The following is a 280,239-nucleotide window of genomic DNA, read 5'->3' as shown; positions in this document are numbered from 1 at the left end:
ACCCTAACTTTGCCCCTTCATTAGAAGAGACCGGAGTTTCTGGCTCAGCAGGACAGAGGGCTGGGGCGCCCCTGAAGGCAGGTAGGCAGGTTCAGTGGACTCAGGTGACAGTCTCAAGGGGATCTCTGTGACCAAACCCATCACATCGGTGTCCTCTATTGGAGCTATGCCGGTTGACACCAGCGAACAATCTGGTTTATGACACTTCCTTCAGTTTGCCTGCTGGGAAGCCCTCCCCCCTCCCTCCCCCCCGCCCCCCGCCTGTCGGTTTGGTTGTGTACAAAAGCAAAGCTTTCGCCATTTGTTCCTGGGTCTGTTTGTGCTTCTTCTGAAATTATAGATTTAAAAAACACCTCGGCAGCATGAAGCAACACGCACCTCGAGCTGTCAAGATGCCGCTCTGTGAATATCCACTCGGAAAGCAAACATTGACAGGGGGAGTGTGAGGGCTGTCCTTGTTTTGAAGCACAAAATGTGTCACACCTGGAAGTAATTAGAATCATTTTTTACTAATTCATAGCTAATTGCACAATTACCCCCCTGTGAAAGATTCCGCTCTTGAAAGACACTTCAACACGCAGGAAATAAGTTTCTGCAAAGCTGGCGCCGAGGAATAGCATGTCAGAGTTTTACTTGGTCCAAACGACATTTTGTTTTAAAGTAAGGGATTCTTCCCAGCTGTCTGCCAAAGGGTTTGTAATTTGCCAGAGGCATCATCCTGGTCAAATTCAAACTGGAGTGTTGAGCACGCCTGTGCGAAGCCAGCCCAATAAAAAGCTTCATTCCCATAACACAAGAATGAGAGGTCACCAAATGAAATGAATAGGTCGCAGGTTTAAAACAAACAAAAGGAAGTGTGCAGCGCACAGTCAACCTGTGGAACTCCTTGCCAGAGGATGTGGTAAAGACCAGGACTTTAATAAGTATTGATGAACCTGGCCTCCAGGAATTTATCTAGTTAAACAGAGTCTAGGGACATCATCCCTGCCCAGCCTGGCTGTCAGAAGATGGAAATGGGTGACAGGGGAGGGATCACTTGATGATTCCCTGTTCTGTTCACTCCTTCTGGGACATCTGGCATTGGCCACTGTCAGCAGACAGGATACTGGGCTGGATGGACCTTTGGTCTGACCCAGTCTGGCCGTTCTTTTGTTTTTATATTGGATGGAACCATAAGCAACCACCCCAGCCCCGCCCCTATTGCCCAAAGCCCCGCCCCTACTGTCCAAAGCCCCGCCCCTACTGTCCAAAGCCCCGCCCCTATTGTCCAAAGCCCCTTGGGAACCAAATCCCCCTCCCCCACACTGCAGGGACAGGCCATCCCTCCCCCAGCAGATGGCACATGGCCCCAGCCTTCCCCAGCCCCAGCAGAAGCATGGAGGGGGGGCTTTCCCAGGGCACTCAGCAGGCAGCTCCCTGGCCCCGGGTGCAGGCGGCCAGCCCTGGCCTTGGGGGGTCTGAAGTCCAGGCAGCCCCAGGAGCCTGGGGGAGACGCACTGACGGGGGATGGGAGCAGAGCGTGGGCGGGGCCAGACTGGCCGTTTGGGAAGGTCTTACCTTCCCCTGCCCCTTCTACCTGCCACCCCCAGGCAAGCGCCTCCTTCCTGGCCATGGCGAGGTCTGCCAGGACCGTAACAGAAGAGGAGCTTTTCAAGCTGCCTCCTCCCCCTTTCTCCAGGTCCCCGTTACTCCCCCCTTGTGCCCCGCTCTGCTCCTTGTGAGCGACACGCCCGACCAGCTCAGACGGGTGCTCATGGGAAAACCATTCCCTGGGCTGCCGTGGGGTCTTCATTTCGGATGCGACGAAGCCAACCCGCCCGGTGTCGCAACAGGCCCCTCAGGGCACCCTGCCTCGATGATACGCCTCTTGCTCCCGAGCGCTGCTCACTCTCCGAAGCCACCGCTGGGGCTGGAGCGACACCCAGAATAGCAACCCCTGTGAGCCCCCCAAAAGATGAGCAATTCAGAAAGACCTGAGCCCACCCGCCAGCAATTCCACTGATTAATTGCAATCATACTGCAATCATACTGCAATCATACTGCCTTGCGCTGTGCACTTCCCTGCTCCTCTAGCTAAACACGTCGGGGCTGGTCTTTGCTTACAAGAGAGCCGTCTAATGAAAACCTACACGTTACAGGTTGGGGCCATGGCTATTCTGGGAGTAGCAGCCTTCCTCGCCATCAGGAACCAACACCTGGTCCCAATGCCAGGCAGCCCCCTGCACCTGGACCCAGGGTCTTCTAAATCAGATGGGAAACCCAAAGTTCTCCGCGTTAAAAAGCCTCCTGCTCCTTTCAGAGCTCTGAGCGTGGCGCAGGCCCTGCGCAGCTGCATCTCGGTGAAACCCACCCCATCCAGCTTGACAGCCGCGCTGACGGGGTGTCTATATTTCCAGTGCGCCTGCAAATAATGTTTATTATTTCATAAGGGGTGATGAGACTGTTCTGATACTTCAAAGGCAGCTGACACATTCGTTAGAGATAATCAAGGAACTTTGGGACAATTACGAAGAAGGCTCTGACAGCGAGAAATGCGCGAGCCTTGTAACTGTAACTAGCACCCAAGTCAAAGATTCTTCCTGGAAAAAACCCTGAATATTCATTTTCTCCATTAAACATCACCTGGTGTCACATGTCTGCTTCCTGCACACCCAGAAGAGCCCATGTCTAGTGTTTCACAGAGGTGACTCGCTCATCCTGCTAGGTTAATTGCACCTTTTGATTTCTTCCCAGACAGAAGACCGAGGGGGGACATGAAAGCCGTTTTCAAGTACCTAAAAGAGTGTTACAAGGAGAGAGAAAAATTGTTCTTCTTAACCTCTCATAATAGAACAAGAGACTTACACTGCAGCAACCAACGTTCAGGTTGGACATTAGGAAAAACTTCCTGCCTGTCAGGGTGGTGAAACACTGGAATAAATTGCCCAAGGAGGTTTGTGGAATCTCCATCTCTGGAGATATTTTAGAGCAGGTTAGCTAGACACTTCTCAGGGGTGGTCTAGATCAGTGTTTCTCAACCAGTGGTATGAGTACCCTTAGGGGTACTTGAGAGAAGTCTGGGGGGTACGTCAACACAACTGAAATTTGGAGAAAACTGAAGTTTTGTTTCACAGCGCTTAATTATTTTTGTACTTTTTACACCCAAAAATTTCATCGCCCGCCTGGCTACGATTAAGTTGTTTAAACAAATGTGTTGCAATGGTAGAAAAAAATGTTGTATGTTTGAAAACTGTAGGAACTGGGGGTACTTATAAATATAGGTAGTTTATAAAAAAAAGGTTGAGAAGCACTGGTCTAGTTGGTGTTTGCTCCTGCCGTGAGGGCACGGGACTGGACTCGGTGACCTTTTAAGGTTCCTCCCAGTTCGACTGTTTGATTTTTCTACGATCTGTTCATGTTGCCATAGCTTCTGAACATCATCCAAGTCCTGGATGGATCCTCGTAACATCCCTGTGAACTAGGGAAGGGCTATTTTGAGCTCCATTTTACCAAGAGCGGGGAAGTGACTTGCCCTCCCCCGCACACCAGAAGATGCTCACCAAGGGTGCGTCTACACAGCAACGTTATTTCGGAATAACGGCCGTTATTCCGAAATAACTATGCAAGCAGTTACACAGCAATTCCATTATTTTGAAATAATTTCAAAATAACGGACGGCTTATTTTGGCTTCTGTAAACCTCCTTCCACAAGGAATAATGCCTCTTCCGAAATAGCTATTTTGAAATAAGGCACGTGTAGACGCTTCACTGCTGCTATTTCGAAATAGCCCCTCCCCACGGCCATTCGAAGTGATTCCTCTCGGCTCTACATCAAGATAGCACATCTACATTAGGGGAGCCTGCCTTGGACTCATTTGGAAGCTTCCCTGCAGTGTAGACGTGCTATTTCAAAATAAGCTATTTCGGACTAACTATTCCGGAATACTTATTCTGAAAAAACTATGCCGTGCAGACATAGCCTAGCTACAGCAGAAAACTAGCTGGGGTACCTGATACGGCTTAGTTCTCAAGCAATACAGACGACTGTCAGAGAGACCCTCATGTCAGCTGGCTACAGTCAATGCTAGGACAGACAATGCAACAGTCAAAGCCAGATTTGCTGGGTGTCCATGAACCCCAAGCCCTGAGCGCAACAGGCTGACACTCTATTGTCTCGGCATGGTGGACCAATCGTGACAGAGGTGTGAAACAGGTCAGCTCTGGTCTGGTCCATGAGGGTGCGTCACCCGTGCCTCAGTTTCCCCTCTCGATGAAATGAGATAATGACCCTGGCCTGCTTTTCAAAGCAGTTTGAGAACCAAGGAGGAAATGTGCTAGATGGGCTTAAACCAATGCCCATCAAATCCAAAGGAAGGGCTCTCCACAGATTAGGGGCCTGGAGCACATGCTTTCTGAGGAAAGGCCGAGGGATTTGGGTTTGTTTAGTCAGCAGAAGAGAAGAGTGAGGGGGGATTTGAGAGCAGCCTTCAACTTCCTGAAGGGAGGTTCCAGAGAGGATGGAGAGAGGCTGTTCTCAGTAGTGGCAGATGGCAGAACAAGGAGCAATGGTTTCAAGTTGCAGTGGGGGAGGTCTAGGTTGGAGATTAGGAAAAACTATTTCCCTGTGAGGGTGGGGAAGTGCTAGGATGGGTTCCCTAGGGAGGGGGTGGAATCTCCATCCCTAGAGGTTTTTAAGTCCTGGCTTGACAACGCTCTGGCTGGATTTAGTTGGGATTGGTCCTGCTTTGGGCAAGGAGCTGGACTCGGTAACTCCTAAAGTCTCTTCCAGCCCTGGGATTCTAGGATTCTATGGGACTGAACCTAGTAAAACATTATTAATTCAGCTAAGCCCCACCAAACTCAAATGTGTCTGAAAACCTCTTATCAAAATGGAGAATCAGCCCAAAAAGCATTCTGGGCCATGGGATGCACTGATTTCCCCTCATATTGATTGACAGAGGTTTAGCTTTAGACATATCGTCAAGCTGACATACCAGGCTTTCTTCCCATTCATGTTCAGAGGGTTTTTTTTTTTATTTAATCACAACCCTTCTATTACTCAAGCCAGCGAGAGAGAAATTTGATAATACGGATGTAAAACTAAAGCCACTGATCTAATAAGACTTTTGCGTGGTATTAGCGGGAAGAGATAGTGACAGATCGCTAACATGTTACAGTAAAAATTACCAACGCGATGAGACTTTTGCACCATAACCAGCACCTCTTGTTATCCCATTAGCAAAAGTGACGAGACAAAATCATTAATAGGAGAAAACGCTGGAATTGTAGCCTATCACTCCTACGCTGCATCGGGAACAGAACAAAGGGATGGGAGGGAATTCATATGAGAATGCGATGATGGCCAAATGTAGCATCACCTCAGGCCCACTGCGACATCTGTCATGAAGTGGCCCATCAACCCCAGAAACCTGACACCGGTTTTCAGCAGGGGAATGTGCCAGTACATTGTTTCTGCCTGAATGTGCTTCGGGAGGAGTTGCTTTGGTTGGTTGGTGGGTGGGCGGTTGGTCGGTCGGTCGGTCGGGTAGTACAATGGTACATAACCGTCTCACAGTTGCCATGTTGATCGCATACCATAAACAATACTCAGGGGGCACCGTCCAGTAACCAAATTGATTTCATTCTCTTTAAAGCATCCCTGATGGAGGGGTGCCAGTGGCCCAAATTTCATTGCTAATTGGTGGCCCCCGTTGCTGTTTCTAACAGCCAGATGTAGAAAACCCAGAATTGTCCAGAATCTCTCTACTGACGCATCTGAACCACTCACTCTACCTTGTCCAAGGCCTATGCGCCCCCTGAAAACCTACTTTGATGGCTTTATTGAGACCTACCTCTTGCTCTGGCCATTGTCCACATGTGAATTTCATCCCTTGTCCCTATGGGGTAAGAGGAGAAGAGTGAGGGGGGATTTGAGAGCAGCCTTCAACTCCATGCAGGGGGTTCCAGAGAGGCTGGTCTCAGTGGTGACAGAACGAGGAGCAATGGGCTCAAGTTGCAGTGGGGGAGGTCTAGGTTGGATATTTCTCTCTGGTAACTGACGCCTGTCGATCCCCTCCCCGCCCCGCCTCCTTCCGGAGTCACCCCAGAAAGCCACAAGTGGGTGGTTACCAGGTCTGTTCCCCCCCGTTGACAGCACCGTGGCAGGCCATTTTCTGGTTCTCCATTCGCAGTCCAATTAAAAAGCTCCCCTCGCCCCTCCTCCCCGCTTCTTCCGCTCAGCGCCTCTGGATTAAAATAGTGGTTAAAAGGTCTGGCCACGTGACCCTTTCCCCCAGCTCCTCTATAGTTTGGCTTGAGCCCCAGCGAACAAACCGCTGCAGCTGTGCATTGTCTGCGCCAGTAGTCACTCAGAAAAGTAATTGGCCAAAGATTATTCTGTATAATTGAATGGCAGGGGCTTTGTATACCAAACAGGGACTTGTCTTTGTCAAAAAGTCTTTACAAAGTAACCAGCTCCGAGTGTCAGAGAGGACAAGTTTTTTAATCATGTTAAAATGATTTATTTAAACGTCAAGGCATGTCACCTCACTTCCTTTCATTTTTCAAACTGTTTGTGTTTTTTCTGGATGATAAATTTATCTTCAGACAGCCTCAATATGACTAATTAACTTTGAAATACAAGAACCAGATGTGCAAGCTGGAGAGCTTTCTGAACTCATGCCAGACTCTTTTCCCCTCCTCTCTTGCTTTCCCTGCTGGCTGAGCTGAAAGGGCTAAGTAGATACTAACGAGGCTCCGGGTTTTCCATGTACTGCGTGTAACAGGCGTTGACTCCCTTTTGCTTCCACCCCTCCCCACATGCTGGCCCTCCAGAGATGACAGGTCTACAGCTTTAAAACTGACCCCAGGAAGGACACGGCAGTCTGCAACCCAGAAGGCATGATGGAACTCCCTGTACCTGCCTTAATGACACTCGGTGCAGAAAGTAAGCTGCCGTAATGTGTTTGCCACATGAAAGGAAATCAGCAAACACTGACATAAAGTGATTTCTTTTCAAGAAAATCTTCGCTTGTGAAGTGAGGCTTCCCCCTTCTCCCCCCGTTCGCCGCTCCTCTTTTAGTGAGATAACCACTGCACAACGTTCCAAGAGATAAGTGTGGGATGTAGCTGTTCATTAAGCAACAAATTCCCAACCTACACCGCTTTTCTCTAATACAGACATGCTGCTCTCCCCCTCGCCCTCCATAGGACAGGGCCGAAAAACCCAGCCACATGGTTAAAGGTGAGTGAGGAACCTGAGTGAATTGTGAGAGGATTCCCCGGGTGCTGAGGAATCCATGTGCAATTGTCAGGCATGTCCTAGTCTGAGGTTACAGCTGGTGCACAGATCCTGCGCTGACTGAATTTCACCCCAAAAGAAGACGTGCAACGGGAAACCAAGGAGAGCGAGGTCCGAAGAAGTAGCCAGATCTCCCGAAAGGCAGAGATGAACCTGTCCGCAGGAGAGATTTCCCAAGTCAAAACCCCGCCGCTGAGTGTAACCTGCTGTTTTGGTGTGTTACGCAATTCCAGCTGGTCCCAAGGGGTTAGGAGTCTCCTACAGAGGGTTCTTTAACAAGAGCAGTTGTTCATTCTTGTAGCGTCGGAGGGCCTGTTTTCCATCTGCGCCGATGACCGATGAGGGCAGGCAGTTTGCAAGCACCCCCACATTTGCAGGTATTCCTGGTCAGAGTTTGGCGCTGAGCCTTGCCACATGGCCGGTGTGTAGCCAAAATGGCCCCATCTGCTAATTCCGATTGGTTACTGTATCTTCTCTATAGGAGTAGACAAAGGCATTGGACGAAATACAAAAAGAACGGGACTGATTTGAAGCGCTGAATATTTCTAACTCAGACCACATCTCGAATGCGATTTGGTAAAAGTTCCATTGTCCTTCTTTCTTCTCAGCTCTGCACTCCCTGAGTCAAGAAGAAACAGGGTGCTGTCACTTGGGAGGGAAATCAGAAGGCACTAAAAATGGTGCAAGCTAAGCCAAGATTTGCAGGCGGGGATCCTCTTTCTGTTATGTGTTTGTACAGCGCCTGGTGCAGTGTGGTTCTGGCCTCCCCAATGGGACTCTGAAGTGCTAATAAATACCAATATTTAATAATAACCAATCAGCCCTTTGTAAGCGCCCAGTGCTGCAAGATAACCGAGCATCCTAAGCTGAAAATGGATTCACAAGGCTCAGCAACCCACCTGAGACACTCCACACCTTGTAGGAACGGGCCCCATCATGTTTGGACAACTGTGTTTGTTCCCCCTTCCCTTACATCCTTTCATCCTCTCTCTATTCCAGAGTGGCGAGGTATCTGCCTATGCCACAGAGTGACTTTCCTGTAGAGATTTTGCAGCACCCTCCACTGGACTCTTTAGGCCCTCGACCCATTGCTGCTGTTCAAATCCAGCTCTTGTCTATCTGACACTCCCTGTTGCTTCATGCAATGCTGGCATCCTGCTGCAAGGGACTGATTTACACTCAGAGAATAACATCTGAGTATGTGCTCTAGTGGGGGGGGGGAGGGGACACTGCCAAAGCTCTCAGGCAAACCAGCACAGGGATGCAGAAACAGTATTAGAAACTGATCGCCCACAGAGCGCTCACACAAAGCTTATGCGCCATGTAGGTGCCGTTTTGAGATCTGGCATGGGACTTAATGGATGCATAGGCCATGTGCTGGCTCGCTGTATGGGAGGATTTCTCTCCAGCTGCACATAATTGATTTCCTGGGTGAAGCTCAGAACTTCTGAAGTCCACATCGACGTCTTCATCTTATTTGTTCTGGTGAACCCCTTTACCAGCAAAGTAAAGACGAGAATGGGAAAAGCAGCCTTCACTCCAAAGATGACAATGTGAATGCCTATCACAGGAGAAGAGAGACAGTAAATCGTCTTCTTACTGCTCATTGGTAGAGCTGGTCAGGAACGTTCCTACAAAACGGCTTTTCATGGAAAATGCTGTTTCATTGCAACTAAAATGTTGTGGGAACGGGTCATTTTCAATCAACTTCCCATTTTTTTAAAAGTTTCAGAATTGTCAACATGGCCCATTTCAACGTTTTCTAAATGAAAGTTTCACTTTTTGGTTCAACACAACTTTTTGTTCCAAATGTAAGTTAATTGACAGTTTAAAACAACTGATTTCAATGGTCAAAATTGAATAGAAACATGTCAAAATAATTAAAATATTTCAGTTGATCCAATCCCAAAACATTTGTTTGGTTAATAGACATTTTCGAATATTAACTTTTCATCCCAATTTGGGATGGGAAAAATGTTTGAAATCTCAAATGTTCTCGCAGGGCAGGACACATGTTTCCTATGCAGCTCTTCTCTTCGGTTGTTGTGGGAAATGTGTGGATGAAACTCAGTTCAGTTTGCTTTGCACTTCAGTGCTGAGTGCTATAAAAAACTCTAAACTAAAGGAGGAGAGATTTTTCACTTATAGTAACACTGTACAAGAGACCATTTTTGCTAGGTAAGTCTCCTGTCTTAAGAAATCATTCCCAAGTATCTCCAGACAGACCCAAATGTCATTTTGCTCCATTCTGTTCATAGGACCATCTCTATTAAGTGACAAGTTTTGGCTCTCCCTTATGTGGTTGATTTGGCCCGGGTTTAATCGTACTCTCTCTCTCTCTCGCTCTCTCTTATGTTGGCGCCCATCGCCAATAGCTACATAAGGAAATTATGGAAGCTCATTTCTCTGTCACCAGTTTTGTTCTTATTATTCTGAGAAAGTTGAGCTTGATGATTAAGAGACTCTCCCCCTGACATGAATGGATGAGTTTGAACTTCCAGCTGAGATTATGTAGGGAACTGCTGGAAGGAAGCGTCGCCGCAGGGTAAAACAACAACCACCACAGCCAAAATGCTGCCATACATGGGGCCACAGAACAGCCTGGAAGAATATTGCTTCATGGGATTGCTCTCACTTAGCCACTGAACTCAAATCATCTTTAAGTGGAATCCACTGAGCTCTCACTACCTAGCGACTTTGGTGGAGTTTAGCAGCCTCCCTTTCGACCCAAAAGTGGCCCTGGGGTTGTGCGCACAGATCAACCTGTCTGTTCTACTGAAAGAGTGTTTTCTCAGCCACTCCTTGATTGCTCTTAAAAACATTGCACAAAGTTACACAGCTCTGCTCCTATTGAATGTAATGGACATTTTTGTCAGTTAACTTCAACGGGACCAAGATTAGGCGAACTGTTTTGTCATTACTACCTAGCCTTCTACAAGGAACCCTGCTATGTCCCAATTGTCCCATTGGGTCTCCTTCATTATCATCATCATAAAAGCCAAGTTTGTTTTCAAAGGCCAGGTCTGCACTAAAGGGGAAAGTCGACTTAAGATATGCAACTCCAGCTATGTTAATTACGTAGCTGGAGTCGACGTATCTTAAATCATGTTTTCACTCCATCCACCCAGTGGGAGGCCAACGGGAGAAATGCTCCCGTTGATTTCCTTTATGCCAGGAGTACTGGCACCGACAGGGCCCTTTGAGTTTGATTTAGCAGGTCTATACTAGACCTGCTAAATCGAACCCTGAAAGATCAACGGTGGCAGCGTCAATCTTCCATAAGGTGCAGACAAGGCCAAAGAGTCTATTTTATTGTTACCCTTAGCTGCATTTGTTTGTCTTCTCAACACTGTCCTTCTGAGAATGATGTGACTGGCACTGCACACTATAACGTTCTACGTCTGTTTTAATAGCACTCGGATTATACATACACATTAACTTTTATATTTATTTATACATAGAAGCTTTGCAAAATTTGACTCCCTCCCTCTTGTCCAGGGTAAGAGTGCTGATTCACATTTCTTTGTCAAAACATTTTTTTAAGCCAAAAATGACTTTTCAAACAAAATCAAGTGTGTCATGGAAAATGTGCTTTTCAGTTGAAATTTTCCAGGTTGATTTGAGTTTGGGTGGGGAGGTAGGGCTTGAAGATTAAAGAGGGAACAGGGGGGGAAAAGGGAAAAATGTTTTGGTTTTCAAATGCCAACTTTTTTTTTTTTTTAAGTTTTCATTTAATTGAAAAAACATGGTCCACACCAAAAAAGTGCTATGGAACTAAATGGTTTTCATCTCTGGTCAAATTTTATGAAAACCAAATGCCATTTTCGATCAGCTCTAGTGAGTAATCTGTTCTGATGAGCGCTTAAAATATCATTAGCACTTGTCTTTATCAGTCATCCTTTGGGCCTCTACTATTCTTTTCCGACACAGTTTTAATATCGGGGCTTTACCCACCAATGAAGTGAAGGGAATGATTTCTGTTTATTTCATTGGGCTTTGGATCAGACCCTTAAACTCTAATCCTACAAATTCTGTGCATGGAAAATTTCCATTGGTATCAGTAGAGATCCCTTGTATGGAGAGGTAATGAGAATGGACTCTGTGCATGTGATGAGCCAAATAAATAGTAAGGGTAGACTTTTAAAAGGGCTGGATAGTTTTGCACAGTGACAAGTGCATTAATGAAAAAAAATTAAGTCAAGGGCAAGAGTTAAATGGACTCGTGTTTCAAGCTATACACGGATGCTCTGCAAAGGTCAGGGAGGAATTTTCTTCCCCTGTTTACATTTTGAAATTGCTTTTTCTAAAGCATAGGTTCTCAAACTGGGGGGGCATGAAGAAATTCCAGGGGGGGCACGAGGCAACCCAGCCCTCTCCCATCAATTCCTCCCAAGAAAGAACCTGGTCCATCTGGGCAGACGTCAAAATGACTTCAAAATGGCCACCTTAAAAGGGCAATGCCTGCTCTGCTCTTAAAAGGGCAACTTTTTTTTTTGTCTTTTCCCCGGGAGTACGCTGGTCCCGGGAATTAAAGGGTCCATGCCTGTTTTTTTAGTCCCAGTCAATTCCTTTTTTTAAAACTTTTTTTATGCTCAACAAGCTATTTGTGGGGGGGGTTGAGGGTTTTTCAAAAATCAAACGGGGCATGATGCGGAAAAGTTTGGGAACCACTGGTCTAAAGGATCGTGGAATTATTCTGGTAAATTTTTTTTATCCGGTGCGATAAAAGCCCATCCCTTGGATTTACGCTGCACAGAGGTTGGCGGTGATCTGGCATTTGGAGAAAGAAATCCAGGAGAAAATCGGTGCTGGGGTGCATTGATTCCGAATGTTGGTAGCTTTATTTTCAGCACCTTTTGCATCCCATTGGCCAAGTCTTCTTTATTTTTCTTTATTTTCTCTCCTCTGCTGAATAACACCATGAATGCAGTTTACTAGGAGAAAGCCTGTACAATAGCTCTCCCTCCGGAGCCAGTTCTGCAGCACAGATCATGGCTTGGTAGGGATAAAACAGAACATTTCAAACAAAACCGCATTAAAAATGAGCCGAACTTTGCCCTTCCTGCTCTCCCCCTCCCTACTTTCCCCTAAATGTACATAACAAGCTGAGAAACTTGACTCGGAAAGAGACGGGAGCCATCAGTGGAAGCTGTCAGTCTTCATGTCCTGGAGATTTGGATCCAACGGCATCTCCCACTGTATGGCGCTAGATATTTAATAAAGTAAAACCCCCAGGATCAAGAAGCCTGCGGTCCCTCCCAGCTCCTTTCTTCTGCTTTTGCTCGAGCTCTTTAAAGCCTGCCTCCCCGTCTCCCTCTCTCTCCAGAAAACCCTTTCATGCCTCTCTCGCCAGACTGACATTTTGACAAGTTGCCACGAGTGACATCTGATTTGTACAAATTTCAAGACTAATAAATCTACCTGTCAAAGCGGAAACTTTAAAAGGAGCTAAGCCCAGCGGGTGTAGTTTAACAGAACTCAAGTTGATGAAACTGTAGGATGGAGAAATTATATCTGTCACAATCCACCCACATTAGTTCTGGAGAGAAGCTGGCAACTGAAACAAACGTCTTTCACAGCCTTGCAACAACAAAAAAAGTAAAATAAAATAAAAGCAGCCTGTTAATACAGCGAGTAACGAGTAACAGTTCTATTTGTAAACCAGCAATGTGATTTATTTAATTTTTAATTGGCTTGCAGACGGGAGAGGGACCCTCCCTGCTCTGCTCATCATTCCACCAACAGAGTTGGACTCACCCCATGTGTCCCCCTGGAGTATTTAACTTCAAGATGGGGAAAAATGACTTTGATTTCAATGAAACTGGAGTCACATTCTGGGGCCTAAGGTAGTTATGACAACCAATATACATGTCAGCAGCAGTGACGGATCACCCGGAATGGTATGGCAGGCGGAATCTCAGGCCACTTAGTATTGTAATCTATGTTACACTAGACTCCCGAGGTCTACTGTGCTGGGTGCTGTACATACCCACAGTCAGAAGAATTTATTATTGGAATAGAGAAGACAGACAAAGGATGGGAGAAATGAATCAGTGATCACCTCTGCATAGTAGAAGGGAAACCGCGGCGTGGAGAGATAAAGTAACTTGACCAAGGCCACACATGAAGTTGGTGGCAGAGTGAGAAACTGAGCCAGGAGTTCAGGAGTCCCAATATAGCATTTTAACGACAACATTATCCTTCTCCTGCTCTCATGTAGTCCTATGACATGACGACCTCTTATTGCCTCTGTAAATCTATCATGCCAATACATTAGCATGAAATCGGAGCCCCCTAATCTCGCCAGACTATTCCCTCACCTGGAACTGATACTTTTTATTGAGTGTGAAACATTTTGATATGCTTTTCCCCCCATACGGTGGCATTTTCACCGCAGGCTAGGCATGGTAGTGCCAAAACACCTCCAGAAAGTCTGTTCTCAGGTTAGTCCCGGCCCACCTGGAAGCTGCCCACAATTCTGCCCCATTCTGGAAGCTCGGAGAGTAGAATAGAATAGATTGAGACATTACAATTTGTACATTTTAATGATAACTGGCATTTCTGAACCCTATGGCCTGCATGCAGGGGAGTGAGATCAACATATCTGTGGCTAGGAAAAAGCCCCATCGAAAAGACTGGCTGCTCCCTGGAGAAGCAGTGATGTCTGATGGTTAAGAAATGCAAATTACCCCTGGGTTCTCAGTCCATCCTCTGCCCCTGATTTGCCATGTGGCCTGGGGCAAGTCCATTGATAGCAGGTTTAGACTGTGTTTGTACAGTGCATTGCACAATGGCTTCCCAATCTCAGCTGGCTTTGCCAACATAAAACCGCTGACGGATGTGTGACCGATAAGCACCCAATGCAGTCGTGTGCCATGTAAACAATAAAGTACCATTGCCTCGCCGTGTCGCCTTCGGTCAAAAGGCGATGGTAAACATGGCGTGCCTTTGCCAAGTGCTTTGAGACGGGTGTTGCAGAGGTGCTGCAGGCAGAGCTGAGGATGTTGTAACAATTCTCAGGACAGGCCTCCATCAAGGTGTGGACCAAAATTTTGGACCAGCTCTGCCCCTCGTGATGGAGAGGGGCCGGGTCAGTGCCTTTCTCACATTTGTGAAGACAGGGGACACTGGCTTCTTACCATCCCCAGCCGCAAATATTCCGCCTTCCCTGCCTCTAATCCTTCAGCTTCTTGCAGGTGTGACATCGCTGGGACAGTAGCCAGGGGCTTCCAGCCACTGAAGAGACTCCCACCCCAGGAGGGAGTTAGATTTGCGTTATTCCCATTTTGCAGAGATGTGAAAGTGTAGCCTCCACCAGGCAAATTTGAACCTCGGACTGCTGGAGCTAAGTAGAGGAGCCTCTACTCTCTGAACTAAAAGCCAGCTGGCTGCCAGCCTATGCTGTAGAGGTCTCTTGGTCTTAATTGTTGCTGTGGTCTAGGTACCACTTCCATTGCTCAGTAACCACGCTAGCTAGGCTACATCTACACTGGCAGCTTCTTGCGCAAGTCAACCGTTCTTCCGCAAAATCTTGCCAGCTGTCTACACTGCACGAGTGTTCTTCCAGAGTAAATTTACAATATAGTGTTGTAAAACAGGGCTTCTTCTGGAAGAGTTATTCCTCTCCCCAGGAGGAATAAGCCCTCTTGCGCAAGAGTTCTTCCAGAAGAGGGCAGTGTAGACAGGCAACATGAATTTCTTGCGCAAGAAGCCCCTATGGTTAAAATGGCCACCAGAGCTTTCTTGCGGAAGAGAACGTCCACACTGTCATGGATGCTCTTGCACAAAAGCACATGGCAGTGTAGACGCTCTCTCGTGGAAGAGTTCTTGCGCAAGAAGCTGCCAGTGTAGACGTAGCCCAGGTGTGTGGGTTACAAAAGCATTTCCGTGACTTTCACTCCGCTCTACCAGCCCACGGGAAAGCTGCTGGTTTGGTTGAATAGTCGTGTGGACTCTCTGGTTCACTAAAGCGGCCCAAATCATGCCTAACGACTCGGACTAATCAACTAAACCATCTGGAAATCACGTCGGGCTCCTGACGGATTCCAATCGATGGCTTAGTGCTGCTCCCGGTTAATGGCAAATATCTCCCTGAGGCCTCTGAATAGATCGGGCACAGTGAGCTAGGAGAACAGAAAGTCGGCCTGATCTCCGTTACCTTGCACTCTCTGCATAAGCCAGACACAGTTGCCTGTGGCTACATCTATGCTGCACAGTTATTTCAGTATAAGTTATTCTGGAATAGTTAGACTCATTTTGAGGCTTGCCTGCAGTGTAGACGTGCTATTTCGAAAGACGCTATTTCAGACTGAGACAGGCTCCCCTCATGTAGACATGCTCTCTCGATGTAGAGCCCCGGAGGAATAACTTTAAATGGCCCTGGGGAAGGGCTATTTCGAAATAGCAGAAGTGGAGCGTCTACACACGCCTGATTTCGAAAAAGCTATTTTGGAATGGGCATTGTTCCTCATTGCATGGGGTTTACAGAAGTCGGAATAAGCCGTCTGTTATTTCAAAATAACGGAATTGCTGTGTAAACACTCGCATGGTTATTCCGGAATAGCTTTGCTGTGCAGACAAACCTTGTGAGTAGATTTCCTCAACATGAAGTCTGTCGTTTCGGTCAAAGGCCGAAGGCTATCGCAGGGATAAGGCAGATGAGTTAAAATCTGTGAAGTTGGTCCAATAAAGGATATTACCTCATCCGCCTTGTCTCTCTAGTAGCCTGAGACCAACAGGGCCACAACACTGCAAACAAACAAACAAATCCAAGAAGGGGATAAACCTCTTCCCCTCTTTACCCTCCTACATCCTCGGGTGTATACCTTGGGTACCAGTTTCCGCTGTTTATTTCAGTCTTGCACTGGTGTAGTCAGGCTCCTGCATGGCATGTTGGCGGGTTTGGTGTCTGACTGTTATTGCACATGCTGTTTCTCTAGGTCGTCCTCTTTCTCGCTTTCAAGTCCCTGTCCACCTTGTCATTTCCCGTGAGAGTTGTGTGGGTGGCCCCTTCACAGCATGTCCTAACGATGTCCCTCGTCCTCTGGTTTGAAGCGTTCAGTTGGTTTGTCCAAATGTCTGATGGTGCAAGAAACCGATGGACCGGGACGTTTTTTCTGCAAGCATTTCTTTGGCAGGCATGGGTCGACCAATGTCTCTTATCGATTGGCATGCCTCTGCCCCATAAAGGACAAGCATGGGATGTAACGTGTTAAAAAATCAGATTTGTATGTGCTAATTCTGACCTATTTTACTTTGTGGAGGGATAACTGGATGGAGGGAAGGAGGGAGGAATAGATGGATGGATGAATGGAGGAAAGGAAGGATGTAGGGATGATGGAGGGAGGAAGGGATGGATGGAGGGAAAGACTGATGGAAGGAGGGAGGGAGAGATGGATGGATTGAAGGAGGGAGGGAGGGAGAGATGGCTGGACGGATGGTTCACTGCAAGTAACATACACACACATGTGCATGTATGGCAATAGGTGATAAATAGAAGCAGCTTCTTTCTAATTCTCATTCCCTTGGCAAGTGCGGTGTCTCTCCTTTGCCTGGTGAGCTTCTCTCTCCTCCACGTTTCAAAGCCAGGCTAACCAGAGGCATTCCAAGCCTTGCATTAGCACAACTCCAGCCTGTCCCCGCACCTCATGGGCAGCCTATGTTCCGGGGCGGGCCAAGTGATTGGAGAGGACTGTTCACATTCACAGTCATCTCTTCAAATAAACAGGCTGAGAGCGTAATGATTTCAAGGTAAAGCTCTTTTATTAAGACAACACGGGGAACTTTTTCCAGCCACGCTGACATTGCTATAATAAATCACCATCAAGTCTAGTGGGATAGAAAAAGCCAAAATACTGTCAGGTCTGATTTTTCTGGCTACTCCTGTCTCGGGCACAACCATGTGTTTTTAATCAACAAATCTTTGTTTTGCATCTCTAAAACCCCGGCACTCTTTGCATAGTGAGCATTTACCAGAGGGATATTTTAAATTCAACACACCGCTTCCTTACTGAAGAAATAAGGAAACAGGATACCGCATTATAGACTTACTGGGCTTGTCCGGAACTTTTTAAAATTTGTTTTTGTTAGATTCATACATTGCAGAGGGCTTTCCCTTTCTTGTCGCTGACCTAATTAACCAATTTTTTTCCCCAAAATCAAGACCATTTGCTGCTTGTGATAGGCAAGCTGACGAGCGTCATGAAAATGCTCTCTGCTCCCATCCAAAGACAATAGGAAAAGCCATTAAAATAGTAGCACTGCAATTTGCGTCTGTAGATGACACAGGGCTGCAACAAATGGGGGCAAATAGTATTATACCTGTGTTACAGATGGGGAAAATGAGGCACGGGGCAGTTTCACTCTTGTTCCACTGCGTGTGTATACCGCTTGTGGAGGTCCTGCTCTCCTAGTTGCCTTTTTGTAGGCACGGATGGGTGTCGGGTACATCACTGACATTTTTCTCTTTGGCTGTCTAGGCTACATTCTATTTTCGAAAGAGGATATGCAAATTCCGCGGGAATTTGCATAACTTCTTCCAATCTCACTTTCGAAAGAGGATCTTTCGAACGTGAAAGTAGTCTGGACGTGGGGGTTTTTAGGGAAAAAAACCCTTTTTCGAAAAAAATGTGTAAACCTCATTTTTTAAGGAAGAACTTTTTTTTCGAAAAGGGTGTTTTTTCCTGCAAAAAGCCCACGTCCAGACTACTTTCATTTTTGAAAGATCCTCTTTTGAAAGTGAGATCGGAAGAAGATATGCACATTCCCATGGAATTTGCATAGCCTCTTTCGAAAATAGAATGTAGCCTGGACATAGCCAAAGAGAAAAATGACCGTGATGCACCCGACACCCATCCGTGCCTACAAACAGGCACGTGCATTGTTCCCTGACGTCTAATCCAATCAGTGACAGCTGCTGCTGTTCACCCATGGGCTGGACACTCTGGCTTGCAGAAGAGACTGCCGCTTGCGAAGCTGAGCAGAGGTTTCTTAACCAAGACTCTCAGGTGCCAGCCAGTTGTCACGGCGGCACCACCTGGGCTAAATATTCGATTTCGGTTTGCTCTTCTCTTAGCTCTTCAGCCAGTGCCTTCGAGACACCCTCAGCGTGCACATTCTCATCCCCTTGCTGCCTCCAGAGAGATTCATTTGCTTCCTCGATGTGCCAAGTTTTGCCTCCAGCTTCTAAGGGCATGCCGTGCACTCGGGGGGCCTAACCTCCCAACTCTGGTTTCAAGGGCAAACTGAAACAGGAGACGCCTGGATTTTCTTTCACATCACTTATGACCCTCCCCCCTCAACTCCCCGGGCTGTTCTAACAAATAAAGGTGACATGCTATGTCAGTTGGCACAAATGTCGAGACTGAGAATAACCTTGGGACCGGCCCCGGGCCGTGGGATTTGGGTGGGCCCAGCAAGGGACCAGAGGCAGGTGTCTGAGGGAGGAGACGTGTGTGGCAAGCTACAGGAACCACCACAAGCCAGCAAGGGGAGGAGAGGCCAGGGGCCAGCTGGGCGTGAAGTCGTTCTTGTCTGACGGCGAGACAGGACACCAGCTGGCTCTAAACCCCGTCTTTGGTAGAGATTTTGATCAGAGCAGGATCGGAATTAGATCCAGGCAAGGTCCCAGCCTCCAGATTCAAAGCTGCCCAAATCTCACCCGTTTGCCACCGGCGTAGCCAAAATCTTGGGGGGGGGAGGCAGCTCTCATCCAGTGACACCGGAATCTGAGAAGGCGAGCAGACTTCTCCTCGACGGGGACCATGGGGCAGGGGGCAGGTTGGGTCTGGGGAGTTGCACCAAGAGCGTCAGATCACAGCTCGGATTAGGCTGGTCTCTGAGCAGGGGAGGAGCGTGTGGAGTGAGAAAAGGGCTGGGGGAGCGCTGTGCTCAGAGGCCGTTGCTACGGAACTGCTTCTGCTAGCCCCGACCACATCTGGTGCTGCTCACAGGAAAGTCAGAGCGGCCAGACTGGGTCAGCCCAAAGGTCCATCTAGCCCAGTGTCCTGTCTGCAACAGTGGCCAGTGCCAGATACCCCAGAAGGAAGGAACACAACAGGGAATCATCATGTGACCCTCCCCTGTCATCCATTTTGTGCCTCGGACAAACAGAGACTAAAGGGACACCATTCCTACCCATCCTGGCTAACAGCCATTGCTGGACCTAACCTCCATGAATTTATCTCGCTCTTTTTTGAACCCTGCTAAAGTCCTGGCCTTCACCTCATCCTCTGGCAAGGAGTTCCACAGGTTGACTGTGCGCTGCATGAAGAAATACTCTCTTTGGTTGGTTTTAAACCTGCTCCACTCCACTGGGAAGAGCACTTGATGGTCAGCACCAGCGTAGATGTCACCTGCCTCCACTTCGCACAGTCACCTGTCCTCTTCTGCTGATCGTTGGGCCCCAACAGGGTCAATACGGCCGCAAGAGATGCTCATGCTTTGAGCGATCCAAGGTTGGGTTCCTCTGCTGGCCGCCAACCCAGGAGCACACTGTAAGGGAATTTGAGCCGGCAAGGTTCCCAGCCAGAGGTATATGGAACCCACATCCCTTCAGCTTGGGGTTCCGTGCCCCATGGTGGGATATTGCTACACATCCAGGCCCCCATATCATTGACCCCCTGGGATATGGCTGGCATTGTGGGCCTCCCCCCGTTGTACTCCTCAGCCTCTCCTCACAGCCCGGTTCCAAGGGGCTTTTGGCGCACCAGGAGGCTGAGGACAGGCAGAAGAAGGCTCCGTGTGTGCCTCCCAGGAGAGCAGGGCAGGGAAGGTAACACAGAACGAAAAGGAACATGGACTGATTTCCGTGCACTTTCCCACAACACCAGGCCCCGTTTGCTTCCTCGCCCACGCACCGTTCAGGGGTGGGCTCTCTGCTCCCTTTCCACGGCCAGGCTGGAACAACTCCAGCCCCAAAGGGCAGGACCCCTCCACCTCCCACAGCCACTCTCCCCTGCCCCGCCCCAGATAGCCCCGTCCCGGGTGACACTACCCAGAGAGCTCGCTGCAGGCCGTTGGCACAAGTGTGTTCCTCCATGTCTCCTGGTTATTTTCCTCACGAGGAAAAAATAAAAAAACAACGCTCAGCACCAGCTGCACTGCCCCCGGATTGTGAATGAACTTTCCCCTCTGCACGGAGGCCCCTCAGCCCCGGCCTCTCCTGGCACCTCTGATCTGCAGAGCTGGCTGTGACTCAAGAGCCTTCCCCCACCCCCTTCTCTTTTCCACAGGCCCCCTGCGGGCATAAAAGCAACCTGGGAACACACGCTTCTCTAATACCACTCCCCCGCAGCCGAGGGAGATCAAAGCCTGTGACAGGCAGGTGTCCATCCTTCCCGACAGGACCCCCGATTAATCAACCCGCCGAAAGCACAAGGAGATCAAACCAGGCCTCCCGCTGATGGCTGGTTACAGCCGGCCTTCCAGTTGCCCTAATTAAAGTTTCCTTTAGTTTCCTCTCTTGTTTTTATGCCGACCACCGTCCCACGACCACCTCTCTTTGGGCAGACTTCAGACCCTGGCTGGTCAGGCCCACAGACGCGAGTTCTTGCCCTTCTCCTTGCACAGCCACAGAATACTACACGGCGGATGCGTCCCAACGCCAGGCTGAGCTTTCAATAGCTGAGGAGAGAGGCGCTCTGTCAAGACCTCAAAACAAGCAATACTCTTCCAGCAACTGAGAGACAAACAAAAACATGTCGCTGGGATCGTGGGCAATGCTCACGAGACCAGCGACTTTTTTTCTTGGTCTCTCAGGTGCTGCGGGACTATCTGTTGTTGTTGAAGTTTATTGTGTGCGGGGGCGTCTCGGTAGTGGCGCTTTCAGGATACTTCCGGTATCCCGAAATAGCCTTTGCCGCATCTTGGCTGCATGCCCGTTATTTGAAAATGGCTTTCAAAATAACGGGCGAGCTATTCCAATGCCACTGTAAACCTTGTTCCATGAGGGTTATGGGGCATTTCAGAATAGCGGGTTATTTTGAAATAAGTGCTGTGTAGACAGCACCGAATTCAAAATAGACTATCTCAAAATAAGCTACACAATTTGTGTAGCTCAAATTGGGTGGCTTATTTCGAGCTAGCATCGCAGTGTAGATGTGTCCAAATGGTGCATTTCGAAATAACGGGTGTGCTGTGAAGATGCAGAAAATGCTATTTTGTGATACCAGACATATCCCGAAATAGCATCCGCTGTCTAGACAACCTAACGCAGCTACTCCTCTGAAACACTCTGCCTTTCCTGTGACAGAGACTGGAAGTACCTACGTTCCTAGAGGACTTTGGTTTCAGTAGGCAGCTGGTACCAGGGTATCTGAATGTAGAGTGGAGGATGACAGACACAGCCTCTGCTCTCCCTAACCACTGGTACCCTCGTTCACTTATGCCACATGGCTAGGTATGTCATCTGAAGAGAGGGTGATGGGAGTACAGAATCTTAAAGCCTTAAGCAAACGTTTTCCCTTCCTCTTTTCGCCCTTGACGGCTGCACCTCCCCAAGAACCTTTTATTCCTATTTTATTTTATTCCTACTGACGAAAATGCAGGGGAAGGGACATTTTTCAGATTTTCATCGAAAAATCCAGAAACCAAATCAAGCTCCCTCCTCCCCATTGTTGGCAACTGAAAACTAGTTTAAAAAATGGACATTTTAAATGATCAGAAACAGGCTTTCTTTTTTTTGCTATGAAAACAGAAATCATTCCCACCCCAAAGCCCTAAACTGATCAGCTTGGATGCCACAGCCCCAATGCCCCACCTCGCACAAAGAGAGGAGCGCACCCTGGCGCGCCACATCTCCTGTGTCCCTGCTGTGTTTATTCCATATTCCCCAGTGCGCGCTGCATGGAATCCCCTCCCCTGCTTTTGAACTGTGTGTTTTTACCTGTTACGGCCTCACATTCCCCCCCGTCTTGCTGGAGCAGCCCATCCATCTTCCGTGGGAGTGGTGAATGCAGAGCACAGGGTCAGCCCTGGAGCACGGGCACAGGTTAAGCACTTGAATCGGGAAGGGGTGGGGGTTACAAATTGTTCACCTGTCAGTGTGAGGCGTGATTGATTGTAACGGATGAGGGGGTACGACACAAGCTTCAATCACACCGGCACTTTGACTCTGGCACCAGGACAAACCACCTTTCACAGCCTCTCCGTGACCTTTCTCCCTTTCTCTGTTCACAGGCCATCAGTCAAATGCTTGCCCCAGAACTGACCTTTTTTTTCCACAGGAGTCTTCCTCAAACAGGGCTACTTTCCGCAAGGGGAATTTTATTAATACTGGCCAGCATGCAGGACAGCCTTCTCAAACCCCAAATTGATGCTGCCAAAAAGAAACACCAATACGGGTGCCAATTTCATTACAAGGGGCTTCGGAGAGCCCCCTGGCCTGACTGTAACTGGGTTTACACAGATCAACGCGTCTGTCCCTCACCAGCTTCCTCACACGGAGTTGTCAATTTACACAGCTGCTCTGAATTACCGCTTTGAAGTTCCCCCTCTCTGTTTTGCGGCCTTCTTCACAGGGCTCCTGGGGTCAGGGTGGGTGGACTTCAAAAAGGGTTCAGATGAGCGCCCAAAAGTTCAGGCGCTTCACAGTGTCTGGTCCGGAAATCCATCTGGAATCTCTTGCAAAAAAGCCCAGGCACGTGCTGTCATGAATTGGGTGGGAAGCGTGGTCAGAGAAACCTGGGCCTCTCCTGGCTTGCAGACCCAGAAATGATTTGAGCCAGTGTGGGGGTCTGGAAGATTAAGACCAAGGCTTGAAGACACGAAAGTTGGGGGAACCAGACACTCGAAGTGAATTTCTAGGCAGGGATCTTAGATGCACAGAGTCTGAAGGAAAAACGTCAAGAAACTCTGTGGAGTAAAGCCACCTAGCTTTACTGTGCTCTGCTCCTCTGAGCCTCTTCTTGCCTTACCCTCCAACCCCAGTATAGACAAAGGGAGTCTGTTCCCTTTACTAAAAATGCAGAATTTTCTCCCATGTCTCCAAAGACACTACAATTGCCCCCCACTTACAAAGTCTGCAACTCTCCAACAGCCTCGGGTGTTCATGTGAAAACTTCCACTCTCACTTCAGCTCTTCACTGCTGTATTAAGGACCTCGACCAATTAAACTAAAGCAGTAATTCCATTAGCTAGCAGTAGTAGCAGGCTATTATCCTCTTCATGGAGCAGTCAATAGAGTGGGAGGCATTCAACATACATTTTGCAAGTGCATTTCACTGGATTCCGGGTGTTTTTAAAAAAGAGATAGGCCTCACACAAAGTGCTAGCAAAAAATAAATGAATAATTAAGTCTCATATTCTGTGTATGCCTATCTTCTAACCCAGCGGGCCCCTGATCTTGGTCAGGGGTTGCTAAATGCTTCATAAAATGTAAAACGTTGTTTGTTACCAGGAAAATCAGTTGAAACTATAGTAAAGAACAGAATTGTCAGACACGTTGATGAACATAATTCATTGCGGGGAAAGTCAACATGGTTTCTGTAAAGGGAAATCATGCCTTGCTAATCCACTAAATTCTTTGAAAGGGTCAACAAGCATGTGGACAAGGGGGATCCAGTGGATATAGTATACTTAGATTTCCAGAAAGCCTTTGACAAGGTCCCTCACCAAAGGCTCTTAAGCAAAGCAAGCTGTCATGGGCTAAGGGGGGAGGCCCTATCATGGATTAATAACTGGTTCAAAGACAGGAAACAAAGGTTAGGAATAAATGGTCGGTTTTCAGAATGGAGAGAGGTAACTAGTGGTGTCCCACCAGGATCTGTATTAGGACTAATCCTATTCAACATATTCATAAATGATCTGGAGAAAGGGGTAAACAGTGAGGTGGCAATATTAGCAGATGATAATAAACTTCTAAAGACAGTTAAGTCCAAAGCAGGCTGTGAAGAACTTCAAAAAGTTCTCACCAAACTGGGCAACAAAATGGCAGATGAATGTTAATGTTGATCAATTCAAAGTAATGCACACTGGAAAACATAATCCCAACTATACATACAAAATGATGGGGACTAAATTAGCTATTAAGATTCAAGAGAGAAATCTTGGAGTCATTGTGGATAGTTCTCTGAAAACTTCCATTCAGGGTACAGCGGCGGTCAAAAAAGCAATAGAATGTTAGGAATCATTTAAAAAGGGATAGAGAATAAGGGTATGTCTACACTACAGCGCTAATTCGAACTAACTTAGTTCGAATTAGTTCATTTGAACTAAGCTAATTCGACCTAACGGATCCAGACTAAAAAACTAGTTCGAATTAGCGTTTTGCTAATTCGAACTAGCATGTCCACATTAAGTGGACCCTGAAGCGGGGTTAAGGATGGCCGGAAGCAGTGCCGGCAGGGCATCAGATGAGGACTTAGAGCGTGGAGCTGCTGCCTCAGGCTAGCCGAGGGCTGCGCTTAAAGGGACCTGACCCCCACCCCAGACAGACAGTTCTCAGGGGTGCCCCGCTTGCAAAGCAGTCCTGGCTTGGAGTGCCCGGAGTGCCCACACTGGGCACATCACAGCACTCGGCCATCAGCCCGGCTGCACTTGCCGCAGGCTGCCATCTGGGGAGAGGGGGCAATTGGGGGGCTGCAGGAGAGCTTCCACCCCCAGAAGCCTGCAGAGCCAGCCCAGTCCTCCCCATCGGGGGCTCGTACCCCATTCCTCCCCATTCATCCGTTAGTTCAAACTAACTTTGTAGTGTAGACATACCCTAAGACAGAGAATATCTTACTGCCTCTGTATAAATCCATGGTACGCTCACATCTTGAATACCACGTACAGATATGGTCACCTCATCTCAAAAAAAGAGATGTTGGCATTGGAAAAAGTTCAGAAAAGGGCAATAAAAATGGGTAGGAGGTTGGAACAGCTGCCATATTAGGAGAGATGAATAAAATTGGGACTTTTCATCTTAGAAAAGAGGAGACTAAGGGGGAGATATGATAGAGGTCCCTAAAATCATGACCGGTGTAGAGAAAGTAGCTAAGGAAAAATTATTTACTTGCTCCCATAACACAAGAATGAGGGGTCACCAAATGAAATGAATAGGCAGCAGGTTAAAAACAAACAAAAGTATTTCTTCATGCAATATGCATGGAACTCCTTGCCACTGGATGTTGTGAAGACCAAGCTGTTAACAGGGCTCAAAAAAACTAGATATATTCATGGAGGTTAGGTCCATCAATACTTATTAGTCAGGGTGGGTAGGAATGGTGCCCGTGGCCTCTATTTGTCAGAAGCTGGGAATGGGAGACAGGTCAGGGAATCACTTGATGATTCATCTCTCACTCCCGCTGGGGCATCCAAAGGGAAAGGAACCCCCTTAAGCGATATATCTATTTATTTACTTGGTCCCATAACTCAAGAATGAGGGGTCACCACATGAAATGAACAGGCTTAAATGAACAGGTTTAAAACAAACAACAAGAAGTATTTCTTCATGCAGCGCACACTCAACCTGCGGAACTCCTTGCCAGAGGCTGTTGTGAAGACCAGAACTTTAACAGAAAGTCTAAAAAGAGCTGGATAGATTCATGGAGGTTAGGTCCATCAATGGCTATGAGCCAGGATGGGTAGGAATGGTGTCCCTACCCTCTGTGTGTCAGAAGCAGAGGAGGGATTACTTGATGAGTCCCTGTTCTCTTCACTCCCTCTGAAGCACCTGGCATGGGCCACTGTCGGAAGACAAGACACTGGGCTAAATGGACCAAGGTTTTACAAAGTGAGGGTGAAACAGAAAGAAGTCTGTGAGCAGAACAAGTTGCTAGTGAGGGAGACGTGGTTATCTCTGTAAGATTTGTCTTCTTTAAGAATCTATGGCATTACCGATAAATAATATATAATGATGATGATGCTCCAAATATACTTTTACACTGTGTTAAGATTGGGATCTTATTTGAAACCAGAAAATAAATCTAAACCGTGGAGAATGAAGTGAAAATGAATATTGATTATCAGGAATAATGATGAGGCTAGAAATACTAGCAGCTGGTGATCATGGGGAAGGGCTTTCCCCGGAGCCAGGAAGGTGTAAATACAATATTCTGGGGTAGTTAGTTGATGACTTTTTAATGAAGGTCAGTGGGAGTGATTGTGTTGGTAAACTGTGCCCCTCCTGGATCTCTTGCACACTCCGCTGTGCCCTTGTTGTGCACTGACACATGCGGGGGGGGGTATAGGGCAGGGCGAGCGGGGCGGCTGCCCCACGCATGCGCCGTGGCAAAGGGGGGCCCCGTGAAACTGTGCTGCCCTGGGCCCCACAAAATTGTCATCTGCCCCCTAGACACATGCACACATCTCTGCCCCGTCCTGCACACACACACACACACACACACACACAAAACCATTTTCTCTCTTCATCAGCTGTACTCCAATGCAACTGATGAAGTGAGTTTAACCATGGAAGCTCATGATCCTATATTTATTTTTTTGTTAGCCTCTAAGTTGCCACAACACTACCATTTTCCTTGGCAGGCACACACCCACACATATACACCCACTGCCCCCGTCTTGCCTAGATACGTAGCTGTCTCCTTGCACCTTGTCCCCATTTTCCTCCCGTCTTGCAAACATGCCCCTCTCCTCCTGCGCTTCCCTGCAAACTCCCCCTCGCCCGGCATATATCCTGCTAGGCCTTCTCGTCCTCAGTCAGGCGCCCAGCTCTTTCGATAGCTACGTGCTAGTGTTTCCTGACACCAAAGGAGACCTGACCGTCTCTCCCTGTTCCCTGCTGACGCTGTAATTCAGCCTGCACTGGGTTCTCCAGGAGACCACACAGTGTGCCTGACGTGCCGTTTATACAACACAATGAAATATTGAAAAGGCTTTCAAAACTCAACATGCTGAGGCAGAAATCTATGGAAGATGTTTCATACTAATTCTATTAGGCATCTGAGTTAATGAATCACAACTGTAAGAAATCATGATAATCCAGAAAGCATTAGTGACAGATTAGCTTCAAAGCTGCCATAAAAGTGCCATACTGCTTACCTTACGGCATGATTAATACCAGCAATACACAATGGCATTACACGGACTAGCACTGCAGCCGGCTGCTCCACAGGGATCAGACCCGGGCCGTGGCCAAAAAATCACCATGGCGAGGGGAAGGGTCTAAAGACCCTGTAGGGGGTAACGGATAAGGCATGGGACTCTGGATGACACCTAGGTTTCTTCTGGGCTCTGCCACTGATTTATTAGAACATATAAGAACAGAAGAGCAGCTGTACTGGGTCAAACCAAAGGGCCATCTAGCCCTGTATCCTGTCTGCCGACAGTGGCCAAAACCAGATTCCCCCACAGGGATTAAATGGAACAGGGAATCATCACATGATCTCTCCCTTGTTGCCCACTTCCAGCCTCTGACAAGCAGAGAATAGGGACACCATTCCTACCCAACCTAGCTAATAGCCATTGGTGGTCCTAACCTCCATGAATGTATCTAGGTTTTTTTAACCCTGTTAAAGTCCTGGTCTTCCCCACATCCTCTGGCAAGGAGTTCCACAGGTCAACTGTGCGCAGTGTGAAAAAATACCTCCTTTTGTTTGTTTTAAACCTGCGTCTTATTAATTTATTTTGGTGACCCCTAGTTCTTATGTTATGGGAACAAGTAAATACATTTTCCTCATTCACTTTCGCCACACCCGTCATGATTTTATAGACCTCTCAGTCTCCTCTTTTCTAAGATGAAAAGGCCCAGTTTTATTAATCTCTCCTCAAATGGCGGCTGTTCTAAACCCCTCATCATTTCTGTTGCCCTTTTCTGAACTTTTCCCAATGCCAAGACACCTTTTTTGAGAAGAGGCGACCACATCGGTATGCGGTATTCAAGATGTGGGCACGCCATGGATTTATACACAGGCAGTAAGATAGTCTCTGTCTGTCCCGTTTTTAATGATTCCTAACATGCTGTTTGCTTTAACCTTTAGCAAGACACTTCCCCTCCCACCAATCGACTTGCCAATGGAGAGTGTACGTTTCTTGGGAGAGTGGTTTCCAGGCAGGGGGACCGACAGAGTGGCGTGGGCGGGGCCTCTGACAGAAGGGGCGGGGCTAGGGGTTAACCTCCGCCACTCCGCCAGGCCTTCACTGCTGCCTGTCTGGCGGTAATTTAAAGGCCCCAGGGCTTTGGCCGCCACTGTTGCTGTGGCAACCAGAGCTCCAGGCCTTTTTTAATTGCCAGGCCCTGGTGCAATTGCTCCCCCGCCCCGTTGACGGGCCTGTTTCCAGACCATGGTACCCCCTTTCGGAAGCCCCATTCCTCTTGCGTCTCCCACGTTTCACCCCCCCCTTAAAAACGACTTGTGTGTAAAATCAGGCCTGAAGCCCCAAAAGCATCAAGGCACACCTCCGCTGAAACATCGCGTGCTTTCTCCTTTGTAGTGTATCCTTCTCCACAACAGCGAGCGGGAGAGAGTCCGTACATATAATACACGTGGTCTCTCAGACTGGAACATAAAAATTGGGTTTACATTCCAGCGGGATACTTGAGTTTCCATGCCTGAGCCATGTCCGAAGCCGGATGCCGGGGGGCAGAGCCAAAGCCCAAACCCCTCTGCTGCCCAGGGCTGGCGCATGTAACGGAGCTTCGCCAGTCACCCCTGTTGCATGGGGACCCAGGCGATTGCCATGTTTACAACCCTCTGAAACCAGGCCTGCCCATGCGACCCCCCCCCCCTAAACCCACCCCGCAATCCCCAGGTCGAGAAACTCTGATCCAGATGAGCTGAGGATCCCCTGCAAGATCCCTGCATACCCTAAGACAGCGGTTTTCAAACTACGGGTCGCGGGCCCTGGGTCACGTTGCTGCAGGGGGGTCGGGGGAACAGTGGGGGGGCTAAGGCAGCTCCCTGCCTGTCCCGGTGCCAAAGACTGTGCATTGCCCAAGAAGTATAATAGAGGCTTTTATTTTGGAATAAGAGCTCCTTATTCTGAACTAGCTTAACTCGCTTTCAAATATTAATCCACTTTACATTTCAGACCCTACCCTGACGTTTGGTTGGTATTTATTGGAGCTCACAGAGACAGTGAACTATATTGCAGAGGGGTATGTGATGTTAGGAGTCGCCCCTGCCTGCCCCAACTCACAGAATCACAGAACACTAGAACTGGAAGGAACCTCGAGAGGTCATTGATTTCCGTCCCCTGCCCCCACGACAGGACCAAGCATTGTGTAGATCATCCCTGACAGGTGTCTGTCTAACCTGCTCTGAAATATCTCCAGTGATGGAGATTCCACAACCCCCCTAGGTAATTTATTCCAGTGTTTCACCACCCGGACAGGTAGGAAGTTTTTCCTACTGTCCAACCTAAACCTCCCTTGCTGCAATTTAAGCCCCTTGCTTCTTCTCCTACCATCAGAGGTCAAGAGGGACAATTTTTCTCCCTCCTCCTTGTAACAACCTTTTAGGTACTTGAAAGCTGCTCTCGTGTCCCCTCTCAGTCTTCTCCTTTCCAAACTAAACAAGCCCAATTCCTTCAGCCTTCCCTCCTAGCTCATGTCTTCTAGACCTTGAATCATTTTTGTTGCTCTTCTCTGGACCTTCTCCAATTTCTCCACATCTTTCCTGAAATGTGGTGCCCAGAACTGGACACAATCTTCCAGCTGAGGCCTTTACAAGGAGGAACTTGCAAAACATAATGAAGTAAAAGGGTGAAAAGAGGAGTGGGGCTTGAAATCCCAATACTATTCTAACCTATCCTACATTTTTTTGTACACCCACCACTGTGGTGCAAATAAAGACTTAAATTCCCAGTCTGGCTAGCTGGTAACCTCACTGGCAGGCCCAGCAATATTGATGTGGGACAAGTTGCTATTGAATGAAATTAGCTGTCTCCTTATGGCTTTTTCTATGTCTTTATTGTCCAGGTTTGCTTAATTCTAGAATGGACACCTGCCAAATTGTCTGTCAAATTACGTACTGGCAAATAAGTGGAGGTTAGTTCATTTGAGTGCAGTCCTCTTACACTTGACTTATAGCCAAGCAAAATATGGGTTTAATCAAGGGAGAAATTGGACATGATGTTTCAGTGGCCATAGTGCTGTCTTTACACCAAGAAGCTTCCCAGACTTATGTGCACCAAATTGTTTTGCGTCTCCTTTTTGTTCCCCAGCACAGTACAATCGCCTGGTGATCCTGGTTCCTCGCTCGTTACTGGGGAACGAGCAGACATTTGACTTGCTGGTTGATTGGCTCCTGTCTTGTTCACTGCGAAATGTAGCAAGAGTCACATGGATTCTGCCAGCCTCCTCTGTTTCATTACACACCTTGTGGTTTTGTCTCTAAATGAAACGAGGTGCGACTCCCACTACGAACCAGAAGTCAGGTGCTAGAGAGCATGTCATGCATTATTAATAATAACGCTTTGGATTTGCAGGGCAGTGCTCATCCCACGAGATCCCAAGTCATTTTGCAAACCATCGGTCAATTCCACAGTAGAGGTAAATCAGCAAAACCGCACTGACTACAATAGAGCTGCCCTGATTTACTCCATCTGAGGATCTGGCCCCATACGTACATGTATCATTTCTCTTCATACACCCCCACGCCACCCTACCATCAGGGTGGAACGTGGCAGCCACTTAGCAGCCCACAGTGACACAACACAATAGTTTAGGACAGGAAGTGAAGAAAACCCCATATGCAAATGAAACTGCAGGTGGAATGCTGGGAGGTAGAATGTAATTACTCCTATTAGTAGAGAGGTTAACAGAGGTGAAATTCTAAGTGAAACGTAAAATGTTCTCTGGGCCCTAACGCAAAACAAACTCCTGGAACCAAGCTATAGAGACTTCCGCTTTTGCTCCTGTCTCCAGGTCTAAGAATAAGTCCTGAATTCCCATAGACACCAAGACCCCTTTACAGCATTTTGGCACTGCCAAGGAGTTTCAAGGGTGTGTGGCCACTTGCTCCGATTCTAAGGACACCCACTTTAAACTTCTTTATACTGCCAGAGTCGTGCTACAGGGGCTTTAGTGTAACTGAAAATCTGGCCCTTAGTAAACCGACTCCCAGCTCCCGTGCACAGAATTGACACATTGTCGGGTTTTCTCTCCCCAGTCCCGCCAGGCCTCTAACAGCTAGGGACACAGTCCGCTCTGTGCTTAGCCAGCAGCTAACCTTTCGGTCTGCTTGGCAAGCATATGCCCCGTGCAAGCTGAGAGGCAAAGGCAACGTGTTCTGTCCAGTTGATCAGGTCATGTGAGGGGCTGACCAGGTCAGTCATTAAGTGATACACAGCAGAGCTCTCCTGATGACCTCGATGTGACCTGGCAGCTCCTGGGTACTTCTCTGATCTTTGCTGATACAGGAACCCTACTGCTGTGCTGATAGGCGCTCTCTCTTATGCTCTGGAAGCATGAGGCCTGCGCTTCTCCTTGCTGCTGGCCCTGCCTACCGGGGGAGGGGGGTTCTGCTTTGGCCTCGTGTGTTGGGGGGGGTGGCTCTGCTCAGCAGGGCTCTGTTCCCAGCAGGGGATGAAGAAAGAAAGAAAGAAAGAAAGAAAGAAAGAAAGAAAGAAAGAAAGAAAGAAAGAAAGAAAGGCCAAATTACGTTGTTTTTTCAAAAAAATGTCACCTGCATCTACACTGCAATTGCATTCTTTCAAAATTAAATCAAAAGCACACAGTTTTTTTCGACATTGCTAAACCTCAAATTACGAGGAAGAACGCCTTTTTTGAAAGAGCTCTTTCGAAAAAAGGCACGTGTGGATGCAGAACACGGAATTTTTTGAAAGCAGAGGCAATCGAAAAAAACACAGGTGCCCTGGTGGCCATTCTGTGAATAGCAATCAAGGCTTTCTTTCGAGAGAGCGTCCATGCAGTCTGGACACTCTCTTTCGGAAAAGCAGATTGCTTTTTCGATCCAGTTTTGAGATGTGGCTGCTCTCTTTTGAAAGAAGCTTGCAGTCTAGAAAGAAGAGAAGAGAAGAGAAGAGAAGAGAAGAGAAGAGAAGAGAAGAGAAGAGAAGAGAAGAGAAGAGAAGAGAAGAGAAGAGAAGAGAAGAGAAGAGAAGTAGGTAGGTTTGGGGAGGGAAAAAAGCTCCCAAAGTCATATGAGTTGCTGAGCTGAATTACCGGGCCTGGGGTCGAGTGATTAACAACCCTCCTGCTTTTCCGCATCCAGTCATTACTCACTGCAAACCGGGGGCTTCTCGGTTACATAGCCCAGCACAGCCGGGCCATTTTTTCCATTGACTGAAAACACATTCTGACTGAAAACAAACTTTGGCTCCCCGAGGCTTGGCACGCCTCCGGTCCCTCGCCGTATTTAATCAACGGGAAGCGAAACACTTTCAATCTGTGATGGCTCATTTGGAGCCGGAGCTCTGGGCCCTTGCTTGGTGCCAGATATAATAACTCTCGCCTTTCTTTTCTGAGCCTACGTTTCTAATTTTGCTATTTTTCAATGTCAGACCCATCTTTTGAAGAATTTTTATTGGATTTCCTGCTAGACTTCAGCGAGGCTTTTTCTTGCTTTGGCAGAAATAGCAAGCAGAACGGGAGGAAAAGCTCAATCATCCTCTTGGAATGGAGATTGTTATTAGTCAGGAGTTCTTTGTTTGCACAAACACGTTCGTAAAAAACAGGCCTCTGGGTCACCAAGCCTTTGGCTGCAGGCGAAACAATCTTTCGGTGCATGGGTGTGTGGCTGGGTGTGGTTGCTATCGGTATGTGGGTCTATAGCTGCATGGTAATTGTGCGTGGTAATTCGGGTTGGCTGATGTGGACCTCTCTTTGGATATGTTTAAACTGGATGTGGGGGGGATTAATCATGAATTAATTGATTGTAAATTAACTCAATTTATTTAACATGTTAATAAAGACATAAGAAAAAACATTTTTTCACAAGTATTTGCTCACTAAGGGCTTGGTTACACCACCACTTTACTGCACTGTAACTATCTCACTCAGGGGTGTGAAAAAACACTCCCGAGTGCAGCAAGTCACATCACTGGAAAGCACCAGTGTAAACAGGCTGTTAGCGACTCTCCTTGTGGAGGTGGTTTACCTGAAGCGCTGGGACAGCTCTCTCCCAGCACTGGTACCGTGCCCACACTGGTGTGTTAAAGCACTACTGCGGCTGCGCTTTAAGCTTAGCTATGTAGGCAAAGCCCTAGATTGTCAGTTCTTTAGGGCAGAGGTTGCCCTCTAGTTGTGTTTGTACAGCGCCTTGCACATTGGGGACAGGTCCATAATTACGGCTCCTGGCTGCTACTGCAGCACAGATATTACGAGTTCTTATTAACAGAAGTAGAACCCTACAAATCTGCAGCTACCCACTTAATACGCTTAAGAATGAGGATATTCTCGACTCATTTTTGTGGATACAAAACTTTGTCTGGACCTGCTAACAAGTGAGAAATACAAACCGCCCTGTCCACATGAAGATTTTACCCATAGAGCCTGGTGCAGATACAAACACAGGAGAGAAGCTACCTGCCTCTGCTAACACATATGACATAAGGCCCTAAGAATGGTCACTGGGTCAGACCCAAGCTGCATCTAGTCCAGTGGCCAATGCCAGGTACCCCAGAGGGAGTGAACAGAACAGGGAATCATCCAGTGATCCCTCCCCTGTCACCCATTCCCAGCCTCTGACAAACAGAGACTAGCGACTGCTAGCCATCTTGGCTAATAAGTATTGATGGTCCTAACGTCCATGAATGTATCTAGTTCTTTTTTGAACCCTGTTAAAGTCCTGGTCTTCACAACATCCTCTGGCAAGGAGTTCCACAGGTTGACTGTGCGCTGCGTGAAGAAAAACTTCCTTTTGTTTGTTTTAAACCTGCCCCCTATTAATGACAATGCTTGGCCACTTGAGGACTTTACCACATATTAATCACCCCACACAGGGTGCAAAGCCACCTTTTTTCCTAGTATAGGCATGACCTCGGTGCACTCTGCACACATTTTGTTCTGAGAGGCACAAATGCTGGTGCCCTGGGGAGAAGGTCTGGGGAGCATCTAACCTTTACTGAGGCGTTACCCTCATACAGACAAAAGCTTGGGATTGACAAGGTTGCGGCTGCATGAGTATACCGGGAGGCTGGTAGTAAGGTCGTATGGTCGTATCCCTGTGAGCCTGTGTTTTCTGGTGTGCCAGGGGGACATACACGTGTCTAGGGACAAATCCAGGCAGCTGAGGCACGAGATACCACCGACCGGCTCCTCAGCATAAATCAGCATCTCTCCAGTGAAGTCAGCAGAGCTATGCGGATCCTACCGAGGTCTGGTCCCACACAGGGTTACTATTCTTGGCTAGATGTATTCACCCGACCTCTGGGGAGCCAGGATTGTTTTGCAATAAGCTCTTGATGCAAATTTGCAAGTGGATCCTGTTTTCTCCGTCTCTCACGTCCGCACAGCCCGAGAAGCCCGGGACATTCCAAACTCAGATGTGAATTTTGCAGCCTCCTCGCATTTGTGACTTCCCACTCCCGTTCCTTCCAGAGAAGCTGCGAGAATGTACGATTCCACCTTCGGAACGGAGCCTTTGCTTTGTCCACAAAAGCAGGTTTTGCCATCTCAAGGTTTTCCAGGGGCTCTGAAGCCCTTTCTTTCTCTGGGTGTTTGAGGTTAAGAAGTATGCTAGAGTATTCAATAAATTGCTTGGCACGGCGTATGACAAAACAAGAAAATGTAATTCAGATTAAAGTCACCCTCTGGCTAAAATGATGGTTTATTAAATAAACTGCAGCACTGCCAGTCAAGTCTGCTGGCAAGCAATCCTTTGACATTCATCTTTTTGATGTGATTTAGGGTACACCTGGGCCTTTGTAGAGTATCGCCCATAATTTCTTTCCCATCTCTCTGGATCAAGCTGCTGTGCTTGGCTCCGTTGACAAATTCCCCAAGTAATCCCTCAAAAGATTGGAGAAATGCTCCAAACGCTCCATTAAATTTATTTTCCGTGCTTTAAGAGCCCCAAAACTATGTCCAATAAATAAGCGCTCACTCTGATTTATTGAAATGCTTCTCTGATTTAAAGTTATGGGAGGGGGGGAAGAAGAATATGTCGCCCCTGGGAACTTGAAGACCAGACTCGCAAGCGAGACCAGATGTGCAGTTTCTGTACCAGGAGGGGGAGAGAGAAAAACTAGCCAAACTGGTAGAGATTTCAGAATGACAGTGGCTGAACCTTAGTTTGAAACTTTAACATAAAAGGTCCCCGGTTGAGTTTTCTTTCTCACAATATTTATTGTGCTTGTAGTTATTGGGGAAACCATCAAAAGAGTAATTCTGGGCCTTGTTTTTGCACAGCCCTTTTGATAAATATGATACTTAGAAATATGCCTCCCACAAGACAGAAAAGCCATAGAGTTAAAATGAAGTAATCTGTCAGTAAACTCGCTGGAATCAAAGCCAGAACGAAACCTGTAAAAGCAAAAGGGAAGGGGGAGGGAAGAGGCCTCCAATCAAAAGCATTTTAGTCAAGCGGGGGAGAAGGCAGAGATTAAGGCCTGTCCTCCTCCCTGATATTTTTATCTGCAGAGTTAAAAGTGAAGATTTATTTTGAAAGGGGGGGGGTCTATTTCTGTTCCAATCTCTAACAGATGGATGAGATTCCTCCCGGCTTCTCTGAAGTCCGTGTCGCAGCAAAAGCACTTTCTTTTGGTCTTTTCTGTGCCACTTGACCTGAAACTTATTTACAAGCTGCAAAGCTTTTGGAATAAGAGACTATTGTACATCCTGTTACACCTTTAAAGCCCCCTTGAAATGCAGGCCGCTGCGGGGTGGGAGATCACACCTCGCCGGCGCGGGAGGAAAGGACAATCTGGCCACGGGGATTTTGGGATCTGTTACTCTCATGAAAAGATCAGTGGGCGCTTTCGGGTGCGTCTACACTGACCATCAAGTCCACACTCTAAGTTGGGTTAGAGACCTCCTCCTCCTTTCATGGGGGTGACCACGTGTCCCAATTTTATAGGGACAGTCCCAATATTGGGGGAGGGCAGATTGTCTTCTATTACCCTATGCCTATCCACCCCCGTCCTGGATTTTCACACTTCCTATCTGGTCACCCTACCTTCCGTCCACACACGGATGAGCTTGACTCAGAACAGCAAGTTCGCAGGACCCCAGTCCTAGAGCCCTTCTAGGAAGACAAGTCATAGCCAGAGTCCTGCTGGGACCTGGAGCCAAGCCCTGTCGTTTCCCACTGTGGACATGGCTCACACTGCGGATCTGGGCCAGAAGGTCTGTGCAAGGCAGTATGGACACAGTAGCATGGCTGTGAGACCCAGGTCCAGCAACTGGAAGCCCAGGTACACAATACAGTTTGCACAGCCACAGGGGAGCCGACAGGACTGCCACATCTCTGGCAATGTGGGAAGGTCCTGGCTCTGTGTGCCCGGAAAGGGCGGGGTCTCATGTGGAAGGGGCGGGGTCTCATGTGGAAGGGGCGGAGTCATATGTGGAAGAGGCGGGGCTTATGTGGAAGAGGCGGGACTGGGGCAGCCAACCCCCAGCACCACCTGGATGGCGCAACGGCCCTGAACACACACTTTCTCGCTGGCCCTTGGAGCCAGGACTCTGCAGCGTGCCACATGGCACTCCAGCTGAGATTCTATTTGTATTTCAGTAGGACCTACATGAGCCACAGTGAGCAAGGCTGTTGTGCTGCATGGTGTAAAACACATAGCAAGAGACTCCTATTGAGCTTATGGTTCAGTATGACCCTAGATCCCTTTCTGCAGGACTCCTTCCCAGACAGTCGCTTCCCATTCTGTGTGTGTGACACGGATTGTTCCTTCCTAAGTGCAGCACTTTGCATTGGCCCTTATTTAACTATTTGCCTCAGACCATTTCTCTGGTTTGTATTTTGCAATATGACCCTATCCTCCAAAGCACTTGCAACCTCTCTCTGCTGATTGGCTAACTTCTGGCTGATTTCTGTAGGTACGGGCCACCGCTAACACAGCCACGGGGGCTGGCTGAAAAATTTCCTGGGGAGCGTTTTTCCTTCGGAAAATCCAGTTTCACTAAAATCAAAGTTTTCCCCAGCAACGTGTTGTTTTTGATGACGTTCTCGTCTAACAACATTTGAAAAGTGCATTTTCGTGAGGTCAACACGGTGACTTTCTCCGCCGGCAACGTTTCCAGTTTTCATTTCAAATGACTTTGTACCAAAATCCATTGTAGGTTATATTAAAAATGGCATCACTAATTTTTTTTAAAGTCACAACTGGAATGGAAAAAAAAAATATTTCAATTAACCCAAAACATTTTTTTACATTCATTTCTCAGGACATTTTGAAATGTTGTTCCAGTTTGATAAAAGGCAATCTGGAAACCTCCAAATTTTCCACATGGCAAAAATTGCTTTGGGGCCTCACTCTTGAGAGTATTGAGGACTTTGGAAAGTCTGCCCTCGAGTGAGACTGCCCCAAAGAACCTGTAACTGAAAGATGTTCCGAGTACAGTTTTGAAACAGCCAAGGAAGCGATTCCCACTGGAGAACCCATTACAGCTTTAGTCCGATCCCAGTGCATTCTGGGATGGGACTCTGGCACGTAACCAGAGAAACACAGAATCATAGAATCCGAGGGTAGAAAGAGACCTCAGGAGTCATCGAGTCCAACCCCTGCCCAAGACAAGACCAACCCAACTCAATCATCCCAGCCAGGGCTGTGTCAAGCCAGGACTAAAACACCTCTAGGGATGGAGATTCCACTACTTCCCTAGGGAACCCATCCCAGCGCTTCCCTACCCTCCTATGGAAACAGTTTTTCCTAATATCCCACCTAGACCTCCCCCACTGCAACTTGAGACCATTGCTCCTCGATCTCAATGGTCTCAAGTTGCGGCGGGAGAGGTCCAGGTGGGATATTAGGAAAAACTATTTCACTAGGAGGGTGGGGAAGCACTGGAATGGGTTCCCTAGGGAAGTAGTGGAGTCTCCATCCCTAGAGGTGTTTAAGTCTCGGCTTGACAAAGCTCTGGCTGGGTTGACTTAGTTGGGATTGGTCTTTCCTTGGGCAGGGGGCTGGAATCATAGAACCATAGAGCTGGAAGAGACCTCAGAAGGCCGTCAAGTCCAGCTCCCTGCTCTAGGCAGGACCAATCCCAACTAAATCAACCCGGCCAGGGCTTTGTCAAGCCAAGACTTAAACACCTCAAGGGATGGAGACTCCACTAGTTCCCTAGGGAACCCATCCCAGTGCCTCCCCACTCTCCTAGTGGATCTAACTAGGATCTAACATGTATCTGATGAAGTGGGTCTTTACCCATGAAAGCTTATGCTCAACACTTCGGTTAGTCTATAAGGTGCCACAGGACTCCTCGCCGCTTTTGCAGATTCAGACTAACACGGCTACCCCTCTGACAGTCTCCTAGTGAAATAGTTTTTCCTACTATCCAACCTGGACCGCTCCCACTACAACTTGAGACCATTGCTCCTTGTTCTGCCATCTGTCACTACTGAGAACAGCCTCTCTCCAGCCTCTTTGGAACCTCCCTTCAGGAAGTTGAAGGCTGCTCTTAAATCCCCCCTCACTCTTCTCTTCCGCAGACTAAACAAGCACAAATCCCTCAGTCTCTCCCCATACGTCATGTGCTCCAGCCCCCTCATAATTTTGGTTGCCCTCCGCTGGATGCTTTCCAATTAGGGTTGTCAGATGGGTTCAACAAAAATACCAGACACACTTGACATTATATCACAATCTGCAGGACATCTTATTTAGAAAATACCGGACATTTCTATTTTCTCAATTTGTTTTCTGAACAGAAAACTCAAAAACTGGACTGTCTACCTGGGAGCCCTATCTCCAGTGCGTCCACATCCTTTCTGTAATGGGGGCCCAGAACTGGATGCAACCCTCCAGATGTAGACAACGGAGTGCATGTGGATTACTGGTCATGTTCCTTTACTAGAGTAACCGAAATAAGAGGCAGATCTCAGGGAATGCTTTGCTCTGCATTGTTTCTGCTGGTCTGGACATAGTTGAAAGCGAGAGGTATTGCAACACCTATGTTTACACTGCACAATCTGCAATTCACTGTAATAAAAACCATTTAATACAGTGATAAATTTTTGGCAAGGCGCTTGTTTGTGGTAAGTGGCATGGAATGAGGCTGACTGACAGCAGCTCGATTAAAAGGAAAAATCAAAAGCGCGTCTGCTTTTAACAGGAATCAACTTGAAAATCCAGTTTAAAGCTCACGCTTCAGTGTTCATGGCGTGGCTGTATTAGAGTCTGCAGAGAGGGAGAGCTCTCCTCAGAACTGCAGCCAAGCTGTGCTAAGCCTCCTGTCTAGAAACCAGGCTTGAAAAGCTCAAGCAAACAAGCTTTCTCTTGAAATCTCAAGTGCTTACTGGCTCTGGCCAAGTAATAAATACCGTGAGAACACCCTGAGGTAGTGCTATCGAGAGATTAGATCAAGGAAATGGGCATCAGCATTCCTGGATTTTGTTCTAGACTCCGCCACTAACTCTTTGTTTCACCTTGGGCAAATCACTTCATCTTACCCTACTGCTGCTTCCCCTGCTTTAAAACAAGTACAGGAATGACACGAATGCTATCTCACTGGACTATTGTGAGGTTGAAATGGAGGCACCTTGATACTACTCTGGTGATGCAAGGGGGCATAAATACATTGACTCTTACTTCAAGGTCTCTCTAAACTGCCACAGTCAGGGGACGGGACCTGTGTATCAATAAAAGTGAAGCGTTACCTTGATACCACAGGGTTGAGAGCACCAAAAATACGTAGCTAGATCAGATAAAATATTCATTCATATTTGGTATCCTTTGGGCTGAAAGTGCATTGGGTTTTAAGCAGGGAGGGATCCCTTTGCTTGTTTTCGGAGCTTGTTTTTGTTAAAGACAAATGGGGCAGTGGATGGTTCAGTATCTCCAGAGTCTGATGTTCAGACAGGACCACACCCACACTTGCTGTGCAGTAACACCGACAGTGTGCATTCCCTCTCGTTATCTTGGTTCTAGTCCACGTGTGAATGTTCTTAAAAGGGCCCTGATGTAATCCAGCTTACACTGATGAGAACATATTTATTCTGAAGTAAGTCAACATTGGGAACTAAAGGAAAGGCAGACGAAGGGCTGTACTAGCTCCGACCAGTGCTCCATCTAGCCCAGCCTCCTCCAACAATGCTAGCTGCATCAGAGAGAGGTGCAAAAAATACTTTTCAGCAGCAAGAATGGAATCATCGGCCCCGGGGAAAGTTTCTTCCTACCCCCAATAGTTTCATCACGGTTGTTTTAAAGAGAGAAATTGAAATAAAAAAATGTTTGGAACCCCCTGTGAATAAATATTCTGTGTCTCGTTGATTTTCGCTCAACTGGTTGACTTGCCTTCCCTAGTATATTCATAGAACACTAGAACTGGAAGGGACCTCGAGAGGTCATCAAGTCCAGTCCCCTGCCCTCCTGGCAGGACCAAGCACCATCTAGACCATCCCTGAGAAGTGTCTAGCTAACCTGCTCTTAAATATCTCCAGAGATGGAGATTCCACAACCCCCCTAGGCAATTGATTCCAGTGTTTCACCACCCTGACAAGTGGGAAATTTTTCCTAATGTCCAACCTAAACCTCCCTGGCTGCAGTTTAAGCCCCTTGCTTCTTGTCCTGACCTCAGAGGCCAAGGGGAACAATTTTTCTCCCTCCTCCTTGTAACACCCTATTAGGTGCTTAAAAACTGCTGTCATGCCCCCTCTCCATCTGCTCTTTTCCAAACTAAACAAACCCAGTTTTTTCAGTCTTCCCTCCTAGCTCATGTTTTCTAGACCTTGAATCATCTTTGTTGCTCTTCTCTGCACCTTCTCCAATTTCCCCTCATCTTTCTTGAAACGTGGTGCCCGGAACTGGACACAATACGCCACCTGCAATGACTTCTCGTGTCTTGCGCACAACACTCCTGGTAATGCAGCCCAGAATCATGTTTGCCTGTACAAAAGGGCCCTCCAGAGCAGAGTACAAAACAGTGTAATGCTGTTGCCAAAAAAGCAAAGGGTCATGGTGAAATATAACCAGCCTGTTTCATTCCTTTTGCACTTGCCAGAGAGACATGATTTATATGAAATCGTGAGATGCGGTCTCCCCAAGACCTAGCCTGCTAGAACTGTGCCAATGATTTAGGTCTGATTTATCTGTCCACACCAGGTACATAAGAACTGATCACTTATGTGGTGTGCACCAAGACACATGTGACAGGGTCTGAGCTTGGCTCTGAGACCCTTCCCACATGTGGAGATGAAGCTTCTGGGGCAAATCCTTCTTTGGCAGCCTGGCTATCTTGACATTTCTTTTGCCACCCCACGCAAAGGGGGAAACCCCTTGCACCCAAGTCACAGGCCAGTCAGAAATCAGGGGTTCCGTGTGTAGAGCAGAGTTTGGAACTTGGCGCTCGCTGCGGGTGAGTGGTTGCGAGTTTCTTTTCTCGTATTCTCCGCGTGGCAGCAGAAGCAGAGGGAGACGACGTGCAGAGCTCGCCACATAGAGCGGCCACAAAATAAGTCCAACTAGCAAAGTCGCCAATAAGACCAGGTACCACTGAGAGAGTAGAACTGGAAGCATGACGTGTTTGGATTGAAGAGCAATCTACATGGCCATCCCGGGGGGGGGGGGGCAGGCCTAAGCCAACCTCCCCACCCAGTGCACCAAGCATGGGACCTAGGGCAACCCCCCACCAGCCGCAAGCCTCACCCCTCCCCAAACTCTATCCCTGCTCCGCCCCCCCTGCCCTTTCCCCCAAGCAACACAGCCTGGGAGTTATGGGAGCCTGGCTCGGCAGCAGCAGGGTTTGCCTTCCCCCACTCCCCACACGAGCAACGGGAGCTAGAGCAGCCCGGCAGCCTGCTCCTGCCTGCCGCGCCAACTTCCTGTCCCGCTGCGCTTCCCGTCTCCGCGGTCGGTGGGATCCGGCGTGCTCTGGGGCCAGGGCGCTCTGCTTCCCAAGCCTGCTGACATGCCATGCACCGCGGGCTGATAGCGGGCAGCACTACCGCCACTTGCATGGTGAGTGGAGGTGGGTGGGTGCCAGGCCCCCATAATGCCCTGGTCCCTCCCATCCATAGGACAACGGGGGCAGCTACCAGGCGGCCCCCAAAAGTGCAGGGCCTGGGGCAGCCCCCCCAATTTGTCCTATGGCTCTGGCAATCTGCGAATGCAGTCGGTCAACAAAGCAGGGTGCAAAAGAGCATCTCCCATCACTTCAGGCGGCGATTCCCAGGCTGAGCGGCCGTATGGATCCACGCCCCCGACCTATCCACCGGGCACGTGTCGTGGGACAGCTCACTAACGCTGCCAGAGATAACAAAAGCTGAACTTGACCAGACAGCGAGTGACCTCACACACCAGCTGACAGCCGGGTCCTTCTCCACACACCCATAAAACCCCACCGAGGAAGGATACGGACAGCTCTAAGCCTTCGCCCACTTGTTTTCGAAAAATATTTCCCAGCCTGCTCTTCCCACAAGGTCTGTTCACTCCTGGCCCGGATTCAGCACTCATGGAATGGTTTGCTGATACGCTACAAGGGAAAAACCTCACGGCCAGGCTTGGGTTTCCCTAGACACTTCGATTCCTTTTTTTTCCCATCCCTGTGGAGTCAAGAGCAGGGGATTGTTGCTTCTTTCTTTTTTCTCCCCCAAGTTCATATGAAATATACCAAGCCTAATTGAATCGTGTAGCTGCTTCCTCACCTCCGGACCCAGACTGCAGCATTTGAAAGACTGTAACATGTTTTCCAATTAAAATCCCAGGCAAGGCCTTGCAGACAGAAAGCTGCTTGTATGGGGCTCGCTCTCTCACTATTTGGCGGCTGTTTCCCTTTTAACTGTCAACACAGTCAGTCATATGAAGCATTGCTGATTAAGTGGATCTGGAACAATAAATTTAAAAGGCAGACCAGGGAGGGATTGGTAAAACGATAAGCCAGGCGGTAGAGCCGACATCTGCTAAGCCTTGCTAGGCCATACCTGGCTGCCGAGAGCTGAAGAGAAGGTTTTCCAGGTACATTAATCTTCAGCTTTCATCAGATCCAAGAAGTTTGGCAAAGAGACGCTGAGAAGTAAATCAAGAGGCCGGGAGACAAGGCCGCTCTTAGGAAAGTTATACAAAGTGTGGCTTGAAAGTATTGGCAAAAGGAAAGGACTGGAAAAATGTAACTCGCTGTGCTGAGTGGCGCAGGCACCAGCCAGTCGCCTCCCCAGACCAACGTTGCACAGCACTTTCTGCACCCACAAAAGCATTTGTTGGCTCTTGCCAGTGAAGCCACTGGGCCCCCATTTGCACACGCAGCTTTTCACTGGCCTGTGCTGTTGCACATGCAGACAACGAGGGTGGGTGTGCATTTTTCAGCAGCTTGCCCTCGCACCGTTGTGTGAGAATTGGATCCCCTTGGGTTTAAGAACAAGGAAAGAAAAGATGCAATTAAAAGGAGACCCGGTAAGGGGTTCGTCTTACTGACCATGGGCAATGGAAGGGGGATCAGGAAAGAAGGGATGCAGGGGAGAGCAAAGAGGAATGGTGGGGAAGGAGGAGAAGGGAGAGAGAGAAAGGCATGTGTGCGCGACTGTTAAGAGAAACAGGATTCATGGTAATTTCCTGCCAGATGCCTGAATTTCTCCAACATGCAGACATTTCACATGCTAACTATCAAAGGCTTCCCAATAACAAATGTACTTCCTGCAGCTTCTCAGATCTGCCTCCGTGCCAGCAAAGGAGCCGTGCAACTCCGGGAAAGGGAAGAATGCTCATGTTTTTGCAAAGCAATGTAAAGTTTCCTTGAATTTGTACGGGGGGGAGGGGAAGTTAATACAGCCCGTTCATCAAAGGAGCATTCGCGAAAAAAAGAGAGAGAAAACCCCCCCGCCCGTTTCCCTCTTCCTCTGCCCTGGCAGTGGAAGGGCAGGGGCGAGGAGCCCGCGTTCCGGTTTGCTCCGCCGCAATCTGTGAAACGTTAGCCTCCTTTTTTCGGAAGCAGTCCCTGGGCCTCTGGGACGGCTTTTTACGCACATTGGTTCTGACAGCGCAAATTAATCCGTCAGATTCTATGATCCAGTTTGGCGACAGGCCTTTTGACCCTCTCAGCACCACGCTTCCCCGGGTGCAAATCTCCCAGCTCCAGATTGATTGGGAGCTTTATAAACATCCTGACATGGGGGCTGGAGAAGGAAAAAAAACCCAGCTGCCGAGGAGCAGCTCAGCCCTGTGCCAAGGCGCAGACCAGAATGGAGGCATGGAAGAGAAAGTTCCTCTTGGCGAACGGCTGGTGAGGGAAGCCAAGGAAAGTTCAGGGTTTCCTTTTATTGGGCCTCATCTGCAGCGCTAGTGCCCGGCTGCTGCAGAAGCATGGGCCGCCCCATTCGGGTTTGAATCGGAGTCATTTAAAGGCCCGCGTCCCTGTCTTAAAATAGCTTTAATCAGCAATGGGTTTGTGGAATTCCTAGGAAAGGGAAACCACAAGCAGTCATGTCTAGCAGTTAGAGGCGTCAAGACTTCTGGCTTGTGTTACTTGCTTTTTTGACCTGGTTTGCGGGGGAGTGGAGGGGCTATAAAGTTGGTCCCGAAAGTGTAAATAAAAGACAATTGTAAAAAAAAGCGATTGTTCTTCACTCTGTTTTTCAACCTGTTCTTAAATGTCACCCAATCTGGGGCGTGTGTAAAGCTTAATTTGTTATTTAGCACGGTGTGAGACCCACGGAGCACGCTGTGTCATCCTCATGTGCCACGGGCAGGCAGAACTTTGGGTCACCATCGGCCCTCTTTGCAAGGTGTCTTCAACCTTGGAACAAATCTTCCTCTCCTATTTGCGTCTCCTGGTGCTAACAAATGTGTAATCCCTGCCTATGGGGGGGATCACGCTATGCGTGAGAAAGTCATGCAAAGGACCCAAATAATCATAAATCAATACAAGCTGCACATTGCTTATTATTTTCTGTTTATTATCCATTGGCCTAAGAAGTGAATATTGACTCAGTTGGCACAAAATGTCAATAACTACAGACCTTGAAGGTCATGTAGCTTGATGCTGGTAGAAAATAAAAGCAGCCATTGGATGGATTAACGGGATGCAACTTCTAGTCCAGAAGGACGGTCTTTACTTCCCAGGGGTTGTGAAGATCCGCAAGACGCAGCACATGGGGTATGTCTAGACTACATGCCTCTGCCGACAGAGGCCTGTAAATTAGACTACTGACATAGTCAATGAAGCGGGGGATTTAAATAGCCCCCACTTCATTAGAATAAAAATGGCCGCTGCGTTGTGCCGGCTCAGCTGTTTGTCAGCTCAAAGCGGTAGTCAAGACACGGATCAGTCGACAGGGAAAGCCGTCATCGACTGATTCCTTATGCCTTGTGAAACGAGGTTTACAGGATCAGTCGACAAAGGCATGTCGACCGATCTGCATCTCGACTTTGATGGGGGAGGAAGCTGGTGTTGATGCTGCCGGGGAAAGCCGTTTCCATGCCGCAGCAGAGAGAGGAAGTGACGCAGGACTCCACAGCGATGCAAACCATTTGGTTCCATCCACGGTGCCTGAAAAACCCAGCACCCTTGGAGAGGAGGGTTTGGCTGAACACGGTGGCCAGGGACCGGTCCTTTCCCTTGCGTAGTGGGGGCTCTAACGTCTTCCTCCGCGCCCAGGAGCCAATCGAAGGAACCTTGTGCCGACCCGCCAAGCCTGAGGTGTTGGCAGGTGAGACGTGGGGACGCCGCTTTCCTCGTGTTCCGACGGGTTGGGCCATTTCCGTCCCCCCCGTTTTCCCCTGCCCTGGATAACGGGATTGGTGCGCCTCAAAAGGAGACCCTGCACCCCAAAAAGAAAAGGCTTGTGGGGGGCTTATAGGGACCAAGCCCACAGCTTGGGGGGCCAGCTTGCTGGCTTGCTGACTCAACCTTTTTCGTGGAAAGGCTTCCAGTCCAGAAAAGGGCTCAAGAGCCCAAGTCTGCCAAGGAGGGGGGGAGGGGCAAAGGGGGCAGTTGCCCTGGGGCCCAGCGATTTGAAGGGGTCCAGAGCTCCCAGCTGCTACTACGGTGACATCAGCCAGTGGCCCTGGGCCCTTTACATCACCACCGGAGCACCACATAACTTGCTCCACTTTGAGGGCTGGGAGAGGCCAGTGCTGCAGGTCAGGTGGCATTGAGGGATGGTTGCCCCTGGCTCCGCCCCCACTGCTTGAGGCTCCGCCCCTTCCAGGGGCACAGATGCGGGGCCCCCTCCCAACTTGCCCAGGGGGCTATGGAATGGTGGGCGCAGCACAAGACCCTGGATAGCAGGAAGTCGACAGGCAGGCAGACAGGGGAGGGAGAGAGAGATGGATACAAATGAAAAGGACGCGTCACGGGAGGAACAATCAATGGAACGTTCCCAAACTTCAGCTAGTTGAAATTCAGGAGGAAAACTTTACACCCGTGTTCCCCCGTACACTGTGCGCTTGTGCGGCCTCTCAGGAGAGACACAAATGCCTCTGATTAGCAGAGTATGCACAACTAGATTGTTTTATTTCTACTGGTGGTGCACACTCAGCCATGGCTTGGTGCACATACAAATTTATTCTGCACATGGGTGGAAAAGATGAGCAGGAACGTCGCTTTACACTAGCTCTCGAATTCTTTTCCAGACCAGTTTGGCCTATGGCTGTTTCTAAGTGGGCCCCTCCCCAGAGCCCCCCGGGTGTGCGTGTGTAGAAAACACAAAACCCGCAGCAGTAATTATTACCCTGCCAGATTTCCGTCGGCTTTCGCAGCAACGGAATCACAACAAAGCAACGCGACTTCAAAAGCCTCCCAGTCTGTTTCCTATTCAGCCCTTCAAGTACAACTCAATAAGGGGAGCTGACAGGCCGCTCTGGTGAGTGATCACAGGGCCTGCCGTCGCACCCCTTTCTGCGGCTGTCATGTGCACCTTCCTCTCGCCTTCCCCTGCCTCTTCGGCTTTCTAGACGGGTGTGAAGGGAAGCAGGGAGGGGCCCCCCAAATCCCCGGCAAGCCGTCAATCAGACTCTTGTCAGGAGCCCAGGAGTCATTGGAACTTTTACTTGCTTCCCTGAACCGGTTGCTTCCTTTTTCTAAACAGTGATCCCCTTTGAAGGCTTTGTTGGGTGGGTTCGTTCTTCAGGGGAGCCAGGCAAGGTCACCAGTGAGGTAAAGGGACAGGGGAGAAGAATTAATTACCAACATCTTTAGGAAGCCTCTTTGTGACCCAGTGAACCCAATGATCCTCCCAAATGCCAAACCTTTTACACTTTTTACACAAAGGGGGGAGATGCTAGAGGTCTATACAATCACGAGCAGTGTGGAGAAAGTAAATAAGAAAATGTTATTTACTTGTTCCCATAACTCAAGCAGTAGGGCTCACCAAATGACATGAATAGGCAGCAGGTTTAAAACAAACAAAAAGAAGTTTTTCTTCACACAGCGCGCAGTCAACCTGTGGAACTCCTTGCTAGAGGATGTTGGCAAGATCAGGACTTTAACAGGGCTCAGAAAAGAATTAGATAAATTCATCAGTACTTCTTAGCCAGAATGGGTCAGAATGGTGTCCCTGGCCTCTGTTTGTCTGAGGCTGGAAATGGGCAATGGGGAGTGATCGCTTGATGATTCCCTGTTCTGTTCACTCCCTCTGGGGCACCTGGCATTAGCCACTGTCAGCAGACAGGACACTGGGCTAGAAGGACCTTTGGTCTGATCCAGTCTGTCTTATGTTCTTATGTGCACCTTGAAAAGAACAACAGCCAGCTTATTTGATTGATTGATTGATTGATTGATCAAAGCTTCGAATTCCCAAGGCTAAGATTGCCACAGGAAACCAGTGATTTGGGGTTGATCCGACTTCAGACACCATAAAAAGGCTGATTCTTCGAGGGCAAATGCCCATCACTTCCTACAATTCAAGTCCCTTTCAGGCATCTTAAGCTAGGCACCCAAAACCAGTCAGCCTTTTGGAGCCTGGTGGCCCAAACAGTGGCAAGAAAGGCAGGCGGCACCAGAAAGCACAGAGGAAGTTCAGGCTGTCGAGTGGTAAAGTGGGTGCTTTTCCAAGGGGAGCATCAAGACCCCAGCTCTCCTGTCAGTGGCCTCCATGGAGTCACCTCTCGGAGGCACAGCGCAAACGGGATCCACTCCGTCAGGGAGAGGGAAGATGCCGTGTGACGGAGCTGGTGGCCAGAACCATGTGCATTCTGTGTCTCCCACGCTGGCCACAAGCCAGCTGTTAGCCCCGGGTTGCCCTCCAAGGGCCAGGCTGGCTCTGGCCCGCCTCCTTCTTCCAGGGGAAAAGAAAACCTCTTAGACCATCTAACACCCCCATCGCAGTTCCGGTCTGTGAATGGACTGTGACAGCACATACTGCGGAGCCAGACGTGGCCGGATGCATTTGGGGCAAGGGTTCAGCTGGAGGCTAGAACGAGCCAAGCGTGTTGCTGTTCCCACAGGTTGCCCCCCCCCCCAAGCCTGACAGCCAAGTCTGAGGAAGGGTGAAGGCTTACGTGCCTCTCGTCTGCGGCGGCTCGGCACTCGTGGCCATGGGCCGTCAATGCCGGACTCTTTACCTTTCAAACTCACCCTACAGAAGAAAGCTGTAAAAAAAAGCAAACCCACCCGCCTCTGAGACGCGGTCTCCTAGCCCGGCCCCTAATCCCAGTCACATCTGCCACTTCCTATTAGACCCCCGCCGCAAGGTAATGCGACTTGACGGATGTAATCGGAGGTGACGGGCCAGCAAAAAGGATCTCCAGAAACTTAAAACCGTGCGGTTTCCAAAACCGTGCCGTCTCCGGCTCTTTCCTGGAGCTGGCGTTTAAAGGGGGAGCTCTGCTCGGGACGTGCAAAATTGGGGTCAAGTGTTTGCAAATCTAATCTTGTTTTAGGAGCGGTGGAAGACTGACTCAGCCCTGGCGTTTTTCACCGCCAGCATGGGGAACGAGAGGCAGGGCTGCTGAGCAATGCAGAATGCCCGTTGTCCGTCCCCTCAGTCGCATCCAGTCCTCCACTCAAGCAAAGCTCCCCCTGACCTCAGGGGGTGCAGATACGGGCCCATATGGCAGCGTAAGGCCCCTCCGATTCTGTGCCTCAGTGACATAGCAGATTCTCCTTTGAAAAAACACACACCTGCTCTGGCAGGGTGGGCTCATCACACCAGGTTGTTGTCAGTGTTCCCTGTAAGCTGTGCATTTGTGCAGCCGCTCAGGAAAAGTTCCAACCCCACCCCAGCAGGTTAGCAGAGCACGCACAGGTAGAGTTTTGTTTCCACTGGTGGTGCACATCTGCACGTGCCTTGGTGCACATTAAAAAAAAATATTTTGCACATGGATGGAAAAACATCTCTACATGGATGGAAAAATGTCCACACGCGGATGGAAAAGATTACAGGGAACACTGGCTGATGTTCACCCCCGCTTTGGACCCAGTGAACCTGATATGTGATTTAACCCATCCACGTCAGAGCTGCTTTTGGCTCAGGGTGTGGCTGCCAGCCTGCTACAGACTACATGGCGGGAGGGCAGGGTTGGTGTCTGAGCAGTGTCCATGGCACGTTCTGCACAGAGGGAAGACATGGACTTTTCCTGAAGAAACGGGACTGAGAAAGGGTTTCAACGGGCAGGGAGGAGGCGAGAAAGAGAGAGAGGCTATTCAAGCAACGGACACGCTTCGGGCTCCACACCGCACAGTAACATTGCGGGGGCCCTGAGTGACAGGGAAATAGCTGGCGTGGAAGTTGCCCAGAGCGGGAAGTGAATAAGATCTTCATAAGAACGGCCAGACCGGCTCAGACCAAAGGTCCATCCAGCTCCGTGTGCTGTCTGCCCACAGTGGCCAATGCCCCAGAGGGAGTGGACAGAACAGGGAATCATCCAGCGACCCCTCCCCTGTCCCCCATCCCCAGCTTCTGACACACAGAGGCTAGTGACACCGTCCCTGCCCTGCCTGGCTAGTAGCCATTGATGGGCCTAACCTCCAGGAATGTATCCAGTTTGGACGTAAGTGGTGCATCCTCTCCGGAAGGTTGTACAGCACGTGCCCCATAAGGTCCCCATTACCGATGGCGCAAGCGAGCGCTATTCTCGTGCAACCCGAGGGACTGTGGAGCATTTCTAAGCGTTATGCACTAACCCATTATCCGCTTCCCAGTGTTGCGTCGCTCACCACAACAGGCACGCGGCAATGTAGCGTCTGGGTCAAGAACCACAGCGATAGTTCTGACACAGTATCTGGAATGGCTTCGCCGCTCAATTCCCCACCCTCTCCGGGCCTCGTATGTGGCAAGTTGGTTGTTTTATTTGCCAGAAAGGCCTCCCGACCGCCAGCGTCGTCTGTAACAAGCGAGCAGACCCGGCGCTTCGGAGAGATCAATATCTTTGCCCTTGTAAATATCTTGGAAAATCAATGGGGGCCATAAAATGTCTTTTGTCTGTTTTCACTTTTAACATCTCTTTGTAATAAAAATGCTATTTTAATAAATGAAAATGGGGAGATTCATCGCCAGGCCGGGCGTTTTATCACCGCGCTGGTCCCTGAGCAAAACAATCTATGGGAGGCACAACAATTGCAAGCTTGGTTTCATATGATCCGCTCCTATTGCTCGCCGCTTGTAATAAGTCAAATGCATCCTATGCCCGTTAAACTTCGATTTCCCCAGGCCATACTGTGAAGCCTTATTCGTGCTGGTGAGCATTTACTCGTGCAATTGCCGTCCATGAGACAACTTCCGTGAATAAATGTTCACCAGTGGATGCAATGGGGCTGGAGCACATGACCTATGAGGAGAGGCTGAGGGATTGGGGCTTCTTGAGTCTGCAGAAGAGAAGAACGAGAGGGGATTTGAGAGCAGCCTGCAACTCCCTGCAGGGAGGTTCCAAAGAGAATGGAGAGAGGCTGTTCTCAGTGGGGGCAGAACGAGGAGCGATGGTCTCAAGTTGCAATGGGGGAGGTCTAGGCTGGATATTAGGGGAAACTATTTCCCTGGGCGGGTGGGGAAGTGCTGGGCTGGGTTCCCTAGGGAGGGGGCGGAATCTCCTTCCTAGAGGTTTTTAAGTCCCAGCTTGACAAAGCCCTGGCTGGGTTGATTGAGTTGGGCTGGTCCTGCTTTGGACAGGGGGCTGGACTCGATGACTCCTGAGGTCTCTGCCCACCCTGGGATTCTAGGATTCCATGGATGTACCCAGGAAAAGACATATGCATTGCACTTAATTCCTTGAAAGAAGCCCTTCCCACAAGGCCTAGACCTTGCATTGTCTGTGTTAACTGTCTGTAACCACACGCCTACCACCAGCACTAAAAGAACTGGGGTATTAACTAGCCAATTCTTGCCTCATCTGTGGCCTGGATCAAAATCAAGTCGGAATGGGCTCATCAACGTACATCCTCTATGAGAAAGTATTGACTCACACTCACACTTCCAAAAAAAACACACCCCAAAACAAAGCCATGCAGTGATGGAGTGTTGGCACAACATAGACACGGAATCTTTCCCTCGCCTCTAATTACTGTGCCGCACTGGCTTGTTAATTACTAAGTAAAACCTCTTGCCGCACTGGCGATGGGCTTATGGAAGAAATTCCCGTGTGCAATGCCGGCGAAACATAGGTGGTGGAATGGGATTATTGCATCATTTCTTGCTGATGTAATCATGACCGACGTTGGAATAAGCCAGAGGGAGGAAGGAGGCAGATGCCACTCAGCCTTTTGGGAAACATTTGCTTTCAAGGAAGATTTCCAGTCTAGCTGTTTAGGGAGCAATTTCCAAAGGCACCTAGGTCACTAAAGCATCCAGATCCTTTAGACAGTTTTCATAGAATCATAGAATCATAGAATATTAGAACTGGAAGGGACCTCGAGAGGTCGAGTCCAGTCCCCTGCCCCCATGGCAGGACCAAATACTGTCTAAACCATCCCTGAGAGACATTTATCTAACCTACTCTTAAATATCTCCAGAGATGGAGATTCCACAACCTCCCTGGGCAATTTATTCCAGTGTTTAACCACCCTGACAGGTAGGAACTTTTTCCTAATGTCCAACCTGAACCTCCCTTGCTGCAGTTTAAGCCCATTGCTTCTTGTTCTATCCCCAGAGGCCAAGATGAACAAGTTTTCTCCCTCCTCCTTATGACACCCTTTTAGATACCTGAAAACCGCTAGCATGTCCCCCCTCAATCTTCTCTTTTCTAAACTAAACAAACCCAATTCTTTCAGCCTTCCTTCATAGATCATGTTCTCTAGACCTTTCATCATTTTGACAGAGAATATCTTACTGCCTCTATATAAAGTCATGGGATGCCCACATCTGGAATACTGCGTGCAGATGTGGTCACCTAATCTCAAAAAAGGTATCTTGGCATTGGAAAAAGTTTATTAAAGGGCAACGAAAATGATTTAGGCTCTAGATCAGGAGTTGCAGTTGAGCATAGCCGTGCCGAAGTACCTTCAAAACCTGAGTCTAAGTCCCTAAATCACTTATCCGAGATGTGGAACAGAGGTACAACTAGACTGATCCCCACAATTTTAATGACACTTCCTTGCCTTTCAGGTGTGTGAGGAGAATAAGTGCATGAAAAGCTGTGAGGTGCACAGGTAGCATTGTCCAGGGAGCTGGAACTGGTCCTAACAGAGAAAGGAGACGGAAGGGTTGGCCAAGATAGAGCTGCCGTGGTTGTGAATTTGGGTTTGCTCAGGGACACATCATTCTTTTGCACGTCTCCAGCCCAGGTTTCCATGCTGGAGGGTGGTGTCTCAGGGCCACCCACGTTTTCCATGCCCCCCACGCTCAAGGGATGAGTGGGAAAACCCATCTCCTCACCTCTCCTGCCCATGAAGCCTCTAAATCTCCTTGCAGCTGCTCGGCTGTACAAGAGTTTGATTTGACAAGACCCATCAGCCAATGATAGCGGCAGACATCCGCTTTCCCGACTCCCCGGGAGTGTGGAAGGGGGGGGGGCAGGTTAGCATGAAGATAATTACAGAGAGTGTGTTTACCCTGTGACTCAGCCAGTGAGTGGAGCAAGGGGAAGAACACACCAATACATCAGGTGGCTTTTAGAACAGGGTAAATACCCAGCTTCAATCGACAATCATCCCCTATTCTGCTAAACTTTCTGACACCACAATGACAAGTTAATAAATGAGATGTCTTCCCAGCACTGAAATAGCTGTTACCAGCCCCCTTGTGCGGCTGGGTAGCCCAGAGCGAAAAAACCACTAAGCCCAATAAAAAGAAACTGGTTATTTCTGTTTGTCGGACTAGCCCCTGTAATAAATCACGATTAACAATGCTGTCATTTATCAAAGGCAAAGCTCTTGTTGCGAAAGCCTTTGAAGTCCTGGCACCTATAATTTACGACCTATAAAAAGATACCTTAGTGGATGTGTCATACCTTGAACTGACGGGAGCCAGAAGGGATTGAGGAGTTGACTCTACAACACACCCATCCTAAGCGTGTCGCCAGCCCAAGAGCCCAGGAAATTGCTCGTAGGCACAGATGGGCCGTGAGGAGTTGGCTGGTGACTGGCCAGCCAAAGAGAACTCGTCCCGAGCAGTAACTCCGCCAGGGCTCATTGCTGTTGTAGAGATTGTCCATCTGGTTGTGCAAGGAGCCATGGGCGGCGGATAATGGAGGCAAGGGAAGGTGCTGCCTTTCCAAAACTGCCTACCCTGCCCAGACATTTGGGAGGGCTGGGCCCGCCGCACAGCAGTTTTGGCCCTGCAGGTGGCTAGGAAGGATTGGGCTTAAGGGTGGGGGTCGGGCCTGGCTGGGCTGGAGAAGAGAGGTTGGTGAAGGGGCGTGGTCTTGGGGAAAGGGGCGTGGCACAGCTGATGGTGTGAAGAGAAAGGGTGCCCCTCTTCACCCCCCCCCCCCACACACACACACACTCCCATTCCCATTCACAATGCCCAGGCTGCAAGTGTTATTCCTGCGTATGCCAGGATCCCGTGGCGGCAAATATCCCCGATTAACGCTCCCCAGGGACAACATGCAGCCAAGAGTCGGCTTGCGCCTGTTGTCCTGACGTCAGCCGCACCAAAGGCAGCTGTCAGAAATCGGGGCCCTGGAAATACCGACAGCGTGGCTGTCTGCCGAGACTGAATCCTTCATCCCCAAAAAGCACAAGCTTCCTGCCTCTTGAACTAAGGAGCAACAGGGTTAGATGTGGGGAAGTAAGAGGCTGCTCTAGCAGCTGGGGGCAGCCCATAACAGGAGACATGGTCACATGCACTATGCCAGCGTATTGTACAGCGCATGCCAGATCACACCAGGAGGAGCTGGAGTGACAGACGACAGAGAGATGGTCTCATAGCCAGTGTTCCCTGTAAGCTGAGCACTTGGGCAGCTGCCTGGGAGAGATTCAAATGCCACCCAGCTGATTGGCCGGCAGCAGGTGTTTCTACTGGTGGTGCACATCCGCACATGCCTTGGTGCGCAGAACAAAATTTATCCTGCACATGGGTGGGAAAAATTAAAGGGAACATTGCCCATGACTAACACTTTAGAGCAGGACTGAGCAGATCTGGTTTTACTTCCTGGATTTGCCTAGACTGCTTCTGTGACATAGGGCAAGCCACTTCATCCCCTCTGGGCCTCCGTTCCCTGCCTGACGCTCTTTCCTGTCCCCTAACCTTTTCCTGTCTGGCAAACACAAGCTCTTTGGGCTCTTGCTGCGTGCGTGTGCACACTGTGGGCCGTGCTCTCATGCAGGGCCTCTTGGCAGGGCTGGCTTTACCGTGAGGTAAACTGAGGCAGCCGCCTCAGGTGCCAGACTGTGCGGGGAGGAGCCACTAGTACCCGGAGTGTAGAAAATTGTGTCTGCTTCTGTTAGTTCTCCTGTATTGGGGCAGGTAGCAGAGCAGTCCCATGAGAGGAGCAGACTAGGAAGAAGGCGGAATTGAGACCTTTCAAAGTTTGGGCCCAAGCGAGAGGGCATCATTTGAGCTCCCTGCCTCAGGTGCCAAAATGTTGTGGGCCAGCCCTGCCTCTCGGCCTGCCACCAGATGCCTTCACCAGATACAAAGGTAAGGAATATTCCTTTGAGACGATCCTGGGGGTGCCCACACTGCGGAGTTTTTCCAGAAAAACTACACTTACGTCCACACTGCTATTGTGTTCTTGTGACAGAAAGTTGAAAGAACCGAGGGGTTTTTCCAACAGCGGTAAATCTCTTTCTACAAGGAAGAAGCCTTTTTCCGAAAGAGCTCTTTCGGAAAAAGGCATGTATAGCTGGGGAAGAGGGGGCTTTTTCCGAAAGAAGAGTCCTCCAGGAAAAAGCACAGGTGCCCTGGTGGCCACTCCATCCATAGTAATCACAATTTAAATGCGAGAGAGCATCCAATCAGTGTGGACACTATCTGTCGAAAAAGCAGATCGCTTTTTCGATGCGCCTTTGTTGTGCGGACGCTCTCTTCCGAAAGACGTTTTAAAGCTTCTTCTGAAAGAAGCCTGCAGTTTAGGCCTAGCTCCAGCAAGAAGACAGCACTGCTACCTTGGCGGAGTTCATTTTAGGGAAACATTCCCATTTCGTTAACAAAGTGACGGTCTGACATCGTGCTGACATATCGAAAAGCCCCAGGAAGAAATGAGAGAGACAGAGATGGAGGCTATGAACTACCGGAATGGCGTGTAGTCTATCCCAGTGTTCCTCAACCAGTGGTACGAATACCTTTAGGAGTACTCGAGAGAAGTCTGGAGGGTAGATCAACACAACAAAACAAAACTTCAGTTTTCGCCAAATTTCTAAGTTTTACGGCGCTTTATTATTTTTGTACTTTTTAATACCCGAAAATGTCATCACCCGCCCAGCTACGATTAAGTTGTTTAAACAAATGTGTTGCAATGGTAGAAAAATATGTGTGTGTCTGAAAACTGTAGGGATTGGGGGTACTTATAATTATTGGTTTTTGAAAAAGGGGTACTTTATAAAAAAGATTGAGAACCACTGCTCTAGCGAGATTGCATCCCCCTCTCTGCCTGGTTCACATGCAGCCTCGTGAGTCAAACTTTCCCGCGGGACTTGTTCCCCTTTGGAGAATCAACTCGATATTTCTGGGTCAGTCCAAGAGCGACTGACTCTCCACCCGGAGGTGAGAACCCACTGGCTCTGCTTGATTTGGAGCTGCGCCTTCCCCCTGGTCTCCCGGATAGTGGGCAGGTCCCTAACGACCGACTGCCGTGTGGGCTCGCTCTGACTTGGACCAGAAATGCCATCCTGGAGCCGAGAAATCTTCCAACGTGTGTGGATCGTGACATTTCCAAGAGAAAAAGTTTGGTCAAAAAAAGATCCCTGGCTCACTCTCATTTGTTTTAATAAACCCTCCCGTACAATCCTACTGAGGGTTGCTAATTAACCTACCTTGTGGGGCTGGACTCCCCCTCTGCTGGTGAAAACCAGATCTCAGGAGGGTAGCGTTTCAAGCAGCCACCCACCAATATGACTGAACCAGGGACCAGGTTCAAGGATCAAACTGCGTAACTTGCAGGCAGAGTTTTGTCCATCCGCGCTGCCCTGAGCGACAGCTGGATTTTTAAAAGTGAATAACTGAGGCAGCACCTAGCAGCCCTGAATCCCAGGGCGGGAACGTTGCACCAAGAGCGGGAGCCGTTTGCCAGCCAGGCTGCCTTGCCCTGGTTGTACCGACGGGAACACGAGCTCTGGGTGCAACGTGACCCATTCCCACGCTTTGCAAAGCAAATAAATATCTCCTGGGACAGATTTCACCCTGCCTCAAGACAGCCATAAATCAGCCGCAATGTACAATGAATGAAACATCTCCAGCAAGTCAACAAAGGTGACCTTATATCATCCCAGCCAGCTGGGAAAACAACACACCCAGTCACAGAGCAAGAGGCGGCTGATCGCTGGCACTCAATTGAAGAAAACAGACCAGCAGCATTGGAGGTTTATCCTTCATCTAAAAACGCTGGATGAGGTAGAACAGGAAGGCCCAGAAAGCTCAGTATTCCTACAGGCGCTCCAGCCTCGGCAGACCCCAGGGATCAGATTAGGGCTGCATGACTCCTTGCCATGAATCCTGAAACTCAGCTGGTTGGAAGGTCTGTTACAACCGCAAAGGCCAGACCGTGACTGGGCAGAGATTTGCTCCGCAGTCCGAATCCAGTTTCCAGTGATCCTCGGGACTGATTTATGGTTCTGTGAAACACAGAGGTTTGAGATGACCCCGGGGGAAAGGCGTCGCTCTGCAAGTCTCCGGGGGGAGCTGTGGTAGTCTGAAACTTGAAAAACAACGAGTGGTCCTGTGGCACCTTAGAGACTAACAAAAACACACACACAATATCATGAGCAAACCCCACTTCTTCAGGGTTGTGCCCGCGAACGCTCATGATACGATCTATACAGGCAGTCCCCGGGTTACATGGATCCGACTTACATCAGATCCCTACTTACAAACGGGGTGAGGCAACCCCGCACTAGCTGCTTCCCCCCAGCAGACCAGGGAGACGCGAAGCTAGCGCCCCCCTCAGCAGATCAGGGAGACGCGAAGCTAGCGCCCCCCTCAGCAGATCAGGGAGACGCGGAGCGGCTTTTCTCAGCAGACACCTCAGCTTGAGAATAAAGGACTGAGGGAAGTGAGGTGTGGGAGAATAAAACTGAGCTCTGGAGAAATGTTTGGCTAGAGTTTCCCCTACAATATGTACCAGTTCCGACTTACATACAAATTCAACTTAAGAACAAACCTACAGTCCCTATCTTGTACGTAACCCGGGAACTGCCTGTACTTGTAATAGCCTGGTAGCACTTTAAAGACTAACAACACATGTAGACGGTATCATGAGCTTTCGTGGGCGCAGCCCACTTCGATTTGTTGGTTTTTAAGTTTATCCTGTACAGACTAAGGGTACGTCTACACTACATGCCTCTGTCGGCAGAGGCATGTAGATTTGTTTGTTCAGCAAAGGCAAATGAAGCCGCGATTTAAATGTCGGCTCAGCGCGGCAGCCATGTAAATGTAAATGAAGCCGCGATCAAACAGCTGATCAGCTGTTTGTCGGCTCGCGCGCTAGTCTGGACGTTCCCCCTGTCGACATCAAAGCCCTTTGTCGGCAGCCCCGGTAAACCTCATTTAAATCACGGCTTCATTTGTCTTTGCTGATCTGTGTAATCTACATGCCTCTGCCGACAGAGGCATGTAGTCTAGACACAGCCTAACTCCGCTACCCCTCTGAAGCTCTCTATACTTTCGTTATTCTTTCCGGTGCCATAGGACTAGTCATCACTTACAGAGCCAAGAGCTTTCGAAGGACACCCAGTTAGGGACCCTGACTCGGGGCTGCGCTGAGCTCCGGCCGGCCGCCAGAGACAGCTCAAAGAAGGGCAGAAGATCGGCGCTGGGGTTTTCAATGTCGCCTGAGGCCGGTTGCTGCCCAGATCCAATGCAGTGGGCACTGGACGCTGAACCCCTAGAGGGCTGCTGTGAAAATCCCAGCTGGGCTGCCGCGGGGAGGTGATTAAGGTGGAGCAGAATTGCACCGAATGAGTCGGGTCTCAGTTTCACTGGCACCTCTGTCAAACTAGAGCAACTTAATGGAGGCCCCTCGGGTGCCAGCCAGGCCGGGTGTGACTGAGAATGCCAGGGGCTTGTTTGCAGTGTTGTAGCAGGAGAGAGACGAGGGGGAGGAGGGAATATCTGTTATTGAACCAACTCTGTTGGCAGAGGCCTGCAGCCAGTGTGGCCCCATGGCAAGGTGGACGGGCCCCGGCTCCGTATCCCCAGAAGGGGCGTGGCCCGGGCAGAAGGGGCGTGGCCCGGGCAGAAGGGGCGGGGCCTCGGGTAGTCAGCCCTCAGAGCCACATGGAGTGTCGCTCCAGTGCTCCAGCGGAGATTCAAAGGGGTGGCAGGAGCTCTGGGTCCCTTTGAATGGCTGAGCCGCCTTTTGCCCTCTCCCCCATCGGCAGGCCTATGTGCTGGGGAGAAAGACAAGCTGCGGAGGAGCACAGAGACCTGAAGGAGAGCTCAGGTCTCGTCTACACTGCCCACCAGATTGAGGGTCGGGCGTATAGAGCATGAGGGGGACAGCAAGACGGGCCTTGTGCAAGTCAGTGGCCCCCCGGCCCTGGAACACTGTGAGCATTTCTAGTCGCCCTGTCCCGCGGGAGGCGAGACAGAAACGAGGTTCAACAATCCCCGGCAAGCCAGGGAGGGCCCTGCAGCCTCCCATGCACCGCAGAGGGGGAAAGCGAGGGTCTGTCGACCCAAGAGAGGGGCCACGACAGGTCTCAAATCGCGCCTAACGCCGGTCGCCGGCCAAGCGCGCTCCGCCTGCCCCAGTGGAAGGAGACACCCAGGCGGGAGAGCCGTCGCCTCGCCCCAGTGAAGACCCCCCAGGAAATAGATTAGAGTACGGCGACGTCCGCGCCGTTATTCGCCCAGTCGTGCAACTCAGCTCGACGGCCCCCAGGGAGCGTAGGCCGAGCCTCCGTGTCCCTCCAAAGCTCGTCTGCCTCACCTGCAGAAACTGAGCCCAAGACGTTGCCATCCCCTCCTGGCCTCTTTCAAGACAACCTGCCCCAGAAGATCCTAAGTTGTACATGCTCCCATGCAAACAAGAATCACCGCGACAGGAAACGCTACAAGGCAGGGGCTGCACAGTGCAGCCAGGGTCTTGCCTGGTCCCTACGTACTACTGTAATAAACATGTCCAATAATCCATTCTGAAGGAAGGACTTCACGTGTGCAGGAAATGCATTTGCCTCAGCGAATCCCAAGCGACTTTCGAAAAAACGACACGGCAGCTATAAAGTCCTGTCTCAGGCTGGCACAACGGCTGAGTTTTGAAACCGCCTGAACATTATTGAAACTTGCTTGGTAGCCGCCCTCCACCCCCCGCAGGGACCTAGCCTGGTGCAGAAGGAGGGTGTGAATGGAGCAGAGACCAGGCCAGCAAGGTCAGGTGTACACTTACCCCGACAACAATGCTCCAGAGATCAATTTTCTGGGGTTCAATTTAGAGGGTCTAGTAAGGACCCACTAAATCAACTGCTGATGGCGCCCCCTGTCCACCTCGGCACTCTACAGGGTCGCAAGGAGTAAGGGAATTCGACAAAAGAGTTTCTCCCATTTACCTCCCACAGTGGGGGCGCCACAGAAATTCAACAACGTAACTTATATCGACTTTCTCACAGAGTGTGGATCTGGCCTAAGAGTAAATAAGAGTGTGATCAAACTCTAGCTTCAATTCCCGCCTAGGACTCTCTTACCCACCCACACTGGTGAGTCAAATCATGCTAGAACCCCATCTGGCCACCGCCAAGGTCAGAGTGCGCTAAGCCCCTAAGAGACAAGCCCTATTTTCAGGGAAACGAGGCTATTCGTGTATTTCCACCGCCCTGCTCCCTTCGCATGCATGATCTACCGATCAAACCCTCCATTCGTCTCAGAGCTTGTGAGGCATTAACATCAAAGCCATGGAGCGAGGGGATGGGGCGAGGCAGAGAGATGTCACACGCGTGTCTGGCACGCCAGGAGCTGCTGCATTTTAAACCTTGTTCGTCAAGATTTCAGCTTCATCGCTGTGTGCACAGACAGAAAACACGCCGCACTCCCGTCAAAACATCCCACAAACACCCGCGTCTCTTTGGCAACCTGTTCACTTCTGCTCAGCTTCTCGTACCGGGCGGGGCAGACCATGCAGCAAGGGGATTCACGTCTCCTGTGCGTCTCTTTCCTTCTTTTTCTCTTCCTCCTAGTGTATGCAAATGACAGCCTTTGTGAATTTCACCAGCGAGCGCGTGGGAAGGCAGCATGGTCTAGCTAGTAAGGAACTAGAGTAGAACTCAGGACACCTGTGTCCTCTCCTTGGCTCTGCCACTGACCTGTTGTGTCAGCTTGGGCAAGTCACTTTCCCACTCAGCATTGGTTTCCTCGACCATTCTTTGCCTGTCTTTGATTATTTAAAAGGTAAGCTCTTTGGTGCAGGAACTATTTCTTAGTATGGGTTTGTACAAGACCTACCCCAATAAGGCCACACCCTCACCTGGAGCCTTTCGATTCCACAGTAATAATAACTCAAACAAAACGTTAGGGTGTTGTGACGTAGTGGGGGTACCTGGCTGGTTTCTATGCTGCTGGCTCTGGGGTAACCCCCACTGGCTGCCGTGGGTACCACGACCCAGCAAAACAGGATGAGTCACTATGCAAACCAGTGGCCAGACACCCCCCATGGAGAGGAACAAAGGAAGGTGGAATGCGGCCCTGGCTGGGGGGGCAGGGCTGGAAGAGGGTTAGTGAGTTGCTGGCTGTCTGGGAGCATGGAGGAGACAGCCTAGGGAAAGGGGCTGGAGTTTAGGGGCCCAGTCTCCCCCATCTCAAGGGGGCCTGAGGCATCCTAGCCCAGCTCTGTGACCAGATTACATCTGTGCTGTGCTGTATCCTGGAGAGGCAATAAACTCCCTCTATTCCACCGGCTGGTGCAGTCTGTTTGTGCCATTTCGGGGTGCAGGAGACGGGGGACCCCCAACGCGCCGTCACAGGTGTATAAAGAGCAAGAGAGACAATAACACTGAACCTATAAAAAGGGCATTATGCAGGTCAGTGGTAGCCCAGGTCTGGAACACTGTGAGCATTGCTGGTCCCCCTATCCCACAAGGGATGACAGAATAAATAAGGTTCAACAGTCCCTGACAAGGCCGATTAGAGCCCTGAAAAGCCATATGTGCCTCGGACAGGGGGAAAAGTTTGGGCCTGTTGATCTTAGAGAGGGGACATGATAGAAGTATAAAAATAATGGCAGGCTAGAGCAAGGGAAGTCTATTTACCCTTTCTCAGCAGACAAGATTAAACAGAGTAAGAGTCAAAAAAATCAAACAAAAAACCCGGATTAGATACTAATCCTCTGTGAGGATATGGACAAGATGCCCTCCCGAAGTCTCTTCCAGCCCCACGTTTCTATGATTTTTCTGGACAATGGTGACAATCCACATGGAAATGAGAAGGGAGAAAAAAACGGCTAAGGCCACATCTATACTCACCACACCAGAGATCGATCATCTGGCGTTTGATTTAGCAGGTCTAGTAAGGACCCACTAAATCAAACACTGAACGTGGCTCTGGTCGGCACCAGTACTCCTCAATTGGTGATGAGTAAAGGAAGTTGACGGGAGCCATTGCTGCCATCAGCCTCCCACTGTGGAGACAGCACCAAGCTGGTATGTTGACTCCAGCTACATTATTTATGTCGTTGCTTTCCTTAAGCCGACCTTCCTGATCTAGTATAGACCTGGCCCGAGGGATACAAACCCTCCTTGCAGGCATAAATCAATGCAGGGTGTAATTGACAACTGTTAGGTAGAACTCCCTCTTGGAGAAATTCTGTAATTGTCCTCTAAGGCCCTGTTGAAATCAAAGCATGCACGGGGGTGGGTCTCTAACCATTGGGACTCCTCCCCTACGGGCGTGGCGGATACTTTGTCATTGAAAGTCTTCAAATAAAGGCTGGGTGGCTTTCAAAGCACCCAACTGTGGGGCTCCCAGATGTTATCGGGCAGGGCTCGTTGAAAATTTCCCGACAGAGTAGAGGTCTGCTGAAAAATGCTGACTCCACAGAATCGAGCCCTTCCACAGGAACATGCCGCTCTTGACACCCCTATTGACGGAAACCAAGCTGGCGGGGCTGGCTCGCTCTGCCGGGTTCCCTGCCTGCTTCCCCAGCTCCCAGGATTCCCTACAGCATGGGTTCCCAAACTGAGGGGGCATGAGGTGACCCTCCCTCAATCCCCCCCAAGAAAGAACCTGGTCCGTCTTCAAAATGGCCGACCAAAATGGTCTTCAAAATGGGCTTGTTTAGTTTGGAAAAAAGAAGATTAAGGGGGGACATGATAGCGGTTTTCAAATATCTAAAAGGGTGTCACAAGGAGGAAGGCGAAAATTTGTTCCTCTTGGTTTCTGAGGACAGGACAAGGAGTAATGGGCTTAAAGTGCAGCAGGGGAGGTTTAGATTGGACATTAGGAAAAAATTCCTAACTGTCAGGGTGGTCAAATATTGGAATAAATTGCCAAGGGAGGTGGTGGTATCTCCCTCTCTGGAGATATTTAAGAACAGGTTAGATAGACATCTGTCAGGGATGGTGTAGACGCAGCTTGATCCTGCCTTGAGGGCGGGGGGCTGGACTCGATGACCTCTCGAGGTCCCTTCCAGTCCTATTATTCTATGATTCTATGATTCTATGACTTCAAAATGGCCGCCTTTTTTTTTTTTTTTTTTGCTCTTTTCGTTTTTCGGCCCCAGTCAGTTCCTTTTTTGTTTTGATTTTCCCTCAAGACGTTTTGCTGGTTTTGAGAGGGGGGGAAAGCGGGAGAGTTTCTCAAAAATCACAAAGGAGGCATGATGCCGAAAAGTTTTGGAACCACTGCCCTACAGCCTGGCGGGGTGGCTTCCTAGGCTGCATTCCTGGGAGGCAGGCGCGTGCGTTGCCCGGGTCCATGACTCCCCAGGCATCGTGCTCTCAGGGAGCAGGGCATTGGCCCTGCACATGGCTCAGCTCTGAGCCGGCTAGCTCTCTGGGTGACCTGCCAGGCAGGCAGCCTGCAAGTGGAAAATTCCATTTGGGTTCCCTGGAAATGAAATCTCTCCCATTTTTTCCCTATGGGAAATGTGGAATGTTTTGATGGGATTTGTCCCAATGCATGATCTTTTTTTTTTTTTTTCATGTTTGGAAATTTTCACACCGTGGCCATTCCATTTTCTGGCTCACTCTATGATCCGGCTAGATTCTGGCCTCGGATCTTGACCTGTGTTCTGTGGGAGGTGGGACTCAGTGGTCCCTTCTGACCTTCACATTCATGAACCCTGGTGGCTTTGGGATGCCTGTTAAATTGCGGCGATGAAATGTCTTGCACCTACCACTGCAGCAGCTGGCGCGAACCAGACGCAGGAGATCGTCTTAATGCAGCTGAGTTGGAGACGTTGCACAAAGCAAGGAGAAAATGGGCAACACACCAAGAAAACACTTCCCCGGCTTTTTGCACCAATCACACCTCGGGGACCGCCATTGGGGCCCCGGGTGACGTGCGCACTTACTGAACCCTGAAAAGAAGAATGAGTCACTTTGACCCAACCTCATCCTGCTTCAGGGATAAAACCTTGGGCCGAGACATTGCCCTGTTCATCTGTCAGACGCATGCACTTGGCTCTGGGATTTCTCCCATCCCACCCGCCTTTATGAAGCGACACCCATTAGTGCAGAAAGCTGCTTTGGTTTGGGCTCCATGTTACAGCCACCGGGAGATTTATGACCTGAGCAGCTTTGATGTGGGGCCTCTGATAAGCATCAGGAATATGTTGGTTTCATGACAATGTCAGCCCGGCAGGGCCGAATGAAAAGGGTTTATGGGCAGCAATGTTTCCTGGAGCAATTGAGCTGGCTGTTACATACCAAGGGAAGGCCGGCCATTAAAATCAAATCATAAAAGCTCCTACTGGTAGGCTTTGTAAATGGTGCGAGGCTTTTCCTGTAAGAGAGAGGACAGGGGAACATTTCCATTTCAATGGGAAGGGGGGCGAGGGGCGGGGGACAGGCCTGGAACAAGCCCACATCCAGGGCTGGGTAGAATTTGTCAGAGGATTAGCTCGGGCAAAGAGAGAGTGCAGGCATTTTCCCCTTCACACTCACTCGGCTGTTATTCCAAATTAGGCTGCTCGTGTTGAGCTCGGAGGCGGGATAATGCAAACCAGGAGGGCAGCAGCGGCAGAGGAGGGTGGAAGGGACGGGTGGCTTAAAGGCTGGAGTACATTTGGCTCACACTCGGCTGGACGGTCTCCTTCTGGGATTCCTCTCCCACCAAAGCAGCAGAGCCCGCACACCACGGCGACACCCTGTCTCTCCAGGTTCTCCTGCCTTTTGGAAATGCCGCTGCACCCCCAGGGTCCATGCGTGGGGAGAGACAGGCCGCCAAGCCAGGATGCATTCCCGAGGGGGGAGAGTGTGGGTGCAGTTTGGGCTGGGAACATCGTCACACGAGCACAGAACACGGGAATGGAAGGGGCCTCGAGAGGTCATAAGGTCCAGTCCCCTGCCCTCATGGCAGGACCAAGCACCATCCAGACCAGTGTTTCCCAATTGATGCTCCGCGGAACCCCGGGGTTCCACGAAGTGAAAATCAGGGTTCCGTGAGAACCCCCACCCCCTCTTAAAGAGACAGAGTCTATTTTGCAGCTTTTTATTTTTTTTTTTTTTTTTTTTTTTTGCTTGACCAGTTCTGATCTAGACCGTCCCGGACAGGTGTCTGTCCAACTGCTCTTCAATATCTCCAGGGATGGAGATTCCACAACCTCCCTGGGCAACTTATTCCAGAGTTTAACCCCCCTGACAGGAAGTTTTTCCAGTCTGGTCATTGGGAGACTTTGAATGTTAACGGATTCTCCTCCCCACCACGAACCTCTGCTGCTCCCTCTCCCTCACACCTTGGGAAGGCTCCTCTGTTTCTTCCATGCAGGGATGGCAGGTCCTGACATAGGCCACTGTATAGGGGGAAGGGAATCCCTGCCTCCCAGCTGAATCCCGAATGCCCAGCCAGCCTGCTGATGCACCTCACCGCCGCACGGCCCACCAGGAAGCGTGTGACTATTGTGAGCATGTGAGCATCTTGCTCCCTCTTTTGCAGCTTTCCTGGAAGGTGAGCATCCCATGGCAGGGCAATGAAACACCCAAGTGGCCATGAAGACCCCTGGGCAGCGACAAGAAGGGTTTTGTAGGGGCCGGGTGTCTGGTCATTAAGAGACGCACTGGACATCTAGCCCTGGTTCAGACAATGCAGAAAGGTTCACATGGAAGGAGCCACAAGAAACCCCTGTGTTGTTTTGTCCCCAGCACACCACTTGGTAATCACACAGCCGTGCTGGAAATAGACACCTCTATTTCTCAGCATGGCATCGTGTCCAATCAGGGACCAGAAAGCCATCACGTGTAACCTAGGTCCAATCAACACTAACTAAGCCCTTCAAATTTCACAGACTTCCAAGTAACGGCTGAGCAAGAATCCTTTCCTCTTCTCCAAAATTAATTCTGCAGATGGGCTCCGTGAGCAAACAAATCAACGCCCGTCGCCAACAACTCGCCAGCCAGGTGACCCCCAGGGAAAAAGGCTGAAAAAAGAGACGATCCACCGAGAACCCCTCACATAGTTGGGCACCCTACCCGAAGCATCATCGCAGGAGCCCAGAGACCTAGGAGGGCCTAGCACAGTTTAGAAGGCCGCTAAGTCTGGGACAGGCTAGTTTTATCCTAGGAACCTAACCCTAATCCTGTTCTCCGCTACTTCCTGTATTCCACGTCTCCCATTTGCTAGGACAGGAAGTCCCCAACGTACGAACGGGGTACGTTCCAAAAGGGTGTTTGATAACATTGTCAGTTGGTTGTTTGGAACTCAAAACACATTTTCCCACAGAAACAATGTAACCCACCATGGAGAGGAAATACTCCGTGTTTGCAACGAACAATAGTAGAAACGGGGGTTTTTAATTAACCTTGAGTGCTGGTGCTTGAGGAAAGGCAGGTTTAATTAGAGGAGGACGAGGAGGTAGGTGGAGATTCTGGGCTCCCCCTGGCCATCCATGTCCCTCCCCACCCCGCAGGTGGCACCCAGTCCCCGCTCACCAGGAGACAGCGAGCGGTGTAAGCCGGAGGAGCAGGGGGTGAGCGATTTCCCTTCAAAACCGCGGCGGTGCCCCCTGCTTTTCCAGCGTTCTCCCGCCAGGACTTGTGCCGCTCACCACTTCCAGTGCCTCTTGCCTGCTGCCCGAAGGCTGAAGAAGAGCTTGGTTGGTGTGTGCGGCTGTTTGTCAGGTGGACGTGTGTCACTCGGGGAGTGCCTGTACTTACCTCCAGGGTGCAAGGTACAAATCCGGCACAGCGAGACAGTCGCTGCCCCGAAGAGATTTCACTGGAGGGACAGGACAAGAGACCCGAGATGGGGACGGCTGGCTTGCTAGGGTCAGTCCCTAGCTGAGCTAGTGCCGGTTTTTCCACAGCGTTCTAATACAGCCTGTTCCCAGGCTGCCCGACGGGGGCCAGAAGCAGGCTGAACCTGGCCCTGCTTTGATCCCTTCCTGGCCTGCGCAGGCCGACGGGGGAGAGGAGCTGGCTTTCCGGGACTCCCGGGGGCTCAGGCCCTGTGGTGCTGGCGGAGCAGGCCTCTGGCGTTGGAAGGCGCTGTGATCGCTTGGCTTTCTCCCCACGCCAGGCTCTGCTCCCTGTCAGCTGTTCCCAGTTGATTTATGTGAGGTTTGCGCTCCACTCGGTAACGTGAAACCACCAGGCACATTTCTTCCTCCTCGCAATGAAGGCCCCTCGCTGCCGCAGCGCGCACCTGGCAGAAGCAACTATAAAAAAATACACAGCCCCGGCCCCATGGAAATGCTGGTAGGGGCGTGACACCGAGGGGCACCTCCAAGAGCAAGACGGGGGGCGGAGGGGGGCTTGCAGCCTGCAGAGGCTCCACCACAGCCAGGCAGAACTTGGCACCGCAGGGACCCATATGGCCCACCAGTTGCCCACCCCTGTTTTAAACTGTCTTGGGGCCTTGTTTGGGGCCACAAATTAGTGAAAAAGAAAGAAAGAAAGAAAGAAAGAAAGAAAGAAAGAAAGAAAGAAAGAAAGAAAGAAAGAAAGAAAGAGGCTTTCCAAAGGGAGCCAGACAGTATCCTCAGCACTAGATTCCCAAATCAAACCCAGCATTATAACAATCCCCTGCCCATGAGCTATACCTACCGCTCTGGTTTTGTTTTCGCTGCTGAAATTAAAAACACAGGGCACACGCCATTTCAAATGAGCTCGTTACAATGCCCTGGGCAGCAGACGAGGGCCGAACCCACCACCCTGCGTCCCCGAGGGCCGCTGCGGCCAAGAGCAGGCGGGGAAGGGCGTGACAGGATGTTCCTCTGGAAAGGAGCTGGGCAAAGAGAGGGAGTTTGCTTCCCCCACCGGCCCACGCCCGTCTCTAAGGGTCATGGCAGGGGAGTTACCAGTGCTGAGCAGTCGCTCGGGTTGCATCTGGCTGCGACGTCCCGCCCGTGGCTGAAAGCACGCAGGCGCTGAGCCCCATAGATGTTCATAGGAAGCCTAATCCGAACTAGCTAGTCCATGCCACGTGTAACCGCGCGGCACGGGGTCCGACCTAGCCGGCATTTAAAAATGGCGCCGGCCGGCTTTATGCAAATGAAGCCCGGGAAATTCAAATCCCGGGCTTCATTTGCAACTCCGTATGACTACATTACCCCCCCTAGTTCGAACTAGGGGGGTAGTGTAGACATACCCTCGGTGTCCTGGAAATCCTCATTGCTATCTCTTCATCAGCCAGAAGCCATGGGCATCAGCCATAGTATTCAATTCTGCTTCAAGGCCTTCGAAACGCAAAAAGTTTGCATCTGGGGATTTCATTCAGATTTATCCTCTATAATGCGCTATGAATGTTATATTGTTCAGATGATAGGCAGGTCTGAAAAATAGGGGGGAAAATAATTTCAGTCAACCCGATAACTTTCTCTTCTTTTTTTTCAGAATTTTTGGTGAATCAAAAAGTGAAAAGATACGTCTTTCGGTTTGTTTTGATTTCAGGCATTTTAGAACTTTTGAAAGTTCAAACCCTAGAGAATCTGCAAATGAACTGGCATCGCGGCCCCCCAAAATCAAAACATTTTGTTTCAAAAATGTCAAAACCCCACATCTTGACTTTTTCTTTTTTTCCAGATTTGCTCTTTTTAGGGATTTTGTTTTTCCTACAAAGAGAATTTGCTGACATGGACGTGAACTCACCAAAAGTTTCAGCCAAAAAGTCCCGCCCCATGCTAAGCCCTGGCCGCACTAGTGCATGGGCAGTCACATTACTAAAGCACCCCAGAACGCGGCATACTGGCCAAATTTGCAAAGCCAGGCCGGACATCTGGCTAGCACAGATTTTCTCAGGACATTTCTGGCAGCTGGAATTCTGCTCTGATCCAGAAATCAATCCAGTCTGGAAGGCCCTTCAGAGCAGGCTTTCTCGCTACATTTTTGGGAATTCACTGGAAGCACACGGAGGGGAATACCACTGAACCCCTCAGAGCCACGAAGAAATGCTCGGGTTGGGTTGGATTAGACAATAATGGAGAGCCACTGGCGGGGAGAAGATGTCCTTCTTGCGCCCTTCCCTGGAAACAACAGAACAGAGACTTCTCAGGCACGTCCAGTCCTTGTGGGTACCCACATTTGAAGCAACCTCAAAGTCCAGCCATGGGGCTAAACCCTGAGCAGTGCTAAGCAGCACAGCTCCAGCTGACTTCATAGACACCCGGGGCTGGCAGACACCTCAGGAGGCATGAAGTTCACCCCCTGCCCAAAGCAGGACCAACCCCAACTCAATCATCCCAGCCAGGGCTTTGTGAAGCCAGGACTCAAACACCTCTAGGGATGGAGATTCCACCCCCTCCGTAGGGAACCCAGCCCAGCGCTTCCCCACCCGCCTAGGGAAATAGTTTTTCCTAATATTCCACCTAGACCTCCCCCGCTGCAACTTGAGCCCATTGCTCCTCGTTCTGTCACCTGCCCCCACTGAGAACAGCCTCTCTCCATCCTCTTTGGAACTCCCCTTCAGGGAGTTGCAGGCTGCTCTCAAATCCCCCCTTACTCTTCTCTTCCGCTGACTAAATATGCCCAAAGCGTGTCCCAGGACCACCCCCTCCCCATAGCAGCCTTCAGCTCCCTCAGGGGGGTCCAGAGCAGCTGGAGAGAGGCTGTTCTCAGTGGGGGCAGAACAAGGAGCGATGGTCTCAAGTTGCAGTGGGGGAGATCTAGGTTGAACATTAGGAAAAACGATTTCCCTGGGCGGGTGGGGAAGCACTGGGATGGGTTCCCTGGGGAGAGGTGAAATCTCCATCCCTAGAGGTGTTTAAGTCCCGGCTTGACCAAGCCCTGGTTGGGTTGATTGAGTTGGGGTTGGTCCTGCTTTGGGCAGAGGCTGGACTCAATGGCTACGTCTACACTGGCCCCTTTTCCGAAAGGGGCATGCTAATTTTAAACTTCAGAATAGGGAAATCCACGGGGGATTTAAATATCCCCCGCGGGATTTAAATAAAGATGTCCGCCGCTTTTTTCCGGCTTCTTGTAGATAAGCCGGAAAAAAGCATCTAGACTGGCCCGATCCTCCGGAATAAAGCCCTATTCCGGAGGATCTCTTATTCCTACTTTGAAGTAGGAATAAGAAATCCTCCGGAATAGGGCTTTATTCCGGAGGATCGGGCCAGTCTAGACGCTTTTTTCCGGCTTATCTACAAGCCGGAAAAAAGCGGCGGACATCTTTATTTAAATCCCGCGGGGGATATTTAAATCCCCCGTGGATTTCCCTATTCTGAAGTTTAAAATTAGCATGCCCCTTTCGGAAAAGGGGCCAGTGTAGACGTAGCCAATGACTCTTGAGGTAACCCATCCCAGAGATGCCAGCCCTAGGATTCTGTGATCCGTGCCTGATGGTGGGTGCAGAAAAAGAAGCCAGAGTCCTGCTTGTAATCCTCCTCCTGCCTGTTGATACTGGTGAGAAGAAACTTTTCTGCGCATTGATTAACCAGTATTTGTAGTGACCAATACAAAAGCCTGCTCTTCCCGCACCAAGAGGACGCAAAAGCTGAAAAATGGAAGCATCTAATTAAGACTAAACCCCATTTAAAAAAAAAAAGAAAACACACACACATTATTGTTAGAGACGTCTTTCTTTCTGTCAAGCCCTTCTGCGTAAATTAAAGTGAAAAGAAACAGAAGGCAGGAGGGCCTAGAGACAGGTCCTTTTTAAGTGCCTCAGCCCCGCCCTGGCTGATTTCTTTGCAAACACTCCCAGCTGTCTGTCAAACTCCTGCATCCTCTTTGGGCCTAATGCATTCACCTGGCAGCTGACTCGGTCTCATGGAAACTTGGCCCTGGTTTGCCTCAATTTGCGGTTCTTCCACCACGCTCTCCTGACGGTGCGCATCTGGGAAAGACCGGCCTGCCTGGCAGAGGGTGCGGGGCACAGAGAGTGGGACAGGGCGTTTGCCCTGCCTGGGCCCTTTCGGGGCAAAACCCCAGCCCTGAGTGAGGGCTGAGAGTGAAGCCCCAGCTGATGAGGTGGGGATTGCTAACAGGGCCCAGCTGGGGGCTGTATAAAGAAGGGCTCCTTGAGGGAAAGGGGGAAGCTAGAGAGAGGTAGGGACCTGAGTGCCAGGGAAACTGGAGGCTTCCTAGAGATAGACAGTGCTGGGGAGGGGAGGCTCTGGCCAAGCAAGCCCCCTGAAGCAAGGCCTGAGGCTATTAGGGTTGTAGAGTGGTAGGCAGGGGCTGCAGGTCCACGCCCCTTAGCCAGGGATGAGTGGCCATTACAGATGCAGTTTGCCTCAGGGGCTAGATGGACACTGGCAAGGGGGGCACAGGGGAGTGGGGCGTTCCCTGGGAGGAGAACAGGGTGCTCTGGGGAGAGCAAGCAGGATAAACACCCGCCCCCCAGAAGGGGGGCTCAGACACTGGCGTGGGCCCTGTGCTGAAGAGGACGCCGTGGTTAAAGAGAAACACAGGGAGATACCAGCTAGGCATGGGTTCCCAAACTGGGGTGTGTGCCCTCTGAGGGGGGCATGAAGAAATTCCAGGGGGGGGCGCGTGAGGCAATCCAGCTCTTCCCTCCCCCCGTCAATCCCCCTGCACGTTTTGCTGCTATTTTTGTTTTTCAGCCCCGGTCAGTTACTTTTTATTTTTTATTTTTTTTGCTCAACAAGTTTTGCTGCTATTTTGGGGGAAGGGGGCAGGTGTGAGGGTCTCTCAAATCAAAAAGGGGGCCTGATGCCAAAGAGTTTGGGAACCGCTGAGCTAGAGGGAGGCACCCAGAGAGTCCACAAGCTAAGTCCCAGAGCAGTCAGCTGGAAGCGCCATGGTAGTCAGTCAGCCCTTTGACAGAGAGACCCTGCCTGGGGGGGAGAGGGCAGACATCCCCTAGCTGGGAGACATGAGGGCCAAGCCACCCAGCTCGTGGGCTGCTGGGGTCGGTTGGCGCAGGATGGGGGATGCTGTGCCAGACCAGGGCACTGGCGCAATGTTAAAACAAGCTCAGTAGCAGGCCACAGTGCGACGCGGTGGCAGAAAAAGCAAACGTGATTCTGGGCTGTGTTAACAGGCGTGTGGTGAGCAAGACACGAGGAGCCGTTTCTCTGCTCTGCTGGCGTATTGTGTCCCGTTCTGGGCACCACATTTCAGGAAAGAGGTGGAGAATCTGGAGAAGGTCCAGACAAGAGCAACAAGAATGATGAAAGGTCTAGAAGATGTGAGCTAGGAGGGACGACTGAAAGAACTGGGTTTAGTTTGGAAAAGAGAAGACTGAGGGGGGACATAACAGCAGCTTTCAATACCTGAAAGGGCGTCACAAGGAGGAGGGAGAAAAAAATGTTCTTCTTAAGATGATAGGACAAGAAGCAATGGGCTTAAATTGCAGCAAGAGGGGTTTAGGTTGGACATTGGGAACAACTTCCTGTCAAGGCAGTTAAGCACTGGAATAAATTGCCTAGGGGGGTTGTGGAATCTCCATCACGGGAGATATTGAAGAGCAGGTTGGACAGACACCTGGCAGGCATGGTCTAGTGTGCTTGGTCCTGCCGTGAGGGCAGGGGCCTGGACTTGGCGGCTGGTTGACGTCCCTTCGAGTTCTAGGATTCTCCGGTTAATGTGTATAGTGTGGTGCTGAAAACCATCAAACCCTGTGTATGATGGAAACCTCTTCAAGCCCAGAGGTGCGTCTGCACATTCGGCACCCCTACTTCCCAGCACTAAGAGGGACTATCCAGAGAAAGGTGACCCCTACTCAGAGCCAGAGCCCTGATAGCTGAAGCCAGCCACACAGCCCAGAGAAGAGCCAACCCGGGCTGCAGCTAAGCCGGCCGGACTAGACTCCTCAGCAAGCGTAGATTAGCCGCGCCGTTATTCAGGGAACGACGCACACAGAAGCGCCAGCCCCCGGGGTAATCAAATATGGTTTCTGTGCAGAGTCTAACAAATAAACATTTAATCAAAGTCTACTCAAGCACTTTGCACAATTAACCTTTCAGCGCCTGGGAGCTGGCATCAGGCAAACCCAACTGGGAGTGCCGGGGGAGGGAGGCAGACACAGGGGACGCCCGGGCAAAACCTCCCCGGGCAGGAGATGCCTTCTCCCACAATTGTCTTCCCGTTGGGCATGGCAAGGAAACCACAAGAGTAGGGGACAGAGCCCCTGGAACCAAAGGGAAACCGCTCCCCCGGGACAGCCTGGCCAGGCTCTCTTATTACTGGGGCTTGCGCCCGTGGATGGGACCGTAAATTCGCATGGGGCGTCACGGCGCAGCCCCACGGCCGAGACATGGGGTGGGGTGAAACGGGGCCTGCGCTCGTGGGACTGGCACCCGGAACCCTTCCAGCTGGCTCCAATCTCCTCAGGTTGGCAGGCTCGTGGCGGGGCCCAGGCCGATCCGCAAGGGGAGGCGCTGAGATGACGGGAGGAAGCCCAAGAAGACGGGCTTTCCAAATCGATTTGGGATGCAGAGGCACTCGGCAGGTGGGGCCAGGGACACGGGGCGGCCCTGCTGTGATGGTGGAAGCCAAGACTAGGAGTAAGGCCAGAGGACTGAGGGGAGCAGCACTAGGTACAGGGGGAAGGAGACACCGGAGTGTTGCGTCCAGTTCTGGGGTCCCCATAACAGAAAGGATGTGGACGCATTGGAGAGGGGCCAGCGGAGGGCACCCAAAATGGTGAGGGGGCTGGAGCGCGTGACCTATGAGGAGACACTGAGGGAATTGGGTTTGTTTAGTCTGCAGAAGAGAAGAGCGAGGGGGGATTTGAGAGCAGCCTGCAACTCCCTGCAGGGGGGTTCCAAAGAGGCTGGTCTCAGTGGTGACGGATGCAGAACGAGGAGCAATGGGCTCAAGTTGCAGGGGGGGAGGTCTAGGTTGGAGATTAGGAAAAACTCTTTCCCTAGGAAGGGGGGAAGGGCTGGGCTGGGTTCCCTAGGGCGGGGGTGGAGTCTCCATCCCTAGAGGTGTTTAAGTCCTGGCTTGACCAAGCCCTGGCTGGGCTGATTGCGTTGGGCTGGTCCTGCTTTGGCCAGGGGGCTGGACTCGATGACTCCTGAGGTCTCTGCCCGCCCTGGGAGTCTCTCATCCTATAACCTTGCAGGTAGGGCCGTGGGCGGGGACTGGAACAAGAGGGGTTCAGTTCCTGCGTCTGCCAGGAGCGCAGCAGGCGCCCCAGGGGGCCGACACAGCAGGGGGAGCTGGATGGGTTGCTGCTTAGGCAGGACCAGGAGGGAGCTCGCTGCTGCTTTCGCAGGGAAGGCAGGTTTCCAGGCTAAGTGCTCCATCCGGCTTACAGCCGAGGGGAGGAGCCGCTACCCACTCCCCACCTTGACCCCAGGCCTGGGGCAAACCAAGTGCTCAGCTTTCCCAGGGCTCAGCCCCCCACACTGGGGCCCAGGATGCCAGCAGGGCTCTGCACCCCGGGAGCTGCGCACTGGTGGATTTGGGTGCCCAGGCGGAGTCCTGCTCAAGGCAGACCCCCTTGGGTGAAACCACAGCTCCTCTTGCTGGCCGATCACAGGGCCCTCGACTTTATCCCTGCGCCGTCCAAATGGGAGCACGCCAGAAGCCAAAACCAGGGCGGGAGAGAGCAGGCGGCTCCCTAAGGCAGCAAGGCCCGGCCCAGCTCCCCTTATGCCAAGCTGGCTCGTTCCAGACTGACTCTGAACGCACACATGGTGACACCCCCCTTTAGCCTGCCAGCAGGATCAGGAAGCCGCCCCTCCTCACCACTGGGCAAGTGAGAGCTTGCAAGCGGGAGCCGAGCTTGGCTGAAAAATCTGGCCAGGCCTTCTCCAAACCTCAGTTTTTTCCTCTCTGAACCCAGAATAATGACACGTGGGGCTGGGAGGGCCGACCCACCCGTTCTCTCACTTCTGAGCATCTCAAACGCCTCAGCGAAGTGGGCTGTGTGAGGACCGAGGAAGACGGAGCCGGTGAGGGTGAAGTCAATGGGAGCCTTCGGAGACTAAGAACTGGCCGTTTCGATGAATTACTTAGCAGCACACTTTGGGCTGGAAAATTCCGGCCTCAGAGCTGAGCAGCCCAAATGTCAACTCTAAACCTTCCTTTCTTACGAAGCAGTTTGCTCTCGCTATTGATAATGCAACGCAAGCCGACAGCCCCCACACAACAGAAATGCAGCAGGGGTTCTAGAGCGCCGCTCGGTCATTTAGATAAAAGACATGCCAAAAAAATTAAAAATCTCTTGTTTGAGGTAATGATGTTGCATTGTGTTACCCGTGAACAATCATTTCCATCATCACAATACCTTGCACTTATATACAGTGCCATTCAGTTCAAAAAGAACAGCATTTAATATTATTTCGTGCCAAAGAGAAAGGCAGGGGAACACAATGTAAAATAGCATTTATTCTTCTGGTGAGGACATAAAGTCAGAGGCACACAAGAGATCAGCGCTCAGCTAAGGGTTTCTGCAGCCCTCACCAAAAAATCTGAGAGTCTCAAGGTCATTAATAGAACGCTATCCTCCCAGTAGTCCTATAAGGTATGAATGTCCCCATTCCACAGATGGGAAACTGAGGCAGGGGGCAAATTAAGTAACTTGACCAAGGTCACTCAAAGTCAGGAATTGAATGCCGCTTTTCTGCACCCCAGGCCAGGGTGCAGCCACAAAAGCAGCCTCTGAGGATAGGTGGGAACACGTGAGTTTTGTTATAAACTGTGCTATCCCTTGGCTGCCTCTGCTTCTCCAGAGTCTAATGCAGGAAGGATGTTATGTGAAGGGCAAACCACACACCTTCTTTGTCTTTTTGGTGGGATTTCCTGTGCACTGGGCACGGTGACTCTAACCACAGCGTGCGCAGGTGGGGTGGGGGCTAAAGGGCTCAGGTTTCCCCAGGTGCTCACTGAAGGCTCAGAAAGAGGGTCTCAGAGCCCCATCTGCAGAAGAGACGTAAGACTGAGGTCCCGACTGCTTGGTAGAACTTGTGTGTGGCCTGCAAACCCTCAAGCTCCAGGGCCCACAGCAGCTTCTCATGATTAGGGGTCAGGAGGAAATGTCCTCCAGGCAGATTATTCCATAAGCATCTACTGCACGGGGTTTGCTGCACCTGCCTCCTAGGCAGCTGGCACTGGTCCTCCTTGGAGCCTGGTTTCAGGACCTGAAAGATCAGTGGTCCCCTACCTTTTGGGGCTGCTGGGGGTGGGGCCACTCACGTGCCGCGCGCCCGGGGGTGGGGCTGCGTGCCTGGGGGCGGGGCCATGCATGTGCCGCAACCCCGGGGCAGGGGCCGCCATGCGCTATGGGCTGGCACCGCGCTTGTGCCGCACGCCTGGGGCAGAGGCCGCCCATGCGCCATGTGCCCAGGGCCAGCACTGCACGTGCCATGTGCCCGGGGGCGGGGCTGGCCCAGATTGTTCGGTGGGTGCACATAAATGGCCCGGCAGGGGACCACTGAGATAGATGATAGACCATCTGCTGCATGGCAGTTAACTGGCTTGTGCATTACAAAGGCAATTTCTCCTGCCTGTAACATCTGCATTTCCACATCAAAAGCTATGAATGGGAAGCATCCAGTCCACTTAATTAGCCCCATTAACCTGGGCTCTACCATTGACAGGTACTTCTGCTGCTGCTACTATATGTCTCTCTTGGTTTCTGTTTTTTCCACTCCAATTCATTTTTGCCCATGAAAGCTCATGAGTCTGTATATTTTGGTTGGTCTCTAAGGTGCTCCAGGACTGCTCTTAGTCTGTAACTTTAAAAACAAACACAGAGACGCCCTCGGCAGTTTTGTCTCTCACCTGGCCGCTTTTGCGGAAAAACTTGCAGCTGTCTACACTGGCTGCTTGAATTTCCGCAAGAACACTGACGATCTCCTGTAAGATTGTCAGTGTTCTTGTGGAAATGCCTTGCTTCTCCCGTTTGGGCAAAAGCCCTCTCGTGCAAATGCTTTTGCACAAGAGGGCCAGTGTAGACAATGCGGTGTTGTTTTGCGCAAAAAAGCCCTGATGGCGAAAATGGCGATGGGGGGTTTCTTGCGCAAAACCACGTCTAGATTGGCACGGACGCTTTTCCGCAAAAAGTGTTTTTGCAGAAAAGCGTCTGGGCCAATCTAGATGCTCTTTTCTGCAAATGCTTTTACCGGAAAAACATTTCCGTTAAAAGCATTTGCGGGAAATCATGCCAGTCTAGACGTAGCCTTTGTGTATAGGAGGGGCACAGAGATCCCTGCACACACAGGGACTTGCTTCCCACGAGAGGCGCTGGTGTGACTAAGGGGGACAGGCTGGTTTCCGTATGTGCTGATTGCACGACACTCCCTGGCCTCCCCGCACAAGCAGGCTGACCAGGCGGTACAGAGGAAGCACTTAGTGTCTGAACAAGGATTCTCTCTTCTATTCCTGGGCCAGAGGAAAACAATCAAACCCCGACCCGTGGGCGGCGGAGAGAGCTGAGAACAACGGGATCTCTAGCCCCGGGCTGCCACACGAGAGAGGAGCCGGCCAGTCCCTAGCAAGCTGTGTCCTCTCCCCTTTCTCAGAGGGGCGACACCCCGAGCCAGCTGCCGGAGCTAGGAGGAAATGCCCCCAGCCTCTTGCATCATTATTTGCTCCCCGGGTCTGGCCTCTGCTCTGGAACGGTTGGTGACTCGGTTTCAAGTAGGGCTGGGCCCCCAGGGCCCCCAGATTTTGAAGCTGGCCCCTCAGCAATGTCCCAGGGTGTTTGCGTCCCTTCAGGCTGAGGCCCGCCTCCGGCTGTTTGGCACAGCCCCCTCGCCAGCCGTCTCCCCCTCCCTTGCTTGTCCTCCACATCCCGGCACCAGCTCCAGGAAGGCAATGGGGGAGGAGTCCGCGGCTGTTATCGTCCCTCGCGCGAATCCGGCGCAGACACTCACGTGCAGCATCCTGCTGAGCTAACCTGCTTCCTACGCCAGCACGGGCCTTCTGCTCGGCGACGCACCACGGGCATGGGGAAGGCAGCCACGAAAAGAGCAGGAACTCCTGCTCATGTGGCCAAAAATAAACCCTAACCCTCCCCCCTCCCGGACCTTTCACATCTCACCTCTGATCCTTCCTCGACCTCACCTCCGACCTTTACCCTCTCAAAGACCCGGGGAGGCTCTGCCTTGAGATTGGCAGCATCCATGATTTTTACTAGCCCAAATCCACATTAGGCTAAACAGCAGATGAAACGGGTTATCCTCTCCAAAAGGAAAGGACCCCCCTTACGCAGTATATTTATTTATTTACTTGCTCCCATAACACAAGAACTGGGGTCACCACATGAAATGAATAAGCAGCGGGTTTCAAACAAACAAAAGACAGACTTTCTGTTAAAGTTCTGGTCTTCACAACATCCTCTGGCAAGGAGTTCCACAGGTTGACTGCATGAAGAAATACTAACAAGAGCTCGATAGCCATTGATGGACCTAACCTCCAGAAATCTATTAGCCAGGCTGGGCAGGAGTAGTGTCCCTAGCCTCTGTTTGTCAGAAGCTGAGAACGGGCAACAGAGGAAGGATCGCTGGATGATTCCCTGTTCTGTTCACTCTCTCTTGGGGCTCTGGCATTGGTCGCTGTGTGCAGACAGGACACTGAGCAATATGGACCTTTGGTCTGACCCTGTCTGGCCGTTCTCATGACCCTGGCTACACCCAGTGACTTTCATGCTCCCCAGCTGGCCCCAGAGGCAGAAGATGTACGTTCCACAAGAGAATCGAAGGGCAGTCTACAATTTCCAACAGCTAACGCCATCCCCTCCTGCCTCCTCCCACTCCCAGGCCGAGGTGGGGCTCCCAGAAAGAAAGCAGCAGCCCTGACCGTGTGATGAAATCTGCAGCAGGAGGAAAACATTGCTTTCAATTTGCAAGTGCGTTTAAAAACGACACCCCTTTGTCAGAGCCTCCCCCTCTTTCCCTCCCTCCTCGCCTTTATTTGTCTTACTGCCAGGGCTGTGAAAACGTATGGCCTTTCCAGTTAGTGATTACACATCATCGCCTGCCCAATTTATAACTCCATACCCCAAAGAGCAGATGTAATAAAAGCCAGGCCAGGAAACAGCAACGTTATAAACCAGAGCCGTGGACTCAAAGGTCCTCGCACGTGTGCCGGAAAGCAAGCGTTGCCCGCCGTGTGCTCAGCAGGCCCACAGAGGATGCGCTGGCGTGCAGGGTTCCTAACCTGGGCGCCATAAATCGCTATCAACGGGCGGCAGCCACCTGGCCTTTCTTGTGTTGCGAAATGAGAGTGGAGGGCGTCAGGCTGACCCCCAGGATGAAAAATCGGGGCAGCAAGTGAGGCTGCAGCAATGGAGAGTTAGGTTGGGCATTAGGGAAAACGTCCGACCTATCGGGGTGGTTCAGCACTGGACCAAATGGCCCAGGGTCTCCATCACTGGAGATAATGAAGAGCAGGTTAGACATCGATCTCTGACAGGGGTCTGTCTATCAGCTCCAGCATCCTACCTCCCACCCCAAGCCTCAGCCCTCTCCTGCACCCTCCCTCCTTCCCAGCCGCTTACCCCAAGCCTGATTCATGGCAGTCCCCGCCCACACATCTCCGTGAGTGTTAGGGTTGGGGGGGGGTTGTGCCCCCCCAACTGATTTTTCTGAGGGTCAGCAGCCCCCAACCCGAAAAAAGGTTTCCCACCTTGATTTCCATCACATCTCCTTAGCTCTTTGTAAAGCACTAATTCCCACTCCACCCCTGCTAGTTACTGAACAGCAGCCGCTTCATACCCAAGGGAAACTGAGGCAGGGTGGGTCAGTGCCCCAGCCCCATAAGGAGTGTGTTTTAAAGCCCGGATTAGACCCACTCCCAGCCCTGCATCCAGGTCGCAGCTCTGTCTCTTAGGCGGGTCGGGATGAGGGGAACGGATGCAATGCTCCTCCGGGTGCCAAAGCCCAGAGCCACAGAGCCGTTGAACTAGGAGGGCTGTTTTCCAAGAGGAGGGACCCACTCAAAGCAACAGTTTATCTTCTATTATTCCTCTTCCACCCAGACATGAAATCTACCAGCCCGGCTGACTAATAATAACCAGAGAGAGACAGAAAACCCCTGGCGCTGATAAAGAACGCAGAAGCAAAAGGGTTTCGAACAACGTCGCATCCGTGCCTTGATAACGCCAGCTTAGACACAAGCAGGTCTCCATGAGGACGGGGCTGGGTTGAAGAACGAATGTGCAGATCCTCAGATTTCATTATCTAGAACTGTTTGTTTAATAATCCCGGGGAATACCAAGCGCCTCTCCAGGGCGTTGCTCAGATAAAGTAATGCAAATCCGTGATAACGATCACAAAGGGTTGCGACGTGCTTATTGTTCCTCCTTGGACCCTCGAGGGAGTTACAACCCATCCTAGCTCTTCCACGGGCCGTGGGTGAAGTGAGGGCTGGGGGAGGCAAGTGGGGATGTGATAGTGTAGTCGATTAACCGGTTATCCGATCAGCAAGAGCGTATGGGTTAATACGATAGACTACACGCATTTCCTCTGAGCTGCAGCACTGTGCAGCCCCCAGGGATGTTCCGTGGGACTTATGCTCCTAAATCTCTTAAGCGCCTTTGAAAATCTGACTCCCGGTCACCCACCCCTGCCAGTGCCCGGTCTCCACAGCATGGTGCTTAAAGCCCGTCAGCTCTGAGGACCCCCAGTCTTGCTGGCCGGCTTTAAGCAAGGCTGCGCTTCCAAGCCAGGCCGGCGGCACAATGGCAGGAGTTGTGCAGGTGCACGGGCGCGTTGGCAGGATCTCTGCACTGCTGTGCACGCTGCCCCTGTCCTGGTGTCTGCAAGGCTGTCAGTCCAGCGCCTTTCCCCGGTGGGAATTCACAGGCAAAAGTAAACAAAGCAAATCACAGGGGAAGGGTCAAAGTCCCTTTAAACTGAAACCAAATCTGTCCAGGAGGCACCTAGGCGATGAGTGATCCATGGCTGATAAGAGCAGCCCCTCATGTTCTGTGACCCATGCCTGCCTCTGTCCGAGAGCTGCTGGGAAAACAGTCACATTACAGGGCAGCAAAGGTGGCATGAGTCTTAAGTGCGGGGCCTGATGCATTCATTGACCTCAGCTCTTGCAAATGTTTCGCTACCGTGCGGGATGGTTGTGAAACAGTGTAAATTACACCGTTGTACGTGCCCTGTGCACTCATCGCCTGGTCGCCACCGGGGCTTTATTTCGAAATGACCCCCCGTTAGGTTACCAAGAGGAGCATCCACACGACCCAGCCCGTTATTTCGTAATCCAGACGCCTGCTTTCCTCGGGGAAGAACGCCAATTTCAAAACGGTTCTGTGGACGCTCTGGTGTCGCTATTTCGAAATAATGACACCCCAGCGTCATTCGAACCCATTGCTCCCCAGGACTTCCTGGGGCTCTAAGTCGAGGTAGCGCGTCCACATTCACGGAGCCTGCCACCGGCTCATTGCGAGTAGTGAGGACGCGCTATTTGGCTTTTGTTATTTCGGGAGTTACGAAATCGATGTTCTCCCTTTTGAAATAGTTTCCTAGTGCAGACATGCCCATGGAGTCAGGGACTGATTACGGGGGGGTGGGGGCTAGCCGGGCAGCTGCCCTGGGTGCCAATCTATGGGGGGTGCCTGATGGCAGCTGTAAGGTGCGCAGCGCGCCGGGGGGCAGGGCCACATGTGCCCCCCTCGAGCTGGCCCTGCATGAGTGTAATCCTTGCTCTCTTGAGCTCAGAAGAGCCAGGATATCCTCCACGAGGCTGAGGTAGGACAGAAGTGACTTTCATCCAACGAGGAAACCAGCAGCAGCCATTCCCTGCCCTCAGCATCCTGGGGGTTCAGTGGGAGACAGGAAGGGTACTCTGAGGGCAGATGTAGGGAGGGACAGGCTGGGGAGATCCAAGCTTGGACTTCCGGGGCACCCGGCCGAGGATGCTTTGTTTCTAACTATGCAGGTTCCGTGCCATGACACTGGTGTGCACCAAGTCTTACAGGGCTGGCACAGGCACAATTAGCTACCGGTCATTGTCCGGCTACCGGGGAGGAGAGAAGGAAGCGCAGGTAGATATACAGATGGAGCTAATGGCTGAGCTGTCCTTCCACCCATCACTGCCATGGGTCCCAGTCCAAGCTAACACCATTTCATCCTTCTGCCAGGGGATAACAGTTGTGGTAGCAGGCAAGAGCATGTCATCAGGGCAGTATTGCAGTGACAGGTTTTCGGGAAGCTTGCAGATAAGAGCGACAAAGTCATGACGGCATTGGCCGCAGGAGAAAGGGCCGTTCGCTCCTGCCAGTCTCTGATTTGAGAGGCGTCAGAGCCGGCTCATCTGAAATCAAAGCCAAAGGCAACGGACGGGTGAAGTCACTGAAAACAGCAAAGAAGCCCAAGGAAGCATTGGCGTAGTCACGGCTAACAAGGCCCTCCCGGGGCAGAGTGCTAGTTCAAATGAAATGGGATCGTAGCTTCCCAAGCAACGTCGAGGCTAGTGACTGTAAATTCTCTAGGAAAAAACACCATGTCTGTGTGCAAAAATACTAGGCTGACCTGGGTGAGCGACCAAGCTCAACCTTTCCAAAGCTGGCTCTCTACGTCTGTACCCAGCCCCGAAAACGGTGGGCAAAGCTTTTCAAAATGAAAGCCCTAAAGCTGGCTTCCATGAAAGCTGCTGGCGGGGGCGGAGTTTTTGAGCATATGGCCGCTACGGCCAGCTATTCCAGGGCTCCAGACAGCAGGGGCAGGCTGGATTCGAAATTCTTGGGAAAACCTGGCCCGTGCTGAACATTTGAAAATCTGGTTCTGTGTTCTTTGCAAACGCCAAGCTTCATGGTTCCCTTGGCATACAAAGAGTCCCAGCGACTTTCCTGGGACCATTTGCCTTCGTGAAATTTACAGGTGGGGGGGTTGGGGAGTAATTGAATATGGATTTGGGGAGCCCGACTTTAGGCTTCTGTTCTTTAAAACCTCAACCTTGGCTGGCATCTATAGCTTAGAAACTGGCATTATGCAAATGAGTTTGCTTAAAAAGCTAATCACTTTGAAAGGTCACAACTCCCATTCATAATCGGCCTAAACAAAAAGTTAATTAGAGGCCTTTTGTGTGTGTAAATGAGGAAGGAGAATTCCGGGTGCTCTCAGGAGCTTTGATGTTCAGAAGGGCTCTTGGCAGGATTAATTCCTTCCTGAGGTATTTACTAGGGAAACACTCTTGCAAAGTGAATGGAAATCGTGATACAAACGGCAAGAGTTGTAAACGTGTATTAATGCTGCATTCCACTGCCGTTACAGACTGAAGGAGGAATTGGAGAGAGGCCAGAACCAAACCTGGACCCACATGTTAGAGACATTGGGACCTATGGCCGGCCCTCTCTAGCAAACACCCGACTGAGCCTGACACTGTATTTCTTCTAGCCCCCCATCCCCATAGCCTGTAGATGCCTCCGAGCCTTTAAAGACTGTAAGATAGCACTGCTGGTCATCCCCAGTATCCAGATAGGTTACTGAGGCACAAGAGAGACTAAGTGACTTGCCCAAGGTCACCAAGGAAATATGTGGCAGAGCAAGGACTTGCACACGAATCTCCTAGGCTCGTGCCCTAGCTACTGGACCATCCTACCACACCATTCTCCAGTGGCTTGACCCATCCATTTTTAAATGAGACTAGTCAGGGGACTTTTACCACCTCCCTTCTGAGATTATTCCAGACCTTCCCCTGAGGAAAACAGTCAGCAAAGGCTTCTCAGAAATGAAGCCAGCTTTCTGCATGCAGCCACAGTCAACACGACAGCACTTTTCATTGGGAGGCGGAGGCTGCTCAGGACCCTGTGAATTGTCAACTGGGCAGCCAGCAGAGGTAGGGAGGAGAGACCGGCTCTGAGGGCCAGATCCTGCCGTCATTGAAGTCAGATGCAAAACTCCCCTTTGACTTCCCCGGTGCAAGGAGCTGATGTTCCCCTAAGGATGTTTCCTCTGTTCAGGGCCAGCCCGAGAGGTGAATCCAAAACCCTCTCTCAGCGGGGACTTAGCAGTAAATAACAGGGCATGCACCCCTCGGATACACCAGCCAGGAACCTTCCTCTGCAACCAACCCCCTTGCCGACTCTGTCCACACGTCGCCACTAGTGACACCATCACCAGACCTAACCACATCGGTCACCACAGCAGGGGCTCCTGCAGCCGCACATCCGCTACTGTGCCCTAGGCCATCCAGTGCCAGCAGCATCTTTCTGCCACGTCTATTGGCCAAAGCAGACTGTCTCTGCGACAAAGGAGAAACGGACACACATCAGACATCAGAAATGGTAACACACACAAACCCGCAGGCAACATTGTAACCTGCCTGGATACTCAGTCCTGGATTTAGAAGTAGCCCTTCTTCTGCAAAGGAATTTCACCAGCCAATTACAGAGAGAGCAGGAGTGCACAATTGACGTTCATCTGCCAATGGGACACTGTTTCCCTGGGCTTGAACAAAGACATGAACTGGATGTCGCATTATAAAGCCAGTTTCCCCTGCCTCTAACAACTGCATTTTTACACCAAAAGCTAAGAGTGGGACACATCCAGCCTGCTTAATTACCCTCATTAGCACCAGTCCTATAATTGACAGGCATTTTTTTCTTTCCCTCTGTTATCAATATTTTGGTTCTGTTATTTCCACTCCAGCTCATCTGATGAAGTGGGTTGTACCCGCAATAGCTCATAATTCTAGATATTTTTGTTAATCTCTTAGGGCACATCCACACAACAGGGCTAAAGCCGAAATAAGCTATGCAACTTCAGCTATGCCAACCGCGTAGCTTAAGCCGAAATAGCTTCTTTCGGCTTTTGGCGCGGTCTAGACAGCAGGAAGTCCAAGGAAGAGCGTTGTTCATTTGACTTCCCTTACTCCTCGTGAAATGAGAGTTACAGAAGTCGGAGTAAGGAGTCCTCCAGCTCGACATAATGTCGAAATAACTGCTTGTAGTGTAGATGCGGACTATGTCATTTGGGATTAACGTCAGTTATTCTGAAATAACATTGCTGTGTAGACGTACCCTTAGGTGCCACAGGACTACTGCTTGTTTTCTAGTGTCTGTAAAACACTTTAGACCCATGGTGTAATACACACTAGCCAATAGCCACACATGGCTATTTGGCCGGACAAGAGTGCCTAGTTCGCTATAATTGTAGCCACTCTAGTGGCTATTGCTTCAGAACTGGTTGGATACCAGTGTTTAAAGCCCATTTCCACCTCCCAGGTGTTGGATATTTCATGCCCACCTTAACTCTTGACTGCCTTTCATCCTCACACCCTGCCTGGATCAACCGCCTCATGGCTCTCCACACTCGATGACTATTACGAGATGCCGATGTGGATCTGGCTGCCTGGCGGTAGAGGAGTCGTTTGGCGGTAGAGGAGCTGTGCCGATAACTGAAGCAGGGAATCCATTCAATGACGAGATTGTGTGCGCACAAAGGCAATGTGCACTGCATAGCCAGGCAGGAGCTGCACGTCTGTCCGGCCTTCTCCCCACCCGCCATGGCGGGTCTTCATTCCTGCGTGACCCAGTGGAATTGTGGGTGAGCCCTGACTCCGTTTTTCCCTCTCCCGGGGTGTTACCCTGCCTAGACAGACAGTTAGAGCATGTCTACACTAGGAAATGATTTCAGGATAACTTATTTTGAAATAATAACTCCCGAAATAACAGAATCGAAATAAGCGTCATTCCTCTCTCCAAGCAGAAGTGATTATTTCGAAATAACGGGCGGGGTAGAGCAGCTGCTCCCCTTATTATTTCGAAATAGCTCCCTAGCATAGACTAGAGCTGAGAGGCTAAAGAACACCCACTTTGGGAGGGTCTTGTTTATTAACAGACCAGCCAACGCGGAACACACTCAGGGCTGTCACTCCACCCACATCATGCTTCATCCATCTGGATGAAGAGTGGCCATCATGGAGCAGACCAAAGGTCCATCAAGCCCCATGTCCCGTCTGGAGCCCAGGCCCAGAGGGAAGGAACAGAGCAAGGAATCATCAAGTGACTCCTCCACATCAAATCAGCCACAGGGGGACTTCAGAAGGCAGGCCCGGGCACACAGGGCATTAGGGGATGCCTCGGTTTGGGTGGATGAGGCGAGCGCTCTACGCTGCAGCTGGGCAGGCACGTCCCAGCACCGGGCGACAGACACGGGCCAGCTGTGCTGGAGCGACTGCGCTAACTAGCCACGTACGCAGGGTAGCGCAGGCAGCCACTGGGACTAGTCGCATCCGTGGCAACACGGCCCAGGGCCCTGGGTTCATATTCAAGAGACAGGCCAGGCCGCGACCCAGCCTACCCCTAGCTACGAACTCAACCCGACCTGGCACATCTGTCTATGTGGGCTGGGAAGCGCACGGCCAGCGACAGGCCCTAGATGGGGTCCCCCACTAACGGCAGGCGAAATCAGTGGTGTTTTGGAAAATTCACTGGTTAGAGCCCAAACCCACAGGCGGCGGGTGAAGGCCCAGCTGGGGAAGGCAAGCCCAAGCCCCGCCCCTTCTGCCCAAAGCCACACCCCCTTCCCAAGACCACGCCCCTTCAACAATCTTACCCCTCAGCCAAGCCCTAAACCTGGTTCTTCCTGTTCACCTGGAGGGCTGGGGCTGCCACGCCACGGCCCCAACCCTCCCCAGTGGATGGGCAGTGTAGGCAGTTTTGGGAAGGCAACACCTTCCCTTGCCTCTATTACCCGCTGTCCATGCCCAAACCTTCACGTCTGTCTCAGGGAGTTGGGCCCCAGCTTGCAGGATTGGGACCTGGCTCTATTGGTGTGAAGGCCAAGGCAGTCACACCCAGTGGTCGGAGGAAAGGCTTTTTACAACCCAAGGCTGAAACGGCTGCTATCTCCCTCCAACCAATCCAGCCACAGCCCACAGGCTGCTGGGGACATCCCAGGCTGGGCTGTAGAACATGTAGCCCCTTGAAAGGGGTTTTAGCAGGGCTCTGTGGTAGCACCCGCCTTCCAGCCCTCCCCAGCTGTCAGGCAGCACCGTCACGCCAGCTGTTCCACAGCCATGGAGTCCTGTTGCCAAGCGCTGGATTTGGTTTTAATAACAGTTAGTGCAAACATTGTAAATTTACTGCTGCTAGAGAGAGTTTTTGAAAACGTCCAACTCAGGCTATAATTTTTCAACCGCACCAGCTGTTTGCGCTCTGTTCCTACCTGACATGGTGCTTTGAAATAGCAATCACTGTATTTATAAGAAGGGAAGGACTCATAAATATGTCAGGAGTGGAATATACAACGCCATATTTCACCATTTTCTATTTTAAAATTGTGAGTTATGGCTGCAGAAATGTGGACCCATTAAAGGTGATATGATGTATTTTGTGTCTTGTTCAGAAGCCCATCCATCATTGAGACAATAAAGAAAACCGCACTTACTTTTTTCCCCTGTCGTCTGTAATTTATGATGCCCAAAAAGCTGTAACCTTTTGGCAGGCTTTGCAGAAACGGCTGCACTGTTAGCAACTAAATAACCTTTTATAAGGTTTTAAATGTGTTCCTCCAGTCTCAATGCACTTGCCGCATCGATCCAGAATATCCTGCAAAAAGGGGGAAAGGAACATGATCTATAAGAGGATCAATAACAGTATATAGATTGTTGAAAGATGCGTCTAATGATTTTTGCCAGCCATCATCTCTCCGTGTGTTGCTCCCCATCTTTTAGGCTTCAGCCTTCGCTCAAATTAATTAACCTTGCCGAGGCTTTCTGTGCTCCACCATTAGTGTCACAGAGATGGGAACCCTGAAAAGTGTTGGCAAAGAAATATTTGCAGGCTGGGAAGAATCTTGAAGAAAAATATAATAATAATAATAATAATAATAATAATAATAATAATAATAAATACAGGCTGAACGTCTCTGGTCCAGCATCCTAGGGACCTGACTAGTGCTGAATCAGAGAATTTGCCAGACCATGGGAGGTTGATATTGTCTAGCAGTATTACCAACACAGCCACTGCTTGCTGGGCTCTTGGACACTGAGGGGTAAATTGGAGCTAAAGAAGATCTCAAAACACTAAGAGCCAGGACTGGCGGCTGTAAACAAACTTTAGGGGACCGTGGGAAACTTGGCCACTCATGATAAGTGGATATGCAGCTAACTAAAGTCATGCCGGACCATGGAAGTTGCCAGAGCAGAGAGTGCCGGACTAGAGAGGTTCCACCTGTAATAATCTCTTCTTGCTGGTCACTCGATAATGATTAGAACGTCTTCCTGTCATCCTCCTATTTGTGGATCTGTAGATGGCTGACCAGCCCGATTCTGGAGCCACAGGTCTTATCACAGAAGGGGTAGGTACTGGTGGCTATTGGAGGGACACGGGGAAGTTTTTCTGTTTTTTTCTCCTTCGCCGCCACTCCTCGTCTGCACTGCGGCAGGACCTCTCAAATTGCATCACCCGCTCACCGATTACCACTCTCCACTGGGGACGGTTCTGGGCAAGGTTCTCCCAAGAGTCAACAGCAACGCTGCACGTTTCCGTGTTTGCCTTCAACGTGTCCTTGAATCGCTTCCTTCGGCCCCAGCGCTCCTCCGTCCGTCCTTCAGCTCGGAAAACAGAACCTGCTTTGGGAGGCGCTGATCAGGCATCCGGAGCAAGTGGCCAGTCCAGCGAAGTTGTTGGCCAACTGGGAGTATGGGTGATGGCATCTCCCATTGGCCACAAATGGCACTTTGCAGCCAATAGGAGCTACAATCCCCATATCTATGGTGATGCAGGTAAATACAGCAACAGGGAGGCCTGTCAGCTGTTAACCCTGGCAGACCGGATCCTGCCCATAGGACAATATTTGCCCACCCCTGATTTAAGGTGTCTCGTGCTGGGCCCCCAAAATTACAACCCTCTTTTGAAAATCTGAGCCTGGTGCAATTCTGCTGCTCAGCTAGATCCATTTGCAGATCCACTAGTTTGTAGATGCAACAGATCCACTTATGGGTTTAATTATTAACACTAGACACTTACAGGTTTTCAAAGTGCTGAGTGGAAAGCAATTATAAGGCAGAAGGCTCCTGGTTCGCAGAGCTATTCAATCAAATATAAAAGAGACTGCAAAATGAACTGGGGAAGCGTGTAGCCAGGTATTGACAGTACACTGGTCCCATAAAGCAGGACTCCGCTTACTGTCCCTTTGTGAATTAGTCTCTTTGTCATTTATGGTCTCCCCTCGGAGCAGCCACCAAATCATTATTAACATTAGAAATAAAACGAGAGGGCGAGTTATTAAATGTAAAATATGTGGCGTTCTCCTAGAACTCACTGAGTAGTTCATAAATATGATGGCTTAATTTCATCTGTAATCCAAACGGCTGATGAAGCATTACACAGCTCTCTGCTAATTGAAGTTGCTAACAGAGCTGAAGAGCGAGATGATTATGTGTCGACTTTTCTCCTTCAGGGGTATCGTCATAACAGATCATAAATGGAAATGAATTCATTGCCGCACGTCCCACTGCCAGACCCCTCAACAGGGTTTTCTCAGAGGTGGATGGTCAGAAACACCCAGCAAATTTGAGGGAGATGGGGGCTGCCTGACATGTCTCGTGGATGGAAGATAAAACAAGAGATTTGGACACTTTGGGTTGTTCATGTTTGTAAAGAACAAAGTTGCCAGCCCTGTGTCCTGACCCTCTTCCATTTGCCTGCGGATCTGACCCCAGAAGTTTCAGGTGAATACCGTCTTCTCCTTCATCTCTCTCCTGAATGCCTGTGAACATAAACACCTGCCTCCTTCCACCCCACGCATGGCTGCATGCAAGGTAATCCTGGGTAGAGTTGGTCCACACTAGGAAATTATTTCAAAATAACTAAATTCAGCTCCCAAAATAACTATTTCGAAATGCACCAGCTCCCTGAGGAAAACAGAAGTACCAATTTCGAAATAACCAGCCCATTATTTCGAAATAACGGGAGTGGTAGTGTGGACGCTCTGCTTATTAATGCGACTTAAGGGGGGATTATTTCGAAATAACTCCCTAGTGTAGACCAGGTGTAGTGCAGATCATTGTCAGTAAAAGGCATGCACAATATAGGAGCACGGGTGGAAAATCCACTCCAACAGCCCAGTCGACACGGATAGAACTGTCCAAACTGCAACAGACTCCTCTGATTAATCTACTCCCGAGCAAAAGCCAAGTTTCTGTGCTCATTGCGGGCAAACAAAAAGCTAACCCATTTATCCGATTCATAGACAAATGGTCATTATTATCCCCAACTTAAGTGTCTATATTTTCAGCACATTGCTTATAGTAATAATTGTTTCACTTCTGCAAGCACTGCTTGTTAGGGATGGGCTATTTGCGTAACGGAGAGGAGGCTGCACACTGTAACCGAGCAGGAGTCGTTTTGTTGCTACAACTATAGCTCTTCCGGAAGCCTTTGAATCTTTATTCCTTAAACTTTAGTTCCTTTGGGCAACAGACACTGAGTGCATGCGCATGCCGACAGACAGCAAACTAGCCCATCTTCGTAGCATCGAGAGCTTCTGTTTCTATAGCCATACGTGTTCTAACTGCCTAATGGAACATTTTGAGCCACCTTAGGTATAGACATTCAACACATCAATCATAGGATTCATAACACTGTACTCGTGGAACAGAGAAAGGATGATATTGTAGTCAAAAGACTGGAGTGGGATTCAGAAAATCTGAATTTCAGTTTCAGACCCTAACACCAATTTCTGACATGACCTTTGGACTGTTACTTAATTATTCTGTGCCTTAGTTCCTCAACTGCGTCATAATTAATAATATCTCATAGCAGGAAATGCCCCTTGCTCCATGTTTACACAAGATGTAACCTAATGAGGCCTCCAATGGATTGATGGGCCTCTTGGCACCATAAATATTTATACACCCCGCAAAGCGCCATATTGTCCTGCCACAAGGTCGCTAGGGATAATACTAACAAAGAAATAATATTGCATTGCAGCCAAATGACCACTCAGGGCATTTCTGCCAGTGGAGCCACAGCACAAGAAAATTATTTAAATGAAGAGGAGAGAATCTCTTCCTTCACTCGTTTAAAACAATGACTCCTGTACCCTGTAATGATGGTTCACAGCACTTGTAGCTGGTGGGCTATCAACCAAAGGGCCAGTTTTCTAGAGTTCTTGGATTTTAAGGGTTGCATGCCTCAGGGATGGCTACATTTCGAGACCAGTCCAGCCGTCCTCCTCAAAAGGATTCCTCCTCTGGCCACGGCAGCTCGCCAGTTGGGCTGTGATCAAATCCCATTCCAGGCCAGAATTCAATGGAGGGTCCGCAGAGGCGGGGGAAGGGCCCACTGGCAAGTGTGGGGAGCAAGTTTGCTCACTCATCACAGGTCTCAGCCTAGATCTCGACCCCAGCTGTCTACCACAGCTACTGGCCTGCCACTGCGGGTGCGGCCCACGCTGGAGTCTGCATTGCTAGGCTGCGCCCACTCCAGGCGGCGTTATGAAAACACACGAGGCGGCTTCCTTCGCCGGGATCCCGCTGGCTTTTTCCATCCAGGAAATTCTCCTCTGACCCTTTGGGGGCTTGCCACCATCCTCTGGCATGTGTCACTCGCTCGCCGCACGTGCAAATGAACCTCGGCATCGCCTGTCGCCGGGGCGGTCCGGGGGAATGTTGACAGCAGCCTGGAAGCAGGATCCGCTCTCGCGTCAGGTGGGGCGAGACGAGGGGTTGAAACCGGCGCGGGAGGCGTGCCAAGTCCAGCTCCCCACGGCACGGCCTCCCAAAGCCAGAGGGGGCCGAGCGTTCTCTCGGTTCCAGGCTGCACTATGGCTTTTGCTGGCCTTCCCGAACCCTGCTGCTTTCTCCAGCTACGTCTAATGTGCTGCCTGGCTTCTTGCAAGCTCATCTCTTTAAGGAGAACTGAGTTACAGAGCTGTCAGGCTCTGCGGCGCTCTGAGAAAGGGCTGCTTTTCTTCCCAGCAGCATTAGCTCCCCCCGCATTACAGCTTCTCTAGCCACATTTCTTCTATAATGCCCAGAGGAGCACTTTAAACTAGACTACATAGGGATGTAGGGCCCACTCTGGAATGCCTGGGAGTCAGGCGGCTTGCAGGGTAGTCATGCTCAGTGATCAGAGTTCATGCCAGGGGTCTGATCCAGGAGAACCAATCCAATGGGACAGGGCAGTGGGGCAGGAGCAAAATCAGGGGGTCCGTGTAGCAACCAGAAGGTGACGGCTTGTGGCTCAGACAAGGGCAGACTATAAGCAGGAATTTTTTATATAAAGTCACCAGCACCAGCCCCTGTAATTTTTCCATCCATGTGGGGAATAAATTTTGTTGTGTGCACTGAGGCATGTGCAGATGTGCACCACCTGTAGAAACACAGGCTGCCAGCTGTGTGCACTTTGTTAATCAGCTGGGCAGCAGCTGAATCTCTCAGCTTACAAGGATCACTGGTCCCCAGCCAATCCTGTGGCCAATCAGGACACATTTCATGGAACTCAGGACGCTGGAGCATCTGAGTCTGTGAATTTCCTGGTAATCGCATGTGCTGGCTTTGCCTGCTCTCCAAAAGCCCGGATGCCCCCCTGCACTGGCCCATGTGGGACTCTTCCATCTTGAGTCTGTGTTAACACCTTGCTTACAAGGGTGATATCTAAGTTACTGGCAGCTCCTCAACTTGGGGTACTCAGACTCCATAGTAAGATACAAGGCTCTGAGCTTTATGAGTCTTGGTTACAACCATGGGCGGTAGGTATCAGAGGCAGGAGAAGGCATTGCCTTCCCAAACTGCCAGGCGTGGCCCCGCCCATGCTCTGCCCCCTGCTTCAGAGACATCTCCCAGGTGCTTGGGTTAACCGCTTGGCTAGAATGTCGCTCACCTGCCGAACAAGCGTTCGCTCACGACTGCACCTTACGTCTGCTGGGACGTTTACATAGATGCTAATCAGCATGAAAACACGTCCGTGCAATTTTAAATGCCCTTATCATGTGCCTTATGTGACTGCGACTGGAGAGCACTATTCTTACAATTCTCGGGTAGGTTGTTTTACTTTCTTCACCAAACAACACTGACAAAAGAACAGCACGTCTCACCACGCGGTGTCTGGAGCGGGACATGTGCACCGCACGTGGCTTCTCTACGTAATCCAAACTGACCAAGCCCACAGAAGCCTTTGGGGAGGAGTGGCAGTTTATCTGCTCGGAGCAGTCTCGCTGACTCAAGGGGTGTTGTTCAGGGTCTGGCCGAGTCGGGGGAGCCTGTAGGAAAGGGTGGGCGTGGCTAATGTAGGACAGGTGTTCTGACAGGGGATGACCGGGAGCTATTGTTGATCTACATCGAGATTTCATGTCCCCACCTCACAAGTGGAACGCTGAGGGTCTGGGCCCTAGTCTGAGTCCCGTCCACCAGCGTGAATCCCGAAGACCTGCTGTGCGGCACACGCTCATTTGCACCAGTGCAAAGAGGACACGAAACACATCCGTTGTGATCTAATAGCATTTCACGCCCCTTGGCTCAAGGATTCGGGCTCCGTGGAGCACATGGGGCTTACTTGCCATTTACACCGCTGCAAGGGGGAGCTGGATGTGGGCAGCAGCTGTTTCCTTGCCAGATGGACGGAGGCCAGAATCCATTTCTTTATTCCATTCCTGACCCACATGCCGAGGCCCCGGCTGGATTGCGAGTTACGCCAGGTTCACCTACAGCAGGGCTTGTTTTTGCATTGGGTAAATCACCGAGGACATCCGCAGTCATTGACATCTGGCATGTTTGAGGCTTCAACTAATTCCAGTGGGACCCACACAGACCGATTCCCTGTTTAACCAAGAGCATCTCTCCACGTGGAATTACTCCAGACTAGTGACGTGCAAGTGGATAATCCAGTTCTCAGATCCAAGCACTCTGAATCCAGAATGAGAGTATTCACACACAGAATTATTCTGGAATAACTATTGCACCTGACGCTCACACTCCACTTTAATCTGAATTAACTTTCTAGTGTAGACAAGCACATAGTCAATACAAAAGAGCACCATTCGTGAAAACGGTGCAATGTGTAACCTCTCCAGAGCCCCTAGTCCCTCTTCACCTCTTCCTGCCACCTATCACGCTGCCCTCTGCTCTGCACAACTCTCTATACCAGGCACTTGGGACTGCTTTCGGGTGACTACATTGTCCGTGTTAAGGAATCAATCCATATTAAATAGGACATCGTATCCATTTTAACCAGCCAGCTCCTGATCATGGCATGGTTCTCGCTCCCTTCTTAGTATTGTTCCTGGGACAAAGGCAAGACAGATTTGGCCCTGTGCTAATAATAAAACTCACCACTTTACTGTGCTTTAAGCATTCGGCTCCCTCCACAGGCATCCTCACGTTAACCCTTGAAGCGGCCCCGCGGGGTAGGTAAGGAAGAACGATTATCCCCATTACACAAGTGGGGAAATCGAGGCATGCGTCTTGCCGAAGGGGACACGGCGTGTCCAGGCAATGCCGGGCGTAGAGCTCAGGCGTTCCTGGCTCGCTGGGGAAGGCTGCATTGCTGCTTGAGCGGGGGGGGTCGGGAAGCGATAAGAATGTTCCCCTCCGAAAAAATAAATTCATCTGCCACAGTGCCCAGGGCATTTCCTTGCAATTTAAGTTTCCTCACGCGCTGCTCACAGTGAGTTGTGCTGAACGGGGCTGGAGCAGCAGGGGGCGCCCTGTGTCCCAGCGAGGTTCTTCCTGTGGCCATTTTTGTTCCCGTTGTCCACGTGTAGGGCTGCCGGATTCGGCTGGTTTCCATCCACGTTGTGTTGTTGCTAATGGGACACACACACAAGGCCAGGGCCCGTGAAGGGAGGTGCAGGCTGATTGCACCCCCCACCGGGAGAGCCGTGTGCCCCCCCTGCGGCCAATCACAGCGCTGCCACGGTTGAATCGGCAAACCCACAAATTCTAGGTACGCAAGCGCAGGGAGCAACGCTCCCCTGTCCCGTGTCCCACCTCGGCTGCGACAATCTTGAGGCCCCTCATGTAGCCTCACCAGCCTCGGTTGCCCATCATAAGGCCAAATCCTCAGCTGCCGTAGCTCCACTGACGTCAACATAGCGAGGCCAATTTCCCCAGGCTGAGCACCGCCAGAAACTCAAGAACCCGACCTGCACAGCTAACCCTCCTGCTAGGACCCTGGGCCCCAAGGATGCACCCGCTGACCCTCCGTTTGCACTGGCTTTTACTCGCAGGGGTGGCCTACCACCCAACCCCCGTGTTTATAGCGAGGAGGGGAGAATCCGGTCAGAGGTGACGCAGAACGGACCCCAGCGGCTGAACAAAACACCGAACAACGCCTGAGACGGTGTGCCAGGAACGGCCACCTGGAAAAAGCGATCAAGCTCTCGGTGTGGGGCAGAGCTCGTGCACACGGGCCCTGATCCCTGATTGGACAGGCCTCAGTTCCGGAATGTATCTCCCTACCTATCAGCACTCACCTAGTCACAGAACCTCGGCACATGGTTCCGCTGGACGCATGCCGAACCTTCCGCCTCTGCTAAGGGCGAACCTAAACGAGGGGGCCTGGGAGCCGACCCGGCCGAGCTGAAAGCAGGAAGGAAAGAGCCAGGCTCTCTGGCTGGGAGCGGTAAGTGATTGATTGGTTTCCTCTGGGAGTCAGGCACAGAGAGAGACTCCTAATGCACATGAGCTAGTGGGTTACACTTGGAAGGCAAAAAAAAAGTTATGGAAGGTGCTTACCAAGTTCCCAGCTCCTTAGGGACCAGGCAGTCCTCGCTGCTGCGCACCATGGCCGTGTAGAACACCACTGGGTAAGCACGGCTAGAACTTGGCTAGAACGAAGCTCTCTCTCTTTCTGGGTTCTTACATGTGGCAGTGTAAGGTAATAGGCAGCAAGTTTATAACAATCAAAAGGAAGTTTTTCTTCACTCAATGCACAGTCAACCTGTGGAACTCCTTGCCAGAGGATACAGTGAAGACTAGCACTTCAACAGGGTTCAAAAAAGAGCTAGATAGATTCATGGAGGTTCGATCCCTCAATGGCTATTAGCCAGGATGGGTAGGAATGGTGTCCCTGGCCTCTGTTTATCTGGAGGTGGGTGACAGGGGAAGGATCATGTGAGGTTTATCTGTTGTGATCCCTCCCTCTGGGGCATCTGGTACTGGTCACTGTTGGCAGACAGGACACTGAGCTAGATGGACCTTTGGTCTGACCCAATATGGCCTTTCCTATGTTCTTATGTACATCCCTCCCACCACCCTGGAATCTGACCTTCTCCTTGAAAACAACAGACCTTACCCAACTGAGCTAAAAGAGACTCTTCATTAGCAGTAACGGGACTATGACACTGGAGCAATTCTAATTCCATCCAGCAGAGAGCAGAGCCAACATATAACAGAACTGCATGTAAGTAGAGACGTTTGTAAGTAATCATTCTCAGCATCAACGCAGAGTATCCTCGCAGGAGTCTAATTTATCCTAAAAGCTCTCTCTTTTTTCCAGCTCCGGTTCTTTGCTCTGTGGCTCTGCCCCATGTGATCCGAGACATGCTTTTGCTCTTTTAAAATAGCCTGTAGATTTATGTGGAAAAATCACAAGTCCAAGCTGGCTCCAGGCTACTCCAGAGTTAGCACACAAACTTTTCAAGAAAGCGTGCCTGGCTTTTCCTTGAATAGATCTTCTTGTTCTTCCGAGCAGGGGGCCTCTGCCCTTCTTCCATTTCAGCGCTGTGCATTTTTGCACCCCCGTGCGTCTACTAAAGCAGATATTTGCTCCCAGGCCCGCAACAACTTGCACCGCCACAGAATTACATAAGAACATAAAAATGGCCGTACTGGGTCCGACCAAAGGTCCATCCAGCCCAGTATCCTGTCTGCCGACGGTGGCCAGCACCAGGTGCCCCAGAGGGAGTGGACCGAAGACAATGATCAAGCGATTTGTTTCCTGCCATCCCTCTCCAGCCTCTGACAAACAGAGACCAGGGACACCATTTCTATCCCCTGGCTAATAGCCTTTTATGGGCCTAACCTCCATGAAATTATCTAGCTTCTCTTTAAACTCTGCTATAGTCCTAGCCTTCACAGCCTCCTCAGGCAAGGAGTTCCACAGGTTGACTACACGCTGTGTGAAGAAGAACTTTCTTTTATTAGTTTTAAACCTGCTACCCATTAATTTCATTTGGTGTCCTCTAGCTCTTCTATTATGGAGAGGAAAAAAAACTTGAGGAGAAAAACTCAATAAGCATGTCTGGGAGTGGGGTGGGGGAGTGTGTGTTTAACGTGTGCTAACCAGCAGGAGTTCAAATCCCGGCATAGACCCGGCAGTGGGAGTTGCAATGTTAGTGGTAGCAGATCACTTAGGTTTGAGTCCTGCCAGTTAGGGTGAATTTAAAATCATTACAACTTGCCTTGCCTACCCAGGAGTCCTGACTCGTTAACAAACCCACCTTTTCCCCTCCTGAAGACACAGTGTCCCTGGGGTGCCCTAGGGCTTCGGAACATGCTGTTCCCAGCAGTGCTGATTCCTGTGATGAGTCCCAGATTTCCCCAAAGACCCAGTTTGCCCCACTTAGCTAGGTCCCTGAATGGAAATCTGAGCAGGGAGTATCCATAATGCCAGCTAACATCAAGGGATGTAGTTACCCAGCAGCTGTGAAAGATCAGGCCCCCTAAAACCACCGTTCCCTCTAATCGTTGTCATCCATGTGCGGAATAATGTTCTGGGCACCGAGGCATGTGCCGATGTGCACCACCGGTAGAACACACAGCCGAGCTGTGGGCGCTCTGCCAATCAGCTGGGCGGCATTTGAATCTCTCTGCCCAAGAGCACAGCTGACAGAGAACACTGCATGGGACCGACCTAGGGCAGCGGGCGACTCTTAGGCGTTGCTTAGCAAGCCCTTTCAAAGAGCAGCTCTGTTGGTTTGCTGTTCTCCCCTCTCCTTCACTCCTCCCCGGGGAGGAGAGGGGGGGTTTGCCTGCTCTCCCAGCTGCAGCCTCCGCATCCTGCCCGGGGTGGAAAATAAATGAGGTGCAGCCGCCCAGGCTGGGTGGCTGCTTTCATCCCGATCCAGGTGGCTGTAATCCAGTGCGGGATTTGCGTGGCCCTGACCCTGAGCTGTCAAGAAGGAACAGCCAGATTAATGGGGTGGGCGGGGGAGTGTAATAATCGTTTGTTTGATGTGACAAGCCTGATAGGCGTTGATTTACTTACAGCCTGATAGGCTTTTAATTGAGCACCTCCATCCCAGTCACATCAAAGGCAGAGCAGTTGACAAGAGGCTCCTTTGACTGAAAACTCCCAGTGACTGACAGATCCTGTAGGCTAATGATGGAGGGGAGGGAACTGGCCAAGCCTTAGTCAGAAAAAGGCCCTGTTCTTGCAGGGGGGTGTCCCCGCTAACCCCCATCACCCAGGGCCCTCTAGCAAAGGAACACGCTCTCTGTGTAACTCCGCCAGGGCCTTTTCTCAGTGCCCAAGTGGCCTTTCAAAGCCTTCGGTTGCTGGGCCCCGAGGGGCACCGGACAGTCACGGGCAGCGCTGCCCCAGGGTTTTATTTCGAAATACCGCGCCCCCCGCAAGGGCGAATTAATAAACCAAGCGTCCCCACAAACCAGCCCGTTATTTCGAAATCCGGACTGCTGCTTTCCTCGGGGAAGGACGCTCACTTGAAACAGATCTTTCGACAGAGCGGTCGTGCGGACGCTCCTGGACGCTCTTTCGAAATAACGACTCCCCAGAGTCCTTGGAACACATGACTCCCCCCCTCCCCCGGTCCTTCTGGGGTTCTCAGTCCAAGGTGGCGCGTCCACAGTAAGGGAGGCTGCCTCGGGCTCATTTCGAGACTCCCCCGTAGTGAGGACGCGCTAGTTTGAATTTGTTATTTCGGGAGCGATGAAATCGGTTTCAGTTATTTTGAAATCGTTTCCTCCTGGAGACTTGCCCTCGGTGTTTAAAAGTAAAGAGCCCAAACACCGGCCACACCCACCAGCCACCCGGGAGCGCTCACCACACAATGTTCAGGCCCGTGTGTCAGCCCTTTGGATTTGTTTTGAAACGTGGGGTCAGTTTTGTGGTATTTGCTGCGCAGTCAATTCTTCATTTGCTACGCTGGGGCAAAGTTTTCTTTAGGCACAGACAGGTCTTAACAGGATGGCTGGGCCATCAGCCAAACCCCCTAGTGGAGATGCATCTGAAAGAACTTTTGGGAAAAAAGTTCCCCAAAGCTACACTGACAAATAGATTTGTGCGCGTGTCGTCGCAAAAGACTTTTGAGGGCACAGCCACGTTCCTGAGTGGTGGGAACAAACCACACCTCTGAGGCTAGTCTAGACCGGAGATATCCCGGAAAAACTCTGCCGCCTCCAGGGAACGCGTCCGCTTTTTCAGAACAGTTTCCGAAAAAGCGGGCACGTTCTTTCAGCACCCCGGTATTCCTCATTGTATGGAATAAGGGATGTTCTGAAAGAGGAGATTTTTCCAACATTTGGCCCCGTGTAGACAGGCCAAATGTTGGAAAAGCCTCTTCGAAAAAAAACAAGCAGAAAAAGGTTCGCAATTTGCGTATCTTTTTTCGGAAAAAACGGCAGTGTATACATAGCCTGACTGGAGTAAATTTGATGGTAAAACTTGTAAGTGTACTCCCAGCATCTTGGGGAGAGAGAAAGAGCAGTGAGAAATGTCCTTTAACTGGGTAGGGAATGCTATTTGGGTTTATTATGAGTCTGATTTTGCTGTACTTGTGCAACCAGAGTAAATCCATTAAAGACTCTTTTCAAGCCGAGTAAAAGTGTCACCCACCGTACGTAAATGTGTTTTCCTTATGCCTGTCAGACAATTCCACTGCAGCTCTGGGCAATGTTCCCTCTCATTTTTTCCATCTGTGCGCGGAATGAATTTTAGTATGTGCACCAAGACACGGATGGGTGTGCACCACCAGCAGAAACACATGCTAATTGGCTGGGCAGCATTTGAGTCACTCCTGGGTGGCCACCCAAGCGCTCAGTTCACAGGAGATATTTAATCCGTAAGAACTCCAGAGCACTGCAGCCGAGGCCATGGCCTGGCTCTGTTCTGAGAGAAGGTTGGATCGGTTAGCAGGAGGGGTGATGGGAGAGTTTAGAAGCAGCGTTCATGCCCTCGCATGCCGTCGGTTCCCGAAGAGTCTATCCCGGCTGCTATTGCCAAACCCAAACATCCAATTCTCATGCGACTGGCATAAGAAATCAGGAATGGATGCTTCCTATTTGCCGTCCCATCTTTGAGCCGCTACGTTTCCAAGCTTTCCGTTGCCATCACGAGGGCTAGCTACTTCCTCTTCTCTTTACACAGCAATGCAAGCCGAGAGTCCCATGTAGTCTCATGACTCCATGACCTGGAGCTTTAAAAAAATGCCACGTTTCCTGAGACCCACAAGAGTTGGTAACATGTGTGCGATCACTGGGAGCCGGAGCTTCTAGGGCCCCACAGCAGCTGCCCCAATTGCCCTATGGATGGGAGGGAAGAGGGGATTATGGGGGCCTGGTGCCCACCCATCTTCACTCACCACGCCCACGGCACGTGGCATCTGAGAGGCCTTGGGAAGCAGAGCGCCCCAGCCCTACCGCCCACCGAGAAGGACCGGTCGGGAAGTTGGCGTGGCAGCGAGGAACATGCTGACAGGCCACTTCTGCTTCTGCCGCCCATGTGGTGATTGTGGGGGGTGAGCTACCCCTGCTGCTGCCACGCCAGGCCCCCATAATACCCCAGGCCACATTGCTCAGGGGAGGGGGTAAAGGGATGAGGGCAGGACAGGAGAGGGGCTTGAGAAAAGGGTAGGGCCTGCAAGGGGGGCGGGGTTGCCCCAGGCTCCGTGCCCCTCTTGGGACAGCCCATGCCGGGACTTTCAAAATGTCCCATAGAAATACTGTGTAAAACGCAATTAGCCGAGAACTTCTATCTAGAGACCTTAGTAATATGACTCTCCCCTCCTCCACCCCCGCCGGATGCCTGGGCCTTTCTCCTCCTTCACTGATGGATCAAATATTTGACACCAGCCCAGTCACCCCCTCAACCTTGTGGTTCCATCTGCATTCGATCACGAACAAAAGATGGTTTAAAGGATGCAAAACTGGGACGGAAGGGAGGCAGGAGCCAACGTGCAGTTGTTTTATAGCTGATTTGTTAGGTATCAATTCCTTTAATCTATTTTATCTGGTATAAAGCATTCGCTGGATTTGCTGAAAAATAAATATTGTGAATTAGCTACAGATAAGTCAGGACCAAGTAATACTGTCTCTGTACAGGAGACGTGTTTGAGTGTAGTGTGTGGATACTTTGAGTGTTCATGTTGAAAGTGCCTATGTGTACGTTTTCATAATATACAGAACGTGGTCTAGAAATGCCAGATACTTTGTGCCAGGCTTAAGGGAGATTCTACTCTTATTGGGAAATTTAGGAAACTTGATATAAATCACGTCTCTTTCATCTAATCTACCATACAGTCTATACCTGAGACTTTGGGGTAAGATTGGCTATGTATATTTATGCTTTAAACTCTGATGTGTTTTTCAGTATCTAAATATAAATTATTTTTACTGTATCAATGATTCAATATTTTTCTTTGAGATCACAGAGTCCAAAAAAACAAATGTTTCTGAAAAGGCATTCAAAAAAAACCAACTGAGCTCCTCTTGTGTCATTGGCAACCAATAAAAATGCCTATTGTTGTGAAGAGCTCATAAATAATCTGATTTTGGCATGCTTGCCTACCATACAGAAAATGAATAAATTAAACTTGATTTACAGCCTTTTCCATTTTTATTAGTGCTGCTCCAAACATTTTATGTAATGAACATGCCAGACAAGCGATGCCAAATGGTTTAAGGCTCTGGTATTGATATTGTGTAAATTAATTTGCATAGTTTAATTAACTAGTACTGGCAAGGGGGAGAAAAAGGAAAACAGAGGTTACCGCCTCTTTGCATCGGAAGACTAGATGAACTCACTGACTCAGACAGCCCCAAAAGCATTTCATTCAGCTTCAGTCAGCAGTCAAGTATTTTCTACTTGATTAAAGTACAAACTTGGGCCAGACTCAGCCCCCGTTGCAGGCAATAGGGACCTTTTCCATTAACTTCGGTAAGATTTACCCTCGGCCTCCTGGACTAACCCCCATGGGACTCTACCCCCAACTCCTATTGATTATGGGACTCGTTATGCTCTCAAGTCCGTCTCTGGGCCAGGGCCAGCGTGCCCTTGCCTTTCAGCGAGTGATCTGAAATGCCAACGTTTTCCTAAAGAGGCCTCCAAGATATCGCAAATGTTCCTACTCAAACGTTCCAGCTGGCACCTTGACCTCGGAGCGGAGGGCATTGTACAGTCGACGTGGTGTGGGAGGGAATAGCCCACCCTCCCCTGACTTACGCTCCGGCCACACGCTGCTCTCTGCCCAGACAGGCTCGCGGGGAGCTCAGTGCATGGTCGGGGCCATAATTAGTTTAAACGATGAGACACAGCTCAGCAGGCTGCCCGGTGGCTCTAGCTGGAGTTTTGCCCTAATTGGGAGCATCGGCTCATTCCTTGGTTTTCAAGAGCAACTGTAAAACTGTTATGCTGCCACCATTTTTTACTCATCCCGGTGGTCCGCGCCCAGGGTCGGCTCAAGTCAGTCCTACGCCCCGGGCAGCAAGCGCGCGACGCATGAGCGGCTCTGCCCCCAGGCGCACGGCGCATGTGTGGCCCCGCCCCCCGGCGCGCTGCACACCTTGCAGCTGCCATCAGGCGCCCCCCCATAGGTTGGCGCCCCGGGCAGCTGCACGGCTAGCCCCCCCTTAATCCAGCCGTGTCTGCACCGCAAAACAGCAATCACGCCCCTTCCCAAGCATGCCACTGCCGGCTGGGCAGGACGCGCGGGCCTGGGCGGTTTCACGGAGGACTCAGGGCGAGGCTGTCCACGTTACGTAATGGAGCGTTTCTAGCCAAGCAGCTACGTACTCATTTGGCATCACCAGGGTTCTCCTGCCAGCGGGCCTCAGGAAGGGTTTGCAAATCAAGCAGAGCGGCCTCTGGAACTCATTGCCACTAAGAGTTCAGTGGGGCTCGGAAAGGATCAGATGAATGGTCCCTCTCACCTTTGCCAGCCACTTGGCTTCCACCGTCCGTTCCCCCCCATCCCCCGAAGGACACGGCCACGGGGATTACCAGGCAGGCCTGGCGCAGGGTGGCCACAGTGGCCAGGCACTCCCCTGCCAGTGGTGAGAGGCAAGCCTCTAGAGGAGCTGACGTACCCCTGGAAGACCTCTGTGTACCCACACGGATACACCGACCCCTCGTTAAGAACCACTGCACTAGCTCACCGGATTGCGCTTTGAACTCCGAGCTCCTCTGTGGAAATCCCCCATGTTCCCTCCCCTACGCCCTTGCTGGCAAACCCAGCAGCCCAACATTAGCACCCTCCCGAAATCCCCTGACCTAAAGAGAGGCACAAACTGGCGCTGGTCCGGAGAGTGACTTGTCGGAACACTGCCGGGCACGTATTGGAGACAGAGGCCCAGCGCATCCGCGGTGCATCAGCCTGACGCCAGGAGGAGACTTTACATTGGCCCCATCCGCGTGGGATGAGGCCCCTCTGAAATATACAGAATGTGGGGGTGCCGTGATGTCACGGAAAGGTGGGCACGTGGAAGCGAAGGCTTCGCTGCCCCAGAAGGGCAAGATGCGCATGGTCCCCCCCAACCTGGGTTTGACTTTCCCTCGCGACACTGTAGCGCAACCTACCGGTGCCTGTTCTTCGCTAGAATCTCGTCGGGAGGGAGCACACGTGCTCTAACACGGGACACACAAGGCAGCGTAAAGTTCACATGGAAAGGTGGTTGGCTCCAGAGCCAGTGTGGGGGGCAGACCAGCTCGCATGTTGAAATCCAAATGGCCCTGTCTCCACTAGAGTTTTACAGCATATTAGCTAACAATGAACTCCTAATCAATTCAAGCCCTGTGAGATTAAGATGTAAAACGGCAGGGACAGTCTCTTCAAGGAATACTAATGCCAAGGTCCTTACATAACACTTGTCATCAGGTGATCTCACTGCATTTTTCAAAGGTCATCAGCATCACTCTGCCTATGTGACAGAGGGGAAACTGAGTCACGCAGAGGCGACACCGCTAGCATAGGACAGCATCTAACAATTGGACTGTCGGGGGGGAGGGGCGGAATCTGAAATTACGGTCATCCAACAGAACGTTTTCCAAAGAAGAACATCATTTTGCTCATAAAAGGCCCCTTAATACTGTTTCCTCCCCATTTATTTTAACTAATATCACTGTGACCCAATGTCAGACACCTGGCTACACTGGCAGCTTCTTGTGCAAGAACTCTTGCATCTACACTGCCGTGTGCTTTTGCACAAGAGCATCCATGGCAGCTTGGACACTCTCTTGCACAAGAAAGCTCTGATGGCCATTTTAACCATCGGGGCTTCTTGTACAAGAAATTCATGTTGCCTGTCTACACTGCCCTCTTGCGCAAGAGGACTTATTCCTCGTGGGGAGAGGAATAACTCTTCCGGAAGAAGCCCTCTTTTACAACGCTAGACTGTAAATTTACTTCTGGACGAACGCTCGTGCAGTGTAGACAGCCGGCAAGATTTTGCGGAAGAACGGTTGTTCTTGCGCAAGAAGCTGCCAGTGTAGATGTAGCCCAGGAGTGTAAATTTAAAAAACAACAGCTAGTCTGGTAGTACTTTATAGACTAACAAAACATGGAGATGGGATCCTGAGCTTGTGTGGGCACCGCCCACTTCTTCAGACGACCGGAGTTAATACTTAGAGTGTATTTTGATCTGCGGGCCCTCCCTGCAAAGCAGAAGAGAGGATCCCTCCCCTTACTTCCCTGCCCTCCAGCACTTTGATAAGTGTGTGAAGATCTCCTCCCCTTATGTAGCTTCACACCAGGAAACAACTTCATTATATCAACAACAGGAAGACCCTACTGATGTGTCACAAAGTAAAACAGCTGTTAGTCACACATCAAGAGCATGGAGGAAGGGGGAGGGGAGACTTACTTTTTTACATATTTTTATTTCTACGTTCACACAGTTCTCTGTGGAAGGAAGCGAGCTACCAGCCTCGTCGACACGCAACCACAGTCCAGTGTGCGTCTGCGAACCTCGCCGTGTCTTGCTGCTTTTCCTGCTACACGGTTGCTTTAGAAATAAAGATCAATTCCAACTTTAAAAAAGAAACCCCTATTTTTATCACTGCCAGAAGTCTGTACGGGGTGGGGTGAGGTTTTTTTTAAGCACTTGCTTGTCATTTCACATCTTACATTTCACATTTTGTCAGTTGTTTTAAAACATGTCTCCTGTAATAAATAAGATCATTTCTGCGCATTTGTTCTGCAGTTACAAAGGAGGCCTTTCGATTGTGTAATGCTAGCAGCAAGGTGGAACTTTGAAAACCGTGGGGAGAAATAGCTGACTTGTACACATTTTCTTCTGTGGTGTCAGCTTAAAGGGACTGTTACAGTCTGAGTACACAGGCTCCCATGATCTCATTGACAGGGCAGCTACCAGTGCTATATTAGGGGTTTAGGTCTGTCTGTGGGTCTTTCCGTGAGTCTGTTTGTTCAGGAACTCCTCCTAGAGGGTAGGGTCACCAAATTTGGGAGGCAGCTTCCTCTTCTCCCACCTTAAAGCAGCTTCAGGGTCTGGTTGTGCCAGGACAACCGGACGCCCTGGGGAAAGGACTGTTTTCCACACACATGCAAAGGGAGGGGCTGCTGTTCAGAGGGACGTGATATGAGAGTACCCACTGGGGGCAGCGAGCCCGCAAGGGAGTAGCCGCCTTCCCCCCACCTCCCGCCCCCGGCTTTTGGTCACAGTGCCGGAGGGGGCACAGGAAAGGCCCCTGGCAGCCCCAGTAGAGAGCCGAGATCTTCTCCTGCAACAGCCAGGCCTGATCGGATGCTGGCCATTCCTCCTTTGCATCCTTTCTTCTGCATTGGCCCTGATGCTGGTCTAACACACCAGCATCGCTCCATGGACCGTGAGGCTGCTCCTCACTGACTCCAGCGCAAGAGAGAGGAGAAGCCAGCCAGCATGCCTAGCAGGGAGAATGGCGGTGCACCCATTTTCTTGGCAGCATCCACGAGTCTCTCCATCTCCCTAGGGGTGCTGCCAGCACACCGAGGGGTCTTCTCCACTGTGGGACCATTGGGTCTTCAAAGCAAAGACGTGGAATAAGGCGATGCAGCCCTTTCTCTCCAGGGCTTCCTCCACAAGAAGCCTCTGTTCCTACGGAGGGGGGGAGAGTGCCCTAAGGCTACGGGTGCTGTTCCGTCTGGGACGGCAGGTAGGGCCTTAGCCAAAGCCCATTGCAGGCGGGGAGAGACCCGCCACCGGGTACAGTGGGCTCTGGAACAGCCTTTCCATGCATGTGTCCGTCCCTGCCCCGCCAGAAGAGCCGGGAATCGTGTTTCCAGGCAGGTGTTTCCCTGGATATCAAACATTTTCCCATTTGGTGGCAGCCACGCTGTATCTCCTCTCTATGGGTATCCCTCCCCTTCCTTTGCAGCCTCCTGCACGTTTCTTCTCTTTTGCCCGGCCGACCTTCTCACCGCTCTGGGCTGGGGAGGTTCGATGTGACTGTCAGGCGTGAATGTAAACTGACCGAGAGGTAGCAGGACCGCTCCCGCGCCAACTCCCGTATTCAGCAAGGACAGTGGATTTCTCCAGTTTAGCGTCCACAGCCTCCCAAGTGACACTACACTAGAAAAAGGGCCTCCGGTGGGAATCCTGGTCTCTCCGTGAGGAGCTGGATCAGTGTCACTCTAGATCGTTAAATACACGCTACCCCTGTACCACAGTCATTTCCTATGGGGGCAAGTCCGGACATTCAAATACCTTGACCCCTGCTTCCCAATCTGGGATTTGCTGTTTCACGAACTTTTTCACTTTCTACAACTCCACCCCTCGGTTGCAGAGAAAAACGCTCACGTCGTGAGCTAGCAGAACGCCAGGCTGCGGGAGAGCCAAGCCTCGAGGCCCCGGGCAGCATGGCGTGTCAGCCCCAGAGGAGTACGTGGTCCAAGTCAGGGGCTCTTCGTTGAGCAACCAGGGCGGACACAGAACAAAACCGTCCACTTTGAAAACTCTGTAATCTCGTAACTGAAGAGTGACTGAGATGCCGCCTTATGGGCTCCAAAAGCAGGTAGGTACGTGAATATTTTTAAGAAAGTAAGAAACTAGTTCAGCTCTTTATTATTGCTACAGCAGGAGCAGTGACATCGTCAGGATCACTGTCCTATCCAGCAGAAATAATATGCTTCCTGGGTTGGTACCTTTGCAGTCAAGTCTGATATTCAGGGAGTTTTCCAATAGTCCCCATACATCACTCACTTCCGACTCTGCTTTGCTTTTAGCACCTGATCCCTCCCCCCTCCAAGGATTGTTTCGCTTTCCTTTCAAAAACACATTTTTATAGTGTTTTTAACTGCTGGGCCAAGGCCGGAAACAAGTACACGGAGTGATGAACACCCTAATCTCTGTGTTTAACGAGGAAGCCCTGCCAAAGCGTAATTGCAAGTTGCTGAAAGATCTTAAACATAGGAGGAAAACAAAATCCCCTGTTTGACATCCATACTTTGCAGTTTGTAAATATAGAAATAGCTGCACAGGGTGATATTATTACCTGTTGTGGCTATTAGAATGTGTGGGGGTTGTAGCTTTGCAAAGAAGAGGGGAACACTTTGGTTAATATGAATTAATGCCCCGGCCTTGCAGATACTTGTGCGCATTCTTCACTTGACACACAAGTAGGTCCATATCTGTCCTTCAGAGAAACTAGGCACGTCCCTCGTATTCAGCACTCTGGGCCAAGTTTAAGAACATCAGAACAGCCAGGCTGGGTCAGACCAAAAGTCCATCTAGCCCAGTGTCCTGTCTGCCGACAGAGGCCAATAACAGATGCCCCAGAGGGAGGGATCACAAGTAATCTCCATGTGATCCTCTCCTGTCACCCACTTCCAGAGAAACAGAGGCTAGGGACACCATTCCTACCCATCCTGGCTAATAGCCATTGCTGGACCTAACCTCCATGAATCTATCTAGCTCTTTTTTGAACCCTGTTAAAGTTCTAGCCTTCACCACATCCTCTGGCAAGGAGTTCCACAAGTTTCTCAGAACTGAGGACTGCGCTAATAACAATTCCTCATAGAACAATATTTAGTAGAACCTATTTCCTGGGTGTGACACCTTATTTAAACTATTAACAACCCCATCATTATTTAGGGCCTACGTTTTCCAGAGGTCTTAGGTGCCTTCATTTTTGGATGGCCAGTTTGAAAAAGGCATCTCAGTTTGGGCACCCACAAATCATTATCAAAATCACTTTTGAAAAGCTCGCCCTACGTTCCCAAGCACGATTTGTTTGGGTTTTGCTTGTTTGTTTTATTGTTATTCAAAACACTGATTCTCTTTCTTTAACACCGGGTGTGATTTTTTTTTTTTTTTTTTTTTTTTTTGTCTTGGCAAGTGTTGTCATGTGTGCTTTAAAAATATGAAAGACTAGCACATTGACCCAGTGTTATTCATGTCCTTAAGGAAGGGCTCAGGGTAGGGGGCTGGGAATGTGGGGGGATGCAGGAGTCAGAGTTGTGGGGTGAGGAGGAGAAAGAGAGAGAGAGTGTAGAGGGCAAAGCCCCCCCCCTGTTTCCCCCCCCCTCCCCCCCCCCCCCCCGCCAGAGTTATACCAAGGCTGCTTTCTTTCAGGGAGCGAGAACAAAGTGCACAGCTCATCTGTCCCCTGTGCTCCCCAGCCGGAGTGAGGAATGCCGCACACTGTGCACTTTCCCCTCGCTCCCTGACCAAGAGGAACAGCCAGCCATGTTCCCATACAAATCCGGGTGCGGGGGGAGAGCATCAAGTTTCCCTGCCCTCCCTAAAGGGTGCCTGGGGGTTGGGAGGCTCAGGGTTGGGGTAGTCCTGCATGGAGGAGGGGCATGCCCCAGCCAGCCCCTTTCACCTGCCTGGTGATTCTTTTCTGTTTGAGAAGAAGCAATCCCATTCCAGGCACATCCCATTGTCCTGGACCAACCAAATCCTTCCCTTGCTTTAAGTCATGCTAAGAGGAAGCGGCCTACCCAATTTGGTGGTCCTAGCTCTTACCGTTTAGGAGTTCTCGAACAGACAGACCGACAGATAAACTCAACTATACAGCAGATACACTTCTTGAAAGCATTTTTATAGCACAAGGTGTCTTATTACAGAGCTGAAATGAATAGGAAACAACGTCGTATTCAGCTGCACCCCCCTCTTTCTGGCTCTGCATAGGGAAAATAGCACCCAGGTAGGATTAGAAACCAAGAATATAATCAAGAAATCTGATGAGGTTCAACAAGGACAAGTGCAGAGTCCTGCCCTTGGGACGGAAGAATCCCAAGCATTGGTACAGGCTGGGGACCAACCGGCTAAGTAGCAGTTCTGCAGAAAAGGACCTGGGGGTTACAGTGGATGAGAAGCTGGAGATGAGTCAACAGGGCGCCCTTGTAGCCAAGAAGGCTAATGGCATATTAGGGTGCATTAGGAGGAGCATTGCCAGCAGATCCAGAGAAGTGATTATTCCTCTTTATTCGGCTCTGGTGAGGCCACATCTGGAGGATTGTGTCCAGTTCTGGGCCCCCCACTACAAAAAGGATGTGGACACATTGGAGAGGGTCCAGCAGAGGGCGACCAAAATGATTAGGGGGCTGGAGCATATGACTTATGAGGAGAGGCTGAGGGAGTTGGGTCTGTTTAGTCTGCAGAAGAGAAGAGGGAGGGGGGATTTGAGAGCAGCCTTCGACTTCCTGAAGGGAGGTTCCAAAGAGGATGGAGAGAGGCTGTTCTCAGTAGTGACAGATGGCAGAACAAGGAGCAACGGTCTCAAGTTGCGGTGGGAGAGATCCAGGTTGGATATTAGGAAAAATTATTTCACTAGGAGAGTGGGGAAGCACTGGGATGGGTTCCCTAGGGAAGTAGTGGAGTCTCCATCCCTAGAGGTGTTTAAGTCTCGGCTCGACAAAGCCCTGGCTGGGTGGATTTAGTTGGGATTGGTCCTGCCTAGGGCAGGGGGCTGGACTTGATGACCTTCTGAGGTCTCTTCCAGCTCTATGGTTCTATGGTTCTATGATTCCTGCCCAAAGCAGGACCAATCCCAACTCAATCATCCCAGCCAGGGCTTGGTCAGGTCTGGACTTAAATGCCTCTAGGCAACTCCCCATCACACCAGAATGCTCAACAGGATTCACCTTGATCTGTGATGATCTTCTGGTGACGGGCTGTTCCTGCAGACACCTGTTGGATCTGGCAATGTTGTTTTCAATGTGCTGATAACTGCCACACGCTATTTCTCGGCCTTCGGTCTCTGGCTTAGAACATTTTGAAAGAAAAATAGCCCCTGAAACCAGTTAGTACAATGCAAGTGTCAGGATGCCGCATCTTTGTTATCATTAAAAATTCAAATGCAATCTATATATTACACCCTCGCTTTGGAAAGAGGGAAATTTATTTTCTCTAATAACTTAGCTGGTTGGGATTTAAAAATATATATATAAGGGGAAACCTTGTGTGCGGCATATAAAAAAATATCGGGGGAACTGATTCACCCTTTTTTGGTCTAATTTTACAAAGGCTTAACTCCATTGACTTCAACTGTACCCAGGTAATGTTGAAGTGGGACCAGCCTCTCAGTATTTCTGGATTCATCATATACGGTCCTCAAGATACAGTCTCTCTGCTGTCTGCTCCCTAACTTTATCTTTGTTTGTTTGGAGAAAGGTTCTTACAAGTACCAGTTGTAATGGCTGCTAAATCCCAGCCCGCATAACAAACTAAAGTAAAACAAGGTGGGACGTGGGTGTAAACGCGGCGTTGTTGTTGGCATACAACTTGAATTACTTTGAGGAAAGGGTTTTTTTATTTCCTCCTTACTTGAATGGCTCCTTGGGAAAGGCAGACCTCTGCTTTTACATTTTTGTTGTTCCGATTGAATCAATCTTGTGGTCAGCTTTGGAAAAAAAAAAGTCTCACAATGAGGCGGAATTGACAGGTCTGACAAACAGCGTGATTGATTGTGGTTGGGAAAGTGGTCCTTGAAGTGAGGCATGTAACACAGAGATGCCTTCACTCCGCTGGGGGAAATCCAACAAAGCTTTTTTTTCCCAGAACACTGAGCACACAGACTTTGTAATGGGTGGCCGTATGAACTTAATAATAGCAACATTGTTGTAACATAAAGCATCTGCCAGGACCTAATATGATTAATTATACGTCCCTCTCTCTCTTGCTCTCTTTTTCTCTTTTTTTCCCCCCAGGTAGCTGGAATTTGAAAAACATTCTGCAAATGCAAAAATGTAACTGCGCTGTACTGTAGAACTCCAGTTCCCAACAGTGAATTCCCTGGCCAATAAAGTGCATACACAGTTAAGAAACACACTGCTGAAAGATTGTTCATTTCCATTATCCACAACTATGCAGCAAACAATTGCCATGCAATGTACTTTTGGCAAATTATATGCCTTCAGCCAGAGGTACATGAAAGAAAACATGGAAATGTCAAACATTCAGAGTTATAAATATGTTAGTGATATACTCTGCCAACTAGAGAGGCAAGGTTACTGTTTTCAATAGGTAATTTGTTCCAGATAAACCTGATTTTAATACTGCAGCAATGACATCACCCAAAAGGTACTAAGTCAGTGGTTTTCAACCTGTGGTCCGCAGACCCCGAGGGTCTTCAGATGGTTCAAGATTTCCACTAGGGTCTGCACCTTCATTTGACATTTTTTAGGAGTTCACAAATTCTAAAAGGTTTAGAAACAACAACAAGGAGTCCTGTGGCACCTTAGAAACTAACAGATGTAATAGGCCGAAAGCTTTTCTGGGCAAAACCCACTTCCTCTGACTCCTCTTTCTTCTTAATTCTTCCTTTGTGTTACAACACACGGACTTTAGTGGCTTTGCGGATTATTTCATTGGCTAAGCAAATGGAAAACAAATTCTGTTGGCTGCCAAAAAAAAAAAAAATTAGATAGATAATTGGAATGTGGTATCCAATTAATATTCCAAAGAAATCTCATTTTTGTTCTGTTGACCAAGGCAGGCCTCTTGACGTTCACCCTCCCACCGCCCCTAAATTGCCCCTTGGTTTTCTCCCATAAGCCCACAGTCCTTTTTACCTCTATCCCAGAGTTCTGTTGTACACAGGCCTGGTACAAACTCTCACACAGGTCTGGAGGCTAAATACCAACCCTATAAACCTTTATGTGTGTGCATAACTTGATGTATGCGAGTATTTATGCATTAAGCACCCGCATAAAACTTTGCCGGACTGGGTAAGGCCTCAGCGCTACAGATTAACAAGTGCTTTAGTTTACTGCTCCTGAGATTTCTGCTGATTTCAACGGGAGTATTCAGGGACAGTAAAGTTTTAAGTCCATGTGTGCCTGTTGGCAGGATCGGACCCTTAGTATGCCCTGGTTCATGGGGCCATCCATTCAAGGCAAGCACCTCTGCTTGTGGCACATGCAATGATTACATAAATGTAACTAATTAGCCAGTGTTTATTCAGCAGGCTGCAAACCCAAAGAGCTCTAGAACCGCCCAAGTGGATGATTATTAAGTACACGTTAAAGGCAGCTGATGGCAGACTTTTATTGCACCCATATTATGAAACGTAAACTCCCATGCAAGACGGTGCCGCTCGGCACGAGAGAGCCAATACCTCGAATTGGGGCGTGCGTTTGGAATGGGGAGGCGATCGGGGCAACTGGAAAAGCTGGCACCTGGAAAGCAAGCAAGCAAGCGTGGGTGGCAGGCCAGAGAAGCAGCCCAGCTAGGGGGTGGCCACAGCTCCCCTAGCTCACTCAGGGCAAGCTCGTGTAAGGATGCGGCCTGTGCCCAGTAGCTCATGACACTCTCCCTACATGGGCTTGTCCCTACGGTGCCACAAGCCTTCTCCTTGGTTTTACAGTTGCAGACTAACCCCCCCAGAAGCTGGCGCTGTCCCGGGTGCCCGGCTGCGGCCACCTGCCCTGTATGTTTCAAGGAGCTGCCCCTTTTGCCCTCTGCCAGGCATGGGACGGCCCCTCCCTCAGCCACAAAGCAGTGCCCCGCCCCCACCCCTTCCCTTGCTGGGGTGGGATGCGCTTTTCGGAGCGGGGGGGGCTGTCTCCTCCCTCCTACCGGGCAAAGCGGGGCTGGAGGCAGGAGGGCTGCCCGGGCCCTTTAAGCGTCTCCCCTCCCACCCAGCTTAGCTCCCCCCACGGCGCCTGGTCCCGCCCCGGGGTCCCTGGCAGGTCCCGGATTGGTGGGCAGGGTTGGTCCCTTGGAGCGGGGCTGCGGATCGGGGCTATTTGACGGGCGGCTTGGGGAAGGGGAAGGTTTTTGTCTTCCCGGGGCCGGTGCTGCCGCCGCCACCGCCCTGCTGCTCTCGGCAGCCCCGCGGAGCTCGCCCCGCAGCCCCCCGGAGCTCGCCTCCCTCCCTCCCCCCCTTCCCCCCGACCCCGCCCCGCCCCGCCCGGCTCTCTCCCCCCGCAGCCTCCTCCAAATGAGCGGTTCGCCCGCTGGATCTAACCCAAGGACAGCGCAGAGCAGCGGCGGGGAGAGCGCCCCGACCCCAGCAGCGGCGAGCCCGGCGCTCGCGCACCTGCCCCCGGCGGACCCCCTGCGCCAGGCGAGCCGGCTCCCCATCAGGGTCCTGAAGATGCTCAGCGCCCACACCGGCCACCTCCTGCACCCGGAATACCTGCAGCCGCTCTCCTCCGCGCCCGTCAGCCCCATCGAGGTCAGTCCGGCCGGGTCCCCGCTAATCGGAGCCTCCTGCCCCGGCCCGGAGCCGCTCCTCCAGCCTTCCCCCGTCTCTTGGGGCGAGCTGGCCGGGCCCCGAGCGCTGGCCGGGGGCAGGGCGCACAGCGCCTCCCCGAAGTGCGATGCGCCTTTACGCGCAGCGGGGCATGGCACCGAGTCCCCCTCCTGGGCGTCCCTTTCTTGGCGCTAGGAAGCTCGGGGCTCGCTGGGGTGGGTCGCCCCGTCCTGCGCCCGTCTGGTCTCCCGGGGTCGGGCAGCCTGGGAAAGCTTCAGGAGTCCGAGCGACTCAGCCGGCACCGGGGCCCGCTTAGCCGCCAGCTCTCCGGGTGCCGAAGCGCGGGGGGGCGGCGGGGGTCCAAAGGAGACAGCCCGTGCTGGGGATCCGCCGGGGGGGGGGGGGAGGAGAGACCCCAGGGCTCCGCTTCCCACCCCGGCCGTGAGGGGGCGGCTGCTCACCCCGCAGGCTCTCCCCTGGCCGGCGGGTCTCTGTCCCCACCCGGCTCACCGCTCTGCCTCTCCCCGCAGCTGGACGCCAAGAAGAGCCCGCTAGCGCTGCTGGCGCAGACCTGCTCGCAGATCGGCAAGCCCGACCCGCCGCCGGCCTCCAAGCTGAACGCCGTGACCGCCCCCGGGCTGCCCGCGGACAAGGAGCCGGGCGCCCGCTCCGCCGCCGCCCTCAAGCCGCTGGGCGCCGGGGGCGACTCGCCGGCCGAGGACAAGTCCAGCTTCAAGCCCTACTCCAAGGGCGGCGGGGAGCCCCGCAAGGAGCCCGGCCCGGCGTGCGCGGGCCCCGGCGCGGACAAGGCAGGGTTCCGGGTGCCCAGCGCCGCCTGCCCGCCCTTCCCGCCGCATGCGGCCGCCGCCGCCTCCCCGGGCGGCTCCCGGGGCTGCTCCCCGCAGCACGGCGACTGCAAGGGCCCGGAGGACAAGAAGGAGCCCGAGGCGGCGGCCAAGGCCAGTCCCGAAGCGGCGCCGGGACCCGGGGGCAGCGGCTTGAGCCGGGGCGCGGGGAGCGCAGAGGCCGGGGCGCACGGCGAGGCCGCCTCCGGGCGCAAATCGGAGCCGCCGGCCCTGGCGCCCGCCGGCCACGTGGCCCCGGTGTCCCCCTACAAGCCGGGACACTCCGTCTTCCCCCTGCCCCCCTCCAGCATCGGCTACCACGGCTCCATCGTGGGGGCGTACGCCGGGTACCCCTCCCAGTTCGTGCCGGCCTTGGATCCTACCAAGCCCGGCCTGGTGAGCAGCCAGCTGCCGGGGACTTTGGGCCTGCCCGGGAAACCGCCAAGTTCCAGCCCTCTCACCGGGGCCTCCCCGCCCTCCTTCATGCAGGGATTATGCCGGGACCCCTATTGCCTGAGCTACCACAGCGCCTCGCCCCTGGGCACCAGCAACTGCTCCAGCTGCGTGCACGACCCTGGCAGCCTGAAAAGCGGATACCCCCTGGTGTACCCCACGCACCCCCTGCACTCCGTGCACACCACCCTGTCCTCCAGCGCCACCCCCAGCCTGCCCGGCCACCCCCTCTACACCTACGGCTTCATGCTCCAGAACGACCCCCTGCCCCACATATGCAACTGGGTGTCAGCCAGCGGCCCCTGCGACAAGAGGTTTGCCACCTCGGAGGAACTGCTCACCCACCTACGGACCCACACGGCCCTGCCCGGGGCGGAGAAACTCTTGGCGGGATACCCGACCTCGGGGCTTGGCTCTGCGGCCTCCTGCCACCTCCACCTCCCGCCCACCGCCCCCGGGAGCCCCAGCGCTCTGCCTGGGTCCCTGTCTTTGAGGAACCCACACACTTTGGGACTCAACAGGTACCACCCATACGGCAAGAGCCACTTGCCCACAGCCGGCACCCTCCCGGTGCACTCCTTGCCAGCAGCGGGACCTTACTACTCTCCATATGCGCTGTACGGCCAAAGACTCACGTCAGCGTCTGCGCTTGGATATCAGTAACTCGAGCCCCCCCGGCGTCTCGCCCTCCCCCCCGCGCCTTCCCTCCCTGGGACTGTGTATTTATTGACTGTATGTTCGCTTCAAGCTGGGAATATAAGTGCATTAATACACCAATGAATCAATGGTATGCAAAAAGTCTGTGTCTAAAAAAAAAAAATATCCTTTGCAGGTGTGGGGCTTTTCTTTTCCTTTCTCTCTCCTCTCTTGGCTCTTCTTTTGACACATCTGTTTGATTTTGTTCCGCTCCCCTTTCTGGGATGTTCTTGCATGACTCCTAACACATTAATTTCCCCCTCCCACCTTTATCATTTTGAAATTCCGTTTCTCTTTGGTTGTACAGTTAACCGAGATGTAATATTTTTTTGTAATGTATTTTGGGGAAGGGGCAACAGCAGTGGTAGGGGGGCAGGAAGGGCAGCTGGGAGACCGTTGGGGGCATTGCGCCTCCCCCCCTCGAGCTATCTTCATCCCAAAACGTGGCCCCCAGGGGCTGCCAGAAGCCATCGCACCCTCTCCTGAGCCGGACAGTGGGCGGCTGCTCCCTGCTTCTTGCTGTACTTTGGAAAAGGACGTAGGACGTGCTATCTGGATTCCGCCCGGTGGTCCTCCATCCGCTCCGGTATCCTGGCTCCCGACTCCAGTCCTGCTCTCCCGTGCTCCGAACATCCGCCTTGTCTTCCAGCACCAGTGGGTGCCGTACAGACGTAACTCTCGGGGGCACCCGTCAGCCTGGTCTCTGGACTCCCCTGCTCCCACGGAGTCACCCCCGTCCCAGGGGAAGGGGTCATGGCTGGGTGCCATTGTGGATGACTTACTTTGGCTCACCGGCCCGCCCCGGGGCACCTGCTCAGAATGCAAAGACGTGGATTATGAATGTGGTGTCCGGGACTCGCTGAGGGGGCGGGAGGACGAGACCCTTCAGGACCGCCAGAAATAGCCCGGAGAAGCTGCCCGGCCTGGTCCAAACTGGGTCAATGAATCCAGCACCAACTCCACCTTGCTCTGATTCCTCCAGGCCCAGTCGACATACCAAAAACCCCCCCTCCCCAAACCCCAGCTCTTCTTGACCTACAGGAATGACCCCTGAAGGGCCCGCCCCCCGTCTAACGCAGCAGGGGAGGCTGCGGCTGGCTTGGGGTGAATAGAGCTCCATCTTGGTAAGTCTTATTTTGTTAATAAATGAATACTTGGTTATATTCAGCCCGTGGTGTGTTCTCTCTTGCATCCGCCCTTTGCCTCCCCCTCCGTACAGCCTGGTGCGCCTCCCGCGGCGTGAGCCAGTGGCAGATCATTTGAAAAGCCCCCTCCTGTTGTTGGCAAGGTCACTCCTCAGGGTGGCTGCTGTGCGTCCCCGGAACAGGGTGGGGGGGCGTTTTTATCCAAAATCTGAAGGGCAAGCGAGTGTAACTGAGAGCTGCAGAAGCAGCTGGTGGAGGGGTTTTGAGGATGGGGTGAGGAGACTGAGGCTGCAGATGGAAGGCGGACAGCACCACCTAGTGGCCGAGAGAAGCCCAGCAGCGAATGTATTTCTCTTCCCCCCTCTGCCCTATTTCCTTCCTCCCATTCCACAGCCAGGATGCGCCTGGAAAAGAGCAAATGCATCAGCTGCTGCCTGGCCTGGTCTGGCCTGTTTGTGCCGCTGAGCCGGACATGGGGCAGGCTGGACCCCAGCCGCTACTGAGCACAACTGGCATGGCCCTGTCCAGCGCGCCTTGTTGGGTCTTCAGTGTGCCTCTGAGGTAGCCATTCCCTTTGCAGATGTGGGGCCGGGGCATGGGGGGCGGGGTGAACGTGTAAATCCCCCAGACGGGTCCCTCTTCCCTTGGACTCACGGGACTTTGTAACTTTTCCCAGAACAATTCCTAGAGCAGAAGGGTGGCAACGCTCCCGTTACCGAATGGGATCTGGAACCGTTGGCCGCATGGAGCTAACGGTGCCAAAAGGGAGCCTGGTACCTTGCCTCCTCATTCGTAGCTATGGCTGTGCGTGCCTGGAGGTTTGGCTCGTGATACGGGGAAGGGCCAGACTCCTGGGGGGGGGGGGGGAGCTGTACAAAGAGCCCAGGCTCCGAGTTTCTCTAGCGCCTCAATTTCTGTAACTGTAGCCACAATACGGGATTTAGAGGTGGCTGGAAAAGCGACATACCCGGCATCCAGCCTCCGTCCCTAGCTCAGCGACTCGCCCAAGGCAAGGGGGGGCTGCAGGGAGTGGAGTTTCTCTTCCTCTTGCCTTTGCACCGGGCAGGCAGAGGAATGGGAACAAGCTTGATAAATGAGTCTGAAATCCATATCCCTCCCAGCCGCAGTCCGCCTGACAGAGAACAGTACCAGGAGCCCAGCTGCGCCTGTCTCCTCCGTGCACTGAGCGTGCTGCAGCCAACACAGCTTGCAGCAGTTTGCAAAATGGAAACCCGCATTGTTTTGGAAGGGAAGGTACAAGGTGAATTGCTTTGCCCTGGCTGGTCAGCCGGGATGGGGAGGCAGCTCCAACCACTGCCCCCTCTTCATGGGGTGGGGGGCAATGTTCCCTCTAATGTTTTTCCCCGCCCGTGTGTGGAATAAATGTTGTTCTGTGCACTGCTGCACGTGCAGATGTGCACCACCCGCAGAACCACGTGCCGCTGTCTTTGGAACACTGGTGGGGGGAGGGGGGCGATGTTCTGCCCTTCCAGGGAGAGGAGCCCTGTTTCTTAGCTGATCTCAGGGTTTTGAGCAGTGGCGGGATCTCCGTAGACAGAGCTACCTTGCTGCAGCGAACGCGTCTCTTTCCCGGGGCGGAATGCAGTGCGCTCCCTCGGAGGGGCTTACTCCTCTTGCGTGGGGGGGAATGGTGGAATTAGTGTTAGTTAATTACGCTGTAATGCATGTGTCTGGGGCCCTGTGCTTAGGTTTCGGAGTGTTCCGCCCGCTGAAATTGACATGCTTCCACCAGGACTCTCGCCAATTGCCATCTTTGAAAAAATCCCCAGTGGGCTGCAGGCGGGATGGGGTGAGCACACAGGGGTGACTTGTCGAGCTGCAGGGCAACACCACCACCTCCAGGCTGTTCGGGGACATGAGGGACCTTTGAGAAAGTCCTGCAGTGAGGCAGGGCCGGGTGTGTCTGGGGCTTCCAGGCGCTCAAAGTGCTTACGAGAATTTGGGGCGGGGGACAGTGGAGTAACTAGTGTCCCGGGGGCTTCCCCTGTGTAAAACTGGCCCCGTTCCCCCCACCAGCCTGTCTGGAGGAGGCTGTGCTGAAGGGGCAAGGAGCTGCCTGGGGGAGAGGAAGAACTGGCCAGGGCACAGCGCCCCCAGTCAGGACTCGACCCTGCAGGCCCGTGCAATGTGGGAGCCAGGCGCATGCAGCCAGGCTGCAGGAGGGGGCCTTCCCAGCCTGGCCCCGTCCCCACGGTCCTTCCTCCACAGGACTTCCGCCTGCAGCTGCATTTCAGGGAACTAGGATGGGAACAGATTAACGGGAGGGGCGGCTTCTCTTCCCTGTCCTTCTGCTCCCGTTTCCCCTTCCACCCGCCTGGCCTCACCTGGAGCCCTGCCTACAGGTGTATCACTTGCCTGCCGGTGGAGCCGGGTTCTGCCCCGGTCTGATGGCCTAGAGACCCCCAGTCCCTGGGGATGAAGGGGAGAGCCGCACGGGCCCAGAAGGCTGGGGAGGGAGCCGCAGGTCTGGGGGCGGGGGAGAGGCACGAGGGCTCAACAGGGATATTCATTCCCCCCGGTATTGTTTGGCCTCTCCTGCTGCAGTTGGAGAAACAGAATCCTAGGATGGGAAGGGACCTCGAGAGGTCATTGAGTCCAGTTCCCTGCCCTCGTGGCAGGACCAAGCACCGTCTAGCTCATCCCTGGCAGGCGTCTGTCTGTCCAACCTGCTCCTAAGTCTCTCCAGGGATGGAGATTCTACAACCTCCCTGGGCGATTGATTCCAGTGTTTCACCACCCGGACAGGAAGTTTTCCTGAATGCCCAACCTCAACCTCCCTGGCTGCTGTGAACATCTGTCCAGGGCGGAAGAGGGCGAGTGCGTTAGCTGAGTTTTGATTTCGAATTGGTCAGTTCCAGGGGGTGCCGGGCATCTCAGAAGAGACGGGTCTGTGTGTCTCTGCCTGTGTCTCTCCACTGTGCGTGTGCTGCACTGGACGTACCAGCACGGCTCCTTTAGCGGCAAGGCATCCGCAGGACCAAGGCCTCTCTGCTGGCCGCTGTGCACTCTCCTGTGCTCAGCCGGCCCGAGTGGGTTTTTCCTGGATCCAGTGGACCCTGACGGGGGCTGTGCAGGGTGAGCCGCGTGGCTGAGGATTTCTCCGATTGGCGTGCCCCTGTTCAAGCATCAGGGAGCTGTGCGTGTCCGGGACTCTCCCTGGGAGCAAGGGGGCTCCGGCAAGGATGGGAGGGAGGACCATGGGGCTTTGCCATAGCGTTTGCTCCACCCGCTCAGCACGGCATGGGTAGGGTTGCCAGGCATTTGGTTTCACCCAAACTGTTTGGTATTTGGCTCCCCTGTCTGGTAAAAACCCCAGAAAATACTGGACATGTGAACTGTCCGGTATTTCCTGTTTCCCTCGGACAGAAGCCCGGCGGGGATAGTTTGGGGGGCATCTGGCAAGGACGGGGAAGTGAGGAGCCACTTAACGGCAGAGCGACCTTTTTTTTCCCCCCTCAACCAAGTTTGCCATGTTCAGGATTTTTGTTGAAAGCATCTGGCAAGCAAAGGCATGGGGCGGCGGGGGCGGCGAAGTCTGACCACATGCCCCTCCCTCCCAATGAGCCCTGCGCTTGCTACACCCTTTCTGTGCCCATCTGCGGGGACCCTGGGGGTGCTCGCAAGGAGCCCCAAGAGAGACGGGGCTTCGTAATCCAGGCCTGGCGCCATCACGGGCTGTTCCCTGGGGCGCTTGAGTCAAGAGCGAGGGGTCTGTAGACGCCGGCAACATCCCCATTCTGGCACCAGCTCACGGCAGGACGGAAGAGGGCAGTGAGAGAGGCGCAAAGCCCAGTGATCTCACGCCTAGCCCAGCTGGCAGGAGTCGTCCCAGCAGGCCAACCTGACCTGAGGGGGGCCCTGATTCAGCAAGAGACATTGGCCAGCACCTAGCTCGAAGCCAGTGCGTTGCCTTATGGAAATCAGTGGGGGGGGGGGGGGGAGCTTGAACGATGTGTCCGGGAGAAAGGCCTGTAGGAGTCAGTTCCCAGGTTCATGGACCGGTGGGAGTGTGGCCAGATGGCCAGAGCCCGGCGTGGATACCAACTTTGTACCCGCATCCACAGCTGCGCACACGTGGCCCATGCATAGCAGCTGTCACGCTGTCCAGATTGGCAGGGTCCCAGCGAGGCCTTTGGCATCCACCTTCCTCTCCGCGGACCCCCTGGGCGATGAAGCAGCAGGTCGCCGCTGGGCAGGACTTGTCGGAGGGACGAGGCCTCGGCAGTGACGTTGCTGCTTTTCCCGGTTCCTCTGGCGACCGGGCCACAAGGCCCCGCACCGTGCGAAAAGGGAGCGGACTGACCGAGAGCCCGGGGGCTCCCCTGACCGACACCGCGGGGCCCAGTTCTGATACGTCCCTACCCAAGGATTCCCTGCTAAATTCCTTGGTTTGAACCATCCCGGTGCCAGCTGCTTCCTTAAGGCTGTAGCATCCGCCCAGAACGTGTCAGCCCTGCACCGTGTCCCCCCGCGCCAGGCCGCGCTCTGCCACTTCCTCTGCTGGGAAACGGTTGTGTCACCCGCTAGCGGCCCGTCTACCGCGCGCCCGGGTTCCAGCGCCGTCCGTCTTCTCCCAAGAGCTCGGGGATGCCCGTTATTCCCGATTCTGCCTCCCACCCCGCACGCCGCAGCTCCCGTGTGAGTCGATTCCATCTCGTCTTTCCTGCACGGCGCCTGGCTCCGCGCCTCGGCTGACGTGCTGCCTCCTGGAGACCCGCGGGGGGTTGACTTGCCATTTTCGTAATGTGCGGGGCAGCAAGGTGCGAGCCTCGTTTACGCCGAAAAGGGGGCCGGGGCCCCGGCGTCTCCCGAAAGCAAAAAGCAACGGAAGGCAACCGGCAAACCAAGAATGAGTCTTTTGAACCCAGGTGGCGGGGGGCGTTGTTGCTCGGCTAACACAGGTGGGGGCGAGCACACTGGCCAGTGTGTGTTTGGCTCCGTGTTGGCCGCAAGCCCCTCTCTTCATTATTGCAGAGCAACAACTTTTCCAGCTCGCCCTGAATTGCCGGAGACCTCCAGCGGTTGACTCTCCGGTGACCCTGCTCTCCCATGAAAGGCTGTAATAACACCAGCTGTCCGTTACTCAAACTCCGACGGGAGAGGAAAAAGCCCTGATTATCCAAATACAGTCATTAAAGGGGAAATGTGTTTTTAGGACTGTCAGGGTGATTAATGAGGGTTAGCCAGCCTTGCAAATGCACTTGTTTAGGCTAACTGGCAGGCTCTCTTTCCCTGGTGATTTATTGCAGCCGTTGCTGGGGCCACAGCGTGTGTGTGGAAAGAGGCAGGACGTGCCGCAACTGGGGGCTGTTTCAACAGAGAGCGGGCGAGGTTTTATTGTGGGGAGGGGGGACCCCGGTGCGCGGCTTTGGCCCGGCCTCTGCCTCCAACCTGATGCGGACAAAGGCCTCGTTTTACCTGGGGCTGGAGCAGGCGCGACTCGGACGCGCGCACGGAGCCGTTCCTGCGCGGCGCACACCTTACGGATACCCCCGCTGGCACGGAGGGTGGGCCGGCTGGCCGCAGCAGGCTCTGGCCCCTCATCGATAGGGGAATGGGCGCGGGAGGCGGGTTTTCTCTCCTCCACGTGCGGCTCCCTGGGGCTTTCAGCTGGGGCAGCAGCGTGTGCCCACAACCACGCACAGCACGTCCCAGGGCAGAGAGGCACAACGCTAGAGACCCCTCCCACGCGCGCACCAAGGGCAGGTCGCACGGGCACACCGGGCAGAGGCGAACGGGGGAAGAGCAGGCACCCTCTTATCCCCGGAGAGACGCTTCCCTCAGCCCTGGAGAAGAAAGTCCAGCGTTTATCCCCAGGAGTGGGACAGGGCCGGCCCAGCCCCCAGTGCTAACCCAGGAGAGGGGAGGGGCGGTCGGTCTCCAGGGACCGTTCAACATGCTCCTGCTACTGCCGGCATAACGGGCGCAGCGAGACCGTCGCCTGCCCTGGCTCTCTGCTGTGCCCGGCACCCTGCTGCCTCACAGGCCGGCGGAGTCCTGCCCACGTGCTGCCCGTCGGCTGCTGGACTCACGGGTCCCGCTTCAAGCTAGAGCGGGGACAAGGCCGGGCCGCGTAGTGAGGCGTGGACGTGGGCAAAGGGAGGCAGCCCCTCGGATGCAAGGGTGTCAGCGCCAGGGGGCCACCAGGCTCTCGGTCAGTCCGCTCCCTTTTCACGCAGCGCGGGGCTAATGTCCCAGTCGCCAGAGGGACCCGGAAAAGCAGCCACGTCGTCATGCGGCGAGCGCTGCCCAGGGGCGACCAGCTGCTTTATCTCCCGGGGGTCCGCGGAGATGGAGGCGGGTCGCCGTGGCTCCTTTTTGCAGCGACCACCGCACGTCAGCGGCTACCCGCTTCACGTCTGCGATTCACGTTTCGTTTTTTGCAGCAGGGTACAAATTCCGTTCTTGGGCCTGCGGGTCCTTGGCCGGGCGCCGCTGGAGCGGGTGATAGAAGGTTGGGAGGCTCCAGGAGTTCGCTCCCGGGACCCCTGGTTACAGGGCGCAGAGCAGGGAAAGAGGAACAACCCCAGGGAACCCGGAGTGGGGCAAAGAAACGGGGGAGGGGATTGTAACGGCCAACAGGTCAATTCTCTTGCTTAAAGGACAGTCACGGATCAGGCCCCCCAAGGCTGTTCCCCCATCCGTGGGTGCGTGCAACTGGCGATACCCTGGACCGGCGCTGCAGGGGTCATGGCAAAGGGGATTAGGCCTGTGGTTTGCCGAGGGGCGGAGCACATGCCTGGCAACGCCACGCCCGCCGTGGGTGAGACGAAGGGTTCCATCGATTTATGGCCAAGAGCCGTGTCGTTGTACATTCGCTGAGACAGGGGCATTCCCCCGCCTGCTCCGGGCCATGAGCGGATCAGCTGCGCGTGTAAATCCCCACCCGCGCCCACCGCAGCGCTGATACGGCCCATGGGCGCTTCTTCCACCGAACACCAGCCACCGGCAGCGGCAGGACGCTGGCCGAAATGGACCGGGCGTCGGCTCTGGTAAAGCAGTTCCCAGGTGTTTGCCGGGCCGGGGGAGGGATACGTACCTGTGTCCTAGCCGAGTCTGTCATTTGGGGGCAAAGAAAGGCCCGTGCGGCTGGAGAGGGACCGGCCCGGGGGCGCGGACGGAGAGGGCCGACGGCGCTGCGGAAAGCCTGGTGCACGTAAGAAAGATTTCGCCCGGGCTGAAAGTGCGTCCTTTCTTAAAAGAGATTTATCAGGCAGGTCCTTGGCAAGGGTCCATCCGCAGGGCGGCCCGGACGCCAGGCGAGTGATGCCCATTTACGCCAGCCGCAAATTAGGCCCCTTGGCGGCTGATTCGCGCCAGCTGATCTCCCTGCGCTTTGCAAAGGCAGGCCGCCCCATTACCCCCATTGCACGGCCGCCCCATTACCCCCATAAGGGCAACTGAGGCCATTCGGCCAGTGTCACCCACCAGGCCAGTAAGCAGAGAGGAGACCATATCCCAGTCCAGTGCTGTACCACTAGGCCGTGCTGCCTGGTTGGTTTACACCCCCGGGGGATCTCGCCCAGCGACTTCAGTGGAGCTGCGCTGATTGACACCATTGAGGGGCTTGGCCCGTTGTTCCTTTGGAGGTTGCAGACGCAGCACAGGTGGAAAAACAGAAGTGTCAGGAAGGTGCTGTTCTTAGGGTATAAATCAATGACTGAGAAATGTCCCGCAGGGACAGGTTAACCCATTGCTGTCCACTCCCAATGGCCAACCTAAACCTCCCTGGCTGCAGTTTAAGCCCATTGCTTCTTGTCCTGTCCCCAAAGGCCAAGCAGAACCATTTTTCTCCCTCCTCCTTGTAACACCCTTTGAGGTACCTGAAAACCGCTCTCACGTCCCCCCTCAGTCTTCTCCTTTCCAAACTAAACAAGCCCAATTCGTTCAGGCTTCCCCCATAGCTCATGTTCTCTTGACCTTCCATCATTTGTGTTGCTCTTCTCCGGACCCTCTCCAGTTTCTCCACCTCTTTGCTGAGCTGTGGTGCCCAGAACTGGGCCAGTTGTGAATTGGAGTCAGATGGTCTCTGCTGTTGGCCTTGTCCGCTGCCAGGGAGATTTCACACCTGCCCTACAAGAGCCAGGGCCTCCCATTTTGATTGCAACGCTGGAGCTTTAAAGAAGCAACGCCTGCTGGGACCCCCGTGTAGGTATAAGGCTGGCTTTCTGCAGCCAGGCTGGGGCAGGAAGCTGGCAGGCTATGCTGAGTGGGGATTGGAGCCTTTGTAGTTTTTAGTTTTGTAAGGGGAAAATTCTTGGCTCTTTTTGGGGGCTGCACCTCCTGCTTGCTTGGTCTCATTCCCTTAAGCACCTGCAGCCTCTTCTTTTCATTTGGGGAGGGGAGAGGGAGCACACTTTCTGATAGTAGCGGGTAGGTTGTTGAGGGAGGGTGGGTGAATCCAGCTATTTATTTGCCACAGGGCACCATGGAGCAGGGTGCAAGTTTCAACCCCTGGATTTCATACTTGAGGTTTGCTTAAAGCTGCAGGCCCTGGCTCCAGAGGCAGCTGTTAACTGAAATAGAGTTTGAGCTGCCCCCAGCTTTGCCCTGGGACAGGGAGTTTGTTCTAAAAAGACGGAGGCAGGTGATTAAGAATAACAAAAGCCTGCTCATTCAGGTAATTGAAGGATCCTTAGATCATCATGAAAACACTGCCGGGGGCTCCACTTAAAAAATAGGGGGGGAGTGGGAATGATTGATGTGCTGTTGAGATCTGCATTTGGACCAGGACTGTGAAACTGATCAATGGTTTTGAAAAAGGGCGAGACAGTGAGGTGGCAAAATGTGCAGACACCACAATTACTCAACATGGAGAAAGCCAAAGCTGACTGCAAAGCGTGGCAAAGGGATCTCACAACACTGGGTGACTGGGCAACACAAGGGCAGCTGCAATTCAGTGTTGAGAAATGCAAAGTCATGCCCATGGCAAAATATAATCCCAGCTATTCATACAACAATGCTGGGGTCTAAAATAGCTGTTCCCACTCAAGGAAGAGATCTGGGAATCATTGTGGCTAGTTTCCTGAAAACACCCGCTCAGTGTGCAATGGAGGCTAAAAATTAAAAAAAACTAGCAGAATTTTGGGAATCATTCGGAAAGGAACAGATACGACAGAAAATAGCAAGTTGCTCTATAGAAAGTCATGCTCCGCCCACATCTTGAATACTCTATGCAGATCTGGTCACCCCATCTAAAAAAAAGCTCTATCGGATTTGGAAAAGGTGCTGAGAAGGCAACAGAAATGATTGGGGGTAAGGAGCAGCTTCCGCATGAGGAGAGATTAACAAGACAGAGACTTTGCCACTTGGAAACAAAATGACCAGAGGGTGGGGGGATGTGTTAGAGGTCTAGAAAACCGTGAATGGCGTGGGAAAATAGAATGAGGAAACGTTATGTAGTCCTTCATTCACATATCACAAGAAGCTGGCCCAATTACATGGGTAGGCCGCAGATTTAAAACAAGCAAAACCAATTATTTCTTATTCAACCTGTGGAACTCCCTGCCAGGGGATGGCAGAAAGGCCGATTTGTAACAAGGTTCCAGTAAGAAACAAGTAAGTTCAAGGAGGAAGGCCAGAATGGGCAAGGCTGGTGTCACTGGCCTCTGTTTGCCAGAAGCCGGGCGTGGGCGATGGGGATGGATCATTTGATGTGTGCCTCGTCTGTTGATGCCTTCTGCAGCCTCTGGCATTTGCCACTGTGGGAAGGCAGGATACCCGGCTAGAGCGACCATAGGTCTGACCTAGTGTAGCTGTTCTGATCTTACATAGAACCCAAATGTATCTGCCCCCCTGCTGTAACCACTAGGCCCCACTCCCCTTCCGGAGCTGAGCTAGACTCCAAGAGTCCTGGCAGTCTCTCTCCCTCCACAGAGTTAGTAACAAAGTGACTTGTCACAAGATGTCCAAATATGTTAGAAGTAGAGCTGAGTGGGCTTATATATTTATTTATTTTTCTTTCTTTTATATAGGCATTAGCCACACCCTGCTAGCCAGGCCATGTTGTGATGGCCACCCAGCCACTGGCCATGCATGCCCCTGCAGGGTGACATATCAGCCGCTGCCTCCCCGAACCCTGAACCATTTTAGTACAGGTTGGACCTCTCTAGTCCGGCACGCTCTGGTCTAGCAACCTCCGTGGTCCGGCACGATGTCAGTGAGCCGGGTGTCCATTTATCATGGGGTGGCCAAGTTTTCCGCAGTCCCTTAAAGTTTGTTTAAAGTCCTGGCTCTCAGTGTTCTGTGCTGTTCTTTAGCTCGAATTTACCCCTCAGTGTCTTCTAAGAGCCCAGGCCGTGTCGGTCATGCTGCTAAACAATATCGACCTCCCGTGGTCCAGCAAATTCTCTGCCTCAGCACTGGTCAGGTCCAATGTTCCCTCTAATTTTTTCCACCCATGTGTGGAATAAATTTTGTCCTGTGCCCTGAGGCCTATGCAGACGTGTACCACCCACGGAAACACAGGCTGCCGGCTAGAGGAGGCTGTGGGCGCTCTGCTAATCAGCTGGGCGGCAGTTGAGTTTCTCGTGGGCGGCCGCCCAAGCGCCTGGCTTCCAGGGAACACTGCTCGGGTCCCCAGGGTGCCAAGCCAGAGAGGTTCAACCTGTGTCTAAGACAGGAGCCAGCCCAGCTGGAGAGCATGGAGGCGGTGGCCATCTTGTTCCGTTATCCCTTGCCGACGACTGTCCCGCACGGATCAGCTGAGCCTGGCCTCCCCTGTCAATCACTGTTCACTCCCCAGCGCTGCCTCCCCACGCCGGCTCCCCCCACCTGCCCCGACCCACCATTTGTTTCAATGAACAGCCCTTTTATCTATTCTGTAGGTACAAATGAAGCTGTCTGATTTGATCAGGCCTGTGATATGACAGGTTGTGGGAGTCAGGGCCCTTCGAACAGAGCGGGCTTGTCCGTCAGAGCCGCCTGACACGCCGCATAATGGCCAGATTGATGAGCCTCTGAAAGTACGGCCCGGCGCGTTTTCAACTCTATTTTGGGTGAAAACACGTCTTGAAAGATCTTGAAAGGAGCTGGCAGTTGAGCAGTGCGAGTGATTAATGAGTCCTGGCTCTGCTGAGTGGATTTCTCTCCCGGTGCCAGCAGCCGGCCCTCTTCCAACCGGCCAAACCATGCGGCAGCCCCCCCGATGCACAACGCCCCCCTTGTGTGCCCGGAAACGGCACGAAAGCGACAGGCCCCGCAGATGGAAAAAGTTAAATATAAATTCCTGCTGAAAGGGGCCGAGCCGAGCCGCGCTGGTTACAGATGTTTATAGATTCAGAAACACAGGCCTGCATATGCGTTTGGAGATGATAAATGTGATTCAATAAGTAAAGAATTTCTCCGTGGGCTCTGGCAGAACCCGAAGCGGCTGGTTAGGTCTCTCTCACTGACTCCGCTACTGCAGCTCCATAAATCTGGGAGACAGGCTGGGTTTCTTCCCTCTCCCTGCCCCTCCGGCTCCTTTTAGGTAGGTCTGGGGGTTTCGTTATTTCCTTCAGAGCCAAACAAAATAACTTCATCAAGAGAACGGTTCCGGCTCGCCGTTCTTAGCCCACAGAGCGCAGCTCCGCCCTGCGCCTGCCTCTCTCTCTCCTCCTGCACCCTCTGTCTTGCCGCCTGCCTCTCTCTCTTGCTCTCGTCGCTTCTGTTCCTCACCATCTTTCAGCGGGGAGGCGTCTCTGGGCAGCTCTGAGTCTGTATTTCTGACTCAGCCTCATTTCATTGGGCTGAGCTTTGAAACAGGAAAGTCCCAAGGCCAGATCCTGTCTGGTGCTGTGCAGCCACAATTCCAAGCAAGTAGGCTTGCCAGGTGCTTTCAATCCCGAACATGGCAAACTTGGTTGAGCAAAAAAAAAAGGGGGGAGAGACCAAAGTTGTTAAGAAAAAAAAAAGGCGCTGCGCCTTTAAATAGCCCCGTGCTCCTCACTCCCACGCCCCCGCCAGACGCAGCAGGGGAAAACTGTCCCCGTCAGGCGTCCGTCTGCGGGAAACAGGCAACACCGGACATGTCCGGTATTTTCTTTTTTTTTTTTACCAGACAGGGGACCCGAATACTGGGCAAAAACCAGACACCTGGCAACCCTCCCAGTGACTTGGGTGGGGAAAGCAGGTTGTCAGCAGCTTTCAGGATCGTGCCTTTCATGCCCCCATGAGGCGGGCGCTAACGCGGGGGGTGGGGGGACAAACCTGCACTATAATCAGGACATTAGCACATTAGCATCAACCTGTCCAGTGTCACCAGCTCTTACAGTTGCATGGCGAGCCTCAAGCCAGGGCCTTTTTCATCATGCCCCAGCCTGGGTCTCATGGCAAAGTTTCTAGCCCTTGGAGTTGTCAAGTAAAGCTTGAAAACGTGGCTCCGGAGTCACCATAACGCTCACAATCCAGAAGGCAAACAGGAAGAGCCAACACGTATTTCATTGGGGCTTCAAAAATGGGGTGGGATTTAAAAAAAACAAATCTTCTGCCTTTTTTTAGGCCCAAGGCAAGGTTTGGCATGTCCGGGGTCGGCTGTACTGCAGTGCGCTGGATTCCAGTCTGGCCGTCCTCACCCACATGCAGAATATGCAGCTGTGCAGGGCACCTGAAAATTTGGGGCACCGCTGGGTCTTAGTGCCCACCCAGCCGCCTCTTCCTATGCCTGCTCTGGGGCTCTGCTTCCTCCGAGAGGGGCTAGTTCACGTGGAAGTGGTACCTCCTGGCAGAGCCGCGAGCAGACGCGGAGCCTGGGAAGGAGCCGTTCCGGTGGGAGTGAAGCCGCTGAACAGCCCTTTGCCAACCCAGGTCCCTCCTGCCCGTGTCTGAACTGTCTGTGCGAGTCGACAGGACCCGCGTTTCAAATCTGCTGTAAAACTATTTCCCTAGCGCGGGGCTGCCGGTGATAAAACCACAGCTCTAAAAAACCATCCCCCGCCCCGGGCTGCATCGGGCACAGGGGTGCCAGTTCCGTAGGGCTGTGTAGGGCCTCTTACGGCCCTGCATCCGGCTCATTGGGGGGGTTTGCTCCGGCCTTTCTCCGCCAGCGCATGGTCCCCATCTCCCGTGCAGAGGCTCTGCAGATGTGACCGATCCATAGGCCAGGCTGGTGCCCGCATGGGCCCTGCACCACCTGCCAGCTGGCTCTGAGCACGCCGCGGGGGAGTCCTTCCCCTGCCTGTCCCAGGAAACGCTTCCTCTCTCGGGCGACGTGCCGAGAGGCAGAGCGGCTAGTCCTGGCTTGCCTCTGATCTGCGTCCAGGGCCTGTTCGTCATCCTCGGGACAGCTTCGGCCCGGAGCTTCCACGCTGCCAGGGGAGGCGGCCAAGCCTCCGTCCCGCCTCCTTGCGATGCCGCTGCGGATCCCCAGGGAGTCCGGCTCACGCATCCGCGTGGGCGTTTCCCAGCGAGGTTCGTGCGCCTGGGGCAGGGCCGGAGCAGGGGCGGCCGCTTGCTATGGGACGGGGAGGCACATCACATCATCGGGAAGGGAGACTGAAGGAAGGACAAAGACAGTCCGGGCACAGCAGGGCAACACCCCTACAAAGGATTGGGCCAAGCCCTGATCCAGGGGGCCTCCTGTCCCTTTAGTTTCCAGAGGGGGGACTTTCCAGCAGCAGCTGTGGGATGTCATAAAGAGTGAGGGCTGCCCCATGTTGGGGGGGCCCCAATGCCAGAGGGTAGGCACAGCCCTGCAGGGAGACAGGTTTCCCCCTGGTACTGCATCTCTGGGGAATGTCATCATGGGAGCATCTCAAGGCACCCAGCAAAGGCCCAGGAGAGAGTCAAATGCCACCCAGTGGATTAGCAGCGCGCCCCCAGCCGGCAGCCTGTGTTTCTATGGGTGGTGCACATCTGCACATGCCTCGGTGCGCATAACAAAATTTATTCTGTACATGGGAAAAATTAGAGGGACCGCTGCTCCCAGAGTTGCTTTGCTCTGGAGTAGTGGGTTGGCCCATTCCAGATGGAGATCTCCAAACTCCAGCAGGGCAGTGAGTCTGTCTCTAAGGAAAACCCACGCAGTCTACGCTTGTCAGCCCCCCTGGGTGGCCTCCCTCCCCGCGGGCCATGCAGCAGGCGTTGGCCTGCACACGTGGGCAGCCCAGCGCGTTCCCCACAGGAATCCCTCCCACAAAGGCCGCTGGTGCAATGCGATTCCCTTCCCCGGCCCTCCGGCTCCTTTCCCCTGACGGCTGAGCTATGTAGTGCCCGGCCCCGTCAGCCTTGTCACAGAGATTAACGACCGTCAGACTTTGCAAACCACTTTACTCGGCCAGCTGGTTAGTCTCATAGCTGCAGATTCTGCTGGAGTGAGGTGGGGAAGAGGGGGGAGAAAACACACACACACAACCCCCCCACACAAAACCCCCCTATACACCCAACCCACACAAAACCCTCACACCCAACCCACACAAAACTTACACACACAACCCTCCCATACACTCAACCTACACAAAACCCACACAACACACACAACCCCACAAAACACACACAACTCCCCCACACACACAACCTCTCCCACACACATACACCCCACTCAAAACCCACACGTGTATACACACACACACACAAAACCCACACACACAACCCACACAAAATCACGCATATTACACACACACAACCCACACATGTATACACACACACAACCCCCCCCCCCCACACACACACAATCCACACAAACTATACACGCTAGCCTTCCCAACCTGCCCATGACGTACCGGGCTCGATGCTGATCAGCCTTTGTGGGGAAGGTGGGTCACAGAAACACGTGGCCAGAGGCCAGTGGGGCTGCTTGTGGGGCAGGGAGGATCGTCTGAGCAGGAGTCACCAGGCCTCTCCGGCTCGTCGGGCGAGTGGGTCGTACCACGGCAGCTCTATTCTATTTCTGTTCGTCTCCACAGGACGGCCCCTTGCTCCTTTACGTCGTGGCCCCATTGCATGGATTCTCGCGGGGACAGGAAGGTTCCCCCCTGCCCCCGAGCTCTGCATAGCCGGCCAGGTCCCTCGTAGGACAATCCCCACCCCCCACCCCGAAGCGTAAGGCGTTTGCTGCTGCCGGAGGCAGGGCACCCCACCCAAAGGAGCCCTGAGGGGCGGGGCGGGTTTCACGGAACCGTTTGAAGCTTTTACTCCTCCGGCAGCAGCTGGATGCTTGGCACGAGGTGCCACCCCGGAGGGCCTTTCAGCGAGGGGACGGACTCCCTCCCTGAGATTAGGGTTGCGCTGGGGCCTTTCTGGGGGCAAGGGCTCGACCGTGGCCTGGTTCCCAGCTCCTCGGGGTACGAGCCGTGGCGGGGACGTGCCACTGCTCGGGAGAGGGCCTGGCCAGAGTGCACGGCATCACGGTCGTTCCCGTGTCCCAAGCTCCTGGAAACCAGGGTGTAAGCTAGAGCCACCCAGGGGCTGCTGTAACTTACACGAAGTGGCAGGCAGGCCCTGGACTACAAGGAATGCAAAGTTAGTTTAGCGCCACCTTACCCCAAGTGCAGGGACCACGTAACTGTGAATCAGGCCCCTGGCCTTGCCCCCTTCCCTCCCCCCGGTGCAGAGCTCAGCAGGAAAAAGCATTTCTCAGTGGGCATTTTACTTCCAGCAGCTTTCCTCTATCCTCGGCTTATTTGCTAGCAGCCTTTTGGAGCGTCACAGAGCAGCGAATGAGGGCCAAGTACATTGCTGTTTGATTTTTCTGTTAAAACAATACAATAAAATAAATGCACTTGGAAATCTGGTCCGTGTTTGTCCATGGCAGATTTATTGCTTTGCAGGCTTCCAGAGGGACGTGGCCTTTCATTCCCTTCCTTATGGAACAGCTCATGTTGCAGAGTTTAAAGGACTCTGGAGCTATGATTTATATGAAGGCGGAAAAAAACCTAGGGAAAGGCAGCTCTGCGCTCCGTGGGTCAGATCATCCCGTCACTCCCCAGCCGAGGGAATGCGCCCGCCATGGATTTTCTTCGGTAGCTTGTCATATTCTCAACATAGCCACCCTGTGCTGCTGACCTCTGACCTCGGCGTCAGCACCTCAGCGACCGTCTCGAAACTCCAGAAATAAATCAGCCTTTTAAAAGCAACTCCCTGGACGGGAGCGCTGCCCACGCCCTCGCGAGTCCCGCGCCAGCGAGGATTCTTTTCCCACCCTCGCTGCCCAGGGCTGAGCTCAGCCGCTTTGTGTCACTGTGGGGTTTGATTAAGAGCAGAGCCCCAGGTTTCTGTCTCCAGGCCGGGCTTTGAAAGCCAGGCCACCCCCCGCCGTCCCTGTCCTTCCTAGGACGTGTTCTCCCCGCCCTGCATTCACAGGGAGCTGCTTGGCTTAAAGTCGGGATTCATCGTCACACCCGTCTTTTCGTGCATTTCCAAGCTAACCAGGCCACCACCTGTCCCGGTTCCCAGCTCAGCCCTCTGACGAGAGGATTAAATGACTGAGCCTGTAATCAGAACCGTGGCCACAGAACCGCGGCCAGAACCGTGGCTGGCCCATAATCATTCCTTTACTCATGTCAGATCCCAAGTGAAAGTCATTTTTGTCACTGACATGGCCGGCTTCGCTAATCCTCCAAGCTGTAATTCCAGGAGCCAGGCCGTCATTTCAGCCCAGAAAAGACCGAAAAGAGGGTTTCTCTTGTAAAGCAATGGCCAACACACGTTCTCCTGAAATGGATGAGAGCTCGTAGGTGTCGCTCTGCTGCACGGCACAGATGTCTGGACCGTCCCCGCAATGATGGGGTTAGAACTCAGACCCACCTACTCCAAAAGCTGCTGAGCTACGGAAAAATCTTCATCCGTGGTCAGCAGTATAGAGCAAATGATACACAGTTGAGCAGTTCTGATTCGATCCACTAGAGGGCAGGGGTGTGCTGACTCTGGACTGCAGCAGAAGCAAGCTTTCAAATGAGCACCAATGGAGGAGTCTTTGTAATTTGAAATCTTTAAGCCACGATTTAAGGACGTCAGTAAGCTATGAGAGAGTATTGTGTTATGAGACTCATTTACTTACACAGGCCGTGTGTCTGCAGCCAGGCCCATGAAGCCACTGCCTCCAACCCCAGCAAGGTAAACACCTCCCTTCATCCCTCCAGCTGTCGCCAGCCTTTTCTGTCGGTGCCCACTGGACTGTCCAAGGGTCTATTTCAGGAGTAGATGCGTGAGCTTCTGTGGCCTGCAATGATCGTGATAGTCCCTGCTGAGTCTGACCTTAAGGTTTATGAATCTAGGTTGGAGCTGATCAGTTATCCAGCTGGCATTGGAGGGAGCTAATGTTAAGGCATCCCCAGCCTGGATAAAGGAATGACCAAAAGGCATCTTGGCATTTGAAAAGGTTCAGAAAAGGGCAACAGAAATGAGGAGGGGTTTGGAACGGGCCCCATATGAAGAGAGATTAAAAAGACTTGGACTTTTCAGCTTAGAAAAGAGGCGACTACAGGGGGATATGAGAGAGGGCTATAAATCATGACTTGTGTGGAAAAAGTGAATAAAGAAAAGTTAATTACTTGTTCCCATAAGATAAGAAGTAGGGGTCACCAAATGAAATGAATAGGCAGCAGGTTTAAAACAAACAAAAGGAAGTTTTTCTTCACTCAGCACACAGTCAACTTGTGGAACTCCTCGCCAGAGGATGTGGTGAAGGCCAGGACTTTAAGAGGGTTCAAAAAAGAGCTAGCTAGATTCATGGCGGTTAGGTCCAGCAATGGCTATTAGCCAGGATGGGTAGGAATGGTGTCCCCAGCCTCTGTTTGTCTGGAAATGGGTGACAGGAGAGAGATCACATGAGGATTCCCTGTTGTGTTCCCTCCCTCTGGGGCACCTGGCACCGGCCACTGTGGGCAGACAGGACACTGGATTAGTTGGACCTTTGGTCTGACCCAGTCTGCGCGTTCCTATGTTCTTATGACCTGGGAACCTCCCCCCATGGCAAATGTCTCCAGAAAAAGCTTTTGGGTGGGAGCTGTAGGATTTTCTGTTCCCAAGTGGACATCCCCTGGGATTCTGGAGATTCCCCTTTGTAGTCCCAGCCAGAACCTGGACATGCAGAGGCAGCAGCAAAAATGACACACGTTGCACCCACACGGCAAAGCTTTCCCAGAGTCGAGTTTCTGGTGCAGGTTCAGGCCAGTTCTGACGATGTCCAAATTCCCTGGCCCCGTCACTCCCCACCCCATGTCTCGCCGCTAAGCTCGTGAAAGCCTTTTCCAGGCCTTCATTTGCCCTGCGCGGCGGCAAAAGGAAGAGCCTCCTCCCATGCTGAGAGCCGCGCTCAGTTTGCCGGAGCACCGTGGCGCCTCGGGAAAGCAAGCCGGGCGTACGCACGCTCCTCCTCCTGCCGCTACGGCGCTCGGCGAGGTACTTCTACGGCTTTAAATAAAGCGTAGGCCGTGGCACCTTTCACCTGACGGGCACGAGCTCGTCTTCATCCCCCAGCTCAGGGGCGAGGGGCCCCCACGGCACTCCACAGACGCAGAGGGAGACACAGCCGACAGGACTGTTACCCCCATTTTACAGATGAGGACCTGAGGCACAGAGACAGGAAGCGAAGTGCCAAAGACGACACATGGAATCTGGGAACTAAACCTACATAGAACCGACGGAGCCTGGTCCTTGGCAGGAGAGATTTAACCTATGACACTAGGGGCTAAAGCCACGTGCCGCTACACACAAGGGTGGGGAACCTAAGGCCCGGGGGGGGGGGGAATATGGCTCCTGGTTTGCCTGGAGTTGGCCCCCAAGACTTGCCCTCCCCCCAGCATTGGGGAACCGGCGCTGGGACTCCATCCCCCGCCACCGCCTCTCCACAGGGCTGGAGCCCACAAAATCTACTAGCCTGGGCCCCCCAGGCTCTGGTGGACGAGAATGGGGGGAGAGTTTTCCCGCTTCTCAGTCGGGGGCCACATCCATAAGGGGTTGGGGGGCTTTTGGCGTCTCACTCGTGTGCAGCCTCCGACGGATTTTCCCGTGGGTCAGTGGCCCCCGAGCCAGAAAAAGGTTCCCCGCCCCCGCGACGAGCCCAGCACCCGGGCTGTCGGACGGACGTTACGCTCCCTTTTCAGAGGCTGACTCGGTAGAAACCCTGAGTCCTAAACCAGAGTCTTAACCTCGGTCTGAGCCGCGCCCCCCGAACAGGCTCACAGCTGGCGGGACCGATGACCGGACTCTCTCGGCAGCCGCTTGCCAGACATTCTGCCCAAAGGGGTCCAGATATTTCCCCCCAGGCCTGTTTTATTTGAAAGTCTCTGGCGAGTATTTTTAGCCGGGGCATTTCTCTCTCTCTGCACAGAGGGGGGTTCTGTTTGCCATTCGCTTCCCCTCGCCTGCCCCCCCGGAGCTGATCCGAACCCTAATCCTCATGCATGCGCTGGGTCAATCGTCTCTCCCCCCATTGACCTGCGGTTCCTCGGCTCCATTAATCATTTTCTCTCAAAAACGGGAGCGGGGGCTGAGAACATTGCTCCTTTATTTGCTGCGAAGACGGCCTGGCATCCGGGCAGCTGGCCCCTGGGTTGGCGTCTAAGTGGAGGAAAAGCCCCCGGGCAAATTCCCCTCCGTGAGCTGTGCTCTCTCCCCCGCTCACTACGGGGCTGAGCTGAGAGGGCTTCCCACAGCCGGGGAAGGGGTCAGCAAGCCCCCCAACGCCTACAGCCCCAGAGCTGGGACAAGGCCCACCGGAGCTGGGCCCCAGTGCTGCTCCATGTACCCCTGGTGGTTTTAAGGTGGGAGGACTAGCTGGGGAAGGCAAGTCCCAGCTCCAGCCCCGCCCCTTCTTCCCAAAGCCCCGCCCACTCCCATTCTGGCCCCCTGCAGGGCCGGGGCTGCCATGCTGTGGCCCCAGCCCTCCTCGGCAGCCGGGCGGGTAGGCAATTCTGGGACGGCTGTGCCTGCTCTTGCCTCGCTGGCGGGAGGTGCGGTTAAGTAACAGAGCTTTGGCCTTTCTTCCCGAGGGAGCCTGTGACTCGAGCCCGCCATCCAGGCGTCCCGGCCCCAGCCGGTCTCTCTGCATTGCAGCTGATTTCCCTCCTGGCTCTGGCTGCTGCTGGGAACTGGCCGCTAGAGGGATGGGGAGGGCACATAGGAAGCCAGGGGTGTCTGGCAACGAGCAGACACGTCCCTCCAGCGGGCAGGGACCTTAACGGCCATCTCGGCCAGCCCCTCCCTGGAGGCAGGGCTAAGTATTCTCTAGACCGGGCCAAGGAACCTTTTTGCGGGTCAGAGGGCCACGGGCCCATAGAGAAATCAGTTGGAGGGCCACTGATTTTTTTTCAAGTGAAAAGCACGGACGTGGTCCCTGACCAGGAAGGAGAATGACATGCCCCTCCCACACCAGAGCCCGGGGCGCCCAGGCGAGTAGATTTTGTGTGCAGGAGGACAGCAGGGGGTGGGGGGCTGGAGCACCAGCATGGGCTCCCCAATGCTGGGAGGGAGCCCCAAGCCTCAGGGGCCAGATTCAGGCAAGCTGGGGGCTGTTAGGCTCCCCACCCCTAAACTCGCCCATCCCTGGCCGGGGTCTGTCCAACCTGCTCTTCAATATCTCCAGTGATGGAGATCCCACAACCTCCCCAGGCAACTTATTCCAGCGTTTCACCTCCCTGACAGGCAGGAAGTTTTTCCTAATGTCCAACCTAAACCTCCCTTGCGGCAATTGGAGCCCATTGCTTCCTGTCCTGTCCGCAGACGTTACAGAGAACAATTTTACTCCCTCCTCTTTGGAACAATTGTTTATAAAATTGTAATCGTCCCCACCCCCTCCAGTCTTCTCTTCTGCAAACCCAACAAACCCAGTTATTTCCATCTTCTTTCAGTCTTTCCCTACTAGTAGGATGGAGGCCTTGTGAACTGGGTGGTATCTTAGCTTTTCTACCGATTTCCTATCCGACGCTGTGCCTCCATTCCTCATCTGTAAAATGGGCATAATCCCACTGCCCTGTCTCGCACGAGTCTACAAGGGTAAATCCACTTACAATGTAAAGCTTGCAAGAGTTCAGATGCCACGCAGTGGGGGCAGAGAGAGAGCTAGGAAAGGTGCTCTTGAAATGTAAAATATTTAAACTCTTTTTTAAAAAATTCCCCCCGCTGTGACGTCCCTCCCCTTGAACGTTTTATTGGGTTTGTAAAATTTGTTTGTGTTGTAAAATATTTTATAATGATGGCTAGAACGCTTCAGTATAAATCCTGCTCTTTATATGCCCTTAGCTCCCGATAAATACCTAGTAAATGAAATAAGGGCCCTTTCTCCTTATCACTGTGACTGAGGCACTGGCAGGCAGAAAGTCAAAGAAAACTTTTCATGCCGTGATTGCAGGGAAGGAAAATAGGTCCAGCTAGCACCGGAGAACGGTTTCCTAGTTTCCAATTCAGGAGTGTCAGAGAGTGATTAATGACTAACAGCCAGAGAGCTGCCTTGATTGCCAAGTGCTGTATTGTTAATGCTGACATTTAATGAGCTCAGACAGACTTTAACACAATTCTGCACCCTAATCTGCAAATAATGTTCAATAGACTCAATTTGTTACGTATTTTTTTCTCCCCCTCCCTCCCACCTTGTGTTTCAAAATTGTGTCACCAAATGGCCCTTGACATCGCTAAGAGGCACTGTATTGTCATGCAGGATACTGACTAGAGCCCTGCACATCTGTGGACATCCGCTTTATATCCGGGGGTATCCGCACCCGCGGCTCATTTTTGCGGATGCAGAAATCAATTTTGTATCCGCGCTGGACTCTAACAAGGATCCCTCCCTCGCCCTTTAAGAGTCAGTTGGAGGGGACAGCAGAAGAGAGGGGGCCAGTCCACACAGCAGCCTAGCCAACGTGATGGGCCATAGGTTAAAGGCACTGGCCTGTGATGCAGGAGACCAGCAGACAGTTCCTTCCTCCGCAACAGATTCCCTGTGTGATCCTGGCCAAGTCACTTAATCTCTCTGTGCCTTGGCTCTCAACTGGGTAAGAGCCCTGTCTCATGGGACTACTGCAAGGCTGAATAATGACTGCAAGCCACTCAGACACCACAGTGCTGGCCAGCGTGTAGGTCCCCAGATAGCCAACCCAGAACGGATTTAACTGGTCAGAAGCAAGACCCACTGACGGCTGCATTCCCACCTGCCCTGGTTGGCCTGGCATTCCGTTGCCCCAGTGGTCACCAGCTGCCCATAAACTTGAGCTTTGTGTTGGCTGCTGCCGTCTCCTTGGCTTCTGCTGAGGAAGCAGGTTGGTGCAAAACGCAGCAGCCTTAGTCTGCTTCCAAGCCTGCAGCAGAGACCTCTGTTTATACTGCGTCCGCGGGCTCTTGGCTGGGCCGGGAGCACAGGGTCAGGCTTGGAAGCTGTCGTATAGTCTCCGAAATGAACGTATTTTACCTGCTCTGCAACTTGCTTTCCACACAGCTGCTTGCAAGCCCCGCTTGCGGGCAATTCTGAGCGACAAACCTTTGCTTTTTAAACCAGGTGTTTTTATCTGGGCCAGCTCCCCGAGCTGCAAGCCGGCTGCAAAACTGTGCAACCCTCCTGGATCCAGTTTATAAACCAAGCCCTGAAGGGGCAGAGGGAGATTTTGCTGGTGTGGTTGCTTGCTTTAAATAGCAGCAGCAGTGCACATGCAGAGACCCTGCATAGGATGAGAACATCTGGTGGGAACTGCCAGGCCAAATCAGTATCTACAGAATTACAAGTCTCGGAGGGGGGAGTCGTGTGAGTCTGGATCTGCAAAAACAGCCAGGAGTCCCATGGCAGCTTAGAGAGTCACAGATTTATTTGGGCATCGGCGTCCGTGGGTCAAACGCCCACTTCGTCGGGGGCGTTGGAGCCAATGAATGGTTTGGACCCACTAAAGCTGATGCCCAGATAAACCTGCAAGTCGCGAAGGCAGCCTCTTTTGGGTTGGGGGTCACTGAGAAGAAAAAACACCCCAAAAACTCTTACTGAGAAGCAGAAAGACCCTCCCCACTTTCCCCTCGCGCACCAGAGCCTGGGGGGAGGCCCCCCCCCATGCTCTGGTTGGCGCCAAAATTGAGTTAAGTGTGTAGGAGAAGGCTGCCAGGAAGTGGGCTTGGGGTGTGGGGTCTGGGTGGGAGGGTGCAGGAGCCGGTTGGGGATTGATGGGTCTGGGAGGGTGCAGGAGCAAGGGGGATGGGAAGGCTGGGCAGGAGGTAGGATGCAGGAATAGGGGGGGTTGTGGGGTCTGATGGGAGCTGGAGCACCAGTGCTAGCCCCCCAATGCTGGTGGGGAGGCCCCCCAAGCCATAGGCACCCTGATCTAGGCAAGCCGGGGACCAAATCCAGCCTCCTGGGCGTTAGGTTCTCCACCCCTGCTCTAAGGTGCCTGGTTGTTTCTACAGAATTACAAGCTGTGAGTGCTGGTGCATATTTGCGGTCAGAGTTAAGGGGGTTCCTGATTACAGACAATTTAGAGCCCTTTCCTTTTCATGCATTTATCATGCTGCATGATTGCTATTCTCCTTAATCTCTGAGGCTAGAACAAGAAGCAATGGGATTACATTGCAGCAAGGGAGGTTTAGGTTGGACATTGAGAAAAACTTCCAAACTGTCAGGGTGGTTAAACACTGGAATAAATTGCCCAGGGAGGTTGTGGAATCTCCGTCACTGGAGATATTTAAGAGCAGGTTAGACAGACCCCTGTCAGGGATGAGCTAGACGGCGCTTGGTCCTGCTGTGAGGGCAAGTGGCTGGACACGATGGCCTCTCGAGGTCCCTTCCAGAGCTAGAGTTCTAGGATTCATATTGGAGTTAGCCTTAGTGTGTAATGCCATAGGGTTCTCAGCACTGAAATTCATCCATGCGCCTTTAATGCCTAGCACTTAGCCGATGTGTAGCCCTGTGCTAGCATATGCACGAATTTCACCCTGCATGAATATACACGTGGTCTTTGCCCCCAAGAGCTGGGGCTCTGGTCCTGCGTCCCTCGGGCACGGGAGACAAGCCGTTCCACTGCCAGATGACTCCTCTGTTGCTGCACTGAGCCCTAGGGAAGACATGGCGATAATAATAGTGATTATTAGTCCCATAAAAGATGTTCAGATCTAAGCAAACGGCTTATGTGAAAAGAGCCACCTTTCAACTCTGGTGGATCGTGTCTCCCGGGGAAGTGCTAGCGGAGCCGTCTGCAACTAATCACCGTGCTGAGTGCTTACACAGGGCTTTTCAGCTTCCAGGCGCGTTGCAAACAACTTACTAAATGATTGTTAGGCCTCGTTATTAGGGAAACGCCTCGGTTCTTTTCCCCAGCAATTTTGCCCAAACAAGTTGGAACCGAAGAGCTGGCTGGCAGGAGAGCCAGAGAGGGAGCTGATGTTCCAAGGGGCTGTCGCTACCCGGCCGCAGGGGCAGTGTCAGCAGGGCCGAGCGACGGCTGGGCCGGGGACCCCGGATTCCCTTCTTACACTCAGAGCTTGGTTCCCACAGTGGGGGTGGAGACGTGCTGGGACCACGGGTCCTGGCCGTGGCCGTACTTGCTCTACGACAGCGGACATTCATCTCCAGAGCTGGGAAGTTGTCGCCATTCCCCAGAACGAAGCCATGCGCTTTCCTTGGAGGCATGGCTCTGTTCCGGCCCCATCTCCCCCTCCAGAACAACTGAGAAATGAGTATCACACCATGACTCCCTGGGCAATCCTGTACATTCATTGCACCAATTCAGCACCACCCAGAAAACAGCCAGTGTCTTTTGTAGGCAATTTGGCCAGCATTCTACAGTAAAACCTGTGTTATCCAGCACACGAGGCTACGTCTAGACTGGCCTGATTTTCCACAAATGCTTTTAACGGAAAAGTTTTTCCGTTAAAAGCATTTGCGGAAAAGAGCATCTAGATTGGCACGGACGCTTTTGTGCAAAAGCACTTTTTGCGGAAAAGCGTCCGTGCCAATCTAGACGCGGTTTTGCGCAAGAAAGTCCCGATCGCCATTTTCGCTATCGGGGCTTTTTTGCGCAAAACAGTTTTTAGCTCTCTACACTGGCCCTCTTGCACAAATACATATGCGCAAGAGGGCCTTTCCCCGAACAGGAGCAGCATAGTATTTGCAGAAGAACACTGACAATCTTACATGAGATCGTCAGTGTTCTTGCACAAATTCAAGTGGCCAGTGTAGACAGCTGGCAAGTTTTTCCGCAAAAGCAGTTGCTTTTGTGGAAAACTTGCCAGTCTAGACGCAGCCTCAGGGATTAGGGTGTTCCGGTTATCTAAAAATTCCAGTTATCTAAGGGTCCCATCAACCTAGGAAAAACCAATGGACAATAATAGTAAAACTCCAGTTTTCAATACTGGTAGTTTTGTAGAGCGAGGCAATTGATCTCACATTTCTATTTTGAGTTAAAGATGATTAGTACTTCTTAAATAAAAAAGGGTTAAGCCAATCTTGGTAAACCAAGCCAGGCCTGTGTGCCTGAAGATGTGACAGTATTGTGGCTGGGAACAATGCCGGATAACAAAGTTTTCTGGTTAACAGAGCGCCAGATAACAAAGGTTTCATTGTACTGGTATTGGTAACACCCCCCCAACCACTTAGCGCAGGGCACGGGGAACGGTCCTGCAGGCAGGGGAGCTGGAATGGGCAGTGCATGGGCTGGGGAAAGTAGACACAGGTAGCATTTAAGGAGACCGAACACCTGTGGAATTTGGCCAGGACAGCTGGGTTAACACCAGAGAGCTGAGTGGGGTCTCTTGATAGGGGTGTGCAGCGTCAAGTTCATTTCAGGTGCTGCCACCGTACAAATCATAAATAACAAGAAAAGTGCCAGGGGATCGTGAAAGGCCAAGAACTATCAGGCTTGAGTTTTATGGCTTGTCTTAAAGATGGCTGCTCAGCACAGCACCCCTCACACCGTATTGGGGTTCAGTCCAGACCAGGGGAGAGGCACCATCTACCTAGACATTAACAGCCCTTGAAAAGCTTTTCGGAGGTCTCTAGTGCAAACCCTGCCGGTGCCAGCCCTGGTCAGTTGGTGATGGGGTCTCAGTTAGAGGGGGATGGCTGCAAACAAGCCTCAGAACTCTTCTAAGGCGACCTCAGGCGATGCAGCAAGGTGGGGTATGGAGTTATCATTACTGGGGGCAGTTGAGGGTGAAGACATAAGACTAGTCATGCTGCCTGCCGCCCCGGCCTTCTCTCCTGGGACCATCAGCAAGGGAGTCACTACCAACGGAAGAGGTGTTCTCCTCTTTGCTTTATAACCAGGACACTTCTCCACCGGGAACTGGGCTGAGACCTCAAACTTGTTGTACCCCAGCGGCGGGACAGAGGGGGCGGGTGAACTCTTGATGAGTATTCAGGATTGGATTTCAATAGGCGTGCTGGCACTAACGCACTCCGCACCCCATGAACAAGTTCCTGTCCTTAACCAGCCCCCAGAACTCTGCCCTTCCATTGGACCTAGCCAGCCTGTTCCAGTTCCCAAGCTCCCCAGCTTATGTATTGTAACATCACCCATGGAAGGCAATGGGAACTGTGCTACTGCCCTCCTGTCCCCGAAATGAAATGAAAAGGCAGCAGGTTTCAAACAAACCAAAGGAAGCATTTCTTCATGCAGTGCACAGTTAACCTGTGGAACTCCTTGCCAGAGGATGTGGTGAAGGCCAGGACTTTAACAGGGCTCAAAAAAGAACCAGACAAATTCATGGAGGTTAGGTCCATCAATAGCTATTAGGACGGGTCGGGATGGTGTCCCTGGCCTCTGTCACTGGATGATCCCCTGTTCTGTTCATTCCCTCTGGGGCACCTGGCATTGGCCACCGTCAGAAGACAGGACACTGGGCTAGATGGACCTTTGGTCTGACTGGTCTGATGTTGTTCTCCAAGCGGCTACAGGGGGTCCTCTAGGTCCCGCTTGCCCCCAGGGCTGCTGGGCCCCCTAGAACGCCCACTGGCTGTGGCCCTTCCGCGCAAAGGGGGAGTGTATTCCGTGGGATGAGGGGCCTGGAGCCAGTCCTACCAGTGCACACGTGGCAGCTGCCTGGTAACCAACAGGCCTCGTTATGGGCCTACTCGGCAGGGCGAGATTCCTGGCCTGCGACTCTGCTGTTGTTATTCACTCGCCGCCCCACAGCCCCCAGTAATGTGGCACACTCTGAGGTAACCTTAAACTCCAGACTAGGAGCCACGGGGACGTAGTTTTTCCACCTCTATTCACAACTGTCAAGCCGTGATTAATGACCAACAAGCCCGAAATTGCCTTTATTGCCAGCTCAGTATTGTTCCTTGTGACAGTTAATGAGGTTAGACAGACTTTTACACAGCACTTTATGGGGGCCACAGATTTGTCTCCTGCAGAGCTTAACAACACCACAAGCTTTTGTACACAAAGAGCAAAGAATGTTTGGTTTCCTCGAAGACAATAGACAAAGAGCCAGCTCACTTTTAACGCGGTGTTTGTCCACCTGTTCCAATCCATTATCAGTCCTTCCCTTTCATGCTTTTTGTAGCCAGGGCTCGTAAAGAGCCAGAAGGAAGGTAATGAAATAAAATATTGCACCTTTATTAAAAGGGGAGAGACTTTCCTGGCCTTCGCCCTGCAGACTGGCTGGAGACAATGGCTTAACAAGAACATTTCAAAGACTTTCAAACATGTCTCAATTAACTGTGCACTAAAACCTGCAACATATTTGTACGTGGGCTCCCTTTCACCAGGCCAGAGAAGATGGGAGAACGGCAGGAAAAAATGGTTTTAAGGCTGGAAAGAAATGGATATAGTAAACCATTTGTTTTATATATGTATATATAAGTGTCTACTGTTAAAAACCAGAGAGAGGGGCGGCACAGACATGTTCCTGGCCCCAGGTATGAAAATAATGATTTCTTAGCTTTTCCCCCCAGGATTATTACAAGTAATATTTACCTTTGTGCTAGTTCACATCTTGATACGGTTAAACACGTGGCCACAGATGGTTTCCCATTTAGAATAACAATATAGCTTGAGCATTATGAAGCACAACCCCGTTGGTGAGCCAAAAAACACCCTGCCTTTAAAAGGCTATTACTTCTAAATATTATATGTATTTTGTTTCAGCTCAGAGCAATTTCCTAGTTTACTCTTATTAAACCAAGAGGCAGTTGGGCAGCAGTTCTTGATTTATGAAACACATACTAGATCCATTAAAACCTTTAAAAATTTAATACATTTTATCAAGAGCTTAAATCTGGGCAAACATTTATAAAATCTAATACAGGGCATATTTCATCCCAGGTGCCCTTTTGCGCTTATTTAAGAGCTGTAAAATTTGAATTGACAAATATTGCAGATATTTCACTCCTTATTTCTAACTGGTGCCGAATTCTTCTGACAGGTTTGTTATATACACCCTGGGAGATCTATCAAGTGTAAAGATCAAATTATTCTCCTTTATTGACATTTTATATGTCTTTTCTATATTTCTTAAGTCCCCTTCAACAATTACGGACGCTGAAGATTTAATATATTTTTGCATGGTCTGTCACTTTTCTTATTATTACTACTCAGTCTGGCCAAACCTGCAGCGGAATAGGGAACAGATTTTTTAAATCGCCTCCAGATTTGTCAGACAAGGAAAAAGAGAGGCAAAGAATTTGTGACATGGTCTAGCAGCCACTTCACAGCTTGAGATTGACATTGGATTAGTGTCAGTCAGGTGGAATTCAGGAGGTTTTGATTTCTAAAGAAACTCAGCTGAAATCTTTCCCATGCAGAGGGACAAGGAAGGCAGGTGGAATAGAATGTATCCATCGCAGCCTCGCTGTGGGACGAAGCCAGTCCCCCGAACAGCTATCTATTCCCCTCCCCACCCATTGCTCCTAGCCCTATTGTGGGGCAAAGGTTCCTTCAGTCTGCTCCTGCCTGAAATTTTGAGCCTACCTTAGCCAAAGACCTGTCCAAGGCCACTTCTCAGCACTATGAATAGATCTGAGTCACTTTCATCCACCCGGAAACTGAACAACAAACATCCCAAAGACAGCGTCTCCAAGCTGCACAACACCCACCATAGCACCAACAAGGCAGCCAGCTTTAACTAATTAACTACCAATTAACCAACTAACTCACTCTTTGGGTATGTCTACACTGCCATTTTTTCCGGAAAAAAGGCTATTTTTCCAGAAAAACGACTTACGTCCACACTGCTATTGCGTTCTTTCGACAGAAAGTCGAAAGAACAGAGAGGTTTTTCTGATAGCAGTAAACCTCTATGAGGAAGAAGTCTTTTTCTGGGGAGCTTTTTCAGAAAAAGGCGTGCGTGGACGCGGAAGAGAGTGTTTTTTGAAAGAAGAGGCCTCCAGGAAAAAGCACTCTGTCCACAGTAATCACAGCTGAAATGCAAGATAGGGTCCATTCAGAGTGGACGCTCTCTTTCAAGAAAGCAGATCACTTTTCCATTGCGCTTTTGCTGTGTAGACATGCTCTTTCAGAAGAAGTTTTTAGGGAAGATCTCTTCCAGAAAAGCTTCTTCCAAAAGAAGCCTCCAGTCTAGACGTAGCCTGAAGCACCTGGCTTTCCTTAGCCCCCGCAAGGAGATCACAGCCATGGGCTCTGGCAGCAGGTCAGTTCCCAATGTGGAGCAATTGCTACAGTCCACAGGATGCTAAAGACACTCTTTTTTTTTTTTTTTTTTTTTTTGCACACTTTCCTTTTTTTTTTTTGCATTCCTTTCAAAAAACTGAAACTTGTATTTCAAGAGATGTTTGCAGTGTGGCTGTAGCTAGGTTGTGGGGTAAAAGCTTTTATTGGACTATCTGCTGGTGAAAGAGACAAGCTTTTGATCATCCCAAGAAGAGCTTGAAAGTTTGTCTCTTTCACCCACAGAAGCTGGGTCAGTAAAGGATTCTCGCCCACCTGGTCTCTCAATTTCCATCACCTTGCATTCACGTGGACTGCTAGCTGGCTTTGCATGTACTCACTCAGCAGTACTGCATGCACTGACTTTCCCAGCACGGATTTGTGCATGCAGCCAGTTCGCTGAGTTCGACTGTACCCCAGCTGGCTTCAGGCAGAGGTTTCACCCAACACTCTTACAAATGTTAATTCACTGACTGTAGCAGTCAGGCATCACCGGGGGCAGCCTGACAGGTCTCCTGCTTCTTCAGTGTTGACAACCGTTCAGCTGTGTGCGTTCATGCGTTTGCTACCCGCTAACTGTGTTGACCCTGCACAATTAGTCAACACAGCAGACTCCGAGAGAGCCCCCAAAGACCACAGAATCAGATAAGGATCGAAGGCGGCAGACCAGGTTGATTGTAGGTGAGATTCGGTCCTAGCTTCTCCGGATCAAAAGGTCTATAGTTAGGCTAACACAGGCATGCCCTTTACAATGGGTCGACGTTGCTTTATTTGAGCAAAGTCTTCACTATTGCTCCTAGGCCTCAGGCCTTATGTTTCAGGCCTGTGATACAGTAGCGTATGTTTCAGACCCTCATCTTACTATATGGACTTTCACTGCAGCCCCCATTTTACAGATGCAGAAACTGAGGCGCAAAAAGGCTGCGGGTAAAATTTTCGAAAGCATGTAAGAGCTGCCATGAGGGGTCAGATCATGGTTTATCCTGCCCCATATCCTGTCTCCAACATTGGCCGGTGCCAGAGCTTCAGGGGATTGTACAGAAAAGGGCAATTCTAGAGTGGTCCAGATCTGTCTTCCAAACCTGGCTTCTGGCAGTCAGAGGTTAGGGTCACCCTGGGCACAGGGCTGCATCTCTGGCCATCTCTGCTAAGAGCCATTGATGGACCGACTGTCCTCCCATTTCAATGGAGACTTAGGAACCTCTGGAAAGAAAATGACTTCAACTCAAAACAAAATGATTAGCACCCGTCCATGTGGTCAGTGTGGCAGAGCTGGGACTATAAATCATACACAGATCTATGGGCCCTATGGTAACAGACCTGGGAACAGAACCCAAGACTCACGGGCCATAGGGATGAGCCTGTTTTGGAAAGAGGCATAGGAGCGTGGCAAACTGATGGCCACATAGCAAGTGAGCATCGGACCCAGGAGTCCGGGAGTACACAGTGAATTGTTGAGGGAGCCAGGAAATTGACCAGACGCCCGGGACTGCAGGCGGGTGGGCGCAGGAGCCAGGCGTGTGGGGCTGCAGGCGGGTCGGTGCGGGAGCCAGGCATGTGGGGCTGCAGGTGGGTCGGTGCGGGAGCCAGGCGCCCGGGGCTGCAGGCGGGTGGGCGCAGGAGCCAGGCGCGTGGGGCTGCAGGCGGGTCGGTGCGGGAGCTGGAGCTGGAGCCAGGCGTGTGGGGCTGCAGGCGGGTCGGTGCGGGAGCTGGAGCTGGAGCCAGGCGCGTGGGGCTGCAGGCGGGTCGGTGCAGGAGCCAGGCGTGTGGGGCTGCAGGTGGGTCGGTGCGGGAGCCGGAGCTGGAGCCAGGCGTGTGGGGCTGCAGGGGGCGATCAGGCGCGGGCCCTTGGCGTGAGTCTCTAGCTCCCCCTGGCGGTGTCGCCGCGGGAACTGCAGGCTCCAGGGCCGGGGGGCGGGGCGGCGGCGCGCAGTGATGACGGGATCCCCGTCACCGCGGCGGCGACGCACCCGGAAGTCGTTGCCGCCGGCGGTGAGTGCGGGCAGCCTCGCTCCTGGCTCCCCGGCCCTTCCCCCCCCACGGAACCCCCCGTCTTCAAAGCCCCTCCCCTCCACCGAACCCCCTTCCTGGGGCCCCTCCCCCCACGGGCTCCCCCCCCCCCCGCGAGCCGCACGCCAGGGCTGGGACTCCCTGGGGCTCGCCCCCCCCGTGGCTCTCTGGGGGTCCCTTAGGGGCGGGGGGGGGACACGTGGGGACAAGGGCCCCTCCCTCGCGTCGTGGGCTGCGCGGGTGGAGCCGCCCCGCGTGGGGGGGGGAGGAGGCGAGGACCCCCCCCCCGCATTGGCTGCGGGGGTCCTTGGGGGGCCCGAGCTGGGTGTCGGGTCGGTCCCTTTCCCCCCAGAGCAAAGACACCGGCGCTTTTTGGAGGCAGGCGCTCGGGTGCGAACAGGCCTGCTGGCTGCCACGCTGGCCCAGATCAGGGTTTATTAGCCCAACGCCCTGCCTGGGCTCCTGGGGCCGATTTCCGATGCTTAGTAGAGTCCTAGAATAGAATCCCAGGGCGGACAGAAAACTCAGGAGGTCATTGTGTCCAAGCCCCTGCCCAAAGCAGGACTAATCCCAACTAATTGATCCCAGCCAGGGCTTTATCAAGATGGGATTTAAAAACCTCCAGGGATGGAGATTCCGCCCCCTCCCTGGGGAACCCAGCCCAGAGCTTCCCCACCCGCCTAGAGAAATAGCTTTTCCCAATATCCAACCTAGACCTCCCCCACCGCAACCTGAATATCCAAACTAGACCATAAGATCCTATGTAGTCCCATGCATGCTCTGACATTTGCAAATAGTAAATAACAATTTGTTTTCAAATAATATTCAATTACTATTCTGTGGGTGCAGCTCACAGTTACAATGACAGTTACAATGTTTCATTTGGCAGCCTGTGTCATTTAATCAGGATTGCAAGAGGCCTTTTGTCCCGTTGAGGGGGTATATAGCACCTGGAGTTAATGTGTCCACATCAAACACACTGTTTGCCAAGAGTCCTCTAGTGCACCTGTACATGTTGCCAGGATAGCAGAGCAGCTTTAAACTCCGTGGAGCTTGAGCCTGGAGAATGCTAATAACGTGAAAGAAATGTAGCCGTGTTAGTCTGGTGTAGCTGAAACAAAATACAGGACTATGTAGCACTTTAAAGACTAACAAGATGGTTTATTAGATGATGAGCTTTCGTGGGCCAGACCCACTTCCTCAGATCAAATAGTGGAAGAAAATTGTCACAACCATATATACCAAAGGATACAGTGTTCAAAAATGAACACATACGAAAAGGACAAATCAAATTTCAGAACAGAAAGGGGATGGGGGGAGGTAAATGTCTGTGAGCTAATGATATTAGAGGTGATAATTGGGGAAGCTATCTTTGTAATGGGTAAGATAATAACGTGAAGTGGAAGTTGCACTAGGCTTTCCTTTAACTATACCCGGATGCGGTGGTGGCGGGGGGAGGGTGTCTTAAAACTGATACTTTAATCAAAGCACAACAGGAGAGAGATGTCTGAGATGTTGCCGAGGGGTGGCTAGAGCAGCAGACGGAACTTCTGAGTTCAGTTCCCAACTCTACTATAGATTCACTCCATGACAACGGGCATGCCAGTTCACTTCCTCAGTTTCCTTATTTATAAAATGGGAGTAAAACTGACCCCCTGGGAATACCTGTGGGACTTAATTTCTGTGAAGCACCCTCAGCTGGAAGCATAGTTATTATTAAATCTAGTGTTAGTATTAGGCAACGTGCATTTGGTTAAATATTTCTCAGTCTCTGATCTCATGTGCTCTATGTTCCCTTTGCCCAGGCCGTGCACTCAGGAATGGCCCAACTAGGTGCGATAGCGGCCCTGTCTCTTAGTTTTCTGGCTGCAGCTCTCTTCTCTGCAATTCACAAAATTGAAGAAGGACATATTGGCGTTTATTATAGGTAAGGCATGCATCTGGAATATTGTTTGGGTCACAATATTTTGAAACCATTATCCAGTGGCTTCCCCCGTCAGAGGCCAATTTACTGTCAGAGTGTGGTGGAGTTGGGAAAGACAAAGTTTGCGATCCCAAATTGGCAGAAGGCACACCGGCAGTCTTAGAAATGATCAGTGATTCCGCATTAATATGAAAAAACTTGTGACCCATCCTCCTTCACCTGGATGTAAAGTCTGAATTCAAGCTTCTGTGTTATCCCCAGAAGAGTTGATGATGCCCCAAAACCCTAATATGGGAATAAGGATCGCAGCTCTCTGCTCTGTGTCAGGGGCTTGTGATGTTAGCTATGTTAGGAGAGAAACAGAAGCTTGGGTTCTGGTTTGGGATGTCTGGCAGGTGACTGGAGAGTGAGAGATGTAGATGAAAAGTGCGGAGCTGGCAGCCACAAGGATTTAAGTCCTCTGTTCATCCTCTGATAACATACAGCATTGGCATTGCTTGCTTCCCTTCTAAAAAGTATGCCCTGAGCTAAAGGGACGTCCTTTGTGTGTGAGAGCAATTCGGTCTCCATGACTCATTCAACCCTTAGCAGCTCTGATGAACCTGCCAACCGAGGGGCTGACTAATGACAAATGTAATAGCATGTTTTAGTGATGGGAGACCCTTCCACTAACTCGTTCCACATAAACTAATGAACAGCTGTTGCATTGTAACAGCTTTTGGTTACTGGATTTGAACCAATGGCTTGGAGGTGGAAGGTCCAAATCTAATGGCACTGATTTTCAAGTATTAATCTTAGGGTATATTTAGTTTGTCTCCATCTGCTTTGGGGTTATTTATGTCTTTAGAGATCATTCATTCTGAAGGTGTTTTTTTCCATGTTTTGATCATGAATTTGAAAAGGTTTTCAAATCCATAATCCTAATGCTGTGTGTCTGACTCTTAGTTAGCGGGTGACTTTTCACACCCTAACTGGCAATTAAACGTGGCTTGTGACAAAGCAAAACCAGCCCTCACAACCACAGAGAACAGCTTTTCCTTGCTTATTGACAATAGGGTGAACTTGAAGGAGAATAGTGTCCAAGCACAGCTGACAAGTGCAGATATCTAAATGTTTGGAAGTGACAAGGTGTCAGTTTATTTACCTTTTCAGTGGATCTAACCTGTAATGCCTTCCATGCCTTCCTTCTCGGACCAGATACTTGTGAATAAACCGTGTGCCGTTCTTCTCTTTGTTTCTTCTCCTGCAGAGGTGGGGCATTGCTGACTTCCACAAGTGGACCTGGCTTCCACCTTATGCTCCCTTTCATAACCTCCTACAAATCAGTGCAGGTATTTTTTGCATTTATCTGTTTAAATTAGTGTTTTCCCACCAAGCCGCTCAGAAAGTGTTGCATTGGGACATCACAATCTGTTCCAGGGCAACAGTCTGTGATGTTGATTATGCTTCAGTGGAAAATCTAGGCAGGAGGAGGAAATGCCCTTATGCTCAGTATGAGCCTGATTCAATGTTTGCTGAAGTCAGTCGGCGTTGGTCTGACTCTACCTGCACAAAAGGTGAAAATGGCCCGTGTGCAGGGGGCCGGTGCAAGGCTTATGCACCACTTAACCCACAGGGCTTTAAACAGAATTTCATAAAGCTTGTGCTGTACCTCTGCATGGGGCCATTTTTCCCCAGAGCAGAAGAGGACATAGGGATCCTGCACTGTAAATGGTCTTTGCATTACCTGCTCCCTTTTTATATTTCTTCCTCCTCTTCCCTCTTAGGCACAACAGACTATTGCAGGGTTTACTTCACTGGAATTGCCCAGGCCTGCTCTGTGCTTTCTGGGCTTTTCCCCATTTTATTTCCTTGGGATGGTACACCTTTCTTTTCCCCATCTCTTTCTCTTCCTCCGTTTTTCTTTCAAGCAGCGAATAAATATTCTGAAGTTGGCCTTGGAACCTGTCCTATAAGCTTGCAACTTAGAACACTGGCGCAAACACTCAGAGTGGTGCAGTGATGCACTCTTTCTGTCGAGCAGCAAGTCGCTTTCAGGGTTATCCCTAGAGCTGGTAGGTGCTGGACAGGAAATGGTGGCAGAATCAATAGAAGCAGATTTTGTTCTGGCTTGTTCAGTTTCCCAGGCTATTCCAGGACAAAGGGTGATATAACGAGGAACCCAAGAGACATTACTCTGTAACCTGGCAGAAAAGCTGCTGAAAACCCAAGGAACTACAGAGCTCTGGTACTGTAAGCAGGCTGGCTTTTAACTGAACCTTTGTTCTCTCTCTCTCCAGACTACGCTGCAGACAGACGAGGTGAAAAATGTTCCTTGCGGTACCAGGTGAGATGTCAGACCACCCTCTAGCACAGCAATCAAGCTGTTGTTTTTTTCTTGTTGCTTTCTCCCCCATGCTGAGTCAGAGCTTGCCGTATTTGAATGTACTTTGCCCTTTGTTCCTTTAGTAGGCTGGTCAGATGCCTTCCTGCTCTGCCCTGAACTGGATCCTATGTTTTCAGGAAGTTGCAACATGCTCTGACATTGCCTTGTTTTAACAGCCTCTTTGGTGCGTGTTAGTTTGTTCTTAGTATGCAAACAGTAGCGCTCTGCCTCACAGGGGAACTCAATCTCTGTGGCCTGATTCTTGACCTTCAATTTCAAGTGGGGAGAGCCTGCGTTTCAGAGCCCATTGCATGTATAACCCTTTCCACAGCACTATCTGTCCATGGAACTCAAATACGGAACTTCACATGTTCTCTGGGAAGTAGGTTTTATCCTCTTTTTGCCAGTGGAGAAATAGAGGCACAGAGAGGATAAGGGACTTGTGTGAGGTCACAAGAAAGTCAAATAGCTAAGGAAAGGATTAAGGAATCCAGAGAGAAACCTCCCTCCTCTCCCCCCCCCCCCCCCACACTGAAACCACTACACCTATTCCTGCCAAACTAGAGCCCATTATCCCTAGCTTACTGCTAAATCCGGAGTAAACTTGAGCCATTGGTGTTGGGATTCCCCTGAGACCTTCTGTTTGGATTTGCACACCATTGGAGGCGTTGAAGTGCCCCTTTCGTTCCACTAGAGGGAGTTCTCTCTGTGCCTGGTCCCTCCTGATTCCCTCTGTATGGCAGTTGCATGATCGGAGAGCACATCAGCCTCTAGCAAACTGTGCAGTAAGACTTGGCTTTTAAGGATGGGGTCAGGCGCAGGGTGGTGTGGCTGGAAGCTCTGTTCCCTGCCTCCCATCCGTGTCTCCATTACGTGCGGAATTATTATGCATAAGCAGCGGCTTGTTCCAGAAGAGCCAGTGCTGCATACATCCCACGCCCGCCCTAGACCCTGGCTGTGTTAGCGAACAGCTTTATTTGGTTCTCAGTGTTACCCTGGAATATACACCCTCCTTTTTCTTTTTCTCTTCCTTAAACAGTGGGGGCGTGATGATTTATTTTGACAGGATCGAGGTGGTGAATTTCCTGATCCAAGGAGCTGGTGAGTTATCTCTGCCAATGCGTCTGTGAGGCTGCAATAGGAAGGACTGTCACATCTGAGCATTAGCGCGGCTTTTGCCTTCGGATCGCTCCATATGTTCCTGCTAACGCAGTGCGGGATAGAGCAATCAGATGTGCCTATGCAGTGATTGATTTTGGAGGAAGGAAGAGCCATAGAAATTGGCACTGTCCCCAGAAGCCCTCTGCTCCTTGGGCTTTACCAGTTACAATTTAAAATTAAGTTTGACACTAAACCAGTTTTACTATTTTATGTGTATTTCTCTGTTTTAGTCTCATTTTCATGCTCTTGCTACTGCCACTGATATACTCGTTTTTCTAGAGCCTGTCACTGCAATATCAATAATACCGATCAGCTGCTTATTATTTATCTTATAGTAACCCTTATGAGTGGCAGTATTTTTTCTAGGTGCTGTCATGAAGAGCTTACACTCTAAACAGACAAAGGGTGGGAGAAAGGGATGCAGCGCACGATCAGAGGGTTGACACTTGAGATACAGATTAAGTGACTTGATCCTGTTTCCCCAAAATACGTCACAAACAGATGTACTTGGAGTCGCACTAGGGATGTGGCTGGTTAACTGATAGGGGCTGAAACAGCTCCCTGCCTGCCGGGGACAGGCACTGCTCCAGTCATCCTGAGCAGCCTCTGACTGTGGCGGGTCAGAGCACCCTGCAGTCAGGGTCTGCTCTGGCCGGGCTGGAGCAGCTCCTACCTGCAGTGGGAGGGCTGCTCCAGCCCACCCCCATTTAATTGGTTAACCACTAAACAGTTAAATGGGATTTTACATCCCTAGGTCCTGCTGGGATGCAGCCACCTCTGGGGTGGAGTGCAGCAGCCAGCTAACACATTGGAAAAGAGTGGCATGAGGGGATACACGGGCTGAAAACCTCACGGCAAACTGATCTGTTTGTGAATACCCTGGTGGAACCACAAAAAAAATTAGAGTGGGACAGAACCAGGCTGGTTTAGATCCCACTGGTTAAAAGCAAATCTGAATGTGGTGTTTGGGCCTTGGGAGCTTCCTCCTGCTCGGAGAGCCTCACAAATTGCTTGGTACATGACTAAACTCATTAATCCACATCTCATATTGTCCAGACCTCATCCGCGTCTCACCGCCTCTCAGCAAAGATTTAATAGCAGATGCCGTGGAAAGGTTTGGTGTTACTAAGACTTCATTATGTTTACAAGGGATGTGACAGCACGTTGGTTAATACGTTATCAAGTATTAGCATCAATAATTAAAGCTTCCCTGTCAAAATAAATGAGCAAAGTGCATTTCTGCAGTGCAGGGATCTTCTTTCCATTTTGTTCACTTGCTAGAGTTGAGGTTCCCGGCGTTGGCAGCAAGACGCCCCAGTAACTAGTGCCGATGTGTCCCGTTCCCATTGCATGTATCCCCAGAGGGGGACCCAATTGGAGACCACCGCTGCCCCGCTCTCCTAATGCAAACCTCTCTCCTTCCTGCCAGTGTATGACATAGTGAAGAACTACACAGCGGACTATGACAAAGCTCTCATCTTCAACAAGATTCACCATGAGCTGAACCAGTTCTGCAGTGTTCACACGCTTCAGGAGGTCTACATTGAGCTGTTTGGTGAGTCATCCCCTCCACGCTTGGGGTCACATTCCCCCCAACCTATCAACATCTCCTGCTGCTTCCACAAAGTTTTCTGCTGCCACCGCATAGAGTCCATTCGTGCATGTTCAGAGCCTCCGAGGCCCCTCTCCATAGCTGATGGAACTCTCCTGAGATCATGCCAGTTGCCGTTCTGGTTGTGACAAGGATCGATTCAATTTCCTGAATTATAAATACACATGCCTCTGGAGCCAGGAGTATAAGGACTGTGTAACTGTAATTAAGTTGAACCAGCCCTGGCCACAAACAGAACAGCTGATGGTCCAAGGGAAGGTGTGGAAGCTTCATTGGTTGGATGTGTCTGTTGAGCTAACCCTTGCAAAACTGTCATGAGAAATTTACCGGCCCAGGCACAAAGCCTTTACCTGCCCTTTGCCACCACAAACAAGAGCTTAGTTACCTGCCAAGAAATGTTACACATTCCAGGCAAGTAAAATGCTGCAAGGTGAGCTTGTCTGTCTGTTCTGCTAAAGCAGCTATTACTATGCCGCTTAGGCCTGCCATGTGGGTGTGTGGGAACACGGGGATCTCTCGGGAAGGGACAAATCATCCTCTCTTGTAGACATCTTAAAACTAGACTGTACAGGGACTAAGAGAACCAGTTTACAGGAGAGTGTAAGCAGAAGGCCTAACAACATTTCTTAACTGACCTTTACCCTTTCTGAATTCTTTGGGGTTTTTTCAGGTTAATTTTTCTTTTGAAACGGTGAGCCTGTCGGGCCAGAGAGGGCAGCAGGGTGCCACCAGAGGCATAATCTCATGGTGGGACATTGCACAGACACTCTGCATTTTTGTTCTTATGACTCCATGAGCATGAGCTATTCCTCCTATGGGAATGTGTGATGGTCACTCATAGTTAACTGCTGCGTCTGCACTGCACTTTTCAAGAGACTCCGATGGCCCTCTTTTGACGAGGGCACTGCTACAGAACATAGCTTTGGGTTCTGTAGAGAAACAGAAGGGGAATGATCAGAAAGCGTATTAATTCTTCACCCATAGATGTCAGCAGCAGGTACTGATGACAGAAGCTAAAAAGAGACTGAAGTAAGCTAATTTGCATGGCAGGAAGAGTCCGTACCAATTTCTATGCACAACTCCATGATTGTGTCTGTCTGAGCAGGATGCTTTTTGGCTGAGGAGTTAGAAATGGGGTGCCAGCCAATTGCACACAAACCTATGTCATGATTCCCTGCCTCCACATCTGGAGGCAGGTGCAGGAAACTGAGAGCAGCTGTTTCCTAAACTCCTGGCCGATGTGTTGTTTGAATGTGAATTCCAGGCACCCGAACTGGGACAAAGCATGGTGAGCCTGGATCACTTTCAGGGCTGTTAACTTTTTATTTTCCTGCTGCATTTCTCAGCAGGCCCCAGTGGAACACACAACCTTCTGTGGAGTTTTCATTGAAGTAGGGCTTTCAATTCTTTATTTCTTTTTGAAATTCCCCAGCGACTTTGAATTTAATTCTTATCCTTGGAGCCAATTGGACTTGCTGAGGAAAATGTATCCAGCCTATTAAACTAACAGAGATGACCTTTCACCTTTCTCCCTTTTCCATGTTCCATCTCTTGCTGGCACACATGCAGCCCTGGGGAGATCAGGGCCTGGCTCGGCTCGGCTTTACATTGTTGGGACTGCTCCAGGACCCATTTGGACCAATGCTGTTGGGGGATGTTGATTAGAATAGTTCCCACACACCGGCATCCCTCTAGTGCTTGTGGGTGTTTCCTTGAGTACTTGCTGGAGGCTTGGGGCACCCTGAGTTCCTCGAACAGAGAGACGCTTACAAACCCAGAAACAGTAGATGAGAGAGATCCAGATCCCCCGATGGCAGGAAACTTGCCAAAGCGCATACACCTACCTGACCTCATAACATCTGGCTCAGAACAGTGGAAGTTCCACGATGTCCTGGGGGTAATATCCCTTCCCCTGTTTTGGCAATCAGATGAGCCCTGTGCATCTGAGTGGCAGGCAGAGTTGATAAGCATCCAGTCCTATTTATCCCTTGAGATGCTGCCAGTTGCCTGAGAAATTGTCCAGTTATTCCCAAGAATGTGGATTCTGAGAGTACCTCTGGGGTCCATCCATCTCAAAGATCTGTGACTGGATTGGGGAAGGTTGTAGGCGTTTGTGAATCCCCTTTAGTAGAAATCTTTGGTGCAAGTTCATAGTCATGCCAGATACCCGCTACTTGTCCCCTCCACCCGACCTCAATTGCGGTGTTTTGGTTTCACCACCAAGTTTGTCCGGGCTTGCGTCTTGTTTACGTGATTCCATCCTGTCTGCTTGTGCTCAGCCTGCTGTTTCAAATCATTCCCGATTGATCGAAAGGCTTCAGGACCTGGCTCAGGTTTGTGGGTTTGTTAAACAAAACACACCATCCAGGTGTCTCTTGATTTCCCCTCTGGGGTGGTGCCTCTGTGTCTAACCTCAACTTGCCTTTCATTTCCAAGAGTGCTCGCTCCAAGCCTGTCCTGAATAACTCCTCAGGGGATCCGAGAGCCAAATTCCTTTGGGTCCTTTAACCGTGTCTCACTTTTCTGATATCAGATCAGATTGATGAAAACCTTAAACTGGCTTTGCAGCAGGACCTGACCACGATGGCTCCGGGACTCATTATACAGGTAATCCGGTCCCCGGGGGCTGTGTAAGGCGCTGGTTGTGAGGAGAACGGTCATGCCTGATACACGAATGCTTAGCTATTGGGTGGGCCGGGATGGAGAGAGGCACGCCATTTCTGGAAAATCACTCTCTAAGCAAGACTCCGTGTTGCGTTCCTCCGGGCACCTAATTATCCTTTGGCTCAATTTGACGTCCCCCACCTTTGTTGCCAGTGTTTTGGTTGCTCGTGGTGTAGCGGCTGTTTGTTTTACCTTCCTCCAATTCGCTGTCTTTCCAGGCAGTCCGAGTGACGAAGCCAAACATTCCAGAAACAATTCGGAGGAATTACGAACTCATGTAAGTGCCACCTTCGTGTTACCACAGCAACTTGGTCATCCTGTCGAATGTGTTTGCGTAGTGTGTTCTGATCTGCCTGCTGTCTGCCAGACACGCTCTTCTAGCCTCGTACTGCTTCGTGGCCACGGGGGGAGAGGGGGGATGGGCATCGTACACACAGGCCTCTGCCATCGTGAAGGTTTTTCTGTATTTTGCGTGTGCATTTGCGTGGCACAAATTGTTCATTTGGGGGCCAATTGACCTTGGCTCTAGGCCTTCAGTGGGTAAATCTTCCCCGTAGTCCTGCTGTTTGAATGGCGATGAAGAAATGGTTGATACAACAGGCTGAAGACCTCACAAAGCTTTGAAATAACTTGTTTTAACAATACTTGGCAGCGTGATCCTGTTGTGTCAATGTATTCTAAGCCAACTGCCTGTCTTGTGCTGACCGCTCAGAAACACACTGGTTCTCTGGGCACTCTGCCGCCAAACACCGTGTAACCAGGAATGGGCTTCCTTTCTCCCCATATCCTCTCCCAAGGCTGTGTCCCTAGTCCCAGAAGTCCAGCTGTGTGATGGGTTCCCAGCATGGAGATTCCATATTTCTAAAATCCCCTCTGTCACTACACACGCAGCCCAGTGTGGTGTCCTTTGGAGAGCGGCATGTTCTTCAGGCCTGACTTCTGCCCCCTGAGCTGTTCTTCAAATGCAGGAGGCCAGTGAAGAAAGGGACTAGACACACACAGCACGGGGAGCAGTTTTTCTAAATAAAAAAAGTAGCATTTGATCCCACCCCCCCACATCCCATAGGTAGGTACTTACAGATGGGAAAGCGATTTCCCAGGGAGAACTTGCAGCTATGGCTGTGTTGCACACTGCGGTTTTTTACACAGCTTCACTTCCGGCTTCATGTTCCTATTTGAATGGTTTGATACCTGCACAAAGAGTGTTAATATGCACAGGTCATTAGTGCTTATGTTCTCCACAAACTGCCCCCACTGGAGGGCGACATGCAGGCTGGGGCAGGTCTGGTTCACCCAGCAAAGGGCAGCCGATCAGACAAATAGGTTAGGTTTATTGGTTAGGTTAGAAAAATGGCGTGGGGGCGTCGATGACATTAGCAAGGCAGCGTGTGCGTTCTGTCCACTGACAACGGGCTGCAGACAGTGAATCCCACCCAGGTTCGTGGCTGTGGGTAGCAGTGAGCCAAGCATGGCAGGGGAGGCGGGGGCTCCCGTCCAGCTCAGGAGCTGAAGTTCTGCATCTGGCTCATTCTGGCTCACTAGGGAGAGCGAGAAGACGAAGCTTCTGATCGCGGCTCAGAAGCAGAAGGTGGTGGAGAAGGAAGCGGAGACGGAGCGGAAGAAAGCCCTTATTGGTCTGTATTCGCGTCGCCCCTACCTGGGGTTGCTTGAGAAACTTTCCGGGCACGGGGAGAGCGGGGGTGTGCTGCCCAAACACCTCTCTGGAAGTACATGCAGCAGCTGTGCTCCAGCTGGGGCTGGTGAGAGCGGCGGCGTAGCCTGGTGGTGGCGCTAAGAGATTTTAAAGAAAGTGACTGCAAACTAGGTTAATGGTGCGTGACGTGGGAAGGGGCAGGGAAGCGCTAACATGTGTCTAGCCACGTTCTGGCCATAGCAAGCCTAATTGCCCCACTGGATGTGCAAACAAGGGGCTCGCTGTGAATTTCTCTACTGGAAAATTCTGGATGTTGCAGCCACGTGTTCCTGGGTCTGTTTTAAAATGAGTTCCCCCTAATCTGGGCGGCTGCTGTGAGCTCTTTGAACAGCTCCGTTCAACAGTGTTCTCTCTCGGGTTGGTCCCCAAAGCCCCCGTGCAGCTCTGGACCTGGCAGGTGGCTTTCCTGTGCTCGCTTTGCCTGCAAACATCCCCTGATGTGTGTCTGAACCTCCAGGGGCTGACAGTGCCTAGGTGGGTGTGGAGCCTGGGGGTGTAGCCACACTGCAACGGGAGGTCTGCTTGCAGCATGTGTCATCGCACCCAAAGTAGCTTTAATCAAGCTTGGATATCAGTTAGGGAAGTAAGAGCCCATGACATTGGTTTACCGGAAAAACATGAAGGTCAGTGCTTTATCCGGGGAGTCTGCTTTAGCCCAGGTGGGCTGGAGTGGCCCCCGCTCCTTGCTTGTGGCCAGGCTGGAGCAGCCCCTGCCTACACTCCACCGGGCCCACCGCAGGGCAACTAAAATGATGAGGGGTTTGGAACGCATCCCATATGAAGTGAGGCTAAAGAGACTGGGACTTTTCAGTTTAGAAAAGAGGAGACTGAGGGGGGATATGATAGAGGTCTATAAAATCAGGAGTGGTGTGGAGAGGGTGAATAAAGAAAAGTTATTTATTAGTTCCCATAATAGAAGGACTAGAGGACACCAAATGAAATTAATGGGGAGCAGGTTTAAAACTAATAAAAGAAAGTTCTTCTTCACACAGCGCATAGTCAACCTGTGGAACTCCTTGCCAGAGGAGGCTGTGAAGGCTAGAACTATAACAGAGTTTAAAGAGAAGCTAGATAATTTCCTGGAGGTTAGGTCCATAAAAGGCTATTAGCCAGGGGATAGAAATGGTGTCCCTGGCGTCTGTTTGTGAGAGGCTGGAGATGGATGGCACGAGACAAATCGCTTGATCATTGTCTTCGGTCCACCCCCTCTGGGGCACCTGGTGCTGGCCACTGTCGGCAGACAGGCTACTGGGCTAGATGGACCTTTGGTCTCACCCAGTACGGCCGTTCTTATGTTCTTATGTGTAGAATGCAGCATGGACTAGCCGCCCAACTACATATGCTGCCTCCCTGTGGGCTTCAGGCTCTTGGTACCCAAGGTAGCTAGATCAAAACTGGCTCATGTGTCTCCGCCTATTGTGGATGTACCTCCTGTTGCAGTGTAAATCGACCCTCTTGGGCTTGGCTTTGCCAGAGGAGTAGAAGGGGGGTGTGGCTGAGAGGTCTCCTGTGGGAAAGTAGCTTGGGTCATAATTCTTTGGGCATCAAGATGTTTCCTTTACCAATGCAGAGGCAGAAAAAATTGCCCAAGTGGCCGAAATAACATATGGACAGAAGGTGATGGAAAAGGAAACCGAGAAGAAAATCTCCGAGATAGAAGGTGAGCCACAGCCTTTCCGAAAAGCAAAGTCCTTTGTGCTGCTTATTGGAAGATTTCGAAGCACATTACAGATATTTTGATTACTCCTTGCGGTGCAGCTGTAAAGTGGGGATCCCTGTGGGGATCTTATGGGTAAACTGAGGCACAGAACGAGCATCTGACTTGGCCAAAGGCTAACCACAACATGCCCCCTATGAAAGTATCAAGGCCTTTCATACTGACCCCTGTGTGGGGTTGCTGGAATTACCCTCAAAAGGCACTGTCAGGTTCAAAACATATTTGCCTGCTAGTTTGCTCAGATTCTTCTCTTCATTTCCACCCATCGCCCCTCGGTTCACACTGGAGCCCCCTGGAGTCTATTGGAGCGGAGGACGCGTTTGCTCTGGCCCGTGTACCACAGTGGGAGAGCCCCGAACAAACATTAAGATGCTTGGTAAAGCAGCACGTGATGCAGTGTCGTGTGATTGTCCCCCACCCTCCCCACAGAACTGTTCCCCCGCTGCCGTGTGAGAGAACCGGGCGGAGCCTCTCGCAGCAGAGGGACTAGCCTAGAACTCTGCTGGGGTGGGGCGCCGCGCCGTTCGGGACGCGTGACACCCATGCCGTTCCACGGAAGTGGGCGTCCGCCCCGGTTCTTCAGAAGCTGTCTACAACGCGGACACCTGCCAAGCATTTTTCATAAACATGTTTCTAGATTTTTTTCTTTTGATCTAGTCTAAAGGGGGGAAAAAAGTGGCCACCCCCATCTCACCAGTTTGTCCAGCTCTGAGCTAAGCAGAGAGGTGCCTGGTACCCCTCAAGATCCACAGATCAAGGTGGCGCGTGTCTTAGAGAGGAGCCGTGGGCGTCTCTAGGCTAAACAAATGAGTGTTTGTCTTTGAAGCGTTAGCCACGGTAAACAAGCCCTGTCTTCTGTCTGCCCCACGGACGGCTGCCTTGCTGGCTGCTTTTAGGAACCAGTGTTGGGTAGGGGCAGGAGTGGAAGCATTTTCTTGCACGTGGCATCTCCCTGCTCATTTTCCTCTTCTCCGAGGTGCTGCTGGGCTGGCATCAGGCTCTGAACCGAGCGGGCTTCCCCACCATGCAGGGCCTTGCGGCAGGCACATTCCAGGGCAAGAAAGGGGTTCCACCCCTGGCTCCGAGCTGCACGGCCCCATTTCCAATTATGCTCGTTATAGGCCTTGTCAAGCTTCGCAGCAGCCCGTGGAGAAGCCAATTAGAGTTTTACAGATCAGCAGCTTCTCATTAAGAAGGTCCCAGCAGACCTACAAGAGTTTTTATTTCTTGTGAACACATGTCACCAGATGCCAGGCCGTCACGCCCGCTCCGTACCAGGCAGAGGCCCGGGAGCCCTGCAAGCAGGGAATTTCTGCCCTGCCTCAGCCTTTCCTGCTGCTCTTTCTGAGCCGGCCAAGCTGTTCTCATTAGTTGGCCAAATGGAGCGAAGCCTCGATTCGCAGCCTTCCAGCTGCTGGGGGTGCGTTGAAACGGAGCCGTTCTCCCCATGGGCAGAGAGAAAGGAATGGCTTCTCCAGCTGCTTGCCTTGCAGCAGTTGGAACAGGAGCCCAGCGAACTCTGACAAGCTGGGACTGAGCTTGCTACCTGAGTCGGGTGCCCTGAAGCAGCATCCAGGGGCCATAGTGAGCCGTACAGAGAAGCGTGGCTCTGCTCACATAAGAGGAGGGAGTGTCCATTAAAGATGGTTGCCCACCAAAAGTCTGGGGAAAGGAAGAATCCAACAGGCAATGGGGAAGTGGTTTTCTTTACGTGACCTTCATAAAATGTTTCCTCTTGTATCCCTGCTGGATTCCGAGGTGCTTCTCTAAGACTTGAGCACTCAGCCTCTTGCAGAACCAAACCCTTTGTTTGCCCAGCTCTTGAAATCCTGGGAAACGCTGCATCTGTGAGACCATCCAAGGGCCTGAGTTTACACAAGAATTGGGGGCGCAAACCCCAGGGTCCTGGCCAAATTCCAGTTAGGGTAATTACATCCCCCGTAGTTTCCATTGGATGGGGGTGTTCCTGATGTCCTATCCAGACATGACGTGTGGGATTGCTGCGTGCTGTTCTGCAGTGCGACAGCTGCGTTGCTTTTCCCCAAGAGGTGGCTGATTTTGGAGGCGGGGGAAGAGATTAACCATGTTCCTCTCTTGCAGGGACACGTTGGTGCATGAGCATCCCATTACCTCTCAGGTGTGGGGAGAGACTGTAGCTTCTAGCCCCATTTCTTCCCCCAGGGCCCAGGTGCGCCGCCCATCGCTCAGAAGTGGTGATACCTTGCCAGTGTGTGGATTAGGGATGTATCGCTTACCCGAGTGATTACACACTGGTTCCCAGTCTGGCCCCCAGGGAGCTGGCTGCCATCCTGCGCTGCTGCCTCTGTATCAAAGACAGCAGCACAGGGCAACAGCTGGTGCATGCTGGGAGCCGGCCCCCCAGTGAGTGTTGATTCCCAGGGAGCCAACTATCGCCCTGCGCGGCTGACTCTGTATGAGAGTCTGCAGCATGCGACTGCAGCTGGCTCCCTGGGAGTGTGCTGGCTGCTGGCCCTGCTCCCGGAGAGCCAGCGTGTAACCGCTAACATTTTTAGCAGCTACCTGGTTACAGTAATCACCATTTCGAACACCCCTAGCGTGGGTGCTACTGTAAATAGAAAGATCGGTCCAAACACGGTGTGCGAGACACGTGACAGCTAATGCACACCCTGTGTCTAATGACTGCCCCGGGTTTCCTTACAGACGGTGCATTCCTTGCTAGGGAGAAGGCAAAAGCTGACGCCGAATGCTACACTGCCATGAAGATAGCCGAGGCGAACAAGGTATTTGTTTGCACATTGTCGTGGGCCAGATCCGATTGTGCTCGGTGCTGGACACACACCAGGAGATGGTCCTTGTGCCAGAGAGCTCGTATAGTTTGTCCTTTTCTGTCCATGTGAATCTCTCCAGAGGAAGCCCAAACGTGCTGGCTTGTGCTCCAGGGAGGCAGCGCCGTAAAATGCTGCTGAGACCAAGCGCCCCTCTGGAGAGGGCTGGAGGGGCCGCACTTCAGCGCGATGCTCTCTCTCTGCTGCCCCCAGAATCCTTTACCTCCCGCGCCGTGCCGCTGGCAAACGTACCGCACAAGGGAGCGGCGGCTAGAGCGGGGGCGGGGAACCTCGTTTGGGTCGGGGGCCACACGCAAGTGAGAAGCCCCTAGCTGAAAAAGAGAACACCACTCCCCACATGCCCCTCGCACACCGGAGCCTAAGGGGGCCCAGGCTAGCAGATTCTGCGTGCTCCAGCTCTGTGGGTGGGGGGCTGGAGGGCTTGCGTGGGCTTCCCAATGCAGGGGGGATCCCTGAGCCTCAGGGGCCAGATCCAGGCAAGCCAGGGACCGCATCCGCGCTCCCCGCCCCCCCCCCCAGGCCTGCAATTCCCCACCCCTGCGCTAGAGGATGCTTGTTACAAGATGATGTGATTACAAGCCAGATCAGAATCATGGAATTAATCAAGCTAACAGAGCCAGGAACCTGCTGGGGAGTAGCAAGTGTGTGTGTGTGGGGGGGAATCATATGGACAAAACCCTCGGGTGTAGAGTTAGAGGGATCGCGGCCAGTGGTTCCCAGAAGCAAACATCAGGTTTGTTGCTGTTTCTTTAAATAGGAACAAGATGAGAGTTCATGACTTAGGGTCTCCAACGCCCGGCTCGGGAGCCGTCCGTGCCCTGAGAACTTCCCCAGTCCGGCCCGCGAAATATTTGGGAAAAGTTATTTAACCAGGCCCGCGCAGCTGCCAGCCAGGGAGTGAAAAGTGGGTGGCACGCGGGGACTCCCCTATTCCCATGGCTCCCAGCAGCACCCATGCTCCCAGAGTCCCGGCCACAGAGCGGGCTTCTCGGTCCGGGGAGCCATGCTGGCCTCCTCCGCTGTGATGCGAACGGCGCTGACCAGGGAGTCGCCTGAGCTGACGCTTCTGCAGCCAGCAGGGCAGGGCCGGGCCCAGGGTTTCATTGTTAGTAACAGGCAGGGGAGGGGGATCCCAGCACAAGGACGTGGCTGGGGCATTCCCGGGGAGGAGGAGCGGGGGAGGGCCCAGTCATCAGGAGGCTTGTGATAAAATCAGGAGCGTTGGCAATACTGATGTCTAGACAGTTCCAAAATGAGTTGAGTGTCACAGCTTACACCTATGGCCGGGACGGCTCTGCACCTCCCCAAGACACAGGGACATGCCGGCAGCAGGAAGCCACTGTAGCCCCCGCTACATTGCTGGTGACGGCGGCAGGAGCCCCCAGTGGATTTTAAATGGGGGGGGGTCGCCCAGGTCAGCAGGTGGGGCTGGGAGATGCGGGAGAAGGGGGAAAATGCAGAGGACGGATGCAGAACGAGGAGCGATGGTCTCAAGTTGCAGTGGGGGAGGTCTAGGTTGGAGATTAGGAAAAACTATTTCCCTAGGCAGGTGGTGAAACACTGGGCTGGGTTCCCTAGGGAGGGGGTGGAGTCTCCATCCCTAGAGGTGTTTAAGTCTCGGCTTGACAATGCCCTGGCCGGGTGGATTTAGTTGGGGTTGTTCCTGCCTTGGGCAGGGGGCTGGACTTGATGACTCCTGAGGTCTCTTCCAGCTCTGTGATTCTAGGACCCATCCCCCAGAGCCACTGCCAGAGGGGTGCCCTCTGGCCCCCGGGGAGGATTTGAGGACAGTAACTTGCCCCAAGGTAAATTGAGTTGGAGACCCCTGCCTTAGGGAGTCTGCCAGGTACACTCGTGCTATGGAAAAAAGGCACCCTTCCGGGACATCACGACAGCTCCTTAGTCAGTAAGTCTGGGCAGCTGCTGATGTTCCCTTTTCTCTTCATGCAGCTGAAACTGACCCCCGAGTACTTGCAGCTGATGAAATACAAAGCTATTGCATCAAACAGCAAAATCTATTTTGGCAAAGATATTCCCAACATGTTCATGGAGCACACAGGGAGCAAGTCTGCAGAGGGACTGGCGGAAGAGGCAAGAGAAGAGAATTGGGCTGCTGCCGTGGAGGATCTGTAAAAGCCTTGTGTAACACCGAGCGACCTTGCAAAACTTCTATTTATTTTGTAGCAAATGAAACAAACTGAGAAGTTGGTTTGTCCTTCTGAGAAGTTGGTTCGTCCTTTTGATGTGTTCACTTTACTGTGCTGGAGCAGGTGAACCCAACTTAACCCTCTCGGCCTTCTGTCTAGAAATATTTTGACACACACTTTGATATGATATCGACAGGTTATGTTTTGGTTACTTCTCAACAGCCAGATTCAGCTTTGCACTGTATCGTGCCTCCTCCCTTTTGTGAGCCTAGTTATTCTGGAGCAGGGGAGAAACTTGCAAATAGCCAGCAGGGTGACTCGCTCTGTGGTCAGGTTGATTAAAGGGAAGTTTGCATCTGCCTGAGAGTCTGTAGCCATTGGAAATGGGGAAGCAATGCCCAGAAGCTAGAGTTCCGTTTGTTAGAGATTCCCTGTACGTTTCTGAGGTGCTAGGATTTCTGTACACTACATATCCCAACGTAAGCAAGGCAGCACAGATGTGGTGGCAGAGCGTGTTCATTTCCCCATGTCCTGTGCTCAGTGTTTTTTTGCATTATTCATGTTTGGAAGAGGGATAAGATGGGTCTAAATTCTGTAATTCTCTTTCTGGAAAGTCATCTGTAGCAATGGTGCTACCAGGACCAGTAGCACAATCTTGTTCTCTAGCTAGATGGGACACAAATCTCCAAGGAGGCCAACATCCGCTGTCTTTCACCAGCACCCAGTTGACTTTCAGGAGAAGTAGCTTACAACGACGACGAATCACTCAGACCCCCACCTGCAAACACCTTGGCAGGCGAGGAACTGAGCTCCTGAGCCATCTCATTGACTTAGCACCTGCGTAAGTGTTTGTAGGGTTGGGAGCTACATCAGAATTAACCCAGCATGGTTCAGTGGCTGCCATGAGTTTTCAGGGAGAGACTGTGCAGAGAAGTTGGAGTGAATGGCTAAGTTTAGACCTAGTGTAGACAATTTGATTCGTGTTTAGCAGGGGCAAACAAAGCAGTATTGTATAGTCACAGGGAGAGACAGGTGTCCCGTTGTCTTTAGATATTTCAGAAACAATAATTTCTCTTTTTCCCCCTCAGAATGATGCTGTAATACATGTGATCCATTAAGGTGCAATCTGATTTGTTTTTAAGTCTTCAGATATGCAGCTGTGAAGGGTCCCTACATTTGTATGATGTATTCTATGCAAAGTCAGCTGGGGGAAATAAAGGGCTTCGCATAATTCAGGGCAGAAGAGAACATCTATTCCCTGCAGGCCATCTCCTCCCAGTTGGCAGGAAAGCCTGTGTATTAATCACTGTTTTATTTTGCAACCTACACACTGAAGGATGGCAGCCACAGTCCGGGTGCAAACAGGGACTGGCTTATTTCATGTATGCTCTGTTGTTCCGTAGCCTGCCATGTCTACCATTAGTATTAGCTAAACTGCTGTGCACTAAACCTGGCCGGGCTTTTTGTAACGAGACCGCCCCAGTCAGATCGAAACTCTGCTGCCTGGAATATTTTTCACGTGACTTTTCTTTAATATTTTCACAGCTTGAATGGCGACTGTTTTGCCTGTACTTGAACATGTACAATGAAAGCTGCCATCAGTTACTGCAGGAGAAAACTGATCAATCTATTTGTGGTATAAGAAAAGTCGTCATCTCTTCCTATATGTATTTTTTTACTTACTGGAAAACCTGAAGTTTATACCTTTAATTCAGATTCCAGGCCTATGTACTACATCAGACAACACTGCATAGAAGTATTTGATCACTACCCCAGCTCTCACCTTACTAGCGTTTGCAAGCAGGATTATACACAGAGAACAGGAAGAGCATGGGAAGAGGAGAACTTTTCTTTTTTGGGGGGCGGGGTTGAGGTTTTAGACTGAGAGGTCTCATTGGTCTTTCACGCCTAGTGAAGATTTGCATCTCATAACAAATGCGCCATTTTTAATCAAATGTTTTTTACTAGCAAAACCAAAATGAGCCAGTGTATTGAATGTTTTTATACGACTTTCATGTAACCCTAGTGTGGAATAAATAGGTCTTAGATTGTTTTTTACCGTAAAATTTCTCTATAAAAGAATGAAAAATACAGAAAAAGGAGTAGCCAGTGTTAGTAAAAAGTTAATTTGAAACAGTTTTGCAACTAATATTCTGCTTGGTTAAGAACTTCAGGTGCATCTCTTCTGCAACAGCAGCAAGGCCTCCCAGCCCAGCTGGGTAGACCCATGCTAGCTTGGCTCCAGCTAGTGCACAAAAAATAGCAGTGGGGACAGTGTAGATGAGACAGCAGCTCCGGGTCTCAGACCCACCCAGTCCTTTGGGTCTGAGCTCGGGGGACTAGCGTGAGGTTCTGTGTCCACATCCACACTGTTGTTTTTAGCTGAGCTAACATGAGTTTGTCTTCCTGAGCCGGGTAGCTTGCTGCCAGCTGCAGGGTGGAAGTGCCCCTTTGTTACAGCAGTTTGGGTCATGATCAAGTGGTGTCTTATCCTAATTAGAGGGGGAGGGCTCTCATCATGTAGTTAGAGCAAAGCTGAGACCATGACTTTCTCTACCGGACAGAATCAAGTGTTGGCATCTGACACAAGTTCTCCATTCTTTAACACATTTAACCTTTTTTTGCCTTCCAGAGTAAATGTACTACTATATTTAGCTCTTTATTCCAACTCTTCCTTGTGAGTATTGGGATGAGATGTCAGCTGGGACTTCTTTTTTTTTCCTTTCCTGCATGCAAATTTGCAATAAGCATTTGAATGTTTAAATCCACTTGTTCGATGAAGGGAATATACGGGGTATGGGAATGGTGATGTTTGGGGATCCCTGATTGAGGCATGAAAATAACTGCATTGGGCAGAGTAAGTTCTGACCTGTGCAAGTGTGGGGAGTGATGGTTTGGAATTAAAAAGCCTTTTTTATTTTGCTATTTGTTATAATGACCAAATAAAACATTTTTTCACTCATAGTTTTAATATTTTTTTCAAGCATGAATCACAGAACACTCCAACTGGCAGGGACCTCGAGAGGTCATCAAGTCCAGTCCCCTGCCCTCATGGCAGGACCAAGCACCGTTTAGATCATCCCTGACAGGTGTCTGTCTAACCTGCTCTTCAATATCTCCAGAGATGGACATTCCAAAACCTCCCTGGGCAATTTATTCCAGTGTTTCATCACCCTGACAGGCAGGAAGTTTTTCCTCGTGTCCAACCTAAACCTCCCTTTAAGCTTGAATTCGCGTGTGTGTGTACATGGAGGAGGAGGAGACCTGGTCCCTCAGCTCCACTGTGACAGGTCAGGCTGCTGTGTGCAGGGCAGAAACGGTTACGCCGTGAGCAAGCTGCCTTTACCGTTGTGTAGAGTGAATTGACTCGGAATCTAATCATTGGAGGCCAGTGACAGATTTCTGGGGTGTGGAAGAGGTTGAGGGCAATCAGACTGTTGATTCCCGTGAGGGTTTTTTTTTTTACCTTTCACCTGACAGAGGGCAGCGTGGTCAGGACCGGCGTTAGGCCGACTCGCCCGATTCCCCTGAATCAGGCCCCGTGCCTAAGAGGGTCCCGCGCCTGAAAGCCAGAAGTGTGCTGGCGTGCCGGGTGCGCTGCGGGAAGGGGTGTCGGCCCCGGAAGAGGAGCGCGGCGGCTCCCCTGCGCCGCAGGAGGAGTGAGTCGAGTGCAGGAGTTTCTCTGCGCCTCGGGAGGGGGAGTCGTCCCCGGGGTTTGGTGTGAAGGGGGGACTCTGCCCTGTAGCTGGGGATTTAAAGGGGTTGTGACACTTGTGTGTGTGTGCTGTGTGTGGTGGGGTTTGTTTTTTTTCCTCAAAAAATCCTGGCTGCTAGGGCCCTGTGGAAATGTTCGAATTGGGCCCCGCACTTCCTAAAGCCGGCCCTGAGCATGGTGTGTTTAGAGCAGCTGTGTACGCGCTGTCCTAGTTCTGAGTATGGGAAGAAGGGAATGCAGAAGACAGGGTGCCACATGGCAGCTCTCCCCCTTACATGTGTGGTGATAAAAACTGGGGTTGCCGCTGGTATCTCAGGCAATGGAGTACTGAGTTCCTAGATGGGAATTCTTGTAGGCTCCCTTAGCAAATTCCAACCAGAATGTGTGACCGTGCTGTGAATATCCCCCGCCCCCACCCTTGCATTGAGATGCTTCCAGTCTGTTGCTCAGATCTGATACGTCAACCAGTAATTTGGGCCTGGAAAGCCGTGGAGACGTAGTGAACTAAATGAGCATTTAATAACTTTTTGCAGTACAACAGGCTGCGCCCTAGGGCAGTCAGTCCTAACCAGGGGAGGGGGCTCAGCCTCTAGGCACTGTGCTGACCTGCTGTGCGTAGCATGGGCCAAAAGAAGCTTTTTGTGGCGTAGCCATCACACAAAAGCTTCTGATGGCATCTGCTGGACTTGGCTGGGTGCTGCGGAAAGGGCTGTATCCCATTCTCAATACCCAAGCCATCCGGTCCCTGATGTTTTAACTAAGAAATAACATTAACTCGATTTCCCCTCTGTAACACGGGCTAGCGCTACTGCCCTCTGTAAAGCACTGTGGTGGCAGTATTTGTAACACACTGGGCAAAAGCCGGGCATTGTTATTACCCCACAACTGCAGATTGTATATAGGATGTCAGCCTCCCCGAATTAATTCCATCAAAGGTACCTTTTTCTCTCCTCAGCTTCCTGTCAGAACAGAGGAGTAACCAAGCAACCAAATAGCTCAATTTGCTGCAATTTTTTTGAGTCACGAATGTGGAACATGAGACGGGCGATTTTAAAAGTGTTCAACACTTGTAAGCCGAGCTGGGTGAAAGAAAAGGCCGTTGTGCTATAATTAGTGGTTCTGATCAATGGTACCTCTAATTTTTTTTCCACGTGTGTGGAATAAATGTGTACACTGAGGCATGTGCAGACGTGCACCACCAGTAGCAACACATGCTGTGGGCACTTTGCTAATCCGATGGGCAGCATTTTAATCTCACCTGGGGGGCTGTCCAAGCACTCAGCTTACAGGGAAGCGTGGTGCTGACTTGTTTAGGCAAGACCTTGTCTTGTATGAAGTGTACACACACACACATCCCCATCTACAAAATGGCGAGTAACTGATGCAGTGCGGTCATACCATTGACAAGGTTTGGGGACAGACAGTAGATCACAAATTGGATTATGAGTCAACAGTTGCAAACAAAAGGCTAACACGGTGGGCTGTCGTAACAGGAGTGTTCTAGGTCAGACAAGAGTGGATATTGCTTTGTAGTGCTTGGCACTAGAGCGGCCTGTGCTGGAATACAGCCCAGTTCTACTTTAGGGAAGATGTGGACACATTGGAGAGTCCAGAGAGAGCAACACAATGATACGGGTTTAGAAAACCTGATCGACGAGGAAAGATTTAAAGAAAAAAAGCCTGTTTAGTCTTGAGAAAAGAAGGCTGGGGAGGGTTCGTCCTAAATGTAGCTTTTGATGGGCCTTTCTGCTGCCTTTAACATCTGCATTTCCACATCAGAAGCTAGGAAGGGGAGACGTCCAGCCCACTTCATTAGCCTCATTAAGATGGGTGCTGCAATTGACAGGGACTGTTCCTGCTGTTCTAGCTCTGGCTGGGTTTCTGATGAAGGGCGGTTTGCCCTGCAAGCTGGTGCAGTCAAAGTGACTTGATGGAGCCGCTCTCCGGAGGAGCTTTTCCCATGATTGCTAATGGCCTGGGAGGGCTGATGAAGGGCCAGCCCTAGCCCCTGCTTGCAGTGCACCTATTGCATCCTGCTCACTAGCTGCTGTCGTGGGAGGGGGGAGCAGCTCCGCTCTGCGCTCCTCCACGCACAGGAGAGGCCCGGCTGCCACTCCTGGGCGGGGTTTTAGCCCCTTTCCCTCGTCTGACCTCCTCAAAATGGCGGCCGCGGCCGACCGGACGCAGGGCGCGGCCCCACTTCCGGCAGACGTTGGCCGGCAGGCCGGGGACGCGCAGGGCGATTGGCCGAGCCGCGGAGGGGGCGGGGCGCGAGGCGGAAGTCGGGGGATGTGGAGCAGAGCGGGGATGGCAGCGGGCGAGGGGCTGGGCCCGGCGCTGCGGGCGGTGACGGACCAAGTGCGGCAGGCGGCGGCCCGGCGCCCGCAGGTGAGAGGGGGGGCCCCGGACCCCCCCGCTACCCCCCCCACTCGCTGCCCCCCCATACGCCCCCCCGGACCCCCCCGCTGGGCCCCCACCCCCCCATCCCCCCCTGCCCCCCCACCCCCCCCACTGGCCCCCCCATACGCCCCCCCGGACCCCCCCGCTGGGCCCCCACCCCCCCACTCGCTGCCCCCCCATACGCCCCCCCCGGACCCCCCCGCTGGGCCCCAGCCCCCCAACTCACTGCCCCCCCCCATAAACTCCCCCGCCCCCCCCGCTGGGCCCCCACCCCCTCACTCACTGCCCCCCCAGGACCTCCCTCTGGGTCCCAGCCCCCCCCACTCACTGGGCCCCCAGCATGGGGGGGGCTTGGTGACCTTATCTTATGCCCCCCCCAGTACCCACCCCTGCTTACTGGGCCCCTAGCATGGGGGGGAACAAGGTGTCTCTATTCTATGATGCCTACCAGCACCCCCACCTGTTGATCCCCCTAGGATTAGGGAACATGCCCCTCCTCTGGGGTCCCTAGCACCGGGGGGGCAGGGCTTCTCCCTGCCACCAGTTCCCCCCTGCCCCTCCACCTGATGGCGCCCCCCCCCCCCCCACGTGCTAGGAAGAGTTTCTGGGCGGAGTTAAGGACTTGGGGCTGGCTGGTTGGGGGAAGAGGGGTTGGTTGGCCAGGATGGGGTGTTTAAGGTAGGGAGGGCAAAAGGGGTTGGGTAGGTGGCTACAGAGCCTCTCCCTGAGCGGGCTGGGTTTTCTCTTGCCTTTAGTTGAAAGGATTGGTCTGGCTCTCATCAACCCACCCCTCCCCCAAATCCCCCCCCAGCGTGGCCAGTCTCATGCCCGTAGCCAAAGCTCCCCAGTTGCTTTACGGGCTGCTGCCCTCCTCAATCCCCAAGGCCTGTCACCTTCTGAAAAACTCCTCCCCACCTTGCCCTGGGCAGCACAGTCGTCTCCCAGTCTCCTGCTTCTAAAAGTGCGGGTGACGGGAAGACTTATTCCAGCCCACGCATTTTTCTGTAGTGTCTAATGGAAGGAAAAAATCAAGGACTTTTTGCCTTCCCTGAGGGATTCCGATAATGTAACTAATCTAAGCACCCAGATACATTTCTCCCAGCTGTCATCTTCAGCCCAGCTCCGACTGCTTGGGCGGCATAATGCAGAGCTTGAACGAAGGCTCTGCTTTTTCTGTCCTGATGATTTCTCGCCCTCCTGAAAGAAATGCCTGCTTAGCACTCAGAGGTCAAAGACTGTCTGGAGGGAGTTAATTGTAAAACGAGTGTGTCCAAAGTCTTTGTAAGGCCACATGGATGGGGAAATACCATTGGTAAGTTAATGAGCATGTTAACTGACATGTTGAACATGATTTTGTGCTTAGGCTAGACAAGGGCAGATGTGGTTAATGACACACTAGCTCAGGGCTACTCAACTTTGGAAGCCCCGGGGGCCACAATGCTACTCACAGCACATGCTGAGGGCCACAACTTAAGTGTGGTTGCAAATATATGCAAATAGCTTCTTTCGCACTGACAGGCATAAATACAAAGATTAAGGCAAGACTATACAACACGCAGGCCGCATTTAAGGCAGTTCTACTATTAATCAAATGCAATATTTACCCGATTTCCACCCTTATGACAGCACTTTTCATGAGAAATGGCAGTCCAGGAATGTAACTACTCAAATGCATCTCAACAGAAGGCCATTCTGTTGACTCGCCGTTGTGGAGCATGGTCCCAGTGGAGGTCCTATTCAAAGGATCTCACTCGTGTGCCATGCACCTGCACCGCAAACAGGCTGGGGGTGCCTGTTGAGTAGCCCTGTACTAGCTGCTTGTAGCAAACTTCGTGAGCAGCCCATGGGTGACCACAACAAGTTAACATTTTTTTCGAAACTATTGTCCTTGTCTAAATGAGGTGCAAAGTCCCGTCTTCTAAGGTGGTGGTTTTTTCTCAGTATAGATGTGGCCAAATCATCAGTTAAAATTGCTGGACCTCATCTCCCTGGGATGCTATTTCTGATGACTTCCATCCATGGCTGCTCTGATTCTCGAATAGGATGCTTTATTCTAGGTTAGTGGAATAAGAGCAGCCATGTGGAGTTAATCAGGAATAGTTGCCCTGCTTTAAATTGGTACCCTACCTTATTCTGTACGTCTCTCATGTGTAGATAAGCCCTTAGAGCATCTCCTCAGCATGGTCAGCTATTAAGTTCTTCTTCTTGGTGGCCTATTGTGATACCTCCTTCACTACAGAGCCAGCTGGTCTAAAATACAGGCTGCTGGAGAGAGACGGGGCTGTTACTTTCGGTAGTCTGCCATGAGGGTAACTCTTACTCCTCTAGATCTTGAATAGCCCTCTCAGCTAAGGGACAAGCTTGAAATTTGATCCTATTCCCCGTGCCACTGACTCCTCACCTCTGCTTCCTTCGACAGGCGCTCCCTGCTATCCAGCCTCGACTCGTGGCTGTCAGTAAAACCAAACCTGCAGACATGGTCATAGAGGCCTACAACCAGGGGCAACGCAGTTTTGGAGAAAACTATGTGAGTGCCCCCACCTTTCTCCTGTTGTTTCATAGCCAGAAGGGACTGCTGCGATTTAGTCTGGCTTCCTGCATGATAAAGGCCACAATTTCCCCCACTGAATTCCTGCATCTGGTGCAACAAATTGATCTTGAGCTGTAGTGGGCCTTTCAAAACCCATCTGACAAGCATTCTCTCTCCTGCGTGGACCTGGAAGCTTTAGCCCCTGGGTCGCTAGTGAAAGTGGACTCTGCTTCCAGTCCACGGTGAGGTTTTCTTTTGTGGACAGGAGCATTTTTTCTTTATTTTAAGGTTGATTAACCACCACTGTGTGAATTCTAATCTTCTCGTTTCCTGACAAATGCTCGAGTTCCATTCTAGACAGCGGGACATAGCGGAAGTGAAAGTAACTGGATCTGTTATCCAGCAAGCCATGGCTCTGGGCTGTGGCATTTCGTGGCTGGCTCCTTTGCTTACATCCTGCTCTGGTTTTGCAATTAAACCCCAGGCAGTGAGGTCAAGAAGGGAAAGCTATAAGCCGTGCCTGGAACTGACTTTCAAAACCCGTTATTTCTGCACCAGGCAACTACTGTTAGCTGACCAGCGGGGACGCTAGCAAAGGGGGGGCGGGGCAGAATCCCGATGTGTGTTCTTAGTAACGTATTGAGAGGGAGCACCCTGAGTGAGTGCTGTTCAAAGTGACAGTACAAGCAAGAGCGCACTGTCTAGCCCCCAAGTACAGGGCGCCCCCCTATAAGTCACCCCGGTATACTCTGGTCCCGCACTAGCATCGTTGACACTTGTGGGAACTGTTCTAAGTCCTCCCATCCCCCACTCTTCTGTCGGGCGAAAAAAAAGACCCATTCACGTAAACAGAAGTCAGACGCAGGAAAAAAATTCCCCGCTTGACGTCCTTTCTCTAGACATCCACTTTTTTGGAACGTATCTTGGCCCTAGAGCGGGGACGCCCTGTAGTCCTTTACCAAATGCAAGAATCACCTTGGGCACTCATCCACCTAGAACCCGCTGTTCTCAATGCCAAAGTATTACATCTGTGAGCGTTACTGGGCACTACAGAAGAGTGAGCAGTCCCCTTACACGCTCCATAGGACGGCTGTAGTCATGTATTTGCTGGTTCAGTTGCGTGGCATGTCCCAGGAATGCTGGCTGTGGCTCTGTACCTCTGCCCTTCCAGCAGCAAATGAGGCCATGCCTGATGATGATGTAATGAGAGCATGTCTTTAATTCACTCAGGTTCAAGAGTTGCTAGAAAAGGCGTCAGACTCCAAAGTAAGTATACTGGGTGTTTGTGCAGTCTCCCCCTTGTCCCCATCCGTGTTCTAATCACCCAAGGTAGAGGCCGTTTGAGGCTCCATTTATCCAGGGAAGGGGCATCCTTAGCTTTAGGCCTGGTGAGCTGAAATCCTGAGGAGTCTGTATGGGCACACGTACCTGTAAGGTCTGCGTGTGGGATCGGGAACCTGCATGTCACTGGGAACATTAACCATTTACAAGGTTACACCTTCACATCCCGAGTCTCTGCTACAGGGGATACAGATGGTTCTCAGTTGTAAAGACCAGTGATAATGACCTGCCTTTGAGAAGCCACATGGTTTTATGGTTAGCTTTTTGCTCACATTTTGAATAATACTCTATTCCCTATGCCCACCCCATAGGAGCCAACCTCACTAGCACCAACAGCACTCTGTGAGCCAGACTTCCTTCAGAGAGAGAGAGAGAGAGAGAGAGTGTGTCTGTCTGTCTTTTTTTTCCTAGACAAACTCAGTCCCAAATGTTTTTGGTTGGTGAAAGGTTTGCGGTCCACACCCGAGTAACTCTTCCTCTCTCTTCTCAGATTCGGTCTTCATGTCCAGAGATTAAATGGCATTTTATAGGCCATCTGCAGAAGAACAATGTCAGCAAACTGATTGGTAAACTTTAAATTAACTTCTTTATGCTCAGTGTCCTGGGGCAGCACATTCTTCCTGTGTCATAACGTGCTACTTTAGTGCAGGTGGTTACAGGCCAAGAAAGAAAGGTCCTGGCTTCATGGTTTAGTCTTATTAATGTCTCCTGTTACATAGAATTGTAGAACTGGAAGGGCCCTTGAGAGGCCATCAAGTCCAGTCCACACCCTCATGGCAGGACCAAGCACCGTAGACCACCCTGACAGGTGTTTTCAGATTTCAGACCTTTCATTGTTTTGGTTGCTGTTCTCTAGACCGCCTCCAATTTGTCCACATCTTTCCTGAAATGTGGTGCCCAGAACTGGACACAATCCTCCAGTTGAGACCTAATCAGTGCAGAGTAGAGTGAAAGAATTACGTCTTGTGTGTCTTCTACAACATCCCAGAATGATGTTTGCTTTTTTGGCGTATCACACTGTGGACTCATAAGTGGAGTTTTTTGCATTTCTCCTTATTGAATTTCATCCTGTTTCCCTCTCTTACCACAGTCCATTCCTGCGTGGAAGCAATTCAGAGGAGCTCTGTGATTTGTTTGTTGTGCAAAAGGCCCTGAGTTGGAGGATCTGACTTTGGGCTCTGTGATATTTTCTGTTGTCTGCAAGAGCGAACTGCTTTTGTGTGAATGAACTTTCCCATATGCTCAAATAAAACACAGCCTGCGGAACTCATTTCCACAAGATCTCAAAGCCCAAAAGCCTGGCAGGATTAAAAAAGATTAGACACTTGCATGGATAATGGAACTGTTCTGAGATTTAAAGGTAAAAATTTTGAAAGCCTTGGCTGGCATGGTTACACAGCAGAGCCCCTAGTGTAGCTGCAGCTCACACGTGCCAATGAGTGGTTCTTCAGATCTAGCTGCTATGCCTGCACTGCAAAGAGAGTTTGCCTGGGTCACATCAGCTTACAGTTGCTGCAGTAATTAGTGTGGTGGGTGATAGCCATGCTACCCTCCTTCTGTTGGGTGGTGCACATCAGGAGGGGGCTGACAGCTCCGGGACCATCAGCTCCACGCCAGGAACCCAGCTGTCTCCCCCTTTCCCCGCCCCAGGCTTCTCGCCTTCCAACTCCCAACTAGTGGGGTGGGGGCCCAGCTGCCTGTGGCTTCTTACCTCCAGTGGGGAGATCCACATGTGGAATCCAGCCGGGTGCCGGGCTCCCAGGAGGCAGCAGGGCCCCATGTGAGGAGTGGGGAGCCCAGATGGCAACTCAAGCTCGGGAGTAGGGATGGATATGACTAGTCGGATAGTGACTTGACTAGTTGCTCCCTCCCCCCGAGAGAGGCAGCAAGGGGGGAGAGCAGGAGCTGGTGCTGATGGAAACTGGCTTAGAACCCAGTTCCCCGCCAGCGCCATCTCCATGGAGCAGCAGGGGAGGCAGTGGCATAGCGGGGGACTGGGCACGAGGCGGGAATCAGGTGATTCCCAGTTCATGCCTGGTCGTCACCTATTCCCTCTCCCCCCGCCCGCTGCACTTGTGCTTTTTAAATGTGCTGGGAGCTAACCCCACTGCGGCTCTGCAGTTCCCCCCCATAAACTAGTTGATGGAAATTCCATCGACTAGTCGATTAGCTGATTAAACACCATTTAACATCCCTACTCGGGAGCCTAGGTGACACTTTGGCTTGGAGTGGAGATTAGACAGCAGCCCAGCTCTGGAGCCAGGAGCTGCCGTTCTTGTCAGTTTCATGGCTCCAGTATGGAGCCATGAAACTGACAAGAAAGATTCCCAACAACCAATGTAAGGCCGCATTGCCCTAACTACACCATTGCCTCTTGTTGAGGGGGTTTTATTATGTCCACATAGCCAGGGAGTTACATTGGCAGAAGTATTTCAGTATGTACAGCTCCATTATTTTATCAGCAAAACTCTCGTGTAGAGAAGGCCTGGATCAGGAAAAACCCACTTCTCTCCTAATGTTACTGCATCTGCACTGGGGTTTTAGTGGACCCAACTTGATGGCACAGGGTTGTGATTTCATGTCACTCCTGACCACTATGGCCACGCTGGCAAAACTCTCGCGTAGGCCAGATCTGGGACCTACGTGCTTTGGAAAATGTTACTCTGGGGTATACAAGTTTTGGGAGGCTGTGAAACCTCCTGCGCATGCACCAACTCCTCCCTCCCACAACAGAAGGATATTGGGGGGTAGATTGTCTCTTCCCTACCCACGGCAGACTTGTTTCTGCTGCTGCTGGCTACTGTGGGAGGCAGGATATGGAGCTGGATGGGACTCTGATCCGATGCCGTGGCACAATGCTCGACTCCAGTATGGAATAGTCTTTCGCGGATCCCTGGATCAGGGCAGTTGTGTTGTTTATTTAGCACGTAGCCAGCCCGAGCGGTCTCTGTGCTGGGTCACTGTGACGTCTTAAGAAGGGAGAAGATCTTCCACGGCAGAGTTAAAAAAGCTCAAGAGCAAAAGAGGGATATTTTGGGATGTGCGCTTTTCAGCAAGTAGTCAGGCTGAGCTGCCAAACTGGCCTGTGATAATCAGTGTGTTCCCCAGCCAACGCGCAGTGCAGTGCCCTGAACTTCTGGGGAAGGTCTAAACTCTGTCTGGTGTATGGCGCTAAGGAATGACTGAACCCTTTGACAAGGTTGTTCTGTTTCTGTCATGATACCTGTCTGCACGTCAGCCTATTCTCTGTCCCAGCTGCTCCCCAGAGAGAGGTTTATGGCTTCAAGTGGGGAGAAACGAACAGGGGCAGATTGTGCAAGGAGAAACTGTGTTCCTTGAACAAATGCTGCTGGTAACAAAGATCCAGGCCAGAAGAATGCAGAACTTCAAGCTAAACAGTCCCTACACTGCATGAGACACCTGCTGCTTTAAGGGTTTACCCAGCACTGCTGTTGGTTAAATCTTCTTTCAAGCCTTTTCTTTGCTTACCAGAGAGAGTCAGCTATTCCATTGGGTTTGCAACCTGAATTTCTCTCTCTGCCTCTGTAACTTATTGTGGTATCGTGGAGCTGGGTGCAAAGTTTCACTTCGCTCCTGCAGTGCTGTGTAGTCTCAGTGTGCCTCCCAGACACACAAACTACCTCCCCAGCTCTTGGTAGGGAGCTTGGTTCCGTGTGTTTCGCTTTATGGGTGGGGAAGGAGAGATCCCGAGGTGAAAAGGCTCGCCCAAGGCAAATGTATTGGGACTTGGGCGATCCTGGCTACACTTAATGAGGCGATTGCCAGTTGTGGCAGGCAGCATTCCAAGTACGGTGGTTTGTGCTTTTGCTAACAGAAGTGCCTTCAAATCTGCCTCATTTCTCCCTAGCTGTCCCCAATCTGTTTATGGTGGAAACGGTGGATTCCAGGAAACTGGCAGACAAGGTGAACAACTCGTGGCAGAAAAAAGGATCGTCGCAGAGGTTAAAAATCATGGTGCAAGTTAACACCAGTGGAGAAGACAGTAAGTGGCTCGACACTGGTGCTCATGACATTCATGTTCTTTTTAGCACCGATGATGGCCAAATAGCCAGCGGTTTAGACTGATCTGTGTGTTTAAAGAGCTACTCCAGCTTACCTCTGAAATCCAACCTGCTTTCAGTGTGTTCAAATCGTGGAGACGTATCTTTCCAGTCTGAATAGCTCAGTCAGAAACCCCCACTGTTCCTGGGAAATTGGGGAGGAGGTACATCCCGCAAGAAAAGCGGGGTTGGCCTCGGCTCGCATCCCCTGAGCAGTTACTGCTCTTCCTCACGTTGTCCTGGCCTCAGTTGCGCAGCCGATGTCTGTCTGTTTCCAGTGCCACTGGGAACATGGGGAGGGAGGGCAGGTGACCTAGCAGAAATCCAGCGGGTATGTGATGAGACGGACACAAGCATTTTAGGTCAGGTCTCCACTTAAGCTTTTACCAGCATCGCTATAGTCTGCTATTGCTTTGTGTGTGTGTGGTGGGGAGGGGCTGTCTTTAACACACCTGCAAGGACAAAAGGCTCTGGCGTAGAGGCAGTTGGAGCTGCAAAAAGTGCTTTTGCCTGGTTGCCTTATTCTGGGTCAGTCAGTTAAATATGCTCCACTGGAAAATCAGTGTTTTAGTGGCATCGGTTGAACCTCTCTCGTCCGGCAACATCTGTGGTCTGGCATGATTTGAATTAGCAGGATGTCCACTGATCGTGCCTGTGGCCAAGTTTCCTACAGTCCCACCAGGCCTGGCTCTCAGTGCTCTGTGCTGTTATTTAGCTCGAATTTACCCCTCAGAGCCCAGCAAGCAGTGGAGGTGTTGGTCATGCTGCTAGACAACCCTGACCTCCCGTGGTCCGGCAAACTGTCTGGTTCAGCATCGGTCAGGTCCTGAGGGTACCGGGCTAGAGAGATTCAACCTGTATAATTGCATGTCTGCCCCAAGGGGGTTGAGCAAAGTAGTTCTACCAGCAAACCTTAGACGGGGGCTCATCTTTGTAAGCACAGAGGAGGGGTTGCAGAAAACAGAGTAAGCAGGGCTCCGTGTCCCTCTCTTTCCAAGTTGATTTTCTTTTCACAGGGATAGATGTTTGTGCTGCAGACCTTCTGGGCACTGCTCCTCCATCGGGTACGGTGCCCCTGGCTGCAGTGCCAAGGAGGACGCGTAGGCAACTTTTCAATGCTCTAAAAGCACTGGGATCTGGCTGGCCACACCTGCTGCTCCATAGCTGTTGACAGGCCGCAGGGGGCCGTCCCGTTCCGTGCTCCGCGGTGAGAGCCCCAGGGAGCAGTTCGAACCTGCTGCCGGCTGTAGGTTTTGGTGGGCTACCTTACAACAGTGAGAGCCATAGCTGGGCAGGGAGCTTGATGTGGAGTTTGGCGTGTGTTGCCAGTGCGCTCTCCGCCTTCTTTTCCAGGCAAGCATGGCCTCCCGCCCGCAGAAACGGTGGGAACCGTGGAGCATATCATCAAGCAGTGTCCCAGCCTGGAGTTTGTCGGCCTGATGACAATTGGCAGCTTCGGCCATGACCTCAGTAAGGGCCCCAATCCTGACTTCCAGGTAAGACTTACTGGAGCTGAGTCTTCAGGTTCGCTGGAAATCAGCGGCAGGATTCCCATTGCCTGGGAGCAGAGTTCAGCCGTCCTGGCGGCTCCCCTAGCTAGGGCTTGTAGCCAGCAGGACCCGCCTTGTTTAAAACAGACCACACCCACGCTGCCTGTGAGGGGAAGCACAGCTGCCAGGTACCAAACTGACCGGGACTGCACCATCTCCCCCGCACAGACACGCAGCAGCGAGACGAAAGGTGCAGCCCTTGCCCGCACGGCTGCCAGGGCGGAGGCTTTGCTGAGAGTAACCGCTGAGTTAACCAATGAGCATCCATGTCTCGGTTGAACGGTTGGTTGTGTACGCTCCGCAAAGCCTCCTGCTTCCGCAGTCCGATTAAACTGGCGCCCTGTGCCCGATGCAGCCCGGGGGGGCGGTTTATAGAGCTGAGATTCCATCACCGCAGCACCGCGCTAGGGAAATAGTTTTACAGCAGATTTGAAACTCGGGTCCTGTTGACTCGCACAGACAGTTCAGAACAGACGAGATGGACCTGGGCTTGGCAAAGGCCTGTTCAGCGGCTTCGTTGCCACTCGTATGGCAGAGCCGCAGAGCAGGGGCAGGACAAGGCAGGTGGGTGGCTGTTGGTGTCCCGAATGTTCAGGCGCCCTGTGCCGCTGCGTGTTCTGTGGCTGGGTAGGGATGCCCCAGCGTGCTCTGAATTACCAGGCCTGCTCCAGCCGTGCTGCTGTGCTGCCCTGATCCCTTGAGGACACGAAGGCGTGTGTGTGTGTGTTGTCACTAACGTGCCCTATAGGCTGCACTGTGCATTTCCAAAAGCTCACAAGGCAGTTTGGAAGCAGACAGAGCCCTTGAGGACAGGGGGGATGGGACTGCAGCCGGATGTAGGGAGGCTCCAGAGAAGGGCCAAATGCTGCTTCTGGGCCACGGTGAAAAGGGTTCAGGGTGCCAGCCGAGCCGTGTGTGATCTGCCCCTCCGTTCCTCTTTCAGATGTTGATATCCTTGCGCCAGGAAGTGTGTGAAAAGCTAAATCTCCCCATTGAAACAGTTGAGCTGAGTATGGGCATGTCCACGGATTATCAACACGCCGTAAGTCTGCTTCTCTTTGGCCACCCCCCCCCAATGCACCTCCCCTTGGGGTAACGAGCGCACAGGCCAGTGATCAGACCAGCCTGCAAGGAGATGCTGAAGCCCCATCTCCCTAGGAGCACAGCTGGACTGGGAGCCTGGCACTGGGCCGTCGCTGATCTCTGATAGCTTCCCAGAGGAAGGATGGCTCCAGTGACATCCACCTTAGCATGGCTTTTAGCCCGTGCCCTGTTAAGGATGCAGCCTGTGTATCTCAGGGACCCCATCAGGGCTCCCTGTAAGCCGGGCGCTTGTGCAGCAGCTCAGGAGAGATTCAAGGGCTGCCCAGCTGATGAGCAGAGTGCCCACAGCTAGGTTTGTGTTTCTACTGGTGGTGCACATTTGCATGTGTCTTGGTGAGCATAAAAATATTCCACACATGGATGGGAAAAATCTCCCCATGGATGAAAAAGATTAGCGGGAACACTGCTTACTACCGGAGTAAAGGAGGAAAACGGCGCTTTGAAGCCCAGATGCGGAGCAGAGCTTGCCTGTGGGACTAGCAGACGTGCAGTCTGGTGTGTCCTAGTGGTTAATCCCAGACTGGGTTACTGATAGAGCTAATGGCCCATGGGGAGACTTTGTACAGGTTGAACCTCTCTAGTTCAGCACCCTTGGGACCTGACTGGTGCCGAACCAGAGAATTTGCTGGATCACGAGAAGCCAATATGATAGAGGTATATAAAATTATGAGTGGTGTGGAGAGGGCGAATAAACAAAAGTTATTTATTAGTTCCCATAATAGAAGAACTAGAGGACACCAAGTGAAATGAATGGGCAGCAGGTTTAAAACTAATAAAAGAAAGTTCTTCTTCACACAGCATGTAGTCAACCTGTGGAACTCCTTGCCAGAAGAGGTTGTGAAGGACTATAACAGAGTTTAAAGAGAAGCTAGATAATTTCCTGGAGGTTAGGTCCATAAAAGGCTATTAGCCAGGGGATAAAATGGTGTCCTTGGCCTCTGTGTGTCAGAAGCTGGAGAGGGATGGCAGGAGACAAATCGCTTGATCATTGTCTTCGGTCCACCCTCTCTGGGGCATCTGGTGCTGTCCACTGTTGGCGGACAGGATACTGGGCTAGATGAACCTTTGGTCTGACCCAGTACGGCCGTTCTTATGTTATGTTCTATTGTCTAGCAGCATGACCGACACGGCCACTGTTGGCTGGGCTCTTAGAAGGGGTAAATTCGAGCTAAATAACAGCACAAAACAAGGAGAGCCAGGCCTGCTGGCTGTAACCAAACTGAATGGGACTGTGGGAAACTTACCCTCACCCCTGATAAGTGAACGCCCGGCTCACTAAACCGTGCCAGACCCCGGATGTTGCTGGCTCAGAGGGTGCAGGACTGGAGAGGTTCCGCCTGTCTGAGGGCTGTCTTGTTCTCTCTCCTCTCCAGATTGAGGTTGGCTCCACAAATGTCCGGATTGGAAGCATCATTTTTGGCGAGCGGGACTACTCCAACAAACCGGCCCATGGCAAGGCCCCGGGTGAGGCCGAAAGCCGAGCAAAGACCATGGCAGCTACGGAGCACTAAATGGGAAGAAGAAAGTGGATCTAAGCTACAGCACACCAGGGAGACCTAACTAGGCACTTTCATCTCCTTCTGGAGCGGCAGCTTGTCATGCTGGCGAGGGGAAACACCTGGTAATAAAGCAGCAGCATCAGAACTGATAACGATTATTGTGTGAGAGTAGGAACTGGATTTGTACCCGCAAACAACATGAAGATTTGTGATTGAAAACTGACTTCAGTATCTTAGCTAAGGACAATCACTCTTGGACCCCGTATCGGACAACCTGATTAAGCCCTAGAATTGAGTTAACGAGCGAGAGGCATCTCCAGCAGTCTCAAGCGAGTCTGGTTTTAATCTGAGGAATGGTTTGCCTGATGGAGAACTACCTTCTGGTTAGCCCGTTTTCTCTGCGGCATTGTTCAGCCTCCGCTCGTTTTGTGAGAGAAGCTGTGTGGTATGATTGCACCATACGTGTAGGTAGAAGCCACTCTGTAGAGACCTGTCACACCGAATGGTACTGACGCCCACAGCTGAGTGAATAAAGACCACGGTTGTTAGTGTAAGTCGATGACCCCCGGCTTGTGGCACAGGAATGGGAAGGTGTGAGTGGGTTGGCTGACTAGACTTTGTATTTGTCCTTTCCAGACTGGCACTTATCACTGATGACACATCTCTCGTCTTTGTAGGTCCCTGTTGAGCCTTGTAAAATGTTGATGGGAGCTATTTACATCCTACCCCATAGGTCTGGGTGCAGTGTTCCCTACTGGCTAGAGCAGGGGGGCTGCATCTCAGATTCCTGGCTCTGCCATTGACTTGCTAGGTGATCCTAAGCAAGCTTCTTAACTGCTCTGTGCCTCAGTTTTCCCCATCTGTAAAATGGGGATAATAATACTGCCCTATCTCACATGGGGGATTGTGAGGCTTGCTCGTGTGTAACATGTGACCCCCTCAGAGGAAAGGTGCAGAAATGCAAAGTATTATTACCCCAGTATGTCCAGATGTACATGAAATTGGTCGTACTACCTCTGCACACGGGCTGTAGTGTAGCTCCCAACATTCACTTACTCGTTGGCCCAGGCCTCGACATTTTCTAAAGTAGCACAGGAGGTTGCTCTGCTAGCCAGGCTCGGATATAAATGCCTGTCCTTCTTCCAGCACCTGGCTTCACTGGCAGCGTTTGCAGCTGGTCTGCTTTGAAATTTGCATTTTGACAGTCAACTTCAGGGCCTTGTCTGTTGCCAGAATAAGATCCTATTTGCCACTAGCTTTTCACGGCAAAGGGCCTCCCTCTCTGTGCATGTGGTTAGTCAGATCAGCTGTGGGTTTAGCTGCGAAATGCGTCTGAAAAGCAGTTTGTGCTACAGAGCCTCAGCACCGCGTGCAGTCCCAGGACCCTCATCAGAGCTTCCACGGGTGGCGTGTGAGTTCAGCAGGCTGCTGTGAATGTGAGTTCCACGTGTGCCGGTGACCAGCCACTAAAAGGTGGTTTTCACGTGCCGGGGTTTTGGATGAGCGCTGTGGGACCGTTGCTAGTTGCCATGCGAGACCTCTGCATAGCATGGGCCTGATGTTTAGGGGGACTGGCTTGTCTCGGTGGAGAGGTTGCTTTGAAAGGCAGCAGCAGCACCAGGCCTGCATTGGAAGACGGGTTTCTTGAGCAGTGGAGAGAAGAAATGGAGCCGGAAGCTGCCGGGCGTCCTCACTGAAGTGAGCAGCGCGTCCTGTGCCTCTGGGTGGCACTGTGCCCCAGTTCTGCAGAGCTGTCTTGGGAGCCGGCTTGAAAGGGACGCTGGTTCCGTGGCGGGCAGCCTGCAGGGCGTCGGGGCTCTGTGTGCGGCCCACAGGACGTTTGTTTACCGCTGCCCCTGCGCTGGGCTGCCAGGCTCCACTGCTTTGGCCCATGGCGTTTCTTCCAGCCGGTGTCACTGCGTGTGCGCTGATTGCACACAGCGGGGCTGCCTGCTTGCTGGGCTTTGGGCATCTGGGGGGTCTGCTCTGTGCCCCCAGAAGGGGCGGGGCTGAGGCTAGGCAGCCCTCAGTGCTGCTCGGAGCACCCGGCGCTCCAGTAGCCATTTCAAGGGCCCTGCGGCTGTAGCAGCCACCGTGGCAGCAGCCAGGAGCTCCGGGCCCTTTTGTAACACTGGGCCCTGGAGCAGGTGCCCCCTTTCCCCCTCCGTCAGTCTCTTCCTCCTGTTGGCACACGACACTGACGGCGAGAGCCGCACGCTCCCCCTGCAACCAATCACAGCGCTGCTACGGTTCGGTCGGCACCCCCTGCAAATTCTAGGTACCCACGCGCAGCGCGCAGCACTGCCCCATCCCGGGAGAGTGACTTGGTTACGACAATCTGGTGGCCCCCTGAGATGGAGGCAGGACACTCCTGTGGCCCCCTCACTCGCCTGGGCTCCCCGTGGCTGGCGAGGTCCCTTTGTCGGGGGTACAGATCCATTCATAAGAACCACAGGCGGCAATGTGAGCCTAGCTAGCCAGAGGTGCAGAAGCGTTGGTGCTCTCCAGCCCCGAGGAGGTGGGGACGGAGCAGGAGGTACCTGACCAAGGACTTAAGCGGGAGCGAGGGATCTCTACAGCGACACCAGGTTTGGGCTTTTTGTATTTTTATGCCCCAAACAAGCCAGGATGGCCGGCTTGCTCCCTGCTACGGAGCCGGAACGGGACCCCCCGGCCCAGCTGTGAATCTGTTTCTTCCTTCTAGTTCATATTCCCGCGTGCAACCCGTCTGCTTTCCTCTCTCCCATCTTCTCCACTCACTTGCAGAGTGGGAACTGGCTGCTAGAGGCTTACTGAGGCGCTGAGTGACAGACTGGAAGGTAAGTGCCAGGGAGCGTGGGATTGCAGGGCCCTGGCGGTGCGGTGGACATTGAATGCTGGAGAGGGGCATTCAAACAACACACCAGGTCACAAATGACCACGAGTGTTTGGTCAAAGGCTTGGTCGTGCGTTAACCAGTTAACGTCTTTATTGAAGCCCAGGATAACACACTACAAAGCCAATTTCCCCTCCCTTTGACATTTGCATTTTCACGACAAAAACTATGAATGGGACAGAGTCAGCCCACTCAATTAGCCTCATTAACACGGGTCCTACCATTGACAGGTATTTCTGCTGCTGCTATGTATCTCTTGGTTTTTGTTATTTCCACTCTAATTCTTCTGATGAAGTGGCCTTTACCTGCAAAAGCCTGTGAGCCATTTTGGTTAGTCTCTAAGGTGCCATAGGACCACTCGTTTACAGACTAACCCTGCGGAGACTTTTTACCAAAATATCGTGTTCGCATCTGTCCAAGATTTCTGTTCTTTACTACAGTTTCACCCTATTTACTCGTGGCTTACTCCGGGTTTACCTGTGGAGCCTTTTTTTAAAAGTCTCGACCTTACGTGTCTGTCTACCAGTCATCTGGTACCCAGTTGATTTTAAGGGAGAGGTTACGTCCCACTGCTAATCTTGCTTCAATTTCATATTTCCGTTCCTTCAGAACTCTGGGGTGAATACCATCTGGCCCTGGTAACTTACTCCTGTTTCATGTAGCAATTTGGTCCAAAACCCCCTCGGTTAACGCGTCAGTCTGGGACAGTTCCTTAGTTGTGTTTCCTAAAAAGAAAGTGAGGGCGACGGCCTTCTCTTCCTTTAGCGCCCCTGTTGTCCGGTGCCCCGCCTGGCTGTTTGGCTGGCGTCCTGCTTCTGATGTGCTTAGAAATAGTTTTGCTGTTTTTGTCGTTTTTGAATTGCTTTTCAGATTGGTGGGGGTGGTTTTTGGCCTGCCTAATTATACTTTTACACTAGACTTGCCAGAGTTTATGCTCCTTTCTGTTCTCTGCAGTAGGATTTGACTTCTATTTTTGAAAGGCTGTCTGCGTCTCGCCCCCTTTTACTCTGTTTGGCTAGGAGGGTATTTTTGGGTGGGCTGCTTGCAGGCATATCGCTCTTGGGAACGTCCATCTCATTTCCATTTAACTAGCTTCCTCCGTTTTTGGGGTCGTTCCCCTTTCTGAAGTTAATGTTCCTGTGAGGGGTTTCTTGAGTGTTCCCCCTCCACGTGGATGTTAAATATAACTACGTGACAGTTGCTGTTACTGGTGTTGAGTTATAGTCACCTCTTGGCTCACACCCTGCATGCCAGTGCAAATGCAGCTTTTAAAAACTAGGTTTGGGGCAGGGAAGCCTGAGCTAACACTGCAGGACTGGCTGTTGCTTAACGTAGCTTTTTGGAGTCAAGTCCTGTCTGCGCCGCATGTTCGACTCCCGCCAAGCAATGCGCACCCCCAAGACGTACTCAGATTGTAGAGTCCCCTTGAACTCTGTGTAAGCCCCACACCTGTGGGGCGTGAGTCTGTCCCATGGAGGGGCACTGAGACCGCTCACAAAAGAATGAGTCTGCCCCACGGCCCTAGCCGGAGCCAGCTGGCTTTTCGCTCAAGCCCTGAGCTCCAGATTCAATCCTGCCTGTCAGCGTTAGGTCTGCATGAACTGTAGCGCCCGGCTCTCTCCCAGGGCGCATGAGACCATCCCTGGGTAGTCTGGGCGATGTCCCAAAGCACTAAAACCGTGGATCGTTCCCAGCTGGAGTCCTATTCTGCTCCCTCCATGGCAGCGGCTGAGGAGCGCCTCCGTGCTCAGCCTCTGTATAGATAAAGGCCAACCCTAAAGGGGGAGCTTGCTGCTCTAAAGGCGGCTTTGTCAAACGGCTGAACTTTCCAGCCAGAAGGAATCTTCCCTCCCCCTCCCTCTGCAGAGCCGGGCTGGTTGCTTTCCGATGCTATCTCGTGTGTTGCACGGTACGTGGAGCCGAGTGGAACCTTCTTGCCCGTCTGAAATGAAATGAGCGCGTGACCCTGCTTGACAGATGCGCAGGAAAGCGCCCATGCTGGGCAGGCCTTGGACGGTCTCTGGTCCCCAGCAGGTGCCCTGCGCCGCAGCTGCTGGACCGCGGGGGCAGGAGGCAAAGCAAAGCCGTCGCCTCTCCCCGGAGGCGGCAAGGGCCGAGGAGGAGACCTGGCTTTCAACTTCGGCCCCCAGGGCATCGGGCCCAGCCCCAGCGTGGACATGTTTCCAGTCTCTCTGGGGAAAGAGCCAGCTGCAGCCCTCTCGGCTCCTGAGCCCGCCCCGACTACATCTGCCCAGCCGTTTTCAAGGAAAGGCACTGTGTAGAGCAAGCCCCGGCTCTCACGCCGCGCTGGGCCCCCGGGCGGGGCAGGGGGGCTGTAGCCAGCGGGGAGCTGCTCACAGGGACCGAGACGTTCTGCCCCGCCCGTGGGGTTGGTAGCAGTGAGGGGGGTTCCCCTGCAGCATTCCTGCAGGTCCCCACAAGGCCCCTCTTGCAGGTCTGGCCTCTGTACACGTGCACCCTGGGAGCAGGCCTTAGAGGAGGGCGAGAGGATCGGCTTAGCTCCAAGAGGCACTTGCCCCCAGATCGCTTTAGAAGCCTGGAAAAATGGGGGTAACTCGATTTTCACTCTCACTGCAACTAGGGCAGTTTTACCATTGAGGCAGGGCAGGAGCCCTAGGTGCAAGGCCCTGCTCTGCCACAGACTCCCCCTGTGACACTGGGCAAGTCCCTTCACCTCCCTGGGAGCCAGGTCTTCAGCTTTGCAGTGGGGGGTGGGAAGGTGAAGCGCTGGACAGATGCGCTGCTGCTAGAGAAAGCCAGAAAGAGCCCTGAATCTCTGGCCATAGGCTGAGTGGGGGGCTGGCAATCTCCCCACGGCTGGTCCTTGCAGCATGGCAGAGCAGCGAGTGGCTGGAGGCAGCCGGTCTGACAGGAGCCCCCGGCACAGCCCACGTTGCACCTGTGGACAGGTGGAAACACTCACTGTCCTGCCTAATCGAAGCAGCGAACGCTCCCAGCCGGTTCAAGGCCTTCACGGCTGCCCAGGCCGAGGGGGGGTCCCGATGGGCTCTCCTGGGGCTGCACATTTCATCGGTGGAGGCGGAAGGAAATTTGTTTATTTTGTGGGGCTCAGAATTCCTCAGCGGAAGCCAGGGTCAGAGGTTTGTACTGGACACACACGAGCCGACCCGGGAGACCCTTCTGCTTTGATTTGAGTCAAAGCCGGGAGGTTTTGCTTTCGAGGCTGGGAGCGGAGAGGGGGCCACTCGGGCGGTGGTGATGTTGCAGCATCGGAGAAGTTCCCTCGGCAGGGCGGGGATTCAGGCTGGGTGCTGGTCTGGAAGAGCTCAGCGGGGCTCGCCAACAGCGGAAAGAACCCGGATGCAGCGCTCAGAGCATCTGGCAAACCGTTCTTGGCTAGTGGGGTTGGCCCTGGCTAGTCGCATTGATTCTGGCTTTGGACAAGGGCTGTCCAGTGGCGGGGCTCGTTTTATAGGCGGCTGAAATTCAGAAGAACGGGCGCAGGGGCACGGTTGCTCTGGAGACCACGTCCCGGCTCCAGGGGCAGGAGAAGCTGCCAGCCCCTTTCAACCGCTGGCTCCAACACGTGGCCCTCCGAGAGGAAAGGCCGGGCGTGCCTCCGTGCCGGGCTGGCTCTGGCTCCCAGCAAGGGTGGGTGTGGGTTAGTGCAGGCAGCCTCCTCCCCCTCCCGGCTCCCCGGAGGACAAGGGAAATGGGTCAGTAAGGCGATGCAGCATAAATGGGTGGGACAGAGCCTCGTTCTGACTGGCCAGGCCACCCACCAAACCCGGGGCAGTGCATACACTGCGCCTCTTTGTGTGAGTGGCCTCAATTTCCTCGGGGAGATCCGTATGAGGCCATTTCCCTGGGAGAGACCTTGCAACTGGGCCCTAATTGCTGGCTGCGTGAGGACGGACACGATCAGGCTGGCTTTTCCAGACACTAATTAATCCCTTCATCCAAGTCTTTGCCTGCTTCGGGATCTGTCGTTCTGTGCTCCCGAGTTGTCTCCTCAAATGGGTGGCAGGAAGCACGGGGCACCGTAAGGCCGGGTCGAACCTGCAGCGCTATTTCCGGACACCAGAAGTAGCCCCCAAAAGGCTATCCTGCGTCCTTAGAGCGCGCCTGTCATTTCGAAATGCAACGGGCTCGCTTTCCGACATCCCCGTAAACCTCCTTCCACCAGGAGCAAGGGCCGTTCCGGAGCAGCGGGTTCTGTGGACGTGAGCGCTGTGTAGGCAGCGTCAAATTTCGAAATAACTGCACCACAGGTCGAAATAAGAGACGCAATCTGAGCAATATGCGAGCCCGGTGTATTTCGAAATAGCAGGCACGTGCAAAAGACACGGACTTGCCATGCGGGGATACCTCCGGTGTCCGGAACTAGCGCTGCGGGGTCGGCGTAGCGCAGTGTCTCAGTGGTGGCAGGCTTGTGCCCTGGTTTTCTGCTGTGGGTGGTGGTGTTCAAGCTCCAGGGTCCCTTCTAATCAGGTCACAAAGAAACCCAATTCCTTCCTTCTGCTACCAGCAAGGAGTCAGCGCGAAGGAGCTTTCCCCTCCAGGCCTGGATCCTCCAGAAGCGGCTCTTGGTTTTGTCTGGGCCTCTCCCAGTCAGTTTCCTGGAGGCAGCCCCGAGAGGCTGCAATTGAGGGCTCCCCTGCGTGGATCTGGCTCTCGCTTGCAGCTGTTTCGAATAGACACTGACACGGAGATTGGGGGACACTCCCAGAAATAGCTCCTGGGGCCTGGCAAGCAGATTTGCACCGAGTCCCCGGCAGGCCCAGTTTCGGTTGCTTCCTGGGGTGGGTGGAGGGGTGCTAGGGAAGTTCAATGCTCCCCCTAGGCTCAGTGAGATCACAGCTCTTCTGTGCTTTGAGCCTTCATGGCGAAACCTTAAAAGCAGATTATGGGCACTGGGCCTACACTGGTATCTCCGTCCGCATGCAGGCCCTGCTCCACGGCCTGCTTCTCGAGGGGCCACGGAGCCAGCTGCCTCTCCCAGCACGTGGGTGTGTAACTAGACCCCAGCCCTGACATGGGACAAGCAGGGCAAGGTACCAGCTGGATAAGGCGGGGTGGGAAGCCAGGCAGGAGGGGGTGGGGGTGGCTGCCTTCTGGGACTTGGGGCTGTGGCTGGCAGATGCCCCAGGATGGTGAAATAGCCAACCAAGGGAGATTGCCTGAATCTTTGGTGCCACCTTCACACTCCAGCCTCAGTGGCAACTCAACCCACACCTGGCCCCGGAAGGCTGCACCAGCACCGATTTGTGGCCTATTGGCTCAACTCTTGTGTCTCCCTGGGAGATGGATGGGCTTCAAGAACGGCCACACGGGGTCAGACCAAAGGTCCATTCAGCCCAGTGTCCAGTCTGCCCACAGTGGCCAATGCCAGATGCCCCAAAGGGAGTGAACAGAACAGGGAATCATCAAGTGATCCCTCCCATCACCCATTCTCAGCTTCTGACAAACAGAGACTAGGGACACCCTTCCTGCCCAGCCTGGCTAATCAGTATTGATGGACCGAACCTTCAGGAATTTATCTAGTTCTTTTTTGAACCCTGTTCAAGTCCTGGTCTTCCCCACATCCTCTGGCAGGGAGTTCCACAGGTTGACTGTGCGCTAAGTGAAGAAAAACGTCCTTTTGTTTTTTCAACCTGCTACCTGTTCACAGAGGGGAAAGGCGCCAATGTGTGGCCAGAGATTTAAACCCTGGCCCTTCAGGTTCAAAGTCTGATGCTCGTCCCCTGCCCTGCCAAGAGGTGGGTTCTGTGGTTTCCTGTCTCCAGTTGTAGCCTCCAGGATGGACAAGCTGCCCGGGCCCAGTGGTGGCTCCGAGACTGAGCCCTCCCCAGATTTTGCAGATGCAGATGCAGGAGGCCCCCTCCCAAGGAAAACTTGTCCTGGTCCCAGCTGGGAGCCAGGCCCAGCAGCCATGGCCTGGGAAGCAGGAGGCCACCTGTGCCCACTCCTGGCTTGGGACTCGGAGCTGGGGCAGGGCTGCGTCCTCCAGGAGCTCAGCACAAGGTGTGGGGGGGGAAGGGCCCCTGTGCCCCCCTACGGAGCCTCCCTCCAGAAGCACTGGCCGGGACTTGGGGGTAAGAGTCCAGGAGGCCGGGCGCCATGGCTAAGTGGGTGCAAGGAGCCTGGAGATTGGGAAGGAGGCGGGGGGGGGGGGCACTGGTGCGGACGGGGGATGCCTGAACCCCAGGGGTTTGGAGCAGGCAGGCTGGGTGCCAAGAGGGAGGCTGCGTTGGAGAGGAGGCCAGGTGCCCCGGGGGGAGGCCGCCTGCCCTAAGCCGGTCAGAGGGGAGGCTGGGTGCCCCGAGCGAGGCGCGGGAGGCTGGGCTCCAAGGGGGAGTGTAGGGGTTCGGGGAGAGCGCGGGGCTCGGACCCAGTGGCTGGGGAGCTGGTGCACAAGGGGGAGCTTATGAGTCCCAGGGGCTGGAGGGGAAGCTGGGTGCCCCAGGGGAGCTCAGGGGGCAGGAGAGGACGTCGGGGGGTGCCCGGGGGGAGCTGGCGTGGAGGCCGGAGTTGGCCCCGAGGGGAGCGCGCGGGACTCGGGGAGCTGGCGGAGCTCGGCGGCTCCTGTGCGGGGGAGTCGGAGGCAGGAGCGGGGAGGCGCTAGGGCCCCGCAGCCGGGCCTGGCTGAGCAGGGGAGGGACCCGGGCGGCAGGCGCCGCAGAGCCGCTAGGTCCCGTCCCGAGCGCAGCGGCCGGACCCGTCCCCGCTGCCGGCCCGGCGCGCCCGAGATGCCGCGGGGCGCAGCGGCGCGGGGCAGGGGGGAGCCGCGGGGCGCGGCCGGGGCGTGAGGCCGGCGAGCCCGGGGAGGAGCCGGGTCCCTGCATGGCTGCGCCCGGCCCCCGGCTCTAGGGCGCCCGCTGCGCCCGGACCCTCCGTGCGCCCCAGCCCCGACGCGCCCGGCAGGATGCGCTGGGCGGCCGGGCTGCTCTGCCTGGCCGCCTGGCTGGGCGCGGGGGGAGCCCGCAGCTGCCCCGCGCAGCCCCCCGGCTGCAAGTGCGCGGGGGAGCGGCCCAAGGGGCTGGGCCCGCCCGGCGCGGCCCGCAGGAGGCTGGTCTGCAGCAGCCAGGAGCTCCGGGAGCCGCCCGACCCGCGCCTGGTGCCCAACGCCACCGTCACCCTGTGAGTAGCGAGCGCCCGCTCCCCAGCGCCCCTGCCAGCCGCGCACCCGGAGCGAGCCGCCTCTGCCTCCCCATCCCGCCCCGCAGCGCGCACCCTGGGTCCCCTGCGCACCCGGAACGACCCCCCCACACGCAGCGTGCCCCCTTCTCTGCCTGCCTCCTAATGCCTCCCGTGGGTCCCCTGCCGGTTCCCTGCGCTCCCAGGATGACCCCCCCACACACACACCCAGCGTCCCCGCCCTCTGCCAACCCCCCAGCGCCCACCACGTCCCTGACAGCTACCGGTCGCTCCTGCCTGCCCCTGCACCCGCAGCGCCCCCTCTGCCCCAGAGCCCCTGCCCCGATTCCCCCTGCCTGCCCCTTACACACCCAGACCGACTGGCCCCCAGGGTCCCCGCCCCTCCCCGTGTGGGAACTCGGCAACCTGAGCCCGAGGGGACGGCGCGGAACGTCGGCTGTGTGTGGAGGGCTGTACCGCGGCGCCCCTTCCAAGCCACATAACGAGGGGCCAGGCCCTGCCTGGAGGAGGGAGTGGGCTGGGCGTCCAGGTGTGTGACTGGGAAGACCTGGCGGACTGCTTGCCGGAGTGGCTAGGAGCCCTGCCATGGCCCTCCTTGCCAGGCTGCAGGGGAGCCTGCCCACAGAGGCCTTGTCCACCCCAGATTCCTTGCCCAGAATCTCCCTCCCAGCAGTTCGGCTCAGGGTGACCGTGGGAGCTGGTGCTCTCTGCGTTCTGCTGCCTTGAGGTCTGGGTGCTCCCCTAGGGGCAGCGTGCACCAGTGGGGAGCGCATATTCGAGCAGCCAGGGCCCGGGCGGCCGTACCTCGCCCAGCTGGGACATGTCACATGGCGCCATGGAGGGAGGCCAGAAAATGGTCCAGCAGTGACTCTGGCTTCCGCTGTGTTTTGGTCCTTCCGAGCTCTCGGTGCCCACGCTGTGCCCCATCTCGTAGCCTGGGCTCAGGCCAGTAGCGCCACTGGCTTTATTGCGTCCAGTTCTGGGGGCCCTATTCCAGGAAGGACGTGGACGCATTGGAGAGGGGCCAGCGGAGGGCGACCAAAATGCTGAGGGGGCTGGAGCACACGACCTATGAGGAGCGGCTGAGGGATTTGGGTTTGTTTAGTCTGCAGAAGAGCAGAGCGAGGGGGGATTTGAGAGCAGCCTGCAACTCCCCGAAGGGGGGTTCCAGAGAGGATGGAGAGAGGCTGTTCTCAGCGCTGGCAGAACAGGAGCAATGGGCTCAAGTTGCAGTGGGGGAGGGCTAGATTGGAGATTAGGAAAAGCTAGGAAAGGGGGGAAGCTAGGGAGGGGGTTCCCTAGGGAGGGGCAGAATCTTCATCCTTAGAGGTTTTTAAGACCGGGCTTGACCAAGCCCTGTCTGGGCTGATTGAGTCGGGGTTGGTCCTGCTTTGGGCAGGGGGCTGGACTTGATGACTCCTGAGGGCTCTTTCTGTCATTCTATGCACCCCTGGCCAGAATCAGCCTGAGCCCTGTTCCTACCAGGTCAGTGTTAAGAAGAATGAAAGTGGCTAACAAGGCGAGGCCTCTTTCTGGCCCCATTTGAGAGCCCACTGAAAGCCAGTGGAAAGAGGCTGGTTGATTTCAGCAGGCCTTGAATCCTGCTGGGTCTTGTTTCCTGTGTACTCTGTTGGCAAAGTTCCTCAGGCCTACTTGGCCTGAAAATCGGAGAAATCAGTTTCACTTTGGTTTACCGTCAATTTCATTTCCACGGTTTCCTTTGGCAATCTCTGGCGCTTTACACAGAGAGCTTTTGTTTGAAAACAACGGTTTCTCCTGGAAATCATAACAGCGCGCATGTTTCTTAAAATAACTCCCTCCCCCCACCTCAGTCTGATTTTGGCAGCGTAAAGTTGGGATATTTCTAAAAGTTTCACTGTCTTTTCATCGCAGCGCTTGGTTTTTGGTGTGTTTTGTAAGCACACAAGAGGTCTCATAGTTGAAACGTTTCTTCAAAGTCCTTGGAACCTCCACGCCATCGTTCAAGGCAATGCTAATGATACTTTACGCTCATCCTGCCGAGGTTTTTGCGCATGCTTAGCCATACGTGCAGGAAGCAGGGTTCACCCGGACTGCCCACTGGGACTGGGATGTTAAGCATGTGTGTGAATCCTGCAAAGACTTAGGCCTGTGCTCCATTTTACACATTGTGACTTGTCTTACTGAAGTCCCAGAGACTGCGGGTGTAAAGTCAAGCGTGTGGAGAAGTGTTTGTAGGTCAGGACGCGTTTTCCATGCTCCAGCACACAGGCGGGGGTGGGGGGAAGCAATTTTTTAAAAGCCGAGCAATGTTCTTGTCTGGGTGTTAACTCTGGTTCGGATTTACTCTTGGATCCCGTTTATTTCGGAGCTGCTAGTAGTTAGTGGCATGGTGCGTGTTGGGTGGTTTTGATTCCAAAAGAAGGGACTTTGTTTTTAAAGCCGTGACGTGTTCATGCAGTGGCTGATTGGCTTGTTCAAGTGCAGAGGAAGTGGGGTCACGGTGTCCTTGTGCCTGACACGTTTGGGGTTCTGTTCACTAACGTACCTTGATTCCCCCCGGCCCTGGTTTAGCCTGTGTGCTAGAACAGCAGTCCTCTCGGCTAAGATTGTCGAAAGTGAGCAGTGATTTCGTGTGCCTGGCTTGTATCGCTTTGAAACCGTCTGCTTCTCAGAGGGTGGGTGCACAGTGCTTTGTGAAAATCACGAGTCCCAGCAAAATCAAACGTACAGATTCTCTAGTCCTGTTGGCTAGTCGTGGCTTGTGTGTGTGCGTGCGTGTGCGCACACAGTTGAGCATGTAGATATAGAGAGAATATAACCTATTTTGGCAACATGAAAAATCTTCCCACAAAGATGCCACTCAAGATGTCTCTCTGCTAATACAACAGTAATTAGTCACAAAATGATAAAACTAGTGAATTCCATACGTAATCGTGATACCCAGCCTCTCTCCTTTAGATACGACCACATAGAACGGAGGAATTCCGTTAAGAGACCTCGGATCACTGTTCTCACTGCCCAGAGAAAACCCCTGTGTCTTTTTTTCAGTTGACATCCCTGCCTCTTCCAAATGGGCACTGGGGCCCTGATTCACAAGCGTGTGCTCCGATGTGCTGGTGAACTGGGGCGTGGCTCGGCGGCTCCGGGGCTTGCCCAGCTGCTGCTGAAATGCTGTCGAGGGGAGAACCCAACGGCTCTGAGCGGCGGGGCCTGGGAGTACAGGAGTGGCGCAGTGCAGTCGCCTCTCACCAATTTCACGTGGCTCGGTATTGCTAATCTTCAGGGCTGTGGCTCTTGCAGGAAGAAGCTCATTTGCTGCTCGAGTCTTACCTCAGCAGCTGGCGATGCAAAGTCACAACCCTGCTTGGGCACGCAATGAGGGTTCGCGGGGCACCACTCCAACCTGACGTGAAACCGACAGGCAGAAAGCTACAGATACTCGGTGACCCCAGACGTCGGTGTCCAGCACTCGCTGTGATTTAGTCTAAACCTTTTCCAGATGGAAGAATCAAATGCAAAGTGCTTCACTTAGGAAGGAACAATCAGTTTCACACACACAGAATGGGAAGCGACTGTCTAGGAAGGAGCACGGCAGAAAGGGATCTAGGGGCGATAGTGGACCACAAGCTGAATATGAGTCAACAGTGCGATGCTGTTGCAAAGAAAGCAAACATGATTCAGGGCTGCATTAACAGGAGTGTTGTGAGCAAGACACTAGAAGTCATTCTCCCGCTCTACTCTGCGCTGGTTAGGCCTCAGTTGGAGTATTGTGTCCAGTTCTGGGCACCACATTTCAAGAAAGATGTGGAGAAATTGGAGAGGGTCCAGAGAAGAGCAACGAGAATGATTAAAGGTCTAGAGAACATGACCTGTGAAGGAGGCTGAAAGAATTGGGCTTGTTTAGTTTGGAAAAGAGAAGATTGAGGGGGGACATGAGAGCCGTTTTCAGGTATCTAAAACGGTGTCACAAGGAGGAGGGAGAAAACTTGTTCATCTTGGCCTCTGAGGATAGAACAAGAAGCAATGGGCTTAAAGTGCAGCAAGGGAGGTTGAGGTTGGACATTAGGAAAAAGTTCCTACCTGTCAGGGAGGTTAAACACTGGAATAAATTGCCCAGGGAGGTTGTGGAATCCCCATCTCTGGAGATATTTAAGAGTAGGTTAGATAAATGTCTACCAGGGATGGTCTAGACAGTATTTGGTCCTGCCGTGAGGGCAGGGGACTGGACTTGATGACTCTTGAGGTCCCTTCCAGTCCTAGTATTCTATGATTCTAGGAAAACCAGAGGCTGCTTGTGGATGAGCAGCCTCTATAGAGCCCACTGAATGTCAAGGACTTGGCTGTCCCTCGGGTTCAATGCGGCAAAGCCGCAATGAGCTCTCGAGAATCGCTGGGTGCTCTGTTTGGTCCAGGTCCCTGGACGTGCTGTTTTGTTCCCTCTAGCTGCACCTACCCTGCTCTCTTCCCCGCAGCACGTGAACAGTTTCTGGTCCCGCACTAACCACATGGCGCGCGTCTCTTTTCTGCTGAAAACATAGTTGCCCTTCCAACCCCCTGAGAAGGATCTGCTGGGGGAACGCTTATGGGCCAAGCTCTCGAGTAACTCTCCAGGAGAGAGTCTTTAGATGAAGTGGGGAAGCAGCAGATTTGCCTGGGGACATGGCCGGGTGTAGTTTGTCTAGAATAGCAAGGACACTTGGGCTCTAATTCGGGTCTGGCCAGAATCCAGCCCTAGTTCTGGCTTGTTTCTGTGTCCGTGGGAGTGCTTTCTGCCAGACCCTGATGTCACCAGCACGGCACGGGGGGGCACGGGCCCTGGGTGAGGCGCTACGTGCTACAACCCACGGAGCACGCTCCCTGACCCACCATGCCTGCCCGGGGAGGCTGGAGGAGACCAGAAAGTGGGAGCTGCAGCCGGGGCAGGCAGGACACACGCCTGTTCCAGCCAGAGGGTGGCTGGCTAGGGTCTTAGAGCCCCCCCTTGTTTGCATTGGGAGTGTCTCCTCTTCTTTTTCTCTCTTTCAAACGGCAAGGTGGGGTGTGATGGCTTCAGAGTCTCCGCACTTGCGGCTGTTTAGGCTCTGTCTACACTGCAGAGTTTTTTGCACAAAAACTCACAGCGCGTCCACGCTACAAGCGCATTTTTGCACAAGAAAAAGTGCAGCAGATCGTCAGAAGACGGGGCTTTTTGCGCAAGAGTTAGTTCTCTTTCTACGAAGAATAAGACTTTGTGTGCAAGAGCTCTTGTGCAAAAAGACGTGTGTGGATGGACAACGGGTTTCTTGTGCGAGAAACCCCTATGGGAAAAGCACAGGTGCTCTGATGGCCGTTCTGCGAATGGCCATCAGCGCTGTCTGGCACAAGCGGCCGCACTCTTGCGCAGGAACTTTGGACAGAAGATCACTTCTGCAAAAAGTTCTTGCGCAAGAAACCTGCAGTGTAGACGTGGCCTATTCACCCCTCGGTGGGACGCCTCGCTGGTAACACAGTTCTCCCCGCCACAGGGCAGACAGGAGGAGGGGCAGCCAAGACCCCGTGCACCCGAGACCCTGGGTTCGTGTGACTGTGTCCAGGGTTGTGGTGACGCGGAGCCTCCGTTCGAGTTGCAGGGTTGCCCGAGCTCCCCGGTCTAGGTGCCTGCGCTGCTTGGGGGTCTTTCCTTAGCAGCGTGGATGAGAGGCCCGGACTCCGTGTTCTCCGGCATGGCTGCTCCTCCGGGGAAACCTCCTGAATAGAGGCAGCGCCGCTCGTTTTCACTCCCCCCACGGGGACCAGGCCTTGGCAGAGGGAGGGGGACCCAGCCGGGGACATGCCAGCTCACAGTGACCGACAGAAATCAACTCCCGGGGGTGGAGAGTCCCTGGCGAAGGAGGAACCTGGTGGGCAGAGACCCCTGGGGCGTCCTGCCGGGGTCTGTCTGCTCTGCCGTTCGGCTGCAGTCCTCGCCTTGGGCCCGGGAGGCTCCCGCACACGGCTCCGGCTTGATCCTGCAAGGGGCCTGGCGCCCGCCCGTCCCATCGAAGGCCGTGCAAGCCGAAGTTGCTCAGCCTCTTGGACGGTCAAGCCTTGAATAGCCCCCGCGGCCTTCGCACGGCATTCTGCGTGTCTTGGCTCCCACCTCTTGCCAAAGCAGTACCGTCACCTGGAGCCAATTTCGAAGGAAATGGAACAGCTGCAGGTAGGGGGTGTTGCTGGCTCCGGTGAGGCCTGTTCTGCTTTGTTATTGTGGAAAAAAATCCAGAGCAATTTCTTCAGCATGCAGCTCTTAGAAACTGGCCTCCGCCTGCGCTGTTCTCTCGCACCCGCGGCACGAGCCCAGGGCAGGCACGCTCGCGTGCGGGGGAAGTGTGCAAAGGGGGAGGGGTGTTCAGGCCACGAATATCCTCGTGCAGCCTGGACAGAAGTTGCTAGTTTGCACTCGCCTGTGACTGTCTCTCCCCCGCCCTCGTGCACAGGCCTGTACTGGTGCCCACGGCCGTGTGGGTCAGCGTCTGAGCCTTTCCGTGTGTGGGCACTTGTACAGCTACTCTAGCCTGGGTGGCGCACAGAGCCGCTATCCGCGCCAGCCCTTCGGATTAGTAATGGAAGAAGCGGGGAAGCGCTGGGATGGGTTCCCTAGGGCGGGGGTGGAGTCTCCATCCCCAGAGGTGTTTAAATCCCGGCTTGACAAAGCCCCGGCTGGGCTGATTGCTTTGGGCAGGGGCTGCCTCCCGAGGTCTCTGCCTGCCCCGGGACTCTGTGAAACGCACCAGGCTCGCCAGACTGTTTTCTCTTTCCTTAGAGACAAGGGGCTTCATCCCCCCTCCGGTCACTTCTTTAAAAGGCCCAAGTGACGGGTTTCCCAGCACTTCTCTAGGGAAACGGCTCGTCTGCTCGGCAGAGTCCAGGCCTGCGTTCCTGCTGCAAACGTCGGCCCCTTTGGAAATCGAAATCTGGTTTCCCAATTGGGCTCCTGTGCTCTAGCTTCCAGGCCGGGGGGCCCCGGGAACCCGTCTCTCCCTGCACTTTGAGGTGCATGGGAATGAAGATGCATTGAAAGACTTTGGGAGCGCGCTGATTCCTGCGCCTCCAGCGCTCGACCTCTGCCCCAGGCCTGAGCAACCGGACTTGAGGCTGGTACTTGTCTCCAGCGCTGGGCGTCTCACGGCCCCTCTGTAGCCGCCGTTCCTGGCGTGAATGCTGCTGCTGTGTTATGAGTCCAGCGCACCCCCCTTCCTTGGGGCTCTGGCCCGGCATCGCCCCACTGGGGGGAGAGCGACACAGATCTGCCGCTCGGGCCCACTTTTGAAGGGCGCCCGAAGGTGCAGCCAGGTGCCGGGACCCTTTCAGCCGGGTATTAACAAGGTTTTAATTCCTGCCCCCTCTGCCTGACCTTTGTGCTAATAGCCTAATGGAAAAAGCACGGAGCCCTTAACGAGGCCCAGACAGCCAACCCTGCTGCCACACACGCAAACCGCTTCCAGATGTGGAATTCGCAGGCAGGCCTCGTTTCTGCGCACAGCGTGATTGCACCGAAATTACAGCTTGTCTGGGGGAATATAGGGTTTCGCCTTATGACCAATTTCCAGTTCTACTTGAACTCCCCTTGCTGAGTCCTGCTGAGCCCGGGCCTGGCAGCTGGCTTCTTTCTGGAACCCCTTTCGGCCACTTACTTGTTATTTATTGGGCTGCTGCTGTGGCAGCTTCCTCCCCCACACCCCCCCCCCACTTTTTCTTATCTCCGAGGCAGAGGGACCCTGGCGTGTCTCGTTGTGATTTAGCCGGGCTGGCGAGGGAACGGGCGGAGCAGCCCAAAGTTGTTAGGCACCTTGGGCGGGGAGGTGAAAATGTAAAGCTCCATTCACGTGATGTTTAACCAGTTAACTTCCGGGAGAAATTATAAGAACTGGGACCGTTGATCTTAGGGAAGAGATGACTAAGGGGGGATATGATGGAGGAGTGACGGGCATGGAGAAACTAAGCAGGGAAGTTACATCGGTGCACATTATACTCGAGATTTTATGGTATTTAACATAGAACATAAGAACGGCCGGACTGGGTCAGACCAAAGGTCCATCTAGCCCAGTATCCTGTCTGCCCACAGTGGCCAGCACCAGGTGCCCTAGAGGGGGTGGACCAAAGACAATGATGAAGCGATTTGTCTCCTGCCATCCGTCTCCAGCCTCTGACAGACAGAGGCCAGGGACACCATTCTATCCCCTGGCTAATAGCCTTTTATGGACCTAACCTCCATGATATTATCTAGCTTCTCTTTAAACTCTGTTATAGTCCTTCACAGCCTCCTCTGGCAAGGAGTTCCACAGGTTGACTATGGAACTACTTACCCCTTTATCTAGCACAAGACCAGTGCAATAAGGACCATTGCAAAGTGCTGCACGTAGGAAGGAACAAGCCGTGTCACACACACAGAATGGGCAGCGACTGCCTAGGAAGGAGTCCTGCAGAAAGGGATCTACGGGTCCACACGCTAAATGTGAGTCCACAGTGACACAGTTGTAAAAAAGCAAACGTGCTTCTGGGCGGCATCCTCAGGAGTGTGGTGAGCCAGACACGAGGAGTCCTTCCTCGGCTCCACTCTGCTGATTAGACCTCAGCTGGCGGAGTGTGTCCAGCGCTGGGCACCACATTTCAGGAAAAAGGAGGAGAAATCGGAGAGGGTCCAGAGAAGAGCGACGAGAATGATGAAAGGTCGAGAGAACAGGAGCGAGGAGGGACGACTGAAGGAATTGGGCTGGTTTAGTTTGGAAAGGGGAAGACGGAGAGGGGAGAAGACAGCAGCTTTCAATACCTAAAAGGGTGTCCCCAGGAGGCGGGAGACTCTGGGCTCCAGGGACGACTGGTCTGTTCTTATGTTCTCGCCTGGTGTGATCTTAGCCTCTCTCTGCCTCAGTTTCCGCTCCGGAGAATGGGGAACCCAGCACCGCCCTCCCTTCCGGGGGTGTTGTCAGGATTCGTACCTTGTGGGGCAAGAGAGCTCTGAGGGCTTCACAAAGGCCGGGCAGTGTTGCTGTCCCTGTCCTGCCCATGGGGAGGGGAAGTGACTCACCCAAGGCCCCGGAGTAGGTCAGTGGCAGAGCTGGGAATTACCAAGTGCCCAGTGGAAAAGTCCCTTCTCACCCTAGCAGCGGCTCTCTCCTGGCCTGGAGGCGGTAGGGAAAGGAGTTCTACTTGGAGCCACGTTGGCTGAAAGCAGCTGCTTTTCCTGCCCCCCGACGTTGCTTAGACACTCCCCTCCCCCGCCCCAGCGGCTGCACCCGGGCTGTGCCGAATCCACCCCGAAAGGCTCAGCTGCACCCGGCCTCCGAGCCATCCCGCCAGGAGCTTCTGGGGACAGCTGCGGAGGGCAGCTGGCTCGGCCAGGGCCCCCCCGCCCCGTCCTGGCTCCGGCCCCGCTCTGAAATGGGAGCTGGCAGCTGGTGCTGTGGGCGCCAGGTTTGGGTGGCCAAGCGGAGGGGCTCCCTGCGTCATGCCGAGCACCTGCTGCCCCCAGCCCATGGCGGGAGGGGGGGGTCCCTCGCCAAGCCAGATGCCTCAGGCAGCCCTTCCCCGCCGTCCTCTCCGGGCGTCTCCGCAGGCGGCCCTCGGCCCGACGCGCTCTCAGCCGGGGATCCCTGCCGCAGCTCCGCTCCCCCGAGCCGGGAGGTGGTTTGCTTGGTGAGGGGGCCAGGCAGCCACGCAGGACGGCCTGGCCGTGGCGAGGGCTGGAGCCACCGAAGGGCTGACAGACAGACAGACAGACAGACAGACGTGTGTGACTTTCACTCCTTCCTGAACACCCCGCTCAGCACCCAGGGCCTGGCTGTTGGCTGGGAACCAGCAGCAGGTGTTAGGTTGGGACGGCGGGTGCGCTAGGCAGGGGGAGGCGTTGCCTTCCCAAGAGCCAGGCCCCCCAGGGTGCCTGCTGTAGGTGATCTGGGGGCGGAGTGCCTGCCCTCCCCATCAGAAAACGAGGAAGCACGGCTCTTGCACGAGAGGGGTTTTTTGCACGAAAAGACGCCGTGCGCACAGGGCTGCTTTTGCGCAAAAGGGAGAGGAAGAGGAAATGTAAATGAGGGCGCGACCTATGCAAATGAGCACGCCGGTGGCTCTTCCGCAGGAGGCTTGTACCGACGGAGCCCTGGTGCGGGTGCTGTCCCAGGCAGGCCGTGGCGCTTAGCCCACGTGCGGCGAGAGGTAAGAACAAGGGAGCTCCGCAGCCTGAGCCGAGAGCCAGCTGGCTTTATAGCCCGAGCTGTAGGGACTCCGAAGGTCCCAGGTTCAAATCCCCCAGTGGCCGTTCCACAATGAGGGGAGCATCCACGCACCCCCTTTGCCAGCGCAGGGGCACTTTGCCAGGGTCATGTTCCTGATCCAGCTGTGGCACGGCGCTTCCTGCAGGGGGTGCTGGGGGTGGGGGCTCAGAGTCCCTAGCATGGTGAGAGCGCCAAGGCGTGCTCGCCCCCACTGCTCCCTGCGCCTCGCCGTGGTGTAAACTCTCCTGCCCTCCAGGTGCATAAACGGAGCCTGATGGGGTGTGTGGAGGAGACTGTCCGGGCCCCCTGCCCCAGTGTTGGGGCGTTCACCTGAGGCGTGAGCAGCCGCCCAGGGTGCCTTGCCCCGAACCTGGTGTAACCTAACGTGCCTGCCACTTGGGCACAGCTGGCTCACCTTTCCCTTAGCAGGCGGCACGAAAATACCTGGGCGCCCCCCTCCCCCATCCCTGGTCCTCGCTGGGCTGCAGTGGGCGTCTCCAAGGTCGTATTTTCCTCCCAGGTGCGCACAGGAGGGTTAGGACAGGGCCTGGCGAGGGTCTGATTGACACGTGGGCCGGGGGAGGAGGCAGGCAGGCCTTGGGGGTGCAGCGAGGGCCGATCATGGAGTCAGGGGCCTTCGCGTCGCCGTTCACCACGGGCTGCTGGCGAGGGAGGGGCAAGAGCCCCGGATCCAGGCTGATCTGCCCATGAGCCCCGTCTCACACAGCCTGTCGCGGGAGAAGAACCCAGCAGCCCGGACTCGGGATACTTGGCGCGAGTCCCGGCTTCCTGGCCTGGTGCATGAAGCGGATCCCCCGTGCTGGGCTCGCGTGATTCGGTGACTCTGCGGAAAGCCCCGGCTCCGGGAGTCAGGTGATGGCGTGAGACGCTCGGCCTCGCGCACACGGGCCCCGGAAGGAGAAGGGGTCTCCTGGAGGCAAAGGAGACCTGACGTGAATTGCGCTAAGCAAACCTCCCGGGTGCGGAGCCAAGCTCCTGATTGTTTTGGCAGCACTGAGCGCGCAGCCGCCTGCCAAGCCCCTGCCGGGGCAGAGAGCCGCCCCTCCCTTCCCGCTCGGGGTCTGATGTGCCGCGGAGGTCTCGCCGCCCGCACCGGGCTGGCTGCTTCACACACTCGCTGGGATGTATTTTTCCTGTTTGAACAAAAGCGAAGGCTGGAACAATAACGGTCAGGCCTGCTTGGCCGTGAGCCCCGGCAACGCCCTGGGCACCTGAGCGTGTGAAAACCCGGGGGGAGCCGGCTGGGAGGTAAGGGCCCCGACACGGCCGGGAGATTGCGCGCCGGCCTCCAGGGAAGCTGCACCCCAGGGGGCCGGGAGTGGGGTGCAGAGGTTTTCCGGCGTTTGAGCTGAAACCCCAGGGAGCTGGGGCCGCTAAGATGGATTTAGTGGCTTTGTGTCCATTTCACACCGTAGCCTGCGGTTGGCAGCAGAGAGGGCTCCCCTCTGGCCCACCAGCAGAGATCACCCAGCCCTGTCGGGGTTACGCCTACGGGGGGTACTGCTGCTGCTCCCTGTGGCTTGTAATCTAGCACCTTCCCCCACTGTTCCCAGTAAGCTGAGTGCTTGGGCAGCCGCCCAGAAGAGATTCAGGTGCTGCCCAGCAGATTAGCAGAGTGCCCACAGCTGGCAGCGTGTGCGTGTCTGGGTGGTGCGCATCTGCACATGCCTCGGTGCGCAGGACAAAATTTATTCTGCAATTGGATGGAGAAAAATGAGAAGGCGCATTGCCTTCCGCCCGCATGAAATCCCCCTTTCAGACAGGCTGGTGCAAACCAATGAGTTCTCCCCTTCCCCCTCTCCCGGGGCCTGTAACGTATCCGCTCCGGGGCCATGTGCTTTAAATTAATGCACTTAGAAAGCAAAGCATAAATCTCCCCCTCCATTGGGCTGCCTTGGCCTCTCTGCTGCACGTCTCCAGCCGCCGTGCTCTGACCGAGGGGGCTAGCGCCGCGCCACGTCCTTTTTCGGTGGGGTCCGGAGGAAGTTTATTGTTCTAGCCGGCCTGTTTCTGGAGCCGTTGTTTATCCAAGCGAATTCCAGCGCGCTTGAGAAAACAGCCTTGTTTTTTTCACTTTTGGCTCCTCTTCTGAGATTAAAAACCCCAGCCCGCGCCAATCCCCCACGTTGCCGCTCTGCTGCAGGACTCGGCACCCCGCGATCCCGCGCCATTAATGTCAAACCGCTGGACGCTCCGGGAGAGGCCGCGCGGCGGGTTTTTGACAGCCCCAAACATGCTTCACGCTGGGGGCCCCCAGGGTGGGACAGAAGCCGCGAGTTTCCGGGCTCGAAGGGGTCCCCGAGGGCCGGAGCGGCTGTGGCCGTGGCTCCTGGCTGGGGCTCTCCAGGGTGGTGCTGTTTGTCCGGTCCTTGCCCGCTGGGCTGCCGCCAGTTACTTCCATTTGACTCGGTGCTTTAATTCCTAATCCCCGCATTGTCCACAGAGACTTTTCCAGCCCTCGCTCAATTAGCCGGGGAAAGCGCCGGGTGTGGCTGCAGCGTGACCCCCCGGGAGGGGGGGAAGAGGGGCGTGAGGAGCTCCGCTTTGTTGTGCACGTGGGGTTTCTAGGGATTCGCGAGATTGCCGCGGGCCCAGCTGAGGTCTAGCCCCATTGGGCCAGGCACTGGACACACGTGTAGTCGGTTCCTGCCCTGAAGAGTGGACTCGCCGAATGGACAAGACTGATGCAGGGTAGGAGGGGAAACTGAGGCACCGAGAGGCCGAGCCTTGCCTGCGGTCGCACAGCAGATGAGTGGCTGAGCTGGGGACAGAGCCCTGGTCTCCGGACACCCGGCCCCCTGCCCAGTGGGTCTGTACGGCCTCTCGTGAGAGCGGGAGCGTTGGCTTTTCAGGTGCCTCCCTTGGGCGCTGCGGGGTCTGCAGGTGCCCAAGGGTTCATATTTTCGGCCCCTTCTGAGCAGAGCGGCCTGGTCTTTTGCGCCCCCCCCCCCCCCCCCCCCCCCGCAGGAGACTCGAGAGCAAACGTTTGGAACAGGCCTGGCAAGGGACTCTCGGGGGTTAACGTTCGGGTCGGGGGCGTCCCTCCTGCGCTCCCTGCTCTGAGGATCCCCAGCGCATCCCGAGCCAAAGCAGGGCCCTGCTCCGGAGAACGACCGCGCCGCTTTCAGGGGCAGCCGGCCGGGAGGAGAAGGGCTCCGGGACAGCCTGGCCGGGAGAGGGGGCGAGGGGACCTGGGAGGCCGGTGGCTGGTCCCAGCCCCCACACAGCTCCCCCTAAGACCCTCCCCCCTCCTGCTCTTTGCTTCATTACAGAGCCAAGCCGCGGGGGGAGGGGGGCAGGAAAAGGGGAGTCCTAAGTAAACACGCGCCAGAAAGAGCCGATAACAGGAAGCGGCCGGGAGAGGGGAGGCAGGAGCGCAGTAAAGGGAGGCCCTGCGGCCACGCACAGAGCCTGGTTTCATTTTTCATCCCCGCTGAGTTGTGTAGCGAGCGGGCTGGCCTGGGACCCTCCCCCCACCCGCCCCCGGGCCCGCCAGGGACTCAGGGGAGAGCGCCCCACAGGGCAGCCCCGCCCTGCGCGTCCCCAAGTGCCGACTCTACGCCCGCTGCGGTCCCTGCTCTCCTGTGGGCTAATGCCCGTGGCAGGCCTCCCTTGTCCGTGGGGGGCAGGAGGGGCCCAGCCGGCCTTACCCCTAAGCCTACGGGCCCTGGACACATCCTGAAGGAGGAGAGCGACAGGGGCCAGCTGGGTTTTTCGTTTCCACTGCACTGGAGTGGAGGCACGGATCTCTTAGGGGGTTGGGCAGGGCTGGGGCAGTGTGGCAAAGGCAGGTCCGGGGCTTACGACCCTGGGCGAGACTCAGGAGATCGGGGTGCCGCTCCCGGCTCTGCCACCGACTCCCCTCGGCACCGCGGGCAAGTTCCTTCGGGTGGAATTTTCACCATGACTTAGGAGCCGGCTGCCCCACGGGAAGATCTGCCCCCAGGCGGCCCACCCAGCGTCCTCCGGGCCTCCATCTGCGCCGTGCGGTGGCACCCGGGGGCTTTCTCTGGCCTGGGCCGTGCAGCCCTGAAATCCATCCCGTGGCGCGCACCAGCGGCTGTGCTGCCAGGCCGCCTTGTGAAGCCGCCGTCGCCCCTGCCAGAGCCAGCAGCCCTGTGGGGAGAGATTCCCATTGTGTCAGTGGAATGGAATCCCCCCGGCCACACACCCCCGGGGGGGCTTGGCCCGGAGGCCCAGCAGGCCGCATGCCGAGGGGGGCACCACCCCCTCCGCTCCAGAGATGCATCCCAGCTGGGCCTGGAGAGGGAGGCAGGGGCCTGGCAGGCCGTGACTCAGCTCCCAGCCGCCATGGGCGGATGGAGGCTGCCGAGGGCCCGTACGAGCCGCGCGGGTGCGTGACACGGACAGAGCGCGCCGAGCAGCCGGCACTGCCGGGGACCGTCCCTGAGACCGGGGGCCAGCGGTGAGAGCACCGTGGGGCCAGCTGGCCTGGCTTGGGTCTGCCCTCGCGCCGCGGGAACGGGGAGCACGGCGCCTCCCGTCCTGCGCTCAGTGGGCAGGGCAGCACCTCTCGGCTGGATCCCCCGCTTCGGGATTGGGCCTGTGCCCGGCTTCAGCGAGCGAGCCCCTCGGGGCTCTTCGGGGGTAACGGGGACTGTCCCCTCGGACAGGCGGGGGGGCCCTGCCCTGTGTGCGGTTTCCGTGGCCTACGCGGGGCGGGGACGGAGGGATGGGCCTGGGACTCGCATCCTGTCGACACTCCGGGTAGTTTCTTAGAGGCCTGTCGCGCTCTGCCTGGTGGCCGGTTACCCCCGTCGGTTCAGGGACCGGGTGCCACGCAGAGCCGCTTCGGAAGGGGGCCACAGCCAGCGAGAGGAAGGGGTCTCCTGCGATGGCCGGGGCCATGACTCCTCCCCCCCCCCCCCCGTTGCTTCGTGGGAAAGGGACGAGGATTCTCCCCCGCCCACAGGGCTCTCGTCTTCCACCCGCCACGTGCACCGCAGCTTGGTTTTGGCGCCTAGAAGGGAGTATCGTCTGGCGCCGGGGGGGCCACGTGCGGCCCATCGGGGCTCCGAGCGTGGCCTGCGGCACGTCTGGAAGGCGAGGGAAGGAACCTCGGCTGGGCTGGGATGGCACGGGGGGAGCCTGGGCCTTCTCTGCGGGCTGGTGAGCAGCCCTGGGTGGCTGGGCCCGTTCCCCAGTGGGGCCATGTGCTCCCCCCCCCCGGGACGTACCGTTCCCGCCAGCGCTGCGATCCTGTCTCTGTGGGCAGCCCCGGGGAGAGAGCCTCAGACACTGAGCCCCCTGCCCCCCACGGGTGCAGAGGGACAGAGGGGTCTTGCTCTGCCGCTCCCTATGGCAGCGAGGGCCCCTGTCTCCAGACCGCCGGGTGATGCTTACGAGTTAATCAGCCCCCGGGAGCAGCCCAGCCATGGAGGGGCAGAGCCACCGTGCCGCAGGCTGCCCCACGGGGCCGGGGCCTTCTGCAGCCAGGCTGGGCCCCCACCCACAGGCCCCACTTAATAGGTTACCGTAACGTCTAACCACTTCAGAAACGGGATTTTCCATCCTGCTCTGAGCTGGGCTCTCTTGCGGCACAGGAGGGAGGAGGAGGCTGCACCTGCTTCCTAGTGCAGAATGAGGAGGCCGATGTGGCGTCATTTGGGACAAGGGGACTGTTGGGGGGAGGAGCAGGGGGAGAGAGGAGTGTGGCTTAGTGGTTAGAGCAGAAGACTGGTGGCTACGGCTCCTGGGATTTTCCCCAGTGAGGGGTGGGGGAAGGATGTGTGGCCTAATGGCGTGGTCTGATGGCGTGCCGCGCCTCGCTGATGGCAGTCAAGACTGGCGGGTTCTGTTACACGTTGGCGTATGCGGCTCTGGGCAATGCCCGTCCCCTTCCTGCCTCGGTTTCCCCATCTGCCAAACAGGGTCCCCTCGCTCTGCGTCAGCAAGGCAGAATGAAGCAGTCGCTGTGCAGAAGGGGAGATGCCGCCGTGCCCCGCAGGTCGAAAGGGGGCACCGAGGGTTCATTGCATGGGCTGCGCTTGGCGCCGGAGTCTTTGAAGCCTCAGGGAAAGGCGTTCCAGCTCCTGCCTCCGTTCCTCTCTGCCCCCGCAGCCTTCCAGCTGCCCCTTTGCCCCCGCCAGCCGGGTATCTCCCCTCTCGGGCTGCGGGAGCTGGGGCGTCTCTATGGCAACAGAGAGCACTGCAAGGCCCCTCTCGGTCAAGGCCGGATCAAGATGGGGACGTAAAATCCCGTCGAATCGGTTCACTGGTTCGAGGTGACGTCTCACCGGTTCACGCGCAAACAGGGAGGCGGGAGCGTCCCCCGCCCACGCGTGGCAGGCTGCTCCGGCCCGGCCAGCCGCCGGTTAACCATTCCCATCCCTCCAGGCTGTGTCACGTTTAGGAGGCCCCGGGCATTGCCCAGAACAGTGTGTGATTCAAACGGAGAGGACAGTGACAACAGAAAGAATCCGGTTTATTTGCATCTGCCCCGGGCGCGAGAGGAGGATGCCGCTGTTTGGTTCACTGCACTTCGAAGCCCCGTTGCCGGTGGAGCCCGGTAGCCTGGGAGAGTTTGCCCCCTTGGCTGGGTGGGCTGGTGCCTGGCACCGGGACCTGGGGACCCCGGCGGAGTCTGCCCTGGAGAGCTCCTCACGAAACAGTCGCAACGCTCCCCTGCCGGAGACGAGAACCGGGCCCTGGAAATGGGGCTTTTGCATGTTCTCTGCCAGGCTCCAGGAGGCACAGCCGGCTCCCGGGCTAGCCCTGCCTTCCCCGCAGCGGGTGTAGCCGTGGCCTGGGCTTGCCGCGTAAGACCCCCGTGATCACTGGCGGGCAACCCCGCCGAGGTGCCTGAGCAGAAACCCCTTGGCTGGAAGAGAGGGGGTGCCTGGCAGGGTCTCTGAGCTTTGGGGCATGCGCCCCTCCCCCCCGGATCTGCAGCAGCTGGAGTTTGTTAAGCATCAGGACATGCTGCCAAGTTCATTTTTTCTCCCACTCTCCTATGGGGGCAGGGTGGGAGCAGGCGGGGGAGGGGGGTTCCCCGGGGAGATGGGCGGTGGTTTGATTTGATCTTGGGACCTGTCTGTGCGCTGGGCCAGGCCCCCCCTCGCCTTGGCCCGGCCAAGCTCCAGAAATAGACCCGTGAACCTTTCCCAAGGCCAGGCAGGATCATACTCCCGGGACGGACAGGGGCGCCCTCTCCGTGCGAGTTAGCGCGTCTGCTCTAGACCCGGCAGATCGATGGCAGCAGCGTCGCCCTTCCGGGTGGCGTAGACGTGACCCAGGAGGCGTGAACACAAACTGCCAGGAGGCGCCTGTCGCAGCGGTGGGCGCAGGAGAGCCGCGTGCCCATTGCAGGTTGAACCTCGCCAGTCCAGCACCCTGGGGATCCGACCGGTGCCGAACCAGAGAATTTCCCGGACCACGGGAGATCAGTATTGTCTAGCTTGCTGGGCTGCTAGAGGCCAGCGAGGGGTAAATTCGAGCTAAATAACAGAACACGGAGAGCCAGGACTGGGGGCTGTCAACAAACTTTATGGGACCGCAGGAAACTTGGCCACCCCCATGTGAAGCGGACACCCGGCTCACTGAAATCACGCCGGACCACGGATGTTGCCGGATCAGAGAGGTCCCACCTGTAGTGAGTGGTCGGTTTCGAGCCATTCCAAATGGCGATGCCTTTGGCCGAGTGTTGCTGGCTCATCGCTCAGGGCAGGTCGGAGTTTGGCCTTGTAGCTGGGGGCGTCTGGCTGCACAGACGGGCGGGGGCCTCCTCCGGGGGTGAAAGCCGACGGGCTGGCTGCCCGGTTCTTCAGAATCTCGATCCCCAGCCAGGGTGGCTGCTGGCTGCCCCTGGGAAGGGCCGTGGCGTCGGCTGCCGTGGCTCGGCCCAGGGGGCTCGGCTTGCCGGAGCCCAGTACAACCCGAGTGTTTCCTGCCAGTGCAGAGTTCTGCTGCTTGTTTTTGCCGGGGGCCTGTGCAGGGCCGGCGCTGCGGAGGGAGCGGTGCGACGTGGCAGGCCCAGCCTGTGCCGCTTCTCCAGCCTTCGGCTTGTGGAACCAATTTGAAGGCGAGCAGGGCGGCTCGTCATTTCCTCCCGGGATCCCCAGGCTCTGCGGACACAGCGGTGCCGGGGGGGATGGCCCCTCGTTAACACAGGGCCCTGCCCCGCAGCGCGCTCAGGCCAGCCGCTGCCTAATTGTTAGGGGGGAGGAGAGAGCAGGGGCCCCTTCCCTGACCTTCCTGGGGTCTCCTCGACCCCAGGGGCTGCTTGTCCCTCGGCAGAGGGATTTAAATGTGTCCTTAGCTCAGGAGGCCACGGCCGAGGGAGGGAGAGTCAGCCGTACTGTGAGCGCCAAGGGGGCTGCTAAACCGGCCAGGGAGCAGACTCTGGTCCGGGAGGGCGGTAACGTGCGGGTGTGTATCAGCTGTAACTTGTTGTGCAGTCGAATCTCACAGCCCTGACCAGGGCTCGGAGGCTCACCGTGCAAGGTGCTGTACAAACATAGCCCGGAGACGTGCTCCCTCCCCCAGACAGCTTCCACTCTGCTCCTTGGGGAGGGAGACGCTGGGAGCAGCAAGAGATGGGGCCAAGCACCAGGTAAGAGGGAGACAGTTGGGGCTGGTTTAGCGGAGTCGTCAGGGCACACGTGTCAGAACGGCCTCACGGGGTCAGGCAGACGGTCGGTCCAGCCTCGTCTCGTCTGGCCGTGGCTGCAGCTGGTGCCTCAGCGGGAAGGAACAAAACGGGGTAATTCTCCGACAGTCCGTTCCCCTGTCACCCCCTCCTGGTTTCCGGCTGTCAGAGGCTTAGGGACACCCGGAGCAGGGGGTTGTGTCCCTCTGGTGAACAGCCGCTGATGGACTTGCCCTCCAGGGACTTAGCTTATTCTTTTCTGGCCTGCACCACATCCCGTGGCAACCAGTGCCACAGGCTGACTCTTGAGTGAATCCCAGTGTCCTCTGGTTTGTTTTCAACCTGCGCTTTGTCACTGGGCGACCTGGGTCCTCGCGTTACGCGGAGGAGTAGATCACGCTTCCCTGGTCGCTTTCTCTCCCCCATTCTTGGCGTTCTGGCTTGTTCCTGGCGTCCTGGCCTTGGCGGTGGGACTTGCCGCCTGGGACGGAGATGGTTTGCGACGGCGTGCGCCCAAACACAGTGAGCGGAGAGTCGCCTGGTCGCTGGGAGTTGGCGGGAGCTGGCTGCTTCCTCCGGGCTCTGTTCTCGTCACGCTGTAGGAGCCGGCTCCTGCCAGGGACTCTGATGCCCCAGTGGAGACAACGTGCCGTTGTTACAGTCGCTTGCCGAGATTTCCCATCGGTCGGGATGGAGTCCAAGTTCCTTCATCTCTCCCATTCACGTGGCTTTATAGCAAAGTCTGGGGTGGCCTGTTGTTTTTGTTCCCTCTGACAGCTCCTCGTAGAGCAAGCTCTCGGGAGCGCGTCCGTCGGGCTCTCGGGAGCGCGTCCATCGGGCTCTCGGGAGCACGTCCGTCGGGCTCTCGGGAGCGCGTCCGTCGGGCTCTCGGGAGCACGTCCGTCGGGCTCTCGGGAGCGCGTCCGTCGGGCTCTCGGGAGCGCGTCCCTCTAACCTACTGGGACCCCTCTTAAAAGCCAAAGTGTCCCAGTCTTTTTAATCTCTCCTCCCGTGGAAGCTGGTTGGTCGTTTCTGTTGCCCTTCTCTGGTCCTTTTCCGATTCTCCTAAAGCTTTGTTGAGACAGGGCAACCGGCGCTGCAGGCGAGGTTTGGGCGTACCATGGATTTCTGTAGTGCAGTATGTTACTTACTATTCTCTGTTCCCAGGGTGAGCAAATACCGGCCCGAGGGCTGGATCCAGTCCACCAGGGTAGCTCCTGGCGGGACCCCACTGCTGTATTTCCCTGCAGGTGCAGGCGATCACATTTCTATTGGCCGTGGATCGCTGTTCCTGGCCAACGGAAGCTGCAGGAAGCGGTGTCCTGGTCCGCACCGCTTTCCGCTGCTTCTGTTGGCTGGGAATGGTGATCTGCGGCCAACGGGAGCTGCCATTGCCGGTACCTGCAGCCGCGCAGGGAAATCCAGCGGCAGGGGCTAATCCTGGCGAACCGTCGCCGTGTTATTGCCCACCCCGATCTATTCCTTTCCTGGTGGCTCCTAATATTCTAGGAGCTTGTTCAGCTGCCTTGGCACTTGGAGTGGCTGTTTTCCAAGAACGCTCCACAGTGATCCCAAGATCTTCCTTGAGCGGTGACGGTTAATTCAGACCCCTCGTTTTGCGTGTGGGGTTGGCATCGGCTTGTCCAACTGGCCGCTTTGTTGCCCAGTCACCCGCTTTTGTGAGATCCTTTGGGAACTCTTCCCAGCTTTGCCCTCACCTGTCCTGAGGCATTTTATAGTGTCTGCAGGTCTTGCCTCGCTGCTTCCCCCCTTTGCAGATGATGATCTGGCGGGGAGGCGGGAATCATTTTGATTGTGCTCCACGGAATCAAACTGTAAATACTGGGAACCCCTTCGAGCCAGGGCGAGCTGCAGCGCAGCCCCCCGCCCCGAGTTCCAGGAGCATCTCCTCTGTGAAAGCTGATCGTTCCTAGCCTTTGCTCCCTGCCTTCCAGCCAGTTCCCGATCCAAGAGAGGTCGTTCCCTCGTCTCCCATGATTGCCGACTTTTGACCCCCTCAAGGGCCTTCTGAAAGTCCAAGCGCACTGTATCTGCTAGATCCCTCTTGTCCACGTATCGGGTGACCCCCTCTCGCTTTCAGGAGTGTGCAAACCCCTGTATGAAATATTCCCCCGGATGTTTGTTAAGAAGCCTTCCTGGGCAGACAATGGATTGGGGGGGTGAAGAGTGGGGCCGGAGCGGCCTTGCCAGTTCCCGACAAACCCCGGCCTATAAAAGGGGTGGTGAAACCCAAACAAAATCTGGAGCCCTCTGCATCCGTGCTGGGTTTTCTTAGGAGGAACTAACGGAGTCCGTGCCTGGGTCTCTGCCTCCGGCACACACACAGCAGCCATTCAGCCAAGCTGGAGAAACAGCCTTTATATAAACAGCCCCAACTTCAAACATCAATAAAATCCTTTTTCCTGCCCTGCCTTCCCAGCCCCGCTGGTAACCGAACCTCTCCAGAGAGCTTTCTCCAGCCGCCATGCGGCATTCTGGCTTGTAAAGGCCGTGTGCTCCCGCGCACACAGGGAAGGACGTTGTGCCGGTGGCTGGCTTTCCTTTGTGCATGGTGCAAACTCTCCAGGCCTGTTTCTGATTGTACGTCCAAGCCGGATGTGTCTGCCGGGCCTTTGGGAACACAGGGTCTGGGCCGGCACCAGATGCTTCTGCGGAAGAAACCCGGCAGCCTTGCTGATGGGAGAACCCGTCTCTGCAGAAGCGTCCTCCCCGCCCTCGTTAGTGAGATCAGTGCATGGCCTGCAGCAGGAGGTTTTGGTCGCCCTTCCCAGATTCCTGGGTTTGTTGAATACTCCTCCTTGTTGCGCTGGCCCTTCTGTTTGCCGTATTCCAAAGCCTCTTAAATTCTCGGCCTCGGTGGCGTCTTGTGGCAGTGAGTTCCGCAGGATCGCTCTCTGCCTTGCGGCGGAGTACTCCTTGTCTCACACTTACGAGGGCTGTGCCGTTGGCCGCCTCTCCTTCCCGTGTTATAAGACGCAGTGAAGAGGTGTTCCCAGGTTGCTTTCTTTCCGTGAGCATCTCCCTGCCACCTGTGTTCCCTCCCCCGCCCCCCCGCGCCCCACAGCACTGCCTAAATAAGGCTTCCTTTTAGCTCCACTTAGCGGCTTCCCCTCGTCTGTCCGGCAGGAGCAGCCCTTTTCTGTGTGTCACACGGAGACCCACGATGCTTTACAAGCAGTAAGCGAGCTCCGGGGGAGTGTCTCGGGGGGGGGGGGGCGTGCCTGCCTCGCCACATTAAACGTGGCCCCAGGCGAGCGTCCTCTCCCGGTTTGCAGAGGGACAAACCGAGGCACCGTGTGGTGAAGTGACCTGCCCGGAACACGTAATGAGTGTGTGGCGGAGCCTGGAATAGGCCGCCGCAGCCTTATCGCCCCCACGGGAGAGCCCAGGGTGGGCAGGTCCCGGTTCGGGGCCTGGCTCTACGTTGGGGCGTGCTGCTGGGGGGCAGGGCGGCCAGGAGGGGACCCACTGAAAGCAGGGAACCCCGGGAAAACACCTCGGTTTCCTCTCCCCAGCCCCGGGATGGGGGTTACCCCAGCAACAGGCGCGTAGCCGGGAGTAGGCCTGAGTGGGCCCCCCCCCCCAGCCAGGGAGCAAGATCGGAGCACGGGGGCTTCTCCTGGCGAGTTTTCTGGGGTGCGGGACTGGGGCCTGCTCCCCTCCTGTCCCTCCCCCCGTTGTTCCCCCCAGGGGGGCCCTTCTGGCTGCGGCACTGGACAAGGGAGGGTGTTTCTATCCCCCCTCCCAGCAGTACCGACAGGGCCTGCCACCGCCCTCTAGCAGGGCTTTTCCTAAACGGCTAATTGCCCCCCCCCCCCGCTAGCTTGTGGGGGCTGCCCGCATTTCCCCAGCTCAGCCTCCCTCCCCAGCGGCACTGGGACAGTTACAGGAGTGGGGGTGCAGCGCTGCGCCCCCCCATTTACCCCGTCTGTGCCCCTCCCCGCCTCCGGGGCTGGCTTTCCCACACTTCTCTCTCCCCCTGCCCTGCGGAACAGGGAGCTGCCCCTTTAGCAAAGCCCCAGGCCTGTTTCGCTCCCTCCCTGGGGGCTGGGGCCGAGCTGTTCCTCCAGCCTCTGTGCCAGGCCCCTCCGAAACGCCCCTGCCGAGGGGCTCCTGCTGCTTCCCCTGGAGAGGCCTCCGAGCGGTGCCCGGGCTCGCCACGCGGCCGGCATGCGGGGTGGGAATCCGGCCCCTCCCGGGGCTCTCGAAAGCCCTTGGCGGGAAAGGCCCGGGAGCCTGGCACAGCTCGCGCGGGGAGGCCGTGCCGGCGGCAGGGAAAAGCGCAGAGGCTGCCTGGGGGCCCGGTTGGCAAAGGGCTAATTGCTGCCAAAGAGCTTTAATGAGCTGCCTGCTGAATGGCTGGGTGCGCCTTTGTGCTGGCCGGCTTCCACGCCGCAGCCCGGCCGGACCGAGGGCCCCTTCGTGGCCAGAGAAACTGCTGCCTTTGGGCTGAAGAGCCGAGCGGAGGGACCCAGCCGCAGCGGGCGGAGTGTCCCCGGAGGGGTGTGCGCCTTGGGAAGGGCCGGGAGCGCGAGCCAGGCCGGTGGGGAGAGGAACCGGGAAGCGCCGAGTCTGGTTTGGAGTCGCCTGGCAGGAAAGCGCGACGCGTAACCCGCCGGCCGGGGGGTGCTCCTGAGCCGGGAGGCGGCTCACGGCCCCTTTCCGTGCGGCTCGCTGGAGCTGGGTTGCACCCAGGCGGGGTGGGGGTGAGGCTCTCCCAGAACGACGGCACCTCTGGGGTGGCTGTGACCACCGGCTCTGTCCCCAGTCCGGTCCCTGGAGCCAGGGGCGCCCCTCAACCTCAGGGGCCCCCACGCCTCCCCCCATCACCGTCCTCCCGCCTCGCCCAGGTGCAGCTGCTAAGGCCGCCTTCTGTCCTGCCCCAGGGGCACACGGCTCGCCTCATCAGGAGGTGCAGAGCCCAAATCGCTCTTCCTGCCACCTCCTCGGGCTCCCCCCATGGCCTCGCCCCCCCCCCCCAGCTCGGTCAGGCCCCGGTTGGCTTCGAACCCGGGACCTCTGGAGCTTGGTGCATGAGGCTCCGGATGCGCTAAACGCCCCCGGCCAGTCAGCGAAGGCTGTGGAGCCAGCTCGTGAGTCTCTCTGGAAGTGTCTCAGTCCCACACCCTGCACAACCCTCACCCACCCTGCCCCCCTCAGAGCCCCGCCCGCCCCCTGCCCATCTCGCCCCCCCGCACGCTGGCCCTGTCGCAGGGTTGAGGAGCTGGGGCGTTCCTGCAGACAGCCGCTCCCGGGCCGTCTCGCTTCGTACTGGACCGTGGGGTCCAGGAGGCCAGACCATCGAATGGTCCCTTCCTCGCTACCAGGCCGTGACGTCTCGGCGCGTACCTCGTGGTGTTTCCAGTTCCCCTCCGTCTGGCCGGGGCTAACGGAGCTGCCCCCTCCGGACCACACACCTAGCCCCGGCCGTGGCCGCTTGTTTCACTCCGGTTCAATAACCACCCTCTCCCCTTTCTCTTTCCCCCGCAGGCTTTTGAGTAACAACAAGATCACGGTGCTGAAGAACGGCTCTTTCTTCGGACTGCACGTTCTGGAAAAGCTGTAAGTGCCCGTCGGCCCATTGCGCGTGCTGCCCGCTCCGGGCTCCTAACGAGGGCTGGGAGATGAGTGGCCAAAGCAGAGCAAACATGACAGGGGAGCGGAGGGGGAGGGAGAGGTTTGTGCTGCGGCGGAGGGGGCGGGGGGACGGTGTTGGGGGGGGGGTGGATGGAATTAAACTCCCGGCCCAGTGCCATTTGCCTGTCGTTGTGGCGCTGTACGTGGGGGGAATTGCACGTCTACCTCCCCCACGCTGGCTGACGGGCGCATGGGCGAACAGCTGATGCCTGTCAGGCTGAGTCTTCCTCTCTGTGAACAGGGCTGTATCTCTGAGCTCACCGGGTTACCACGGCCTTGTTCGGGCTCTCGGGTCCCTTTGCCCGGGAAGGCTGCGGGGATGAGTGGCGACAGGCAGTTTTCCCTCTAATCGGTTCCGTCCAGGTGCGGAATCAATTTTATGTACATGAATGTGCACCACCAGTAGAAGCAAACCCCTCGCTGGGGGCGCCATGCTAATCCGCTGGGCGGCACAAGCGCCCGGCTTACAGGGAGCCCTGGCGGCAGGACAGCGTCTTTCCTCCCTAGGTGTCCGGTTAAAGCCCAACCCAGCGTGAGCTGTGTCTCTGCCACGAGCGAGGAGGGTCTGAGCCCCGTGCCATGCGGGCAGCATTCGCCATGCAGACCCTAGCAGCACAACTGCCCCTCGGCTCGTGGTGTCCCTGTGCCCTCTACGGCAGCGTTTCTTAAACTGTGTTCCACGGCACACCGGTGTGCCACGAGCCAGTCGGAGGTGTGTTGCGGAGAACAGAATTCAAAATGGCCGCCCTTAAAGGGGCAGGCAACTTTTTTTTTTTTTGCTCAATAACTTTTCCCTCAACCTTCTCCTTTCCCCCAACCTTTTTGTTTGTTTGTTTTTTGCACTCAACAAAAAATCCTTGGTGTTGCTCATAAAAAAAAATGATTGTTTAGTGTTCCTCCGTCTTAAAAAGTTTAAGAACCACTGCTCTACAGGATGGGGTGGGGCATCAAGGTTGGGTGCCCAAGGTGACCCAGGCAGGTGCCTGTGTGAGGCAAACAGAAAGGAGCGAGGTCGTGTTGTGCTGCTTCTCTGCTGTCTGTCTCCTCGTCATCCAGCCCCCTGCCCCGGGACGCCCCCCGCAGCGTTCGCAGCCCGGCGGTGGGAAACGATCGATTCGGAGAGCAAAAGCAGCTGCTCTGGCGCAGCCCGCGGGGCGTCAGAGAGAGAAACCGTCCCCGTCCCGGGGGCTGCGGCGAGAGGCTCTCGCGGGGGCTCCAGGAAACAAGCCCCGCTTCAGACGCTCTCTGGCAAGCCACGCTGGGCCTGGCCGCGTCTGCGGGGGCGTTGATTTGCGGGGTGCCCGGATGAAAAGCGACATTGTCCCTCGAACAAAGTCAACGTTCTTGTATCCCCGTGAAAGGCATCGCTCTGGCGGGAGCCTCTCAGGAGGGGAGATTTATGGGCCCCATATGGATTTGATCTGGAGGTATGTAGGAGAGGGCTCTGTACACTGAGGGGTTTTGTTCCCGGAGGCGGCTTCTCTGAAGGGCTCGGGCGTTCCCGCAGCGGCTCGGGGACTCTGGCTTGATGTAGGGCGTGAGTTTGAGAGGGCAGCCTGCGCACCGGGTCCCGGGAGGCAGCAGAGGTTCCCGGCTAGGCTCGGAAGAGACGGCAGCGGGGGGAGCCAGAGCAAAGCGGCTCTGTAAACGGTTGGACAGCGCTCCCCAAAACCTGCCCTGAGTCTTGCTGGGGGGATGATGATGTCGTCTCCATCCCTGGTCTGCCGGGCCGGTGCCGGGGAAGGGGCCACGCTTGAGTCAAACCGTCACTCTCCCCAGGAGAAAAGGGCTTAGTGGTTTCAGGGCCTTGTTTTTACATACTGGTTACTGTGGGGCCGGCTCCCGCACAGCTGGGAGCGTGTCTGGGATTCTACAGCACCGCGGGGGCCACCTTTTGTCTTCTCTCCCCCGGCAGCGAGCTTGTTGGCTGTCACGCCCCACCCCAGAAGAGGTTGCATTTCTCCAAGGTGTGACGTGGGAGAGCCATGTGCTTTGAGGTCCTGCGGGAAGGCAAGGCAGTCGAGGGGTGTGATCTCTGGCCAGGTGTGTGTGTGGGAGGGGAGTATAACGTGGTTCCCAAACTGGGAGGCATGGGAAGACATTCCAGGGGGGTCGTGAGGCAACTCAGGGCCCCCCCCATCAAGTTTTGCTGCCCTGCTCAGTGTTTTTTTTTTGCTCAACAAGTTTTTTTGGGGGGAGGGGGGGAGCGTGAGGGTTTTTCAAAACTCAGAAAGGGGGGCGTGATGCTGAGCCACTGCCTTAGACTGAGATGCTAGTTGCCAATGATAGTCCCTTGCTGCTGTCCAAGGAGCTCTGTGGTCTACAGGTGCTAACTAGCCCCCTTGCAAAGCCAGGAGTCTCGTGGTGGGTTACAGGTGGGGAAATCAAGGCAGAGCAACTTGCCCTTCCTCTAAACCACCAGGCCGATGTATCTTCCCAGTGGCGGCAGCTGAGCAGCCAGGAATTGGTTAGACCCAGGAGCTGCCTTGCTTCCGTGCAAACGAGTAAAGGAGAGCGAAGCTGTGCGACAGGAGAGGTACAATCTGGGCTCTTGCGAATATCTCCTGCTGGGGCACGCAGGTTAATTGGCCTTAAATCAAAGCCCTGAACCAATACTCCCTGGTATCGTTTCCCATCCGCGTGCGGAATAAATTTGCTACATGCACCGAGGCATGGGTGCACCACCAACGGAAACACAGAACCTCTCTGGGGGCGCCCTGCTGATCAGCTGGGCAGCTTTGGATTCTCTTCTGAGCGCCCGGCTTCCAGGGGCACTGAACCAGGTGCCGATTCTCGCTAGCCCCACATGGCCCCACTACGGTTCCTGCCTCCTGGACTGTCCGCAGCCCCCCATCCTCCCCACGCAGTGGCCCTTCTAGCTCCCAAAGAAAGAGTTGCTGGAAGGCCAGGGGACCGGGGGGCGGGGAAGAGAGGGTGTTTCTTTTTGCTGCAAGAGGAGCCAAGTGTGACAGGTAGCCGCGCCTGGCCCGGGGGTGGAGAGGCGAGAGGGCGTGTGGAGGAGGGGAAGGGGAGAGGTGGGTAGCGGTTCGGTACGGGCCGTAGGCGCGAGCTCTGCTGAGCCGTGTCAGGCCCGGTGACGTGCGCTTAGCCCCTGCGCAGCTGGCAGGGAGCTCACACAAATGCCCCATTCACGTCCCGCTCGCGCACTCGGCACAGCTGCTACTGACTTGCTGGCAGGGAAGGGGGCCTGGGGCCGCCGTGGGGCGGGGGCGGCCGAGGGCGAGTCGCTGCACCAGGCCTCTGCTATCGTGGGGCCGCGGCTGGGACCGAGGTGGCTGATTTTAGGCTTCTCAGCTGGAAATCTCTAGGCAGCCTTGTGCCCCATTTCTCCTCGCCCCCCGCCTTTGCTAAGTGCTCGGCGCTGCCTGGCCGAAAGCAGGGGCAGGCCCTGGGCGGGGCTATTTTCTGTCCATCCCCCAGGCCCTGGGGGCATCTGTGAGGCCAGAGGCCGCCCTGCTGTGGCCCAGCGGGCGGAACGGACCCTAAATGCTGGGCCCCACATCCTAGGGTGGCCTCAGTGTGGCGGGAGCTGGTAGGCGATTGAGCAGGGGTGGGGGGAAGGGAGGGGCAGGGCGAGTCCTGCTCACGAGCACCAGGCTGTCAGGTGCCCCCCTCTGGGCAGCCGGTTTCCTCTCGCGACTCCCATGCGCTAGCAAGATGCTGGGGTGTCTGGGCTGCAAACGGACCCGCCAATGGGGCGGCCTAAAGGGAGAGCTGCCCCGGGGCCGGGTGATTGAAAGTGCCCAGTGGTGGATTCTGGGAGCTGCCGGCCCTTTAAATCGCCGCCGGAGTGCCGTGCTGGGCCGCGCCACGCGCTCTGGGTAGCCCTGAGCACTGGGGGGCAGTGCTGTGCGCTGGGGGGGCAGTGCTGTGCACTGGGTAGTGCTGAGCGCTGGGGGGAAGTGCTGTGCACTGGGTAGCGCTGAGCGCTGGGGGGCAGTGCTGTGCGCTGGGTAGCGCTGAGCGCTGGGGGGCAGTGCTGTGCGCTGGGTAGCGCTGAGCGCTGGGGGGGCAGTGCTGTGCGCTGGGTAGCGCTGAGCGCTGGGGGGGCAGTGCTGTGCACTGGGTAGCGCTGAGCGCTGGGGGGGGCAGTGCTGTGCACTGGGTAGTGCTGAGCGCTGGGGGGGCAGTGCTGTGCACTGGGTAGTGCTGTGCGCTGGGGGGGCAGTGCTGTGCGCTGGGTAGCACTGAGCGCTGGGGGGCAGTGCTGTGCGCTGGGGGGCAGTGCTGTGCGCTGGGGGCCAGTGCTGTGCGCTGGGGGGCAGTGCTGTGCGCTGGGTAGCGCTGAGAGCTGGGGGGGCAGTGCTGTGCACTGGGTAGTGCTGTGCGCTGGGGGGGCAGTGCTGTGCGCTGGGGGGCAGTGCTGTGCGCTGGGTAGCGCTGTGCGCTGGGGGGCAGTGCTGTGCGCTGGGGGGCAGTGCTGTGCGCTGGGTAGCGCTGAGAGCTGGGGGGGCAGTGCTGTGCACTGGGTAGTGCTGTGCGCTGGGGGGGCAGTGCTGTGCGCTGGGGGGCAGTGCTGTGCGCTGGGTAGCGCTGTGCGCTGGGGGGCAGTGCTGTGCGCTGGGTAGCGCTGAGAGCTGGGGGGGCAGTGCTGTGCGCTGGGGGGCAGTGCTGTGCCCTGGGTAGTGCTGTGCGCTGGGGGGCAGTGCTGTGCACTGGGTACCGCTGAGAGCTGGGGGGGCAGTGCTGTGCACTGGGTAGTGCTGTGCGCTGGGGGGGCAGTGCTGTGCGCTGGGTAGCACTGAGAGCTGGGGGGGCAGTGCTGTGCGCTGGGGGGGCAGTGCTGTGCACTGGGGGGGCAGTGCTGTGCGCTGGGTAGTGCTGTGCGCTGGGGGGCTGAGCGGGGAGGGATGAGGGCTGGCTGCTTTCGACCCTGCCCCTTCTGGGAGCGCGGGCTCTGAGCCCAGCCCTCAGCCGGGAGCAGCGGCCCGGGGGCCTGACAGAACAGCCCGTGGAGGGAATCTGCTGTCCTGACTCATCGGCGTTTGCTCCGCGCCGTCCTTGACCTTGGCTCCCGAGACCCTGCCGGTCCCTCCGCCTGCCCCGATACCCGGGAATCCCTCGTCTAACGGGCGGGACGCCTGGCTGCTGGAAATCTCCAAGTCTCCTTCTCGGCCCAGCCCGGCTGCACTGCACGTCTGCGCCCAGAGCGGCGCTAGCCCCCGGTCGCCTCTGGAATCGGGGCCCGGAGCCCGGGGGGCTGCTCCCTCTTAGCTCCCCCCTCCCCCTCCGGCGGGCCCTGCAGCAAGTCGTTGTCCTGGACAAGGGCGGTGATTGTCTCCCAGCAGCGGGATTCGGCCATGCCCCCGTGCCCTCGGCAGCTGGACAGCGGGCGGGCGAGTGCGGGGGGGGGAGCAGCGCCCAAGGAGGCCTGGTAGCCGGTGCGGAAACGCGCCCCCTGCCTTTGGGGGGGGCTGAGCTCACCCCATCCTGGCCCCGCTCCTGGCTGGTGCTGTGCGGGAGCGGGGGGGGGGGGGTACCAGGGATGGGAGATCTCCCCTTTCTCAGCATTAACTAACCCCCCCATTGTCTTTCTGGCCTCATGGGCTGCTCCCAGCCCCCCCCCCCCGTGCTGTCCGGTCCGAGCCCAGGCCCCCCCCCCATGTGACAGCAGCTGTCGGCCGGGCCCGGGGCCGCGCGGCTCGGAGCTCGTTAAAGGCCCGTCGGGTGGGCTCCTTGTCCCCACCAGCCCGGGTTGCTCATTACGCGCTGCCTGCGGCTCGTGGGCCTCCCTGACGAGCCTCAAGGGGGGGGGTTTGAAAGCACCGTGGGAGAGTCGCTGGACTGCAGAACGTGACTCCCACGAACCTTGCTGTGCCAGGGAGGCAGTGGGGTCTAGTGGGGAGAGCAGGGCTGGGGCGTCGGGGCAGCCGGTTCTGTTCCTGTCCCTGGGTCCTTTGCCAGCCTTGGAGCCGGCTTGCAGAGACATGAAGCAAACGCCAAGACTTGCTTCAGCTGCAGCGTGACCCTCAGTTGCGCCGTGAGATCCGGGGGAGCTGCAGCCGCAGTCCTGGGGAGCCAGCTGAGGTCACGCTGTCAGGGCCACACCCCAACCAGTGGGGGGGCCGCTCCCCGAAGCCGGTACCAGCACGGAACAGGCTCCGGGAGACCTTAGAGCACTTCAGCCTTCGCCCCACCCGGACACCCACGTCCAATGTGACCAGGTGCAGGAAGGTCACAGACCCCGAGAGCACTCGGACACTAGGGGAGGGACCCCGAGAGGCCATCGAGTCCAGCCCCCTGCCCTCCCGGCAGGACCCAGCACCGTCTAGCCCATCCCTGCCAGGTGTCTGTCCAACCTGCTCCCCAATGTCTCCAGGGATGGAGACCCCACAACCTCCCCAGGCAACGGATTCCAGTGTTTCACCCCCCTGACAGGCAGGAACTTTTTCCCAATGTCCAATCTAAACCTTCCTTGCTGCAGTTTAAGCCCCTTGCTGCTTGTCCTGCCCTCGGAGGCTGAGGGGAATGATTTTTCTCCTTCCTTGGAAGGCGTTGGTCCGTGTACGGGGCCACGCCGCGTTGGGAGTTGCAGCTTCGCGCTCTGCTTGTGGTCTCAAAGGGCGTCCAAACACTCACAGACTGACCCTCCCATTCCGGCCGGTGTTGTGCGGCAGCAACACGCCCCCCTTTGCCGAACTACAGGGGGGAGAACCCCGGAGTCCAGCACCCCCTCTTCCTGCCGAGCAACAGCCAGGCCACCCTTGCGTTGATTCCTCGGGAATCTGGCATCAGCCTCCCAGGGATAAACCTTCCGGTCGCTGCAGCTTCCCCCGTGGGGGCGTTATTTCCGTCGGGGGTGTCTTGCACCTTGCGCTGAGACGGCACAGGCGTGGGTGCCCCGTGATCTGGCTTTGCTCTGGCAGGCGGGCGTCATCTCCCCCGCCGGGTCCGAGTTTCAGTGGGAGAGGAGCAACGTTCTGACGCTTTTACCCTGGGATTGAATTGGGAACACGCCGAGGGTCTGTGAACTGGCCCCTCCGGCTTCCCGCATAGCCCCTCGGCCGTTGCCTCTGGGCGCCCCGGCAGGCCGGGCTAACTGGCGCGTGGTCGGCCTGCGGCAGGGACCCGTTCCTGGTGCTCTTCACGGGGAGGCGGAGTACCGCACCCAGGCTGTGTGTGGCAGGGACGTTCGAGGTGAATCAATTCACCGTTTCCCCGATAAGCGGATGCGTGTCGGGTAAGGGTCTCGGTTACGCTCGGCCGGCGGGGCAGGCCAGCTGGCAAGGCTACCGGTCACTCCCGGGGTGGAGACTTCGCAGCCTCCGACCGGGGGGCCCGAGATGGCTGCTCTCTCCCCGGGAGGCTTCCCTGCAGGCTCTGCAGTATAAAGCGAAGCCTTTTAGCAGACACAGGCTCAGCCTATGACAGGGTTTGTGAAACGGCCACTGACTGGATAACTCGGGGCTGATGCTGGACGGGCTATGTGCCTCTCCAAAGCTCCTGAGCTCCACAGCGAAGTCTGCCCATGCCCTCTGTGTAAAGCAGGTAGCGCCAGAGATGGACTGGCAGCTACAGCAGGGCAGCGTGAGGCTGGAGCTTCAGGGGCTGTTCCTGGCTCTGCTACAGATTCCTCGGGGGACCCTGGGTAAGTCACTTCATCTCTCGGTGCCACCTGTGAAACGGGGCGTGTGATAAAACAGCCGGGCGCTGAGCTGTGGTGGGGAGCAGACGGGGCTGAAGCTAGAACGAGGACTGTCAGGTGCTTGGCCCGAAGGGGGCAGATTTCGTTTTTCCCAGCATGCATCTCTGGGCTCCTTTCTCTCCAGAGCCCGACGGACGTGCAGTGGCGTAGACAGACCCTCGCCCGCTTGCCCGACGCTGCCAGTCTCACGCACAAACATCTCCAGTTATTTCTTTTTTTCGCCCCAGTCTGGCCAGGGGGCTGTGGGGATTCCCAGGCCCTGGCAGCTGCTAATGAGCTGAGAGAGGGTCCAGAGAGGGGCTTGGGACTTGAATGGCAGTTCCCATTTGCTAATTGCCTCCTTTAACGTGCCAGCCCTGGTGGTTTGTACAGGCCTGTCCTGGCCGGAGGCCAGCTCACGTCATTACATTCTGCTGACCTGAATTCCCCAGCCGCTTCGTGTCCAGCATCACGCTCTTCGCTTCCTGTCCCAAGCGGGTGCTGCTGCGCCCCGCTTGCCTACCGGGTTGCGTTCAGTGGGAGGCAAACCCAAACCTTGCACGTCCCGAGCTGGGATAGCAGCTTGCAAACTTGCTAGAGCCCTTTGGATCCTCCAGGCTGCCAGATGCTGCTTTTCATTTATCATTGAATAAGAAAAAAAGCCAACCATGCTCCATAAATCTCACGCGTGCTTTTATCACGGACAGAAATTCAAGCCAGAATGTTCCAGGCTTGAAGTGCAAAATTCAGCACCAAAATCCACCCTTAAGCATGGGGGGAAGGGAGTGGCTAGTGGCCAAGACCCTGGATGGGAGCTCGAGGCCTGAATTCAATGCCTGGCTCAGCCACTGACTTCCCGTGGGGCCTTGGGCAAGTCACCTGATCTGCCACATCTCAGTGCCCCCGCTGTATGATGATGGCCCCGCAGTGCTCAGACACAGTGGGGACAGGTCAAAAAGGGGGGGGGGGGGCAAGCGCTCCCTTTGACTTTCGTGCTTGGCTGAGTTAGCAGGGCTCTGCACAGCCAGCAGGACCAATTGCCAGGTTGGATTTAGGCCTCGGATTTTTCAAGCCCAAAGGACCATTTGGATCAGCCAGTTGGACACCCGGTTAACCCAGGCCGGAGACTCACCCCCCGATCTCCGCCTTGGAAACGGTCCCCTTTATCTTCAGTCTGAATGGCTCTCGTTTCAGCTCCTTTTGGCTCTCGTTTGCCAGCTGCCTGCTAGCTCCCAGAGGCCTCCGGAGAAAGCCAGGCCAAGGCAGAGCCAGAGTGAGGTGTGCTCTGTCGTTTGGGCTCCCTTCGCGGGGACGGGCCCGGGGCCCTGACGTGCGAGTGGGTTTGGGGCATGGACTGGAACGTGGCTGCCCCTGGCCTGAGAGCCCTGGCGGCTCTCCCCCGGCGTTTGCAACTGAACATCAGCTGAGAGTAACCCGCCGGCGGGGGAGGATCCACGGGGGAGCCGTGAGCTCCGGGCAGGGTGCCATGGCAGGAGGCTCGTAAAAGGAGCAGGCGGGGGCCTGGTTTGTCTCCCCCAGGTAATGCCGATGGCCTTGTGCCCCGAGATGGTGCCAGGTCAAGTATTTAGCACCACGCGCCTCTCCGAGGGGCCTCCCAGAATTCCCCAGGAGTGGGCCAGGGTCCCCGTGCTCGGCCAGGTGATGGCACAAGGCCCCATGAGCGAGGGCGGGGGCCTGTTTGCAGCTGCTCTGCTCTGCTCTGCTCTGCATTGGTCTGTCTGGGGCTGTGGGGTGCCCCAGGCCTCCCCTCCAGCCAGGTGCCCTGCAGGGTCTGGCACCCCGAGCGTGATCCATCCCAGCTGAATCTGCACCCGAGATGGACGGGCAGCTGCAGCCCTGGCAGCTGAGTCTGGGCTCTTTGGGAGTCCAGAGTCAAAAAGCCCCCCCAGCCCTTTTGGGGCCCCAGGCCAGGCTCCGCCGGCCACGGTCACGGCCCAGCTGCACCCTAGAGCGCCTGCTCTTCCCGGCCTGCGGTGAGAGCCCAGCTGCCGGCTTCCAGTAGCCTGTCCCTGAGGAGTCGCCCCGGGTACCGCTCGTCCCTCCTGCACAGCAGGGGTGGCGTTTCCCGGGAGCTGGGCAGCGGCACTGGCTCTGTGTGCGCAGGGCCTGGCACAGCATCCCTGGCTCTGCGCCCAGCTCTCCGGACACGGGCTGTGTGGCTCAGCCTGCTCCGGCTCCAGTCTGCGCGAAGCCCAACACTCAGTGAGCCGAGGGCTCCTCTCCTTGGCGGTGACGGACCCAACCACGGCCTGCTGGCCCTGGAGCTCAGACCCCTGCTTGCTGCCTCCCAGGCCACCTACTTCGGTGGTGCATGGGCCAAAGGCAGGCCGGTGGAATCAGCGACGTGCCATCCAAATGCCAGTGCGACTGTCGCCAACCTCCCTGGTCCCTGTTGGCTCCCAGTCGGCGGCTGGAGAGCCCAGGGAGGCGGCATAAGTGTGCAGACGGAGTGTAACAGGCAGAACGGGGGCTGAAGTGGCCCCTGTCTTCTCCCCCGTCCCTCCGGGGCCGCACCCTCTCGTTCTGCTCTGCGGGCAGCGGTGTAAAACTGACGAGGTTTGGAATGGCCGTTTTGCACTACTGGGTCAGCCACAGCATTACCCTTACACATGCTTTTCCCTTTTGTTTTTGGGAAGATAGGGTCCAGTCGAGACCAGTATTCACTTTGATCTAGAACCTTGCTCTCACTCTCTGCTCCGTAGCCTGGGAAACCAGATGGGTGTGGAGCTGCTCTGCTTGGTTGTGTCTCTTGCTTATCCTCATCGGCTCTGCAGAACATCTTCAGGGTCAACTTCCTTGTAATCTCTGTGACCTGTTAGTTTGTAGTGGAGGAAACTGTTGATTCAATTGGAAATTATATAACTAGTATTTAGGGGTGGGTATAATTGTATTCGTGTTTGCTTATTAATATTCGTGTTATGGGAGTTAGCGTTACCGTTACTAAAGAAGGTTTTAGGAAAAGTAGTGACAGGCGGGTGAATTAACATCGTCACATGGATAAAAGGTTCTGACTGCTGCCAATTCGGGGCCTCCGCGCCGTTGTGCTGAATGTCCGAGGTAACCGTGCCTGGGCAATAAAGCAGTTCCTTTTACCCCCCTCTGCTCTGGGCCGCCCGTTTCTCTTCTCACGGTGGAGTCTACGGGACACTTCGGAAAGGAGTCCCTGGCAGCAGTTCTGAGAGCCTGTTCGGATCCCGGCAGCCTCGCTCGGTTATTTTAGGCCCCATGTGTGGAAATTCAGAGAGGGGAGCGGCCGCTGCGGAGCCGAAACGCATTAGCCGACTCCAGCCCTGAAAGGCCCTGGTGTAGCGGCGCCCCGCGGCCCAGAGAAAAGCAGCTTTCACAGTCAATCAATCCCACGCTCGGTAAACACTGGCAGGCCGCTTGCGCCGGCTGAAAGCGGCTCTTAACTTTCCTGGCACGAGAGCTGGGCAGGTCTGAGACATCCTCCGGGAACGAACGTGCTGGACCGGGAGGGAAACCACAAACCGGCTTCCCTGTTTGCCGGCTCCTGGATTCCGATGCGTGGCACGAGGGAAGAAGGCAGCCGAGGGCAGATTTCCTGCCACATGGAGGCCAGCGGGCTCCGAAATGTGGCAACGGAAATGAGAGAGAACAAGCGTAGAACTTTCTATGGCCTTGCCGCCGGGCTCTGCGTAGTGCGGGCACAGGGCAGGGGCCTGCAGAAAGAGCTTATGCCCGTTCCCCAGTGAAACAAGCTATGCTGGAAAAAGCTCTTCCTAGTCCAGCCACACCAGCAAAACCATTCAAGTGCAGCCGAGGTCTGTGCCCGTGCTCAGAGGAGCAAGTCTGCCACTAGTGCCGGCCGGAGGGAGAGGCTTGTTCACAGCCGGGTCCCGGCAGCCAGGGCACCAGGCTCGAGAGAAGGTGGCTTATGGCTCGGACGTGATTCATAGACTCACGGATTCCCAGGCCAGCTGATAGAGTTGCCAGATGGTTTAACGAAAAATACCGACCCCCTCCCCCCCCAAAAAAAAACACTGGGGAAAAAATTCCGTGGAGAAAAAAAAGGGGGAGACCAAAGTTGTTGAGAAAAAAAAAAAGTGCTGCGCCTTTAAATGACCCCGTGCTCCTCACTGCCCGCCCTCACCAGACGCGTCAGGGGAAAATTGTCCCTGCCGGGCTTCCGGCCGAGGGAAACAGGACGTTGCACGTGTCCAGTATTTTCTGGGTTTTTATTGGACAGTGGACGCAAATACCGGACTGTCCGGGTGAATACCGGACGCCTGGCACCCCTACCAGCCCACCCTGGTCCGCGTGTCTGTCCCCCTCCTTAACCCAGGCCAGAGAACTTTCCCCCCAATGCTTCCCAAACAACGCCCAGCCTTAATGTAATACTCAGGGATGGAGGAATCCGCCGCCACCAGTGCTCCCTGGAAGCTGGGCGCTTGTGCGGTCACTCAGGAGAGAGTCAAATGCGGCTGGCTGATTAGCAGAGCACCCACAGCTAGGCTTGTGTTCCTCCTGGTGGTGCACATTTCGCACCTGCCTTGGTGCACAGAACAATTTATTCCGCACATGGACAGAAAAGATTAAAGGGATCCCTGCCTGCCCCCCGTGGTGGATTGTTCCGGTGGTTCTCTAGGAAAGCAGCCTGACCTCATGCCCGAGTCTCTCTCCAAGCTCTGGGGGGGCCTTTACATTTTTGCACAGGGACAAGATCGAACTCCCCAGGTCCCCGAGCAGCATCTTGGCCCTGCCTTGGGCCCTTTGCGGGCCGGCACTGGGCAGCGAGCTCAGGCCATGCAGTCCCTCTGCCTTGGCGGCACAGTAAGCGCCTCACCGCTTGTCGCCTTTGTGCCTGTCTAAGCCGAGGGGTGGGCAGCTCCCCTCATGCCTGGGCCCCTCGGCAGCTGGCTTGGGGGCACATTGCTCCACGTCGTTCTGAGACTCCCAAAGGGGCCCGGCTGTGTTCCTGGTGCCGACGGAGGGCTCTTGAGGACGGGCTATACTGACCCTGGTGCTGCTCCCTGGGCCACACCGAGGTGGCTTTGGCCCTCTGGGCGGGGTTGCTTAGTGGATGTGGGGGCAGCGTTCCCTCCAATCTTTTCCATCCATGTGTGGAATAATTTTGTGTGCACCAAGCCCTGTGCGAATGTGCACCACCCGGAGACGCACAAACCTAGCCACGGGTGCTCTGCTAATCGGCCGGGCAGCGCTGGAATCTCCCCTGAAGGGCCGCACAAGAGCCCAGCTTCCAGGGAGCGCTGGCTGGACGGGGGCTATCTTTGCGGCGGCCCCGTTGGTGCATCCCCCCTAGGTGTGGAGGGGCTGGCGGTGAACAACCTTCTGTGGTCCTGGCTGCCGCGTGGGAGCTGGAAGGCAGGTTATGGGGGGCCCCTGGGGCCTGCCAGAGCGGATGGGCCAAGGGGAAGCGGGGGAGGCTGAGAGCAGGGGCTGGACCCGGGTGAGGTTGAAAAGGGAGGCGGGGTGGGAACCCCCCGTTCGCCCCCGGCGACATGCTGCTAGCTGCGCTCGCCTCTGCCGGGTATCGGCGGGGGGGGGGACCCTTGGGACGGGAGGATACCTACGCCCAGCCGCAGCAGTGAGGCGCGAAGCTGCGGGCGGGGGGCCCTGCCTGGCTGGGAAAGGAACAGGCCCCCGAGGAGGGAACCGTGCCCTGCGCTTGCCTGGCGCTCCACGCCGGGGCCTCCTCAGAGACAGGCACCGATCCCAGGCCAGGCCTGCGTCTGGCCCCCCCGTCGGCAGGCTCCCCCTGGCCCCCGCCTGAGCGCTCTGCCACGGAGCCCGTCCAAGGCAGATGGAAACACGCGGGCGGCGTCTGGAGAATGTCCCTGCGCAGCCCGCGGCAACAGCGAGCTCCCCCGCTCAATCCGCCGGGACAGAGGATTTTCCTCGTTAACCCCCGGACGGCCGAGGGGCGGGAGAGAACAGCCTTGGGGCGACCCAGCGGCCCCGTCTGCCCGCTGTGGCGCCAGGGCAGGTGTTCCATCTTTTGGGCGGTTGGACCCCCTCAGAAAAGCCCGTAGGAGGGCCATGGGGGGCGGGAGAAGGGGGGAGTTGGTGATTTCTAGGGCTCTTCTCCGCACACAGAGTTGTGCCGGTTTTCACCTACACCATGTTTTTAACGCTGGTTTCGTTAAACCGGTGCCGCAGACTGTCTGCGGACGTGCTCCAGCCCCGGGGGCAGCCTGCGACGGGACCGTGGTGCCACGCGTGTGGCTGCCCAACGCAGGTGTAAGCTAAGCGGGCGTGAGCCTCTCTGCAGCGGCTGGGGGGGAGCGCCCCAGGGAGGTTCGCGTCGGTCTAACTCGCGCCGCTTCATCAAACCGGCTCAAGCGTGCGGGACGCAGAGGCAGCGGCGTGGGGTGGCCACCGGCTGGCCAGGAGCAGCGCGCACCAGCTCCGGGGGAACCAGCTCTGCAGGCGCGTCACCACGGACTTTTCACGTTTGCACAATTACACGGTGACACAATTCCCCGCATGTTAACACCCCGTCTTTCCTGCGTGGCCAGCTGTTCTGAAGGAGGCCGTCGGCCCGTTCCTGGCCTCCCCTTGCTCTCCCGAACGGCTGTCGGAGCCTGCTTGGTTCCTGCTATTAGCAGGATGAAATATTGTGTTCTAACCCCCCTTCACCCCGCCCCGTGCCCGTCCACATCCTCCGCGCGCCTGGCCGGGCAGGAAGCGGGGCCGTGTGGGCTCAAGTCCGGGCTCTGTCCCACTGTCACTTGTTTATGTTCGCGGGTTGGCGTCCCAGGGCTCTGCGCACTCGGCCGGGCGCGGTGGGAGAGTTTATCTTCTCTCTGACTGTTTATAGTCGGGCTCGGGAAGGCTTTGGGCTGCAGCCAAGGGCCTGTTCCCAAGCAGCGTGCGCTGGCTGCTGCTTCTCCCAGACAGGCCTTGGCCGGCGTCCACCCACCCTGCTCACCCCCAGCCTCAGCCGCTTTCCATTGACTTGACCAACACTGGACCATCCCCCGCACGTTCCTTGTCACATGAGGGGGGTGGAGACCCCCCCGGACGTTCCTTGTCGCCTGGGGGGCGTGGAGACCCCCCCGGACGTTCCTTGTTGCCTGGGGGGCGTGGAGACCCCCCCAGATGTTCCTTGTCGCCTGGGGGGCGTGGAGACCCCCCCGGACGTTCCTTGTCACAGGAGGGGGGTGGAGACCCCCCCGGACGTTCCTTGCCACAGGAGGGGGGTGGAGACCCCCCCGGACGTTCCTTGTCACATGAGGGGGGTGGAGACCCCCCCGGACGTTCCTTGTCACAGGAGGGGGGTGGAGACCCCCCCGGACGTTCCTTGTTGCCTGGGGGGCGTGGAGACCCCCCCCGGACGTTCCTTGTCGCCTGGGGGGCGTGGAGACCCCCCCAGACGTTCCTTGCCACAGGAGGGGGGTGGAGACCCCCCCGGACGTTCCTTGCCACAGGAGGGGGGTGGAGACCCCCCCGGACGTTCCTTGTCACAGGAGGGGGGTGGAGACCCCCCCGGACGTTCCTTGTCACATGAGGGGGGTGGAGACCCCCCCGGACGTTCCTTGTCACCTGGGGGGCGAGCAGGGTGTTCCAGGGCTGCTGGCTCTCAGGCCCTTGCAGCAGCCGGCGGTGGGCGCCCCCACGGGCAGGGCGTGGCGCCGGCGGCGCGTGGCGGTGCCGGCAGGGAAGGGGCGAGCGGTCAGGCTATTGGCCCACTCGGCTCCCGGCCTGTTGTGCTGCCCAGGGTGTGTCTGAGCCCTCTGCCCCCCCGGCCGCCTGTCGGACTGGAAGCTCTGTGGGGCAGAGGCTCTTTGCTCGGAGTTGGAACAGCCTGGGCCCCTGCATGAAGCGATGATCCCACCAGGGCGGGAGGGGCAGCCCCCAGTCAGGCCTGAGCCAGGGCTGGCGTCCCAAGCCATGCTGCTAGCTCCATGCTTGTGCCCTGTCCCCTTTCCGAGCAGGCATGGCCCTGCCGGGGCTGAGAGAGGCGTTCCCGGCAGGCCTCCGCAAGCCCTGGGGCTGTGGCTGGATCCAGAGAGCGCAGATTTCGGGCTGCGTTTCGGAACGCGGCTGCAGAGGGGGAGATGGAGCCAGGGCCAGCCCCACCCTGGAGGAGAACGAGGCCGTCGCCTGGGCCCCCAAGTTAGACAGACGCGGGGTTTACCTGCCACACGAAAGGACCGATATTGCACGTGCCAAGCAGGGCCCCGGCGCCACGCCGGAAGCCGAGTTCTTGGTTCCACGTTGTGGAGCACGGCTGGCTGTGCAAATACGGCTCGCACGCCGCGCACGGTGGAACTTCCAAAGAGCGCTGGCTGGGGGGCGGGGCGGGGCTGGCCGTTCAGTCGTTCGCAGTAGCCCGGGTGTCTGGCCGCGCCGCGAAGGCCAGTCAGGGACCCGCCACAGCCGTTCTGCCGGGGGACGCCCCGTGATCCCGGACACGCTGGGCCCAGGAAGGTTTTGCTTTGTGCTGGACTCGAACCAGTTGTAAGAGGTTTCAACAAGGTTGGAAAAGGAGAACCCCACATGCTTGTAAGAGTAAGAACGTGTATTTATTGTCGACTCTTCCCATAAAGCCCTGAGTTTCAAACTCCTGACTGCTAATGTGAACAAACACCACTCACCATGTACTGTACATTCCTTTCCCAGCTAGCTGCCGCCACGTTCGACAGTCATAGGCCTCCTGGCCTTCGGCATAAGCTGTAAATAGTTTTAAGTGAACATTGAAATGATTAAGTTAAAATCTGCCCAATTTATATTGCTAGGAGAGATGTGTTGGAGTGGTCGCCCTCTCCACAGAACACGGAATAGTTTTGAAACTTTTTCTCCGACCACTTAGAGAGCAATTTACAAAAGCAGGAGAAGCGACGTTCTAAACGTTTGCTCAACTCGACGGCCAAGCGCAAAGGGGGACCCCTCAAAACCAGTCTTCACTCGGGGTCAAGGAATAACGATTTTCACCGCTTCCCCAAAATCAGTTCCTTTGGGAGGAGGACGGGAGCTGCTTGAAAGGCAGCTGTCTAGACCAGGGTGTGTCAACCTTTTTTTATAAAGCACTCCTTTTTAAAAATTAAAATAATTACAAAATTGTAAGTCCCCCAGTCCCTACAGTTTTAGGACAGACACAATTTTTTTCTACCGTTGCAACACATTTGTTTAAACAACTTAATCGCAGCCGGGCAGGCGATGACGTTTTTGGGTGTGAAAAGTACAAAAATAATAAAAAGCTGTGAAACTGAAAACAAAAATTCAGTTTTCACCAAATTTCAGTTGTGTGGACGTACCCCCCCAGGCCCCCGACTTCTCTCGAGTACCCCCGAGGGTTGAGAAACTCTGGTCTACAGCGCTGCCCAGAAACAGCTGCTGTCCAGGGTCATTGTGTTGGGATTCATGAAAAGGAGGAGAAGCCACACGCCTGGTTTCATTGTCCGTTGTTCAAGGGCCAGGTAAAGGTGAAGTTGCTTCCTAGACGTCTCATTTGTCTCTATACTGATTGCAGGGACGGGCGCCAAAGTCAGGACTCACCTGGGGCAGCAAAAAGCCGGGGCTGGCCTGGCTGGAGCTGGTCTAACGGCTGCTCGGTGACAGTGAATCTGAGCTCCCGGGGCCTGCGCTCAGAAACCTGCCTGGCCTGCAGCCAGGTGTGCGGGAGCTTTCCTTCAGCACCACCTGTGCGCCTGGCGTCAGGTGCGCTGGGGCCTTGGCCGTCCGGGCCTCTGCTCGGTGGCTTGGGAGCCGCCGTGTGTGAAGCAGCTTCTGAGAAGCAGCCCCGCTCTGTTCCCGGACAAGGAACCAGGCGCCCGTGGCTTAGGGCCACCCTGCCAGCCATGCGATGTCCCCCGTGGCTGCTGCGCTCCGTGGCAGTCCTGGCTGGCGTGGGGCCGAGGGCTCATCTCTCCCAGGCCGCGGCTGGGAATCCAGGCAGCGTGTGGCATGAGAGGGGCGGGGGCTTGAGCAAAGAGGAGCAGGTGGAGACTAAGGATGTAAATTCCCGTTGAATCGGTTCAGCGTTACGTGGAACCGGTGACCCGGTCCAAGAGGGGACCGGTGGGGGGAGCGCTCTGGCCCAGCTGGGTTGGAGCGGCCCCCCGCCCTGCCGTGGAGAGAGGCTGCTGCGGAGCAGCCCCTGCCTGCCGAGCGAAACGGGCTTGACACGGCAGGGCAGGGGCCGTGCTGCGCTGGGGCCAGATTCTTACTGGCACAAGCCAAGGCCCGAGGGGCCCGTCTCTGTGTCAGGTGGTTTCTCGGGTCCGTCGGGTCCCTGTGGCTGGTGCGTTGGGAAGGTCGTCGGCTTAGAGGTGGTGCCCTTTGGCCCCAGCCTGTCCCCCCCTCCACAGCCCTGGCCTGCTTCTCTTTGGGCCCTGCCTCCCTCTCACTTCCAGGCCCAGCCGGCTCCCCCTCGGGCCTCTGCATCCTTCCTTCCGAGCTCCGGCCTGCCCCCCCCAGCCCCCACTTCCTTTGGTTTGTTTAAACCTGCTGCCTATTGATTTCATGTGGTGACCCCTCGTTCCTGTGTGACGGGAACAAGTCACTCACTTTCCCTTATTCGCTTTCTCCCCACCGGGCTCTCACTTTCCTAGCGTGAGAGAGAGAAAGAGAGAGAGAGAGAGAGAGCTACATCTCCATGGCCATCAAACCCTTGGCATCTTGACTGAGGTCAAGTTTTTCTTCACTCAGTGCACAGTTAACTTGTGGAACTCCTTGCCAGAGGATGTTGTGAAGACCAGGACTTTAACAGGGTTCAAAAAAAGAGCTAGATAAGTTCCCAGAGGTTAAGTCCATCAATACTCATTAGCCAGACTGGGCAGGAATCGTGTTTTTGGCCTCTGTTTGTCAGAAACTGGGAATGGGTGACAAGGGAGGGGTCACGTGATGATTCCCTGTTCGGTTCACTCCCTCCGGGCCACGTGGCATTGGCCACTGTCGCACACAGGACACTGGGCGAAATGGACCTTTGGTCTGACCCAGGGCAGCCGTTCTTCTCTTCTGCGTGGTCACCCAGTACCAGCGGTGATGGTCCCCTCCAATGGCGACGGGGCGTAGGCTGCTGACGCGTGTCCTTTCCATGCCAAGTCACCCCTGGAAGCGATTTCCAGAGAAGTCGACTTGAAGCGAGGAAGCTGGGCTGGCTCTCCAGGGATGGGGATGGGATACCCAGGCTGACTTCACAGCCTTTCGCCCGGCAGCCTGGCAGACGTGGCCGGACCCCCGGGGAAAACGCATCCCTCGGTGTGTTAGTCGGCTCCCGGGGCCGCCACCGAGGCTGCAGTTTGCTGCGGCCGACGGAGAGCTGCATGCTTAGCAGCGGCCACTCAAGAGTTAACCAGAATCCCAGCCCCCCCGCAGCTGAAGCTGTTCCTCTTGACTCCAGCTTCCTCTGGGAAAGCCACGGTGGGGCGTGCTGTTTGTGTTGGCCAGGCGCAGGGGGTGCAGCGCCGAGGTCAGCACGGGATGCGTCATGAAATAGTTTCATAATCTGAGTTCTGACCTGGGATTCGTGGGCCTCTTCAGCCCCGAGGAAGTGAGGTCCCTGGGCAGGAAGGGGCTGCAGCCGGCCGGGGGACAGGCCTGGTTTGACGTCTGCACGGCCAGCGGTCGAATGGCTGCGCCCGCTCACTGCAGCGAGGCAGCCACCTCTGGGCCGGGGCACCATGTCGGTAGCCTGGGAGTGTCCCACTGAAACCACAAAGGGAGCTTAGGGCTGCCGGCTGCTCTTACCTCCTTGGAAGCTGGCCCGGGCAGGAGGCTAGTGTCCCAGCTCTGGCTACATAAATAAATACAAATGCCGGGGGATCCTGGGTTACCCAGCAGCCCAGAGCTCAGGGGTATGTTTGCTGGTGAGATCAGGGGCTTTCACCTGTTACAGGACTGCTCCGTGCTGTGCACTAGAACAGTGTCTCTCAACCTTTTTTTTATAAAGTGCCCCTTTAAAAACAGTGATATGGCCCCCCGGTACCTACAGTTTTCAGACACACACTCCCCCCCCCCCCCCCCATCATTGCCACACATTTTTTTAAACAATTTAATCGTAGCCGGGCGGGTGATTACATTTTGGGGTGTAAAAAGTACAAAAATAATAAAGCGCCGTGAAACTTAACGCAAAAACTCAGTTTTCTCCGAATTTCAGTTGTTGACGTTACCTGCTCAGACGTCTCTTGACTACCCCTGAGGGGGCTCGTACCACTGGTTGAGAAGCACTGGCCTAGAAGACTTACCCGGCATCGCTCAGCTTCTTCACTCCGTGATTTTTTTAACTAAAAGAAAACTGAGCCTGTTTGATGGACATGATTGTACGTTAAACCCTGGGAGTTTTGTGACGTCAATGTTAGTCATTTTTTAAAAATGGGAATTCCGTCAAGTGTGGTTTTTTCTTCATCCCTCTAAACTCTTAGTCGTTTGTTGTCCGGTAACGTTGGCACCTCGCTTTCAGAGAGGAAGCATCGATCGAGTTGTGTCGAAGCAGAGCAGCACGCCGCGTGTCTCTGCTTTCCCTCTTTTCGGGGGGTTTATTGACCCTCAGTCCTATTCCAGGTTCATTCTCTTTGTCCGGCTCGTCTTGGTTCAGTCCCTTTCGACATTGGCACAGTTCTGTCGATGCTGAGGGCTGCACTTGACTGAGTGATTGTCTCCAAATCCAGTGCAGTCCCCTTTCCAGGCACGTCCCGTTTTCCTGGTGTGCCGTAGTGGGGGTACCTGGCTGGTTTCTATGGGTCTGTGGTAACCCCACTGGCTGCCGCCGGTACCACAGCCCAGAAGAACAGGGATGGGGCATTATGCAAAGAGGGTCTCAACCTGTCTGACCAGTCACCCCCCATGGAGAGGAATAAAGGAAGGTGGATGCTGCCCTGGCTGGGGGCAGGGCTGGAAGAGGGTTAGTTAGTTTCTGTCTGGGAGCATGGAGGAAGCAGCCTCAGCAACAGGCTGGGGGGTTTAGAAGCCGGACCCCCACCATATCAAGGGGGGCTGAGGCATCCTAGGCCTGCCCTGTAACCTGGTGACAGCTGTGCTGTGCTGTATTCTGGAGAGGCAATAAACTCCCTCTGTTCTACCGGCTGGTGGAGTCTGTTCATGCCATTCCGGGGGTGCAGGAGGCGGGGGACCCCAATGCGTCGTCACACTGGTGTCAGAAGTGGGATGCACTGCACCCCATGGTTGGAGCTTCCAGCGGCGAGCGACAAGGCGCTGTAGAAGCAAGAGCCCTGGAGCCAGGCGTGCTGGAGACAGAGCGAAGCGGTTCCTAGGAATCGTGGGGCGCTGCAGCACTAGACTGGTGAGTCTGCACCGAGGGGACCAGCGGGCCGATGGCCTACGCCCGACTCTTGAAGGCAGAGCTGGTGAAGCTGTGCAGAGAGAGGGGCTTGCCTGTGCGGAAAGCAACCAAGGCCCAGCTGATTGCCCAGCTGGAAGAGAATGACCAGCTACAGGGCCAGGATCTTGTCCCCAGGGGAAGCAGCCAGACCCCCCCTGAGAGTGTGTCAGGCTCAGAGAGGGGGAGGAGTGCTGGAACCCACCGGAGAGATGAGACAGCTTCCCCCAGGAGGCCTGCAAGCTGTAGCCCATCTAGGGCAGGGACCAGCCCAGCAGAGCTGCGGCAGCTGGAGATCCAGCTGCGGATCAAGGAATTGGAAGTAGAGGACCGAGAGAGGGACCACCAGAACCGAGAGAAGGACCGCCAGAACCGAGAGAGACAGCGACAGCATGAGCTGGCCATGGCAGAGCGGAGAACCGGCAGGGCACCGGCTGTGCCAAGAGTGGATGGGCCCCAGGGTCCCGGGGCTGCCAGACGCTTGGAGAGGCTCGTGGTGGCCCAATTGAAGGACATGGGCGACATAGTTGGGTTCCTCAGCTCCTTTGAGAGGGCCTGTGGACTGCAACGGGTCCCCCCAGCTGACTGGCTGCAGGAGCTCGTCCCCGCACTGAACCAGGGGGCGGCCGGAGTGCTCAGTCAGCTGGAGGACCTACAGCCAGTGGGGTTACCACAGACCCATAGAAACCAGCCAGGTACCCCCACTATGTCACACCTGGCACAACCCAACCTTTCCCTTGCTTTCAGTTGTGCTCAGAGGAAGCTGCACATCCAATCCGGTGGTCCCAGTTCTTACCGTTTAGGACGAGTTCTTGGACAGACGGACAAACGCCCACGTTTATATGCTGCAGTTGGCTTCATCCAGGCAGCTCGTCACATGGGGCCTTGCTATTCCCTCGAGGGGCTGGTTCTGATTCACCTCAAGTCCTCACAGCCTTCGGGGGCCCCACGTTAACGGAGCCGTTGGGTCTCTGGCCCTAGCAAACGGAGGCCCCCCCATTAGCAAACAAATCCCCATCAAATTCGCCCTCTTGGATTGGGAAACCGAGTCGCCGCGTTCCAGGAGGGAGGGTTTTATGGCCTAAGCATGGAGCGAGTTTTCAGGCTGTTTAGAACAACCAGGCAATTGTCCTCGGGTCTGTACAGAGCCCACCCTAGGAGAGCGCGTGTGTGTGTGTGTCTGTGTGTCTCCAAGTGTGCATGTCTCCATGTGCGTGTCCGTGTGTGTCTGTCTCCATGTGCGTGTGTCCGTGTGTGACTCCGTGTGTGTGTGTGCACATGTGTATGCGCATGTGACTCCGTGTATGTGTCCCTTTGTGTCTCCGTGTGCGTGCGTGTCTCCGTGTGTGTGTGTCCCTTTGTGTCTCCGTGTGTGTGTCCCTTTGTGTCTCCGTGTGCGTGTCTCCGTGTGTGTGTGTGTGTCTCCATGTGCATGTGCGTGCATGTGACTCCGTATGTGTGCGTGCACATGTGTATGCATGTGTGTGTCCCTTTGTGTCTCCATGTGTGTGTGACTCCGTGTGTGTGTGCGCACATGTGTATGCGCATGTGACTCCGTGTGTGCGTGTCCCTTTGTGTCTCCGTGTGCGTGTGTGTCTCCATGTGTGTGTGCGTGCATGTGTGACTCCGTATGTGTGTGCGCACGCACATGTGTATGCATGTGTGTCCCTTTGTGTCTCCATGTGTGTGTGACTCCGTGTGTGTGTGTCCCTTTGTGTCTCCGTGTGCGTGTGACTCCGTGTGTGTGTCTCCATGTGCGTGTGCGTGCGTGTGTGAATCCGCGTGTGTGCGCACATATGTATTCGTGTGTGACTCCGTGTGTGTGTGTCCCTTTGTGTCCGTGTGCGTGTGACTACATGTGCATGTCCCTTTGTGTCTCCGTGTGGGTGCATGTGACTCCGTGTGTGTGCGTCCCTTTGTGTCTCCGTGTGTGTGTGCGCATGAGCAAGAGATCGGTCGTGTCCCTTGTCCCCTTGCACTGTTTTCTTCGCCCTAGTTAAGTGCTGACTGTCATGGGGGAGGCTGAGTGAGATTTTTTCCATCTCTCCCGGTGGGCCCAGCCTGGCTTCTCTCCTGGTGCTCGCCACGCCCGCCCCCCCCCCCCCCCCCGTCCACAGGGCTCTCGCTTTCTCTTGTAAAATGGGGTTCCCTTGCGGGGAGCCCTCCGGCACTAGCCCGCGTGTGGGGGGGGCTTTGCCCCCTGCTCTCTGCTCTGCCCGGAGCTCTGCCCTGGCGCGCTCTGCTCCGGACGAACGCTCCCACTTGCACTCGGGCAGTTTCCTGTCGTGTGCTTCAGGTCAGCGCGGCCGGCGCCGGGCACTTAGCACCGTCTCCCCCGGGCGCCTGGGGTCCGTCCTGACACGGCGGCCTGGGCGGTGGATCGCCAGGCCCTTCGCCCTCTCGCCTCTCAGCTGAGTGGCGCTTGCTCAGCAGGCGGGGTGTGGCCCTTCCTCCGTGTCTGAGGCCAGCTCTCCCCGGGGGACCCGCTTTGGGCCCCGCGCCGGCGATAGCAGGGCCTGGCTGCCTGCACATGGTGTCTCCTTAGGCCGAGTTTGTTTTGGAGATCAGTGCCTGTCGGATTTATGCTGCGACCATTCTGCTGCTGGGTCTGCTCCCCAGCCATGCCCCTCCCCCCTCTGCCTCAGTGTCCCTGTCTGTGACATGGGGGTAAATGAGACCACACGTTTTGAGGAGGCTGCCCTGGCGGGGGAGGGGGGAGGGAGAGGTTCATTCTCTGGCCCTTCCGGATATGCCCAGGAGCGAAGTGGATCTTGTTCTGAAGCTGGAAAAAGTTTGGATGGACTTGATCCCCCTCCTGCCCCGTTCCCTGCTTGAATGCAGCCACCTCTGGGGTGACACGTAGCAGCCTACAACACCACCAGCCCGCAGTTGGACAGGCAGTGAAGAGGTAGGGGACAGGAATGTTGTGTCCAGGTGTTAGCGCCCTGTAGCCCCTGGGGCAGACGCCCTGTCAGCTGGTGGAAAGTCCCAGCAGGAATATGGCAGCCGGCAGGGCCCCATACTGTGCCCGTGGGTGAGGGGGACACAGCCTGTACATGCAGAGAGCCTGGCCGCCAGCCCTCAGCAGCTGGGAACGTGGGGAAATACAAGTCCTTGCGAGCCGTCCGCTCCCCGCTCACTGTGGCTGGAAGAGGTGCGGTCCGGCCCCCCCGGGCTGGCCCATTGTAAGCCGTTCGTGTGCGGAGGAGGGAGGAGAGCGGCTGATAAAGTCTGGATTTGATTCCTTCCTCCCGAAGCGCTTCCCCGGCAGCCCTGGCCGGATGTGCTGGAAACGCCGCCCCATAAATTCAGCTCGACGAGCTTTTGTAAAGGATCCGGTTCCTGGTGGGGCTTGGGGTTGCCCCTGCCACGGCCCTTCCCTCCCGTGCGGCGCGTCCACGCGGCACAGGCGCTGCCCGGCGCCTCCACGGAGAGCGGCCTTCTCATGAGGCTAGGCAGCGGAGTGCGCGTGCAGGTGTCCATGTGGGGCTTGCGGGGCCAGGCCTGTGCTGTCTGCAAGGCCGTCAGTCTGTGTGCGTGTCTGCATGTGTGTGTCTGTGTGGGTGTGCGTGTGTGTGTCTGTGCGTGTGTGTGTGTGCGTCTGCGTGTGTGTCTGTGCGTGTGTGCGTCTGCGTGTGTGTCTGTGCGTGTGTGCATGTGTGTCTGCGTGTCTGTCTGTGTGCGTGTCTGCATGTGTGTGCCTGCGTGCGTGTCTGTGTGCGTGTGGGTGTGCATGTGTGTGTCTGTGCATGTGTGTGCATGTGTGTGTCTGTGTGGGTGTGCATGTGTGTCTGTGTACGTGTCTGTCTGTGTGCGTGTCTGTGTGCGTATGTGTCTGTGTGCGTGTGTCTGCATGTGTGTCTGTGTGTGCATGTGTATCTGCGTGTGTGTGTGTACGTGTCTGTGTGCGTATGGGTGTGAAGGCTGTGTGTGCGTGTCTGTGTGTGCGTCTGCGTGCGTGTCTTCATGTGTGTGTCTGTGTGCATGTGTCTGTGCGTGTTTGTGCATGTGTGTCTGCGTGCGTGTGTGTGTGTCTGTGTGCGTATGGGTGTGAGCGTGTCTGTCTGCATGTGTGTGTGGTTCCCTTCTAATTAATGAGGGAGACAATTCGTCAGGTACTTGAGTGGCCCTGGAAGGAGAAATGGACACGGGCTGCAATTGGGTGGTTCCATACCCGTGTCCGCTGGGGGTTGCCCCCTTCACTGCAGTGGGCGCAGCTTGGAATCTGGCTCGGCCGCGGGGCTCACGTAGATGCTCAAATCAAGCTCACGACCCCAGCGCGTTTCCTGCTGAGCGTGGCCGGGCGCTGCCAGCGCCAGCCTCCGAGACAGCCCCGCTGGGGGGCGGCAGCTCCAGAACCGCCTTGGCTCGTGCTGGTCGCCTCCGGGCCGCGCCTGCCTTCCCCTCGCCGGAGCCGCTGCCTTTGGCCGCCCTGGCAGGGGAGCCACACAACGCGTGTTGCTCACGGGGGCTTTTCCCGCTGCCCCCCCCCCCGAACGGGAAGCGGCTTTGCCCTGGCAAGCGGCTCCGCTCCCCGTCCCGCGGGCGAACTCGGCTCAGAGACGGGGAAACGCCAGAGACACGAGCTGCCCCGTGGGCAGCGCCAGGCCGCGAGCTGGGGAGGGCAGCAGACTTGCCCGGCGAGGCAGGAGCCTTTCGCTGAGCGGCTGGGGGGGGGGGGGGCAGGATTTCCATTTTCACGGGACCCGGGCAGCCTGCTCCGTCGGGGGGATAAAATGCCCCCGGCTCGCCCACGGGTTATGGGCTGGGTGGGGGAGGGGGCGGATCTGCCCTGCATTAGGCACAGCAGGGCCAAGCACGGTCTAGCCCAGGGGAGGGGAACCTGCCTCCCTCGTCTTGCCTGGATCCAGCCCGAGGCTCAGGGCCCCCAGAATGGGGGAGCCTGCTCCGGGGCTCCAGCACCCGGCTGCCCCACGGTGGGGCCAGAGCCCCCAAAATCTGCTAGGCTGGGCCCTCTGGCCCGGGAGGGGGAGGGGGAGGGGGAGGGTCTCTCTGCTTCTCAGTCGGGGGCCACGTCAGCGAGCGCTGGGGGGGGGGAGGTTTGTTTCTCACTTGTGTGCGGCCCCGACCCCAAAAAGGCTTCTCGCCTGATCTAGCCCATCCCTGGCGGGGCCTGTCCGACCTGCTCGTCCAATCTCCAGCGAGGGAGATTCCCCCCCCCCCCCCCAATTCATTCCAGCTTCACCCCCGACAGGCAGGAAGTTTCCCTCACGTCCAGCCCCAGCCTCCCTCCCTGCAGCGTAAGCCCCTCGCTGCTCGTCCTGTCCGCAGAGGCCGGGGGGAACGTCCCTCCCGACGCCCTTGAGGTGCCTGCAGGCTGCTGCCACGTCCCGCTCAGTTTGCTCCTTTCCAGCCGGACCAAGCCCGATTCCTTCAGCCCCCCCCCCCCCAGCGCGTCCCTCGCTGCTCGTCGCTGGCCCCGCTCCCGTTTCTCCTGTTCCCGGACACTAGACTCTAATTGCGGCCTCGTGAGCGCGGCGCAGGGGCTCAGCCGCTTCCAGTGGGCTCAGCCTCGCTGCTCAAGCGGGGGCCTAATTTCTCACTCGCATCGCTCTGGCTTCCGCGCCCGGCCACTGGCACTGCCCGTCCGGAGCCCGCTTGGGCGCACGCACGTTGCTGCCCTTGGTCCAGGGGTTACCGGGGATGGCGGGGCCGGGGCGCTGATCCGGCAGGAGCAGGGGGCGAGGCTGCGCAGGACCCTGCGCTCTGCTCCCTCCGGGATCCGGCCCCGGGCTCCCTTTGCATCGAGCGTCTCTCTCCGTCCCCAGGGATCTCAAGAGCAACTTGATCAGCACCATCCAGCCGGGCGCCTTCCTCGGCCTCTCCGAGCTGAAGCGACTGTAAGTGGCCCCGGGCCCCACGTTCGCGGCTCTGGGCGAGTCCAGCTGGCAGCGCCGGCGAGTGGGTGGGGGCCCCGCACAGAGCAAGCCCCGGCCGCGCCCCGCACCCCGGCTCCGGGAGCTGCCTGTCCTGCACTTAAGAGACGCGGCCTCGCCTGCCCCCCCCCCCCGCGGCCCCTGGCGCCCCACAGCCCGGCCCTGCCCCAGCTCTTACCCCCCCCCCCCCCTCTGCTTCTTTCCAGGGACCTCTCCAACAACCGCATCGGCTGCCTCAGCGCCAGCGTCTTCCAGGGACTCGCCAGCCTCACCCGGCTGTAAGCACCCGCAGGGGCCAGGCACCGGGGGGGGGGGGGGGCTGCTGGCCAGGGGCTCCCCACACTCCCCCCCATCACCCTCTTGGGCTAGAGAGATTCCCCCCCCTCAGCAAACCCCCCCCCCCCCATGGTCCTGGCCTCATGGGCTGCTCCCAGCCCCCCCCCCCCCCGTGCTGTCCGGTCCCAGCCCAGGGCCCCCCCCATGTGACAGCAGCTGTCGGCCGGGCCCGGGGCCGCGCGGCTCGGAGCTCATTAAAGGCCCGTCGGGTGGGCTCCTTGTCCCCACCAGCCCGGGTTGCTCATTACGCGCTGCCTGCGGCTCGTGGGCCTCCCTGATCAAAGGCAGCGCTAAGGCCCCGCGACACGGAGCCCGCTGGGCCCGGCCTCTTGTTTTCCTTTCCTCCGTGAGACGGGGCGAGGGGGGCGGAGAAACGGCTGGAGAGGCTCGGGGGGTGGATGAAAGCAGAAAGCAAACCGAGCCCCAGGGCTCCTGGCGTCTCCTTCCAGCTCTTGGGGCAGTGACGCCTGGTGGTTAGAGCTGGGGAAGTGACGCCTGGTGGTTAGAGCTGGGGAAGTGACGCCTGGTGGTTAGAGCTGGGGACAGGGCTGTAAGACTCCAGGCCTGGCATTTCCCAAAGGGACGAGTGATTTAGGGGACCCATTGTGAGCCCTGGAGAGGGCAGGTACTTTCAAGGGGCCGATTCCCCGCCCCCCCCCCCCCCCCCCCCCCCCCCCCCCCCCCCCCCCCCCCCCGCCGCAGTCTGTGAGTGGCAAAAGCTGCCACCTGCCCCCTGGAGCCAGGCTCTGGGCCGGGCCTGGAAAATCCCCTTTCCCGCCCCGCCGCTGCGAGCGCGTCGGACAAGCCTCCGTCTCCTCCAGCCCTGCCTTGTCCCCTCTCCCAGGAACATGTCCGGGAACATTTTCTCCAGCCTCCAGCCCGGCGTCTTCGACGAGCTGCCGTCTCTGAAAGTCGTGTGAGTGTTTCACCGAGGAAAGGGCGTGTCGCACGGCCCCCCTCCCCTCGCACGCCGCCTTCCCCTTGCACGCTGACCTCCCGGTGCTGGGGGAGTTGCCCAGTGGGGCAGTGGGGACCTGAGCTAGCTGAGGGCAGCTGCACCGCTGTGCAGCCGGGCTCACGCCCAGTGCTGGGGCCATCGTGCGCTCACATGTGTGTACGGCCCAGCACGGTACCAGCGGTGCACCTCGCCGCCCGTGCGGCCGTGTTCTGCCATAGCACCATCACCTTCCGGGCCCTGCACCCAGCCACCGAACCCCGGGACAGAGGGTTCCCTCTGCAACTCTCCGTCTCCGCGGGGCCTGACTCCAGCCCTTCGGCTTTGCCCCTTCCAGCGACTTCGCCACCGAGTACCTGACGTGCGACTGCAGCCTGCGCTGGGCGCTGGCCTGGTCCCACAACCGCTCGGCCCAGCTCTCCGACCGGACGCTGTGCATCTACCCCAGCCCCCTGCACGCCAAGCCGCTGAGGAGCCTGCGGGAGAGCCAGCTGCAGTGTGGTGAGGCCGGCCGGCCCGGGGCGCTCTCCAGGGCCGGGCAGGGTTGAGTGTCTGAGGGCCAGGCCCCGGAGAAGCCCTCAGGGCCCAGGCAGGCCCGGCCAGCCGTCTGGCGGTCCCGTGGCGCGGCCGGGTGGATCCGCCACCGGCCCTTGGTGCTAGCCCCGCGGGGACGAGACGGTTCACCCGGGTCTCTCTGGCCTTTCCCGCAGAGGGCGCGCCCGAGCTGCACACCCACCACCTCATCCCTTCGCTGCGCCAGGTGGTGTTCCAGGGCGACCGCCTGCCCTTCCAGTGCACGGCCACCTACCTGGACAGCAGCACCCGCATCCTGTGGTACCACAACCGGGTGCTAGTGCAGGAGGACGAGGGCACCGGCATCATCCTGGAGGAAAGCCTGGTGCACGACTGCACCTTCATCACCAGGTGTGCAGCAGGCTCCCCGGGGCTGGAGACATGCCCTGGCTCCGTGGGGCACTGGGGGGGTAGGGTGCCCAGGCACTGGGGGGGGCTGCCCAAGAACTAGCGCTCCATGGGGCACTGGGGGGGGGTGCCCAAGCACTGGGGGGGCTGCCCAAGAACTAGTGCTCCGTGGGGCAGCTGGTGACCCAAGCTGCTCTGGGCTGGGGCCAGAGGGCTCAGCTCAGCTCCATCCAGGCATTGCTCGAGCTCAGTTGCACCAAGCAAGATCTAATGGGAGCTGGATCCCTGGCTCGGCCCCCCCCAGTCGCAGGGCTTGGCCCCCCAGGGTCCCTGGAGAAACCCCAGCCGGGATTCCCAAGGCCACGGCCGCGTTTCCTCGCCAGCTGCCGCATCCTCCCCAGGTGGCAACTGAAATGCTCCCTGGGCCTCAGTTCCCCTGCCCCAAGGAAAGGGGCTGCGGAAAAGCCCTGGGGTAGCCGTGGGTACGGACGCAGCCGCGCCCCTGCCTGCGCTGGACGGGGCCCCGGGTGCCAGGCCTCGGGCGGGGGAGCAGGGGGGCCGCACCGGCTGCTCTCCGGGCTTCTCCGACGCGAGCGCTCTCTGGCCCCCAGCGAGCTCACCCTCTCCAACATCCACGTCTCGGCCAGCGGCGAGTGGGAATGCGCCGTCGCCACCGCCCAGGGCAACGTCAGCAAGAAGGTGGAGATCGTGGTGCTGGAGACGTCGGCCTCGTACTGCCCGGCCGAGAGGGTCACCAACAACCGCGGGGACTTCAGGTCAGACCCCCCTTCCCCGGCTGCCCCCCCATTGCCTGGCTCCCGGGGGCAGGATCTGGGGCCGCCACGGTCTCTGCTGGGCTCGGGGAGCAGGTGGGCGCCTCGCGTGCTGACGTGGGTCCCGGTTTGCTGGGCCGGCTTCACGGGTCCGTCGCTGGCTGCCCCCAAGCCCAGGGGCAGGTCCAACGCAGCGCAGCCTCCCGAGTCCCGAGAGGGGTGGAAAGCCACTCGGGGGGGGGGGGCTCAGCGGGCGCCCCCACTCCAGTTATTAGCATCTGTCTGCGGAGTCCCCCGGGGCCCTTCCCACCCGCTGCACCCCCTGGCCACTTGCTGCTGGCTCCCCCCGGCTCGGGCCGCAGGCGTGGGGGCTGCGGTGGGCTCAGCCCCCAGGTGACCCGGCGCCTGGCAGCGATTAGGCCGTGGATCGGGAGGCTCCTTTGAAAGGCTTCCCGGGGCCAGGAGGTGTCGGAATTTCGCTGGCAAGAGACGAAAGGCTTGGGGAGCCCACGGCAGCCTCGGCGGGGCCTTTCTGGGAGGGAAACGACGGGGGCAGCCAATGTGGCTTCAATTAGCAGCCCCCCTCCCCCGCAGGCACCCCGCCTCCTCCGCTCGGCCGGGCGTGGAACGCGGGAGCTGGGAATCGCGGGAACCCCCCTCGCCGGCCGGGAGCTGGGCAGCACAGGGCACCCGGCCCAGCCCGGCTTGGGGCAGTGAATCGCTGCCAGCGGCTTGGGGTTGGGCAGCACTAGGCATGGCAGGCTGGAGGGGCTGGGAGCGGTACGGGGGGACAGGGCAGCCGGGGTAGAGGCTGAGTCAGGGGGGCTGCGGCTGGCTTGGGGCCGGCGAGTGAGGGGTCACGGTGGGTGGGGGGGCGGGACGGCAAGGGGAGGACGTGGGGCTGGCAGAGGGCTGGTAGGAGCCGCGCCGAGGGCAGCCGAGGAGCGGGGAGGACTTAGGGGCCCCGTGAGAGCTGCCAGCGCCGTGCTGCTGAGGGCCGGGGGTGAAGGGCTCCAGCCAGGACCAGCGCTACCCGGGGAATTTGTCCGGGCTGATCCCGAACAGCCCCTGCCCCGCGGGCGCCCCCGGAGCAGCGGCTCAGCCCTTTGACTCAGCCGCGGGAAAGCGGGAAGAATTGTGGGCCTGGCCGTCTGCTGAGCGGGGCCCTCGGCGTGGCTCCCCGTGGCGGGGGACAGGGAGGGGCTCTGAAACCAGATGCTGCCGCAGCTGGAGCAAGCCACGATTTCCAGGGAGGGAAGTAAATTTCCCCATAAAACTCTCAGCTGCTCTCTGCATTGGCTCCACTTTTTCCCTTGGGCAGGCCGGCCGCAGCTGGGAAGGTTCCCCTGGTGGCCTGGATTGCCCCCGGCCAGGCTCACGCATCCACCCCCGCTATGCACGGCTCCCCCATTCTGTGCAGACAGGCTCCCTTGCTCTGGGCCCCCCCAGCCTGGGGGCAGTTACCCCAGCAGCACCCCGAGGAAATGGGGCTGTAACATACCAGACGGGCGGGGAGGGGTCAGTGGCCGGACCAGGCCCTGGGGCAGGGACCCGCCCGCTCCGTGGCGAAGCGTTTCCAGGCGGGGCTGAAGGGGGGTGAGCTGGGGGGGGGTCCTCCTGGCCTAGGGGTGAGACCCGGCGGCTCCGGGCTGCTCGGGAGCGGTGGGCCGATGTCCTGCCCCCCCCCCGGCGGCCCGCTCTCACTGCGCCTCTCCCCCTTTCGCGCAGGTGGCCGCGCACCTTGGCCGGCCTCACGGCCTACCAGTCGTGCCTGCAGTACCCCTTCGCCGCGGGGGCCAGCGGGCGCCCGGCCGCGGAGCAGCAGGCGGGGCGGCGCTGCGACCGCCGGGGGCGCTGGGAGGAGGGCGACTACTCGCGCTGCCTCTACACCAACGACATCACCCGCGTGCTCTACACCTTCGTGCTGGTGAGCGGGGGCGGGACCCGGGTCCCTTTTCCCCGGCCTGGCAGCTGCCGGTCCGGGGCTCGGTCAGGGACCCTTCCGTCCCCGCCCCACGGCCGGATGGGGGGGATCGGCCCAGCTAGTGACGCCCCCGTTGCCCCGGCAGATGCCCATCAACGCCTCCAACGCCCTGACACTGGCGCACCAGCTGCGTGTCTACACGGCCGAGGCCGCCAACTTCTCCGACATGATGGACGTCATCTACGTGGCCCAGATGATAGAGAAGTTCATCGGCTACGTGGACCAGATCAAGCAGGTACGGCCCAGCTCCCTGCCGTCTCGGCCCCGGCCCCTCGCTCGGCACGTCACCGCCCCTGTCCCGGCCCGGCCATGAGCTCTCAGCCCAGGGCTGAGCAGCCTGGGAGCAGAGCCCGGCCTTGCCACAGGAACTCCCGGCCCCCAGCCTCGGCCAGCCCAGGCGAATGCCCCTCTCCGAGGCTGGAGTCCGGCCCGGCGGGGCCTCGTGCCCCCCCCGAGACAGGCAGGCCTTGGCCCCGGGGGGAGGCTGCAGCACCTGGCTGAAGGGGCCAGAGGGACCCTTCCCCGTCTCGGGGCCAGAGCCCACAGCGACCAGCCCCGTGTCCCCCCCCCAGCTCCCGGACGTGCTGGTGGAGATGGCCAGTAACATGATGCTGGTGGACGACCACACCCTGTGGATGGCGCAGGTCGAGGACAAGGCCTGCACCCGCCTCGTGCGCGCCCTGGAGAAGATGGCGGGCGCCGTGCTCAGCAGCAACTCGCAGCACGTGGCTGTGGTAGGGGTGGAACAGTGGGAGAGGATGGCAGGCTCCGGCAGGAGGGGGGGCTCCGGCGGGAGGGGGGTGCTTGGTGCTGTGAGGGGGTGGCAGGCTCCGGCGGGAGGGGGGTGCTCGGTGCTGTGAGGGGGTGGCAGCCTACGGCGGGGGGGGGGGGGCTCCGACGGGAGGGGGGTGCTCGGTGCTGTGAGGGGGTGGCAGGCTCCGGCGGGAGGGGGGTGCTCGGTGCTGTGAGGGGGTGGCAGGCTCTGGGGGTGTGGGCCCAGCGCTGTGAGGGGGTGGCAGGTTTGGGGGGGTGCCTGGCACGGGGAGGGGGTGGCCGACTCCAGGGGTGGGGGTGTGCCCGGCGCTGTGCTGTCCTGCTCACTCCCCGGGCACTCTGCTCCCGCCAGAACGCCAGGAACGTCGCCTTCGAGGCCTACCTCATCAAGCCGGAGAGCTACACAGGCCTGAGCTGCACGGCCTTCCAGCAGCGCGACGCCGGGCGCCCGCCCCTGCCCGAGCCAGAGCCCGAGGCCCTGGCCGACCAGCCGCTCAGGTTCAGGTGCACCACGGGCCGGCCCAACATCTCCCTGGCCAGCTTCCACCTCAAGGTACTGGGGCGGCGCAGGGGCAGGTGGGGGCGGCGCGGGGGCAGGTGGGGGCGGCGAGGGGGCAGGTGGGGGCGGCGAGGGGCAGGTGGGGCGGCGAGGGGGCAGGTGGGGGCGGCGCAGGGGCAGGTGGGGCGGCGAGGGGGCAGGTGGGGCGGCGCAGGGGCAGGTGGGGCGGCGAGGGGGCAGGTGGGGGCGGCGCAGGGGCAGGTGGGGCGGCGAGGGGGCAGGTGGGGCGGCGCAGGGGCAGGTGGGGCGGCGCGGGGGCAGGTGGGGCGGCGAGCGCCCGGGGCCGGCTCACCCGTGGCTCCCTGTCCCCTCAGAACAGCATCGCTCTGGCCTCCATCCAGCTGCCCCCCAGCCTGTTCGCCAGCGCGGCCCCGCTCGCCCCGCCCCCCGCCTGCAAGGTCCAGTTCCTGGTCTTCCGCAACGGCAAGCTCTTCCGCAGCACCGGCAACTCCTCCCGCCTGGCCGACGAGGGCAAGCGCCGCAGCGTGGCCACCCCCGTCATCTTCGCCGGAACGCGTAAGGGCCGCAGCCCGGGGGGGGGGGGGCAGCACTCCGGCCTCGGCACAGCCAGACCCCGGGGGGGGGGGGGGGGGCAGCACTCCGGCCTCGGCACAGCCAGACCCCCGGGGGGGGGGGCAGCACTCCGGCCTCGGCACAGCCAGACCCCCGGGGGGGGGGGCAGCACTCTGGCCTCGGCGCAGCCAGGACCCGGGGGGGGGGGGCAGCACTCCGGCCTCGGCGCAGCCAGCAGCATGGTGGGGAGGGAGCAGCATCATGGGGCTACGAGCAGCAGCTGCTGCCCCCCTGGGCCCAGTGGCTCTCAGCAGCTCAGACTGGCTCATCCCATGGGGGTGGGGGGGAGGCGTCTGACCCAGCTGTGGAGCCATAGGGCCCCTCACTAACCAGACCTTCCTCCTGAGCAGCTCGCCTGGGCCCTGCCCATGGGGGTCTGCTGGGGCCGCCCCTGGGCATGGGTTGCTGCTGCCTGGAGGCCAAGATGCTGGTGCTCAGCTGGGCAGCGGGGGTGGGGGCATGAGAGGCGGGCAGGCAGTCCCCCCCCCCGCCCGGGGGGGTGAGACCCTGGCGCTCAGCCGCTCTCCTCCCCAGACGGCTGCGGCGTCAGTAACCTCTCGGAGCCCGTCGCCGTCTCGCTGCGCCACACCCGGGAGGGGACCGACCCGGTGGCTGCCCACTGGGACTTCGAGGTGCTGGGAGGCTACGGGGGGTGGAGCGCCGAGGGCTGCCAGCTGGCCCACCGTGAGCCCAACGTCAGCACCCTGCTTGCCCGGCGCCTCCACAACTTCGCCGTGCTCATGGTAAGGGGGCTGCTGGCCGGGGGGGGACCACGGCTCCCTCCGCCGCCCCCTCCCCCCGCAGCGCTGGCCTTGGCTGGCTGCTCTCTGCAGGCAGCCGGCGGGGCCGTGACGCTCCCTGTGGCTGTCGCTAGGAATTCAGCCATTTCCCCAGCGAGGCGCCGGGCCCGGCGGAGGCGCTGCACCCCGTTCTGTACACCTGCACCGCCCTCCTGCTGCTCTGCCTCTTCACCACCATCATCACCTACATCAGCAACCACGGGTGAGCTGGCGCCGCGGGGAGGAGGGGCGTGCGGGCCGCGCTCCCCCCCAGAGGTGGCTGCACTCTGGCGCCTGGGGGCCGAAAGGCAGAGCCACGGAACAGTGGCCGAGGGTTTACTACTAAATATCCTAACGAAGCCTCAGCCACGACTTTCCGCGAGTCATTCGGCTTGGCCGCCGGGTTCCCGCTGCAGCCAGGCGCGTAGAGCAAGGCCCATGAGATTGCGAGAGCTGCTCTTATGGGGCTGGGCAGCGCTGTCCGCAGGGAGCCCCCACCCCGGGAACTAGAACGCCCCTCGCTCCGGTCAGTGCCTGGCTGCGGACCCGCCCCAACCCGGCCGCAGTAACCGCCCGGGGCCAGCTCTGCCTGGAGGGACTCAGAACACGCAGCGGGGCAGGGCACCGTAACCCTTCCCAGCCTGCCACGACAGCCCGGCCCCCCCTCTCTTTCAGCACCATTCACGTCTCCCGCAAGTGCTGGCACACGCTGCTGAACCTCTGCTTCCACATCGCCATGACGTCGGCCGTGTTCGCGGGAGGCGTCACGCTGACCAACTACACCATGGTCTGCCAAGCAGTAAGTAGGGCGAGGCCCAGGCCCCGCAGCGCTGCAGCAAAGCGCCACGTTCTCCGGTGAGCAGGCCAGACTGCGACCCTGCCCCTCACGCCCAGCAGTGTCCGTGCAGGAGAGGCCCATGCCGACAACGGCCGACCCACCGCTCTCTCCTGCAGGCCAGAGGCACATTGCAAAGTGCTCCCTGCAGTGCAGCGTACGAGAGCAACGCAGCTGCAAGAGAAAACCGCAGCTGCAGTCCATGTTCCCACGGATCTTTTCCATCCACGTGTGGAATAAAGTTTGGTATGCGCACCAAAGCACGTGCGAATGTGCACCACCAGGAGAAACACAAGCCTAGGTGTGGGCGCTCTGCTACTTGGCTGGGCCCCGTTTGAATCTCCCGGTCAGCCGCACAGCTTACAGGGCGCGCTGGCTGCAATGCATTTGGCAGAGCACAGTCCTGCCTGTGGCTGCAGCCAGCCCGAGTAGCTGCCTGGATCCTACAGCACCTGGCCCGCCCCTACATGCGCTGTAACTCTGGCCCTGCAGGTTGGCATCATTTTGCACTACTCGTCCTTGTCCACCCTCCTGTGGATGGCCGTGAAGGCCAGAGTCCTCTACAAGGCGGCGACGTGGAAGGCCCCGCAGCAGCCGGAAGGTGACGCGCCCCAGCCAGCCCCTCGGCCCATGCTCCGGTACGGACGCTGCTCTGGCGCAGCCGGTGACGTGAGCTCGCGTGCGCATGCCAGTTACGGGGGAGCCTCCCCGGCAGGGAGGGGTGCAGCCAGAGCCCTTCCTTCTGAAAGCCGGGGTGGGGGACGTTTGAGCCAGGGGCCGAATCTGGCCACCGAGGGTCCTGCACCCACCTCCTGGCAGCCCCCTCCCACACACTGCACCTCCTCAGTTTTTATCCCACCCAAGCTGGGGGGGGGGGGAACCAAATCAACTAGCCTGGGCTCCCAGGCTCTGGTGGGGGAGGACTGTGGGGAGTGTCTTACAGCCCCCCCCCCCCCGTTTTAAGGAGGGGAAAGTGCGACTCTGCCCCCAGCCCTTCACTCCAGGGTGGCAGAGCCACATTTGTTCCAACCTGCCCCAAGCCGGCCGCCCCCGCTGGAGGATTTCAGGCCCCAGGAGAAGGGACTGAGGAGGGGGCGCCACAGACCCAGCCTGGGGGGCAGGGTAACACCGGCTTTGTTCACGTTACAGATTCTACCTGATTGCAGGCGGCATCCCCCTCATCATCTGTGGGATCACCGCGGCCGTCAACATCCACAACTACCAGAACAACCCCTAGTGAGTGCCCCCGGCGCGGCTCCACCCTGGCCGCCTCGCTGCCCTCTTCGCCCCACGCGAGAGGGGGCGGGGCAGCCCCGGAGCATGCGATCAGATTGCAGGGAAGCTAACCCCACCGTCCACGGACACACGGGGGGCCGTGCGCCGTGGCTGCAGCGGAGCGTTGCCCTCTGGGTGCTGGCGAACGGCTGCCCGGCCAGCCACAGCAGCACCCTAGGCAAGGGCAGCTGGAAGCAGGCGCTGGGGATCAGTTCGGGCCCGGCTCCAAGCCAGGCTGGGAATGTAACCCGCCAGGAGTTTGGTTTGCAAAGGGGGAGGAGCGGCCTCGACAGCAGGGAGCTGGGCGGGCACGTTAGCCCTGTAAGCCCTTTCAGCTGTTCCTACGAGCCCCCACTGCCGACACGGCTGGGGCGGAGCTTCGCGGAGGAAGCCAGGAGCCCCATCGAGCCTGGCTCCGGCTGAGCTCCCCTCCCTGCGTGTGGCTCGTGGTGCCCAACCCCAGGGCACTGCCCAGCCAACGCAGACGCCTCCGCTCTTCTCGCCCTGCAGCTGCTGGCTGGTGTGGCGGCCGAGCCTGGGGGCCTTCTATGTCCCGGTGGCCTTCATCCTGCTCATCACTTGGATCTACTTCCTGCGCGCGGGGGCCAGCCTCTGGCGCCAGACGAAGAACCCGAAAGAGCCGCCTCCCTTGCCCCTCGAGACGCCGCCCAGGCTGGGTGGCAGCAGCAACCTCCTGACGGACTCGGGCTCCATCTCCGTCACCCTTCACTCCGGGGCGCCCGGTGCCGAGGCCGACGGCGCCTACTCTCTGCAGGCGCAGCTCTGGGCCCTGGTGACCACCCACTTCCTGTACGGCGCGCTGTGGACGTGCGGGGCGCTGGCCGTGTCCCAGCGCTGGTACCTGAACGTCGTCTTCAGCTGCCTCTACGGGGCCACGGCCACGGCTCTGGGGCTCTTCATCTTCGTGCACCACTGCGCCCGGCGCCGCGACGTGCAGAGCTCCTGGGCTGCCTGCTGCCCGTCCTACCGGCACGCGCTACCCATGCAGGCCTTCGTCCACCCGGGCATGGCCCCCGCGGAGGGCTCGCAGATCTTCATCGGGTGCAGCCCGGAGGTGGCTCAGTCCCTCAAGTCCTCTTCCTCGCCCAGCAGCACCAACTCCACCGTGGGCCCCTGCAAGCTCACCAACCTGCAGGTGGCCCAGAGCCAGGCGGAGAGCTGCCCCGCACCGCGGCCGGCCTGCTGCGAGGAACCGGAGCCGGCCAACAACAAGAACGCCCAGGCGGCCCGGCACGCCAGCAACGCGGGGCGCAGGGCTCACAAGAGCAGAGCCAAGCAGTACCGGGAGGGGAAGCACCAGCGCCAGAAGGCGCTGCGGGGGCCTGCTGCAGACCACCCCTCCAGCGAGAGCATCCCGAACAGCCATTCCGAGAGCTACCGCGGCAGCCGCAACAGCCCCCTGAACAACAGCCGCCTGGGGCCAAGGGCGGCAGCGGCGCAGGACGGGGAGGCTGCTCTGAGCCAGTCCGAAGCGAGCGACGGGGGCAGCAGCAGCCAGCAGGTGCCCGACTTCAGCAGAGCTCAGAGGAGAAGCGCCAGCAGGGACAACCTCCGCCAGGCCCACGCCATTGAGAAGGAGACGAAGCGGCGCTCCTACCCGCTCAACGTGGCCAGCCAGAACGGGGCGCTGAAAGGCAGCAAGTACGACATAACCCTCCCCGGCGCGGAGAGCACGGCTGGCATGAAGACGGGCCTCTGGAAGAGCGAGACGACGGTGTGAGGCATGAAGGGCCCGGGCAGCTAGTCTCCTAGCGTGGTCCTCCGCACGCTCGGCCGGGGCCTGGGGGACCGGGGGATGGCGCGTTCAGGTCGCATGCAACCTTCAGACAGCGTCCAGGTGTGTCAACACAGACCCGCACTCCAGCGGCTGGGCGCTCCTGTCCAGACTGTTCTAATCCTCTGGCAGTCGGCAGGGAGCGGTGCGGTGCAGCCCCCCGGGCGCTGGTAATGGAGAGTCAGAGCCCAGCACAGCCGACTCTCCATGGGCGGGGGACCCCGGAGCGCTGAGATCCTAAGGCGACAGACAATCACAGCCATGCAGGCTGCTGAGGAACAATCTTATTAATCACTTCTGCATGCCTGGAGAGACTGAATCTACAGCTATTTTATAAATATACCGAAGAAAAGTGTTTATTTTTCAAATCTATATTATTGGATGTATATATGCGTGGACTGGCCGGTAGCTGATGGAAGCGCCTCCATGTTACACGAGCGACGCGTTTTGGTCACTCAGAACCAGCTCCTTCAGGGGAAGATGCTGCCGGAGAGACGTGTCTGTTTCAGCCTCACTGAAAACGCTTTCAGAAAGAGCATGAAATCGCAAAGATCTTCACAACAGATGTATATTTAGCCCTGTGGGTTACTGAGCTACCAAAGTAAAAGCCATAGTGAAAAATGAACCAGAGGTGAGATAAGAAACAGCTCAAATCGTCTGCATCTGACAGACACTAAATCACTGCAAGAAAACTGCTCCCGAGCAAGGTTCAGGAACCTCAGAGGGCCATGCTATGCAAAATGGTTGTTTGCTGCCGTGACTGGAAAAGTGGGGGCATTATTTTTACAGAAGTTACATTCGGCGTGAAAGATGTTTCAGTCTTGTACAGCAGGTGTGGAAGTGGGGAGAGCCGCCCTGCTAGCCACTCAAGAAGGGAGGCACGGAACCAAAGAACTGGGCAGATAAAGGTACTTGTCCTTAAATCCCGTTCAGCATGTACAGAACGGGCAGTTTTGCTCTTGGAGCAAACCATGTAATGCCAGTAACAAGTCAGAGTCTACTCCGTCTAGCGCCACGAGGAAAGAACATTCGATGGACCAGGAGTGATTCTGTCAAGCCAAAAGGATCTTGCTATCCGAGTGGCGTGAGTGTGCAGATGCCACACGGTTACACCAGCACACAGGAAAGCGGAATGAGTTAAGTGTACAGCCACACCACTCCGCCTTCCCATGTTTTTAAAAGGGCTGGTACTTGTACTGGAAAAACAAGTGCAGAGCCAAGAAAATCAAGTACCCTCTTTCTAGTGCAAAGTATAAAGCAGCTTCTTACGGTAAATACAGATGGGGCCCAGAGCCGGTTGCGGACAAGAAGCCTTATGTCAAATGTTTATAGAAGAATGTCTCCTAAAAAGTTTCTATTCAAAACACGGCCCCAGCAGTAAGTTTCATGTTCCTGTTTTGTTAGTGAGATTTGCTGCCAATTCCACCCCATGTGCCTATTTGGTGGGTGCCCGGAGCCTCGCTCTGCCTGCTGCTATAGAAACGGGGCAAACAGCACATCAGTAGCCCCTGGGGCGCTGAACTGGCTCCTCCCACACCGGTAATGTCACACCACAGCCAGCGAGTGGGGGACAGGGCGGCCCTCGGTCCGGCCCACAGCCAGCGGGTGGGGGACAGGGCGGCCCTCGGTCCGGCCCACAGCCAGCGGGTAGGGGACAGGGCGGCCCTCGGTCCGGCCCACAGCCAGCGGGTGGGGGACAGGGCGGCCCTCGGTCCGGCCCACAGCCAGCGGGTGGGGGACAGGGCGGCCCTCGGTCCGGCCCACAGCCAGCGGGTGGGGGACAGGGCGGCCCTCGGTCCGGCCCACAGCCAGCGGGTAGGGGACAGGGCGGCCCTCGGTCCGGCCCACAGCCAGCGGGTAGGGGACAGGGCGGCCCTCGGTCCGGCCCACAGCCAGCGGGTGGGGGACAGGGCGGCCCTCGGTCCGGCCCACAGCCAGCAGGTAGGGGACAGGGCGGCCCTCGGTCCGGCCCACAGCCAGCGGGTGGGGGACAGGGCGGCCCTCGGTCCGGCCCACAGCCAGCGGGTAGGGGACAGGGCGGCCCTCGGTCCGGCCCACAGCCAGCGGGTGGGGGACAGGGCGGCCCTCGGTCCGGCCCACAGCCAGCGGGTAGGGGACAGGGCGGCCCTCGGTCCGGCCCACAGCCAGCGGGTGGGGGACAGGGCGGCCCTCGGTCCGGCCCACAGCCAGCAGGTAGGGGACAGGGCGGCCCTCGGTCCGGCCCACAGCCAGCGGGTAGGGGACAGGGCGGCCCTCGGTCCGGCCCACATTCCCCTCACAGCACGTGGGTTTGCCTTTCCAGAGGCGTTCTGACCACAGGTCAGCTGAGAGGCACAGTTCCCAGAACACATTTCGCCCTCACTCCAGTAGTCAGCAGGCAGACCCGGGACCTTAGTCTTGCTCCCCCAACTTGGCTGCTTTTGTCCCGCTTGAAATCAAAAGGAGGGTTAGAAGAGTGGGACATGCTGGCCAGGAAGCCAAGCCCAGCTCCGCTACAGCCTCCCCTTGTTGGCTAGAGGCCAGTCACCACCTCTCTGCACCTGTACAAGTGGGCATCCCTGCTCACCTACCTCCTGGGGGCCGGAGGGTTAGCTATGGACTGAGGTGCCCGAAGGCACGCAGGGGGCTAGCATTCAGCCACAAGCCACGTCAACGTCCATGCCGTGTCTCAGATGTGGGGTGGGGAGCTGCAGGAGTTAATGGATTATAAAGCACTTAAAGATTTCGCTCTATTTCTTCCTCCCTTCCGAAGGCCACAACTCGCTGAAATACCCGGGGGGCTTGTACTGCCGCCTTGTTAGACTTTCCCTTGATTAAAATTACTTTGTTAAACATGCGTCGTACTTAACACAACGGGGATCCGACGCTGAGGCCGCAGCCTGCACTCTCGCTGACGCTGACCTTGCTGTACGCTTGCTGCACTGTGACAGTATTATCGAAACGCTTTGCATTACACTTACCTTGTCTGTTTACACTACAAGCAAATGACATATCAACAGAGCTTCTTGCAATATACTGGGGGAGGGAGCAGGGGGGAAAGTACCAAAGAAAATGTGTTTAAAAGGGTGGGGGGGGGGGTTGCATTTTTTTATATAAACAGAATTTTCTAGCAGATTTGTTTTGTTTTAATATATTAAAGATTTGCAAATCTACCGCGAAGTGAGGTTGCTTGTCTTTCGGCCCGACACCACAGAGCCCTCAGCACAGCCAAGTCATTGCTTTTCTTTAATGTGACCGTACAGTCGTTCCGAGAAAGGGTTCACATTCCAGCAGCCACATAAGCAACGGAACGGCCACGGTCAGAGGGGAACACTAGCTGCCTGCCAGTGGCAGCAGGGTCGACTCCCTTATCCAACCCACGCTAGGGGCTCCGAGACCCCGACCACGGGGGGCCTCTCAGGAACCGGGCTTGTGTTGCACAGCAAGGGAACCAGGCAGCGCTTTGGAAAAACCGTCACAGCCAAGGAGAGTGGCAGCTCTGTTCCGTCACAACCACCACAGGGGGCTAGCCGGTGCTGCTCTGGGCCAGTGTTACTCCTCCCCGCCACAGGCTGATGCAGAGCCCCAGTCTTAGCCGAGGAGAATTCATCCAAAGCTTGGGTGGCACGGAGCCGTCCTGAGCTACGCACTGGCTGACCCATGCAGGGATCTGCCTCATGCAAATGACTCTGGGAAAGGCAAAGCAATCAGCCCCAGCCGCAGCCGCAGCCCTTTTGCCAAACTGGAAGTGTCCCACCCGGAGACAACCGCAAGGAATCCGAATGCTTCTACGGACAGGCAAGCTAGACCCACTTACCCAGGCTCCGGCCGCCTTGGCTGAGCGCACAGACGCAGACTCAGGCGTAAGGGCAGCACCGGGCGATGCTGGAGACCATCTGGCTTTCAACACAGGAACTCACTGTGAATTGGTAAGAGCAAGTCCCACCGGCGCGTCTGGCAGCCAGGATGGCTATTTCTAACCCGGAACCGGTTCCCTGTGCAAGTCCTGCTCACGAAGCCATTCGGGTGGCTTGTTTCTGCCCCAGCAGAACGAGGAGACGCTGCCATTAAACGACAACGCCTCCCCCCAGCACAGCCGATTTCTCCCAGGGGAAGAGTGTCAGCCAGCAGAGACAGCTGGGCTGCGCTTGGGGGGAGGGTCAGTTCAGTGCCGGGCCTGGGCCTTGCGGAACTCCCGCATCTCCTCCTGGCTCCGCAGGTACTGCTCTATTTCGCTGTCTGAAATGGCCTCATCCCCAGTGATCGCCTGCTCCGCAGGACTCGGGGCTGCTGTGCGAAGTCTCTTCCTGGGGTTGAGAAGGCACGGTGGGAGCAAAGGCCTCTGGCCAGTGCTGCTCTTCTGCTTGCCCCCCGGGGGGCAGCCCTCCGCTTGGCCAGCGCACCCTGCCGCACGCGGGGAACTCTCAGAGCCCTGGCCCGCTGCGGTGGCACTGGAAGCCTCGGCGTCTCCCGAGCTAAAGGAGCTTTTCACCAGGAAGTGCCGGTGCTGGAGCAGGTCCCCGATGTGCTTGACCACAGTCTTTTTGTCCACCTGGAGCACACGCAGCCAGGCCAGCTGGGAGGCCATTCTCAGCAGGATGTCATTCAGCTCCTTCAGCCTCAGGTGGGCCGGCGGCGGGAGGTCGGTGCCTGCCAGCTTGCAGAAGCGAGGGAAGGGGCAGCTGAGGCGCCCTGCGGGCTGCAGCGACTGCCACGCCAGGTAGGCAGCAGCCGTGACGATGGGAATGGGATGCCGGCCGGTCACCAGCCAGGTCTCGCTGGCCAGCTCCACAATCTGGATTGTCCGGGCAACCATCTTGTCCTTGTCCTCGGCAAATCTGGCAGGGATGCTGGCTGAACTCTGGAACAGCTTGAAACTGAGAGAGCAAAGAGAGACCGTTAGCTATCATGCGGCACTGGAGACTGGCGAGAAAGAAGCCGTTAGATCAGTAAGTCCATCTGCTGCAAGGGGAGGGGTGATGTCCGGAATGACCAGGAGCCTACCAAACACACTGTCCATTTTACCCAAAGAAACACCTTAACACCCCCAGGGGTCACATTACCTGTTGAGGTGCGTTTTCACCAGATCCATCAGACTCAGGGCTGGCACGTCCAGTTCCAGCTCTTTCAGGACAGCTAGGTAGACGCTGGCAAACAGCTCCTTGTCTGCGTAGAGCAGGGAGCAGATCGTGCCCATGGTCAGGGGCCAGTTGTGCTGCCGGCAGGTCACAAAGACACAGCAGCCCACCAGAATCTCCTTCTTCTCCAAGCGGACCAAGTGGAAGGAGGGGTGCTTAATTGCTCGCTGGAAATAGGACAGGGCTGTGTCTTCAAACACCGCCGGGAGACGCAGGACTTTGCAGAGATCCTGGACACGCTTGATCCCTGTGGGAAAGCACCAGGCTACGTTTTAACATTCGTAGGGAGGCGGTTGACCGATGGGCTGCAGCTCCCTGCCTACGGCCATGCTCATGGCCCAACCAGAGGCCATGCTGGTCGTCCGGAGCAGCCTCTGTCCATGGGGAGCCTGGACACCCCACAGGCAGAGGCTGCTCTGGTTGGGCGCTAGCAGCATCTGATTGCAGTGGGAGATGAGGGCTGCTACAGCCCAGCTTAACAGGCAGTGGGGCTGGAGCGGCCCCCACCCGTGTCCTCGTTAATCGGTGAACTGGTTTAACCGGTTAGCCAATTAAACAGGATTTTAAACATTTGCACAAAACGTTTCTTGGAACGCGCCTCCCCATGGTACCACAGCACTCAGCCAAAGCCAGGCGGGAGCAGCACGGCAGTGGGGCAACTTCATTCTGATACTTTGCACCTGGCAACGTTAGCCCATTTCTCTTCATGCAGCAGGGGAAGTTTTCCCAATGGTCCCCCCAGGGCTCAGAACTAGCTGCGTGTGAAAAGACAGAGGCTCCCTGTGGCTTTCAGGAAGAGGATGAGGAGGAGATGGCGCAGTCTGAGACGTGTCTCTTCTGAGCCAGCCAGCGGCTCAGTGCGGCAAGAAAGGAACAGTCAAAAAAAGCTCTCACCTCGTTGCGTACAGCGGCTCAGCTGCTCATTCTGCCCAGTGCTCCGTGAATACGTCACCTCTGGAAAACAAGAAGCACCAGGCAAGGCAGTCATTTCCAGCGGAGAGAGGAGGGCGAGAGCTAGGACTGGGGCAGTTGCAGGCACCAGATTTCAATTTCCAAAGCTGGTAATTCTCTTTATGCTCACAGCATAGGCACCACAGATGACAACAGTGGAGACTCTCTCAAGCTTGCCCCAGGCCTTCTGCCTCAATCCTGAACTAAAAGACAGACTCTCTAGGGTGAACTGTGTTCAGTCTTCATGGTTGGAGTCTTTGATTCTCTGTAACTTGCCAGCAAAGGGCGCTGCTGCCAGTTTACTATATAAATAGATCTACTGCAGTGACTACATTTATGAAAGAATTTCTGAGCTTGAGGCCTGCTACACTGTAGCTCTTCGAGATCTTCTGCCACAACTCATGTGGATCATTGATTCCTCACCTCGGGGAAAGGAGAGCTACACATAGTACATATCTGATCCAGTTAATCTATATAGCATAAACACAATCCTCCTCACAATCAACCCTGCTTTAAGGGAGTCAACAATGAAATCTGCAAATAAAGTTTATGAAACAAAAGAGAGCAAGATGATACTGATGATAGCCACTTACCCATGTTGCTTAAAGGCATTTGTGTCAGAATAATTTTGCTTTAAAATGTACATTTGTAAACAATAATCTTGTACAAAATCTTTACAGCCCAATAGAAATGCTTCCAGGACATATTTAAAGATTCCTAGTAAACCTGTTTTAAACAGAGGATGTTGTGAGGATCGGGACTTTAACAGGGTTCAAAAAAGATCTAGATAAAGTCATGGAAGATCGGCCCATCAATACTTATTAGTCATGAGGGACAGGAATGGTGTCCTTAGCCTCTGCCAGAGGCTGGGGATGGGTGACAGGGAAGGATCACTTGATCATTCCCTGTTCTGTTCACTCCCTCTGGGGCACCGGGCACTGGCCACTGTCAGATGACAGGACACTGGGCTGGATGCACCTTTGGTCTGACCCCATCGGGCCGTTCTTATGTAAGAAAAATCTGCAGTTGATGTAATACAAACACCACAGTATTCACTGCAGCATGAGCGTCAGAAAATGAAACTGATCGGTGTATTTTATTTTCAACTAAACAAACCCGTAGTATCCAGGATTCTATTTGCAACAAAAGGCAAGAACGTTTGTTTTTTAATGAATGATTTTTTAACCTGCTTGTGTCTCATACGACTCAAGGGCAGGTTTCATGGCTGCTATGTCAGGATTATTTTCCTTCAAAAGGTGATGGAGCGAGTCCATTTTCAAAAAAGTCACAATTTTATATTTTGGCATTTTCACACAAACAGGAGCAGAATGTTACAGCAGACAGCCAAAGCAATGTCCCTGTAGGCTGGGGAAGCACAAGTTAAAACCAGGACTAGAGACGCAAGAGAAGCTTGCAGGAGCTCCCCTAAGCAGGACTAGTGCAGGGATGGCAAGATACAGCTCGTGGGCTGAATCCGGCTCACCAAGCCTTTTGATCTGGCCCACAGGTCACTGAGACCCCAAGGCAGGCTCTAGCTTGCTCAAAACGGTTGGCGGCTCCCTTAAGGCATGCCCAATGGAGGGGGGCGGGGAGACGAGGAGAGGAGAGGGGGGACTTTTCACGCTGCCAATGAGAGCTGTGATGATTGGCCTGGAGGAAGGGGCACTGCACAAAGTGTCCCCCCCACCATACACAGGGGCTGTGTCTACACTGGCAAGTTACTCCGGAAAATCAGCCACTTTTCCGGAAAAACTTACCAGCAGTCTACACCGGCCGCTTGAATTTCCGGAAAAGCACTGACGATCTAATGTAAAATCATCAGTGCTTTTCCGGAAAAACTATGCTGCTCCCGTTCGCACAAAAGTCTTTTTCCAGAAAACTGTTCCAGAAAAGGGCCAGTGTAGACAGCACAGTAGTGTTTTCCGCAAAAAAGCCCCAATCGCGAAAATGACGATCGGGGCTTTTTTGTGGAAAAGCGTGTCTAGATTGGCCACGGACGCTTTTCCGCAAAAAGTGCTTTTGCAGAAAAGCATCCTGCCAATCTAGACGCGCTTTTCCAAAAATGCTTTTAACGGAAAATCATGCCAATGTAGACGTCGCCCAGGAGCACGCAGCACAGGGCGTCACATGGAGGAAGCCTCCAGTTGTTTTGAGTAGCCTGGGGCTGCAACAGGCAGGGAGCCTGTCTTCAGGTCCCTGTTGGGCTGCTGGCCAGGAGCTGCCTAAAGTAAGCACAGTCCAGGGAGCCTACCTTTGGCACCCCACTCCCTGCTGCTCCCCAATCCTGTGTCCCATATGTGACGTAGTGGGGGTACTTGCTGGGCTGTGGTGACCTCTGCTGTCTGGAGCAAGACCCAGCAGGGAAAACCTCACTATGCAAAGGTGATGCCAAACTGGTTGAACCAGATACCCCGCATGGAGAGGAACAAAGGAAGGTGGAGGCTGCCCTGGCTGGGGGGCAGGGCTGGAGGAGAGTGAGTTTAGTGGCTGTCTGAGAGCATGGAGGAGACAGCCTAGGGAAAGGGGCTGGAGTTTAGGGGCCCAGTCTCCCCCATCTCAAGGGGGCCTGAGGCATCCTAGCCCAGCTCTGCGACCAGATTACATCTGTGCTTTATCCTGGAGAGGCAATAAACGTCCTCTATTCCACCGGCTGGTGCAGTCTGTTTGTGCCATTTCGGGGTGCAGGAGACGAGGGACCCCCAACGCGCCGTCACACCATATCACCACCCAAACCCTCTGCATCCCTCCTCCCCCAGGTCACAACTCCCCCCAAAACCCTGCACCATCCTCCTACACGCCTCCCCCCAGGTCAAAATATACTCCTGCACCCCCACCCCTCCTGGGCTCTGCATGCCAAACCCCTACCCCAACTCACAACCTCCTCCTTCACTTAAACTCCCTCTCAGACCCCACCCTCCAATCCGGAGTTTCCTTCTGCACCCAACCTCCATCCCAGATCCCACACCCCTCCACAGAAAAGCATGGCCCTTGACTATTTACCTAAATCATGGAATGCCCCCCATCAAAAATTACTGCCCACCCCAAGACTAGTTGTCTGTAATACAACTGGGGGAAAGGGAGTCAAATTTGCAATCTTGCTGATTTGGGGTAAGAATCATGGGTTAAGAATCATCTGTCCAGGACTGCTGTTCTTGTTGCCTTGTAAAGTTTAAAGCAGTAGTTTCTCTCCTACTCTTTTTTCTGCACACCATTTTTAAGGCAAAAAAGACTTTTGATTAAAATAATACCCATTACTCAGAGCTGTAGGTTTGGAGTTTTTAAAAATCTCTATCTCCACATCCTCACGACAACATAAATCCTGCAAATTCTGACATGCTTCTATAAACTAAAATGAATTTTCGTTTGACCTTGTAAATGCTCTTCATCTTGGAAAGTGGTTGTCAAGAGCCCCTCGGTGAGAACAAACCCGCAGTCAGCGCACACCAGTTGGTTCTGAGCATAATGCGCATCGTCCACGATGTCAGAGGAGCCACAATCAGGGCATTTTCTCGGGCCCGACATCTTGAGAACCTGCAAATATGAATTGGGCCAGATACAAAACTCTTCCTTTGTACAAGCCCAGCCATTTCATTCAAACTTGTCATGTGGCTTCAAGTTTTCCATACAATTTTTTTTTTAAATCAGGTTTAAATTGCATCAGACCAAGCATAATTTTTATAGGCCTAGTACAGATTTGTAACACAGGTCCCCTCCCACACATACTAGGGATGTGAACAGGTAACTGGTTAATTGGCACGGAGGAACAGCCCGTGCAGGGGTTAGGAGCTAGCAGCCTGCTCCCATCCCATCCCGCGCAGACAGGAGTGATCCTCCGCTGGGATTCCATGCTTAATCAGTTAACCGGTTAAACGTAGGCTACATCCACACTGGCATGATCTTGTGCAAAAACTCTTCCAGAAGAGAGCGTCTACACTGGCATGTGCCTTTCTGCAAGAGATGTGCTTTTGCACAAGAGCATCCTTGCCAGGGTAGACACTCTCTTGCGCAAGAAAGCTCCGATGGCCATTTTAACCGTAGGGCTTTCTTGCGCAAGAAATTCATGTTGCCTGTCTGCACTGGCCTCTGGTGCAAGAACAGTTGCGCGAGAGGGATTATCCCTGAGCGGGAGCATCGGAGTTGTGGTGCAAGAAGCCCTGATTTCATACATGAGAACGTCAGTTTAACTGCGCAAGAACCCGCGGCCAGTGTAGACGGGCGGCAAGTTTTGGCGCAAAAGCGGCCGGTTTGGCACAAGGTGGCGCCAGTGCAGACACAGCCCGAGCGTTTAACGGATTAACCGGGATTTCCCCTCCCCCACCCAGGTACCAACCGGCGCCTGCCCCCGCCTTGCGCTCACCCGCCGCACCGGACCCGCCATTGGCTGCTGCCTGGGCCGAGCCCCCCCCCATCAGCAGGACCAGGAGGGGAGGAGCAGCCAGGCCCCATCTGCTGAGTACGGGGGGGGGGGGGGGGCCGTGCCCGTCTGCTCCCAGCCCCGCCCCTCGCCTCCCTGCCCCCCCCCCCGGGGTGACTGGAGCCTGGGGAGTCCCGGGGGGGGCATGTGGGGATTTAGCATTACAATGGGGGGGTACCACGGGCCCCCCCCGGCGCGTGCCCTGCCCCCCCTCCGTGCTCACCTCGCCCAGCGGAAGTCGAGCGGGCGCACGGCGCGCGGGGGGGGCTCTAGAGCGCTGCACCTGCCCGCGGGGAGAGCCCGGCCGCCGCCGTCACTTCCGGTCCGTCGCGCCGCGGCGTCCGAGCGGAGGCCGCTCCCCCGCCACCCGCGTTCCGCCCGCCACCGCGCCGCGCGGGCCCCAGGGGGCGCTGCAGGGAAGCGGCCGGCGGCGGTGCCAGTGCCCCCCCCCCCTCCTCCGCGGCAGTGACCGCAGCTGCAATGCAGCCACCTCTGGGGGGCAGCGCCCGGCCCCTGCTCGGGGCTTTGCCTGGGGCGCCCCCCCGGACCTGGCTAGCCCAGGGATGGGCAGAGAGGGGGAAGCGACTCTAAAAATACCTTTCCCCTGATTTCCCCCCATCCCAGCTTTTCCTTTGTGACCCACGGTCCCCTGCAGCTTCTGGCTCCTGGAAGGCAAACCTCTTAGAGGTAGCCGCAGGGGGTAGCCAGTGAGCTGCACAGAAAACAGCAGTGGGGCTGGGAGCGCTTTCTAGACGCACAGACCATGTTACTCTATAAAGCGCTACCGGACCGTGTGTTGTTTTTTTCCGTAACAGACTAACTCGGGTCATCTGAAGAAGCGGGCGGTGCCCACGCACGCTCATGACACCATCTGCATGTTTTGTTAGTCTATAAAGTGCTACCGGACTATGGGTTGTCGTTTTTCTGTAACAGACTAACTCGGCTACCCCCTGGAGCTCCAACACATGGAGATGGTATCATGAGCGGCTGTGCCCATGAAAGCTCATACCGCCTCTTACAAGTAGTTGACATTTAATTACCCCTTCCGTGGCACCCGTCAATACAGGCAAACTAGGCCGTCGCCTAGGACACCAAGATAAATGGCCGTTGAAGGGTTTGGGGGGGACGACGGACACCGACCGCGCACCAATCGTGTGGTTCGCCTAGGGCGCCAGTTGCCAGCAGTTCATCTAGGGCAGCTCCTGTACCCTGTTAATCCTTTAGCAATTCCCGCAACCCCTCCCCCCCGGATACTTCTCTAATTTCAACAGTCTAGACACTATTCCCATCTTGAGAGGGCATGGGTTGGCTGTCTGCTACATGGAGGGTCGACCAGCAGATGGCACGCTCGCTTTGCATTTACAGCTGCCACACCTTAGGGAGCAACTGAACTGTGCTTGAGTCCGGGCATTAGCAGAATGGGAGACAGGGAACACACAAAGGGCCTGACTCAGGTCCCAGGCAGAGAACCCAAAAGCCATGACCTGGCTCATGCTGTAAGCCAGTGAAGGGCAACCAAGAACAGTGAGTGGGCTGCACGAACAGCCCTCCACCTCAGTGAGCGCCAGGACTAGTGGTGGTCAGCCTGTGAGCTGCGCACCCCCTCTCTGCCCCCTTCCTCTATGGGCCTCTTGCACACTAGGGCCCTGCACTTCTACTCCTTGCCCTCAGCACTTTTGGAGTGTCACAAATCCGCTGATTCGTGCTCCAACCCTGTTCCTCCCCGTCTCTCCTAGTAGGGTTGCCAGATAGTTTCACAAAAAATACTGAACATGGTGAGGAAAAAAATTGGTTGAGGGAAAAAAAGCAGGGGGGGGGGGGAACCAAAGTTGTTGAGCCAAATACTGGACACCTGGCAACCCTATCTCCTAGAGCAGGCATGTCCAAAGTCCGGCCCGCGGGCCAATTGCGGCCCGTGTTCCGATTTAATACGGCCCCCGCTTCCTCCCCCTCTCCTGGCACTCTTTTGAACTGGCGCGCCCAGCGCGCCGCTTCCAGCCGCGCCGCCACCGCCGCCGCCCATGGCCTCCGCGGTCCTAAAGCCTGCCCTGTAGGGCACGTCCGCAGCCCCGCTCCCCCACTCGGCTGCGGGTTCGCCCTGCCCCCGGGCTGCCGTGAGGCCGGCGTGCCCTGCGCTCTCCGCCCGCCTCCAACCCTGCGGGCCCTCCGCCTTGGGGCTGAGAGTGCGGGGACGGCCCTCACGCATGTTCACTTCTTCAAATCTGGCCCCCTTTGAAAAAAGTTTGGACACCCCTGTCCTAGAGCTTGAAGAGCCTTGCACAGTTGATTCAAGGCGTTCCTGCTCGAGCCGGAGCAGTGATGGAGTGCAAATCAGCAGTGATCTGACAGTAAAAGAATGTAGTGGCACATCAAGTACCCCCTGATCCTGCACCCCGTCTGCAGCAAGATGAGACTCTGCCAACCAGCCGTATAGAAAGGGTTTATTGCGCCTCCAGGATACAGCCCAGCATAGACGGGATGCTGTTTCAGGAGGCAGGACCAGGAGGCCTCACACCCCTTGGATTAGGAGGTCCATTATCATCACAAGACCCTCAGCTAAGGCTGCTTCCTTCATGTTTTGCAGCCAGCAACTGCCTTCCCCCGAAACCTGGTGTTGGTCTCCGCCTCTCTCCCTGTCTCTCTCCCCCTGGGAATCCCGTTATCTCCTCAAGCTGAGCCTAGGTGCCTGGGTTAACACACATGTGGGTGAGTCAGTGGGAATCACATATCACAGCACAGGGAGACCCCAGGGTTACAGAGCAGACAGCCCCCCACTACGCCACAGAGAATTCATGTGAAAGTAAAACCACAAACCCTGCTTCCCAGGATGTAGACAGCTCTGATTTACCTCCTCCAGCAAAGTCCAGGTGAAAGCAGCTGCTGCAAGAGAGTTGCCATTTGATTAGCTTTCTTCCAAGTCACTACAATACCTCATTAGAGCTACACAAGGTTGAAATGCTTGAAAGTATCAGTTAATTTCTATTCAGTGCTGGCTTCGAGGTTTCCTAGTGCATTACTGCTGATGGCCCTGGCAGAAGAGAGAACCATTCAGTCTGACTGCAAGAGGACCTTAATAGCTAGTTTGATCCATGGCTTGAAGGAAACAATGCCTGGGAGTAGAGGTTGAGAGAAATATTAAGGAGGCTATTATGGTGGGATGCAAGTTCTCCTTACAAGGCAAATACATCGGGCCAAAGTGATCTGACTGAGACAAAGGAAAACTGATTGTTCTCCCACCTTGTTCTTGCTGCCCAGATACACTGACCAAAGAGTGAAGAGGATTTAAAGGTCAATGCAGTTAAAAGTGCTCCTGAAGGACTGACACCCTTACGAAACTGGTTCTAATGGAATGCTTTGAGCAGTAACTCTCTAGCGCATAAATAGGCACAGTCTTCATATGCTGCTGAACTTGTTGTTCAGGCTTCCCAGCCCATGGTTCAGCAGCATAAGACGACAGAGCCTATCTATGAGACAGAGAAATATCTGAAAGTTACTGCCCAAAGCACTGCATGACAACCAGTGTAGAAAGGGTGTTGACCATGGACTCAGTGCAGATAGTGACAGTTCCCATCCCTCTAGGGCAGGACTACTCGACATGCCGCCCCTGGGTTGCATACCGCCCGTTTATGGCCCACAGTGCAGTTTGGGTTTACATGGGGCTCAATCCACGGCCCGCAGGTGGGATCCATTGAACATGGCCTCCACTGGGAACATGCTCCACAACAGCGAGGCATTTCCCAGGAGGGGTGAGCATTTGAAAGATACAAGAGGACGGGCTGGCTGGAACTGACGGGTAACAGGGTGTCAGTGTTTCTAGCCCCAGGGAGGAGGTGTGGGGAGTGCCGGGGCATTGTGCGAAAAGCTATATATAGATAGATAGATATAGGCAACAACACTTACGTTGCAGCCCTCAGCATGTGCTGCATCACTGTGGCTCTTGGGGCTTCCAAAGTTGAGTATCCCCACTCTAAGGCAAAGCCAAAGTAGGAGAGGGACAGGCAGTAAGCAGTCTTTTCTACTCACTTTCTGCCTACCTGAAAAGCTCAATGTACCGGGGACCTATGAATCACAATGCACTACGTCTTTCAACTGTCCCCCTCCACCCTCGAATCAGGTATACAAATAATAAACAGGAAAATCATCAAGTTGCATTGTCCAGGTTGAACCTCTTTAGTCTGGCACTCTCAGGGCCAGACTGGTGCCAAACCAGAGAATTTGCCAAACCGCAGGAGGTCAGTATTGTCTAGCACAGTGGTGGCCAACCCATTCCAGATGAAGAGCCACAATAGCAGTGGAGATAGCATGAAGAACCAAGTTGTTGAGCGGGGGGGGGGGGGGACGACACACACCGTACAGGCAGCAGGGAGAAAAGGCCCCAGTGGTGTGACAGACCCGGCATTTCAGGAAGCATGCCAGCTGTTTAGGGGAGAGGAAAAGAAGCATGCTCTAACCCAGTCCCCATCCCGTTCCCCAGAGCCAGGCCACCCCCCCCCCCCCGCTCTACCCTACACCCCCTCCCCTTCCCCAAAGCTAGGCACACCCTCCCCCCAACCCAATCCCCCTCTCCTCCCCTTCCTCAGGAGCTGCAATTTTTTTCTTCGCAAGCCTCGCCTCAGGTTGGCCGCCCCAGTCTAGCAGCATCACCAACATGGCCACTGCTTGCTGGGCTCTTACAAGACATTGAGGGGGTAAATTAGAGCTGAACAGCACAGAACATTGAGAGCCAGGACTGGTGGCTGTAAATTAACTTTATGGAACCGTAGGGAAACTTGGCCACACACATGGTAAGTGGACATCCAGCGAACTAAAATCATGCCAACCAGAGATGTTGCCAGACAAGAGAGCCTCAACTTGCAGTCAGTGTCTAGCTGGCTCAGAGGACAGAGTAATGGCTATACTTGTAGTTTGTGCATATCGAGCCCCAGTTACTATAACCTAACATTGTTTCTCTTGGCTTCTGTAGAGTTAGCATCCTGTGTAATTCCCAATAAAGAGACATACACATGAAAAACATCATGGCTAGACTTAGTTGGCAGAATCAATCACTGAAAATGCCTTGAAGATGTAACTGCCTTCTCAGCTCTAGAGTGGCGAACTGGGGCACAGGGCCAGAACAGAGCACAAGAAGTTTGCCCTGCCCCAGCTGCATTGCACTTGTTCCGAAGTGGATTTCTCTCTTGAACATCAGCCCAGCTTTTTTTACCAATTTAACTTACTTCAGCTGGAAAGGAAAGATAGTGTCCCATCACTATATCAAGCATCCTCTGCTGACAACTATCAAGTGCGGGTATTTTGCCAAGCAGAGACTCACTGTCTGAACACGCAGAAAATATGAACTGGCTGCCAAAATTTGAGGACCATATGTCTGTGAATCGGAATTGCCTGGAGATACTACATTAAATTTTAAACATCTTCTTTTCGTAGCACACAAACAACATTTGTCTTTAATGGTAAGCCAGTTTCACCTCCTTGTTTTATCCTTTGACATTAAGTTACCTATATTCCCAGCTTCTCTCACTTCAGCCGTTGAGCCTTAACCATAGGAGGCTCGGGTACACTGTAAGCAATCATGTATGGCATAAAATGATTTCACCATGCAAGCTTTAGGAACTACTGAGATTATAGCTAATGCAATTTTCTCTATGATGGAAAAGATTTATTCCACTCTGCAGGGCCACTGCAGAACAGTTTACCAAACTATATGCATTAGCAATTTGTCCATTACATTGAGGTCTCTCCATTCTACCTTGTGCATTTTCTAGCACTTTCAGAATCCAGTGAAAAAACAAGAGTGTTCAAACACTGAATTAAAAGTTTTTATTTTAGTGTTCCATAAAAGAGAATGTCAGTTTTAAAACCAAGAAGTACCCAAACTAACAAAGCAGAAAATATAAACATAAAAATACATTTGGATCTTTCAATATTAAACATTCAATAAGGAACTGTACAGGTGTTTGGGGGGAAAAAAGCTTTATAATCTTATGAGTATTCATATTAAATACCTTGGCTCAATAAAATGTCCAGTCTTTGTATACTAAAACCCTTCAAACAACATTGCCAATGAACATTTCAAGGTACAATAAGATTGTGCAACTTTTTCTACAGCTAATCAAGTAGCAGAATGGCCTGCAAAGGACCACTCTCTCTCCTGGCAGTGCCCAAATCTCATCAGTAAACGAGAGATACCAGATTGCAACCAAGAGATCAAGCCTCAGTGTGTAAGAGCAACCAAATAACCTTCTGGCCGACAGACTCCAAGCTACAACTGGTATAAAAGACCCCAATAAAATTCTATGGTCCCATTTTGGAAGCAGAACATCAGAACTGTAAGTGGAATGTTATCAGCAAATATTAAAACCATAGGGTTAAAGCTCTCTCAAGATAAGAATGTATTTGGTTAATGATAAACATCTTTGTGAAGTATTTTTCCCTAAAGCAGCAGGTGCAATATTACTAACAATGGCTGCAGCTGCTGGAGGTGTACCTTAATACCACAACAGGAGTACAACTGTTTAAAAAAAATCACTTCAGCTCATTGGATTAGTTCACATTAGTTTAGAATATAAAGCAAGTCCAACCACTATGATAACACCAGTTTCAAATTCAGAATGTTTAGCTACTGCTCAAAAGGCACCAAAGAATAGAGATCTCCACAGCTCTCATACAGTTGGCAAGCTATGGAATCAAGTCCTGAAGGCAGTTTTGTAAAGTGAGATACAGCTACAATTCAGTAGCATAGAGGCAATTGAAACTGATGTTTCTTCTTCCACACTATTTCAAGGCACAAGCAGCTGTCATTTTCAGTGGAAGATAGCTAGTTGCATGCATATTGTCTGGGATAGGGAAACTTACCCCTGACCTGAAGTCATCTGCTCAAACACTCATTACTACGACTAAGTACCCGAGGCCCTAAAAGGAACATTACAAACCTTAAATCTTTCATTCATAGTATTAAGAGTTATTTCATTTATGGTTTTCCTTGAAGGAACCTTGTATGATAGGGAAGTTAAGCCTTACTTATACAGAACTTTTATAATCACAAGTCAGTCTTTACAAATACACAGAACAGCATATATATTCATTCATACTGATTCCAGTAAACATACATTTCTTTTATTAAAATAAATTAGGTTTTACTACAAAATACAGCATCTGAGAAAAATGTACAGTAGTCTCCAGCATTTTGTGAAACTATTGAATGTTAGACTAATAAAAGTCTTAACAGGAAATTCAACTAGTCTCACCTGTCATTAAAGTGCTCTAATGTAAGGAATACTGTGAAACTGTGCCCTCCTAAACTATGGGTGAATCATCACTCAACTTTGGGGAAGACTTAATGGAACCTTTCACCTGGATGAAGGGTAGAGTTGTTGTTTTTATTGTTTCACAATACATGTTGGATCTTAAAACAGATTATCAAAAGTAATATTGTATCACTAACCCTCTCTGCCTTCAAGAAGCCAATTTGAGAGCTGTGACACAGATGTTAAAATTGAGCGCTTGCCACCAAAAAAAAAAAAAAAAAAGATTCAGTCCCAACATTAAGTGTGGATACAAATTAATGTTGAATACAAATCACAACTTTCCATCAAAGTGCTGAATTTTCCTGAAGATTCTTATCATCGCTATCCTAAAAGAATGATTTGGAGTAAGCCTTCTAAAATGATTGTTTATTGGTGTCTTGCTGTTTGTTATCAGATATACATGAGAAATGCATATCCCATAGCACACTGCATAATTACAGCAGACTAAGGCAAATGATTCAGACAGAGGTATCAGATTATCTTGCAGAATAGCAGCACAATGTCTTCTAATTACACTTCAAATAAAACTTATTCTAACATTCTCAACCACATCTTATTACAGGGAACTAGACATTTTTAAGACACCATTTGAATGTTCCTTTATTAAGAGAACCATGTCACATATGCCTTTTACTTTATCCACATATTTACCCAATGTAGGTTTCATACAAATCAGCTACATACATCCTAGTTTCCCAAATACAGCATGTTTGAAAATCTGATCTTGAGTGGCACAATATAAAAGTCATCACATGACTTGCTGTGCATAGCAACATAAACAAACTAAGCACCTATACCACAAGGGACACAGGTGCATACATGTTTATACAGGATACAGAGTGAACTGTGTGGCGCTGTTTGCCCCCCAGTTTGAACCACCACCTTCAAATCAGGAATACGATGGCTATGAAACAAAACAGCTCCCAATTCAGACCACTACATGGTCTATATTTCATACCTGTTCTTTAATCCTCTAGGAAGATGGCAAGTGCAACTTTGTTTGATTTTTGTTGCATTGAAGAGTCTGCTCAGAGCACCGCTTTGAATTTTTCACCATTAGATTTACACAGGCTTGGTACTTCCCTTCCCAAAATGAGAGGCAGGCACTTGGCTAGTACAAATCACATTTTCACGTAGATTTAAATGCCGTCCAATTTTACAGATTTAGAATAAGGCCACTTATGGTTACCAAAACCTCTTTCTGGAGAGCATTCCAACTTCTGTAATATAATTATCTGAACACAGCAATCAAATGCTTGGATTAGTGTATGTGATGACTTATATTGCACAACTTAAATCATATTTAAGAACTATTGTTTCTCAGATTGAGAACATGGTTCAGTTTTTAAACCCCAACCCTTAAGCTAAATTCTCAGTACTACTAAATTACAGAAATTCAAAAGCCAAGAACCATTAGTGTCTCACTGAGAAAAGACTTAAAAAAAACCTTCAGAGCCTCATGAATCTCAAGCCTACAATCAGTTTCTTTAACAGTGCTTCCCAGGTGGTGAGAAAATATTTACAGCCTACCAGAAAGAAAGGTGGAAAACTTCTGACTATTGTATTTTTGGCTTATGTGTTCAAGACCTGGTATAATTATTAACTGGCCTCCAGATAAGTAGAATCAACTTTTGCAAGAGACACAGAAAGGTGACTGTTTTGTAGGTAGCAGGTACCAAAACATCAGTAGCGTCACATGATCTACCTGTGAAGTTTGAACAACAAGATGGGAGTTCAGTCCTTTAGCCAGGTTTATTGGTAGAGGTTTTATATCCTTCCAGCTTTTTGCATTTGAGACGTAGCCCGAAGAATGTTGGGGGTTTCTTCCATGACTCTGACAAGCAAGTTATCAATGTAGTCTTCTAGCTCCCGCACCTGGAGCTCTCTCTTTGTAATGGTATCCTTCTGTCTCAATACCAGCTGGATCAGCTCATCATGTGTCAACTGAGCATAAGCATAGGCAGGGTCTGAAGGATCATATTTCTTTTGGAGAGAAAAAAGACACAGAGTCAGCGCAGAACTAAGTGTTTTACTGTAATATGAGAAGATTGCCCAATGATCTTTGTATTCAGGTAAGGCTGAAGAATTCCAGGAATAATATTGGTTACCAAAATAATTTCTTTGCTCTTCAAAGAAATTATTGTACTTTACATCTTGTTAAAATTTCACACAACTGGAATTTCAGGATTTATTACTCATTACAACTTTAGCACACAGGAAAAGCAAGTTCCCCAGAGCTAAAGCCGGCCACATTTGCAGCACCAGCAATGACAGGGAAAAGCTGCAAGACCAAAGTAAAGTGACACAAATGTAACTTATTGCAGACACACATCTGTTAGGCCACTTCACAATGGCAGCTGGAAAGGACAACAGATGTTCATGCACTACCAAAATGTGGTCAGGTGGAGCTTTATAATAATAGATTATGTGGAAAGGAAAGGAACAGGAAGAATATTTAAGCACTGCACTTTTAAGGCCCAAGAATATCTGGTACTATAGGATTTAGGAAGTCCAAGGTATTTATTCAAAGGGGAAGACGGACTCAAAATGAGACAAAATTTGGAAGAGGAAACATTGCAGCAACAAAATGCAAGTTTTCCATAGCCTTAATTTTATAATTCAGTACATGTCAGTAATTTATAGTAATATGTGAACGCTAGGTTTGCATGTGGGTAAAGAGTAAATTTGAGTCCGTAAGAAAGGGCAGATGATTTGTGCCCCCGGGATATCAAAGGCCCAAAGACATGGATAAAAAACTCCCTGTGTGGACAGCAAGACAGAAAATAGTTTTGTTGTTGCACACCCAAAGTGTGGTCTGGAAACCCCAGACACTTAAGAAAACTGGCTTCTCTAGACTCTGAAGGAGCAGCACACAGTTTACTTGAAAATATTCAACCTTTCAGTCAAATTTTTCTTTTGTGACCATTTACTTAGAAGTCCCAAAGCCTGAGCAGTAACATCTACATGACTATTTTCAGCACTGAAGCAGGAGCCCAGGTCAGCTGTCCCAGGCTGAGATTTGGGGGAGGGCATGCAGGCAAACAGACATTCCTTAAGATAAGGAATCCCGCATAAAAATCCAGTTAGTGCCTGGATTTTGGAATCAGAATTCTCTCAGAGCATGTTTCACTCTGATTTTCAAGACCTTTCATCTAATGGTTTCCCAGGGATCAGAACTTATGCAACACTAAGACAATACTTTTCAGAGACCTCAGGGGAAGAGAAATAAGATGAAAGCTTTTAGCCATGCACTTTTAGAAACAGAACCTATTTTTGTGAGGTGACGTTTTACTGCTTTAGAAAATGGGCATTTGGCTTTTCAGACTGCAGAGGAAATTCTCCACTGTGGAAGCTACCAATGCAGCAAATTACAAGGTTATGGGTCCCAGGAGTCTCTGCTGAAAGGAAGATCAGTAGTGACTACCTGCCACCATCCCGGAGGATCACCCAGTAAGCAGACTCCAGGCTATGGTGACCTCACCCCTCACACTGTTGTCAGTCCAAAGTAGCATGTTCCCGGTCACCCTCCATCTGAGGCGCTCCTACTAGCTATCTTCCTGGCTCACAATCAAGCCTCCCCATCAACCCACCCATCTTAGTAGGGTACCAAAGAGCACTTCTGGCTTTACTCCTGTAGTACAGCCACAGTTCCTTGAGACTCCCAATCAGGAGACTCTTTATGCTCTGAAGTTATGTGCAGTGAATAAGAACAAAAATGAATTCAATTTCTGCCTCCCAACCCTGGGAAACAGAGAACATAAGGAGATCTTTTAGCAGATATGGTCCAAGTGTCAGAGCCAAAAAAAATCTAAGTTACCTTGAGGAGGCAAGTGCACGTTGAGTGTCCTGGAAGCGATAGAGTTTACAATAACCAATATTACACTCTAACCTGAGTTTCAATTTCTTTCATACCTTTCTGTTGCTCTCAATCCATTTTTCATTTGTGGATGGAATCAAATTTTTTGTATGTAAATTATTTGCTGTGGTGTTCATTGGCTTCACAGGATGAGGTCTGAAACAAAACCACAACCCTGTTTAGGCAGTTCCTTTACATTTTGATATCCCATCACAAGCAAAGCATCCAACAGGTTCCTAAATTCAGTCAGACTAAACATGGGGGAATTTAATGAATTTTCTTATACACCTCAAGGTACAAGAAATTCAGTTTCAGAGCGGAGTTCTACCTCCAAGTATACTCTTCCATTGGCTGTACATGCACACACATGTACTCTGTCTGCTCTGCTGACTTATTTTTATTGCATTCAAAAACAAGCAAAAAAGGTAACTGGAAAATTAAAAGTCTACAAGCCAAATCCCTCTTGGACAGCAGATTTTTTATTTTCTCTGAATGGAAGATTGTGGCATGAGGCACACTAGATGCCTCGGTATAAACTTTAGCCAGATCCAGCTGTCAACACCAAAATGTTCCTGAATGTAAACAAACTGCTATAAATAACAGCAGTATGGGATGGTTAGATCTGCACAAAGCCCTCCCACTGATCATTGTAAAGTTACGGGTGCACAGTTGTGCTTGGTGCAATCACTGGTTTTTTTTTTATAATTAAGTTTAGGGGGCAATGATCTTTCACT

The 280,239-nt window shown here is 54.5% G+C and overlaps 6 protein-coding genes and 1 long non-coding RNA gene across 11 annotated transcripts in view; 4 read left to right on the top strand and 3 right to left on the bottom strand.

Annotated features, from left to right (window-relative positions):
• Nucleotides 1-110,060: 110,060 nt before the first annotated feature.
• Nucleotides 110,061-114,324, bottom strand: LOC142820925 (uncharacterized). Its single transcript, XR_012897944.2, has 3 exons — nt 113,908-114,324; nt 112,885-112,945; nt 110,061-112,168 (listed from the first exon to the last, which is right to left on the bottom strand). It is a non-coding gene; the product is annotated as an uncharacterized LOC142820925 (long non-coding RNA).
• Nucleotides 113,487-117,125, top strand: ZNF703 (zinc finger protein 703). Its single transcript, XM_075910693.2, has 2 exons — nt 113,487-113,946; nt 114,495-117,125. Exons 1-2 carry the CDS (start codon nt 113,710-113,712, stop codon nt 115,923-115,925), a joined length of 1,668 nt encoding a protein of 555 aa, XP_075766808.1. The 5' UTR covers nt 113,487-113,709; the 3' UTR covers nt 115,926-117,125.
• A 31,392-nt stretch (nt 117,126-148,517) lies between these two features.
• On the top strand, nt 148,518-169,728 carry ERLIN2 (ER lipid raft associated 2). The gene is made up of 12 exons (XM_075910972.2): nt 148,518-148,614; nt 150,438-150,559; nt 151,806-151,887; nt 152,836-152,882; nt 153,961-154,022; nt 155,512-155,637; nt 158,228-158,301; nt 158,577-158,635; nt 159,901-159,992; nt 161,643-161,732; nt 164,472-164,551; nt 166,568-169,728. Exons 1-12 carry the CDS (start codon nt 148,558-148,560, stop codon nt 166,748-166,750), a joined length of 1,074 nt encoding a protein of 357 aa, XP_075767087.1. The 5' UTR covers nt 148,518-148,557; the 3' UTR covers nt 166,751-169,728.
• Nucleotides 169,729-172,714: 2,986 nt separating this feature from the next.
• On the top strand, nt 172,715-185,518 carry PLPBP (pyridoxal phosphate binding protein). Its single transcript, XM_075910973.2, has 8 exons — nt 172,715-172,867; nt 175,299-175,406; nt 176,640-176,675; nt 177,241-177,316; nt 180,619-180,753; nt 182,165-182,307; nt 183,305-183,403; nt 184,839-185,518. The coding sequence occupies exons 1-8, from the start codon at nt 172,769-172,771 to the stop codon at nt 184,974-184,976; spliced, it is 834 nt and encodes a 277-aa protein (XP_075767088.1). The 5' UTR covers nt 172,715-172,768; the 3' UTR covers nt 184,977-185,518.
• An 8,982-nt stretch (nt 185,519-194,500) lies between these two features.
• ADGRA2 (adhesion G protein-coupled receptor A2) lies at nt 194,501-262,472 on the top strand. 3 transcript variants are annotated; one of them, XM_075910872.2, is made up of 19 exons: nt 194,501-194,961; nt 219,334-219,405; nt 246,197-246,268; nt 246,511-246,582; nt 247,485-247,556; nt 247,933-248,096; nt 248,306-248,519; nt 249,128-249,292; nt 251,018-251,216; nt 251,359-251,508; nt 251,846-252,007; nt 252,400-252,600; nt 252,921-253,122; nt 253,714-253,922; nt 254,054-254,181; nt 254,634-254,757; nt 255,286-255,431; nt 255,943-256,029; nt 256,579-262,472. In XM_075910872.2, the coding sequence occupies exons 1-19, from the start codon at nt 194,747-194,749 to the stop codon at nt 257,807-257,809; spliced, it is 3,885 nt and encodes a 1,294-aa protein (XP_075766987.2). In that variant the 5' UTR covers nt 194,501-194,746; the 3' UTR covers nt 257,810-262,472. The 3 variants fall into 3 exon arrangements, with proteins under 3 accessions (XP_075766987.2, XP_075766986.2, XP_075766985.2); XM_075910871.2 differs by lacking the exon at nt 194,501-194,961 and adding an exon at nt 209,519-209,640 and having other exon boundaries at nt 249,164-249,292; XM_075910870.2 differs by lacking the exon at nt 194,501-194,961 and adding an exon at nt 209,519-209,640.
• On the bottom strand, nt 259,259-268,720 carry BRF2 (BRF2 general transcription factor IIIB subunit). 2 transcript variants are annotated; one of them, XM_075910876.2, is made up of 5 exons: nt 268,569-268,720; nt 267,300-267,462; nt 263,875-263,934; nt 262,906-263,227; nt 259,259-262,719 (listed from the first exon to the last, which is right to left on the bottom strand). In XM_075910876.2, the coding sequence occupies exons 2-5, from the start codon at nt 267,451-267,453 to the stop codon at nt 262,008-262,010; spliced, it is 1,248 nt and encodes a 415-aa protein (XP_075766991.2). In that variant the 5' UTR covers nt 267,454-267,462; nt 268,569-268,720; the 3' UTR covers nt 259,259-262,007. The 2 variants fall into 2 exon arrangements, with proteins under 2 accessions (XP_075766991.2, XP_075766990.2); XM_075910875.2 differs by lacking the exon at nt 268,569-268,720 and adding an exon at nt 268,289-268,375.
• Nucleotides 268,721-274,147: 5,427 nt separating this feature from the next.
• The window catches only part of RAB11FIP1 (RAB11 family interacting protein 1), a 17,555-nt gene continuing 11,463 nt past the window's right edge, over nt 274,148-280,239 (bottom strand). For both annotated transcript variants that reach the window (XM_075910633.2, XM_075910636.2), the window contains exons 5-6: nt 279,562-279,661; nt 274,148-277,632 (exon numbers count right to left, since the gene is read on the bottom strand). In XM_075910633.2, the coding sequence (XP_075766748.2) occupies nt 277,417-277,632; nt 279,562-279,661 (316 nt within the window). In that variant the 3' untranslated portion in view covers nt 274,148-277,416. The remainder of the gene's footprint in view (nt 277,633-279,561; nt 279,662-280,239) is intronic.

Source organism: Pelodiscus sinensis, chromosome 28 (genome assembly GCF_052426305.1).
Source record: "Pelodiscus sinensis isolate ZL-2025 chromosome 28, ASM5242630v1, whole genome shotgun sequence".
In the NCBI taxonomy this organism is placed as follows: domain Eukaryota; kingdom Metazoa; phylum Chordata; order Testudines; family Trionychidae; genus Pelodiscus; species Pelodiscus sinensis.
This window is presented reverse-complemented; position numbering and strand designations above follow the sequence as displayed.

Excerpts from the sequence above, each read along its gene's own strand:
- ZNF703 (XM_075910693.2), top strand. The coding sequence starts at position 113,710 with ATGAGCGGTTCGCCCGCTGGATCTAACCCAAGGACAGCGCAGAGCAGC. Across the intron at positions 113,947-114,494 it reads CGCCCGTCAGCCCCATCGAG|CTGGACGCCAAGAAGAGCCC; the intron begins GTCAGTCCGGCC and ends CTCTCCCCGCAG.
- ERLIN2 (XM_075910972.2), top strand. The coding sequence starts at position 148,558 with ATGACGGGATCCCCGTCACCGCGGCGGCGACGCACCCGGAAGTCGTTG. Across the intron at positions 151,888-152,835 it reads CCTCCTACAAATCAGTGCAG|ACTACGCTGCAGACAGACGA; the intron begins GTATTTTTTGCA and ends CTCTCTCTCCAG. Across the intron at positions 158,302-158,576 it reads CTCCGGGACTCATTATACAG|GCAGTCCGAGTGACGAAGCC; the intron begins GTAATCCGGTCC and ends CTGTCTTTCCAG.
- PLPBP (XM_075910973.2), top strand. The coding sequence starts at position 172,769 with ATGTGGAGCAGAGCGGGGATGGCAGCGGGCGAGGGGCTGGGCCCGGCG. Across the intron at positions 172,868-175,298 it reads CGGCGGCCCGGCGCCCGCAG|GCGCTCCCTGCTATCCAGCC; the intron begins GTGAGAGGGGGG and ends TTCCTTCGACAG. Across the intron at positions 183,404-184,838 it reads CCACGGATTATCAACACGCC|ATTGAGGTTGGCTCCACAAA; the intron begins GTAAGTCTGCTT and ends TCTCCTCTCCAG.
- ADGRA2 (XM_075910872.2), top strand. The coding sequence starts at position 194,747 with ATGCGCTGGGCGGCCGGGCTGCTCTGCCTGGCCGCCTGGCTGGGCGCG. Across the intron at positions 247,557-247,932 it reads CTGCCGTCTCTGAAAGTCGT|CGACTTCGCCACCGAGTACC; the intron begins GTGAGTGTTTCA and ends TGCCCCTTCCAG. Across the intron at positions 253,923-254,053 it reads ACAACTTCGCCGTGCTCATG|GAATTCAGCCATTTCCCCAG; the intron begins GTAAGGGGGCTG and ends GGCTGTCGCTAG.
- BRF2 (XM_075910875.2), bottom strand. The coding sequence starts at position 268,309 with ATGGCGGGTCCGGTGCGGCGG. Across the intron at positions 267,463-268,288 it reads TGGCGGGTCCGGTGCGGCGG|GTTCTCAAGATGTCGGGCCC; the intron begins GTGAGCGCAAGG and ends TCATATTTGCAG. Across the intron at positions 263,935-267,299 it reads AGATGAAGAGCATTTACAAG|AGGTGACGTATTCACGGAGC; the intron begins GTCAAACGAAAA and ends CTTGTTTTCCAG.